Source organism: Enhydra lutris, unplaced genomic scaffold (assembly GCF_002288905.1).
Source record: "Enhydra lutris kenyoni isolate GAN:26980312 unplaced genomic scaffold, ASM228890v2 scaffoldscaffold32, whole genome shotgun sequence".
Classification (NCBI taxonomy): Eukaryota; Metazoa; Chordata; class Mammalia; order Carnivora; family Mustelidae; genus Enhydra; species Enhydra lutris.
In genome coordinates, this window is record NW_019154116.1 from 19734497 (window position 1) to 19960741 (window position 226245).

At 34.6% G+C, this 226245-nt stretch overlaps 1 protein-coding gene across 2 annotated transcripts; it reads right to left on the reverse strand.

Annotated features, from left to right (window-relative positions):
* Positions 1 to 25777: 25777 nt before the first annotated feature.
* On the reverse strand, positions 25778 to 197211 carry LOC111153435 (cadherin-10). 2 transcript variants are annotated; one of them, XM_022512451.1, is made up of 12 exons: positions 196950 to 197211; positions 134463 to 134818; positions 79634 to 79928; positions 78010 to 78129; positions 77415 to 77582; positions 52607 to 52794; positions 50617 to 50870; positions 45819 to 45955; positions 40486 to 40607; positions 35584 to 35692; positions 28866 to 29117; positions 25778 to 26268 (listed from the first exon to the last, which is right to left on the reverse strand). In XM_022512451.1, exons 2-12 carry the CDS (start codon positions 134691 to 134693, stop codon positions 25778 to 25780), a joined length of 2367 nt encoding a protein of 788 aa, XP_022368159.1. In that variant the 5' UTR covers positions 134694 to 134818; positions 196950 to 197211. The 2 variants fall into 2 exon arrangements, with proteins under 2 accessions (XP_022368159.1, XP_022368158.1); XM_022512450.1 differs by lacking the exon at positions 196950 to 197211 and having other exon boundaries at positions 25778 to 26262; positions 134463 to 134693.
* Between the last annotated feature and the right edge of the window lie 29034 nt (positions 197212 to 226245).

Here is a 226245-nt window from a genome sequence, read left to right on the forward strand (position 1 = left end):
AGAGAGAGAGAGAGAGGGAAGCAGGCTCCCTGCTGAGCAGAGAGCCCGATGCGGGACTCGATCCCAGGACCCTGAGATCATGACCTGAGCCGAAGGCAGCGGCTTAACCCACTGAGCCACCCAGGCGCCCCAGAAACCTCAATTTTTGCTCTTAAAGCCTCAACTGGTTGGCCTTCACATTAGGGAGGATAATCTCCTTTACTCAGTTCTACTGGTTGTAAATGTTAATCACATCTGAAAAATCTAGATAACTGGGACGCCTGGGTGGCTCAGTTGGCTGAGTGTCTGCCTTCAGCTTGGGTCATGATTCCACAATCCTGGGATCAAGTCCCATGTCTGGTTCCCTGCTCAGCAGGCAGCATGCTTCTCCCTCTGCCTCTGCCCATCCGCCTGCCTGTGCGTGCTCTCTCTCTCTCTCTCTCTCTGATGAATAAATAAAATCTTAAAAAAAATGTATATATATATATATATATATATATATATAACTTCACAGCAATATCTAGATTGGTGTTTGACCAAACCACTAGACACCATAAACTCGCCAATTTGACACATAAGATTGACCTTCACAACAGGGCTGATGAAACCAAGGTTTAGTACCCTTAACTGATAACATGTGAGATGTTTGAGAGGTAATAGCCCAGGCCCTGACTATCTGACTTCATACTCAGAATGTGTCCCATCTGCTATCTTGTCTCCTAGTAAGAGTAGATATGGAGAAGAGGGGATCCATGTGAAAACTGTGTCTACATGAGGGAAATGAGAAAGCAGAGGGAGCATAAAATTGTTTCCTGTAGTTAAGTTTTAATGATTAGGTAGAGAGATTTTAATGATTAGGTAGAGAGAGTCTGAAAAGGAGCGAATGTGGGGGATGAAGAAATAGTGTGTTATGAATCACAGAAGTGTGAGTCCTGCGAAGATCAACCTGTTACCTCCCCGAGTAAAAAACTTGGATTAAAAAAAAAAAAAATCATTGTTCCTTGCCTCCTCCCTTTCCAAATATCATCCCTGCTGCGTGAAATGTCTTTCCACATTTATCCACACCCAGCTCCCCACTCCTCCAAGTTTTGGATAGACGAGTATCTTCGTTGTGAAGTCTTCCGTGAGTCTCCAGGCACACTTAGTCATCTTTCCTTTGCCTCCATAGGCACAGCTTTGCCAATGCTGTCACACTCGCCAGCAGCCTCCTGCACGTCTGACCCAGCTTTGTATACTCACAGCTCACAGAGTGTTTGGTCCCCAACACTGGGCAACAAGCCACTCCTGAACGAATAAAGATTAATCTCCTCATTTTATTAATGTAAGTACGCATATGGTTGGTCAGGATTCTAAAATATTACGACAGATTTATAAATCCTTTTAAATATCTGGCTTAAGTATGAAGTAATAGGTTCTCTGTTCTATAAAGTGAAACCATAACTGTAAATTAAAATGTTGTCCCTGAACTCATTCACACTTCCCTGTGTTTAGTTTGTCTCAGGGTTGATCCCAAATTATATAGCATTCTTATGCCTCTATGTTCACGTGATTAAGTGTGCTAGAAAAAAAATACCATTGATATGTCACTGCTTATTATGGTCTAACTTGAACTAAGTCTAAAAATAAATAATTAAAGAGGGGAAGGAATTAGTATATATTGGCTCACTGAATAAATTCAGCTTTAGAAAAAGGCTTTACTTCCTTTCACATTGAAAGGGGAAAACAAATTAGTCTTTTTTTTTTTTTTAAGATTTGTATTTATTTATTTGACCGACAGAGAGAGATCACAAGTAGGCAGAGAAGCAGGCAGAGAGAGAGAGGAGGAAGCAGGCTCCCTGCTGAGCAGAGAGCCCGATGCAGGGCTTGATCCCAGGACCCTGCGATCATGACCTGAGCCGAAGGCAAAGGCTTTAACCCACTGAGCCACCCAGGTGCCCCACAAATTAGTCTTTTGTATTTTTTTTTTTTTGGCATCTCACCCAGGTATTTCTTTATTTTATTTTTTTTAACTCAGGAAAATAAGGGGGCTCTCTAACATTTTGATATAGTTATATAGCATTGCACTACAACTTAAAACTTTATAATCAAATAATTGATTCCAATTCTAATGACTAACATTTAGTTAATAATAGCAACTTTAGAAGTACATATTCTGCTCAAATGATAATACATGTGAATTTATTTGGAAGGAGGAGCAAGTGTGGATTTATGTACTTATATTTATATATTGTAATTTATATTCTGCTTTATATTCTGATCTATATATTCACTTTCAAGCCCTGGAGTTTTGTCTGTCTTTGCAACATTGGACCACAGCGGAAGCGGGTCAGTCTTTCCGGGACACATAGGTGTCCAGTGAAATTGTGCTTGGTAGCTTGTGTAGCGGGTGAACCCATCAGTGGCTGAGCACAAGATCTCCCCTCTCAGTGGGAGCCGCTTTCGGATTCATTTTTGCATCTGTATATGGTTTTAGGCAAAAATGAATGGATTAGCAGCAACTTGGAGCGGCACGTTGGCTACATACATGGGACTTTCTTTTGTAAAGACTTTAAATTTGTGTAATATTGGCATATAAAATTCCAGAAAGAAAAACAGAATGTCCATTCACTTTCATGAGAAAATAATTCTATTGTAAATAATAGAGATGCACAAATAAGGATATCTACAACCATCAACATTAAAGAAGCATAGAAAATACACCTTTTTTAGATAAAAGGATGTTTTTAGTATGCAGCATATTCTAATGTCAGAACCTTTGTTGACCGAGTTACATTAGACCTAGTCTGTTCTAGGTGAAATGTTTCTTTCTTCATTCTCCTACTCTTTAACTGACTGGCTGTTCAGTGTTATCTATTCTTAATTTTAAGCCTCTGAATAAACATAGAATTGCTAACTCAATAGTATGTAGAATACAAAATATATCCTATTCAGATCAAAACTTTACATTTCCTTTACTATTAAATTATGTGGATAAATAACAAGTTGTAATTAGGTTATTTTACTCCATCCTAAATATATGTTTCTTTTATAAATGTATCCTACTCTTAAAATGAATGTGCATATTTGGATTAGCATGTCTTATTCTGAAACTCCCCTTATTTTCAAAAATTCAGGAGAATTGTATTAGCCTCTAGAACATTCTGAGAGTGCCTCCAGGGAGCTCCTCAGGTGCCAGTCCCTTCTTCCTATCTCACCTATAGTTTTAAGTCATTTTAAGATGCTTTACGTAAAGGACATTGCCCTCATTTCTTTCTTGTATTTTTTTTTAACTTTCTCTCTTGTAGTAATTCAACAAACATTTAGAATGCCCACTAGGTGTCAGACAATCTCCTAGTAATTAAAAAAAAGAAGAAGAAAGAAAGAAGGAAAACTTTTCTTGATATCTTCACATATGTAGAAAGAATGAGACAAGAAAGAGCACAATGTGGGGTGTCTGGGTGGCTCAGTGGGTTAAAGTCTCCGCCTTCGGCTCAGGTCATGATCCCAGGGTCCTGGGATCAAGCCCCACATAGGGTTTTCTGCTCAGCAGGGAGCCTGCTTCCTCCTCTCTGCCTGCCTCTCTGCCTGCTTGTGATCTCTGTCTGTCAAATACATAAATAAAATCTTAAAAAAAAAAAAAAAAAGAGCACAACGTGAGGAAGAAGTAATTTTCTGTTATTTTCTCTTTGAAAATGAGGAAGTAGCCTGCTCTCTGAACATTTTCCAACTGGAGCTGGTTTTACAATTGACTGGATTATAACACTATATCTTTAAAAAATGGTTTTGTGTAACAAATTAGCACAATAACATAGTTACTCTTTTAGAGACTCATTTGTAGAAGATGCTGCATTGTTCATGCAGAAAATATTTTAAAGAAGTTTGTAAATAATATATTTTTTCATTTATTCATAAAACATTGTTGGAGGTCCTATTCACAGTTTCTGTGAAGAAAACATAATAAAAAAAAAATGGTGCTTACTCAAACCTAGCGAGAGAGAAATTAATATAATAATATTCAGAAATGCAAGTTGGAATGTGAACTTTACATGTTCAATTAACAAAGACAGAATTTAGGTGCCAATATAAAACTTATTTCCATTCTTATACCTTTGGGCAATTTTCACATTAAAAAAAAAATCTATGACATGAATAAGACTTTATTCATTTTAACTAAAGATAAGCAGTCTTAAAAGAAAATAAAAGTTCAAATAAAAAAAAAGCATGTTGCATGTCTTGATATTATATTGCAAAAGAGGTCCATTTCTTTTTCTTATTCAATAAATATTATTTTGAAAATACTTAGGCATGCTCCTAACTAAAAAGAGGCTTTAAGAAACTATAAGGTAGTGGTGCCTGGGTGGCTCAGTGGGTTAAAGCCTCTGCCTTCGGCTCAGGTCATGATCCCAGGGTCCCGGGATTGAGCCCCACATCAGGCTCTCTGCTCAGCAGGGAGCCTGCTTCCTCCTCTCTCTCTACCTGCCTCTCTGCCTACTTGTGATCTCTGTCAAATAAATAAATAAAATCTTTAAAAAAAAAAAGAAAGAAACTATAAGGTAAGGGCATTCACATTCTAAGGGAATTTACAGATTTCTACATTAAAAGAAGATGATTATTTCAAACTGTATTTTAAATTCAATATGCTATATATGATAATCTACATTATATTGAAGTAAAAATGTAATCTACAAGTTCATTGGTTGATTCTTGTTTATTCTTTTAAAGATTCATTTGTTTGTTTTAGAGAGAGAGTGCAGAAATGAAGGGGGATGGGCAAAGGAATGGAGAGAGAGAGAAAGGGAATCCTAAGCAGACTCCCCACGGAACTCAGAGCCCTCTTGTGGTGGGGGGGGTTGGGGGTTGCTCCATTGCAGGACACTGAGATCATGACCTGAGTTGAAATCAAGAGCTGGACACCAGGGGCCTCAGGTGATTCTTTTTCATATATGCAATATCCAAAGACATCTTAGATTTTTTATATCTATTCTAAAGTGTTCTATTTCCTATGTTTATCATTTAATTTTATTGTTTTAATTCATTGCTTTAGTCTCACTCTAAAAGCTTTTTTTTCCCCAGTATTGGATGACTCTTACTTAATTTAATAATAATAACAACATAATTATAATATATTATATAATTATTAATATTAGTAGCATTATTATTTGGAAATCCTATTCCAGTTCTAAGTTTCTGTGTTCTGTTCCTAGATGTTGCATAAGTTGGACAAAAGGTACTGTTTCCACTGAGAGGTACATGCCAGGGTCATTTCCTTTGGATATGATCTGTTCCTTCCTTTCAGAGTATAATTACCTTCTAAGAATATTTCTCTATCTCTTCATTCTCAGGACACTGCTCCAGCTCATGATCAAGTACCACTACTGTTGAGTTCTGAGAAGAATGGGAAGAACTCAAATGGTCTGCCTATTCCAAATCTATTTCCCCCATTAGTCGCCTTGACAACCAGTGTTTCTAAGTTCATTGTTGCATCTTACATGCATGGAGTCTGTTTGGCACTCTCTGATGCTGGTCCTACTTTTGCAGTAATTATCTGCTATACTTGTGCTGGGAAGTGGTTTCTTCAGATTTGAGATATGAACATGTCTACTTTCTAAATGTTAGGGTCCCCTCAGTATTTCTGTAAAGTGACATCACTTTTTGTTGTTTTGTTAGACATCCATAGGTTTGTTCTTACTTGTGAAATACTTTTTTGGGTTCATTTAATGGAATGTTAAGTGAGAGAGATAAAGTGTACATATTTCTTATTTTATTATTTTGTTCCATGTTGCAAACTTATATTTATCTTTCAATACCCTGAACACTGTACTCTTCCCAACACAATTTGTTGCTTTAATAAAGAGTTTTTTATTTGAAAATGGGTTTCTTTGATTCTTTGTTTCCTTTCCTCAGGGGATGACAACAATATTCCCTCACTATACCTACACAAAACTTTAAAGTCTTGTTTCCTCTTCAATCCTATCCCTTCTATTTAAACTATTCAGTGAGGTTTAATCTGTTAGCTGTAACTGGTTCTTTTTCTCTAATACTTTATATTAAATGTTGTCAAAATTTCCTTCACTTCCATTTTTCACTCCCACTATTTGGTTCCACAGCTACTGTTTCTTGACTGGCCTATTGCATTCAGCTCAGTGGTCATTGCCTTCTTTAATGTGACCAGCTAATTAATTTATTTTACAGCAGATAAAATTATTCCTAAAGTGTAAATCAGATCTCATTTTCCCATGAATCTCCAATGCCTCTGGAGAATGACCTATCATCCTAAATGAAGCACAAAGTCCTTCATGATTTTCAGCTCATATCTCTCTGATTCCTGGCATCCATTAAATTTGGAGTTCTTTTCTCTGGTTCTCCACTTTCTAATATCCTTGATTGTGCATAGATCTCAACTGAGAAGTCTAGTCACACTAGTGTACAAACGGACATCTCTTCAGAAAAAGTCTCTTAATTTCTTGAATACCTATTGATTACAGACACTAAATGTGGAGCAGGTGAACTCTTGGTGCCATTATTAAAACTCTCCCTCTCTTGTTTTCTATGGATTTTCACCGCTGGCTTCTGTACACTTCTCAGGAACCAAAGAAAGGAAAACACAACAACAACAACAAAAACTCTCAGAAAAGCATGAATAGTCCACTGGTCTTACACTTTTTTGACTCATTTTATTCACCACCAATGTGAGAAATTCCCTTGGTGCCTCAGAGTTAACTTTCTAGTATTAGATTAAGCCATATGAAATTACCAGTTTTTTCTTAGTCAAAAATGTCACATTTTGCCAATGTTAGGTGATTTAACCGAGTATGTACAGTATTACATTCTACAAAATATTAGCAAAAATTATTGTCTCTACTTCGTTACATTTCCAGTGATGATATGGTACTGCTCAGAGTTTGGTCCATCAGACACCTCACATGCTGATCTACCTCTTAATGTTATTTAATTCAGGTAAGATATTTTTTCTGGCTGAAATGGCTCTAGCACTTTTTAAAAAAGGTAGACTTTATTTCTTATAACAGTTTTAAGTTCACAACATAATAGAGTGGAAAGTACAAAGTTTCCATTTACCCTCTGTCCCACATAGGACAGTCTCCCCTACTGCCAATATCCCCTAACTAGAGTGGGGCATTTGTTGCAATCAATAATATTACACTGGCACATCATAAGTGCCCCAAATCCTTAGCTTATGTTGAGTTAACTGTTGGTCTTGTACATTCTATGGGTTGTGATGAATGCATAATGACATGCATTCACCATTGTGGTGTCATACAGAATAGTTTCACCTTGTAGAAAGTCCTCTCTGCTCCACCTATCCAACCTTTCCTCTCTTATCCCAATTCCTGGCATCCACTGATCTTACATCTCCATGGTTTTGCCTTTTCCAAAATGTCATATAGTTGGAATCATAGAATATACCGTCTTTTCCGATTAGCTTCTTTCACTTAGTAGGATCCATTTAAAACTTGTCTATGTTTTTTCATGACTCATTTCTTTTTAGTGCTGAACCATACTTATTTACACATTCATCTACTGAAAGACATCCTAGTTGTTTACAAGTTTTGGCAATTTTGAATAAAGCTTCTATAAACATCCATATGCAGGTTTTTGTATGGACATGTGTTCCAGCTTGCCTGAATAAATACCAAGGGCATGATTGCAGGATGCTAAGAGTATATTTAGTTCTATTAAAAAAAAAAAAAAAGGCCAAACTGCCTTCTAAAATAGTGATGTCATTATGAATTTTCATCAGGCTTCACCACTTTTGTTAGCTAGGAGAACTCTCATACACTATTCAGGTGGAGCCCACTTCTCTCTCTCTCTTTCTCTTTTCTAATGAAACTTTCACAATCTCCAGGTAAAACCAGGCATTTTGATCTCTAATCCACCAGAAATATTGTTTTCTTAAAGCATATGTTAAGTAGACCCCAAATGAAGTCACATCTAGAAAAAGAGGACAAGTGTCCTTGCAAAGGTCCACTCACCCGAGAAAGGTTTTGGTATAGGATGGTGACTTATGTCAAATATCAGAACTGAGTTACTACAGAACTCTTGTTCCTGGGGGGGGGGGGGGGGGGGGGGATGTATATATGTATGTGTGTATGTGCGCGCGCGCGCACACACACACACACAGTCCCGGGAACATATAATATATGAGTATTGCCAGTATGTTTTTAGAGTTCACCACAATAGTCTATGGCTGGATACCAGTGAATGAAATAACAGCTTGCTTATGACTTCTGATGTGGGAGCCCTGATCTATTTTGGCAGAAGCTCTTATCTGAGCACCACACGGGAAGAGAGAATTCCTACCCTCAACATTGAAGTAGTACTTGGCAGATTGGGAACAGCACAGTGCCCTCGTCCAGGGTGCTTCCTATTGGGAACAGCTGCAGGATGGCAGAATTCAGCAGGAGAATTTGACTGGAGGAAGGGACTGCCTGGTCACAGGTTTATCCTGTCTTTGAAACCATGACCTGTGAACAGAATTCTTAAGGAAATTGAGACCAACACTTAGTGACGTCCAAAAATCAGTTGATTTGTAACTCATCCTTAAGGGTTAAGGACTGATAAAAATTACTCAGGAAAGGGAATCAGTAGGGAATACCTCAAAATCAGCAGAAAGCCAGTGCCTGTGAAATATTGCTAATGAAATAAGTATGCAACAGAATCTACCAGTTATAGGAATGATTAGAGATCAAATAAAATAATGCATATTGTTGTACTTTGAAATAACATTCTTTGTTATACTATATATTGTTGTACTTTGAAATAACATAACTTTGAAATAACATACAAGGTAAAATATATCATCTATCATAGAAACAAATATACTTTAATTGTATTTTAAAAACCATTAAAATAACTACATACTACTGCAGTTAATATCCCTTAATGGTTAAGATTAATATAGGAAAAAGTCTTAAAATTTTTTTCATTCAGTATGAAAATACAAATATATTACTTGTTTCAGTTTTTTATTTTATATATTCTTCTGGCATTTTTGACATTACTATCATCAAAGAAAAAAAGTGAGTTCACATAATATAGTAGGTAACAGGCCTGAGGATCTAAAAAATTCAATACAAATCTCAGGAGGATAACCTGTTACAATTTTTAAATTTCTACATTGAAAAAATGACCATCATTAGGTTTTAAAAATGTATTCATTTTTAATGAATGTTTAAATGCTTGCCAAACCGGCAGTGAGTCTTCAAATATTAATGTTTGTCTTATCATTAAACCAAGTGACATTGACAGAAACAAGGATATCTGCCAAGAAGAAACATTTGTTATTTCTTGTTCAAGAAGGTAAAGAGATTAGACACTTTGATTCACTGAATACTCAACTTAGAGATTTTAGAAAAAAAGTTTTTGTATTATTTGAAAGTTGCAAAATGTTTATACAAATTTATATGTAATATAGATTTGAATTGTATATATTTTCTGTGAGAGTACTAAATGATAGTATGTATTTGACTGATTAAGAAAGATTGATAAATATGGTAGTGGTTAAGAGCATAGATTCAAGTTACAGTGTTAAATTTACAGTGTCAAATCTTATTTTGGCAAATTATTATTATCTCAGTGCGTTGGATAAAGTAACAGTGCCTTTTTCACTGAGATGGTAAGGGGATTGAATAAGTTGACATCTGTAAATGATTTAGAATAATGTGTTCAACATTTAAAATAAGTCAGTGTAATTTGCCATATTAACAGAATAAAGAATAAAATCAATATGATCATCTTAATAGATATAGACAAGACATTTAACAAAATGCAATACCCAGTTGTAGTAAACACTTTCAGTGACATAGTTACGAAGGAAACATCTTTAACATGATAAAATATTCCATGGAAAACCTATAGCTAGCATAATACTTAGTAAACAGACTACAATTTCCTTAAGCTGATTGAGAACAAAGCAAGGCTGTCTGCTGTCACTTCTATTCAATATTGTGCAAAAAGGAAAGAAAAAAATAGTTCTGATAAGAACAGAATTTTAAAAATTTGGCAGAAAACACAATTACATTTATATAAAATACTAGTTAATCTGGGGGAAAATTAAGATTATTAATAAGCAAATTTATCAAGATCATAGGCTTCAAATCAATATGAAAGTTAATTATATTTTAGTATACCAGTAAACTATTGGAAATTATCAGTTTAAAAACAACAGCACTCACAACAACTTAATTTTAATTTAACTTAATTTGGGGGGTACCTGGGTGGCTCAGTGAGTTAAGCCTCTGCCTTTGGCTCAGGTCATGATCTCAGGGTCCTGGGATCGAGCCCCGCATCAGGCTCTCTGCTCAGCAGGGAGCCTGATTCCCTCTCTCTCTGCCTGCCTCTCTGCCTACTTCTGATCTCTTCCCTGTCAAATAAATAAATAAAATCTTAAAAAAAATAATTTAACTTAATTTTTAAACTAAAAAATATATTATCTGGCAATAAATATGATAATCCCATTATAATGAAAACTATAAAATAGAGCAGAGAGAAATTAAAGAAAATCTAAATAAATGGAGAGATAGTTTATATCACAAATTTAAGGGATGTAAATACTATTAATACATAATCTTCTCAAAAACAATATACAAATTCAATATCCATCCCTGTAAATAACTCAAGAGGCTTTCTTACAGAAATTGACAAATTGATTCTAAAATGGACACACAAATGTAAAGGACCAAAAGAGAAGAGTTATGCTGCTTAATTTTAATGCCATAGTTAGTATAAATAGGAGAATGTAGTGGTAGCAAATAGATCAATAGAACAGAGTCCAGAAATAGACATAAACAGACATAATCAATTAAATTTTAATGCAAGTACAAAGGTAATTAACTGGTGAAAGGTTTTTCTCTTCAACAGATGTTCTGAAACAACTGAAAATATATATCAGGGAAAATAAATCAACATCCCTACCTCAAATGATTCATAAAAATTAAGTTGAAATGGGTAATTGAACTGAGTGTAAAAGTTCAAACTATAAGCTTCAGAAGCAAACTTCGGATGTTATCTTTGCAACCTCTAAGTAGGTAAAGATTTATAAAAATACAAAAATAATTAAATATGGAAGAAAAAGAGAATAAATTGACTTTATCAAAATTATACACTTCTGCTGCTCAAAATATTGATAAAATGGAAGGGTAATCCACTAATTAGTAGGAAACACTTAATAGATGTGAAGCTGTCAACAGACTTGTATCCAGAATTATCTATGTCTGTGTTTGCACATGTGTGCACATCTATAATTCAATTATAAAGAGTAACAGTTTATAAGATGAGCAAAAGTCTTCTGAATCCCATGAAAGGATACTAAAAATATTAGTCATCAGGGATGCAAATTAAAACCACCATGAAAAAGCACTTTATATTCACTTTAATGATAAAAATTAAAGTCTGATGCCACCATGTTAGTGAGAATGAGTGCTATTGAATTCCATACACATTTCTGCTGGGAGTATAAGATATTACAGTCACAGCAGAACATAGTTTGGCAGTTTCTTGTAAAGAAGACCTATAATATGATGCATCAATTCCAATCCACTAAGCATATGACTCAGCAATTACTCCCAAGAGATTATTCCCAAAGCTTCATTCATAGTAACCAAAAGGGAAATGACACTAATATCCATTAATGTTTTTATCCACTAATGGATAAAGAAATTGAGGTGTTCAAACAATTCATATCCAGTAATAAAATGGACAAGCAACTGATATATGCAGAGACATCGATGAATTTCAAAACTTTGTGGTAAGTGAAAGAAGCCAGTTACAACATAGTACATATAGCACGATTCCATTTATATTAAGTTCTAGACAGGCAGAACTAAGTAATGGTGAGAAGTCAGAAATTTGTTTTGAGAGTGTGTATTTACTGACATAGGACCTGAGAAACATACAGTAGTAATGAAAATGTTCTAAGGTTAATTGGGATGGAGACTGCATCTTGCACATATTTGGCAAAACCCCCCAAATTCTATACTTAAAACACATCTTATTAAAAACAAAAAACAAAAAACAAGAGTCCACCTGAAAGCAAAATAATTTAATCTATGACTACTGAACTATAATAAAAACAGCTACAAGGAAATATTATATATATAAATATAATAATATCTATATACTTATATGAATATAAAATTACATATAGTATATGACAGTTTTATTATCTATACATATAACAGCATTATACGACAATATGCATATATATTTGTATGACTGTGCATACACATATACAGGTGGGTGTATATATGTAACATAGGTGTTATGTCTCCCAGGATACACCAGTAAATATTTAAAAAGATGGTTAAGAACAAGCAAGAAAATTCAATATACATTTAAATACATTTTAAAGCTTGATCTTCTTTAGTTAGTCAACCATATTTTGAAAAGTTCATTTGAATATCATCTTAAAAAGCATGTTTACATACTTAGATATTATCATCATTATTGTCACACCAAGATAAAGCTTATTTTTAATATGTTGGTGATTCATGCAGATCATTTTAAGCAGATAAATTTTGTTTGTATTCTTAACATATTATTTCTTAAAGAGCAGTTGTTTGTTTTTGGTTTGTTTGGGGTTTTTTTGCTATTTATAATAACAGAATAAAGTTGGGGCTTTTCTGCCTTCCTTGTGAGACAATCCTAAAATATTCTTAATAATTACAGTCTTAATTATAAACGTACTTAAAGCCTTAGTAAGTAAATATGTCTTTTTTTTTCTATAACAAATATAAGTCTTTTTTTTTCTATAACAAAAAAAAGAAAGAGTATTAACTATTATTTCCTTTAATCTTATTCTTTACCTGTAATTTCAAATCCTCTTTTCTCAAGTAATCGAGAAGATATATAAACCAAGACATAAGACGATAGATTGTTAAGAAAGACTTGAGCCAAAAACCAAGCTTTTGACCAAGGGAAAAACACACTTTGGCTCCCAGACTCTACCTTCAACCCACAAGAGGGACTGAGATTGATAGAACTGGCTTTACCAATACCACTAAATGCTGAAAACTTTGTAGGAATATATAAAGAGCCTTTCTGGAAGGAATGGGAGGAATGGAACCCAACATTGGAGAAGCCACTACCTTTGTGTGGGTGAAGACAAGAGGACACACATTACGATAGAACAGCCTGGGAAAATTATATTACCTGTGTTGTTCTTTTGCAAACTGACCAAGAGGTATCTTATCCTACTATTGGCTCACTAAGACTAGTACAGAATGAGAGAGTCCTGGAGTTCATATGGTTAATTAGGTATCAGCAATGTGTAAAGCAAAGTATATCAGTGTGTTCCTCTTGTTTTTCCGAATCTACTTCCCAGCATGCATCATTTTCAAAATGCTTATCGACTACAACAGACAATTGCAGGCTAAAAATTGTATAGTGCTTAAAACCGTAGTGATTGAGAAATTATTTGAGGCTATAGGAAAACCTGTACACACTCAACACATACGTGAGTGCACGCGCGCACACACACACACACACACACACACACACACCCCAGTAGTAAATTTTACTAATACTAATATCCAAATCAAACATCTACATAAATACCCAAAATAAACATTCTGAGTTTTTAAAAAGTAACAAAAATCCCACAAAATAAAATATCCAAATTAAGAAAAATACACAAAAAGAAGGATAGATGCAAAGAGATTTGATTGGATTCAATAAGTCAAGAAAAAGAAAAAATATATGTCAAAAATAAAAGATAGTATACAAAGGTGACAAATTAAAATAGATTAGGATAATATCTAATAAGGCAAACTTATGAAAGGAAACAAATAGAAATAAAAATGAAATAAAGAAGTGGAAGTGTCAGAAGTAAAAGTGATTGAAATAGAGGACAGGCAAATAAAGTCCACTATCCATGTACTTGAAGTTCTTGACGAAGAAAGCAAAACAAGCAAGGAATAAAAAAAAAACCACAACGTCAAAAAATATTGTGGAAATGGTTTTTATTATTTTTTTTAAGATTTTATTTATGTATTTGACAGACAGAGATCACAAGTAGGTAGAGAGGCAGGCTGACAGAGAAGGGAAGCAGGCTCCCTGCTGAGCAGAAAGCCTGACCCAGGGCTGGATCTGAGGACCCTGGGATCATGACCTGAGCCGAAAGCAGAGGCTTGAACCCACCGAGCCACCCAGGCATCCCTGGAAATGGTTTTTAAAACTTTAAATATATCTATTGAAATTTGAAATATTGAAATATTGCCTACCACATACCTTGGAAAAACAAGGCTGCAAAAAATCAATCCTAAGATATATTTTAGTTAAAGTTTTAGACCTTAAAACAAAGAAAAACGATCTGTGAAAACACTAAAAATACCGAACTACATAGAAATCGGTGAAATTCCAATGGCATTAGATTTTTTTAAATGCTACATAATAAAACTGGGCAATGAGATAGCAGACTTTCAAGAAACTCAGGAAACAAACGCCAAGGATTTTATATTCCACCAAAAATAGATTCAGAAGCAACATTTTGAAAAGACAAAAACTCAGGTAGTGTCCCTGGTTGAGCGGGTAACTGGTCTACTCCATAAGATTACTGCCTTGGCATCCAGTTTGTATAGCCTGAAGGGGCCTTGAACTACCCCAGCCCCGCCCATTAGTCACAAGTGTATGCAAGTTCCTGCTATGACTCTCCGAACTACCTGTGATAAGCATTTTTTTTTTCTCTCTCCAGGGTCTTCCCCTCATGTGCCCCCTGTATAGGGCCCCCAAGAAGCTCAACGAGACCTGATTCCTTTGATCTGAGTTGACCAACCCGGTCTTAGCCCAGGAACCACAAAGCACTTCCTTTGTGGACCCAACTAAAAGCATATATCTGGGATCCTGCCCCATTCCTTCTGCCTATACCCTGTCTTGACCTTTTATGGCCCCTCAAGGCAGGCTGTGTACCTCCTCCAGAACCCATGAATTAAACTTCTTTATTTCACTCTCCCTTGTTGTACCCTGACTGGACACTTCAAGACTTCAAGACTTTACTTAACAAATGTTATTTAGTTTACAAAGTCACAACAATTGGCTTCACCAACAGAACTGGATAGATGGAGTCACGATTGGGATAGACCTTGGCGGGGGGTGGGGGTTGGGGGCATGTCTTTTAAATGCAAGTGATTCCTTTTTTTTTTAAGATTTTTTTTTAAATTTTATTTATTTATTTGACAGAGAGAGATCACAAGTAGGCAGAGAGGCAGGCAAAGAGAGAGAGGGAAGCAGGCTCCCTGCTGAACAGAGAGCCCAATGCAGGACTCATGATCCCAGGACCCTGAGATCATGACCTGACACGAAGGCAGAGGCTTAACCCACTGAGCCACCCATGTGCCCCACTGCAAATGATTCTAATGACTGAATACAAATGGCTGAAGCACCTAGCCACAGCTCCCCCTAAGGCTCTCCAGGAATTAAAAAGCTTCTTACTAAACCAAAAATGCCCATGGAAGGACTGGGCACTCCTCTGTGCCACAGCAGAACAATGTGCCAACACTCTGGTTCTACCTTCTTAAGGCCTAGGGGCCAGTCCTCTAGATCCTGTCGCCATGACACTAGGACCCCAATCCCCGTGAGGGCGACAGGGGCACCCTGGAGAGGAAATCAGCTGAGTATGAGTCAAACCAGTGTCTTGAGACATTCCACTCCATCTCTGAGCAACACAAAAGTTACAGCCACTGCCCCACATAAGATCAAAGGACCAGCTGCTGAGGTCCGATGACTTCAAGGGACTCATTGAGCTCAGGCCTGCCATTCCTGTCCCTGTAAGACATCAGCTCACAATCAAGCTGTGCACTAGGCACGGCACACATTAGGTCCCTTTACTGTTCAGAGGCATCAAGTTCCACACTTGTCCAGTCCACTTCAGGCTACTTCTGCTCTTACATGCAAATCAGTGTCTTGCCATTGGAGAGAATTTCAATGAACTCCCGTGAAGATAGTCCAGCGAGTCACTCAGCAGGCACTGCTCTAGGCCCTTGGGGCTCAGATTTCTGAATTGAGTCACAGGTGACATCTCATGGAGATCGGTGTGATTCCATCTGGCTGCCCATGGGGTTTGGGATCCAATGCCTGCCCCAGAGAGCAGCCAAGTACACGCCACTCAAGCAGCAAAGTGTGAGAGCTCCCTGGACCCTTTAAGAGGCAGAGGCACTCTCAGGCTCACGGCTCATACTGCTTCACACAAGTCCCCATTCTGCCTTGACAGTCTTAGCCTGGCAACTGAGGTCTCACTGTTCAAAGGGGATGGGATACCTTCAGGAAAGGGTGAAATTGGACATCAAGGGCCTTTCTAAATAATGGGACAATGTAGCATCCCCCATGGTCAGGTTCCTGCCCACTGACATTAAGGTGCATCTACTGGTACCCTCAGGAGTGGCCCCACTGGCAGACAGGAGGACTCCTGGGGACCAACTGACTGACATGGGAGGGGAGTCAGTATTCTTCAACAATGGCAGCACCACCGTTGTCCACAGTGCAGCATGCTAGAAGGGTGCATCATTTCATCCTGCTAGTGGCATATCCCTAGTCCAGGAGGCCTCTCCTGTCTGGGTCCATCTGATAGATCAGTGGCAGTGGGCTTGGCTCTATAACAGGTCATAAAATTAAAGCTGCAAAGGGCAGGCATTTTTATTGATTCATGGATGGTAGCCAGTAGGCTCACAGTTTGGTCTGGACAATGACAAAATAATAATGTCATGATTCAAAGAAAGTCTCTCTGGGGTGTCTCCATTTGCAAAGAAATAGCCAACTCACATATGTTGACTATGATCACTCCTGTTTGTGCACACACGCCAACAAACACCAGAAGCACATTATGTTAACATTACAGACTGATTCAAATTGCATGCCTGTTCAAGGCCCCACATGAGCCACCGCCTAGAGTATCAGTCACAACTCCAGATACAGAACAATCCTTACCCCCAGGCCCCACCCCAAGATGCCATTTTCTATTAGCAGACCCACGTTGCATCAGGTAATGTGGAGTAACAGCACTCACTGACTGGGCATACAGCTCCTCATCCTGGCTCTAGCCAAAGTAGTGAAATTATCCCCCCTTTTGGTCCCAAATAAAATTCTAGAAGCCTCCCAGATAGGGACACGTGCCCCTAGGCAACAGACCTTATGCTATAAGGCTTACTGATTTTATTGGACCACTGCAATCTCCAGTGGAACGAGTAGGTATGCAGCTACAATCATTTATACTTCGCTGGGATTCCTGGGACAGCATCCTCCAGAAACGCTGTTTCCCATCATGTAAACTCTTTCTTAATCAGATATGTGCTCTTCTGTTTAGGCCCACTAGATGCTACACATCCAGGTTAAAGTTCTTACTTCCTCTCCAAGTTGTTCCATTGTGGGCTGTAGAATAGGGAATCTCATGGCATTTCCATCTAGCTTACCAGCCCCAAACAGCTGGATTTACAGAGAGGCATAACAGTCTACTCCAAGATATGCTCCTTAAGTTTTAAACAATAAATGTCCCCCAATGGAGAGATATTTTATCCCAAGCTTTAACACAGATCTGGTCCTCAGATTTTCCAACCTCCCACACCAACTACCAGTCTCCCAGTACTTACAGGGAACCTTAACGTCTTTGACATTAGAACGGACATCGTTCACATCCTCTTATTGAAAAATGCTCCCCTCACCATCTTGATTTTTTCCACACACTGGCCATACACTTGAAGATGTATTGTACAATACGGCTCTCATATCAGAGAGAGCAAGGGGACAAAGCCCTATGAAATTGCTTGGAAAGCATGATCATACAGATTTTACTGGCCCAGACAATTCAGCAGTGAATTTCAGGCCAAATGGGTGTGGTTAAAAACTACTACATTTTCCTGTTATTAGAAAGTTTATTCTCCATAACCCTGCTGAAAGAAATCTTACTATCGTCACTACGTAAGATACCAAGATTGATTATTTCATCTTCACCAATAGTAAACTTGGGTTTAAAAGGACTACCTCAAGAGTCGAGTCACATGTGTCCCCCGCTCCACTTTGTAAAAAATGTACAACCTTGAACAATTTTATGTAATTCTCACTTATATTTTTCTAATATGTCAAATGGAGATACTAACTGTAATTACCTCACAGAGTCATTATGACGATTAAATGTGTTAGTATATGTTAGACACTTCGAGCAGTTCTTGACATTTTAATAGGCATATGTATATGTAAGCTATCATCATCATCATCTCTGTCATCGTAATCATTACTATTACGGTAAATGGGACACAGCCTTACAATTCTATGTACAAGTTTTCCAAGCATACACATTAAAGATACTGTTAATCACTGACATTTTAAGTACATTTTATGTACTTAATTTACCAGTTAGTACTTAATTTACCATTGTAAAAATGCACCATTGCGTTTTAAGTGATTCGGAGACTAGTCTTTCTATTTGTCCTTATTTTTCCTACTTTTCAACAAAATTTTAAAGTATATACTAGGGGCGCCTGGGGGGCTTAGTCATTTAAGCATCTGCTTTTGGCTCAAATTGTGATCCCAGGGTCCTGGGGTTGAGCCCTGCATCACATCAGGCTCCTTGTTCAGCGGAGAGCGTGCTTCTCCCTCTGCCCCTCCCCCATCTGGTTCTTGTGCATTCTTTCTCTCTCTATCAAATAAATAAGAAATAAAATCTTAAAAAAATAAAAAGAAAAAGAAAGTCCATTCTGATGAATGTATCAAGATACAAATTTTAAAAAAAGATTAAAATTAACTGTGTTCGATATTCTGTATTAGTAATGCACTGAGATTTTAGCTTCACAGATAGGGAACCTGAGATATAACGTGATTATCTTTAAATAACTTAAGTTAACCTCTTTGCCAAAAAAAAAACTAAAAATTGAATTTCACTTTTTTTCCGTTCCTGTCTCAAAAATAAAGTTTATAAAAGAGTGCATCGAGTTTGGGTTTCCTTCCATCCAGTTATCTAAATGCTGTCTGCTCCAGCTATCACTTTTGGGAAGATGATGTAAGAACGTTTCAATATATGGTTGGCATAATTGTGCATAGCTGCTGTCAAGAATTCCTAGGCAGAGACTGTCATCTGAAAAGGTTACTGTGACATTTCTAGAATATGCTTTTTCAAATATGAATGAAACATGTTGCCTTTTTGGTTGAGGGTAGGGAAGGCATGGAACCTGACATTTTCCACATTGCCAAAATTAGAAAACAAAGTATTAGAATGCCAAGATTAATCAATCACTCAACAAGTATTTGTGTAGTACCTGTTTAGGCGTCCCCTGTACTGTTCAGGACTTGCATTTTATCAGGTATAAGTGTTTAATCAAATGAAACCGAAAAATCAAGGAGTTGCTTTAACCTAAATTATATAGATCTGCCAAGAGAATGTTCCATGCGTTGGCTACTGAAGTACCTACACACTTTTGAATGAATCTTTTCTATGCTCAGAATTATTATAAATGTAGAATCAAATTCTGCCTATAATAAAATTTCTTTGAAGAAATAGAAATACGAAATCTATGCAGCTAAGATGTGTATATATATGTATATCTCAAATCATTACATTGTACACCTTAATCTTATACAATGTTATATGTCAATTATGTTTCAAGAAAGCTGGAAAAAAATAATAATTTCAAACAAATAACTTGCAATACTAAAGTCTTGCTTTTCTAAAAGGAAAGTATGCCAGAAGTAAAATCAACCACTAAGCTTGGCTGTTCTTTACAAAGATGTATTGACATTAACAAAACTATTTAGGAAAGACTTATTTTAGGCTATATTAGTAATAAGGATAGTGGAAATAAATATAAACTGTAACACAATGGCATGGATTTTACACATTGGTTTAATAAACTCATTTAAAATCCTTTTGACTATGAAAGGAGAGAGGCAAAGATCATGGCAAAAGTCTTAGGAATGCTTCTAAATATTTCACATTGTGTAGGAGGTTTATTCAGATAAATTTGGGAATGAAGTTGCTGTGCAATCCTTCCTGTGGAGTTGTAAATGTCATGTTCCAAATTCAGGATAATTCCACAGCTGGAAAAGAGTTTTTGCAAACTGTCTACCAGTTTCCTATTATGCTCTTAGTAATTGTTAATCCTTTCTTATACAAATCCCTTAATTTAATAAAGACTGCTCATTGTGCTACTTTATGCATACTTTAAAATAATCCCATTTATAATAATAGTAGAAAATAGGGTTGAACAAATTATCTTTATTTGCTTTTTTTTTTTGGTTTTACTCCTACTAATTAGAATTGTGAAAAGTGCTTTTTTTCCCCTCTTCTTTTCCTTAGTTGAGTTCCATGTCTGAAAATGAAATAGTTCATTCAGCATAGAGATAAATACTATATTTGTAGCCTTAAAGAAATAGTGAAGTTATCAGGGGGATTGAATGCAAACTATAGTATGTATAATAAATGTTTCAGTAGATTAAAATAAAAAAAAGTATATATAATTAGATAGATATAAATTATATATTACATATATTGTTTTGCTGGCTTTGGTTTGGAATATTATGTAAAAAGGTATATATGTGCATACTTTTTTTTTTTTTTTAACCATCAGGGCACTTTGCTTCCAAGCATCTTTACTCATTCATATCAGTTCTTTTGGCTTGTTTCCTTGGTTTTGTTGTGGGTTCCTGATTCAAGGTTGTGTCTAGAGTCCCCACTCAAGTAAGTTTGAAGGCTGTCCTCATTGCATATGAGTAACTCCATATGTTTTTGGCAATTCCAACATGTGAAATTTTCTAAAAGTGATCAAGAAAATAGAGTCTTCTGTTCCACTTCAACATTCTTTTTCATCATAATCTTCCTCAAAACCTTCCCTGATCAACAGTCCCTTTATTTGTCTTTTTCACAGCACTATTAAAGTCCCCCAAATTGTGACATGGACCCCAATGACACCAAAACAAAACCTGAAAAAGTAGTCATCTGTGTTTCTAGCACTTATTTTATTTTATGTCAATTCCCACTATCATAATTTTTGGTACTTCACAAATGTTCCAAATACATTTGCAATGTAGCTTCATTTGAAACAATGTTTTGCCTTTCTCAGATTTGTGTGTCCTTGAAGATTTGTCTCTGTTTTCCTAAAGCAATTAGCCAAAATAATCATTGGCTAATTAACATTCATCTTTAAAATGATGGCCCAGTACAGAGTGAGTCTGGAAACAAAAAGTTTTCTAGTAAATGATCAAAAAAGTCACTGAGATTCCTCCTATAATTTTAAGAAGTTCACTATCTAAAGAAGGAAGAAATATCAGATGCAAAGAATGTGTGTATCTATATATATACATGTAAAATTAAGTATAATGTGTGATAAATCCAAATAGTACAATATTTATTAATCCTTCCAACAAATGTTAATTGAGCACCTAAACGGACATAATTCTGTCTATTGAGCATCGTAATGAATAAAACACAAAATCCATGCTTTCATGAATTTTACATTCTATTTGAGAGAGACAGAAAGTAATCATAGTTAACAAGTAAGTCATAGAACATGTTAAAAACATAGTAGTGTTAGGGAGAAAACGTGCAATATAAGTAATAGGACAGTCTACAACTCTCAAGTAGTTTGGATAGAGGAAGACCTCAATTTAAAAATAACATTTAATAAAGATTTTTAAAATTATTATTTGATAAAGAATTTGAAAAAGGTAGGGACACAAGCTATGGAGGAGAAATCACCAGTGCAAACTCATGAAGACAAGAAGAAAGAGCAAAGAGTCAGTGACTGAAGCACAGTCAATAAATGGGAGAAGAGATCAAAGGGCTTTGCAGAGGCTTTAAAGATATTATAAGAATTTTGCCTTTGACTCTGAGTTAAGATGAGGGAAGAGTAGAGTTTAGAACCAGGAAACAACCAAAGTGAAATTTGTTTTGAAAATATTTTGTAGACCTCAGTGCTGACAGGGGAGTGTAAGTGGGGAAGGTGACAACAGAGAGACCAAGTAGAAAGTTAATTGCTCCTAGTAATTGAGAGTTTGGAGGTTTAGTGCAGAATAATGGTAATGGTGAGAAGTGGTGGAATCCTGTGTATGTTTAAAAAATGAAATGAATTCAACTTCTTGAGTGTGGGATTTACAAGAAAAAGGAGGGTCCAGAAAGATCGCAAAGTCTTGACCTTGGGCGTAACGTTGTAGTAAAATGGAAAAGACAGCCCTTGCAACTAGATGCTACTGCCTTATACTATTTACAACCTGCAGGATAACTCGGTAACCAAGGCGAAGCTCTGAACCGCTTTCCGTGAGCCAATTCCGTGAGCACTCTTTCAAAGCAGTGGGAGAGTCCCAGCAGCTGGAGAGATGACACAAGGAGACCAACGGTTCACTTTATTTCAAACTCAGTAACAGGCTTCACTTCCGGCAGATCTAAGTCAAGAAGATTCCTTTGTGGCTACCAGGGAGACTGCCCAGGTGTTGCAGTGCTGCATATGGGTGCACCCCAGGCTCAAGTTCCTGGGACAAGGGAGCTGCAGCTTTTGGTTAGCGGGTGTCTGGCAACAGATGGCCAGTAGGGGGCGGGGTAATAGCTGGTGAAGGCATAATGAAGGGATTACATATAGATACTTGGGTAAATGTATTTGTCACTGAACCGAGATATTCCTAATTCTCAATCGTAAATCTTAGGGGATTTTTACATTTTTTATTTTAGACTATTTTAGACATCTAATTACTCATAATTTATATGTTTAAGTCTACCAATAAATTTCTGGAACTTCTGCATTTGTGTGATAGTATCTACTTGACATATAGACAGAAACCTTAGCATAAAAGCATTAATTTATCTTTCCATAAACTTTCTTTGATATTTTGTTGAAAATAAAACCAATGAGAATTGATTGACTTAATCACCATTTCTAATGACCAAAGGTTATAAATCAATTTATTTCACTTATCTGAATATTTAAAACATGAAAAACAATGACAATAATTTTTCTTCTGTGTTTAAAAAATTAATTACAGTAGAAGTTAGGTATTTTTTTTATAAATTCTGAGTGTTTTTATAACTATTTCACAATTTTTTCCATTTTCTCTAAGAATTATTAACATATATAAAATTTATCCACAATTTTTTATTACATCTCTAGGGTCTAGAACACCCTTTGATTTTTATAATAGGTGCTCGGAATATTTGATGAATGAAGGAATAAATGGATGAATAAATGAAAGGCCCACAGTGTTCTGATATAATCAATGACACAATACTGAGAGACATTTTCCACATTTCCAATATTAAAAAAATTGGACATAGAATAATCTGTGTATTGGGCATTCTTTGGGAAAGCATCATACAAGGGAGATTACTGAGAGAGTTTGAACAATGAGAATCATTGTAGGGACACTTTCTATTTTCAGGATCTCTAAGAACCTTAACATATGACCTTCATTATAAAAAATAATAGGATATCTGTAACTAAGGACTGCTTCAGAACTCAGAAAAAAATTATTTCTATACAACATAGTTCCTCTATTGCCAAAGAAACTTGCTAATCAGTCTCCTTCAGGATAATTTTTGGAGACCTGATTTGATGATACTAGAGAAGACTGTCATCATAATTTTTAAATTTATTTAAAGTGAGTAATGAAATAAGTGATAGGGCAAGTTAATATCAGTTTGAAATTATCTGAATGAGAATAATTAAAAATATTCAAATAAGAATTCCAATTACTGATATGCAATATTAATAAAAATAGCTAACACTGGAAATTTTTAAACTAATTTTCAATCAAATGAATATTATATTTTGAATCATAATTAATGTGAAATATTCATAAGATATACGTTCTTTTAACTTTCCACTTTTTGTTGATTTTATTTGAATGGATTATCCTAGGGTATTGAGGGTTTTCTCTCCCTTCACTTCATTTCTCCCCCCACCCCTTTAAACTCCGTCCTTTTAACAGTCAGCCTTCTAGTTGTATGAATGGGTTCTTGGAATATAAGAAGTCAAACAAGTCAAGTTTTACTATAATTTGATTTGACAGTCCTTCTAATGTGACTAATTTTAACTAGACCACATGCCTTGTTTTTCTTTTATAAATATATTACTATGCAAACTAAAATGTCTGTAGTCAGAGGAATGTATGCCTTTTCACCCTGTAAGGTGGGGGGCAAAAACACATCATTCAAGAAGACTGAAAAAAATAATTTTGCATTAAGGATATATCAATATTGTACTCTCCCTCCAAAAGCATAGCATTTTCACTACTTGGAAAGTACAAATCTTTGGTATTGTTTATGATATACTCAGCAGGGAATGTGACTTCCTAGTGCAGGCCCAACAGAGTGCTCCATTTATAAATAAATCATATTTGGAGCTTGAGAAACAAGAGATCAGTTGGTGGCACTTGGCCTCTGTGAATCTCAGGAACTCCAGATAATTAACTACCAGTATTTTTTTTCCTCCTCTATTGAATCATTCATTGACAGAAAAACAGACTTAATTACAAATAAATATGTAATGCATTTTTGAAAATTTGACATAATCACATTGCTACATCTTAATGGCATATTCAGCATTATTACTGTCATTACTAGGCATTTTCAAAGTCACCATGGGAGGTAAGTATATTTTCCATTAAAGGATTATTTCAGTCTGAAATCTGTCTAAACTATTATTACCTATAACCCTCAGTAGCACAAAAATGTCATACAAAAATAAGAAAATGTTATATTCTTTCAGTTATTACTTAAGTGAGGAGAAAAAATGAAATTACTATATTGTTGATGTTTCGGGATAATTAGCATAAAGATGGCCATGTTTTAAATTGGCTTACAGGATAAATTTTAAGTGGTCTATATATGACTATTACTTTTAATATGGCAATTATTTCACAAGTCAGAACATAACAAAAATTCACTGGAGAAATAATTCTACCTAGATTTTGTTAATTTGGCGAGAGGTCTCCATAGTAATTATAATGATTTTGTGTCCTCACCTGCATTCATTGTCATTTTGTTCCAAGATAGTGAGTCCACAAAGAAACGTTTTCTTTCTAGGGATGGGACAGCTGGGTGGCTCAGTCAGTTAATCGTCCGCCTTTGGCTTAGGTAGTGATCTCAGGGTCCTGGGATTGAGTCCCACTTCAGGTTCCTTGCTCACTGAGGAACTTGCTTCTCCCTCTGTCTGCTGTTTCCCTTGTTCATGCCGTCTTTCTCCCTCTCTCTCTGACAAACAAATAAATTAAAAAAAAAAAATTTTTTTTCTTCCTAGGGAAAAAAATGAAGCTGGAGCCAAGGTAGTTGTAAAAACTTGTTTATTTTTTTTAAAAATAAATACAAAAATATAAATATAAAACATTAGCAGATAGAATTTGATGAAATGAAATTGCACAAACGTTTGTATACCAGGTTGCAAATCACACCTACTAACACCACATGTACTTTTTTTTTCTTTTTAATTTAATGTACAGAACAGGATATACCTTAAATTTTTTTCTTCACCTTTTTAAAAGCTTCATTGGCAAGGGCAGGACGTGTATCTAACAGAAGCGGCTTGTTCGTGAGGTTGCTTAAGGGAGAACTATCCTGTTCGTGTTTCTGAAATTATCTTTTATTTCTAAGATGGACAACACTGAATTTCCATAGCTTTGGCTCTTGGAAGTGATTAAATAAAATTTCGTATATATTCCATGAGACATCCTACAGGAAAAAAAAATTAATGTAATTAATGAACAAATTAAAAAGGAAATGGGAAAAAATTGTGCTGCGTGGCAGGAAAATTCTCCTGAATATCAAATATTGTGTAGTGGAGACGGCGTCTGTCAAGTTACTTCCTCCTGCTTGAGTAGAATAGATGCTGCAGATCCTCGGTTACGAGTCTTTGTCACTTTCCCCGCCACCGTACATCTCCGCCAGCTTATTAAACCGAGGGCCCCACTCTCGGAGGTAATCGTAGTTCTGGTCTCCGTCCGTAGTACCGGATTCCAGGGAGCTCAGAGACTCTGCCACGGAATCGTTTCCTTCGTAGGCGTAGGTTGCGAGGGAGTCGTAGGGGGGCGCCGTGGGGTCGAGATCGTGCTCTTTGAGCCTTTCGTTAATGAAATCCCGGACGTCCGTGTTATCCGGCGCGGTGGGAGTCCTCCGAGGGATAAATAAAGTTTCCGGAATGATATCTCGCCGGAGCTTCTTGTCCTCGATCGCCGCGGGGTTCCGCAAGGTGCCGATATCAAAGGCCTGCGTGTCCTCCTCTCCGCCACCTTCGTCGTTATAGCTCACGATGTTGTCTCTGATGTCTTCTTTAGACAGGATCAGAGGCTCCTTTTTTCGCTGTCTTTTCAGGGCTGCAAACAGGACTACTATAACTTAAAAAAAAAAAAAAGAAAAAAGAAAAGAAAAGGAGATTCATTAGCGGGCCGTCTAAAACACTGCATAAATAACAAGCGGAAGTACTGGGGAGGAATTGAAGTGATTGAGGTTTTCGGGGACAGGCAAGGATTTCAGGCTAAGGTTGTACTTCCATCAGTGCTGGGGGGGGAAGGACAGAGGCAGCTGAGGGCTTAGCCAGGGTGAGTGGGGTATGCTAGCCGTGTTTCTAATGCATTTTTAAAGCCATCTGGGATATTTCTCAAAGGCAGCGAGATATTTTGTCTATTTTTCTAAGAACTGTTTGAAGTGAGTTCCTTATTGTACAGACATTATTTATACTTTGCATTGAATAGTGACATAAGGTGTTACATAAAAAATAGACACAAATGGAATTCAGCTTCAAGTAAAACAATTAAGGAGGACGAAAATATGCTCATATTTTGCACATCCTTGTATAATATTAAAAAAGGCAACATGCTTCACAAAATACAGTGTTGGTTTTGGTTAAATAGCTTTGCTGATGGATTTACACCACCGGTTTAGCCATCTCTGGGGTATTATGTAGAAATATATATCACACATGAGACCAAAAAGAAAGTTACCCAGTCACGTAATAGCAAAGAGTAAATTTCAATTTCTACACTAAATTACCTATAGAAAACATGTAGGAAATTAGCTAGGTATATCTCAAACAACAGGAGATCTACAAATAGAAATGTATATCATTCAGAAAGGGCATCTCTTGGACGCCTGGGTGGCTCAGTGGGTTAAACCTCTGCCTTCAGCTCAGGTCGTGATCTCAGGGTCCTGGGATTGAGCCCTCCATCAGGCTCTCTGCTCAGTGGGGAGCCTGATTCCCCCTCTCTCTCTGCCTGCCTCTCTGCCTACTTGTGATCTCTGTCTGTCAAATGAATAAATAAAATCTTTTTAAAAAAAGAAAAGAATGGCACATCCTTACTACTGATACCTAAGAAGGTATCACTAATAGCAACATAATGATTTTACTAATCATGATGATAATAGCATAAAAGATAGGAGAATATTAAATTCTCTCTGGCTGTATTAGTTTCCCACTCTCATTCACTATTTCCAAACATTCTGGACACGATCCTTGAAAAGAATAATTTTCAAGGAAACAGATCTGAATTCAATTAAATAAGAAAAGAGAGGGAAAATATTTTACAGGTATATGTATGATGAAATAGCTATATTTATTTAGCTTCTTTAGAAGAAACATTTAAAAGATATGGGATTTATTATTGTTATGAACTGAATGTGTCCTTTAAAAATTCATGTTAAAGCCCAGATCCCCAAAGTGATGGTATTTGGAAGTGGTGGAGTGCTTAGGGGGTAATTAAGTCAAAGCGTGGAGCTGTCATGAATGGATTAGGTGGTTTTATGAAAAGAAACAAGAGAGAGGATTGCTGTCTGTCCTATGGGGATATAGCATAGACAGCCACATCGAAACCAGGAAGTATGCCCCCACCAAATCTGGAATCCGCCAGTGCCTTGATTTTGGACTTTCCAGCCTCCAAAATTATGAGAAATACATTTCTGTGGTTAAAACCATCCAGTCTATGGTATGGTTACAGCGGACTGAACTAAGAGAATTACATTAGTATGGGGAGGGCTCTTAGCTTTTGTTTCCTTTTTTATTAACACAGGACAGTCAGACTACCTGCCTTCAAGCTTCTGTGAAAGGGCAAACAAGGGAAATTTTTAATGCAAAAAAAATTAATAATAATAATAAGGCTTTAAAAACTGGTAAGTATTCTTGACCTTCAAAGTGGTTAAAAAATAAATAGGCCACCAAGACAGAAAAAAAAATACATTTATTCTTCAAGTCTTTCAGAAAAATTTGCTTAAATTCATATATTCATGCACACACATAAACTCATAATGTAAAGATTTTAAACCTTAGATTGTTTATGGTCAGCCAAACGATCTTACCCAGTAAAAAATGTTCTAATCATGAAGTTAATGAAACTTACTAAGATTGGCTCCAAAACCCAAGTTCATTTTACTGCTTCTTAAAATGTCAGATACAATGTTTTTTGATTAGGGTCATAGGAATATACACCATAGTTTTAAGATAATGCAACTGGAGAATAAACTTAATCTGATTTTTCATTCAAAAGCAGTTAAAAAGCAATTTGCTCCAGGTTATAAAATCAAGTATTATTGTTTCAGGGAAAGGTGAACCAGGTAAAGGGCTATTTTAACATGATTTCAGTGGAAAAGCTCCATCCAGCCATCATACCAGTAAAAAGCTGGAAATAAACTTTACATTTCCTGAAAACCTAGCTATAACAGACAGCAAAGTACCTTGCCTTGGTTGAGCCACTCAGAAATTGTGTAACCTTGAAAAATGTTTTGGATAGCTCTAATTTTCAGTCTCGTGATTTAAGAACGGCAATAAATATCTGATCAGATAAACTATTTTAATATAAACAACACCCATCATTCATGTAGGTCTATCTTAGATGATGGAGTTAATGGGGGTGGAGTTATTTTCATCACAGAATCTCTTATCCACAAATACACGAACGCAAACAGTCCAGGAAATAATCACGTTTTCCATGAGGTCGCTTACCCAGCAGAATAATGATACAGAGGAGAATGGCGATGAGGGCGCCGGTGCTGAGGCCAGCGGGGAGGAGCAAGGCTTCGGCGCTGCAGGACTGCATGTTGCCTTGGCTGTCACAGGCGCACACGCGGATGGTCAGCGTGCCTGTGCTGCTCTGAATCGGGTAATCGTTGTCCGAGATCACCACAGGCAAGAGATACGTACTTATTTCGTGTCTATTGAATCCATTTTTTCTGGTTAAGATTCTGGCAGTATTATCTAAAATAAATTTTAACATATTACAGACGGCTTGGGATCGTCAATTTCTCTCATGCTGATCCCCGTGGTTTGATAAACAAAGAGATGTTTATGTAAAATATAAAATGAAGATCAGTTTTCCTGTAACATGCCTACAATGCAACATTTTAAAATACAGATAAGATAAATGAGGTAATTTGAGGAGTCTCAGACTATGTTTATTTATTTCATTTCCAAGTTTTCGGCAGATAAGGCTTTTAAGATGGTGAATTTTTATAAGTAAACATTTTATCAGGATAGCAAGGATAATGGCATACTGTTTTTCAGTTTTCAGAAAACACAAAAAAGCATACCAAGAAAAAAAAAATCACAGTGAATGTTTTCTATTTATATATGCATATACGTTTATACATACACACACGCACACAGAATACACACATTAACCCAATACTCATGAAGAAAAATATGAACGAGTAAATTTTACGGATAGTTGTGCTTTTAAAATCAATCACACACTCGAAATCCTTCAAGAGTCACAATATATGAACAATGGTGAACAAGTTTGTTTTTTTCTTTATTTCTTTTAAAGATTTTATTTATTATTTATTTATGTATTTTATTTATTTATTTATTTATTTATTTATTATGTATTTATTTATTTTAGACAGAGAGAAAGAGAGAGTGTGAAGGGGCGCAGGGAAAGCGAGAGACAGAATCCCAGGCAGACTCCACCCTGAGCACAGACCTGCTGCAGGGCTCGATCCCATGACCCCGAGATCCTGACCTGAGCCTAAATCAAGAGTGGGACGCTCATCCAAGACACCTAGGTGCCCCAGCCAGTTATTTAATGTTTCTGAACTTTTGATTTCTACTCATTAAAACGAATACAATCTATAACCCATCTGGCGACTGATGCGGACTATTAGATAAATGCACAGGCAGATGTAAGGATTTTAAAAACCCAAGCATCCTACTAACTAGTATATTGCTACAGATATTTTCTTTATCTGATAACATCCAGTATCCTTCAATGGAGGTTGTGCTTTTACTTTTTTATTTTTTTTGAGGTTGTGCTTTTTTTTTTTTTTTAAGATTTTATTTATTTATTTGACAGAGATCACAAGTAGGCAGAGAGGCAGGCAGAGAGAGAGGAGGTAGCAGGCTCCCTGCTGAGCAGAGAGCCCGATGCGGGGCTCGATCCCAGGACCCTGGGATCATGACCCGAGCTGAAGGCAGAGGCTTTAACCCACTGAGCCACCCAGGTGCCCCGAGGTTGTGCTTTTAACAAAAAAGATTTCACCTAACCTTCTATAATCAATATTTTTTAAAAAATCAATATGTACATGGATGATAATTTCCTATTCTGTTTGTCCAATGCACTTAGTCTTCTTTAGCCAATCCGGTAAGCCTGCTCAAAATGCTAATGTAGGGAAAGGAGTGAGTCAGCCAGTTGCTAAATCAAATATGACAGGGGAAAAAAAGGTGAAAATTTCTTGCAGGTAGAGTTGTTGAACATAAAGCAGTAATTTCCTAAATTATTAGTAAGAAGTCATTTCTACTACATCAGTTAACTATAAAGGCTAGGAAAGAAGATTACCAAAATATAAGACGTACATAAGCAAATTTAAAAAATAAATTTAATCCTGGCATTTTGCAAATTTGACTTATCTTCCAAAAAGTATTAGGGTATAATTCTTCCGTTCTCAAACCTACACTGAAATAAATATTTATATGCATATGGGTATATGTTTTTCCCATTTTCTTTAAGTTTTTGTTTAGATTTTAGTTAGCATACAATGTAATATTAACTTCAGGTGTAGAATTTAGTAATTTATCACTTCTACACAACACCTGGTACTCATCATAAGTGCACTCCTTAATCCCCATCCCCTACTGGACCTGTTCACCCACCCACCTTCCCTCTGATAACTATCAGATTGTTCTCAACAGTTAAGAGTTTATTTCTTGGTTTGCCCCTCTCTCTCTCTTTTTCCCTTTATACCTTTGTGTTGTTTTTTTTAATTCCACAACTGAGTGAAATCATGTGGTATTTGTCTTTCTCTGACTGACCTATTTAGCTTAGCATAATACTCTGAAGCTCCCCCCATGTCATATCAAATGCCAAGATTTCTTTTTTTTTTGGTGTCTATATATATATATATATATATATATATATATATATATATGGCACTTCCTCTTTATCTATTCATCAGTTGATGGACACTAGGACGGTTCCCATAATTTGGCTATTGTAGATAATGCCGCTATAAACACTGGGGTGCATATATCCCTTTGAATTAGTACTTTTGTGTTCTTTGGATAAGTAACTAGTAGTGCAATTACTATACCACAGGGTGCTTCTATTTTTAACTGTCTGAGAACCTCCATACTGTTTTCCAGGGTGGGTGCAGCAGTTTGCATTCCCACCAACAGTGCAAGAGGCTTCTCCTTTCTCCACATCCTTGTCAACACTCACTCATGATAACAACCCTCAACAAAGTAGGTTTAGAGGGACTATATCTCAATATCATGAAGGCCATACATGAGAAACCCACAACTAATATCATCCTCAATGGGGAAAAACTGAAATCTTTTTCTCCAAGGTCAAGAACAAGACAGGGATGTCACCTCTCACCACTGTTATTTAACAAAATACTGGAAGTCCAAGCCTCAGCAATCAGACAACCAAATGAAATAAAAGACATCAGAATCAGCAAGGAAGAATTAAAGTTCGCACTGTTTCCAGATGGCATGATACTCCATAAGGAAACCTAAAGACTCCACCCAAAAACCACTAGAACTGATAATGGAATTTATTGAAGTTGCAGGATACAAAATCAATGTAGAGAAATCTGTTGCATTTCTATATATCAATAATGAAAATTAAATTAAGGAATCAATCCTCAAAAACCAAAAGATACCTAGGAATAAACCTAATTAAAGGATGAAAGATCTGTACTCTGAAAAGTATAAAACACTGATGAAAGAAACTGAAGATGACACAAGGAAGTGGAAAGACACTCCATGCTCATGGATTGGAAGGACAAATATTGTTAAAATGTCTCTACTACCCCAAACAGTCTGCACATTTAATACAATCCCTACCAAAATACCACCAACATTTTTCCACAACTCTAGAACAAAAAATTCTAAAATTGTATGGAACCCCGAATAGCTAAAGCAAACTTGAAAAGGCAAAGCAAAGCTGGAAGCAGTAGTTCCAGACTTCAGCTTCTATTACAAGGCTATAGTGATCCAAACAGTACTGGCATAAAGACAGACACATCTATCAACAGAACAGAATAGAAAACCCAGAAATGAAACTATAACTATATGGTCAACTAATGTGTAACAAAGTAGTAAAGAATATCCAAGGAGGGGGAGCCTGGGTGGCTCAGTGGGTTAAAGCCTCTGCCTTCCGCTCAGGTCATCATCCCAGGGTCCTAGGATTGAGCCCCTCATCGGGCTCTCTGCTCTGCAGGGAGCCTGCTTCCCTTCCTCTCTCTCTGCCTGCCTCTCTGCCTACTTGTGATCTCTGTCTGTCAAATAAGTAAATAAAATCTTTAAAAAAAAAAAAAAAAGAATATCCAAGGAGGAGAAGACAGTCTCTTCAACAAATGGTGTTGGAAAAACCAGACAATGAGATGCAAAAGAATGGAAGTGGAGCACTTTTTTTTTCTTTTTTTTTTTAATGTCAAGCACCAAAATAAATTCCAAATGGACTAAAGACCTAAATGACCTAAATGTTAGTTAGACCTGAAAACATAAAAATCCTAGAGGAGAACACAGGCAGGAATCTCTTTGACTTGGCCAGAGCAACTTCTTTCTAGATATTTCTCTGGAGGCCAGGGAAACAAAACCAAGGATAAACTATTGGGAATTCGTCAAAATTAAAAGCTTCTACACAGTACCAGGGATGTCTAATCTAAATTTAGAAAACTAAAAAGCTTTCTAAGGAATGGGACAACATATTTGCAAATGACATTATCTGATAAAGGGTTATCTAAAATATATAAAGAATTTACAAAACTCAATAGCCAAGAAACAAATAACCCCCCAAAACAAAAACAAAAACAAAAACAAAAAACCCAGCTAAACCAATTAAAAAGTGGGCAGAAGATATGAATAGATATTTTCCCAAAGGAAACATACAGATGGCCAACAGAGACATGAAAAGGTGCTCAATATCACTGATCATCAGGAAAATACAAATCAAAACTATAATGAGACATCACCTCACACCTGTCAGAATGACTAAAATCAACAACAGAAGAAACAACAGATGTTGGCATATTGGTATATTTAGGATCTTCTTGTCTTATTCTTTTTTAACTTTTCAAAAGGTTCTAAATCTTATTTTTGCCTACAATACTTTTAATACATTGAAGAATAAAATGAAGTTTTACCCTAAACTAACCATCCTATTCAAATCATTTTATTAAACATTCAGAAGGTCATCATACAGTTATGCTTTTGACCTATAAATAGTTAAGGAATGGGAATTTTAAGAATCAAAAGCTCCAAGTGTGGTATCACAGAAACAGGGAATTAATTTTTAAAAATGATAACATAAAATTAAAGTTTTCTAATATGAACATTTAGACAAATACAAGGGCATTTTCTTAAGAAGAGCCATAAGGTGATGTCTGTATCATTGGAATTTCTTTCAAAATGCACTCAATTAAAAAAAAAAAAAACAGTGAGTTTATGCACTTTGGAATAGTGAGTTATGCAATAGTGAGTTCATTCCATCTGACTTTAGTGGTACTCTGTATAATGACAAGTTCATATATATATTCATATGGCTTCGATTCTTGTTTTGAGTAACTTATATAAGATCAGGAACTCTTCTGAATATAGAAAGATGGCCCTACTTGTTAAAAATAAATTAAGATTCGTCTTAAGGTGCTTACCTAGTAAATGTGAGATGCTGTGATAAGATAACACTATTTCAAGTCTCTATTACTTTTTATTTTATTTTTTTAAAAGATTTTATTTATTTATTTGACAGAGATCACAAGTAGGCAAAGAGGCAGGCAGAGAGAGAGGAAAGGAAGCAGGCTCCCTGCTGGGCAGAGAGCCCAATGTGGGGCTTGATCCCAGGATCCTGGGATCATGACCTGAGCCGAAGGCAGAGGCTTTAACCCACTGAGCCACCCAGGCGCCCCTCTATTACTTTTTAAAATTGAGAGATGGCTTGTTGGGATCCATGACTCAGTTTAACAGAAACATAAAACAAATTAAAATGCACTTAGAAAGAGATATAATATTGTCAAATCAGTACCAGGGATGTCTAATCTAAATTCTATATTTAGGATGCCAGATTGAGCAAATAAAATTAGGGGTGCTGTTTTGCTGATATTCAAATGGAACTGGACATCTTGTATCTTATCTGCCAACTCCATGACAATTTTTCACATCGCAATTATTTTAGATGTTCAGAGGAACATCAGATGTTCATATGGAAAAGATGTTCAGATGGAAAAGAGACATTTCAGAAACTAGGATTTAATAAACAGAGGTTGCCAGTGGATGCCCTCTTTTCAACTGAATTGTGTAGTTTCGGCCGTATCAAATACCTCAAACAATAACTGGGTTAATGGAAAACTATCCATTATCTTACACTTCTTTCTGATATTCTGAAAGCCACTGAGAGGTGATAGAGCAATCTGGTTCTGCCAGTGGATATATATTGTTACAGAGGTATTGTAAATATGCCAATGTAGTTATTAAATGTATTTTAAGAATAACTATATCTACCCCCATCTAAGATAAGTATGCCTTTTTAAAGGAAGATTAGCTGATATAATTAGTTTAACATAAATTTATTAAGGGGAAACAGGCTCTAACTATATACTTTTGTTTAGACTAGAATAATTACCATGTATATTTTTGAAAGAATAAAGCTGCTCAGCTTTTTAAAAATAGTAACCATTTTCATATTTTTTCCTCTTAAATATGTTTTTGTCCTCTTGGGGAATATAAGAAATATAAACAGTACCTTTTAATCACAGAGATATTATAAAATTTATATATTGCACAGAAGAATAGTGTAACTTACCTTTGCAACTGCTTTTGTAGTGAAACCCCTCACAGACTAATATGGATACTTCTTCTCACTCGTATCCCATGCCTTTTTGGCTTTGTGAATATGCTGCCGCCAAATCTCATTGAAATTTGCACAAGGATCTCACTGAATCATTCATTTCTCTACCCCATGTGTCTGATTATTTCCAGCCTTTCTAATGTTTTCAAGATTCAAACTTTTGACTAGTACTCATATTGAACCTTCTTTCACGTCTTTATTGTATTGAAATTTAAGAGAATGAACACGGTCAAGAAAGAAATTAATATCTCATTAAATGTCTGATGAAAATAACATTTTGTAACATAGATCAGTACATTAATACATAAAATGATTGTTACTTTGGAGAAAAGGTCTTGCTAATGTCATCTGAAATCATAATGATGACGTTCTAAAATTTACCTTCATTATCCTGTACTGTGAAGTTTGGATTGACAGCAGCTAAACTGAAGAAAAATTTCTGTCCACCTAAAGGGTCATCTTTGTCTACTGCGCTTATAGTCTGTATTAGCTGCAGAAAAAAGAAAAATGCATATTTATCAAACATCTATGGTTATAATCTGCTTTATAATATGTAATTCTCTAACATTTACTTTTGTCTAAATTTAAAGGCAGTTGATTTTCTTCCTTGTGTATGAATCTTTATTTTATTCCGTCTTTTTAATTATTACTTTGACTTTAACAAAATCTCTCTCTCTCTCCCTTCCTCTCTGCCTTTTTCTGTCTCTATTTCTCTCTCCCTCCTTCTCAATTTCTCCCAAATATTATCCATTTCTTCAAAATAATAAATGGCAATATTATATTCTTTGCAGTCTTATTAACTTAGATATAGTATTTGACGTGAGTAGGTTGTTACATATGTATTTAAACAATGATCTGGGAAAGCTTATCTAACGGAGGAAAAATTTAGAAAACTATTGTGATTATGGCTTTTTTCCTTATCAAAAGTGAAAACTATTCAAAGAATGTATAGATTTCATAGATAATATCATGCAAAACTTTTTAAAGGAACGACTTAAAGAATATGATCTACTTTAATAGTAACGGTTTACTTTATTTGCATTGTCAATAAAATTACATTTTTTAATTCAATATATGTATAACATGCAAAATGGTTATTTTATAATCATCTCTGATTTATTTTAGGATAAGATACAATATAAGGAGCTATCTGGTAACAAAGCATAAAATGTAACACCTTTTACTATAATTAGATCACTTTGAACATGTATGATTAATATTATATAAATATATATGTACCATATGGCTATGTACTTTTTTGCATATATATAGAATTTGTCCTTAACTTATATGTATAACAACATTTTATATAATTTTTTGCGTATCTTAATTTTGCAAGAGAGCATCAGAAGTTGCTAAATTTGTATACCATATATAAATGGTGAAATTTATGCTTAACTGAAAAGAATGTGCTTTACCGCATTGACTTATTTAACAGGGTGTCAATACTTGATGAAAATATTTGTTGCTGATGTTTTGTTGCTATAAAAAAAGATTTCAAGTTTAAAATATTATAAAATTGTAAAAAATAAGGAATTATTTTAACCTTTCTATATTCAATTAATTTTCTTTTAAATTACCTTATAAAAATAAAAATGTGATAAATTTTAGCTGTTCCCTATTTAATTATAACTCTAGCCACTGATTTCAAAATAATACAAGAAATATAATTAGATCAAACAAAGATAAATGTTTATCATCTAGGAATAAGCAGCCCAAAAAATCATTTAAACTTTGAGTAATTTTAAAATAGATTTTAAAATGTAACATAACTTATTTAATGAAGTTTTAATGGTAATTTAAGATTAAGTAGAAAGCAAGGATTTATTACTAATAGCTTACCTATCCAATATAAGACCAAAAAGGGTACATATGTGAAGGAATTAAAGAGAAAAATGTATAAAAAGTATTAGCTAATACCCTTTAAGAGGTTTCAATTCAGCTACAAAATCATTCTTGATTGACTTGTTGTCAAGCAGTCTAAAAGATTTTATTTTTAGTGATTTAAGAATAAGCTGAAGGGAAAAAATGACATAAATGAGACAACATCAAGTAAGGTAGTAGACTTAATAAAATTTCTATGTTTATATATATATCATTAAGATTAATATTTTAGCACATAATATAGATACAAAATGATAGAAATTTAAAAGTAGAGCTAACGGTCTTTTAAAACAAAAGAAAGTCTCATAATAAATATGCATTTTCAACTGTGATTAAAAATTACAATTTCAGTTTATATTTATAAACCAAAATAATACATTTCAGAGAACAAAATGGCCCTATCTGTACATATATCTGTAAGAAGTTATAATGGTTTACACAAAAATTCTTAATTAATATGTTATTTGAATAAAAGATGATAGCATTGTTGGTTTCAAAATTAGTAATTCACTGATATATTTTCTTAAATGTTATTAAGGAACTAGCCCCTGAGTTGTTCAAGGATCAAATATATTTTATTTTGGCGTATATTTGTTTATTTGTTTCAGTATATGTACCATATATACATGGGTATAACATATACATAGGCATATGTACATATATGTGTATGTATATACATGTAAGTATGTGCTAAAATAGAATTCAGAAGTTGGCAACATGAAGGAGATAAAACCACCTGGTCTTTCTATAGAGACACTTGCAATTTATTCCTCCTGGAGTCAAGTTCATTTTAACTCATTTCTAATATAATGGGTTGCCACAATTATGGGGGAAAAATAAAAACACTGGTGATGTCCAGTATTGATTTTGAGCATATGAAGAATAGACACAGATAAATCATTTATATTTAATCTCCTTAGCTCTTATATAAATGGTTTGCATTTTTACTATGCTATTCTAAAATCATCTCAAATAAACTTGCGGGTTTTTTCAGTGATCATACCATAATGGAATGTGGGATGATGACGGGATTTTAAGATATTTAAGTAAGAAAACTGGTCACTAAGTTTTAATGTTTTAGCTTTTTCAGTGGAAAGAGTACCAGTTAGGGAAGTAACTAAACATTGTTCCATGGAAATATGTAATAGGATATTTGGGGTCTGACGAAGGCGTAGATCTTAGATACAATCTGTGGGTAAGTGTAAGCCCCAGTCCTCCCGTGGGAGACTGCAAAACCTGGGAGACTGAAATGCTTTCTTCCCATAAAGATTAAAAATTATTGAAATATATTGACTGAAGCAGTAAAATTTATTGACTGAAGGAGTGAGACATGCGTGAGGGAAAATGAAAGAAAAATGAAACAGCTAGTCTTCTCGCCTCTCCTTTCCCAAGATATTCTTTCTGAGGTGGAAAAGACAGGGAGTTAGGTAGCCTAGTTCAGGCGACAGAGGGGACTGTGAATTTACATCAGTTTTAAGCTGCATCTTTTCCAAAGGAGAAAGTCTCCTACCCTTAGAGCAGAGAATAGACAGAAAAGGAAGAGGGAATGGCAACTATATCTGTCTTCTCATTTTGTCCACACACCAAATAGAGGGAATCATTTCCTATGCTGTCCTTCAAAGTGCCACTTTAATAACCAGTACTTAATTCAGAGGAGAATTGGGTGGGTTGAAATACTCTATAAATAACTAAAGTACACCCGCGAGTTCTAACAAGGTACAACATCCCTAGAAGGAGGGGAGACAGAGTTAACGTAAATTTCAAGGAAGGTTCGGTGAAGGACTTTTCCAAATAACCCACTTGGTTTTGCCTGCTAGGCTGTTGCAACCTAGAATTCCATCACTGAGTACATAATGGTTTAGTTCAAGCAACCATTTATCAGCCCGGAGACCAAAATGACATTTAACAAACTGATCTTATTAAAAATAACTACTATGGGAAGCTATAGCACATTCAGCCTATTAGACAAAAATTACTAATCACGTTATTCTTATCAAGTTTGTCCAAATAGGCTACTTTTTAAATTAAAATTGTCTTTGATTTTATTATTTTCCTGCAATATGCCAACTGGTTTCTAAAATCCCCAAATTATAAAGTTATTGAACCAGATTTAGTTTTTATTTTTTAAAGACGCATAAGGGAAAAAAAAAAAAAAACCAACAAAACACAATCCCTTATTTTGTATATTTTGAATACATTTGGAAATCAGTATTTTAAATGACTCAAATGCTCTGAAAAGATATCTCTTGAAAATCAAATGGAATAACCATAGAGGGAGCAATGCATGTGGCAGTTGTAAAGTGGGTAATTTATCTCTTAGAGAAAAGGCTTCAACTTATATCATGCTGAGCCTGCCAAGCAGAGGACTATTTGGAATGGTATTTTCAGGGCAAACACTGTTTCATTACGAAGTAGGTCGGAAGTAGCTTTGTCATTTAAATATTCCAAATTAAACATTTCCATAACATTTTCAAATTAAAAAAAATGAATCCAATTGCAGCAATTTCACCATTTCAAACAATAGACAGGCTATTGAATTCCTGTTAGAATCTTCAGAAGGAAGAATTGTGTTATCCCACAACGTAATTTGCATAAAAATGTAATAATGACATTGATGGTTATAGGGAGCTTCAAATGATGTCAAAACACAATGTAGTTTTGTGATGGCTCCTATTTCTTTAATAAAACACATTTGATTCCCAATGATTATTTATAACATGCAGCTTCTTTCTGTGAAGATAGCACTCAAACCAATTAAGAGCATTTCTTTTCAGCCATATACACTGGAGCTTTTCAAACAACAAAATGAGTCCACTGAGGAGAAGACTTAAAGAGTTATGAACAAAGCTGATGTAGGAAGAATGTTCTAAAGGAGGAAAACTAAGTCATTAAGCACTCTAAGTGTTGCTATAATGATGAAGTACAAGTATAAATTTAAGGAGTGAATCCTGCAGCCCTGCTTTGAAATCATTTGCATACATTGGAATATTGATGCAATGTTTTGCTGATCCCCTGTATCTGTCTGTGTTCTCCTAACTTCCATCTCCCATCTCTTCTAGTGCTTATCAATATTTACCTAGAGAAATAGCAGAGGGTTTTTTTTCCTGGTTTTGTTTGTGAAAATTTACAAAGTGAAAGTTATTTCTTCCTACATCTTGATTTTTGTGGCAACAATGATATCTTAAACTTTCATGTGAACTTCACGAACCAAATGTGAAACAAGCTATATGGTCATTTGGAACCCTAAAAATATCATCCTTTTTTTTTTTTTTTTAAATATTACTGGGACTTATATGAGCATTTTTATCTCTGTTTACTCATTCTTCTTAAGATTGGGAATGGAAAACACTTAATAAACCATTAAAATCTTCCAAAGCTTTTAGTCTTATGGGTGCTCACCTGCCCTGGTCTCGCATTTTCACATACAAAAGTGTCATAGAACACAGCAAATTGTGGGGCGTTGTCGTTAACGTCCAAAATTCTCACAAAAACAGCCACGCGAGTCATCTCTTTGGGATTGTCTAGAAAAGGGAAAAGAAAAATTTGTTTAGGAAGACACATTTGTGTACCAGGTTTAATTTATATAAGCATCTTGTGGATATTAAGTGCTCACATAAAAATAAGCATTGTGTTCATTCTGCCAACATAATGAGCAAATACAATAAAGAAAATTACTACAGAGCCTAACTAAGGAGTTGTAAATTCAGTTATTATTGGCCTCAAGAGAACTAGTATTATTTTGGAAAATCTTTTAAAAAGCACAATCCAGTGTAACTGAGTTCATTTTGTATTTGTGGCTTTACTGTCCAAATATGTAAAATAAGATCAAGTATTTATTAAATATTTGTCTTGCAGTATTATATTAAGCTTTACTTAATAAAGTTTTTGGATGAAGAAATAATTTTAAATAAACTATTAACTCGCCCATGCTCATTAGCTCCTAAGTGGGAGTTGTTATATTACAACTTAACCTCCTGACTACTTTAATCACAAAATCACTACTTTAATCACGAAAATGTGGTCCAATGGCTACTCCAAACTCCCCTTTTGGAAATTTTAATATATAATAATTTTACAAGTTCAGTGGAAATTCACAGGAAATATAAGCACTTGAATGTTTCATTAATTGTAACCTGTACCACTTCAATAATCCAGGCTCAATTTTGTATAACAAAATTAGCTCAATAGTGACATATAGTATAATAATCATGATTTTTTTGCTACAAATATTGAAATCAAAAGCATCCAAGTGTTCACATAAAAATATGCATTAAAAATTGTCTTGATTTGTAAATGGAATTTTAAAATATGAATGTTTATTTAGCTTAGCCTTGGGTAACACCCTCTTTTAGTCAGAATTGTATTATCTCCACAAATGGGCTTTTCTAGGCACTAGTATTGGTATCTGAGAGTGTCCTGACATCGTAAATTCAGGATATATTTATCAGCCTTTGTGATATCCGAAGCTTAGTCTTTGGGTGCAGTTCAGCTTCTGTGTGGACTTCAGCAAAGTCAAACTGAAGATCAATGGAAAAGGAGAAAGGAGGTAAGTAGTTAAAAGCAAAGCAAAACAAAGCAAATAACAGATGAGTGAGGGATAATAGCAATCTTATTAAACAGCCTCTACTAACATGGGTTAGGGATCGTACTATTTACCTTTGTGAAATGTATCTGACTTGCTAATTTTATCTATAGAGTTTTCATATACAAGGGTAAGAAAGTATTGTCTTGTAGAGATAGGGAGGTTATTACCATGCAAAATAATTTATTTCTCCTCCTTTCTCTCCATGTAATTACACTGTTAGTAAAATAATGAAGTCAGCACTTTTAAAAATAATGTGGAAGAACTGATTACTCAGCAGGGACATTTACAAGGTTGAGTCGTTATGAAGGAAGGCAGACAGAATTCTAAATCCCTGTGAAGTGTCTTTATCTGCCTTCTTTTCAAGAGAAACTTGGAAAGGCATCCTCTAACACTCCTTTCCACTCTTATCACCCTCGTGCATTCCATTCTTAGGTTCTGATTTCCCATTTGCTAATGTAGTGCCTATTGTTTACTTCTTAGCACATCAAGTGGTTGGAGAGTCCAGACCCTGGTGCAGAACAGAGCTGCTTGAAATCCCAGATTCACCACTCACTCATTGTGTGCCTTCAGTCAATTTACTCCATCTCTCAAATGCCTCAATTTACCCAGTTAGAAACTAAAATAGAACTTCTAATCTATGGCGTTATTTGAAAAATTAAGTCAATTAATGTATGAAAACTATCAAATGCTACTATCAAAGTATTAGTTCCTTGGTAAACACTCAATATATGTCAACTATTAAAATCATCTTTATTATCACTGTGATACCTCTCTGATCTTCTTACATTGCTTGAGAGTTTATGCTATGTCAGTTCACACAAAGCACTCACACAATAAAAAAATATGTTAACTAGTTTCCCTACAGTTCATACATTTGGGGAGCAGTGGAGAAAGGAGAAAAAAAAAAGAAAAAATTCTATTCTATTCTTTTTCTAACCCACCTAGTCCTAAACCATTTGCAAATAGCCAGAGTTCACCTACAAAGTGTTCGTCACAAATGAATTCACAACCTACTAGAGCTATGGCGTTGCTATGGGTATGAGTGGGAAGGTATGATTCTTCCATATTTTCTAGCATGTGGTTTTTCACCTAATAGAGTTAGTGAACACAAACAAAATATTTTCTTTCAATTGTCTTGACATCAATGTAACACTTGCTAGAAGTCAAGAGAGGCAGAACAATGTCAGATCTGAAAACTGCACTGTCAGGCCTTTCCCTGACACAAAATGATGATTCTACCACTTTACAGATCACTCAAAAAGTCTCTTCAAATCAAAAGCTAAATTCACAAGGATAAATGTGTTTGTAAAACATTAGGCTTAGAATCACCTGTTCAAACAACAGTGCTCACCCTAATCTTTTTACTGGTAGATATTGCAGTAAAAACATAAAGCATTCCACGAAGCATCATAGGGAACGGTAGTTGGAATATTTACCACCCGATTCTCTTTCAGAGTCATGCAGGCACACTCTACTCTAGCAAGAATGTATCAGCAATAAAGGACCTTAGAACGTGAAAGCATTCCGATCTATTCACGGTCTTTGCCCTATCCAAGAAAACAAAAGCTTCAATCATTATCTAGAAATCCCAGCCTTTGGAAAGATGAATCTTTTCTACCTGCTTAGGGCAAGAATTTCCACTCTCAAAGAACTAGGCATAGATAATGGAGTCTTTGGTCATAAACTTTGCTCTACTGTTCTCAGAATGTATTGCAATGATTATAGTCAAGTTTTCAGATGTGGCGAGAGGAACTCATTACGGATTTCTACGATCCAATTGTGACCTTAATTTTAGATTCTTCATTCTCCAAATGGCATTTAAAAAATATTTTTGAAGAAGGAAAAGAGAAGTTATTTCATGGTGTAATGCACAAAATATTCACCTGAGGTGGCACTTGCCATAGGATGTGATACATGCTGTGGAAGGTAGAATTAAACTGTTAGAGGCAGGGCTTGAAAATGCACTGGTAAGAAGTACATTTAAACGTCATTCTGGCCTGCTTAGGGCTTGGTGTAATGCACACTTACCACAAACCCAGTGCTTAAAATCTAGTAAAAACAACTTCCTATATGCTGTTTCCCTCTCTCCCTTATCCATTTAATGCCCAGAACAGCATAATGGGCTTCTGACTGCTTATGGCTTGGCAGGTAGGCATTTCCAGCAGTTACTCCATAAATTGATTTCACTTAAGGGCAAAAAATAGGTTTAGTTCTTAAAAAGAAGAACGTAATTGGCTTAGCTTTTTACAGAATTGTAATTACTTCAACTAGCTTTAGAAGTTAAATTTCTCAAAGTATCTGAAATGGAAAATGCAATTCCTAACTCATTAGGGCTTGAATTAGGATCTTGAATCAAGCAGAGAGCACAGACAACCATGATGCTGGAATGATCAGATTGGACTCTGTTGGACACATCTAACTGCGGTGACATGGAGATAGATAATAGGAAAAAAAAGAAAGAAAGAAAGAAAGAAAGAAAGAAAGAAAGAAAGAAAGAAAAGAAAGAAAAAAGCCTTCCTTAAAAGAAAAACAAAAAAAATTCTTCAGTCATCTTTAAAAGACACAGCCATTTATATCTCACTATGGAAAAACTGGGTCATTTGGATGGTGGAATTAATCAGTATTTCAGAGCCAGATTTAAGGAGAAAGCTAAATCTACCATTTTATCCTGAAGCTTTGAATTCATTGTTAATGATCAGTCCAGCCTCGTTCCATTTTTCTGAGACTTTTGGCGATTTGGCCCCATTGCTCTGCCTTCCAAATCCTGGAACGGTGGCTTCAAATAACTTGACTTTGATACGTGTTTGTGAATTCGGCTTCATATTTCAGGTCTGGAATTGATAGGCTTAGTTTTTCACCATCATTCAGTCCCTAATTAATGCTTCTTTTTAAAATAAAGAGTTGCTTCATTCCAGTAAATCACAGCCCAAGAAGTAGAGACCTGAACAAGTTTGCCTGAGTGGACAAAATGGCTGCACAGGCCTGTGTCACTGTACAGGGCTTCACTCTAAGAAGGGCCCCATGCTTAAGGCTCTGCTATTCCCATGTCAAATGTCTTAGTCATTTTTGAGCAAGACATCTGACGTTTTGTTTTATAATGCCCCCCACAAATTATGTGTCAAGTCCTGTGAATGGGCAAGAACCTTTGCAATTAGAGACAGATATGATTTTGAATCCTGGATCTGACTGTTATTGCTTGGAAAAAATTCTGTAAATTAGGTGTAGAATTAAGTATTGGATCTGGAAACAGAAGAATTAGTTTTAAATCTCAGTTTTACTACTTCTGGCATGGTGACTTTGGGCAAGGTACCAAGACCTCTGGATCCTTAGTTCCTTCTCTGTGAAAAAAGGTCAGTAAGAATATTACTAGAAGGAAATTAATATAAAATTCCTAGAATAATATCTGGCATAGAGTGCTTAATGTTAGCTATTATTACCAATACCTTGGCTTCCTCATCTGTAAAGAGGAAGAAATAATACTTACCTACATGTTTGTTGTTAAATGGTACACACCCGCATTTAGCATACATTTTAATTTATAGTGTCTATATAATAAATCTAATTCATATATTTTCCCCCAAAAGAGGATATCTTTAGGTCAAATTCTAGATAATTTTTATTAGTCAATATTAAATGTTGATTTGGTCTACCTATAACTATCCCTCAGTATATAGGGCAACTATTGAAAAGAATTATAGATGTTGAGAAGTCTTTTTTTTTTTTTTTTGCTTAAAATCAATGCTTTATTCTTTTTTTAATCAAGATTTTACTTAAATTCAAGTTAGTTAATATATAGTGTAGTATTAGTTTGAAGCCTTTTAAAACCTTAGATTAAAATTACAAGTCATGTGTATAATGAGAAGAAATTATTATTATTATTATTTTTAAAGATTTTATTTATTTATTTGACAGACAGAGATCACAAGTAGGCACAGAGGCAGGCAGAGAGAGAGAGGAGAAAGCAGGCTCCCTGTCGAGCAGAGAGCCCAATGCGGGGCTCGATCCCAAGGAGCCTGGGATCATGACCCGAGCAGAAGGCAGAGGCTTTAACCCACTGAGCCACCCAGGTGCGCTGAGAAGAAATTATTTTTAATATGAAATAAAACCTAATATATGTTAAATATTATATACATAAAGTTCGTCTTACTGATTTCAGCAGCTATAACAGTAAGATTGTGCCACTGAGATAGTTCACGGTCAAGTGGCTTTGATGTATAAAGGGATCCATTTCCAGAATGTATGTTAAAGATCCTGTCAAGGTCCGTATGGCGATCCAAGGAAAATCTGGATATAGAAAGAGAAGAAAAATACATAGCAATATTACCAGTTTGTAGGAGAAAATGGTGTAATGTAAACACACACATAGTAACGTAATAATTTCATAGGAATATATACAATACTGATGTAGAATGAAGACTATTTCATTTCATCGATTTATCACACACACATACACACACACACACACACACACACACACACACACAAACAGGATACACCCCCTCCTGCTCCTCCAACTCCCCCACCCCCCCCCCACCCAAAATCTCTACCTTCCTCCTCTTCCCAAGGCATGAGCTGGCACTTTGTTCAGCATTTAAAATGATGGCCTTCTGAATATTTGCTTTATTAAATCACTATCTATTGCCATATTCAACTGACTGGGAACTATTTTTTTTTTCTCACAAAGTAGTCGGCATTACAGATGGTTACATTACCAACTGACCTTACCTAGAAGTTGAAAATTCTGTTAAGGATTTACTATAAGGATCAAATGCAAAAAAGCATTCCCAGAAGCAAAGTCTTTTTTATAGTTATAAAATTGGAGCCAACATTACTTTCAACAGACTAGTATGTTATCAATTTATGATGCTGTTTAGTAACTCCATGGTATGATACTCATGTAGCTTCAGTTTATTAACCATATAAATCATTTAAAAATGTATACATTTTAACTAAAGATGTTTTAAAAACAGAAAAGTTGGGGTTAGAGTTTTCATACATTTGTGCCAAGTAAAGTCTTAGTAAAAAAAATAAAGTTTTAGCATATGTATAAGAAACCAGCTATGCTGCAAATCGATTAAAGTCATTGTGTTGGATATCATTCTAAAGTCAGGTTTATCAATCAGGTTGCTAAAGTTGGGATAAAATCCCATTATTTGGGAGATTGTCAGGCAAGGTTTAAAATAGTTATATCCCTCATCAGTTCCTGCCACTTCATAGTCCTGGTGGCTTGCAAATGCTTTATAGTCCTTGGGTTAGCAAGCATAATCCTCAAGTAATATTTAATGTTCCATAAAAAAAAAAAAAGTAACGCAAAACAAAGATGACAAGTCTGGGAGTAGCATTCAGTAATGGCATATCTTTTCCCAAGTCCCAACTGTCACTTACATTAGGAAAACTTCATGAAATACTATTTTTAAATTGTGGTTTTGAATAATAATACAAAATAATGTTTAAGTGCCATAAAACTCTTTTCTCTTTTAATGTTCCAAACCTGTTCTAAAAATCAGTTGAAACGTATAATCCTTATGCTGGGTTTTGAATAAATTGCATTAGAAGAACAACTTAAGCTATCAATACGGCTAATGTGATTCTACTTTGAAGGACTGCTTAATTTAGATTTTTATTTTAAATCAGTTCTAACTGGAACAGACCAGTAATTAACGAATCTCCTTAATAAGCCCTAGCCCTCTCTATTAATACAATATAAACTCAGTTTTGCATTTAAACTGCATGTCTTACCCTTCACACATAAGCTTCCAAAACACTGAATCTCTGGAATAATTCACAAATTCTCTTTCAAGTTGACAAAATTATTTTACTGCTGAAAGACTCAACATAAATCTACCTTCTCCTTTGAGTGTTTCCTGATTACCTAGAGTAGAAGCTTATTTGTCTCCTTCCCCCAAAGTATCTTTTTTTTTTTTTTTTAATAGACAGAGAGGCAGGCAGAGAGAGGGAGAGGAGGAAGCAGGCTCCCCGCTGAGCAGAGAGCCCGATGTGGGGCTCGATCCCAGGACCCTGAGACCATGACCTGAGCCGAAGGCAGAGGCTTAACCCACTGAGCCACCCAGGCGCCCCCCCCCCAAAGTATCTTTTACCACTCATCTCTAAATGTAGTATTGAAGTGTACCACCATTTACCACATTGTATTAGGAATTCATTTCAATATCAAAATGTGAGTTACATTTCAAACAGGAAATCAAGCATGAAAAAAACAAGTAACATTCTTGAAATATATTAAGCACTCAATGAATATTATTTCTCATACTGGGTCATCTTCCCTAACAGACTGAGAACTTCTTGAGAAATATGTTAATATCTGATATGGTGATCCACAAATATTTGTTAAATGAAAGAAAGAACAACTGAATTCTTTGGTATTTTGGCAAATAAGTTTTTTCATTTCTATAGAAACTTGATGTGAAGTTGCAATATATAAATCAATATAAAGCATTATTGTCCTTGTCAAATCATCTTATATGTGTTTTGTCTTATTTCTTATAATTTAGTTTAAAAACTAATGACACAATTTAGAGGATTATGCAAAATTATATTCAAGATAAAGAGAGACCCCGGTTCTTTTTCAAACATGATGTAATTATATTTTCCAATTCTCTGTTGGCAAATTATGTGTGCTAATTTTTATTTTCCTTTTTAGATCATTTCCAGAACAAGCACTTAAGTAATTCCTTTGATTATCACATTAACATCCATAATATGACCTAAACAATTTATAATATTATTATTATTATATTATCTATCCCATAAATACATTGCATTGGTAAAGCTATTTTATCCCTGATTTTATATCAGTTGATTTTATCATTATTAACACCTAAAAATACTCAATTGCATTTTCTACATCAAGTCAGCATAAATTCAATTATATGACAACCTTTTTGGCATAGATTTTGTCATTAGTAAGCATTAATTCTGTTTCCATATAGTATAGGTAAATGAATTCTTCCCTTAGATTTGCATTCTGATTAAACATTTTATTTTTGTTTCAAAAATCCACAGACATATTTTGACATATAATAACCACCAGTCTATAAGAGGATGTAAAATCTATTTCATTGTGTGAAGAGTATCTTTGTATTGCCACTTTATAACACCACTGGATTTAAATTGAACTCTTTTTAAAAAAAATATTATATTTCACCAAAAAAAGGCCACTTTAAAACCAGGAACACAGCACACAGCCTGCTAAAGTTTCTTAGGAGCTATGCCAGGAAAATGTTTGGTAAGTATTGAATAAGTAAAATTAAACATGTATATTGGTTCTATAAAGATCCAAAGGGAAAAAAAAAATCCAAGCAATACAGCAATTTCAGTGAAGACAAATGGACTGGGGAAGAGGCAATTATGGGGAAGTCATGCTGGCAGCTGGGAGCTGTATATCATTACCATATATGTAACCTGTGATGCTCTACGTGGATGGATGGACCTAGAGAGTATAATGTTAGACAAAGTAAGTCAGAGAAAGAAAAATACCATATGATTTCACTCATATGTGGAATTTAAGAGACAAAACAAATGGGCAAAGAAAAGGAGAGAGACAGAGACAGAGACAGAGAGAAACCAAAAAACAAAACAAAACAAAACAAAAACAAAAACAAAGACAAAAACCAAAAAAAACAGACACTAAACTACAGAGAACAAACAGATGGTTACCAGAGGGGAGCTGGTTGGGGATTGGGTGAAACAGGTGATGAGACTGAGAATACACTTGTCTTGATGAGCACTGACTAACATACAGAACTGTTGAATCACTATATTGTACATCTGAAACATATAACACTGTATGTTAACCACACTGAAATTAAAAAAAAAAACACATAAAAGTGAACAAAAAGAAAATATTTAGATAAAATTATATAAGTCAAATAGTAATTTTAATATATAGAAGATATAACTTCACTTGAAGACGTGGCAGAAACTATAGCACTTTTAACTTTAACTTGAGTTAGAGTCGCGAGGCATACAAAATTAGAGATTCTCTACATCCTGCTGCTGTATTCTTAGAAATCAGAGAAGAGTGTGCTTGGAAATTGTTAAACATCATTTAAACTCTTACTTGACTGGTCCATGTGGAACAAGGAGGAGACAAAATTAACCTGTTGAGAATAGGGAAGGGAATGAAATCCAAAACACGTGATGCACTAACAGTTTAAAATGAACAGTCATTTTGATGGTCAATATTATATATAGATCTCTGTATTTCTTTAAAATGATAGAACAGATGTCAATAAAAACTTTTGAGTCTTTCTCATTTGTATATTTATTCATATCTCATACATTTTTAAGCTGCCATAAGAAAGCAAATCAAAAACAAAACAAAAGAAAAAAACAAAACACACACACACACACACAACTGAAATTACTGTGATCTTTCTGGCATGCTCTGATTTTTCAAAAATATTTTTTGATACAGCCAAAACAGAAACAAGTGAACAAAACCTTCCCTTCTTTGATGGTAGGAGTATAGATGAGTTTCTAAAATGTAATTCAACTGCATTATGACAGTGCTGTAATCATATTCTTTTAACTGTTACGACTCTCAACTTATCATTTAAGTTTCATTCATTTAACTGAAAGCACAAATAAAGTGAATTGGTTACATTGTAAATGCACAGCTGACACAGAGCCTTTTATCTGTACCTGGGTCAGAACAACAAATATCTTCCTTAAAGAGACAGACAGATGATGCAAGCTAGGTTTTAGGCTAAAATGCATGATTTAAACTGGACCAAATGACAAAGCTATGCATGCCTTGCCCCAAAACATTCAGAGACAATTTACTTCAAACACCTGTGCTCCTCAAATTCATGTACAGCTAAGGAGAGACTCGTGTATTTCACTGCATAAATGCTATAAATAGAATTTCATGATCTCTAGGTTTATTTTAATTCCCATCCTTTCATCTGAAACACAGACATAGTTACCTAATGGGGCTAGAAGCAGAATCTGGGTCCCTTGCCATTACAGTTCCGATGATCGTCCCTACTTCAATATCTTCATGAACTTCAAACAGGTAGGACGATCGGCTAAAAATAGGAGGTTCATCCACATCTTCTACAGAGATTTTTACAATTGTTGTATCTTTAAATGGTCCCAGGTAATAAAAACGTGGATCCACATGGGTATTTTCTGCTTCGACCTTCAGAGTGTAAAGTCTTCGGCTCTCATAGTCAAGAGGCTGTAAATAAGTAAATCATCAAATTAGAGTGAGGGAAATTGGATTATATGTTCCTTTCAAGTCACAGTGTGATTTTTAAAGCCTGGTTGAGTTCTGTCAGGTTCTTCATTAAGTGTAAATAATTAAAAGCAATAAAAAATAGTAATATAATCTTTACATATTGGATAAGGTTCAATTTTTACTTTTTATGGATTCAATGTGTAATACTTCAGAACATAGGAAAATTAGATTTTAAATCTTGGACCATTGGAAAGGATATTAAAACCTATCTTATAATGTGGTGACTAGTTATAAAAAAATGGGCTGAGACACCGTGCTGTGTTTACGTGTGCATGTGTGTGGGCTGAGGTGTTGGCTACTGCTTAATGTTTGTAAGCAAAAAATTCAGTTATCTTTTTATGTTTATGTTGTGATATTTCCATTCAGTTTAATGACATGGTACTATATAAACTATAAAATTTTGAAAACTAATATAAAACTCTCAACAGTTGGGGCGCCTGGGTGGCTCAGTGGGTTAAAGCCTCTGCCTTCGGCTCAAGTCATGATCCCAGGGTCCTGGAATCGAGCCCCGCATTGGGCTCTCTGCTCAGCAGGGAGCCTGCTTCCTTCTCTCTCTCTCTGCCAGTCTCTCTATCTACTTGAGATCTCTGTCAAATAAATAAATAAAATCTTAAAAAAAAAAAACCTCTCAACAGTTGTATGAAACACCGAAGATAAGGAAAACCTTGAGTAAAGAGAACAGAGAAAAACTTAGTAATTAGGTTACATTATGAAACAAAATTCTGGAACTTAGATATTGATGTAGTTTAACCGTCACAAATATAAAATCAAGCGCCTCCCCTCTCACGCCTCTAAAAGGTACGTTCTGTTAACAGAAAAAAAGACATTGTTGATTCACAGTCCTTCAACCTTCTTCTTTTTTTTTTTTAATCTGATAAACTGTAGATTCTATTTGCATTACTATTACTTTCCAGGCATGAAAAACAACAAAGAAGCCGCATTGTCCTTTGTTGGTCACTGTCCATTTAAAACCCTTTGGTTGTGTATCTTGGCTTTTGCAACAGAATCTCCGGATAGCTTCGCCATTATTCAGTGTTCTCAGTGGTTACTTCGTGCAATAGAATTTGTGGCACATTTCTTTGGGATCTTTCCCTGGGCCTTATTTTTTCCTTATAAGGGTGGTATTGACTCTACCATAAAAAAAAAAAAAAACTAGTTACCTTTAAACTGTATCACTGAGCATATGTTAGCAGAAAAGTTTAATTTATGTAGCAGAAGGGAAAATGTGAACAATTAAATTATCTTCCAGAATACGCTGTCTCTTTTTATTAGCAACTTTAATTATTGCTTCATACATCTGCATAGATGGCATGCTACTTTTTTATGCCTCCAACTGTGATGATATATTGCCGTTATTAGCTATTAACTGCTTTTTGCTTTAGAATATAATGTTGTTATGAGGGGGGTTTATTCAGGTGACTCAGAAATAGAGTCACGCAGCTATTAATTTGCCTTTTAAACTTTGTAAGAACTCAGGTTTCGCGCTTCAACCAACAAAAGTATTTGGTCAAAATGTCCAAGATCTTTGGCTTTATGTTTCTCATACTTGTGCACGACATACATCACATTGGGACTGATCCTGACGTCTCCTAATGGATAATGTGCGAGTGGAGAGCGCATAATGAAATCTTTATTTGCTAAATGGGCAGGTGCTTATTTATACTGAGGTTGGGCACCTTTTTCACAGTTATGATGCCTTCCTGTGTGTCCTTCTCAGTTATGATATCAAACATATCAGTCCCATCGCCATCAATGATTCGGTACTCTACTTCTGCATTTTTCCCCGTGTCAGCGTCCGTTGCTTTTACGCTCCCAATAGCTGTGCCAACTGGGGAAGATTCGAGAACTCGGAGGTGGATGGTGTCTGCAAAATATATAGAAAAGGGAGAGGGGGAGAGAGATTGAGATATGTCAATAGAAGTATTCAAGAGTAAACTGTGTATGAGAAAACATTCCAAATCTAGAGCTCTACACCAATGTTGACTGATTAATGAGTTGAATACACACAGTATGGATAACATTAAATTAAGGTTTAGGAATGGAAAAAGTGGAATTTGGGAGTCTTGGGTCTGTGCATATTACAAATACTGAGTACCAATCTCTAAGAGTGTTAAGAATTCTGGTTTGAAAATGAGCACATTGTCTTTTTTTTTTTTTCTTTTGCATTTGCACAAATAACTAGAGATCAACTTTGAGTGTGGGGAGGTACTTATGTTTGCTTATACCATCACAGCAAATCCCAGGATATACAGTGAATATTTAAATTCATTATTTCCTCTTTGTTGTATTTAGTTATTAACTACCCTTAGGTTATTTGAGCTGAAGGACAGAACATTACAAAATTCCATGAATTGAGCTGTAATGGAGAGGAAGCCTATTTTCCAGTTGTGACAGAAGAAACAAAGGATAGTCTGTAGGAGAAATACAAGGAGGCCCTTCACGGTGTCACTGTGAAAACACTCAATTCTGACAAACTCCTCTCTGTTCCACAGCAAAACGAGAATTTAGCTAAGCCTCTAGTGCACCTAGATGTGCTTCCAGTGGGAACAACCTCTACCGCTAATGAGATTTATGTTCTAACACCTGATCATAAACTACATATTACTGACAGATTAATCGACCTGAAGCACACTTCTGATTATAGCACGTTCATGCTCATAAACCCTAAGTAATTCTCCTTAATATACACAATAAAGCCCAGACCTCTTAGGTAGTCATGCTCTCACCTGAGTATATCTTTCCCAGTGTATTTTCCTTTAGTCACTTCTCTGAAAGATTTGCACCACACTGGATTTTTCAAAGTGTGCTAGTCTAAACTTAATTTCCTAAATCTCTATGTTTTTCACATGCTACTGCACTTACGTAAAATTCTTCCCCCACTATCCTCTCGTAATCACAATACAATTTATCAGATCTTAGGAAATGGCACTGTTAGAGTGTTCAGTAAGTGTTTGGGGGTTGTGCTCCTCAAAATTCATATACTGATGCCAGAACCCCCATTCAGTACCACAGAATGTGACTGCATTAGGAGACAGGGTCTTTAAAAAGGTAATTAAGATTAGATAGGGTCATTAGGGTGGGCTCTAATCTAATATGGCTGGTGTCCTTACAAGAGTAGGAGATCCAGACACAGGCACAGAGCAGAGACCGTGCGAAGACACAGGGAAAAGATGGCCATCTAGAAGCCAAGCAGAGGCCTCAGAAGAAACTGACCCTGTTGCTCTTGAACCTCAATCTTGGACTTTTAGCTTCCAGATCTGTGGGAAAACAAACTTCTGTTGTTCAAGCCACCCAATCTGGAGCACCTTGTTATGGCGGCCCTAACAACCTCACACAGGCACCTCTCTCTATCTGCTCAGTTTGGGAAGCTGTTTCCTAGGAGACATCAGTAAGATGTGGCTTCCGCTACACCCCAATTAGTCTCAGCCTGTTCTTTTTTTGTTTGTTTTAACATTTTCCTCTCCATCTATTTTTGGTAACACGTTACTAAAAGCAACTCCCGACTCATTCCTTGGCTAGTGTCTTATTGGCTCTCTACCTTTGCTGTTTCCTCTAGAAGTCCCTGTCCCTGAATATTCAGATGGCTCTCACTCCCTTCCTGCAGACGACCACTCAACTGTGACCTCCTCAGAAACTTTCATCAATAACCTTACTGAAAAAAGCAACCATATTGAAAAAATCCTATTTTCTTCCTAATACTTGCAACAGCTAGTTGTTATATTATTTACTTATTTATTTATATGTACCATGAAGATGTAATGCAAAACGGGGACTTGGTATTTTTCTGCCATTATTTTCTCTTTCTATTTCTTTGAATGTAGTAGCCACTATATACTGATTTGTGTATTGGATAAATGAGAAGCTTTCTAAATTACCTACCCACAGCTTTACTTGACTAAATCCAATCAAATCTCAGTTACTCTCATCACACACTGCGGCCGTAGTATCATTTTGAAAACAATGCTCTTATGGATATTTATTCAGAGCTTCAAACTTCTTTGATTGGTCCCATTATACTTAAAATAAAACATACATAAGCTTGTCCTCCATAAATTGGCTTCTCTGTCTTGTCATCCTTTCTTTTAATTAATATTCTCTACAACGCTGGTCTTTTTTAGGTTTAGGTTTCTCAAAACACTATGCTTTTCTTATTTTGACTTTTCTTATTTTGACTTTAAGATTTTCAACTCTTTGCCTGGCTTCCTCTGACTCTTTCTTTTGAAAATATCTATTTCACTATGCCTCTATCGCAGAACATCATCAACTCAACCTATTTACTGCAAGAACTTTCTTTAAAAAAATTAAATTTTATAGAAGCAGCACTTCGATAAATTAATTTATTATATTGTAGCAGAAATAACTTCTCTAAAATACAAAAATAATATCACTGCTCTACTGAAAGCACTTAGTATTGATGTTGGGATAATTTTTAAAAATTTCATTATTTAGTTCATAATGTCTATAAAAGTTGCTTTTATTTTTTTTTAAAGATTTTATTTATTTGCTTGACAGACAGAGATCACAAGTAGGCAGAGAGGAAGGTAGAGAGAGAGAGGGGAGGAAACAGGCTCCCGGCTGAGCAGAGAGCCCGATGCAGGGCTCAATTCCAGGACCCTGGGATCATGACTTGAGCTGAAGGTAGAAGCTTTAACCCACTGAGCCACCCAGGCGCCCCTAAAAGTTGCTTTCTGATAAAATCTTCAGTATCTTGATTATCTATTCTCAGATCTAGAGTGTATGTGAAATATTGCCATAATTTCTTTCAATTAGTGATTAGTTAACTAGACCAAGAATATGGAATATATGGAATATTTAACAAAATAAATAAAAATAATATGAATGATTTGATTGATATACATATGAAATCTCCACAAACCACCTAGAGAATATAGATTTTTTTTTAAGTGGACATTAAGCACTGAATCTCATTTGATCAAGAATTAAATTATTAGATATGTTTGAATAAATTTTAACAAATCAGTATCAACTCTCTGACCATGCTACAATTAAAGCAGAGGTTAATATGAAGAAGAGCACTCCTAAATACTTATAGTCCTGAAAAGTTAAAAGAAAACTAAAAGTAATTCTTATGTAACTAATGGTTCAAATAAGAAACAAATACAGAGACCAAAAAATAATTGAAAAATGAATGAAAAAACAAATACAGAAACAAGAGTATAAAAATGTCAAAAGTTAGTTTTTTAAAGAACTCTCAAAATAAATATATATGACAAAAATGGTTCATAGAAAGGGGAGATTGGGCAAAAAAAATATTAAGAATTATTTTAAAGAAATGCAACTACAGAAAATGTAGTGATTTAAAAGATTAGAGAGTATTATGAACACTTATATGTCAATAAAATTAACTAGTTAGCTAAACTGGTAAATTCCTAAAGATAATTAAAAATATACCAATGCTACCAAAGAGGAAATAGAGTATGATTTTAAATACAACTTAATACATGATTAAATATCATTTAATATATGATATGTGATTTAAAATTATCTGCCCTTCTAAATACTAGCAGCTCAAATATTTTTTTAAAGATTTTATTTATTTATTTTTGAGAGAGAGAGAGAGAGAGAGAGAGAGCATGCACACATGAGCAGGGAGGTGGGGCAAAGGGAGAAGCAGTCTTTGCCCATTGAGCAGAGAGCCTGATGCAGGACTAGATCCCAGTACCCTGGGATTATGACCTGAGCCAAAAGCAGAGGATTAACCCCCTGAACCACCCAAACGCCTTTATCAGCTCAAATATTTTTAAAGAACATTCATGGAGCCGAAAATTCCTTATTATCAGTTCTTATGTAAATTTTCCTATAGAAAAGAAAAATGAGGACTCTTTCCAAGCTCATTTTGAGATCAATATAACCCTGATACCAACACCAGACAAGAGTCCATGGTTATATAGTGTGGACTAAGATTCAAGATCCACCACACCTAATTGTATAACATTTAGCAAGTTCATTTTTTAAATTTTTGACCCACCAACATTTGCCAACATTTTGAGTTAGTTTTCACCAACATATTTGAGTTTAGTTTTTGGGAAATGTTATTTTAATCACTTTACTATTAACTAATTCCAATTTGGAGTTCACCGGCTTTTCCATTAAAGCCTTTTCAGAGGAGTGTGTGGGTGGCTCAGTTGATTGAGCATCTGACTCTTGAGTTAGAGTCAAGTCATGATCTCAGAGTTATGAAGTCAAGCCCTGCATTTGGCTCTGCACTCAGCATGGAGTCTGCTTGAGATTTGTTCTTCCCCTCTCCATCTGCCTCTCCCAAATCCTCTCAAAATAAATAGATAGATAGATAGATAGATAGATAGATAGATAGATAGATAAAGCCTTTCAGAGATCCCACTTTGCATTTGGTGGTCATGTTTTCTTACTCCCTCAAATCTGTGAGAACTTTTCAGTCTTTCCTTGTCTTCAATATCTTCTATATCTTGACGCTTTTGAGGAATACTGGTCAATTACTCTGTAAAATGTCTTTCAATATGGATCTGTCTTATATTTTCTCGTGATTAGATTGAGTTTTTGCATTTTTGTCAACAGTGCACAGAAATGATCTCAATTCTCAGTATATCATATATCAGGGAGAAATGATGTCAGTCTGTTGGTTAAGAAGGTATTTCTGTCAGTTTCCACCATTATTAATAAGCAATTTTTAAAATAATTAATGTATATCTTAGGAGATATACTGTAAGATTATGCAAATGTTCTGTTTCTCCTCAAAAATCTGCCCATCAATTTTAGTACTGATCAGTGATCTCCTCTACAGTAATTAATACTGTGATTTTCTAACGGTGATTTTCTATTTTGTTGATTCTTTTCACATTTACTACTTGGAATTCTCCTGAAAGGAAGAGATGCTCCTTCTCCACTTGTATTTATTAATATTAGTATACATTTCAATCAGTATAGACTCAAAGACATTTTATTTTATACTGTGTATTTTAATCCAATAATATCCTATATATTGCTTTGTGTAAATTCTTACAGGTTTCTTCAGTGGGTGATCCTTTAGGTTGTTTATGATGTCTTTTCAACATGGCTCCATCACTTTTTTTAAAAACTAATTTCAACACTCAACATGGGGAAGAAATCACAACTCCAAGTCAGGAGTCAAATGCTCTACCAACTTAGCCAGCCAGGTGCCCCATCACTTTTTTTTCCTTTTCTTTTTTTTCTTTCTTTCTTTCTTTCTTTTTTTTTTTTTTTTGAGTATTTCCCTTAATATCTGGCATCACAAAATGTTACAGGTTCATCTTATATTTTCTTTGACCAAGCCCTAAAATCAGCTATATCTCAAAGTCCTTGCTCCATTTAATAGAAATAGAACCATAATTTGGGTATTATGTGGCATTCAAAGACTTATAATAAATGGAATAAGTCTTGATTCATAATGTGAAATGTGTCAAAAAGCCAAAAGGAAGGTAACTATTTGTATTTGAAATAAGAAACCTAATTATACCTTTGATATAAAAATAGAAATAACAGTAATCGATTGTCTTGCAACTTGCTAATTGATCTTTGTTTTAAAAATAAAACATCCATATCCTTCAAAAGGAATTTAGATGCTATGATTTATAATATTAGCATTAAGCTTTTACAGCCTAAAGGAAAATCCTGTATTATAATAGAATAAAATATTTCATATTGTTATTATAATATTGTTATAATATTAAAACTGATTTTATACATTCACACTTAGAAACTAGCTGTATTTTTATTTTTATTTTAATTGTCGTCTCTGAAAAGGTCTAGAATTTTATTCCACCAGCATGAAACACAATCTTAATGCCCAAATGCTGGTCACAAGAGTTTTCTATAGTATGAGCTAAATTTTCTTGGAGACTTGCTGTTCCAAATTGGAGGAATGGAAAAGAAAGTGAGATTAGGATTTCCTCAGACAGAAATTGAGATATCAGATTAATGGGATCATAGGAAAACACAAAAATCAACTTGTTACTACTGTCCATCATTTTGAAAATTTGATCATCAATAATATAATAATTTAGTTGATTAAAAAACATTAAATCAGGCTCCTGGCAATGCAAGCTAAGTAACTCAGTTTGACTGATAAACAGTAACTATGGATCATAAATTGAGATAGAAATATACATTTGAAGTTATTAAAAATGTATAAGCCCCAAACTGACAGAAAATAAAAACCTACAAAAGTAAATAGAAAACTGAAGTCACCTTTTGGCCTGAGGATATTTGCTATTTCCATGAAATTGATCATTATTTTTATGGCCTCTTGAAGTAGGGAGGACATATATCACCCTCCAAGTCATCCACAGACTTGTTATACAACAGCAACTAGTCTCTGCAATAATGTAAGACTCGTGTTTTGCATGGAAACATGGTCTAGGCACAAACCACCCTCACAAACTTTTACATTCATACTATGGGTTCAAATGGCCCTAAAGAACTATATTTTTACAGACATAAGAGCTTTCACCACTAGGGGAGACAGCTGACACCATGGCCTCCATCAACACGAAGGGAGAGGGTCATCAGGCAGTCTGCAATGACTTCAAGGAGACTCTGTGTATGGATGAGAAAAGCACTGAAATTATGCTACCTGGGAGGACACTTCTTCACTGCCTCTTGCCATCTCTTTCTTTTTCAAGTGCTTTTTAGAAAAGGGAGAGACATTAAGACAAAAGATATGTTATAGCTCCATGAAAATATAGTTGTAAATACTTGGCTCATAAAGATACAAAGGAAGGAAAATGATGGAGTTAGGTGCCATAACATAGAGGACAACATATCAAATGCCTCAAATGTCTCCTGAGATACACACACACACACACACACACACAAATACATATAGATATACAAACATACACATATGGATATATGTCTCCATATGTACTTATATGAATATACATATTCTTAGCAAAAAAATAGTTCTTTAACATTTTAATGGAATATTTTATCAACAGTCTTTACAAATAAGCTTTTGAAATTTCCTAATGAAAATTAATTCAGCCCTGTCAGAGGGTTGCAGGAATTTTTGCCTTGATTATGACAAGATTACTTCTTCAAATTAACATCGTAAGTTTCTTCTCTTCTTCCTTCATGTTTCAGAATAATTCTTGAACTATAAAATATTAAGTCATACCTGCATATTAATTAAATTATTTTATTGCTAAAGACAGCTTTAACCTACATAGAAGGGTGATGACATGGAGATGTGTTTAGTTCCAACTTCATCCTGCAAAGGTCGTTCTTTAATTTCCTTCACATATGCAAAAGTTTTAGTAAAAATTCTGAGCCAGATCTTTTTGGTTTTCCACAGCAATCCTCAAAACACACACACACACACACACACACACACACACACACTGCTTCTAAAACTTTAAATTACAAGTAAATGTAATTTACTTGTAAAGGCCAATAATTTAGCAATCTTTAGTAAGGGAAATATTTCTAAAATAAGACAAATGATTAACAAAGCATAAAATAAAAGGTTGTAAATCAATCTATGCCCTAATTAACAATCTCTATAAATAAAAGACAATATAGAGATAGTGAAACATATTAAAAAAAAGAATAATTTCATATTGACAAACATAGTATCTCTAAAGAGTCATAAGAAAAGACAGATAAGCCACCAGAAAAATTAGTCAAGGATATGATCAATGAACAGTTTATAATAGAGGAAACAAAAAGACAAATAAAAATACACTGGATTTTAATCAAACAAATGCAAATTAAGGCCATGATGTGCTACCATTTTATACCTACTAAGCTGGAAAAAATTAAAGCTGACAAAACCAAGTATTAAAAGTACGTAGTATAATGGGAACTGTTATGCAGAGCTGATGGGTGTTAAATTTGGTGCAATAACTTTGGGAAATGTATTAATTAGCTAGGGCTGCTTTAGCAAAGTACAAAAAAGTAGGTGGCTTAAAACAATAAGTATTTGTCTTATGGTTCTGGATAGAAGTCTGAAGTCCAGGTACCTGGCATGGCCATGCTTTCCATCATGGCTATGGGAAGAATCCTTCTTTCCCTCTTCTAGCTTCTGGTGTTTGAGAACAATCTTTGGTGTTCATTGACTTATAAGTACATCAGTCCAGTTACATGGCTATTTTCTGCCTGTTTGTTCACATTGTCTTTCCTGTGTGAATATTTCTATGTCCAAATTGCCTTTTTTAATATGCACCCAGTCATATTGGATTAAAGCCCTAACCCTAAAGACCTCCTTTTAAGTTGATTACCTCTTTAAAGACCCTATTTTTATATAAAGGCACATTCTGATATACTGATATTTTACACTTAAAAATATAATTTTTAGGGACACCTAGGTGGCACAGTTGGTGGAGTGTCTGACTCCTGGTTTCAACTCAGGTCATGACCAGGATTGTGAGATCCTGCCCTATGACCTATGTCAGGGTCCACACTCAGCAGGGAATCTGCTTGAGATTCTCTCTCTCTCCTTCTCCTTCTGTCCCTACCCAACTTGAGTCTCTCTCTCTCTCTCTCTCTCTCTCACTCACAAATAAATAAATAAATAAATATTTAAAGAAAGGGAAAAAATTTTTAGGGGATGCAATTCAACCCATTACAGGAAACAATATGGGATTACATAATGTGAAGTTAAATAGTAGCATAAACAAAATCCAGCAGTGCATATGAGAATAGTTGCAGAAATGCCATATGGAATTACTATTTGTAAAATGAAAAAAAGAGAGAGAGAGAGAGAAAGAGAGAGAGAGAGAGAGAGAAGAGAACCCAAATGTCAGACAGCATGAGAATAGGTAAATAAATTTTTTACATAACTCACATTCCTACATAATTCAAAAGTGAAAACTGTGAGCTACAGTTACATGGGAAAAATACAGATGAATCTTAGATACATAATAAGTGGAAATAAATAAGAATGTATCAGAAAATTATAAACAGTGTGATATCATTTTCATAAACCATAAACAATCAGAAAACAGTATGTTCAGTGATATATAGATGCTATATGTATATTTATAATCTCTCTCTATAAATATATATATCAAACAACATTAAATCTGAGCATCATACATGTTAACACAATCTATTTTTAAAGTCCTTGAATGATTTAAAGTGGTACTACTTATATTCTCTTGTAGTTATTATACACTATGTGAAAATTTAAAACAAACAAGCAAACCCATACACACCACAAATAGTCAAGTCAAGCAGCACTTAAAAGTATTGGTAGTGTTCCTAGCACTTGACAGATGCAGACATCCTTTTAGGATTGAACAGCAAGCTTCACAAATTGCAACTATATATCCCAGATCTATAAATTATATATTGTATATATTACATATTATTAAAATAATATATTATATAATAATATATCATTTTATGTCATTATATCATATATTTAAAAATATATTTGGGAATTATATATTATCCATATAATTATATAATATTTTATAAATATTAATTATATATTAAGTTGTATAGCACTATATGATATTAATATAAATTAATTATAAAGTAATATAAATATATATAGTAACAATAATATGTGTAAGTGTGTGTGTGTATATAAAAAACAATACAAAGAAACATGAGTATCACAGGAAAACAAAAGAAAAGCACTAAAAAGTAACAACAATAAAAAATTCCGAAAGCAAGAAAATGAAACAAATAAAATCCTGTAGTTAAATCAGATAACAAAACAATTAATGTGGACATTTTAAAGGATATTCAATGTGCCTTAAGAAGTAAAAGTGGTCATAAAAATCTCACCATATAATAACTATAAAAAGTGGCTGGGCTTTGCTGTTATAGAGCCAAATACAAGAAATAGATATTTACAATATAATAGTTGAAGTTAAAAATTAATGGATGAGCTAAACTGAAGATCATGATCATCCAAAGGGGACTTTGTGAGCAAGAGGATAAATGGAAGGACGTATACACCATTGGAAGCGAAGATGTAACTGTGAGGTTGGGGGAAAAAAAAAAAGACATGGATTAAAATGTCAATGGACCTTACAAGGTAACCCCTGATGCTAGAAAAATATTGAGCAATGTCATCAAAATTTGATGATGAAATTATTTTGTACCTCGCCAGCCTATTAATCAAGTGTGATAACCGGATAAGGATACTTTCAGACTCAGCAACTTTCTCTGTCTTTGAGTCTTTTCAAAAAACCGAATGAAGAATGTATTCCAAGAAAATAAGAGGCTAAATCGAGATATGGGAATACATGAGGACTAGATGGCTTTGTATCCAAATTACAGAAGCAAGGAATCTGGGATGGTAGGATTTTCTGAGTTCTAAAGATTAGCCGCCCGTGTTGGAATGAGAATACAAGGGCTCTAGGTGCGCAACCCTGAATGCTGGCAAAAGGAAGCTAAATGCGATAGCTGCTCACCGACAAATTCTGAGCAGCTGTCCACACAGCACATTGAAAACACAATTTGTAGCATCTTGGAAAAATACAGTTTTGTTCAAGAGGGTCTCTAATATTCAATAGTTGAAATTATTACATGGGAAATCAAATGTCTGGCTTTGCCTGAGACACCTGAGAGCCAGTGCATCCTCTATCAAACATGTTGGCGCCCAAGACCAAAATTTTACATAGTTAATAGCATCGTATTTTGATATGATCATCGTGAAAATCGCAGGGATTTTTTAGACAATTAAAAAATCTATATATAGCTAGTGCTTCTATGAAAATGCTATTGGGACAGAAAAAAGAGAGAGTGAGAATGGTGGAAATAAAAAAAATTAATTACATATTATTTAAATTTGCTAAAATAACTGATAGAGAAATGGGAAAAAAAAGCACTGATATATTTACAACTGGGGGAGAATAGATTGAAATGTTGCTGAGCTTCGTTTTCATCAGAGGTGAAAGGAAGTCAAAGATGATATATATAAAAATATTTCATCAAATAATACAATATTGCTTACATAATTGCAGCTTAACCTAGATGAACTAAAAAGTAAGTTTAAAGTTGTTTTCTGTAAGGATTAGAGCTATACGTAAGGAAGAATGGAAGAGGTGTCTCACTTTCCTTTTTTTATTTTTTAAATCTATAAACAACACTTTGATGCAAAATATTTTTTTTAAAAATTCAGTAGAAAATGTTCCTGATATTAGGGATTATCAGTTCTGGTGAAAGGTTTCCATATCATGGATCTTCTTTTAACAAATAGAGAAAGAACAAAAGAACAAAAGGTTTTATTGTTTCATTAATTTTACTGTCACATAGATTTTACTGAGTATTGTCTCTGGGAATTTATTCTCCCACTTTTTATTTTTAGCTTGGACATTTTTGAGATTGCTTGTATTTTTAGGCACACGCTTAGATTCTGAAAATCTGTCTGCTTTAAACTTGTCATTATAGTTCTGGTCAAGGATCCAAAATTATTTATCATTTCATTTTATTTCTTAGTTGGTGCAGGATTTATCTCCACTGCAAATTTTATTTCCTTTTGAGGAGAGTAGGCATTATCTGTGTTAATTTTCAGTACCTTCTGAGACTTACACAGGTAAGCAATCACATTCCATTGATTCACATTATCATAAGCCTAAATTATATATTACATATATATGCATATGTATATCAGTTCTCTTCCACAATAATTTGTTGGAAGAGACACACAAACACACACTCACACAAACATAGAGAAGGTGAGTTGTGAATGTGTGTGTAACATACATGCACATACATATATATATATATATTTTTATCCCAGAAACATTAATAAAAGTGTTTTCAAGGTGTCTCATACTTTCCAAAGAGGTCACGATAAAGATCAAGCCCATTCATCAAAATAGTATAGATTTAATTCTCTGTTAAGTAATTCAACAGCTATATTATAAAGATAGATATGTTGTATACACACATAAAATATGCACATTCATGATTATTTTAATTATATGGCAACTTAAGTAATTAATTTGTTCAAGAACTATTTATTCAGCTGGTGGAGCATAAGGAATAACACGGAGGACATTGGGAGATGGAGAGGAGAAGGGAGTTGGAGGAAATCAGAGGGGGAGACAAACCATGAGAGACTGTGGACTCTGAGAAACAGAGGGTTTTGCAGGGGAGGGGGGTAGGGGTGTGGGTGAGTCTGGTGGTGGGTATTATGGAGGACTTGTATAGCATGGAGCACTGGGTGTGGAGCATAAACAATGAATTTTGGAACACTAAAGAAAAAGAAATTTAAAAAAAGAACTATTTATTCAGTGCCCAACATATATAATTTGATAATGCTTTCTCTGGAATTATGTTAATGCTCATAAACCTATTTAGGGAAATTTATTTGGTCTATTTTAAAGTTAATAGACTACATTTCTATTTTTTAAATGTATGAAAGAGCTATTCATTCACATTTCCTAATTCATGTCCAAGAGTAGTGTATTGAACGCAAGTATCCTAGTTTGTCAAACAAACTGAAATTACTTACTTTCACGAGGAAGAGCCTGCAAGGGTGTTTACCATGTAGGGGGAGCAGCGGGAGGGGCATCGGAAAGGAGACAGATTGTTGTGCATACAGTTACAAAAGCAAAGTAGCTCCTGTCACCCATCTCATGTTTCATTTTTCCTTAAAGACATCTATTTGCATGCTCCTTATTTTTTATCTTACAGTTGATGGAGCTTTAATTATGTGGTATGCTTTCCTATCAATTCCAATTTATAGTTGTTTTAAAATCATTCCCAGGTGTCAGATTGAATCATTTGCTTCTCTTTTAATGTTTAGAGCAGATAAATGATTCTTCCTGGTGAGTATGCTCTTAGTTTGGTTATCGACTTAAACACAAAGGCGGAATGCAAGGAGGAGCTGCCATTTCTGTATCACATAGGGGAAGTCACATTTAGAAGTACAACCTAAAAGGTAATATTGCAAAGACTTCCCAAGGACTGGGCAAAAATACACAGTAAGTGCACTTTGAGACCATTATTGACAACCTCACACAACACCTGAATTTTCACTATTAAAGATTTCAAACAATTTCAATGTATTTCTGGTTTTCTAGGATTCAAGTCTAACATTTCAGGTCACTTATTTTACCAAAATTTTGATCAATAGGACCTTTGCACTTGAATATTAAAGACACTGCAGATTTGTGTACTAGAATTAGAAATAATTGATGGCTCAATGTGAGAACCTTTGGAGGAAAGACATAAGACAGGCAAAGTAAGAGCTGTGACAAGGTGACATCCTTAGAAACCACAGAAGAGGTGCCAGGAAACATTAGGAGGGCGAAAAGGGCAAACTCGGGTTTTGAGCTTGGCAACAAAGAGCTGCTGTTTTGTTTTGTTGATAAAAAAGCAGTAAGGTTCAAAGAGATATAATTTATCTTTTTCCTCTGTTCCCTGCCCTTGTTTCTATTCATATTTACATAAGAACTCTCTACATTCCCAGCATTGTGATAAAAAAAGCACCACATATATGAATCAACAAAATAATTTAACATTAGTTTAATTTTTTTATTTGCTTTGTGTGTAATCTTATTGTAACATCTCTATGCTGCATAATAATCTCAAACAACACTTGCTTTAAGAAAAATGACACAATTATGCACGTTTATAAACCATTCCATTGTATAATGTTTAAAAGATGTTTTTTAATGAGCTTAACAGGAAGAAATTAAAAACAAGATAAAGCTCCTTGGAGGAAACTGCACAGTAGTTAAGGAAATTATGCAATGCTAAATGGGCATTTAGGAGAAAGGAGAGGAGAGCAGGAAGTCACACTGGAGACTGACAAAGGAATGAGGCTTTGCAACTGAAGATCCTCACCAGAGGAAAGACGGAAACCTAAATTTGTGAGCGCTGGAGACGTGATCACCAACTTCACTTAGGGCACTGAAGTTAAATTAGAGCAAAACGAGATGCTGGGTGATGTCTTAGTTTCCTGTTCATTGAGGAAAGCCACAGGACAAAGCTTTTAGAGAAGCTGCCATTGATCCCGAAAGGGTAGGAAATCCATCTTGATACATATCTTGGAAATTGTCTCCAAGGTACCTGGCATCCATAGATGCACACAATTGTAATGTATAGAAACAAGAATGTACATAGGACTGGGAGGTTAAGATAACCTTAAATTGGTCATTCATAAACAGATTACATTGTATCAGATACTCCCTCTGTTTGCAATGTGCTTCCCAGAAGGCATAATAAAACTCTGTAACAGCTAAACATATTTGCACAGCTAGTGCGTATCTAAGTATTTATATCTATACCTATTAAGGGGTATTTTTCAGCTTCGCTCTGGAGGATCCAAAGGAACTTTGAATCCCATTTTGCAAAATGCCAGGTAGCTTAGTCTAAGGCAACTTTCCATGGAATAACAGGAGAGTTTCAAGTGAATTTCTGTATACTTTCCATGCACATTATTTCTCTGAAGGATTTATATATCTCAGCACACCAAGAATACTGTGCACTGTCTGCGGCCATACCACCCTGGACACGCCCAATCTCATCTGGAATATTGTGCATTTCCCCAGTTCGGTCACTCTAAACATTGAGCTTAGCTGAGATGAAACATGTCTGTTTTCACTTGAATGTCACGCCTGTACCTCAGATCCGCATTATCTCACTACTCCTAGAGATTTAAAACCTACTGTCTTTCCACAGGCATCGTAATTCAAAATGTTCAAATCAAAATGAAATCACTCTCTCTCTTCAAACAAGTTCTTGTGGTAGAAAGCTAGAAAATAGCTTTTTCCTTTGCTCTCCTCTCTCCCTCAGACCTTTTATCGACCTAATTACTAAGTCCTGTGGCTTGCCCACTTAGATAGATCTCTAATCCCTCCTCTCTCAGCATTGGTTCAGACCCTCATCCACGCTTGCTTCTGTGATCCAAGCAGTGAGCTTAATTGCTGCCAGAATAATTAGCCAAAAGGAAGAACTCTGCCTGGGGCTCTCTCAAAAAAATATTCCTTCGGCTAATATGTATGGCATTTTATTTTTATATCCATCCCTTTTCCTGATGCTAACCCTGCCTTCTCATCTCCCCATCCCCGCTGCTAACCCTGGGGTCCAGCCACACCAAATTGTACTCATTTTCCTGATACGACCTTTTTTCTTCTTGTCCTTCCTAACGAAAATGCCCTCCCCTCAATGCCCCTTGTTTTCCCATCTAGAAAACTCCTAAATAACTGTCTCTTTCCTGATCCACTTACATCTAAAGAGTTCATCATTTTATGATTTAGACTTGAATTGGCAATTATAGCATGAATCTTACTGCATCGTTCCCCAATAATATGTGTGCACATAACATATACATATGAACACATACTTGTGTATATATATACTTATACTCATGCATATGTATATACACATAATCTATGTCTACCACGAAAGCAAGAAGAGAAGTGAAGAAGACAATGGGTGTGAGAGAAACTACAAGGTAACAAACAAGGGGGTATATGTATGTATGTGTGTGTGAGAGAGAGAGAAGGGAAAGAGAGAGTTTGTGTCTATACAACCTTTCAATATACAAACAATTTATGGATGTATCCTGTATCTCGTATCCCTCTTTATTCATTTATTAATATTTCCTAGCATAGTTCCTGCCCACACTAGAGAGCTTCAGTTGGTGTTTTATAAATCAAGGAATGCTTTTATAACATAATTTCTTTGTAATCTTATAAACTATAGATATTAGGACCATGGGGAAGAATCCTACAAATATTTTGGTGGTCCCAGTAAAAATCACAGGTATATCTAACCAATATAAATTACAAAACAATATAAATTATGTATCTTTTGAATATAAAGATATTCAATTTTTTCTAGACAATAAAAAAGGGAAAAAGAAGCATTTTCAATTTCATTCCTTCTTTCTCATGCTAGAGCATCTTCCTCGGGACATACCTGACTCTTGCTCTAGTTGAAGTGCGCTTGATAATTTTAAAATATGCAGATCAGCCCGAGGCCTACATTACCTTGGAATCCCCAGTGGAGGAGAGGTTGACTCTATTTACAAAGCGAAAATCAGCACTTATTAAATCAAATCTCTCTTGTACGAGGCAGGGATTATGGTAGTCTCACAGCTCACTGAATGTACGGGCCTTAAATCCCTATGTATATCATATAGACGTTTCCTTGAAAGACCTTGTCTCATGCAAACTTGTTTATTTATCTGTCCAAGGAGTAGAAGGATCCCAGCAAAAAGTCAGTCATGTGTGGTCCCTGAGTATTGCAAATGCACCAATCAATAAAGGTTTCATTTCCCTGTTTGTGTAAAATGCATAGACATTTTAAGAATTTAGTATACCCTATCTAAAGTTGTCTGTATAATCTATATATAAGTAGTGAATCATGGAATTAATGAAAAGCAAAATGCTCCAGGGAAGATAAAGAGAATCTTTGATGTACCAACTTCTTTCTTGGTGTAGTGGTTTTTGAACCAAAGAAGCTTGATCCCCAATCTAACTTTTATTTCCCAGTTGTAGAACTTTGAACAAGTAACTTAAGTTGACATGTTTCTGTTTTTTTTTTTTTTTTAACTAATAAAATGGCATGGGCAATTATATTGTTATTATAATTACAAAAATGGGCAGTTTTAGTGAATTAATATTTGTATTATATTTTATAGTGTTTAGTAAATGCTGTAATACTGTTTCTATTACTATTATTTTTACAACGCTGCTTTATTTTATTTAAATTTAGGCAAACCAGATAACCCATATTTATGTAATTTAATATGCTAAATAAGGTTAGTGGCTAATCTAGGTCATTCAGATAAAACACGCAAATATACATATGAAATCTTTTTGTAGACTCTGAGTGATTCTGGAATTGTTTACTATTCCTTCTAAATTGGGTATAGTTATGTATAATCTTTAGATGCACTTTGATGGGAATATAAAGAGATAGTATTAAAATAGTCAGAAAATTAGAGTCTCATTAAGTTTATTTGCACACCCAAAGTGTCCCATTACCTATAATTTATCTTCATAGAAACTGTCCTATAAAGGGGAAAATCTGTGTTAATTTTCAGAACTAATAACCTAATAAAGGACTGACTTTTGTTACTCTTCTTAATAATTCATGGCAAAAATATCATAGACAGCAATGAATTCACTTGGGATAGCTCTGAAAATTATGTAATAAATATTATGTCAAATTCTCATATATTTGATGATTATCTGCATACATAATGTCCTAAAACTTATCTTAAGAGAGTCAATGATAAATAAACACAAATAAAACTATCACTCAGTTTGCTTGCATTTTAATAAATCTCCCCCCCCATAAAGTCTCAGCTTAGCTGACATTACATAAATATACAGCTACTGCTCCCTCACTCCCACCTGTCCACCTACGTTTGGTGCAAACATGTCTGTGACTCAATACTGAGTGGAAGAGGGGCATGTTTCTATGACAGTTGGTTTTCTCAGGAGCCCATACCCACAGTTAAGATGATGAGAAAATAATCTACTCTCTCTGTCTTTTGTTTGTGACAGGATGTGTGGGAAATCATCTAAATGTGAGTAAAGCGCTGTGGTCTTGAACTAGGCCCTTCAGCCGGCTCATTTGTGGTTTGGAGCTCCTTGCTGGGTATCAGATATTTAGCTTCCTTCCTTATTCTTGAATCCCAATAAAATATCGCCCATCAAAAAACTAGAGCCAAGACCTAGGTACCCACTTGCAGGACAGGACCCTGGCCATCTGCGTAAGTGCTTTTGTAAATACTTTTTCTCTAAGCCTGGATCTTCCTTCTTGATGTCTCTTTCGTTGTTTTTAATGGATTTGAGAGTCTTATCTGACAGCATTCTCTGCTCTGTTAAGGCGAAGTTAGCGGGATCAGCCTGGCCTCTGCAGATCAGATATTCCTTAATCACTTACTCTGGTGGGGATGAAAGTCAGTTATCATAACATTTTCCAAGAGATGCTTAAAGAAAACAAAACAAAACAAAACAGGGCACCTGGGTGGCTCAATCAGTTAAGTGTCCAACTCTTGGTTGCAGCTGTAGTCATGATGGGATCATGATCTCAGGGTCATGAGATCCTGCCTCCCCAGCACCAGGTCAGGTTCTGTCCTCACGGGGGAGTCTACAGAGATTCTGTCTCCCTCTCCCTCTGCTCCTCTTCCTGCTCGTTCTCTCTTTCTCTCTCTAATATATAAATAAATCTTTAAAAGACAAAAAAGCCATTGGACACAAATCTCGTCCCAGTTGTTTTTCCAAGCCCAATGGTGATCAAGTTTCAGCAACTTAAATCTTTTCCTAGACCTGTTCCATGAAGCCTATTTTTTCCCATTTTAGGGGAAGAAGAAAGGAGATGGGACGAAAGGCACTCAACTATTCAAGCAGGATACCGGGAGCTCAGATTGCAGGTGAGGAAGTGTGACATTCTCTGTGTTAGCACGATGACACAGCAACACTCAAGGATAACTGAACATTTGACTGGTTGACGAGTGGGAAAAGGTGCTCTGGAGTCCACATTCATGCAAGTATTTATTTGTTCTTGTGAGGCAAGCACATTCGTTTTGTTGTGGCCAGTGAGGTTATAGGTCTCTCCAGGCTTAAGGTGTTTCTATTTAATCTTTGGCCACAAAAGAACAGCAGCACAGCAGCAGAGACAGGAAAATAGTAAGATCAGAAATATTAGATATACTCCTGGAGAAGGAAAAGGGAAGGGGAGGAAATCCATTTTTATCAAGAACCTATTATATATTGCCTTTACTACCGAAGACGTTTTACATATGTGACCTTATTTCTTAACTGCGACACTCTCAGTATTGTACAGACCTAAGGTCTAGAAAAGCCAAATTACCTAATTTTATGCATTTTTAGTTTCTGAAATTATGCAGGACACCTTAGACAAGCCCCCCCAACATAATCCCCCCTAAAAGAGTACACCTGCCATTCTCTAGCCCCTTAACTGCTTTATGTTCCTCACAGCACTTACCACACCACCAGCCCTCACATTATATTCATGTCCTTATCACTTTATTGACTAAACCTTCAACCAGGAGCTCAGGTCTCTTGTTTACCACTGTAGCCTAATTCCCGCTCAGGGGCTGGCGGAAAGGAGGCATTCAGAAATTACCTACTAAGCCACCCTTAATTCAAGATTTTTTTCTAACTACTACAATATATGCTTTTTCTATCTTATTTTCTTATTCATCTTAGCTTCTTAAAGTATAGGCGTTATTTCTTCAATCCTTTTTCCTGCTTTTCTTTTATTCCTCAACTTAATATCCTCCAGTTTCTTCCAAATAATTGCAACTAAAACCAATTGGGAAAGATTATCCATGATTACTCCCATTATGTAAATTCCAATAGCTGCTATCCTGTGCTCATTTACTTGGACTTCTTGGAAACAACTGTCACTTTTGTCCTTCCCATTCTATTTTTCTGTGGCCTTTTTAGCATTAAGTTACAAAATATATAAAAATAAAAAATACAGAAAAGCAAACATTAAAACCATCTACTATTTCATCACCAAAAAATCTCCACAACCACGTTGAAGCATTTATCTTTTTTTTTTCTCCTGAACAGAATATGCACTTTCATAAATCGGAAATGTGCTGATTTTCAACTTTGTGAATTCTTCTTGTCCTCTCTTTATGGCATTCAGTAGTTTTAAGTAGTTGTTTTAAGAAAATAATTAAATCAAAAGGTAAGTTCTCCAAGGGCTCCTGGGTGGCTCAGCCAGTTAAGCATCTGATTCTTGGTTTAGGCCTAGGTCATAATCTTGGGGTCCTGGGATCGAGCCTCACATTGGGCTCTACAGTCAATGTTGAGTCTGCTTGAGGTTCTTTCTTTTCCTCTGCTCCTCCCCTTGCCTGTGCTCTCTCTCTCTCTCCCTCTCTAAAATAAACAAACCTTTTAATAAAAGAGAAGTAAAAAAAAGCTCTCCAGAAAAGCTTCCACTGTAAATGATGCACTCAGACCCTCGCCCCTCTATTTGGATAAGTGCTGCTCTTGTGTTCACCTGTTGCATTGTCTGCAAGCTTCCTTTATCACACATGATTTTCTATTGAAATATTCTCTCTCCTGTTAGACAATAAGCCACTCATAATCAGGAATCAAGACATTAATCTTGATGTGCTTAGGTGCAAACACAGTGCTTACCAGTGGAAGGTAAGCAATAGATTTTTGTTCTTTACTTACTGTTTTAAAAATAAATTATGTCACTTGAAGTAACCCAGGACTATGAAACAATGTCAACAGAGGTATTTTTTTGAGAGTGAAAAATACAAGTTAGTATCTAAAATGAAACTGCAGAAAATGCTTTTGGGACTTCAGTTTTCAGGTGCTCTCTAAGCTTCTAATGCTTTGTTTCTCTTTTGGAATCATACTAAAGGTGGGTGCCCATGTTATATTAATGTTCACCTGTCCACACACCTCTAAAAGCACAAAACCGTGATGATAACTTACATCAGGCAGTCCTGACCTAAGTTTGTTAATACCAATAAAAATTTACTATTGTCAAAGTCCCTGTGAGTATAGAGCTCTTCGGTCTAACCTCCCACCAACCTCCTGTTGTTTGGAGGTTCAGCCACAACGTCTTTAGTTCTTGACATTCATCCCTCAATTTCTAATCTTAGCATTTCTCACATGCCATTACCTCTGCTTGGTGGATTTTCCCATCTCTTTCTATGGCTGGGTCTATTTCATCTTGCCATGTTTGGATAAAATATTACCTCTTGAACAAAACCTTCCCTTTTTCTTCCCTTGGCACACACAGTTTCGTCTTTTTATCCATGACTGAGCCAAGACCTTCTATGTACATATTGTCTTTACTTATGTCTGATCTGCCTCCCCTACTGTAATGAAAGGTCATAGTGACAAAAACCAGGACTTTCTTTCTTTTTTTTTTTTTTTTTTTTTTTTTACAAAATTCATATATCTCATTTCTATAGTAGTGTTTGGTACAAGCATGTTTTTAAAAAATATTTTTAGGTAAATGAATTCATGATTTCACTTGAACAGATCCTCATATAACATATCAAAGTTTCCCAATCACAGCACTATTGACATTTTGGGCCAAGTTATTCTTTCTCATGTGAATTGTAAGGATGTTTAGTAGCATTCCTATCTTCTACCCAGTAGATTCTAGGAGTAGCCACTAGTTGAGACAAGCAAAAATGTCTCAAGACATTGCTAAATGTTCTCTGGGTGGCAAAATTGTCCCTGACTGAGAATGACTGCTACAGATCCAGACAATAAAATAAGGTCAACAACGAGGCAAGACATCTGAGTTTCCACCTCTAGCTGTTGTTCCAAATGACTGAGATTTTTATCTTCCACAGATGAGCATTCTGGGAAATGTTGAGTTTGGATCAGCCAATCTACATGGAAACTTAAGTTCTGAGGCTACTTTTATAATATTGACTAACAATAGTAATAGAGCAGCACTTGCACAAATCAACACTACTGAACCCATAAACACGCTAGTGCCAGCCACTGAGCCAAGTGCTTCATGGATGTCAAATGATTTAGTCTTACACTGTTCCATGGAGTGTGCACTGCTATCCAGGTTTACTGAATGGCATTGAAAAACAGAGGGTTCAACTGAACTGACCAATGGGAGAAAGCTACTAAGTGAAGAGGACAGCACTGGGACTCATGCAGAATGACCCCACAGTCTGCTCTGTCAAGGTCCTATTATATGGCAGCCACTGGTCAAGCTACTCATCCTCGTGCAGCTATTGACAGGAAATGGGGTTAGTCTGAGCTGAGACTTGATCCAACTAGAAAATACTCGATGTCAGTGGGTATTTCAAAGAATTACAGGGATAAATGATTATTAAAATATCCAAAAAAGTTTCATATTGATATGTAGAAAGGACAATATTGCTAAAGAAAATATATGGTTAAAATACATATCTTCTGCTTCTTTTAACTTTTTTATATGGCTGATAAAAAAATAATAATTACATACGTGGCATGCACTTTTTTGGTTTACATTGTATTTCTATTAGGCAGCACTGGTTTGTTGTCCTTATCATTTCCACTCTGAATCTCCTTCACTTTTTCCATACATTGGGTATAATAATAATAATAATAACAAGGAGTCTATATAGTTTAGTACTGAGTTCTCAATGGTATCCTGCATATGGTCTTCATAAACTGTGGAACTCTCTCCAAACATTGGTTTTTTAATAAAATGATTAGAAATTAAAAACTAGTTCTCTGGATGTTAGACTATCAAGTAACATTCTAATTGTGATGACTGAGTGTTCCCAATAGTAAGGTATGGATGCAAATATTCATAGCAGAAAAGATAATTGAGAAAATAAAAATCCACAAACTATGTTTCTGTCTATAATTAAAAAATAATGAGACAAGATACAAGGTACTCTAAAATCCCTCTAAATGTACCATACTGTACATCTGGAGTTGGACATGGATTTCAACCCACCTCTTTCATTACTTATAGTTTTGCCTTAACATCTACAACCTTGGTTTCCTCATTTCTAAAATGGAGATCATAACACTGAGCTGAATGAGTTATTGGGATTAAATACAATAGGTCAATAAACAACTTGGTACAATGTCTCCCAAAAAATGTTATTCAGAAAATAGGTTATGTTGCTGTTTCCTTTTATTTTCATCATTATATTACTATTATTATTACCAGAGCTACGACTATTATAATTATGTCAGGGCTTGTGTAATGTTCCTATCAGCTATCAATCATAAATTTTGAGTTCACAAAAGTAAACGAAATAATTATGAAATGAATTAATAAAAGTATTGTAGTATATGAAATAATATATAATTAATTTTCATTGGACATTATTACTTTTCAGATATCTAATCTTTGCTTTTAATTAGAGTTATTAATTTGCTTAACTGGATGAGTCATTTTTAAATAAACTGCATTTTTTTCCTGAGCATTTAAAATATAATACTGCTCTTAATGGTCATTTATTATTGACAAAGTACTTTTTTGAGAAATACCTTTGATTATTGTGAATAATGAGATTAATTGGTTATGGTTCATTCTCCTGGTAATAAGTTCATGCTAAGAGGTGGTCAGAAATATACACACAATGTGAAATTTGAATTTTAATGCAACTAAGCATGAGATTTATTAGTCTTGAGATTAATCCTGGTCTTGAGATGTATTCTAAAAGAACTATTAAGGATTATTATTGGCTTTCTTTTCCCTGCCCACGCTACAGGTAATCTGGAGCTGTAATCTGGTTATTTGAAAAGAGCATAAATGAATGCTCTTTTCTCTGTGTTTTGGGGCCAACCACCATAATAGCAGACCTAATGGACATATAACTTAATATCTAACAAAAGGATCATCACAAATAATAAGCAAAAAATTAGTGTGCTCAAAAACATTCCATATGAATTTTATAATTTATCTACACACATGATTTTAAACAATTCAATTGAAATTATCACTATTATTAATAATCAAAGTTAGATAAAAATAGCATAAAAGAGAGGTAAAATGCTTTTAAACAGTCAAAATAACCCTAATTTCTTCTGCTTTGTAGTCTTTAGTATAAAAATATAAATATCACAAAAAAGCTATATTTTAGTATGTATCACAAAAGTAAGCTAAAACCAAACTAAAATTGAAGGGTCTATTTAGAAGTTAATACACAGCAAATGTTTAAACTTAAGGACTTATAACCTACTACAGCCTTTATATTATGCTACATTTCTAACAACATAAAATTCTACCCTGAAGTGTAGGATCTTTCAGGTTAGTAGGAAATTGTCTGATTCTCGGGAATGAGAGATCCTCTACTCCCAAGTATCTGAGATCCAACATCACCCTCTCTGGTTGCATATCTACCAAATCTGTATAAAAAGGGAGAATAAATACATATATTATATGGTCAGAAGCTAATGGTTCTTAACTATTGTTGATCTACTTTGAGAATTTGAAGGGTTCATTTTATAACAAAAATAGATCTAAATAGAAAATAGTAACACTGAATAGATTCAGTGTTTTATAACTAAATATGTCAGGAATACAAAATGTTTCAATATTAAAAAAAAAAATGTCTTAGTATCATTACCATTCCAAACACAGAAATAGTAACTTCAAGTCTGACCCACTGATATTAAATACAAGTCTGATTAGTTTGTTAAATTCTGGCTTATATTGCCATTTTTGGCTGAGTCCTCATATTACGACAAATTAGACATTTTATTGAAAAATTTTACCCTCAGGTTAGAATCTTATTAAATTCTAAGTAGAAATAAACACATTCATAGTAGAAGTATGGCTTTGTTTAAAAAAAAACAACACATTATTTCCTTTTACTAGCTAGAAGAAATAGTTCTTGGATTACAGTCATAGATGCAGGTTTTGTGATCACAGATCCCCTGTTTCCAAATGAAATATGTTGGAAATGTTTAATTTTTATATTTTAGTAACAGTGAATTCTTCAGCATATATACTTTTCCTTCACATTTGTAGCCCATTTTCAATGCTTTTAAAATTAAATGATTGACAATTTCTTTTTATTTTCTCTTCTCTGTTCAAAGCTTTTGCCCTGTGGAAAGACCATGAAAGGCAGCTTACTCTGGGGGAAGCGAGGCGGGTTGTCATTTACATCTGTCAGCGTGATGTTCACCGTGGTAGTCCCTGATAAGCCTCCCATCTGGCCGCCCATATCTTTGGCCTGGATTACCACTTGATATTGTTCCCTGTTTTCTCTGTTCATGTTTGGTAAAGCAGTCCTGATGATACCTTGAAGAAAATATAAAAAACTTTTGTTATCATCATTAAAATCTCAGCTAGTAGCTAAGACCACAAAATTTCTATCTAGTGATTTTTGAAAGACAAAGTATATTTTTTTGCTATTAATTTTAATTGTCTAGAAATTGCAAAAGTGGTTCAATGTAAATATTTTACCCTTTGTGTGTGTGTTTTGTATCACCTGAAGAGGGCCATAAGTGCTATATAGTGACCTAAACCCATAGATTAAAAAACATAAAAACAGATATATTTCCATCACCTCAATCATTCAACTTCGAATTCTTAAATCTTTAACTGTGGCATCATCACTCTTCTGGAAGTATTACAGTTAATGTTTTGTTCTTATTTTCCCACCTTTTTTCTACTTATAAAGATCATAAAGATTTAAATTAACAAACACTGATTCATGACTCCTGACCTGTTTCAGGCTCCACAGAGAAATATGGCTGCCCTTGAAGGATGCTGTAAATGACTCTGGCACTGTTTCCGTAGGAAGGGTCATCGGCATCTGTAGCTGTGACTTGCACCACAGAAGTACCTGAAGTATCCAAACTCAGCTTAGTTCTGCACAGTACCAGAAGGAGGAGCAAAAGCACTGGTTTTCATGGAAGACTGGAATGATTTTGGCTTTAATAATGACCTCTTAAAGAAATATTTATGTATAATTGACATGAAAATCATGTTTATACTGTTATTACAGGAAAACTGTGAATTCAGCTACAGAGTTAGCCAACAGGTATATTTTCATGCATGCATAGATAATGCTACAATATATCAGATTATAATAAATGCAGTTACTTTACAAATGCTAAGTTTTGATATTTAAATTCATTTTCACATAATAGATTTGTTTAGTGTAAAGGGCATATCTGATCACAAGGGAGTAGGTGTGCTCCTCTTTCCTCCTCTCCACTAATTAACTATAAAAATAATTAACATCTGCTCTAGAATACAGTTTTATGAATAGATTAAATTCTAAATTTAGAAACAATCCAAGATGATCCCAAGTTCCATGAACTATTAAAAGCTATTTAATAAAGTTCAAGGAATATAAAAGGGCTTTACAATAAAGCAATTGCCAAAGTCCTTGGGATTTAGTGAAGTAAATATTAAATAATAATCCCAGAACAATGCTTTTGAGAAATGCAGAGTTGAAAATGTGCTGCTACAACTGTTTAAAGAAAAGTATCAGAATTATTTCATCGGTTTATATGACCTCTCCCACGTTTGAGAAATAAATCTATTCTACTAAGTCTAAATATACATCTCTAAAAAATGTTATCATTGTTTCCTGATATTTACTCTTTTTGTCAATCTCTATTTAATAAAAAAAAAAAAAGCAGTCTGAACTTTTTTTGCTTACAAATACAACTTTCATTTATTTCCAATAAAAAAGAAAATTCCATTATCTTGAACGTTATACTTACAGGTTTTTCACGCCTTCTGTTTTACAGATTCTACAACCTAATTTTTTAAATTCTGTATCAGTATGTGATTATGGAATTTCAATTGGGTTATTTGAATAACAGATTTATATCAGCAAAGTTTTAGATATAACGATTATAATTAAAAGATGTTTCAAAATACTTAATATGAAAGAATCAGATAATCTAATCAATTCCACCTTTTGTATTATCTAGATAACAAATTCTTTAGATAAATTATAACTAGGCTGTGGATGCAAAGACTCTACAACTATAGTGTTCTGAATGTTTGTATTTGAAGTCAGATTTTTATACAGCTTCTATACACATCTGTGTGACAAAGATATATTTCCATAGTTTTTTTACTGAAGTTCAATGATATTTTCTTGGGTTTTTGAGGGAAATATCTACTTATTTGTAAAGACTTAGAAGTCCATAGCATGTAAGAAATTATTAATCTTTTTTTCTGACTCATTTTCTACATGAGGAAATTAAGTAAGTACTTTTGGAGGGGATCAAAGAAAATGTCAATTGACTGATTATAGTATTTTAACAATTTCTTGATAATCATTTTTTATACTTTTGGGATACCATGATAAATTTTATAAATGAACTTACCCACAACGGACATTTCTGGAACACTAGCTGTATAAATTTCTTCTGGGAACGTAGGCTCATTGTCATTGATATCATGGATTTTGATCACAAACTCAGACTCTGGTTCTACTGGTCTCAAAGTTCTTCTGTTAATAGCTTGTGCACGCAGAGTATAAAAGGCCTTTTCTTCCCTATCAATTCTTCTTGTGGCATGAATGTCACCTGTTTTTTCATCAATAATAAAAAGAGTACCTGCTCCATCTCCAGATAAAATATATTTGAGTGATCCATCTCCTTTATCTTGGTCTGAATGAAGCTAGGGGAGATAAAAAAGAGCACATCCATGATAATGTCTAAAGGTACATAATGCTGAAAGAATTCAAAGTCTCTCGTGTCCCATCACTGAATAATGGGGTCAGTTATCTTAGTTCCTGAAATGAGAGTTGAATAAGTACGAACACACTCATCCATATATCTTAAACAATGAGACTAGCATCTCACATATCAGTATGATTTTTACTCTAAATGGGAAAAAGTAATAAAAATAAACACAGTTCCCTTCTTTGCTTTGCTTGGTAAATAACCATTTTCATAGGCAATTAACTCCTGACAAAGATGTATGTCATCAGTCTTGACATGCCTGTGTAAACATTACTTCTCTCATCTCTTTCAGTGAGTGAAAAATTCTTTTACTTTCATATTTTGAGGAAATTCTTATAAACTTGTTATTGCATTTCCATTGGAGAATCAGTGATGTCTTAACTGTAAGACAGGCAAAGTTGTAAGAGACATAGCTCCTATGTTAGAAACACTATGTATTAATTTTTGGTTCACACGGGCACACACACACCACAAAAATGATGGCCCCACAGATATATCTGGGACTCGGGGAAAGAGTACAAACAGATGTCTATATTTTAAAATTATAAATCAAGTTAATAAATTCTACAACAAAATGTGCTCTATATAGGCTCCTATTTACCTTATGAAGTCTATCTTCTTAATAACCTTAAGCAAGTTTTGTACAGGAAAAAGGAAATACAAAGCATGTTGGTTTCTTGCCCTTTGCCTATGCCCACAACACTAATCTTCAGGAATTCACTCGTCATGTCGAAGAGTTTTGCAAGCATTCATGTGGACACCTCAGCCCAGTGTGTCACCCATCCAGGGCAAATGCTACCCAGGATTCCATGTTTTCACGGGCAAATTCTATCTATGTTGTATTTTAACAGATGTTCACTAGGCCTGCCCCCAGGATTAAGGATGTATATAACAGTGGGTATGTCTGGCCTTTGGGCAACTGACGTGTAGAAGAGAGCCTCCTTGGACCTAAAAGTAAGCTCAAGGATGTCTGGGCAGGGAATAATGGGTCCCAATTATCTTGAGTATGATCTGGAAATTGATGTGTAGATTCCAGATATGAATATCCCCTGCGCTCCATGGAATTCTTACCCTGAACAGTGGGGCTTAGGGGTTGGAGTGACAGAGCACGGCTTTGTAAAATACAAAGATTGTAAGTTTTTCTTTAATTGTACCATCCAACCAATAAACATTTTCTATGTTGGGATCATAGTTTAATTATTTGCAATAAGAGATTATGTCTTTAAAATTTGGGGTTTTTTATCAGATAAGAAATATGAAAACAATGTGTAGATTTTCTAAACTTCTGTAAGGCATTTATTATAAGTTAGACATCAATGAAAACTTTTTTTAAAGAATTCATGTAAAATGTAGTCATAAATCAGAATGGGCACACTGATGCATAATTAAAAATTAAAAATTGAAGACAATATCCTTCAATTATACAAAAAAATACAGAATTAGATATTCATCTAAATAAGGTTTGGTGTTTTGCTTTAGATTATTTTTATCAACAGACATTTTCATCTAATTGCATATAGAAATTTAAACTGATTACTTTCTATTTAATACAGAATTTTACTTCTTTATTTAAAATTTCTTTTTCTTTTTTGAAGCATATGTCAGTGAACTTGGCTGTGGAAACATTTTTACATGAACATGAAACTGTTTAAAATAAATACATGTTAGAAACACACACCTATGACTAAGATGTTGTATTACTGGTTATTGTTGGGTCTATAAAAGCAGTCTACTCTTTAGTTAATGGTTTTTTAATACTTAGCATGAAGCCATCCAATTTGGGTCAAACTCAATTTTTCTGATTTCTGGACAAATAACTCATTATTAAGATATAATGAGGGGCAAAAAAAAACCCCACTGGATATGTTCTTTAAAGAAAAAGAGAAGTCAGATAACAAGTAGCTTTTTACTGCATTTTTAGCTATTCATAAACAACAAGATAAGGTTGAGAAACTCCAGAACTCTCTGCTTTTAGCTTAAAAGTGCTCAGAAGAAACATATGACTGTGTTGTCCAGGGAACCACTTTAAAAAAGTCACAAGATTGATGCTTTTTAGTTATTGAAAATACACATAGTTGCCAGGAAACTTTCCATTTACATGAATGTGCAACCGTGGCAATTTTCCAAATGGCAAATATAAGCACTGCATATTTCTTATTCTGTCTGGGAATCAAAACAATTCAAGAAAAGATTATTGATATTATCAATCATTTGATCAGATAACTGTGGTTTGTAGTAAACAGTTATGACTTTTATTGTCTATTCATTCAACAATTTTAATTGAGAAATGTGTGTTTATTCTCATAAGAATCAAGTACTTCTAAAAGTAAATCAACAATTCCATTCCTCTGCTATGGAAAATTCAAGTGCTGTGTGTAATAGAAACTCACAGGACATCTCTAAAGCTAGCTCACAGCAGAATGTGCAGCTTTCCTACAGTACATAGCACTTAAACTACCAGATAAAGAATATGTAGAGGTTTAAACTTGGGAAATTTTTGGCATTTTACAAATCATACAGACCACTAGATGAATACGGAATGTAGATTTGGAGTGGGGAAGGATACAGAGAAAGATGGGAATCATGAAGACCAGTTCTGCTATTCTAAACAGTTAGACATGCAAATAAAAAAATCGCTAGAATGGTGAGATCTAATTATTATAAAGTTCAGTTTTGAAATATAAATCACAGCAGGATTTTTACCTTCACTTATACACAGCAAGAGAACCTTGCATCGTGTAATTGTGGAAGTTTCTGTGAGATTAGAAAGTTGCACATGGGGGAACGAAATCAGAGAGATGAGGGTTAAAATCTGGGCTGTGGGGAACCAGAAATGAGTCTGAAGGAGGGTCACGTGTTATGATGAGTGCTAGGTGTTATAGGCCAACTAAGAAATGAAAGGATTTCTACTTCCTTATAATTAAGGGAAACAAATGAGACCTACACGTTTATAAGCTTTGGTCTTGAAAATGAGTGCTGGGTGTTATATGCAAAGAATCATGGAGCACTACATCGAAAACTAAAACTGTATAGTGACTAACATAACATAATAAAAAAAAAAGGGAAAAAAAACCACCTGTATAATGCATTTTTCTTAAACCATTAGAGCTTGTGTAAAATTTAAAACAAAACAAAACAAACATGTCTTCCTTTCTCACAGAGCACTAATACTAGAATAAGGGACCCAAATGACCACATTTGGGGGCTTACCATTGGCCTGTGTTTATTAAAATATTATTTAAATAAACATGTTTGGGAACTGGACAGGTAAAGAAACCGCAACAGATATTTACTATGAGGCAGAGAGATGTATTTCTAGACCCCCAAGACCTGGGGAGTTGAAACTGTGATTGAAACCGTCCCAAGACAAGAGCTAACTCATAGCAGGTATGCTGATGGTACTGATTTCTTAACAGTTACAGAACAAGACCGCTGGACAAAATTCTTGAATTATATTCTCCAGCTTAAGTGTTCTCTCTTCTCTTTAACTTGCTCTTTATTATTTTAATTATCTCTTCTTTTGTATATTTTTCCCACCCTTACCCTGGTACAATGTCTCTGCTCCTCATTCCTTATATGCATGATAAAATTTTATTTCACTTCTGACTCATTTACTAAGTAAGCAAATATCAGACCAGGGTTAGTTAGTCCTTCTAATAATAGCTTTCTCATTACTCTTCTCTCTCTTTTTAAATTTGGGTGTTAGGTACCAATACTTGGATTTATTAATCCTTAATTGAACAAAACCAGTTGTTTATGTTACCGAGAAATACGATTATGGATCATGTGCCAAGTATCTTACAGCATCCACTTTGAAATAACTTTTGTATTGATTTGACCTTGTGCTATTTTATTATGTGAGACATTAAGTTTTCTTTAAACAGAGAAAAAAATGTCAGAATATTGTGGCTTTAGTTCCTCAGTAACACCTGTTCTCCAGTGTGAAACATTTGTGCCACAAATCTTTAAGAAGAATTTTATGTTAATACTGACCTTTTCTTTCCTTGAGGAAAGCCTATTAAAAATTCACAACCTGCTGTGTTCCTTGTAAATTCACAAGCAGATAAAGGACATGGCAAGATACATGACAATTAATGAAAATAGAACAACTTGGTCCTGTGCTGCACATTTAAAAGTCATTTTCCTATTATTTAACTTTTCTATTTAGATGTGGTTAATTATATAACCCATTTGCTTGTAGTGAGTAGCTTGCTTAATAATTAAAACTAAATAACCCATTGATTTTAAAGAAATGCTTGAACCACAAATTACTTAATGAAAGCCTGTTAATTTTGAGTGTGACAAATTTCTGATAAATTTACATTTCATGTAAAGTGTCATCTTAAGATATTTGTCCAAAACAAAGTTTGTAACCTAATTGAGGTCTCACAGCTTATCTAGTTTAAGGCCATCTTTTTTTTTTTTTTTTTTTTAAGATGAAAAAACCGAGATATGATCAGTTTTGGTTTTTTGTTTGTTTTATGACACAGAAGTTAAATTAAAATTATACCTCAGGACAGCTGTTATGTTGGTAGAATCTTTATCTCTCAAAATTAGTTTTTTTTTTTTTTTTTTTCAGTTCCTCACATTAAGAAATATTATCTAAAAAAAAAATCAAAGAATCTGTCTGTAAAGTACAGGAAATTTAAATAACTTATTACCAAAAGAATAACTGATAAAAGATTTTACCTTGTGTTTTCACCCTTGGCTGCAAGAAAATGAAGAACAAGTTTTAAAAAAGTAAAAAACTGCCAAGAAAACTAATTACTACTTGTTCAGAGGAATCTGTATTGCTGTATGAGATTCTTTCTCATTCAGAATATTGATATCTTTTTGGATGTTGGTAATTGTTAATATTTAATTCCATTCCAAAAACTGGGAAAAGGCAGAAGAGAACATTTGAATTATGTTTATAAAATCATTCATAATTTTATTCATAATAGACTAGGTCTTTTTTTTTTTTTTTAAGATTGTACTTATTCATTTGAGAGAGAGAGCAAGAGGGCAGGGGGGCGGGGATGGGGGGGGATGGGGGGCAGGCAGAGGGAGAGGAAGAAGCAGACTCCACACTGAGCAGGGAGCCCAAGGCTGAGCTTGTTGCCAGGACCCTGGGATCATGACCTGAGCCAAAGGCAGACATTTAACCAACTGAGCCACCCAGGCACCCCTAGACTAGTTCCTTTTTTTTTTTTTTAAAAGATTTTATTTATTTATTGAGAGACAGAGAATGAGCGACAGAGCACAAGCTGGAGGAGGGGCAGAGGGAGCGGGGGACGCAGGCTTGCCTCTGAGCTGAGAGCCTGGGGCGGGGGGCGGGGCTTGGTCTCGGGACTCTGGGGGGCGGGGCTTGGTCTCGGGACTCTGGGATAGGCAGCTGCTTAACCCTCTGAGCCACCCAGGCATCCCTAGAATAGTTCTTTGAAGGATACATTTTGATGAACAAGTCACAAGGTCTCTAACATTCACTACCTGAGTTTAAGAATTTTTTGCGTGTGTTTATTAACTTTAAAATATCAGAAACTGTTGAATAGATGTTCTAATGCACAGTGATAATTGTATGACCATTATTCTTTCAAACAGCCGATTTAGTCTATATTTGTTTAAATAAATCCAGAATGTGGCAAATATGCTGGGGTGTTCTGGCAGGATCATCATTAGCAATTTGCTCTCATTGCTCTTGTAATATAATATCAAATGGAAAATAAGACATTGAATCAAATACTACAAATTTGTATCCAATAAAAAAATAGTAGTAAAGATGGGCTAGCATCAGAGAGCAGCTGAAAGCATGTTAAAGCAAGTAAACACAGTCTGGCCAGAAATAAATACATAGTTACTCATTTTGTTGAGAATGGGTAAGAAAAGGGAAGAGGAGTGGTAAATCTTGAACTGGAGGATATGAAGCTTACGGATTGAGACGGCATTATTTTAATATTAATGATATAGAAAAATAAAGCCAATATTTATGAATCCCAACGAAACAATTTTCTCTTCAAAAACAGAAATGGAGAGGAGAAATTAAATCTTATCAATGAAATGGATTGTAAAAAAAATTATGATCATTTTAAAATACCCCAAATATATGATTTAGATTGGCAAATACTTTTTGAACAATCTTATTCTGGGGCCAGAGGCAAGCACAGAGGATTAAATGATGGATGGATAATGATGTCTGCTTAGCTTTGGGTCTGGTTAAAAAAAAAAAAAAAAAGAAAAGAAAAAGAAAAGAAAAGTGGTTTATTTTCCACATTTGAGAGGATTCTCTAGAGAGTGTCCTCTAAGAGGAAAATCCCCACTGGGGTCTAGAGTTGATTGAATAACTAGGAATTCTTTTTCCCATTTGGTCTTCCAAGGGTACAGCCTGTTGAAAGTTGTGTGGGGTGGTGGTTGTTGTTGTTGTGTTTTGTTATTTTTGCTTATGGACCACCCTAACTGGTGAGTCTAATCTGGCATCATCCTATAGTTTTGGGGCACTCTTTGAAGCCATTAGAAATTACTCAAGAGCCTGCCACAGGTCAGATTTCTAGCAGAGAGAGTTCTAAAATTCAAGAAGACAACAGTTAGAACTACTGCTAACTCACATCTTAAAACATCTCAACTTGGGTGCATTGCTTTACTAGTACTGTAAAGATACCAAGATTACGCTGAAGGGATTTATTTAAGTTTTCCACAGACATAATTTTACAGGATATTATCTGCTTCAGGACTTTAAATGATATGTATAATACACAGTAATCATATTATTTCTGACGTATTAGTTTATTCTTTCTAAAGAGAATTATTGGGGAAATATTTTAGAGGAGATTCGTATTCTTTTTTTTTTTAAAGATTTTTATTTATTTATTCGACAGAGATCACAAGTAGGCAGAGAGGCAGGTAGAGAGAGAGGAAGGGAAACAGGCTCCCCACCGAGCAGAGACCCTGATGTGCGGCTTGATCCCAGGACCCTGAGATCATGACCTGAGCCAAAGGCAGAGGCTGTAACCCACTGAGCCACCCAGGCGCCCTGAAGAGGTTCATATTCTTTTAGAAGGCTGGCATCTTCCTGCTTATAGTTTTGAAAATCACTAAATTATGCAATGTATCCCCTTGTGGTGTGAAAATTATGTGAAACATTTTACACCTCATTTTCCCCTAAAACTTGGAGAAGTCTTCTTAAACACCTTGGATTTATAATATAGGAATATATATAAACACATGTCTAAACAGTTGTTAAGGAAATGTAAAATAATTAAAACCAAGAGATTTTCATTTTCAATCAATAAGGTGAAAAGAAATTAGAGAAGAATTAATAAAGGACAATCACTTCTTTTCTATGGGCTACATGGGCAGCTGAGAAACCTTCCTGCCTCCTTTCACCAAAAAACGGCTGAAAATAGGAGGTGTAAAGTAAGGAAAGGGTTAGGCATAGTTATGCATCAAATAAATTTATTTAAATAAGTATTTCTTGAACGGGATTGAACTAATGTAAATTGAAGGAAATGATGAGAATTCTAAGTGTGATATTATAGGACTTAGAAATTTTGGAGATTTTGCTACAGAGGCAGTATTTGAAGCTATTGGGTTTCTAAGACTTGTAAAAGTACTTTCATCTTGAAAGCTATAGAGTAACAAGTACATGATTGGATGCCCAAAGGAGAGGAACCAGGCAGCCGCCTGCTGTCTCTAGGGGCTATGGTCAAGAAAAATGAAAAGAGGTTTGGATCTTTACATGCATTGGATTTTTTGAAGCATTGGCTTAAATGAGAGTCTTAAAAAGGTTATGAGTGCTATCTTATAAAAGAAATGACATACATGCGTCTGTGTATGTGTGTAAAATACAAAAACAATGTCATATGTAGTATCAGAGAGTGCAAATATCCTCTAAAATATGGCCACAGATCACTAAGTTAAAAACTCCTATTTTAGGTCAACTTTCTATGTTTTTCACACACAGAAAAAGGAACTGAGAAATCAGTATGGATGTTCTCTTCAGGAAAGGGGATTGCTCACTTGATTGAAAGACTTCGATTTCATCAAATGAGGAAACCTAGTTCCCAGACAATATCATGCCTCTATAACTGTTTCCTTCCCTGCTTCTTTGATTCATAGTCATTTCAAATTCCTTTGTAAGCCTGAATTAACCTCTTTTTCCTTTGTGCTCCAATTATAATTTGTATGTATATGTTATATGTGTGTGTGTGTGTGTGTGTGTATAATATATGTGGATATATGTATTATATATGTGTGTGTGTGAAATTTCATAATATCTATAGAAATTTTCAACTATTATTTTTATAAGTCTTTATGGAACTAAATATACTACAAATATATTTTGAGGATAAAAACCAAGTTTTTATTCCTTTGGACTCTTAACATTTCACAGAACATAATACATAATTATTTACTTGTGGAAGAAAATGAACATCAGCACCAAATGCCACAGTCATGAGGAATAAAGAGTTCATTTTGTACTACTTCCTTGGAAAGGCTAAATATTCTGAATGGAGTGAAATGGAAGTAGAAGTCCATAATGAAAACTCCACATTATCAGTGCACATAAAGAAAATTGCATTCTTTATATTGAAAAAGGTTAGAGCTGTAAGCTAGTAGAAACTCCAGTTAACTATGAGATTGGATCAGTGATATAAGATCTATACACAGATTACCAGGGGACAAATTTAAGCTTTTCAGAGAAGAGCCAGGATAGAAATGTAAAACTAAATTTGTCTCTGAAACTGTATGGTAAGTCATTGTAAACACCTGTAATTTATCTTAAAAGTAGGATGAGGTAGTTAGGTAATAATAACAGGACAATATTCCCACTGACAGTGTATATAGAACAACCAGGTAAATTACAAAGAAAATGGATTGCCAAGGCCAAGATGCTGTGTAAACAAGAACTGAATGGACTAAAACTTGGGAGGAGAGAATGGTAGAAAAGTGAACTGGGGACGGGCAGCTGCTTTTTCCCTGTGGGAATTTGCCTACTCTGAGCTGGATTTGGAGGCAAATATCTGTGATTGTCCAAAGAGGATACCTCTGGGGTAAGAAGAAAACAGAAAAGAGTTTAGAGTTCCTGTGGTAATGGGAATAAGAACATTGGAGAAATGGAGGTCCTCAAATGACTTCTTGTAAGACATTTGTTGAATTGTGGGTCTGTAGATAGCTGAAGGTCCAGGCTGAAAGCCTCTGAGAGCCAAAATATAATTGTCCACATTCCTAGAGACTTGAGGTTCTAAGACTTGAAAGGAAAAACAACAGTGATTAGGTGAAAAGAAGTTCTCCCAGGGAATGTCAAATTGAACCCGAGGAAATGCAGGAATTTTTCATTTCGGGGCATACAGTAATTCTCAGTGCCTCTACAGGCTAAAAGTACGGATTGAATCCTTGACAAACAGGGAGAAAAGAAAACAGGACACATATTGTTTTTCATGCAAAGCTTAAGTGGCAAAATACAGCTTACTCTCCTAGAGATTTCTGTCAATTGTTGAAGCAGCTTCAAGCAAATGATCAATTTTTTTTTGAAGGGTGGAACTGTGGAATTCTGTGGTGGAGGAGTTAGGAGCCACTCTTACTTGAAGGGTTCACCCTCTCATAAAAGAAATAAACTGTAGTAGAAATAGTCTTACCAAATGGCTATTCTAGCCTGATCTTCCTCAATCCCTGATTGAATTGTGGTCATGTATTAAGGTTCTCCAAAAAACAGAACCAATACAAGATATATATCTATAAATTTTTCTATCTTATCTTTTTTTTTTTTAAAGATTTCATTTATTTATTTGACGGAGAGATAGAGAGTACAAGCAGGCAGAGCAGCAGGCAGAGGGAGAGGAGGAAGCAGGCTCTCTGCTGAGCAGGGAGCCCAATGCAGGGCTAGATCCCAGGACCCTGGCATCAATGACTGAGCCCAAGGCAGCTGCTTAACTGACTAAGCCATGCAGGAACCTCTCTATCTTATCTTTTCTATCCAGAGAGAGAACAAGGCATTGGCTCATGGGAATGAAAGCCAGAAAATCTAACATCGCTAAGGAAGGACAGAAGTCTCAAAATTTATGTAAGAGTCGATGTAATCTTCAGTCATGCCAGCAGGTAGAAACTGGGCAAGGTTTCTATGTTACAATTTTAAGTTTCTTATAAAAGGTTCAGTTTTTGCTCTTAAGGCCTCTAGCTGATTGGATGAGGCCTGCCCATATCATGGAGAATAATTTGATTTAATTAGAGTTTGTTGATTGTAAAGGTTAATTACATTAAAAATTACTTTCCTAGAAACGTCTAGACTAGTGTTTGACCAAACAACTGAGCATCATGTTTTAGTCAAGTTAATACATAAAATCAATGATCATGGATGATAACCAAATAATCCAATAAACATAGAAGACTTTCCAGTGAAAAGTAACCCATTCTGGAGGCTTCAAATTCTTTATATATAAAATGTAATAAGAATGAAAGTTATTCTACATGCAGAAAGGCAAGATCATATGACTTATGCAAGAGTAAAAACAGAATAGAGACTACAAAGAATTAACATACTTAACAGACAAATTGAAAGGTAATTATGTACCTTTGAAAATGAAAGGGAAAGATGGAAAAAACAGGTGAAAAATGTAAATGAACAAGAATCAAAAGAGCATTCTAAAATGAAAGTAGAATGTCTGGCTTTCATAAATCAATAGAGAGTTTTTACAACAGATTGGGTATAGTAAAACATAAGATTAGTCTTTTCAAAGGTAAATAGAGGTTGTCAACTTGGAGTTAGGTATGTAGAAACTGAAATGCAGAGAGAAAATATATGAGAAAAAATAGATAAGATCATTGGATGCTTGTGAAATAAAATCAAAAGTTACAATACACATGAAACTGGATTCCCAGAAAGAGAGAGAAGAGAGAAATGCAGCACAAATTATATTTGAAGAGAAAATGGGGAAGAATTTTTTAAAACTGGGATAAGATATCTACCAGTAGGTACAATAAGATCTGAGAAACTCTAACGGGACAAATAAAAGTAAAAGCAAACGAATCCCATTATAGTCACATTTTCAAATTAAAAAGTAGAGAAAACTGTGAAAGTATTCAGGGGGAAAAAAAAAGATGCATTAACTTCAAAGCAGCAAACTGTAGTCCCAAGTGCTGTTTTCTTAATAGAAATGATGGAAGCCAAAACACAATGGAATGACATCTTAAAGCATTGATAGGCAATACCTAGCAACCTAAATTCTACACTGTCCAAAAATAGGCTTCACAAAGGAAAATGAAATAAGTATGTTTTCAGATTAAGAAAAACAAAATAAAACAAAACAAAAAACAAAACCGAAGGTATTTATCCCACCGGGCATTCAGTAAAAGGAATACGAAACCAAAGTTTTCAAGATGGAAGAAAATGATCTCAAATAAAACTTCTGAAGGGAATGAAAACACCAGAACTGGAATTATGTGGTAAATATAATGATTAACTGAATTTACAAAGTAATAATAGTAATGTCTTTGGATGTAGAAATAAAGCACATGACAATAACATAATAGAAATAAAGAAGAGGGGATGGAATTTAAAATATTCTAAATTTAAATCAGTTTGTGACAATATATTGAATTGTGAAGTTTTGATATGCACATTTTTCTTCCTGATTATTATACTTCAATACAGAGTTAGCATAATTTATTTTAATGTCTTCCCACCTTCCATCTGATCCCTTCATGCACCATCAACTCCAGGCCTACAAATCTGGCTCTAATTCCAAAGAAAATGGATGCCACCTCAATACAATATAAAGAAAAGTACAGAGAATAATAAACCAAACACGTGAGTGCCAGGATTCCATAAATGTCAATATTTTGCCAAATGTATGTCAGATCGTTTTTGCTAAGCAGAAAAAAAAAAATAATTAAACTGTAGTTTCTACAATTGAAGAATTCTGTGTCATTTTGCTCCTTTCCTTATATCCTCACCCATGCCACCATCCTGAAGAACCTTTTTTCTTCCATGTTTTATAAGTCTACAATTTGAGTAATAGTGCTTGTCCTCAATAGAATGTTTTATTTCCACCCTCCCAACACTTCAACTCTTCTCATTTTAGGAAACTGCATAATTACCAAACCAGTCGTTCAAACTAAAAATCTAGGGGTCATTGATTTTCCTCCCAACTACTCATTTATTCCATAAGCAAATCCTTTCTGACTTCAAACTCTATCGCCGACTGCTTTGCACTGCCTTCACAGCTGCTGTCTCAATAAAAATCACCTTACTCTGCCACGATGCTTCCACACCATCTCCCAACTCTATTTCTGTCCTTTCGAGGTTACTACTCTCCCCCTCTAGCCAGTGATTATTGAAAAATGCAAATTGATTCATGTAACAACTCTGGCCAAAATTCAGCAACGGCTTCCCATTCCGTTTAGAACACTAAACACTGCACCCTAATTTACAATATTCCTAACGATGGAGCCCTTGCCTGTCATGCTGATCTCATCTCTTTCCATTTTCCCTTTAGCCACTTGAACTCATACTAACCTTCCTGTTTCTTGAACATGTTAAGTTTATTTCTACCTCAGGCTTCTGCACTTGCTGTTGCTTTGAATGAGACACACTTCCTCCTTTAAATTTTATAGACCATTCAGTTAATCTCTTGTGTTTTCATACCTTTTTTTCCTTTGCTTCTCTTGCACAGTGTGTCATATTCTCAATTTGTAAGAAATTCTTTATATATGTGAATATTAGTAATTTGTTCTTAAGCCATCACAAATGTCTTCTTCTAGTGTTTCTTTTAACATTGGTTATAGTTTCTTTTGTCCTGGAAAATGTTTAATTTTAAGGGAGTCAAATTTATCAGTCATTCCTTTCACAGTAATTTCTTCTTGTGTCTTATTCAAGAAACATTTTTCTAACCCAAAGTCACGTAATGGCCTCATATGGTCTCTTCTCTCTTCATTTTTAATATTTTTAAAGCTTTTCTTTGGACAATTTAGCTCACTTTTATCATCTGAATACTGTGTGTGTGTGTGTGTGTGTGTGTGTGTGTGTGTGTGTGTGTGCGCGTGCGTGTGCACGCGTGTGGTGTTAGTAATAAATCTATTTTTCTCTAATAAGGATTTACCATAGATATCATAAATCATTGATTTTAATTCTATCACCTAAAGTTATTCTACATAATGACGTGTATGTTTTGCTTTTTATTTATTTATTTTTACCCTTGTTCTAACAAGAAGAGCACCTCCGAGGGCTTGCTGGACATCAAGCTACAGAGGGTTAATGTCTTCTAGCTAGAAGCTAGAAGGCTTCCCCTTCGCTGCAGCTCTGCATGGGGTTGCTGCTCACCTTCTTGGAGAAGTACAACCGGCAATAACCCCGCTGAGCATGCGCAGCTGGACGCAGTCAGGCCACCCTGGTCATAGTTAGGGTCTCGCCCCTGTTCTTGAACATCCTGAGGAAACTGGCTGGTTGGTTTTGGGCCCTCCACCAGCAGTGACTAGAAAGAGCCCCAACACCCTCCTCAGGTGTGAAAGCCTCCACCTTTCCAAGCACAAATGACCAACAGAGCCGATGATTTTCTGAAAAAAAAAAACGTTTTTCTAGATAACCACAAGTAGGTTGTTCTATTTGTCTATTGTCACCATTATAGAGTAAGTACTTAAAAACACACTCGATTTCCGAAGGTTTATAAAGATTGATATCTGTTTAAATAAGTACCCTTTATTATCCATTTAAAAAAAATTTGTCTTGGGATTCTTGGTCTTCACCACATATACTTTTACATTAGCATGTTCCTTTCTATTTAAAAAAAAACACAAAATTTAAAAAAAAAAAACATGAAATCTTGGTAAGTATTTGATTGGGTTCGCAATTTATAGGTTAAATTGGAGACAGTGTAATCTTAAACATAAGAACACTTCCTATTCTCAAATATTGTTTTTATCTGCATACATTAATGGCATATTGATGTCCTTCATTATAATTTTACATTTTGTTTTGACATTTAGCTCATTTTTGCCATCTGAATTCATGAGACTTCTTTTGAGGTTTCCAGAGACTACCAAGTGAGACCATTCGATGTACTTTTTAAATTCATGTAGTTCCTCCTTGTGTCCAAAACTGTTATTTTGAATTATAGTAATTTGAAGAAAATTCATTATATATGCAGCTCAGCATCAATCACTTATAAGCAATATAATAAGTTTTCTACTGAACCCTATTTCATAATTTTTTTGTCTGTCTTACAATCTGATTACACCATCTCACTGTATCTTTAGCAATTCTTTTTTCTATTGTCATACTGTTAATCATTCTGTATTTTGTTAGCACTTTTCCACGCATTATATTCACCCTCTCTTTGTTAATATAATTAAGATCGACTCTTAAAACACTGAGTTGATTTCAGGTCTATTCCTCCAGCAAGATGATTAATTTTACTTTCCAACATATTATCTTTGTTACCACTCATATTTTTCTCTTTTCCTCACAAATAGAATTTGCTGAAATCCTTAGTTTTCTGTGTGTGTGTTTTCCTTTAATTCGACCACAAACTCTTCCACAACTGTGTGAATTTCCTCTCAAGCTGCTAAAGCTAGAACAGTTTTCATCCTTCTGAAGACAATCCCCCAGAGTCCCTGCCAGGTTCCAAAAGGGACTGTTTGAGATTCACTTTCTTTACAGCTGTTAACCTCAGATCTTTCTTCACCAGAATTCATTGCCTTTCCAATCTCCTGTATGCGTCCCTCTTTTTTTGTTGTTGTTACTCTATGATTTTGAGGTGACATCCAAATACTGGATGTACATGGATTTTTCTTGTTGGGCAAAGAAGGCAAAGCTGGATATTATTTTTCTTGAGAATATGAAATACACTACTCCATCAACTTCTTATTAGCAATATTGCTATTAAGAAATCTGAAGTCTAGGGATGCCTGGGTGGCTCAGTTGGTTAAGCATCTGCCTTAGGCTCAGGTCATGATCTTAGGATCCTGGGATTGAGCCTGCATTAGGCTCCCTACTCAGCGGGGAGTCTGCTTCTCCCTCTGCCCCTGCCCCCGCCCCCAGCTTGTTCTCTCTCACATACAGATAAAAAAAAAATTGAGTCTTAAAAAAAATCTGAAGTCTTTTTGATATCTGATCTAATTTTTCTCTGGAAACTTTAAATCTGTTGTTTGTCTAGATTTCTAAAAATGCATGGTATTGTTCTTTGGTATTTATATATTTCTATCAAAATCACAGGATTCTTACCAAGTGTTTTCATTCTGCTATCTCTCTGTTCTGGGACATTTTAATAAACTTCTCATTGATATCCCCTCTCACTCCATCTTCTCTATTCTGGAACTCCTTTTATTTGGATATCGTCTATATTGTTTTTTCTTTTACTTTTATTGTGACTCCGTTATGATTTTCCAATTTGAGGTCTTGTTGCTCTACTGCTATATTCTTAATATTTTTCTCTATGCCATCTATTGAAATTTTTACAGCTGATATGATATCTTTACATTCTGAAAACAACTTTTTTTTTTCTATGTGAATTCACTTCTAAAGATTATATACATGTAGCACATAACATTTTTCACTGGTGGTTGCAACAATATTTCTAGCCTTTTTCCCCTTCTGATACCTTGCCACTGCATAATTAAGAAAAATAACTCCACACTCCTCTTTGGAACCCCCATCAAGAAGCAGAGTCTAATCCCTTTCCCTTGAATCTCTTGTAATGAACAGAATGTAGTTAAGATAGTGCTGCATAATTTTCTAGGCTGTGTTAGAAAAAGTGGGGGATAAAAAGTGAAAAATTTACTGCCTTCTAAATGTAACACGTGGACTATGGCCCTGAGTCACTGTGTAAGCAATCCAGTTGTGGAGCTATCGGGCTCTAAGGAATCCCTACTACGCGTGGAGAAACCACAGGAAGAGAAGTGCAGAGACAGACAAAGAGATCAACAGACAGAGACAAGAACCATGACAAATAAAAATATTCTTGTTGTGACAAGTCATTACATTTTGTGGTGTTAGGCAGCAATGGCTAACCATAGAGTAATCTTTTATTTTTTTAATTTTTTTAATGTTAACATATATGCACTTATACATATTAACATTGTATTATATATACATTGTATATAAATATATGTTAATCTTAAATAAATGAAGAAGTTGTTTTTATGGTTTTTCTGCACATATTCTCTAATTCCTTCAAATTGCTTTTTGTATTTTTTCACTATGACTTATACTAACAGCTCTCTTCAAATGTCTTGATAGTTTAACTAGATATATAATGTTATGTCCCAAATAATTTTTTCCTCAGAAAATTTTAGAAATGTGCCATTTTTATCTAACACCCATTTTTGGCTGTTGAAATTAACAGAATCTGCTTTTTATTTGATTATAATAAAAATAATTTTAAAAAGATATTCTGGGTGTACTTAATCCAAAGTTCTTGTCCTCACAGTTTTAAAATCACATCATAATAGTTCTAGAAATTAAGTGCCTTCATTTTAATCCTTTGTGGAGTCTTTTCAACTTATTCACTGATGTCTGACCTCAGCTTTGGGGAAAAAATGTATTGTTTAATATTTGATTATCTCTGCATTTTCTGATCTTTATTCTCATTCTGTGTGTGTGTGTGTGTGTGTGTGTGTTCTTTTTCTCTCTCACTTTTACCTGTTCATCTTTTTCTAGGTTTGTAATAGCTTATTAGATCTTTAGAATTTATCCTTGACTGTATTATCCCTATGACCCCCTTTTAAAATTTGCTTTATTATAAAACTTGTTTCAAATGATTCTTTTTATAAAAAAAAGTCCTACATTTTTCCCATTCTCTTAGAAGATACAGTTTAATTATTCTAAAATTCCTAACTGTTCTCTGACTTATTTCTTGTTTACTCTACGTTTACTCTTAGAGAGTGATGCTCTATTTATTAAAAAGGTACTTCCTTTTTTGTGCTACAGGAAATCCTAAAGTGTTAGTGACATTTTGTTATTCTTCTACGTTTGTGTAAAAGGTTCATTAGAGGCTTTATATGGCTTTTCTCCTTCCTTACAAGGCTGACTGTTAAATGAGCATGAGGAGAGCAGCCTGTCTGAATAAGGTCCTTAAGCAGCAAACAGTTCCTAAGCAAAGCTTGGTAGCAGCTGTTGGTTAGCCTGCCATGCTTCCGTAGATGTGGCCATTAAAGGTAAACTGAGGCCAACAGATTTAGACAGTTTATTACTCTGAAGCAGAGCAGCCTGACTAAACTTCATGTTTGTTCTGGTTTCCCTTGCTCCCCAGTTCCTAGGAGGTGATGCAGAATTAGAGTGGATTTGTATCACAGCTGAAAGACACCAGCCCAGGAAATTCCCAACGAAATTTCTAGCATTACCTTTATTGCCCTGGAATAAGCAAGAGAGAGACAGAGAGTTTTCTACCTACTATTCTGAAATACCACTGGGGAGTGAGTTATTTTCTATTTGTACTATTCTGTAGTGTAAATTAATATAGGCAAATTGGCTATTAATACCTAGAAGTGCAGAAATGTAAGAGATTTATGAAAAGTTGTTTTCCAACAAGGATAGAATATCTCTATCGGGATTAAGAACTTCAAAATGAACTGTGCAAATGGGAAACAGGAAGTGAAGCTCCCACCGCCTATACCATGCACAAATTTTGGGTATTAGTGATACCCTCTTGAGAGCTGTAACCACTTCTAGGAAGATACCTGATTGACAGTTTTGCTTATGCTGGTAGAGGTAGGAGGAGGGGCAGTAGGAAGGAAAAGTCAATACATACAGCCGACCGTCAAGCAGGAATTAAACTAAGTAGCCAATGAGTACAAATTAAAGTTGAAATTAATACTTCCATCTGAGCGTTCTTTTCTACTACTCTCATTAAAAGTTTACTTCTATTCTGGTGAAGGGTGTAGCTATCACTGTGGACCCAATCCACTTTTAGTTGCCCATAAAGTTTTCACAATTTTTATTCAACTGAAGTCTCATTCATTCCCTCTGTTTTTAATCTGTACATATCTTCTCATTTTCTTCTTTTTTAGGTGGGAAAGGAAGTAACAAATAGTGACCAGGTTACTATGTTGAACAAAACCTACCTTCAAAAAAACAATAGTGCAATTGTATTGGGTCATATTGAAACTGTAGGCTCTCACTGCTCTATAAACAAGTGTGGTTTAAATTACATTATTAAATAAAATATAATAAATCCATTAAATAATAATTAATATAATACAATATATAATATAATAAAATATAACAGGTTGGGAAGGTTGTGCTATTTTTAATTTTTTGCTGTAGAATGTCCAGATTTCTAGAATATTTAAAATCTATAAAATGTTTCCCTTTGCTCATTTGTTTCTTAAATTCCACATATGAATGAAATCATATAGTACTTGTTTTTCTCTGACTTATTTCACTTAGCATAATACTCTCGTTCCACCCATATTGTTGCAAATGGAAAAATTTCATTCCTTTCTATGGCTGAATAATACTCCACGTATATATACCACTTCTTTTTTTTTTCCATTTTATTTTATTTTATTTCTTTTCAGTGTTCCAGCATTCATTGTTTATGAATCACACCCAGTGCCCTCTTTAATACCCACCACCAGGCTCACCTAACCCTCCACTTCCCTCCCCTCCCCTCCAAACCCTCAGTTTGTTTCTCAGAGTCCACAGTCTCTCACGGTTTATCTCCCACTCTGATTTCCCCCAACTCACTTCTCTCCATCTCCCAATGTCCTCCATGTTATTCCTTATGCTCTGCAAGTAAGTGAATGGACAATTGGACTGTTTCTGTAGTTTGACCCTTATTGCTGTTATAAACACTGGGGTACATGGATCCCTTTGAATTAGTGTTTTCATATTCTTTGAGTAAATAATTAGTAGTGCAAGAGAGAGGCAAACCAACAAACAGACCCTTAACGATAGAGAACTGATGGTTACCACAGAGGAGGTGGGTCAGGAATCAGTTAAAAGGTGATGGGGATTAAGGAGTGCACTTGTGATGAGCACAGGTGATGTATTGAAGCACTGAATTACTATAGTATATGCCTGAAACTAATATAAGTTAACTAACTGGAATGAAAATAAAAACTTAAAAAATAAATAAAGTCTATAAAATGTAGCTATTCTCTAGGATTAATGAGCTCAGTAGGCCTTCTTTATAAGGCTTAATTAAAATGATTAAGTCAAAGCTCCATTCTTACTGAAAAATCCATTAAAGGTTCTTTTACCTTTAATGATTAAACAAAATTTTTGATTGAACTAACCATTAAACAGTAATTTCTTGGATGACTTTTTAAATTTAACAACTAGAAAACTATAAGGAATAAATTTAAAATATTAATAAAATTTAATAAAATATTTAATACATCTCTATTAAGAAGCAGTCCTCTGGTCTGTAATAGAGACCAATGTATGACAGTATATATGACAGCCTATAACAGCAAAAATTAATTGCACATAATTTTTATTCTTCTTATTACACACTGATGACTATTAACATTCACTTGTATTTGAGAGTTGTTCACAAAAAGATTTTTGCATATATTTTCATGCATTTGTAATTACTTGAAACCAAACTGATAAATTTGAATCACAGATTTTTCATGCTTCTTCTATATAAATTATAACTATAAATTATAACTTAAGGTATTCTTCTTTTCAAGTTTGTTAGACCACCTCATTTCCTTTGCCTAAATTCTTTGAAAAACATTAATGTGTGTGTGTGTGTGTGTGGTGGCAATGTGGCAAGGGGGGTGTTGATGATTTCTGTTGTTAGTACTGTATTCTACATCCTTGAAGACAGCTAAAAGTGGGGTTATTAAAATCTCTCTTTTTTATTTTGTAATTACTTTAGTATCTCTCTGTTTGTAGTAAAATAGAACCTACTGCTGGCTGGAAAAAAAGGTCCAATATATTTCCATATAATTCCATGCTTAATTTCAATTGTCCTCTCCACATAAAAATAAAGATAACACACCATTAATGTTTCATAGTTTAATTTCATTTTTCAACTAAGTTGTCTGCTTGCATTTTTCAGTCATTAGTCAAGGAAAAAGAAAATGAAATGAATTTCCAGTCAGTTAGAAGAAGAAAAAAAAGACGCAGAAGAAGCAGAAGAAGAAGACAACGACGACAGTGATGGCAATGGCCTGAGGGCGCCTAGAGGTATCTCTGTCCACAAGAACAAATAACTACTTCAGCTTCTTTAGCAACTGATGATGTTCCAAAAAGCACTGTGCTGAATTTGACAATTACTTTAAAACTGGCATAGTCATGAAACAAAATAAGATGAATGGAATGGATTGAAGATGTAACTAATGATGCATAGCAGTTTTCTCAAGCAAGAATCAAATTTATTGTTTTTAACTCTTTTGAGAAATCATGACAGAAATTTTACATTTTGCTTAAAATGTTTAACAACCCTAGAATTCAAGAACACTTGTGTGCTTATTATAGTTTTATGAAATATTAAACAACATTAGCACAGAAAGAAAAGGCAAAGTGTATGCTTTAAATTAAGAATAATAAAATAAGGATAATTTAAAACAGAGACCATTTAAATGTTGTAAGTCTGTAAGACTTTCCCTAAGTAATGTTGAAAGTTACTATGTTTTGGGGCAAATTTTCTGTAATTGAACTTGTTTAATAGAATGCTAGCATATTTTATCACCTCAGAAAATTTGGTTATATAGAAATTGCATAGAGAATTTAGATAACTATAATTCTTTAGTAATTCATTATAAGCTATGATTGGGATTCTGAATTTTCTGGAACATTCATAGTTTCAAATATTCTCCCAAACTATTATTTATGTTTAGCAAGTAAACTATGACAAAATAATATAAGAAAATAAGTAAAGTAATAAAATCTATTGGAATGAAATTTTTAAAAATCCTAATTAGTCTGGAGAGCTAATTTAGAATATTACATTTTTTATTTTAGATGACCACACAATCAGTGGCCTACTGGATGAAAACTATCCAGTCCTCAAAAGGAGAAAGTATATATTTTAAGAGATATTAAAATGCATGACCATTCTCAGGGTATGCTTTTGAGTTTGAACAAAGAAAAGAGTCAAAGTCAAGAAATGAAGATGTCAGCATAGAAATACAAAGAGAAAAAGGAACAGAGAAGAAAAAGTCAAAGAAAATTTAGAAGGAGGGGCATCCAGATTATTATAATTTAAATGAGTTTGGTTCAACATACACTTACAAGTATATACAGTATTTTAGAATCTGGGGTTCATTATTGAAGAAGTCTTCATTTTTACCCTGCTGTGACCTGCTGATATGAAATGTAATGTATCATATTAGTTACTGAAATATTTTACATTAATGTGTTTTAAGATTTGGTGTCTTTTTGCATATGCCTAATCCTATGTCATTCAGTGTCCTGATTTTTAAATTTTTGAATTTTTTTTTTTTTGTATCCTATCCCTTAAACACACATTTGTTTAGGGTGACTTAGTGGGGAGAGGAAGGAGGAGGAAGGAGAGAGTATTGCATAGTATGAATTATTTGTTTTAACTGGTCCCTTTAGAGAGTTATTCCTGTAAAAACATTCACTTGATTCCTTATTTTGTTTTATTAGCCCACACAAATAAACATACTGTTAGGAAATAAATATCAAAGCAATTATTCTCCCCTTGTTTAATAGAAATAAACAGATAAAGAAAATAAGCTGTGGTTATTTTACTCTTCAAGAAAATCATCTTACAAACTCTTTAGCCAAGTGGCATACCACAGCTAACTTTAGTAATGAATAGACATCTGTTGAAATTTATTATTTGGTTCTGACATTTTTTAGCTATGAATCTGCATATGCAAATGTATATCTAGACACATAAAAGAAACATTCTTAATGAATTACTTTTTATAACCAATGAATGCATAGTTATAATGTGCATAAACTGACCCTAGATCAATATCCAATCAACAACACTTTCTTTAAACATTTCACTATTGGACTGATTTATACTGCAGTACTCTGTTTTGAGAAATGTGTTTATTGGAAGAGAAAATTCAAAATTTCTGGTCTACTGAAAATATATCATGGGTAAGGAAGAGAAAAACAGTCTGTTCTAATACAAGAAAATCTGTGGTGAAAATATTACCGGAAATGGATACATCTGACGATGGAACAAGTTATAACAGTAACTGATAGTTTTTAAAGAAGAAGAAAAAAAACTAGTTGCAAAATGACACTTTGAGGACATATATCAAATTTCCTAAGAGAGAAATGTTATAGCCTAGTTTAATATCACTATTCAGAAAACAAAGATTGAAAATTTTCTTTTAGAACTATTTAACTGATTAAAATGGGAAAAAAATCCGTTTATTCACTAGGCCAGATTTCAGTTTTAATATTATTTTAGGCCAGAGAATAAATTAAATGTGTGATTATACTTCCCATGTTTTAAAGTGTGATTTTTAAAAATACTTTGATACTTCCATATCATTGCCCTTAAATTACTTATCAGTTTTCATTAATATATCTCCAAATTGTGTACATCTATTTGTTTCTTTAACTTAACATTTTTTGATGATTATACCTTAGCAAACGATGATTCCAGCTGCTCAGCTAAAGGCAAGATTTTCTTTTCTTTCTTTTTTTTTTTTTTAATTATTTGACAGAGGGAAAGAGAGATCACAAGTAGGCAGAGAGGCAGACAGAGAGAGAGGGGAAGCAGGCTCCCTGCTGAGCAGAGAGCCCGTTGTGGGGCTCGATCCCAGGACCTTGAGATCATGACCTGAGTCGAAAGCAGAGGCTTAACCCACTGAGCCACCCAGGTGCCCCTAAAGGCAAGATTTTCTTAAGGACGCCTGACTGGCTCACTCTTCTGGGTGTGAGGTTGAAGCTGACATTGGATGTAGAGATAACACCCTAATAACACCGTTAACAACCTAATAACACCATTATTCCTACGGGAATAACTCTCTAAAATCTTTGGAAAAAAAAAATAAAAGCAAGATTTTCTTTAGCTTTTTGATTAAATTAAACTAAGATAGTTATGTTTCCTTTAGAAATATTTCCAGTTCCCTGTGTGTGTGTTTGTGCATATCTGTGTGCAATAATTTCCACAATTCCCTTTGGCTTACATATTTCTGGCATATTAAACAGGCCAATAGGAAAATACGTTAGGAAAGAAGCCCTACCACCAACATAGCACATTCTGGCATGTAATCTTTACTTATACTGCTCCTTCCATGTCTGAATAGTTCCTTTAGAGACTTCTTTTCATTTATGTAATTAAACTTGCATTGAGTTAAATAAGCTATTGTGTTTTGTCACTGATGTGTGCCCTAAATTGTAATAATGTTGGACATTTGGAGAGGGTTTGATAGATTTTTAAAAGTTTGCATATTCGTTACCAAATTTTGACTTTCAAAATTACATCTTGCATAAACAGATGTTGTTATTTCCTTTAAAAAATATGAAAACTGCTCTCTAGGAGATTAGATCATGTTTTCAAGGAATCTTGGCTGCTAATGTGCACTGAAGTTGAAACTCGGGAGTTTTTCGTCTATAAATAGTTGTTAGTATTTTGAGAGTAAAGCAATTTCAGGTTGACTATTTAATGCTTACAAACTTACATATTCAATAAAAACCCTATCCACAAAAAATAAAATAAAGTTATGTTTTCTCTGTGATGTTTTACATAATTGACTAATATACTATAGTTAAATAATCCAAGTTTCCTGGTAATAGAGTACTACATTTGAATTCTAGCTATATAATGTACTAGCTAAATAAGTAGCTTTAATACTTAGCTTCTATAAGCCTCACTTTCTGCTTGGCAAAGTAGAAATAGCAATCCTTGTGTTGCAAAGTGCTATGTAAATTTAGCATTTAAAGGACCCAACAATAACTGGCATACACTATGCTTCTAATAAATAGTAACCGGTATTATTTTTATCATTTAATATTTAAATTTATAGATAGTAAAATATACAAATGCAACAGAATATGTACGGAATTTGAAAGCAGAAATATCAGAGGTTCCAACATAAATTTCATACTATTTACTATTTACTTCATAAATATGTGCTTGGTATAAATTTGCATTTATTTCATAATCAAAAAATATTTTAAATATAAATTTAAAAATGGACTTCTGGTTTATAGTTCAGCCTATGAAAATCTTACAGGTTCCCTCCATCTTAACTAGAAGTAGAAAGCTGAACAGTTTGAAGAATCAACAGCTCTTCTTGGGTCCATAAGTGAGGGAAAGACACAGGGCAAAATACTATCCACAAGATTAGAGGCAGAAAGGCAATCACAGGGATTCAGCTTAACAAACCAGAGATTCATGAGCTGAAACCAACACAGGAAACTGTGCCAGGGTCTTCACAGTGAAGACCACTCTGAGTTAAAAACACCAAGGAACTCAGTTATAGGGGGTACTATATAATATTGTGAGACTTATTTCCAGGAGCTTGAACAGGTTTCCACAGTAAATATTTGAGAAAAGTCCTCTCAGGCTCCCAGGAGAGGGGGAGGAAAAGGAACCATTTTGAAATATGCCAAAGAACTGCATTCTTCTTAATAAAGCCTGTCCTCAGGAGAAACTAGTTAAGTACAGCCTAACCTGCTTGGGTATTAACAGAACCTAACTTTCCTAGGAAAGAGAAATACCCAACTCCAAGCTGCTCTAATCTTCCACTTGGGAGAGTTTAATCACTCAACTCCAGGATCCTCTAGCCATTCTACCCATTTGGGTAGTAGAGAAAAAAAACTGAGAAACACTTGTAAGGTTCACAGATCAGAGGTAAAGGATCACTTATAGAATGCTTCCCTTCCCCTCAAACCTCACCATCACATTAACAAAGGACTATTTATCCAGTAAATCAGGTCCAGCTATCAAGAAAAAAAAAAAAAAGATACAGGGCATATTAAAAAGCAACAAACAATATGAACAAAATCACAATATGAAGAGAGAGAACAGCCATCAGAACTAGACATATTAGAGATGTAAGAATTATCAAAATGGAGATTTAGATCAGCTATGATTAATATGTTAAGGGCTCTAATGGAGAAAGTAGACAGTATGCAAGAACAGATGGGCAATGTAGGCAGACAGATGGAAAATTCAAGAAAGAACCAAAAAGAAATGCTAGAGATAATAAAAATAAAAAATTGTCACAAATATGAAAACTGCCTTTGATGGGCTGATTAGCAGACTGTACATGGCTGAGGAGAAAATCTCTGAGTCACAGTATACATGAACAGAATTCTCAAAAACTGGAGAGCAAAGGCAAGGATTTTAATGAGCAGAACAAAATATTCAAGGACTGTGAGGCAACTACAAAAGGTGTAACGTGTATTTAATTAGAATACCAAAAGGAGAAGGAATCTGACCTATAGAGGAATAAAGATAAGTTTTATGTTTTATCTTGGCTTCTCCTCAGAAATTATGGAAGAAAGGGGTGCTTGGGTGATTCAATCAGTTAAGCATCTGACTCTTGATCTCAGCTCAAGTCTTGATCTCAGGGTCATGCTTTGAGTCCTACATGGAGCTCCATGTTGGGCATGGAGGCTACAGGAAAGGAAAGGAAAGGGAAAGGAAAGGAAGGGAAAGGAAAAGAAAAGAATGGAATTATGCAAGAAGAAGGTAGTGGCAGTAAACATTTAAAGTGCTGATAGAAAAAAATAAAATAAAAAATAAAGTGCTGATAGAAAATTTATAAAGATCACTAACCTCGAATTCTGTACTCTTAAATTATTTTTTCAAAAGTGAAGCAGAAATAAAGACTTTTTCAAACGAAATCTGAGGGAATTTGTTGCCAGTAGACCTGCCTTACAAGAAATGTTGAGAGTATCTTTAGAAAGAAGGAAAATAGTATAGGTTTAGGTCTATATAAAGTAAACAACAGCCCTGGAGAAGGAATACTTGAAGGTAAAATGAAACCTTTTTGATTTTATTATTCTTATTTGATCTGATAACTTTTTTCAAAATAATAATACCAAAAGTGTATTTGATTGTGCATGATTATGCATGTGTCTTATGTAAATGTTTATATGTACTTATATTGAAGTAAAATGAATAACAGCAATTATACGAAGGAAGCATGGGAGAAATGGAAATTATGCTGTTATTATAAGATTCTCACACTATTTGGAAAGTGGTAGAGTGTTATTTGAAAGTGAACTTGGATTAGCTGTAAATGTATATTGCAAACTTTACATCAACCACTAAGAAAAAAATTTGAAACAAACAAAAAAAAAGTATAACCACTATGCTAAGAAAAAGAGAGAAAATGGAATCATTTAAAATGCTCAGTTAAAACCAGAAAAGGCAGAAGAGTGGAAGATTAAAATAGGACCAAAGAACAATGGTAGAAAATAGGAAATAGTAATTAATATGGTATCTATAGCATCTATATCAATAATCACTCTGAACATAAATGGTCTAAATCCACCAATTAAAAGATAGAGACCATCAGAGTAGATCAAAAGACCAAACCTTATGTATATGTTATGTACAAGAGACTCATTTTAAATATAAAGACACATATAGATTAAAAGTAAAAGTGTGGAAAAATATACCAGGCTAACACTAATCAAATGAAAGCAGTTTTAGTTTGTATTAGAAAGGAGTAGCTATATTAATTCCAGACAGAGAAGACTTCAAAGCAAGAGAAGTTACCAGGGATAAAAGAGGGCATTACATAATGATAAAAGGGTCAGTTCTCCAAGAGGACAGAACAATTCATAATGTGTATATGCCTAACAAGAGAACATCAGCTTACAGGAGGCAAAAACTGAGAGAATTACAAGTAGAAATGAATGAATCCCCTATCAGAGAGACTTCAATACTCTTCTATCATATGATCTTCCTGATATGAGGAAGTGGAGATGCAACATGGGGGTTAAGGGATAGGAGAAGAATAAATGAAACAAGATGGGATTGGGAGGGAGAGAAACCATAAATAACTCTTAATCTCACAAAACAAACTGAGGATTGCTGGGGGGAGGGGGGTTGGGAGAGGGGGGTGGGGTTATGGACATTGGAGAGGGTATGTGCTATGGTGAGTGCTGTGAAGTGTGTAAACCTGGTGATTCACAGACCTGTACCCCTGGGGATAAAAATATATTATATGTTTATAAAAAATAAAAAATTAAAAAAAAACAAGAAATAGACATGATCAGCAGGCAAAAAATCAATACAGACATAGTGAACTCAACAACACAATCAATCCATTGGATATAACTGATTATCTATAGACCATTTGATCCAACAACAGCAGAATACATAGTTTCCTTAGACTCACATAGAATATTCATCAAAATAGACCACAATCTGGACTGTAAAAAAGTTTAACATCTTTAATAGAATAGAATCATACAATGTCGGGTCTCAGAACACATTGATATTAAACTAGAAATTGGGGCACCCAGGTGGCTCAGTGGGTTAAGCCTCTGCCTTCTGCTTGGGTCATGATCTCAGGGTTCTAGGATCAAACCCCAAATCGAGCTCTCTGCTCGACCGGGATCCTGTTTCGCCCTCTCTCTCTGCCTTCCTCTCTGCCTACTTCTAATCTCTCTCTCTCTCTGTGTCAAATAAATAAATAAAATCTTAACAAACAAACAAACAAACAAACTAGGAATCAATAACAGAAATATAACCAGAATATTCCCAAGTAAGCAGTAAGTAAACAACCTACTTCTAAATAACACATATGTACAAAAATATTATGATAAATTTTAAAAAGTATTTTTAATTAAATGAAAATGAAAACACAACTTATCAAAATGAGTGGGATGCAGGGAAAGCAAGGCTTGGAAATTTATAGCACTGAAAGCAAAGTAGAAAAGAAAAAAATGTCTAAGGTCAATTATCTAATTTTCCACATTAGGAACTTAAAAAAAGAAGAGCAAGCAAATTAATCAAAATAAAGCAGTAGAAGAGAAAAAAGAGCAGAAGTGAGTGATATTGAAAACAGGAAGTCAATAGAGAAAATGAACTAAAAAATAGTTGGTTTTATGAAAAAATTCAATAAAATTGATAAGCTCCTAGCTAGGTTAACTAAAGAAAAATAAAAACAACAGATGACACAAATTACTAATATCATAAATGAAAGAGGGGCCATCATACAGATCCCATGGACACCAAAGTGTAATAAAGGAAACTATGAGTAATTCTATGTGCACAAATTTGATAACCAAGATGTAATGGCTCAATTCTTTGAGACACAATCAGCCAAACCTCACACAAGCAAAAGACAATCTCAATAATATATACATATATATATATTTCTCAAAGAAATGGAATAATTAATCACGTTACAAAGCAGAAAGTGTCAGGCACAGTTGGCTTCACTGGTAAATTCTATCAGTATAGATTTCATCAATTCTCTACAATCTCTTCCAGAAGATAGAAGCAGAGAGAAACACTTTGTACCTCATCTATGAAGCCACCATTACCTTAATACCAAAACTAGACAAAGGCATCATAAGAAAACTGCAGGCCTCTATCTCAAAAACATAAATGTAAGATACCTCAATGAAATATTATGACTCAAGCCAATGAATAAAAAGAATTATACATCACAACCAAATGGGATTTATATATCCCAGGTATGCAAGGCTGGTCCAACACTCAAAAATTTAATTAAATAATCAATCTTATCAACAAGCTGAAAAAAGTCACATAATCATATCAAGATAAAAAACCATTTGACAAATCCAAAACCCACTCATGTTAAAAACTCTCAGTAAACAAGAAATAGAGGAATTTTTTTCAACTTGTTAAAGAATATCCACAAAAAAACTATAGCTAAATGCATACTTTATTTATAATAAGAAACTCAAAGGTATCCTACTAGAAAGGACATCCCCATTCACCATTCCTTTTCAACATCACACTGGAATCTCTAGCTAATTCAATACACAAGAAATGGAAAAGGAAATAAAGGGTATACTGATTAGGAAGGAAAAAGTTGTTTTTATTCACAGATAACATGATTATCCACATAGAAAATCTGAATCAACAAAAAATTGGAAACAATAAACAAATATAGTAAAGTTGTTGGATATGAGGTTAAAATATAAAAGTCAATCAATTACCTACAGAAATAAACAAATTTAATTTCTAATTAAAAACCCAATACCATTTACATTGGCACTTCCCAAAATAACATACTTAGGTAGAAATTTACTACAATATATATAAGATCTATCCAAGTTCATGGACAGGAAAACTTAATATTGTTAATGTGTTAGTTCCTCCCAACTTGATTTATAGATTCACTACAACCCTTAATATTTATCCTTATTTAATAAAACCTGTTTGTAATAAATCTCCCATACCTGCAATGATGTTGAAACCCTAATCCCCAGTTTGGCTGTACTTGGCAATGTGGCCTCTAAGGAGTAGTAACTGTGGTCATAAATGTCATAAGTTTGGGGCTCTGATCCTACAAGATTAGTCCCTTTATAAAAGACATAGGGGTGCCTGGGTGGCTCAGCCACTAAGTGTCGGCCTTTGGCTCGGGTCATGATCCTAGGACCCTGGGATTGAGCCCCCCATGGGGCAGCCTGCTCAGCAGGAAGTCTGCTTCTCTCTCTCCCACTTCCTCTGCTTGTGTTCCCTCTCTCACTGTGTCTCTCTCTGTCAAATAAATAAATAAAATAAAATAAATAAGAAGAGACATAGAGAACTCACTATCTTTTTGCCTTCATGAGCACACACCCTGAAGAAAGGCCATGTGAGAACATAGTGAGAAAACAATCACCTGCAAGCCAGGAAGAGAGACCTTTCAACAGAAAATAAGTCTGCTGGATCTTGATTTGGGACTTTTAGCCTCCAGAATGGTGAGAAAATAAATTTCTGTTGTGTAAGCCAACAGTCTATGTTATTTTGCTATGGCACTCCAAGCAGATTAATGTAAGGTGTTAATTCTATATAACTTTATTTATAAATCCAATTAAAATCCAAATAATACTTAGTATATATTAAATATATTTTTGGTGAAGTTAAAATATATTTAAAATACAAGTGCCATGGAATTGTCAAAAATACTTGAAATAGGGGCAGGTGGGTGGCTCAGTACATTAAGCATCTGACTCTTGGTTTTGGCTCAGGTCATGATCTCCATGTCTTAAGATCAATCCCAGGGTAGGGCTCTGTGCTGGGTGTGGAGCCTACTTGAGAATCTCTCTCTCCCTCCCCTTCTGCCCTCCACTCAGAAAAAAATACTTTAAATAAAATCAAGGTTGCTGCGCTTACTTGATTTCAAAACCTACCTCAAATCTGCAGTAAACAGGATAACATCATAATGGCATAATAATAGACAAGTAGATCAATGGAACGAAATAATCATTCATAATTAGACTATAATGACAGGGTCAACTGATTTTTGACTAAGGCATGACAGGATTTCAATGAGAACAGGAAAATGTTTTCACAAATTGTGCTGGAACCACTGATTCTCTACATGGAAGAACAAGGGCAGCAGCACCAACCACGGAATCTCTATTCATACCCTGCACCATACACAAAAATGTGTGTGAGTCTAAATAGAAAATATGAGACTCTAAAATTTCCAGAAGGAAATATAGGAAAAGAAAAATTTCATGCTCTTATGGAAAACAAACATTTGTTAGACTAGAGTCTCTGTTAGCACTATAAAAGGAAAAAAAAAATATATATATATATAAAATGGTCTTTATTAAAATTAAAACCTTCCATGCAACATGAAGAAAATGAATGAGCGAACCAAAAACTGGGGGGAAAAAAATCATTCACAGTAACTACATATCTGATAAAGAATTCATATCCAAAATACATAAAAACTCCTATGACTCAATTATAGAAGCCCCCAAACCCAATAAAATATTAGGCAAAACTCAAAAAGATACTTCATAAAGGTATATCTACAAATGGCCATTAGCTATTTTATTAAATTATAGTAAAGATACTCAATGTCATTAGCAATCAGGGAAATGCAAATAAAACCACATTGTGAAACCATTATGCACTCTGTGGAATGGCTCAGTTTTTAAGACACTAACCCTCAATATTATTCAAGATGATGAACAACCAACTAGGAGCTCTCATATGTTAAGTAAGAGTATCAAACTGTACATATAACTACTTTGGAAAACCAGAATTTCCTCATTAAGTTTACTATGTACATAGCTCATGACCCAGAAGTTTCATTTCTATGCATCTATGCATTTACAGGAAGGAAGGAAAGTAGGAAGTAAGACAGGAAATACATGTACACAAAAGGTCCCAAATAGCCATCAACAGGAAACTGGATAAACAAATTGTGGCATACTAATCCAACAAAACACCACTCACCAATAACTAGGAATGATCCCACTGATAAATACAATAGCACACAAAATCCTCAGAAAATATTCTGAGAAAAAGAAACCACACATAAGAGTGTCTGCTATAAATTCATTTATAAAATTCTAAGTGAAGAGATACTAATCTCTGTTGAAAGAGATGAGAACAGTGGTTGCCTGTTGGGCAACAACAAGGGGTTGACTGAGAAGGAACACAGGAACTTTCTAGGGTGATGGAAATGTTTTAGGCTTCATGTGATGACAGAGGTATATGCATTTTTCAAGAAACATTAGACTATACCTAAGATCAGTGTGTTTTGTTATAGGTAAATTATAGTACAAAAATTCAAAAATGCTTTTCTTGAAGAGATTTGAGAAAGTTTAATTATGCCAACAAATAGTATATCCACTTTCTCAAACTTTGTAATTGTGTGTATATTTTCTCTTTGCTTTTTATCAGCTATGTTAATATAGAATTATAAAATGCAATGGTGTCTCAAATTTGGTCTCACCCAAATACTCGATTTTTAGTGATAGTCAAGCCAGAAACCCAAGGTAGTAAACGTTTGCCCGTAATTATAAACAGAATTAGAGGCAGAGCATGGTATTCAACACAAGTGCTGTGATCTACTCTCCAGAAAATATATCTACAAGACTGTTTGCCTTACCTATTTATCTTTAGTTTTAAATGTAGGCATAAGGAACTTCAAACATTTTTTTATGTGGACTTATTATTAAAAGAAATACTATAGGGGCGCCTGGGTGGCTCAGTGGGTTAAGCCTCTGCCTTCCACTCAGGTCATGATCTCAGGGTTCTGGGATCGAGTCCCGCATTGGGCTCTCTGCTCGGCAGGGAGCCTGCTTCCTCCTCTCTCTCTCTCTGTTTGCCTCTCTGCCTACTTGCGATCTCTCAAAAAAAAAAAAAAAATACTATAGAATGGGAATCAAAGGGAAAACATTAATATATTGAACATATTACCTCTATAAAGGAATATTGGGTATAGAAAATGTATTCTTAATTCACATTTTACAAAATCATTTAAAATGAAAGAATTTTAAATAAATATCCCAATTAAAAAATGAGGAAAGCACTTGATAGACAATTTCTCAAAAAAAATATGTGGATGGCCAATAAGCCCATAAAAAGATGTTCACTATCACTTGTCTTGAGAGACATACAAAACAAAACCGCAGTGAGATCCCATTAGGATTCTGATTAAAAAACAAAGTAAAATAAAGCTGTGGCAAGGATGTGGAGAAACTGTAACACTTTCACATTGCTGGTGGGAATGAATAAAATAAATAATTTTAGGAACTTTATTAGCATACTAATTTTAATATATGTGACGTGTAATGCTTTTTATACATATACTAGAAGAAATGCAATAAATCCATGTCCCTGAAGACTCACTAAATATTTTCAGAATAATTTCTATTGTCAAAAACACAGGTTTTCCTTGGAGTCATTAAGGTCGTATCTAAAGTACTCTGTGCAAATTTATATTTAAAATGACTCTATACTTTCTCCTACTTTAAATTATTTCGTGTTTTTATAAAATTTTGGTAGGCCTAGTAAATTTATTTCAAATATATACAGTTTTTTTTTTTCAGATCTTTATTCTACATTGGGAAAAAGCTGTCATCTATGTGTGTATTTGTATGAGCAAGTGTGTGCTTTCCTCGAGATATTTTTCTGAAAATGTTCCAATTTTCTATCACATGGGGGATCTGTTATTTTCTTAGAGATATTAATTTGTAGAAACATCTGCAGATGATCTTAGCAGTGATAAAATATTTCTACTCAATTTTGTTTTAACTGAAAATGGGTAAAAGTATAAGGATATGGCCATTTTCATTCAGTGAAAGAAGATTCTGACAGGATATTTAAGCTCTAGACACCGACGAGGTGAGCTGAGGCTGTAAGGCATGCATCACTGACAAACTCTCCTTGTTCAGTTCTAATTCTTGCACCTTCTTTCATAGGTGTTTATGCCAAGGAACTTGCTAATACATATTCTGAAAGGCTACATCATGCAACACTTGAAATACATACTACTTGACATTTGTGATGAGCATTGCATGTCATATGTAAATGAAGAATTACCCAATTCTACTCTTGCTACCAATATTACACAATATGTAATTGAGTAGTGCCTATATAAAAACTTGGAACAAACAAACAAAGTTATAGAATTATCCAGACCTGAAAACAAAACAAAACAAACACACTACTTGCTCGTTATCCACTCCTGCAAATAATTTATGGTAGTAAAATGCTCCCTGAATTTCTATCTCCTCAGACTTCAAGATTTAAAACCAGTCTCCTCTAGAGAAATCTAGAAAATTCTGCTCATAATACATTTATGCTTCATAATTTTTATTTAATTTGTTCTGGAACTTATTTTTTTTTTTACTAATATTATAAGCTTACTTTTGTGGATGCTTTGAAATCACTTTGGTTTTTCCAAAGAAATTTATGACCTGACTAAGCTTACAGTTACGTGAGATGAAAAGTGTGTTAGCAGCTGCTGGTTTGAAGTCCTGCTGGCCGACAATCTATTTTAATAAAGATTTGTTACATGATATGAAGAAAGAAAAGAAAGACAGTCCATTAACTCCTTCTTTTAGATACTGAGTGTTATTCTGAATTTTGTATCAGTTAAAATCCAATTTAAGAGTTTTTACAGAGAATCAATCCTCTCTCACTTTATGTGGCACCCACCATAATCAGCATCTTTGGTAGTCAGTTGTGGATGTTATATGCAGGGTAAATATGTTGATAATTTATATGCTTCAGTGAATTTTAATAGTGAGATTCATGAGGAACCTTGAAGATTAGAGAGACAAAGGGAAAGATTTTAAGAAGTTAGAAAAAAAAAAACAAGATGTAAGAAATAATAGAAACGGCTTCAATTAAACTAAAAGAATAAAACTAAGAAGAGATTTATTAATTCTATAAGCTGCAGGGGTCAGCAGAAAGAAAATGCCTCAGAGAAAGTACTAAGTGAGGAATTATGTGACCGGAAAATAAATCAAGTCAGAGGCCAGGAAAAGTATTATCATTCAGTTTTGAGTCAAGATCAGTAAAAGAATAGTAAAGTAATTAGAAGAGCCCATGAGAACTAAAGATACTGGCTAGAGTAAAATAGCAGGAAGGCAAAAAGGGGAAGAGATTATTAACACCTACTGAGTATTTGCAATATGCTAGAAAACATACCTAACGTATTCCACAAATTATTATATTCAGTTCCAGGAACATCTTCCTGGGGAAAAGAAAAATGCTGCCATATAGTGGTGAATGCGCAACTCTTTTTTAATAACGAGCTCTCCCGTGGCGGGAGGCCTGATTTGTAGTGCCTGCCAATTTCTGTTGTGTAAATGCCACATTATACTTAGTTTAAAACTACCACTGCGGCAAAACAAAACAAAACACAAAACAAAACAAAAATAACAAAACTACCACCGTGGCATCAACTGACATGTAAACATCCTGAAAAATTAATAATGGGTTCTTGCAAGCAGGCATGAACTGGTTCTACCACACCACTGCTGCTATGTATAGCCTAGAAACAAAGACACTAATACAAATAGTAAGTCCAGGAAAGGGTAGACTCAAATTTATATAGACTTCTCTAGTTCAAAAATCCATGGTATTTTTACTAAACCAGACTTAAGGAAAAACAAAAAATCCTTTGTTGTCTGTGTCACTATGGAGGAGTCAGCACAATTCCAGAGATCTGGCTGGGCCAGAAGCTAAAATTAATTTAGAATTTAAAAGGACCCAATGGGCAGAGCTAAAGGAATGAAGTTAATCTTTCTCTGCACATCCAGAATGGTGTTTTTGAAACTTGCCTTAGAACTCCAGTTAAAAAATAACAATACATAAAGGCATTTCCCTTTTCCTCATCCTCAAAACATCTAAAGGAATATAGGAGACCTAGATGGAAAAACACCCGCCCCATCTTTGAAGAAACCCAGTGCTATGCCAAGGCTAACCAAATGCAGTGAATTGTAAATGGCAGGAGAAAAAAATACCAAGAGGGAATGACTGGAGCTGAAGAGCTATAAAAACACTGGTAGAATTCAATTTGACAAAGAATTTGACATTACATGACAAGAAAAAAAATCAACACCCTCTTATTTAGAAAAAAAGGAATGGTTATGTGGTTGATGGCAAGAGTAAAGAAGCTGTTTTGACACATGCATGGCAGGGTAAAATGAATCAAACAGAAGAGTCATATTTGCAGGAAGTTATGTTAGTATGAGACTGAAAGATAAGACAAATCTACATTTTGAACAGTCCCAGAGTAACCAACTTGAATGGCTCCAAAGAAGATTTCAAAAATCTAGCCTCTTATTTATACCACATTCACGTCTAGCTCACATTATATCCACATAATCAGAGAATTCCTTGCATTCTTGCCTCCGATTCATTTATTTTATATCAATAACTGGACCAGAAAAAGCATTTTATTTAGTAAGGAGTTAAAAGGGACCAGCTCAGAATCTATTCAATTATACTAGAATAAGAAAAAAAAAAAAAAAAAAAAGCCCCCCCCCAAAAAAAGGACGAAAAGATATATCCCCCCAAAAAAGGTCATCAGAAAATTATGATGAAAGAGGCATGAAATTTTTTTATGGTATAACATAATTTATATGGAATTACAAAATATCATACAGGAACTAATTAATATAGTGTTTTTTAAAGCCACATAAAAATGATAAGCACAACATGCATAACAGGAGTGAATTACTAAAAATTGTAGCAAGAGGGGCACCTGGGTGGCTCAGTGGGTTAAAGCCTCTGCCTTCGGCTCAGGTCATGATCCCAGGGACCTGGGATCGAGCCCCGCATCGGGCTCTCTGCTCGGCAGGGAGCCTGCTTCCTCCTCTCTCTCTGCCTGCCTCTCTGCCTACTTGTGATCTCTGTCAAATAAATACATAAAATCTTAAAAAAAAAAAAATTGTAGCAAGAAAATGTGCTTCTTGGGACGCCTGGGTGGCTAAGTGGTTAAGCCGCTGTCTTCGGCTCAGATCGTGATCCCAGGGTCCTGAAATTGAGTCCCGCATTCGGCTCCTTGCTCAGCGGGGAACCTGCTTCTCTCTCTGCCTCTGTCTTCCACTCTGCATGCTTGTGCTCTCTTTCTCTCTGATTGATAAATAAATAAAGATAAGAAAGAAAATCTTAAAAAAAAGAAAGAAAGAAAGAAGGAAAATGTGCTTCTCTATTAAAAAGTCCAAATCATTGACGTGAGAGTTGATAGAAGATATTCCAATAACACAGAAGAAAGTTAAAATATAAACAAAATTTAAGAAAAAAATGGGAAAAATAAAATTTAAAAAAAGGAATGTAACAGTGGAAACAACAAAAGAGACAACTTTCTATAAGCAGTAAACAAAAGAGAAGTCTAGACAAAGAAAAGCAAACAAAATGAATTAGAAATATTAGATGGACACATCTAATAAAGGAATGATATCCAAAATATACAAAGAGCTCTGAAAACCCAACAATAAGAAAACAAACAACCTAAATAAAAATGTGCAACAGACCTTAAAAGATACTTCACCAAAGAAGATATACAGATGGCAAATAAGCATATGAAAGTATTCTCTACCTCATATGCCATCAGGGAAATGCAAATTAAAACAGCAACGAGATACCAGCATATATCTATTAAAGTGGCCAAAACCCAGCAGAACACTGACAACACCCAAGTTTGGTGAAATGTGAAACAATAGGAATTCTCACAATGTTGGTGAGAATGCAAAATGTTATAGCCACTTTGGAAGACAATTTAGTGTTTCTGTACAACAGATTCTTAATGTGATGGTCCAGAAATTATGTTCCTTGGTATTTACCCAAAGGAGTTGAAAACTTCTGTCCACCCAATATACAGATGTTTACAGCAGCTTTATTTATAGTTGCCAAAACTTAGAATCAACCAAGATGGCCTTTCATAGATGAGTGGATAAATAAGCTGTGGTATACTCAGACAATTAAATATCACCCAGTGCTAAAAAGAAATGAACTGTAAAGCTAAGAAAAGACATAGTGAAACTTTAAAAAATGTACATTACAAAATAAAAGAAGCCAATCTGAAACGACTATATATTGTTTTATTCCAAATATGTAGCAGTTTGGAAAAGGTAAAAACTATCACAAAAAGATCATTGGTTATCAGTGTTAGGGGATGGAGAGAGATAAATAAGTGGAGCACTAGGGTTCTTAGGGCAGTGACATAGTCCCTGGGATTCCATAATGGTGGATACATGTCATTACACATTGTCCAAACCCATAAAATGTACAATATAAAGAGTAAACTAGAAGGTAAACAATGAATTTGGATTATTATAATGTGTTGATACAGGTTCATCAACTGTAACAAACATACCATTCTGATAATGGGGCAGTTGTGTATGTGTCTATGAGAAATATCTGTATTCTCAATTTTGCTTTGAACCTAAAATTGCTCTTAAAATAAATTAAAATATGAAAGGGAATAAATAACAAGAATAACTTTGTAGGGGAGATGCATTTTAATCCAATCTTCATAGTTATCACCAGTAAGGGGACACGATGAAATCTTGTACCATCTGATAGGATGGTACATCCCTTCTATGATCTCCTGCCAAAGATGCATAGCCTAAATCCAATCAGGAGAAAATATCAAACAAACCTAAGCTGAAGGACATTTTACAAAGTAACTGGTCTGTATTTTTCAAAGGTGTCAAAGTCATGAGGTAAAAGATCGAGAGCTATGTCAGAAGACAGAAGGAAACCAAAAAAGCATGACAACTAAATGCAATGTAGATCTGTGAACTGCATCATTTTGTTTTAAAGGACGTTACTGGGACAACTGGCAAAATTTGAGTGGGACCTGAGGTAGATGTTTGTAATGCAGTAGTGTTAATCACAAGACAACCATTAAAATAAAGAAACTGTGTAAGACAATGCTTTTGTTTGAAAAAAAAAAAGAACTGCTAAATTTTTGAATGTGGAATAAAAAGATTTTGAGAGAAAAAAAAGGAAAAGAACAAAAGAAGTTGTTTCCAAGAAGAAAATCAGGGAGAAATTTTAGATAAAACAAATAAATACATTAACTCTGTAAAAGTAATCAAATCAATCAGATGTATAAATACATATTCAAATGACTAAATACAATATATACTGGTAAAAGTAGAGAAATTGTTTGGAAAAACTCATGTTGAAAACGATTTAAAATGCTGGAGAGAATATAAACAGTAGTTCAGTAAAAGCAATGAAGACAAGATGTAGCAACAAAATCTAATGGAAAGTAGAAACCTAGATCGATTAGTAGAACAACAGATCACAAAGCTCTTTTCTCTATGAGAATATGTTTATACATGAAAACTCACTTTTCAGTTTTGTGGCCCACCTTGGGTAACAGGCACACCATTCAAGGCCAAAGATATAGATACAACATGCAAAAAACAAACAGCTATGAACAGCTGCTCATGCTATGGAACTGGAGAGATATTTATCTTAAATGAAGCTCTAGGAATAAAGGAAAGTCAATGCATAAATAGTAAAGGTGAAGATAAAACAACTGACCATGAGAGGCTTTGACTACATGCTGGTCCTCACCAATATTCTGAGCCAGATTAAAAATACGCAAGTAAACCAGAGAACTCTGAGAGTAAAAACTTCAAAGCACTCAGACAAAAGTAATTTAGTTATCTTCAAAGGGGAGGCAGACTGTCAGCTGACTTCTCAATAGCAACAATTCATTAATAATGCAGGAGACAGAAAAAATGGTACCTGAATTGGTTGCCATTCTCAAAATCTATACCCACAAAAACTGACTTGTTAGCACAAGGACAGAAAAGTATCATCAGATAAACAAAGCTGAAGATATCATCACCACCGTTTGTATTTATACATATTAGGGCAACTGATTCCTAAATGAATGTCTGAGATCTAAGAAGAAACAGTGAAGAGAATGCAAAAAACATAAATCTAAAGCAAAGAAGGAACATAAAAGACAATGATAGTATAATTCACATTGGAGATGGAGAGTACTAACGTGTTCTGTGATACTTGTACAACCAGCCTCTAGTTTACTTACAGAATAAAGAAATTCTTACAGATATTTTACAACAACAAACAGGAAAGAGTGTGAGAACCTGCCAGAGCATAAAAGATGCTCACCCTTTATCATGTATATGATGAGAAGAATGTAGGTGCTCAAGGAAGTACACATTTATTAAATGACTGAATAAATGGTTATGAATGAGCAGACATAGATATTCACTTAATTGTAAATAGTGCATGCACTCTATTTTACATCATTATTTTTCACAATGGAAATAGTGTTTCCCAGCCACATTTCCATGTGCTTTTATAATCTGTATATTTGTTAAGACTTGTTCAAGCCCTATACTGTGCTGAGATATCTTAATCACTTAGATATTATACAGTCATTGGGGATTTGGATAGGCTCCCATATGTTGTTTTGTAAATAGCATTTCTGTAAACATTTTTATTTTTTATTTTTTGGAATTAATAATTTATAAATTGTGCATTTGCCCAGGCTGTGATATGGTGCTGAGAATGAGACTTGACCTCTGTGGTCATCAGCATCTCCAAAACCCATAACCAGAGTCCACTCTTGAGAAAAATATCAGGATAACTCCATTGTTAGACATTCTACTGACATTCTATAGACATCCTCAAATACCTGATTAGTACGCCTCAAAAATGTCAAAGTCATCAAATCAAAAGAAACAGGAGAGCTTCCACTGTCCAGAGGAGCCTAATACATGATAATCAAATAAAATAGGGTCTCCTCCTAGGATACTGAAAAAGAAAATGGTCATTAGGAAAGACATAATGAGATCTTAATGAAGTATTGAGTGTAGTTAATAATAATGTATACATATTATTTGTTACTTATGACATACTATAGTAATTTAAAATCTTAGCAATAGAGGAATCTGAGTGTGCAGTTAATAGAAATTCTCTACACTTTTACAACTTTTTCGTGAAACTAAAATAGTTTTTAAATAAAACAATATTTTTTAAAAGTCTTTTGGAGACTCCAACCTGCATTATTTTATTTCTTCCAAGAAAGATTTAATAGCAAAAGTGCAACTTACAGAAACTAAGAAGGAAAGAGAACCTGAGTATCCCTATGAGGGTTAAGGAAAATAAGAGTCCAGGTTTTTTTACAATAAAACTACTTATCATAGGGTATTTTTTAATGAATTCTAGCTAACATTCATGAAAACAATAATTCAACCACACATAAATTATTTAAGGTAATGGAAAAAGTATAGTATTTCCCATCTCATTTTATGTGATTATCATAACTTTGATATCTAAATATGATAGGAATAGATCCAAAGAAATTTCACAGGATATCTTAGATAAAAATACATGATTTATAATAGTAGAATTTAAAAAAAAAAGAGCAAATGGAATACAATAATGGAAAGCTATTATATCAATTCAACAATATCAACAATTCAATAGATATATAAATATATTTGATAGCATTTTATATTCATGTATGACTTAAAAACAAAGCATACTGGAACATAAAGCAGTCTTTGGCATAATAAAAATATTTTGAAAAATAACCCTAACAAACTTCACAATAGTAAAAGTAAAAAGTAAAATAGTTGAACTCTAAAAAAACATCATGAACAAAATAAAGATGCTCCCTTTCATATCATTTATTCAATCTATCATCAGAGGTTTCTTGCAGAAAGACAAAAGAAAAGTTCCTTTCTTCTTTTCTTGATCCCAGTAACACTTCTCCTGCCAGATACTGCTGCATACATTGCTACTCTATCGAAAGACTCTCTAGAGTTGCTGGCATGTACTTACTCCAATTTCTCTCACTTCATTCCTTTTTAATCCATTGCAATAAGAATTCGGAATAACCATATCATCAAAACCATAACACAAGTTCAACTATAATCTCCAAAGTTAGTATTCAAAACTCTCAACATACTTGATATTCCAGCAACTGTCAACATAATTAAAATATTTTCTCCTCCAAACATTTTCTTCACCTGTATTCTAAGACCCCCCCAGGCTCTAAGTGTTCCTTCCGGTTCACGGAATATTCATCTCCATTGTACTGTTGGTTCTTCATCCCTCCCCGCATGTCCTCCTCTATCTCACATTCATCTCAAAGTGGGTTTGCCCCTGAAAACAGCCCTATGTTCTCTCTTCTCATTACACTCACTTTCTTGATATCACAGTCCCATTCTGTTAAATATCACCTATAGGCTGATGACTCCTAAGAGGTTCCAGCTTAAAACTCTTTCCTGAACTTATATAAACTCCCCAAACTCCATTTGTTTCAATGCATCTAAAGATAAACATAGTTCTTAGTCCTACTGCTCTGTTACTTCAAGTAAAAGAAAATCCATCTCTCTAGTTGCTTGGGCCAAATTTTTTTGAGTCATACAGAACAGTCCCTAATGCTCCATGTATAACAAACACTGCAGAAATGTCTCTTGTATCAACTTTAAAGCCAGAAGCCAGAATGATATTTTTAAAATGTAATTCATGTAATGACAGTCTTCTGCTAAAAATTGTACAAGATCTTCCCATTTCATTCAGGATCAAAGTCAGAATACCTACAGGGTCCTGTCCACACACGGTTACCTATTGCTGCTGCAACAGATTCCCACAACCTCAGTAGCTCAAAACCACACAAAGTAATTCTCCTATAGATCTGGAAATCAGAAGTTTAAAATCCAGGTGTTGGCAGGGCTCCATTCGTACTGGAGTCTTCGGGTACTTCCTCACAGTTTCCAGATTCTGGAGGCCTTTTACACTCATTGGTTTGCACCACTCCCTCCATGTTCAAAGCTCATCACCCTAACCTCGAATTCCACTGTTACACCTTTTATTTGACTTTGACCCTCTTACCTCTTTCCATATGATTACACTGGGATCACCTGAATAAAGCAGACTACACTCCCAATTTCAATGTCCTTTATCTCATTACAGCTGCGTAGCGTTGTTTTGCTATTTAAAATAACATATTCAGGGGCGCCTGGGTGGCTTAGTGGGTTAAGCCGCTGCCTGATCTCAGGGTCCTGGGATCGAGTCCCGCATCGTGCTCTCTGCTCAGCAGGGAGCCTGCTTCCCTCTCTCTCTCTCTGCCTGCCTCTCTGTCTACTTGTGATCTCTCTCTGTCAAATAAATAAATAAAATCTTTAAAAAAAATAAAATAACATATTCACAAATTTTGACAATTAAGATGTGGATATCTTTGGGGGCCATTGTTCTGTCTACCATCCTCTACAAGATCTGGGCATCTCATTACTTCTCAGTCTTCCCTTTCCACCACCTGTTTCTAAATTTTATTTATTTATTTGTCAGAGAGAGAGAGAGACCACAAGTAGGCCGAGAGGCAGGCAGAGGCAGAGGGAGAAGCAGGTTCCCTGCCAAGCAAGGAGCCCGATGTGGGACTCGATCCCAGGACGCTGGGATCATGACCTGAGCTGAAGGCAGCCGCTTAACCAACTGAGCCACCCAGGCGTCCCCCACCACCTGTTTCTAGATTCTTTTGTTCCACACTCACTTTCTTGTCCTCCTCATTGAATATTCACAAGGAACCTCCTGACTGGCGTGTTTGCAAGAACTATTTCTTCTTTATGCAAAAATAAATAAATAAATATATGTATATGCATATATATATATATATCTCCACTGATAACTGCTTAGTTACCTTTTTAACTTCCTTCGAATCCTTTGCTCAGACATCACCTTCTCAGTGAGGAAATACCTGACCACCACCACTCGCTATGTCTCACCCCCTACCTCACCCCTTGTTTTATCTCTTCTTTTCTGATAGCTCTTCATCTTTTAACATATTGTCAGAGTAATGTATTTATTATGTTTATTTTAACTTTCCTGCATTTCCACTAAAAATATGAGCTTCATGACATAATGATGTGACCTAGTGAAATAATTAGGTGCCTGCTCCACACCCATTATGGATTTGGGGATGAAGCAATCCCTAGGAAAAGAATAGATGACCTAAAGAAATAATTGGTAAAACACTTGAAAAACATTTTCACAGAAATGAAATCTCACTATTATTTAGGAAAATGCAAGTTAAACCACTAGATTTTTGGGGGGGAGATTGTTTTTTAAAAGATTTTTATTTATTTATTTGACAGACAGAGATCACAAGTAGGCAGAGAGGCAGGCAGAAAGAGAGATGGGGAAGCAGGCTCCCCGGAGAGCAGAGAGCCCAATGTGGGGCTTGATCCCAGGACCCTGGGATCATGACCTGAGCTGAAGTCAGAGGCTTTAACCTACTGAGCCACCCAGGCGCCCAAGGTGGGGGTGTTAAATAACAAGTATGTATGTCTAGAGTAATGGAAACTCTCATATACTCTCAGTAGGAGTGTGTATTGGTTAAAATTTAGGAAACTAAGATGGCACCATCTGGAAAAATTGAAGCTAGACACATAGTATATAGATCAGCAACTTTACCCCTAATTATATACTCTAAACTTATTCAATATACATATGTATCAGGATGCATGTTCAGATGTTTAAAGAAGCATTGCTAGTAATATGCAAAGCTAGGAGGAAGGAACAACTCGTAGTTCCATTATTAATAATATATCAGTAAATCCAAACATATTCATATAAAGAGATCCTCTGCATAACAGTATGGGTTAATTTCATAAACCTATATGAGTAAAAGAAGAAAGACACAAAAGAATATATGAACAATGATTATACCTAATTTCAGAAATATTTAAAGCTCTATTATTCGGTTTAGGAATAGCTACATAGAAGTTCAAACTGTAAAGAAATGCAAGGCATTACTGACACTAAATGAAGCTTATAGACGCCTTCATAAGGGAGAAATGGTGTTAATAGAGCCATAGACAGGGTTTCATAAGGTTAGAAGTTTTCCATTTCCATTGACTTATATTTATTCATTAAAGTGTAGATATGTGTTTTATTTAATCTTCTGTATGGATTACATTGAAAATTTTTAAAAAATAAAGGTCAGTTAATAAGAAGAACTTAGAAATAAAAAAAAAAAACCTGACATCTTGTCAGTAGAAAAATTGGTAAAATATATAAACACTCATTTAAATAAATGGAAAACACTTTAAACACATGAAGAAATACTCATCCTTATTTAAAATAAGAGGAAAATGTTTTTATTCATAAGACTGAAAAAATTTAAAAATGATAATTCAGATATTTCATATGATTGTGGAGAAATAGTTACCATTGTGGTTGGTATGATAAATTGAAACATTATTGCAATACATACAAATGTTTAAAATTTCTCAAGACTTTGCTCCAACATCTCCACTTTAAGTCATATTCCCAAAGATTTACCTGCAATGTCTAAAATAAGTTCATATTATTACTAAATGATTTTTTTTAAATAACTAAATACCAGTCAAAAGGAAAATGATGACTTATGACACATACACAGGAAAGAATACTATGCTGCAATTGAAGTTTTATTTTTTTAAATGAAGCAAAGTGTTATGTACTGAAACTGAGACTTCTCAAGTCATATTTTTAAGTTAAAAAAACCCACAGTATATACGATTGCATAAAGTACATCACCATTTATGTAAAAACATACATCATACATGTGTGTTTACATAAAATTCTATAATGTCTCTTGAAACATATACCCACTGCCAAAAAGCATCTGGTAAATGAAATTGGTTCTTAGGAAGAGAACTATGGATGTATAAGGATCATGGTGGGAGCCTTAGTTTTAACAGAATACTCTATTTTGCCCTTTAAATTTTATACAAGGTGAATGCATTACCAATTCCATACATAAATTAAATAATAAACACATGACAAAATAAGTTTGACATCTCTATGACATGGTAGAAATATCCCTGGGCACCTGGATGGTTCAGTCAGTTTGGTAGGGTCCTGGGACCCAGGTCCACGTTGGGATCCCTGCTCAGTGAGGAGTCTGCTTCTCCCTCTCCCTTTGCTCCTCCCCCTGCTTATACTCTCTCTCTCTCTCTCTCTCTCTCTCTCTCAAATAAATAAATAAATAGAACCTTACAATAAGAAAGAAAGAAAAAGGAATATCCCTGTTACATACACAACTGTAGTTTTCTGTTGATATCACTCAGAAAACTCAGCTAACACGCTCACCATTGTACTCCTTAAATAAGAATACATTTTTTTTTGGCGAGGTAACGCACATAATATTAATAACAACAAGAATGGTGTAATGAGGTGTAATAGGGGATAGCATATAGTCTGGAGTCATACTTTCTGGGTTAGAACTTCAGTTCTACAAGTTTCCTGATTGGTGCTCTGAGGCAACTTATTTAGACAATAAGGACATATTTTTCTTACTTGTAAATGAGAGATAAAAAAAAACTACCTGATGTGATTATTATAATATTAAATAGTCATAAATAAAATAAATTTTATAATTATTATCAGGATATATTAGGATTTTTCAGATTATTATAAATTATATCATAAAACAATATGTGATAAAATTTACACTTTTTTTTTTTTTTTTTGGTTCCAGAAGTGTGTTAAATATTAGTGGCAAGAAAGGTGGGTTTTTTTAATTGTTTCATTTCTGTTGGTGATTTAAGTGAGAATACTCTTTTTGGTTGGTGATTATGATTATGTGTGATGCTGTCAGTTTCACAGATATTTTCAATTATAACTTTTAAAATTTTTTTAAGATTTAGAGAGAGAGAGAGAGAGAGCACAGAGGGAGAGTGAGTGGGAGGAACAGACCCCCTGCTGAGCAGTGATTTTTTTTTTTCCCAATGTGGAACTTGATTCCAGGGCCCAGGGATGGTGACCCAAGCAGAGGGCAGATGCTTAGCCTACTGCCCCTTCAATCCTAACTTTTAATAAGGGAAGTGAGCACATCTGTTGTGCATGTTCACACCCTCTCTTTCTGTCCACATCATAATATCTTATCTCTAGCTCTTCCTCATTTCAAAATATCTCTCACTCTTCACATATTTTGTCTTGTTGATAATATGCCTATGAGAAATCGGTGTGTTGCCTTCTTCTTTCTAAACCAAGGCTGTCTATCGGACTGCCATTCATCTCAGATTATGAGAGTAACTCTCTCCTCGGTCCACACTGTTTTTTAAGTTGCTACACTTGTCTTTCGGTTGTGTTTGCTTTATACAACAAAATTAGTCACCTGTTCCTTGGAGCTTTTTCTCTCCTTTGGCCTTTATAATAATCCTAGTCTTACCTCTCTTCCCCACCATCCAGCTTCTCCTCCTCTGCCTGTACCTCTATTTTACTTTATTTCTTATCAAAAGTCATGTCCCTGATCTTTATTTTATCTCTTTATTGTTTCCCTTCAATTTGACCATCAAGGATGCAGAAGCTTGGGTCATTCACAACTCACAACTCTATCCTTCTGCTCTGCGAGACTCAGAATAGTCAAACACATATGTACAAACTAAATTTGGTGCTAGATTTGATGCATGTTTGTGACAAAATTGGTATCAAGGAAAACTGGAAAACTCAGTGGTCTCAGAGCTTTTGGGGGGCACTTGGAAGACACAACACTGAACTCAGAAGTTCACTGATGGAATTTATGCTAAACAGCAGCCAAAATGGGATATGTTCCTTGAGAAAAATGTCTATAATAGTACATGTTCTTACTTGGTAGAATTTCCTACTTGGTAAAATAATTTTAGTACTGGGCTGAGAGTTAACATCTTAATTTAAAATTCTAAATTTAATAGTTTTATATAATCTATAGACACATAAAGTATGGTTTAGCATGTGAAGTTAAAGAATTTTACCTAAAGAGGGAATCTGAAATTTACATAAAATACCCTTTGCCTATTAAAGATTAGGGTTCTAAAGAGGGAACCAAAGGTGTATATATCATATCATATCCCAACAAATTACTCCTCCCTTTTCTCTTTCTTTTTTTTTTTTAAGATTTACTTATTTATTTCAAAGCTAGAGAGAGAGGGAGAGAGAGAGTGCACATGTTGGAGGGTGGCAGAGGGAGAGAGGCAAACCCTTGCTGAGCCAGAGTCCCACACACACGTGGCTTGACCAGGGACCCCAAGCTCATAACCTGAGCCGAAATACAGTCAGAGTCTTAACTAACTGAGCCACCCAGGGCCTCTCCTCCCTTTTCTAAATTTAGTCTCTCTACATGGAAACTTAACTGTTCATACTGTTCTTTATTTTAGCTTTTAGTCACAATTATGAGAAGCCATGGAACAGTTACCCAATTAACATCACAATAATAATAATGGCATTAGTAGTAATAATAAAACAAAATATTAAAGTTAAATAACATTCTTTAATAAAATGAATGTAAAAATGTAACTATAGTATGTGAAAATTTAAGAATTCAGTTCAGAAAATTTATTAAAGTGTCCCTTCCTTTTCATACTTTAATAAGAAGCAACTGAGAATTTGAGGATGTGAACGTATATCCGAGTATGAGACACTGATGAGCAAACATTAACATACCATCCCACTTTTTCATTTTCTTTACTGAAAAGAACATTATTCTTCAGTACAATGGGGACAAAATTTAATTGAATATATAATTATGTATTGTCTCCAAGAAAGAAAATGAAAGGGCTTTGGTAGAAATTCATAATACCATAATAATAATTTCCCATGCTTCATGACCATTACACACGCACCTGCTACTTATAAATTACATTGAGATACTTTCTGCTGAGCAGATTTACGTGAGATTTAATACATGTTTTCATCTATAGAGATTTCTCTCGTGTTTTTGCTAAAAGTAATCGACTCAATTTTCATATAATCTTCATTATAAAATAACTATGTTTCTTAGAAGTTTATATTTGAAAAATTACAGGTCAAATTGTAATTTAAATTTTTATTTGAATTTGACTATTTTTATATAATAGGTAAAGTTTTTCAAAATTTATTTGACAGGCAAATTTTGAGTCATTCTGTATTATCAGTCTATTATTGTTTTGAATAATATCTAATTGTATCTACTTCTAAGTATTACTAGACTTCACGAATTCATTGGCCTAACATCACAAAAAAAAAAGATTTAGAAAATAAATCCATAATTATTTTTTATCTAAAACATATACTAATAAAAGTTCGTTCAAGAGATATAACATAGGGAGGTAGATTTTAAAAGATGCTATGTGACCAGCTGAAGAAACAGAAAGAGAAGCAGCAGCTTCTGTGGGAAGGGATTAATAAAATGGTGAACATGAGACAGGAATATACAAAAGGAAGGCTGTGGTGGGTGAGAAGAGATCACAACATTCATAGCATTTTGGGGTTAGTAACTCAAATGGGAAAAAAAGGAGAATGGGAAGGTAGATTTCCCACAAATCCCTCGAGGACAGTATGAGCAGCAGAGTGTGGTAAATGTGTTTAGGTGGTGGGTGTGTCTGTGTAAGTGTGTGTGTGTGTTGTTTTATGAAGGTTATAAAATGAAGTCATGACATGTATACATGAGTAACCTTGATATTTGATAACACGTCATGTAAATAACTTCATGGGAGAGTGTAGTAAAAATATGTTTTCACTACTATCAGTAAGAACTTATAAATGAAAGGATGATTATGGTTATTTATATATGAGTATCTCATACTTAATTCTATCTTGTTCTTTCTTTTTTAACATTTGACACTTGACATTTTGCTATTTTTGCTATATTTTGAAACTGCTAAAAGGGATCCTTTTTCCTATTATTTTAAATGGGAAAGACAATAACAACAGAATACTCACACATGGCACCTAAACTCAAAACCAGTTTCCTAAAAAGTAACCAAAGTAAGACCTGTATAATAAGAATAACAAGCTATAATGTTAATATGTAAAATACTTAAACCTGTATTACCTAATCATCTGAAGGTTAATATGAATAAACATGGCTTCTCTGTGTGTTTATAAATCTTGGATATACATTCTTTTTGACAGCCTTTGTCATCTTTAAGCCATCTATGTGTGATTTCGAAGTTTTATCTTCAATGCAAGTGTATCTGGAATGCAACTCAATACCTTCCTAAATATTGCTTTGTAAATATACTGAGCTTTGACAATGTAAGCATATTTTCCCTATATAACTGCTGGCTGAAATATCATTGTATTGAGAGATATAAATATTGTATGCATTTTGAGAATTAAAAACCAAGAGGTGGTCTGCCTGGAAAACATTATCAATGTTTTGCAGGGCATGCCTCTATTTAAAAATGCTTTTATTGCTTCTTGCTTGAGGAGTAGTGTAAAAAGGTCTTAAAAACTCCACTGCATTTTTGTTTCATTTCGTGGTCTTTGTGTATCAGAGAAATAATGTCTCTATTCATCCAAAAGTCCAAATGTGTCTTCGTCAGGAAAGTCTATAGCCATGTCATCTAAAGGAGTCTATGCCAATGTCTATCAACTCATCCTGATTTATTTTCTTCCAGATCTTTTACTGTTTAAAATTACTACTATTTGTTTTATGCCTCATTCTTTCAATGGCTGCAATTAATAAGGTCCAAATAGAAAAGAACTCTCTACCAACACTCCTCCAGCCCCCATCCCACCACTAAAATCAGGTCTATATATATATATTGAACAGTTAAACAGTTTTCTGTTGTTGTTTTTGTTTGTTTTTAATATAAGGTCTTTTTGGTCATGTTTGAATTTAAAAAAGGAGTCACCTGGAATTTTTAGTTTCAAGAACAATATCATTACAGTTATTAGAATATCCAACTCTCTGAAGAGAACATTCAATCCATTAAAATGTTTGCAATTCTCGAACTCTTATGTAGCATTAAGTTTTTCCACATACTCAATTCAGATCTGTTCACCCCAGAAAGACTGCAGTGGGGAGGGTGGGGCAGCTTCTTGTCTCTATCCTAGTCCCTACTACTCTATCTCCATTGTAACCAGGTTTGACTTATTTGTAACTATATGGCAAAAGGAACATGGTCCAATATGGTGGGCACAGTTGGCATTTCTGGTATTCTGTTTAAAGTTGGGTTATTCTTTCATGGATTACATTTTTTCAGTTTTTGGAAGATCTCTCTTCTAGAAATTTCCAGTGAGCAATTTTTATGAGGCATTGTACAAAAAAAAACCAGATAAACAAAAATAATAGAAGTATATACCTCGATTCTCCAATCTCAACTTTTAATAACATTGATTTATGTCATGTAAAACCCAAAACTGTTTTATTTCCACTTTACTTACAAGTCCTGCAGACATAGAACATGGCGATATTTGGTACTTATTTTTCTGTTCTTGGCTTTTGGGTTCTTTGCTTTATCAGAGATTAAAAGACCCCATAAAATGCTGTTAGATTTATTATTTTCTCTTCTCTGAAAGACGGATACTTGGTGAGCAGAGAAATTTATTTTTGCCATCATGTACTCAGTAACAGAGTAGTATGAGAAGTATGCCTTCCACATATTTATTGAAATAATGAATGCATACTTTATCCCTAGTAGGTTTGTGGAGCCCACAAGTCTACGGAGAAGAATGATCAAGAGGCTGGAGCCAAAAGTGTACCTAAGGATTAGATAGGACATGAAGGAGAGGAGACCTTGAAAGAAATCTAAGTTTCACAAATCAAATACTCATGGGCAACTCTGGAAGGAAGAAATAAAATTATAACTGAGAGTAGGTCCAGAAGCAGGAACCCAGAAAGAACTAAAATAAAAATTGAGCTGTTTAGGAAAATGTAAATGACTGGCAAACTAGGACAGGATTTCTCCATCTTGTCACTATTTACGCCTCGAGCTAGAAAATTCTATGGAGGTCTGTCCTGTGCATTGAAGGATTTTTCAGCAGTAACCTTGAATTCTGCCAACTAGATGCCAGTCGCACCCTCCTCACCTGCCACCACCTGGTTGTTTTCATTAAATCAAGAAATGTAGGCAGTTACTCTAATTACTTTTAAAGTATTATTGTGTTTTCACTTCCGGGAGTGAATTGCCTTACTAACTATGCTGACTCAGAATCAGGTTTATTGTTACCCAAGTACGTTATTAAATTTTTGGTGTTTGGGGATTTTTCTCTGTATCTGGTTTTGATTAAAAATCTAATTTTAACATTCTCTTCTCCATTTAAGAATAATTATATAAAATGCAGACAAAATTTTTGCAGTAAATAAAATTAGTATTTCTCCTAAAACTATATATCTGTTACAGCTTAAAGTAAATTCAAGAGTATCTAGTTTCATGTCATTATTTATTTTATTTGAATATTTAGAAACCAGAGATTCAAAATTATTTGTCCAGTGCAACTGAATCAGACCATAAGAAGCTGTGATTATAAGTTGTGCTTAAACTAATAAAAATAATTTATAATCACAATGTTTTTCAAATATTAAGTTGGAAAACAGCAATACAACTATAGAAGGTTGCAAACTGAAAGCAATATAGTACACGAAGTAGATTACTTGAAGTTCAAGTTTTAAACCCCTTGCTATGGAAGGTAAAGACAATTTTGTGATTATCTCACTGAAAATAAAAAGTAAAAATACTTATAACAAATATATTTTGGTTTAAAGGGCATTTGACTGAATGATGTAGAGGAAAATTTTGATCATTGAAAGCTGAACGATGAAATGCTTTGAGTTCATTTTTGGTTGGCTTGGTTTCTTAATCGCTCTGAGACAAACAGTGGTAGAAATGAGGTTACATCTCAGTTCCTCTGACTGTTGGTTACATGCTTTTCCTAAGCTTCCCTCTGCTTTTACCCAGGGAAAAACAATTAGTTTTTCCCTGTTTTAACCCCTTAAGTAGTAATGGGCTTTTACATGAGAAATTATATGCCATCCATTCTTTATAGGATTTGGTTGTCAAATTATATATTTTTTTTTAAGATTACTTATTTATTTGACAGAGAGAAAGAAAGTGTGTGCACAAGCAGGGGGAGTAGGAGAGGGAGAAGCAGGATCCCTGTTGTGCAGGGATCCTGATGTGGGGCTTGATCCCAGGACCCTGGGATCATGACCTACCTGAGCCTGAGCCAAAGGCAGATGCTTAACTGACTGAGCCACCCAGGTGCCCCAGATTGTTTAGTATTTAAAAAAATGTTCTCTCTTTTCACATATGTGCTTTCAGTCTTGTCTTCACTCCATCAGTATAATTCTTCTCTCTTCTTATTCTGAGTTCCTCAAATATTCCCCACTACAAAAGGGTGTCTATCGTCTTCCCATATGTCAAGTAATTAGAACATGCATTACTACTACATCTAAACGAACCTAGTTAGACACTGAATCACTTTAGCATTAGTATTACATTCCTACTTTAAAGGTAGTAAAAACTGGCAGTGAAATTTCTGAAAGAAAGAATGAATATATAATAAATGTATTATAAGTACTGTTAGAAAGAATATTTAGGGGAATTGAATTTTTTATATTCATTTTAATGTATGTTTATTAAAGTATTATACATTGCCTTTTTTACATATACAGATCTGTATGTTTATATCTAAATTAAGGTTTTTAACTTGCTTTTATCAGCAGAGCATGGAAGAATAAAATTTGGGTTGTGTATCAAGATGCATATATCTCAAGTATTTGCCAGCTTTAATTGCCCACAGGGATTTAAATTCTAGACTAGTTTTCCCCAACGAAGAGCCAAGTAGTACCATATGATCCTGGGAATTCAATTCAGTGCAACTCAGATCAATTCAACCAACTAAATATTAAGCTCTACTCAAAGAGCTAGAGAGAAAGTGAAGTATGAAGTAAAGTATGAAGTATGAGGTCTTTGATCTCAAGGTGTTGACATTCTTCTGGGAGAGAAGAAATGAAAGGACATAAGTCACCTGACTGTCATGTGAGAGTGTATAATGTAATGGTAATTTATCAACACTTACTAAATCCTCATGAAAATGAACTGGATGATGGAAAACACATGCAAATATGAGTCCTATGTTCAGGAAGAACCAAAGGAAACTATTTACTTTATAGCTTCTTTGGTCTAGATTTATGTTACTACATTTTCACATTATTGTTTTCATAAACTTAAAGTTGCCTATCATAGCAACCATAAAATGTACCTTAACCCTCTCATTTTAGGCATCCTGTCAGATGTGACCTGTGATAAGTCTGGCTATGATGGCCTTTCTCATAAGATTGTCACATTGCTGGTGCTTTTCCTTCTCCTTCTAGTTAATGTAACATTTAACCTTTAATGTCATCTTTGTCATATTGCCAGACATTTAAAAAGGACTGAAATAATTAGAACATGAAAAAACATATCCAAGTGTTTTAAAATCAATGAAAAATACTTTCAAAATTGTTTTAAAAAATAGTTTAAAAGTAGTTTTTCTTAGAGGATAAAAACTTTTAGCACAATTTTAATTATTTGAGCAAAGCCATTAAAGTTTAGGTTAATACAAAGTTCTCCATCATGGTAATAGATCATACTTTTACAGTGTTAATAAATGATGTGTTAACATGTGACTGTATTTGATTTCATTTTGCTAGTGTATTTTTCTGTCTTCTTTGATATATTTTCATATGGTCAATAAAAGTAACCATGACTATGAACATGAATTCTTTCTTAAGACACTATCTAACTTCTAGGACATTCAGAGAGAGCCAAAAAAGAAAACTGAAAATGAATACAATGTAGTATATAGAAGCATCCATTGTAACTTTTCATTCCACTCCCAACCACAACTAATTTTCCTCACTAATTTTTATAATTGAATAAGATGAAAACTTGTCTCTGTGCACATATCACAATAAGTAAGCTACTTCTACCTGCTTGTCTTCTACTTATTTTTCCTTTATATAAATGTGCCCATAGTGACACCTGAGAAAAATAAATAACACTCATATCTGAAATAAGTTTCCTTATAAAAAAGCTATTTTGGGGGGCATTGGTCATACTTTTAATGACATTTGCTTTTTCATTCTGTAGAATATTAAACAATTCCTAAATGTCTTTTCTTCCTCGCTGAAATCAAGAGCAGTGTGAAATATAGTCATTTTAAATGGCTACATCGACATATAGTTTTCTCACTATCATTTATATCTAACTACAAATTCTAAAAGTGCAATATTTAGTACTTCTTTAGTCCATAAGGAAATGGACAGAATTAATTCTAGCATGCTATATTTATGTATCCTATAGTTTCTCAAATTATAATTTCTATTCTATAAACAATAATTACTTGAGGATTAGAGAATCAAATTCATGAGAATGATGATCTTAAAACCCTCAAATTTTCCTAAGACATAATAAAAAAGAATTTAAATATTTGCCATTTCAATGCAGACTTACCTTGCCCACATATTGATAATCAGATCCTGTATATTCCTCCAGTAAGAAAAATTGATTCCACATCCAACCACGTTTTTGACGATGCAGAAGTTTGCCATCACTCCTAGGTACCCGTGCACTTAAAATTCTTTTCTGGGGCACAGGAGTCCTTCTGAACATTATCTCTGGAGAACAGAAATGTGGCAGGCATACCCAGAGTAGAAATAGTACCAAAAATTGATATATTGTCATAGTTCACTTCTTGAAAATTTCCAACGTGGATGAAGAGAAAGCAGTCTTATTTTATTGGGTTGAATTTTACTGTGTTTCAACTGGTTTCCAACATCTCATCAACGTTTTGGACATGTTTCCAAAAGCTTCAAACAAACAAACAAATAAAAAAAGTCAGTGAACAACATTTTGAATGTTACCTGTCACTTCAACCTTAAAGTGATAAAGATTAACTAATAGCAACCAAAATATTTACTTTCCCTCTTTTATATAAAATACTGAGTAGTTTTTGGGAGATGTTACTTGTCTAGTATCATCTTAAATTTAAGAAAAGATAACAGTAAATAACTTCTTTCAAGCAAATTCTAAGGAAGGGACATATTATACTTTCATTTATTTTGTCTTTTGTCATAACTGTTTTCAGGAATTATAATACCAATATAAAGTGGAGATGTTAATTTTGCATGCCAATTTTTTCAGAGTAACTTTACATAAATTAAAACACTGAAAACAAAATAGTGACTTAAAAAAAACTATAGAAAACATGCATCTGTTGTGCAATGCAAGGGTATTTAAATTTTTATATATTTATTTATTTTTTTTTAGACAGGGGTGAGGGAGAAAGTTTGGAGGTAGAGGTAGGGGCATGTGATTTTATTTGGTTTTATTTTGCTACTGTATTTCTATTTCCTGCCTCCTTCAAGAATTTCTTGAAACCTCACCTCATATTCCATATACAGGAATATACTACAAGTGCTTTATTTATTGATTGGGGATATATTCTGTCTCCCTGCTATAATCACATGGGTTGTTTTGCTACTGTAATAAGTGTCTTCAACAGACTCTTGCATAAAGATGATCAATAAGCATTTGAATTGAATGAATGAATACACTATAAGTTGACTCAAAAATCTAAGTACCATCCCCTTTTCTATATGGCTATACCTCTATATTATGTATGGAAACACACATTTTGAAATCATAGTTATTTTATTCTTCATTTACATTATTGTCAATCCTAACAATATTACTTTTATTTCAAAATCTTCTTTGTAGATTGTTTTTGTTTGTTTTCTGTTGGGCATGAATTTTATTTCAGCACATGATAAAATATTTGTTATAAAAAAGTGGTTTGGGGACCAAAAGGCTTGAATTCCTCTTCTCTAACATGGCAACATATTCTAAGGATTCAGAATAGGCACTGACATTTATGCTCTCATCCACGATGATCTGTAAGCAATCTGTTTACTTTTTTTGGTTTTGTTTTATTAAGAAGATTTAAAGGTTAATGCAAACATGCTTTTACAAATAAGATAAATGGTGAAGCAGTATTTCCCTTGAGTGTATTAAATGACAGTGGAGCTCTTGACAGCATGGGGAACATTCAACAGGACAGATGTAAACTATTAAAGCAACGACATGTCGTGCTACACTTTGAGTATAGAAATTATCTGATACATAAAATGATTTTACATTACGAAGCACTGACTTTACAGAAACTTAAATTGATTGGATTCTAAGTAAGAGGAACATTTGCCAAAGCAATCTCTGTCTTTTTATGTAACGGGGCATGATAGATGGTATTCTCCAGAAACATACACTGTTCCTAAGAGTTAGAAGAAAGTGTGTCATTCAGACTACCTACTCTTTTCTGTCAAAGCTTTAACATTTATTGAGGCAACAATCATTCTCATCTCTCTTTTATTCATTAAAAAAAAAAATCTCAACAACTATATGATATACTAGTGAACATTCTTAATGCAATTATAACATTATCTATAATTTTAAAAGCTTAAGCACCAACATTTTGGGGAAGGAGTAGGTGGAGAGGCTACTTATAAAAGCTGTAGGTAAATAATTGGAGTTCCCCATAGGAATGGGATCTTTTTTTTCATCATTGCTCTAGTTTCTATCTTTGAATGCCTGAAGGGTCTATCATGAAATGCATTATTTAATACTGATTTAATATCATTAAAATATGTTTAAAATATATTATACATAAGTATCATTTGATAAAGCCATTTCAAACAATAACAAGATTAAGTAAAATTTTAAAAAGCAACAGTTTTTAATTTTGATTATTTTGATTTATGAACTTTTTTTCTTTAGTACATTGGGCTTTGGGTCCCATATCTAAAATTTTTGCCTAACTTACGGTCAAGAAAATTTATCTTTTATGTTCTCTTTTCAAAGTTTTATAGTCTTAGTTGCTACATTTAAGTCTATGATCCAACTTAAATCAAGTTTTGTATATGGTGTGAGATATGAATTGAAGTTCTTCGTTTGGTTTATGAATATCCAGTTACTGGAGGCTCCATTTGTTGAAAAGTCCATTCTTTCTCCACTGAATCGCCTCTGTGCTTTAGTCAAAAATCAGTATGTCTACGTATGTGTGGGTCTATTTTTAGGCTCTCTAGTTCATTACATTCATCTATTTGCCCAACTTTATATCAATAGCATACTATCTTGATTACTGTAATTTGTTTTTTTAAAGATTTTATTTATTTACCTGTGAGAGAGAGCACAAGCAGGGGAAGCAGCTGAGGGAGAGGGAGAAGCAGGCTCCCCAGTGACCAAGGAGCCTGATGGGGCCCTGGGATCATGACCTGAGCCTAAGGCAGAAACTCAACTGACTGAGCCACACAAATTACTGTAATTTATAAATCTTGAAATCAGATAATGTTAGTGCTTCAAATTTGCCCCTCTTTTAATGTGTGTGTGTGTGTGTGTGTGTGTGTGTGTGTGTGTGTACTTGTTATTTTAGTTGTTTTGCCTTTTATATTTAAATTTTGTAATTACCTGAGGGCACCTGGGTGGCTCAGTCAGTTAAACAGTTGAACGTCTGTCTTTGGCTTGGGTTATCATCTTGGGGTCCTGGGATCAAGCCCCACTCTGGGATCCCTGCTCACCAGAAGTCTGCTTCTCCCTCACCCTCTGCCCATGCCCACACTCATGCTCTCTCTCTTGCAACTAAATAAATAAAATCTTTAAAAAATCACAATTACCTTGAAATTTTTATATAAAAGCCTGTGGGGATTTTGATGGGGATTGCATTGAATCTTTAGATGAACTTGGGGAAAACAGACATCATAGCAACATGATTCTTCTGACCTATAAACCCTGTATATCTCTATATTGATGAGTTCATTTCAGTAATGTTTTCTAGATTTCAGTATACAAATATTGCTCATTTTTTGTGAAATATAACACTAATATTTTCATGTTTTTGTTGCTATATTATTTTTATTTTTAAACCACTTTCTTGAGGTATGATTGAGATGCAAAAAGTTGTACATGTTTAACATGTACAACATGATGAGGTTGAACATGATAAAATTCATTATTAATACTGATTTAAGATCATTAAAATATGTCTAAAGTATATTTTAGGGGGAAAAAGCCAGAAATATTTAATAACAGATTGCAAATCATAATTGACTATAGGCATATCTAGAATATACGAAGAATGCTCAAAATCCAAGAATAAAAAGCACAAAGCCCAATAAATAAATGGGGAAAAAAGCTGAACTGATACTTTACCTAAAAACATAGAAAACAAAAAGTACATGAAAATATATCCAACATTGTTCATTATTTAAGAAAAGCAAACTAAAATGATTAACTATTAACAAGTGTTAGTGAGGATGTGGAGAAAGTAGAACTATTCTACACTACTGATGGGAATATAAAATAGTACAATGTCCTTGGCAGACAAAGTGGTAGGTTGAATAATGGCCCCTCAAAGATATTCACATTCTAATCCCTGAAACCTGTGGAACCTGTGAATATATTACTTTGTAAGGTGAAAGGGACTTTGCAGATGGTAGTAACTGCAAGGTTGTAGAGATTCAGCAGAGTCCTCTGATTATTCAGGTGGGATCGTTGTAATCATAAGGATCCTTGTAAGAGGAAGGCAGGAGGATCAGGGTCAAGAGCAGTAGATAAGATCAAAGAAGAGGTCAGAGTGTCTTGATCAAGAGGGCAGTAGCCAGAATGCAAGAAGCCTAGAAGCTAAAAAAAAAAAAAAAAAAAAAAGAAACCTGTGGATTCTCCTAAGAGTCTCCAGATGGAGCATAGCCCCTTGGACAACTTAACTTTAGACTTTCACCTCTAGATATGCAATAGATACATCTATGTTGGGGTAAGCCACTCAGTTTGTGCTAAATTGTTACAGCAGGAATAGGATTGGCAGATTCTTAAATCATAAAAATACATCTACAATATAATCTGGTCTGCTCCCAGATATTTATAAAAGAGGAATGAAAGTATGTGCTCATCTAAAACCCGGGTGGTTCAGGTCAGTTGAGTGTCCGACTTTTGGTTTTGGTTCAGGTCATGACCTCATGGGTTGTGAGATCTAGCCCCCCACCCCCACCCCAGGTTGGGCTCCAAGCTCAGTTGGGGAGTCCCCTCGAATATTCTCTCCCTCTGCCCCTCCCCCCTCTCAAATAAATAAATAGATCTTTAAAACGTTGTATATGAAGGTATATAGAAATTTATGGACAATAGCAAAAAACCTGGAAACAAACCAAACATTACAGGTGAATGGATAAACAAATTATAGTATTTCCGTACAAAAGAATGTTACTTAGCAATCAAAAAGAATAATCTTTTTTGTTCCACAAGTAAGGAGCCTGAGGTTACCACTCCAACGTAACAACACAAAGCTGAACAGACTGAAAAATCAACTCTTCTGGATCCATGAGATCCACAGGAGGACTCTGGGCAAACTCATACTCCTGAGATTGGAGAGACAGACGGATGAATAAAGGAAACAAGACTTAGCAGCAAAGACTCAAGAGCAGAAACCATTTTGGAACCAGTAATCATACAGGAAACCTGAACTGTAACTGACAAATTACTGGAATCTTACTGCACACAACTCTAAAACTGAAAACCTCCAGGGCCATCTAGGGATGGAGGCGGGTCTCCTCAATATTACGAGATTTACCTGCAGCAGCTTGACCAGGTTCCTACAGTAAAATCTGAGAAAAATCCCCTATGTTTTCAATTGGAGGAGCAGAAAACATTTTGAAATGCCTAGATCATTCTTTTCCTAACAAGGTCTGCCCTCAGGGGAAACTAGTTAACCAGAGCCTAATTTACTGGAGTATTATCAAAGCCTAATTGCCCTGGGGGAAGAGAAATATATGGTTCAGTTCTATCTAGTCATCACGTTTCACCTACAGAAGGAAAAAATTGAGAAATGTTTGTGAAGTTCACAATCCAAGGGCATAGGCTCACAGACTCACTAAGTGAGAGTACTAACCACAGACTATAGTAGGCTTCCCCTGACTCTGCACGTAACCCATCGCATTACTATAGGACTATTTATAGCAGTTCCATTTCCCCGTATGTGTCCACTTATGACCAAAAATAATTATAAAGCATGCAAAAAGGCAAAGAATCACAAACTGAAGAGACATAGCAAGCATCAGAATCAGACATGGCAGAGTTGGAATTTAAAGCAACTATGATTAATATGTTAGGTGTTCTGATGCATGAAGTAGATAGCATACAAGAACAGATGGGTAATGTAAGCAGAGAGATAGAAATCCTAAGGACTAAAATGAAATAGAAGAGATAAAAAACACTGTACTGCAAATTAAAAAGGACTTTGATAGGCTTATTAGTAGATTGGACATGGTTGAATGTCCAAGGACATTTTTGGTAAAAACAAAAACAAAAACAAAAACAAACAACAAACAAACAAACAAAAAAAAAAACAACAAACCACCATACAGGTAAGTGATGTTGAGAATGGGAGAGACTATGAATGTGTGGTGGCAGTGGGTATTTGAAGAATCTCTGTACCTTCATCCTAAATTTCTTAGAAACCTAAAAATACTGTAAGAAAAAAAAAAAAAAAGAACTTATAAACACACACACAAAATAAAAATAGGAAATTATAGGAAGCAAACCAACAGTTAATTTGTCCAATGTTAATTCTTCCTAGGTATGTTCTTTATAGCTACAAGCCCAGTTATTAGCATTTTCAAAATATTGCTCCTTCATTATAGATGCCACAAATAATTACTCTTCCACTAACCTGATTCAAAATACAGAGCATCTTTGACACTTTCATTAAATCAAGTATACCTCCAACATGGTCTGTCAATATACACTCTTGCTTTTGTTTTTTTCTTCCTGGCTGTCAGCTCTTCCACCCCCATACTATGTGCCAGCACACTATTTAAATAGTTTTTTAAAGATTTTATTTATTTATTTGACACAGAGAGAAATCTCAAGTAGGCAGAGAGGCAGGCAGAGAGGGGTTGGGGGGGGGAAGCAAGCTCCCCACAGGCTTCAGTCCCAGGACCCTGAGATCATGACCTGAGCTGAAGGCAGAGGCTTAACCCACTGAGCCACCCAAGAGCCCTGTGCCAACACACTTTTTAAATCATCATTATTTCACGCAGAAAGTGTATACTATCAAACTAACAAATTTTCTTAACCTTCATCTTTTTTACTTTGTAATATATCCTACAGGGTGTTAGCTAAATTAATTTTCCAAAACCCACTTCACCAAGACCCAAATCAATTAAAAATTTTTAACATGTCTAACTACCGGGAAGATATCTGCACTTTACAGTTCATTGTAATGTCTGGAACCAGGTGATATTTTTTTAAAAAAATATATTACATTATTTCCAATTGTTTATTTCATTTAAAGTCTGACATGTAAATTTTTACATACATAAACTACTCCCTCACTAATACATAATTCCAAATCATGTCTAGATATTTATAGTCTGTTGAATTTCCCTCACTAGTGAATTGTTACATGCATAACTGAACATTCTTGAATTAAGCAATAAATATAAGAGTTTTTCTGAACAGGTTAGATTACTTATGGTGAAAAATAAAAGCTAAATTTTAGAATATGAAAATATAATGTAAGGGAGTGATACTTGTTTGAAATTGTAAACAGAATTATAATTAGAAGCAATTAAGTGGGTTGAGACAACAGTTAAACTATTTCCTGATATGAAAATGTTAAATATTAATGAAATTCTATATTCATTTCCAGTTAACAAATTTATTTTCAAGAAATCTTTTCAACACCACACTACCTTATTTTAATCTCAAAAATCACTTAGTATGAATATCACATGAAGTTTAAAAATTTTTGAACCATCTCTTAGCATTCTGCATTCCTGTCATTCCTTTAGATCAGTGCTTGGCAATATTTAATGTAAATTCACATCTCCTAGGGCTCTGGTTAGATGTCAGTGTTCTCATTTAGTAAGTCTGGGTGGAGCACAAGCTTCTGCATTTCTAACAAGCTCCCCAGTAATGCCAATGCGGCTGGACCACACACTTTGAACAGAAAAACCCAAAGACCTCTCTAAACCTAAATCATCTTCAGAACATGTTCATGACTTTTTCCTGTTTAATGTAGCATGTTACAATGATGGGAAAATACAATATAAGGTGACTACAGGAAGATCATTATTATTTCCAAATAATCAGCTTTTTTCCAGATTCTTTTTTAATCAGAAGAAACTGTTTGATTCAAGTCAGTGCACTACAGTAATTAATCTGCTCATACTAGAAATTGTTTTCCTTTATATGTACACTTTCAAATCTTTGTCTGAATTTTATTTCATTTTTACAACCAGAGAGTTTTCATTATTCTTCTGAAATATTTATCAAAACCATTGTTTTCTCTAAAATATGCTAATTTTATTTATAAATAGTAAGCCAAGAATGGCAGATTACAGAATATAGTATAATAGACATTTTGACACATCTCAATTATTAATCAGGTCTCCACACATCACAGATGATCAATTAAGCTATAATCCATCCTTGGCTAATAAAAGGAATTAGTTATTCTTCAGTCAGTTGATTATGTTGATTAAGATCTTAATGTACTAGCTTTTAAATTTTTCTTTAATTTTGTCATTTATAATCATAATAGAAAATCCTAAAGATTATTAACACCAAATCCAAGCCTCTATGGATGAACAATTTTAATCCTTTTAGAGTTTCATAGCACCAATACAGCCTAATGACATTTCAAGATCGAGAACTAAAGGAACATTTTTCAGGTGTGTTTATACAATTTAAATGAGCCAGTGCATACTAAATATTTCCTTTTTATGCAGCTGATACCATTTTATGCATCTAGTATAAAGCACTATGTGAGATAATTGAATCAAAGTACTACACTAAGGACTCAAATAATACGAGTCCATATGCTTGATCATATTTTCCAAGAGTTCATTACACATTACCTACTGTGCTCTAATGTCACAGGAAATGCATAATTCTACGTTGAATATTTATCACTCTATCTTAAGTATGTGTCTGCATATGTATCTCTGTTTAGACTGTAAGTTTAAAACAGGGTCTCATGTCTTGAATCACAAGTTAAAATAAAGGGACTGCACAAAGTATTAAACATTTTTGGAATTGGACTGAATATTATTGTTCTTTCAAAAACATTTCAATGAGAAGGAAACTTGGTTTCTTTTTCTAAAAAAACAAAAAACGCAACAACGTATCAAGGGCCCTTTATAGCATTTTATACTCACATCCTATTTAAACGTAACATCACAGAATTCACACAAAACATCAGTCGAATTGGAAATCAATATATCCTTTTTGAATGAAATACATAACACAAAGGTTTGCTAGTATCAGATAAATTATCAAACATTGCTAGGATTTTTACCAATGCAGACAGGATTCCAAGAAGCTCGATTCCTTGCTATTCTCCTCAGATTAAAATTCCCCTTCAAGCAAAACCATTTGAAATTAATTTTATTCCCCAGGAATGTGACCTGCACACAAACCAGCAATACACTTCTCTACTCTACTACGTGCTAACATTTTAACATGATAATTAGCAAAACCAGATAGGATGAACATAAATTTAGGGCAGTGTGTGGATAGAGCATGTGGCAGGAGTCAGAGAGCACTGTTTAGTGAGACATAGAAGTTGGTGTGGCCATTTTCTCTAAGGTCCCCGCTAACAAGCTAAAAAAAAATAGCACCCAAGAGTTCTTGCTTTGCTCTCTGCAGCCTTTTTAACTTCAGTAGCAAGTGACAGTCCCAGAGGTAACGTGATCTTCGCTCAAGTTAGCAGTGCTAATACAGCTGTGACATTACACCTGCTGCTTCCTGGAAGTCTCATTCTATTGTAGCTAGGATTTGTTTCACTATGTGGAAATTGGTAGCAAGAATGCTCTCAGGGTGACTTAAAGATGTTAGGAGAAAAGCCATCTGCTACCCAATTTTCTTTGATCCAGGACTTGAACTGCTTCTGAAAAGCAATAAATGAAGAGATGGGGAGAGAAGGTTTGAGAGTTTTGTTAGGAATTCCTTCCCAAGAGAGGGCATGATTCCTCATTTAATGCATTCTTTGTAGGACATCAAGCAAAAATTTCCATAGCTAGAAGAAAAAAACAAAACAAAACAACACTTAAAGATAACTTCCTTTCAAAGTTATTTATGTGAAGACCTGTGCATGTACTAATAAATAACATGCAAACAATCACTACGCACCTCACTGTGTTCTACTATGTGAATTTATAGCAAAGGCATGAAATTGGGGTCAACCAACAGAAAACTGTGTTCTTGCTGTTCAACCTAAAAGTGCAGAAAGACATGACATTAACTTGTAAAATTATTCAAAAGTACAAATGTGGAGATACATTATCGGTCATAAAATATCTACTTCATTTATAAATATAGTTATTACATGTGGATAAGCACAGTAATCACAAGACAGATCTTTACTGGCATGCATTTATGAGACGGTCAGGCTTAAATAAAAGAAGCAGACAATTTTATCAGCACTAATTTTTAATTCTAATTATGCTTCAATATTTGCACAATACTAAAAAGGCCATTTGTAGATAGCCTATCTTATCTCTATGTGGAGGCCCATTACATAAAAAAGGATTAACTCCTAAATTATGCATCTGTAGCTGAAATATAAAATTGGAATAACAGTGTGTTTAATTTCATCTTCTTGAGGGCAGAAAGGACTAGATTGTAATTTATTTTCTATTTTTCATAATGCCTGGCTCAATGTTAAATAGTGCTTTCATCATAGTTTTCAACTGAACTAAAAAATAGTATACAGTTTATTTCTTTATTTTCTATTTTTTATTCATATTTTTAAGTCTTTAAGATATCCATGCTTAAATATAGACTCTAGACTCTAAAACATTGCATGAGATTTGTAGATACTTGTTTAATAGTTTAAATAATTAAATAATTTAATACTTTATTGGTTTACTTTAATCGTTCAAATTAAGTTTAATAATTTAATAATTTAATACTTTAGTAGTTTAATTTAATAGTTCAAATTAAGCCAGATTATAATGAGCACCCTAATATGCTAGTTGTACCAATAGTTGTATGTTGGTGTGTTTTGTTTTGTTTTTCACAATCTCAGTGGAGTGTGCTTAGAATTTTCACCATGTAGATGGGGTCAATGAGGTTCAGAATTGTTCTCTCAGCAATGTTTATAGAGCACTTTCTGTGCACCATATAATTTGCTGTGTGGAAGCTGTTAAATGTGAACAAAGCTGAAACAACTCTCATCGTCTAAGAACTAAGTGTTGATGAGCACCAAATCCAAACATGGATGGTCTGAGAAAGCTTTCTTCAGAATATCATGTCCTACATGACACATAGGGAAGAGGAAACAGTGTCCTTGTGCATACATGTGTGCATGATGTATGCAAACTAGCGTGGTTGTTAAACCGAGTTCTGGCAACCCAGTGGGATGGACTGGTGTCCCATGAATTGGAATAATGGGTCATGAATATGTAATGGTTCACAAACAGGAAAAACAATGTGCAAAGCTCAGGGGGTGGGGCAAGGAGGATGTTCATGGACAAAATGGAACACTTCACTTTGATTTTACAACACAATTCTTCAGATGCCTAAGCTCAAACCTAAATTTAGGTCCAGGCCAGTTAAGATGCAGAGTCCAAGTCATCTGATTGTTCAACCACAATTTTCTCTCAGTCAGGTCTGTCTTATCAAGGAGGAAGCAGAAGGCAAGCTGAGGACAAAGCACAAGCCGACACCCCGCAATCTCTCCCACCCCTCAGGTGGGACATGTGTGACACTCTTCAGGCACTCCTGCCTGAGCTAAAGCTAAGGGAAGGGAAAACAAATGGATAATTTACAGGGATTATAGTCCTGCAAGAAAGGAGTGTTCCTCAGTTTACAAATGTCTTAGTGATTTACTGAAGAAAAAAAAAAAATCAATCTTATCAATAGTCTAACTTCCAGAGACCCATAGACTCAATTTCCTGGAGCGCTAACATCACCCATCCATCCATCCAGATGTGGAAAACAAAGGTAGAAGGACTGTAAATAAAATAAAATTTCCTTATAATTTATCACCCATTGACAAATCCTTGAAATAGGCAGAGAGACACTGCCCTAGGGACTTAACTGACTCTTGGTTAAGGGCAAAAGGCAATCTTATCCTGATCCCCAGGATCCTGTAAGTCTACTCTAACATATAAAAATTTCTTTGGAAACCTCCTTTATTTCTACCCCCACCCCCACCCCAAGATACATGTTGGGAATCATCCCCAAAGTATATGACCCACTGATATACATCTGAAGGGTCTCACTGACTAAGAGATAGGCAGGACTAGGTAGGGGGAGATAGGTAGAGGGCTAAGGGATCAGGCTCACAGAAATACCAAAAAATGCAGAGGTGTGAGGAAACCAGAGATAAGGGAACAAACCAGACCATGCTGCCTTAGCTGGGCTCTTGTTATAACAGTCACCTGTGACCAATAAAGAATTACCAGGCCCTAAAAAGGGAGTAAACCATTAAAGATGTTATCACCAGTCCTTACTCAAACCAAGATGTCACAAGATTGTTAAGGCCACAAGCTCCCAGTCAGTTCTAAATAAAAGACCGTCAGTGGAGGCCCACGCAGGCAACTCTGTTGAGACCTCTCTCACTCTGGAGAGCTTCTTCTGTATCCTAGCTTAATAAAACTCTCATCACTTTCCTTACTCTCCTTCGTCTGTGAGATTCATTCTTCAACTCTGTGAGGCAAGAATCCCACTCTCCTGCTTCATTATGACTTTCATGGGCCCTATGTAGTTTACCTTTGTGGGCTTTTTCCTCGATATAATAATAATAACAAACATTTTATAATGGCATTCATATAAAGACACATATATTAATATTACATATTAAAGCATTGTCTTTGACCTAAAAGTTCAATTTTTACCTCTGATTTTAAAAGGAATAAACCCATTTTGATGGGTCCCTCCCCTAAAAGTACTAGGAACCCTAAGTTCTATACATACTCTGCCTAATGGAGAAGTTGGTCCTGACCGTAGCAGCAAACATATGATCAAACACTTTTGAACTGAGCTTCAGAAATAAGTTTTTCACTCATAATTTCATCTGACGGATATGGAAACAGTTTCAAGAGTAATGTTACACGATGTGCTCCGTCTCAAATAGTTAGTGTCATAACCACAAATATAACTCAGGTCACCAGATTTCCCTTGCACTGTTCTGAAATGTCTTGCGTAATTTAATAATGAGTAGATGTTATCATGATTAAAACTTAACACTTAAATACTGTTAGCGAGAAGACATCCTGGCTAGCTTCCAGTTTGCTGAGCACAGAAAAGATGAATCTACTTGAAGTGGGAGATCTGACAGCACAAGAAGTGTGTGAACTACAGATCATGAAACTATCTGGACATATATATATAATAAGTTACTGGATAAAGAATATCTATTAAAAATGTTAATGAGAATGTGTTTGGACATATAAATTCCACAGATTGTTTTTGACTTAAAACATCATTGACAGGGGCGCCTGGGTGGCTCAGTTGGTTAAACAGCCAACTCCTGGTTTCGGCTTAGCTCATGATCTCAGGGTGGAACCGAGCCCCCATTTTGGGCTCTGTGTTCAGTGCAGAGGAGTCTGCTGAAGATTCTCTCTTTCTCTCTCTCCCTCTGTTCCTCGCCTTATGCTCTCTCTCTCTCTCTCAAATAATTAAATAAAGTTATAAAAACAAACAAAAAGACATGTCATTGAAATGCTGAATTTTAAGTACAAATTTGTAATTCAAGTCGCTTTGAGAACAAAGTTTCAGTAGCAGTCTTTCTTTTTAAAGAATTGTGTTTTAAGAAGGAAAGTTAGAATTAAGACAGAAAATTAGGTAATTAAAAATATTAAAAATTTTCTTCAAAAAACATAGAAATACATAGTAGTTTCTGTTCCTTACTCTGACTAACTTACACTCCCTGATCCTGGCCTCATCACTATCAACCGGTCAATTCTCAGCAATGTCTTTTGGAATTCCAATGGAAATAGGGCTTTCAATTTTTCGTGAGATAAGTTTTATGACCACCTATTTTTAAAAGTTTTGTTCCATGCATGTGTATTTGACTTTTTTTTTTTTAGTGCAAACATCAATGGAGGAATCATCACCTGTCATTATTTTTAACCATTTGAAAGTATTATAGTTTAATGTCTGTTTTACTGAATCATTTAGTAACTAAATCCAGTGTAATACAAAAAAGTCACTATCGCAAAAATCCACACTATTGAAGGCAATAACATTTGTAAGCTTTCAGATATTAAAGGAAACAACTGGTTCCTGAAAAAATTATATACTTGACCCATATTCAGTCACAATCACTGTGGGAACTAGAAAGATGCATCATTTTAATAAGAATTTAGTGAGTTAAGATCAGTGCCAGAAACAAAGTAGTACATCTAAATTCTGGACCATTAAGACACAATCTATAAAATCCAATTGACTCAAGTCAACTGCAAATTGCTCAGCATTTCCTAGCTCCCTTGGATGGGTGGTAGATGTTCTGCATACAACCCCTTCTGTGTGCATGATACATTCTGAATTTCTGCATGGGGATTCTTATTATATGGTGTTACGTCCTAACTTTTGGATTATTCCTCCAAACGTGAGTTCTACATCTTGGAAAAAAGCATATTTTTATTGTTTTGTGTGTTTGTGTATGTGTTTGTGTTCTTGTGCATGAATGACTTTTAATGGACTGAGATAATCAAAGGAAATATACAACATAAGCATTGTATTTAAGGAGTTTTAACTTATTTTCCTGCCTCCTTCAACCACCAAGAAAGAATCATAAATACCTGGGGGTGGGGAGATAAGTAGGGGATATAGAAAAGAAGTTCAGTGTAGATTAAATTTTCATGTTTTGTTTTGTTTTGTTTTTCTCATAAGTCAGCTATGGAATGAGAATAAGTGGTCACAAAGAAGGCATATACCTCAAATGTTAATTTTCTAAAATAATGGAAGTCTCCTATATTCATTCAAGATCTCTCTGATTTCTCTTGTCAACATGAACATTCACCTTTTTAAGCACAATACATTGATCACTTCCATAATTTATCTTGAATTATAGCAGTTTCATTTGATATTAAAACTCTAAAATCAGAGCTGACTTCAATTATTACTTTTTTAGATTAATTTATTTGAGAAAGAGAGAGCAGAGAAGGAATCCTCAAGCAGACTTCCTGCTGAGCATGGAGCCTGACATGGGGCATGATCCCAGGACCCTGAGATCACCCACTGAGCCAAAATCAAGAGTGGGCCGCTTAACCAGCTGAGTCACCCAGACATCCCCGATTTTAATTTTAAAAATAGAAGTAGGACAACTACCAGGGAAGAAATAAAACATCTGTGGTACATCCAAGAAACAGAGAGCAGAGTGTGATGGGAAACATAGCACTGTGCCTAAGTCAAAGTATCAGTAGTTTCTGCCCTCCTCAGCTTTAGTTATAAAGACTGTTCAGTTCAACCTGTACTCTTGGTCTATGGATTCTAAAGCAAACCAAGCAGGATACACACGGGAATGCATGCACGTGCACACACACACACACACACAACAGTGGACTCATATGTCTAATGCTGAATATACTTTAAAGCTCTAAAAAAGAAGAATCCATAGCACTGGGAAAAGGATGATAAAACTGTATGACAAGACACACAAAAAACAAAATATCATTTAAGATCACAAAGCTCATAATGGTCCTTTCCAATTCCATCCCCCCAAATATTCAATATGTCTGGTATGTAGTGCAAATGTGTACCCTAAGTTTGCAACTGCAAAGTGTGATTACAAAATCATAATTGAAATTGTGCATCTGGAAAAAATTAATATTGGAGGTTAATAAAAAAATAATATTAGTGTATATACTCACATCATCGCAAATGGCAAGATTGCATTCTTTTTTAAGGCTGAATAATATTTCATTATTCTTTATCCATTCATCAGTTGATGGACACTTGGGCTGTTTCCATAATTTGGCTATTGCAGATAATGGTGCTATAAACATTGGAGTACACATATCCCTTTTAATTAGTATTTTTGTATTTTGGGGGTAAATACCTAGTAATGCAATTGCTGGATCATAAGGTAGTTCTATTTTTAATTTTTTAAAAAACCTCCATATTGTTTTCCAGAGTAGCTATACCACTTTGCATTCCCACCAAGAGTACAAGACATTTCCTTTTTTTTCCCCATCCTTGCCAACACCTGTTGTTTTTTGTGTTGTTGATTTTAATTTGAATAAAATTTCAAAAAATGATGTATTTTAAAATTTGTAGGGTATAGTTAAAGAAGTGTTTGGAGGGATATTTATAGCGCTGAATATCAATTGCAGTAAAAAGAAACATAAGTCAAATCAATTATCTAAGCTTTTTTAAATAGACTATTAAAAGAAGAATTAATTTTAAGGAGACAAAAGCATATTTATATACACATAATAAATATATATATATTTAATATACAATGATATGATATATATAGTATGTCTTTTATAAGGGACATAATAAACTGAAAATACAAATCATAATTTAGGGAAAATAATTACAAACACATATGTGGTAAAGCATTTATCCTTAGTACATTAAAAAATACCAAAGTCAATAATTAAACAACCCAATTGAAAATAGGCACAGGCTTGAATAGGCATCTCAATAGTAACAAAGAATACTTATGCCAAATAATTACATAAAGAGATGCTCAACATCATTCACCATTAATAAAAACCTGAAAAGTAAAACCACAATGTTTACCATTATACTACATTAAATAGCTAAAATAAAATGTAAAAAAGACATTAACAAGTGTGGGAAGGATGCAAAGCATATGAAACTTCTATACTTTGCAGGTGGGAATGCAAAATATTCTAGCCATAATTGAGGTTTCTTAAAATGTTACATATATACTTACCATTTGACGTAACTTTCTAATTCTAGGTATTTGTCCAGGAGAATTAAAGACATTTGTTCACATGAAACTACAGTATATGTAAATGATCATACCCACATTTTTTGCAATTCATTAACCTGGAAAGGATCTGAATGTCCTCAAATGGGTGCTGGGTAAAGGTGCTCACAAACGTTCACTGACATGCTCCTTGTCAGTAGAAACATATGAACTACTGATACAGCAACATGAATGAATCTCAAATGTATTAAAAAAAAAGACTTAAAAATCATATAGAGTGTATAACTCCATTTATATGACATTCTTGAAAGAATAGAAATATGGGGACTCAAACCACAAAAGATTAGTGGCTGCGGGGGCCTAATTACCACAGAGTGACATGAAGGAACTTTCTGGGGGAGATGGAAATGTTCTCTATCTTTTCTGCGAGGATGGCCATGAGAGTGTATACATTTCTCAAAATTCGTAGAATTTTACACTAAAAAGGAAGAATTTACTCTATGTAAATTATACCTTCATACAGATGGCTAATAGGTAATGAAGAAATGCTCAGCATCACTAACCATCAGGGAACATGGAAATCAAAACCACAATGAAATCTCATCTTTCAATAGTCAGAGTGCTTATTACATAGAAGGATAACTGTCATTTCTCAAAAAGGATATTTAGCTTCATTGTATTTATCTCTATCAAATATTAAAAATTTTAAAAGCATTTAAGAATGTGTGCTTTTGTAAATTACCCATAAAATTAACTACTACATGGTTTTTACAAATCTAATTAGGCAATATCCAGAAAAGGTTTATTATTTTGAAATTTTATTCAAATCAGTGGATCTTTTATTCTCCTCTGAGACACTGGTGGTCCAAAGAAAAAGATGCCCTAAGCTCTATGCCCCAACTTATTTCCTTTTATTCTTTAATTCTAGCTACTTACCAGTTGTCAAAACAACAGACTAAACCTATTACCTAGCAGTGTGCCAAGGATCTTTTTAAAATCTACGTAATCTCATCAAGACTTTATAACCTGAGTTTGGCCTGCCACTCACAGTTTCAGAAAACAGGGAGTCAGTGCAATGGTGCATACATTATCAGGGCTCTGAGAGTCCATGCCTGCTTATGGGAGTGTGTAATTTAATAAAGTGTTCATTGATGTCAGCGCCCTAGCTCATCACACTTGTGTTGATCTCAAGGCTACAGCACAGAGACTCCTACTGCTAATTAGATGACTGAAGTAAGATTACATTTTCCCTTGGAGCCAGACGCAAAGGTGGGAAAGTTATTCTCAAAGGGAGTTAGATTTTCGAGTATCTGATGGAACAGAACAAAAATAGGGAAGGGTACACTTTAGGAAGAGCCAGCTAGAGAAACGAACTAGACAGAGTTGCATTATAAATGAGAACAAAAGTTATGAAATACACCACCAGGCTCCCAATGTTCCCACTTTATTCCCACACAAATTTCTAACATAAATTATAAGTAAGGAATAATATTTTTATGACTTACATGTTAAACTTTCTAACAATCTCTTGTAAATCCCAGAGAAATTCAAGAGCCATGAGTTAGAATTCCATATATTGTATTTTACACTTTACTGTCTAGGGATGCCTATTAGCTATACCTTTCAAAATTATATCCAAAAAAGCCAAATTAATGATTTCTCAAAAGGAGTTGAATTATGTATCATTCACAAAGCTAGGAAGGATTTTTCATCTGAGATCATACAAATGGAAGTTTTGTTAATATTGAAGCAAAAGCAAATATTCTGTGATGATTTTCATAAAAGTGTTTTATTAATGCTTTAAATATTTTATCTCCTACTCTAACCTAAATATTAGAGATTATCCTGTGATAAAAAATTATCAAGTCAGTATTATTATAAAGGTAATTTTATATTTAAAACAAGCCCCCGCCTTTTTTTTAAATTTGATAACATCAACCTGGACATTTCAGCTGCGGACAAATTGAATTATTTGTTTGCCACTGATATATCCTTCACAAGAAGTAGTTAATATTTGGAAGAAGTACACTAAACAGTGTATGTGATGCAATATTTTGTATTTTTAATAATTACATAGATAGTCTTACAAAATAAGTAGACTGCAAATTAAATTATCACATTTTAAATCAGTGGTAATGAAAAAGGATATGGAATAATAATAGATTCTATTAGCAAGATGAGCCATCTTTCTTGACTTTTCTTACTTTACCTGTCAACACAATATGTGTTGCTCTTTAATGGTTTGATTTATTTATGTTCCAAATATTTTAACAAAAGATTTCAAAATATAAAATATCAGTGGAAATTGCATTATCTCAATATTTGTGAAAAAATTAAGTTTTTTATTATCCCATCACTTAATCAATCCATTCAGTGAACAACTATTTAATTCTGAGTATGAACCAGATACTGTGATATATAATGAGTATTTAAAGGTACAACAAAACTCCCTTAAACAACCAAACAAACTTAAGGTTCACTGAATAAACAGCATTTTTAAAGTTATTAAGATTTGTGCATTTAAAAAATTTCTCATGGCACATGTTGATAGTTGCTACACCCCAATTAATTTAACACCATTCTTTGGGCTGGAGATTTTGGGTGTTAGGTTCCAAGGATTTAGATAGAATAAAATGGTTATTATTTCACAGTGAGTTTCAAATTGTATTTTCTTTAGTGTATCTGTAGAAAGTCAGTAATTGTTGAATTTGTAAAGCTTTAATAAGTATGGAGAGAAGTAAGGATCCTTACTTCTCAGTATGGAGAGAAGTAAGGATAAAATTAGAATTCTCACTCCACTGGAAAGGAGGAAACCACTAGGAATTCTGAAGAAGGGCTCTCAGGAAAACAGACGGAATGGCAAGTGGTCAAAGAGGGTTAGTCTCTTGGCTGCTGACCATTTCTTCCTCTTCTATGCCTCTAGTCAACATCTTTAAGGCTTGGTGGGGTGGAAGTGGGGGGAAGAGCTAGAAGCACAGACTGGGTGGATAGATAGAAATGGCTGATGAATGTGTCTAGGTGGGTGAGTCAGAGAGCAGACCGACAGAGTCTCATACAATCAAGCACATCCTGAAGAATCAATTCATGAGCCAGCACAAGTATTAGAAGGGGGAGAAGAAAAGACAAGGAAGTGGGACCACAGACTTCAGTCACAAGATTACAACAGGACACTACCAGAAGATATGAAGCCAACCACACTACACCAAAGGCCGGCAAACTCTGGAGGAATCTACCAAAATAATCATCCCTGAAATGATTACAGTGTACTTTTTAAGGACTAGCTACATGGCAACAGAGACCAACAGGTATCCAAGAGACCAGGCATTGCCACCAGAAGACTATGAGAGCTTCCCTGCAATGTTCTGCTTTCTGTTCTTCCCTATTAGACTTCTTTCTACACACATATTGCTCAGCTTGGCTGGAGTCATCCTCACTACTGCTAACCATTTCCTAATTCCCCTGGTCATTTGACTCTGTGTCCATGATGGGTGTCTACCCATCAGAATCACTAACAATGCTGTTAGCTGTCATATGTCTGTTCATCTTTTCCAGAATTCAGGCAATAACACCTGGTAAGCACTATAATGCAAGACAGTGGTGCAGAGCCAAGACACTGGAAGCAAACCTATTAAAAGTTATTGGCATATTTTAAGGGGTTCCTGGACTCAGAAATATTCCATATCGATATACATACACTGGACATTTTTAGCTAGTTGATTTTTTTTTTTGTAGGGCCTAATTTTATCTTGAGACAGTTCTGGAAAATTGACTTTCATATATGACCAATTATTACATTCCAATCACTGAGCAAAGTACTCTCGCAAATGCTGTTACTTCTTAACATACTGTGAATTAGATTTCTAATTATATGATTGAGAAAAATAAGGCAAAAACACTTAAGATGCATGTGTTGCACTATAGAAAATAACATTTTATTAAATAGCTTCTTAAATATAAATCGAATTCTTTAATCTTAATTTCAATAAACAGTAGTTTTATAGGCCATTTAAAAATTTCATTGACTGGGGTCATCTGTATTTTTATTTCCACTATGCTAATTGTAGTTGATTAAATTTAGAGATAGATATTTAAATATTAATATTTTTCATATTATAAATATGAATGTTTGGCCTCCATTTCAAAAAAACACTTATGATTAAAACATTACATTTTCTTTGGATGGCAATGTTAAATAGCTCTACCAAATGGAATTATGATCCTTGAATATAAAGATTATGTATTGATTTAATTTATTTCTGGTGAAATCTTCATACTAACATCAATAAATACTTCCTGGCAATATTCTTATCCTTAATTTTATTTTTCTCAGTCCAAATCTTCAAGAATATTTTAAGTGCCTGTACTTATGTGCATTTGGGGGTATAGAAGAAAGATGGGAAATGATAAAGAGGTAAAGAAATGTAAACAGGTGAGAGTACGGAACAAAATAGGGATGCTACCTCTTTTACTGAGCTCCTGAGAGGAAAACAATTCCATGCTTAGCTTCTCTGAAGGATCAATAATTAATACTTATAAAAAGACAATTAAAAAAAACCATAAAACCTCCAAAGGCTCAACATTGGCTAAGTGACTATTATAGGCCAGACATATTTCTATATAGTTTAAATACTGTTTCCCATTTTAAATTATTTACTGCTCTGGGAAAGGAATTTTTTTTTTTAAAGATGTATTTATTTGAGAAAGAGAATGAGAGAGCAGGCAGAGAATTGGGAGAGGGCCGGAAACTCTAGCAGACTACCCACTAAGTGCAGAGCCCGACCCCGGGTTGTGGGATGGGGGTTGGGTAGTCAGTCTCACAACCCTAAGATTATGACCTAAGCAGAAATCAAGAGTTGGTCACTCAACCAACCGAGCCACCCATGCACCTCGTAAAAGGACTTTATTACTTTGTTTTTTAAATCCCTAGGACTTAGCATGGATCCTTGTATATACAGTCACTCAATAAATCATTGGAAACAATTATTGGAAAGTAACATATTATTTTTCCTTGGCAGGATACCCACATCTAGATCATACAAACTATTAATACCATTTAACTGATAAATCTCACAAGTCTGAGGAATTATGCAACATTTCTCATGTGGCATAGCTAGTAAGTGACTAAACTAAGATTTTAGAACAGTCTCTTGCTTTCCTCTTTATTATTATATGATCTAGTTCATATAATAAATAAGACTGTTCAACTTGTAAAACAGCAATAAACATAGTTACAGAAGAGAATATGAAACAGGATTACTAGAAATGTGGTTTAAAAGTTCCTATCACCTGGTTTTCAGAATAAGTTTTTGTTAATTGGTAGGTATATTTCTAACATGGTCCCCAGTGATCTCTTCCTCCTGGTGTCCACAGTCGTGTGTAATCCCTTCCTCTTTAACATTGGGCTGACCTAGTGACTTGCTTCTAACCATCAGAATACAGGAAGCATGAGAGAGAATAATTCGAAAGATTGTGACTTACATCTTGCTAGCAGACTCTCTATTGCCTTCTCTGCTTACACGATCGAATGACAGGCTGCCATGTTGGAGAGGATCATGTGACAAGCAGCTGACTCTGGCCGGGGGCCAAGAGCCATCAAAGAACTGAGGCCCTCTGTCCAACAACTTATGAGTAACTGAGTTCTGCCAACAACCAACTATTCAGTCCCTCTCGTGGCTCCTTTGACTGCAGCCTGTGAGAAAGATCCTATACTGGACCCAGCCAAATTATGCCTGGATTCATGACCCACTGCCACTGTGATATAATCAAAGTATGTTGTTTTAAGCAGCTAAATTTTCTAATAATTTGTGACATGTTAATATATAACTAACATGATAAAATTCAAAAAGATTAATTAAAAAATCATATATTCCTGAAAAAGGTATCAGTTGCTTATAATCATACAAATAGAAGTATGTATGCCTAAAGCCTCTTGGAAGTAAGAATAGTTACTTGTTATACTTAACTAATGAATCATTGAACACTGCATCAAGGACTAATTATGTACCATACAGTGGCTAACTGAACTTTAAAAAAAAAAAGCATAGTTACTTGAACTATAATAAATGCCATATTTTATCTGGTTCCAATCACAATAAGGTACTTCAAAAAGAAATTTTTTCAAAAATTGTTATTTGTTTTTTGTAGATAGATACACCAGTTCTTATGATCTTAACTTAACAACTCAAAGATACATTGTTTTTTCACATTTTAGCACCTTTGAAAGGAGAAAACATCTTTCAATGAATGACATAGTTGAATTAAAAGAAGTTTATTCTCTTACTGATATAAAATAACAGCGTTAATAAAATTGATAAACCATAATAATTTATGAATGTGTTAAGGTATAAAATTTTAATTTTCTTTTTTTTTAATCTGTAATATTGGATTAAAAAATCTGACTCATGAATACAGTGGTCCTTAGAAATTCAAAGAAGTCACCTAAGAAAATATACAGCCCTAAAATTTATACACATATTTCTTACAATAGTTTAAAAAGTTATTTTTTTCATTTGTTCGAGTTTATTGCTTTTATTTTTTTATTTTTTAAAGATTTTATTTATTTATTTGACAGAGAGAAAGAGATCACAAGTAGGCAGAGCAGCAGGTAGAGAGGCAGGGGGAAGCAGGCTCCCTGCTGAGCAGAGAGCTGGAAGTGGGGCTCGATCCCAGGACCCTGAGATCACGACCTGAGCCGAAGGGAGAGGCTTAACCCACTGAGCCACCCAGATGCCCCAAGTTTATTGCTTTTAATCAGTACAGTGAAATTGGTATGACCCTAATTGAACTTTGGGAATGCATGATAATTTTTCCACTCATCAAAAATGTACATGTTTATAACAGCCTCTGATGGAATATTACTATTATATTTTTGAGTCTTTTTAAAAGGATGATTGAATTTTTGAATTCGTATTGTGCAGTACCTTATTTGCAAAGCATGAGGACACACCCTTCAGAGATATAAGTCCCATCTCTTGTTTCTGAGACAAACTTTAGGAATATCATTGTCATCTAGAATAATTCTTGACCACTTTGACATGGGAAAAAAACACAAGAGTGCAATGTAATGTTTTTCATTCTACTTTTGCTAGAGGTATCTGCTTCCTAAAATTGAAAATGGAAAATTGAGGTGCACATCAGCAGTAGAGAACGTGTGGAAAGTGGCCTAGGTATCAGCATTCAACTGTTATTATTTCATATTTTGACTATAGTTGTGGTGAACAAAAGTACCGTAAAAGTAAAAACTCAGGAAAAACAATGCATTTGTACTCTCTGCTGTAAATATATCAATGAGCAAGTATAAATAACTAGATGGTTGATAAGACTCATTTTTCCAGCAGTATGATTCACTTTTATAGCCTTGCTAGCAGAAAAAAGAGATTAAATCACCTTTATTTTCTACATATCCTCTTACTTTCCTGTATAGTAGTTTTCAAAATTTTGTTCATTGTTTCCACTGTATTCTTTGCCCAATTCTTTGGATTACAAGCATCCTTTTCACTGGAAAAAAAATGAAGTATAGCTTTCATTTATTATAAAAATTAAAGGAAGTCCTTGGAAGTCTTTGAGGCAGCTTGTGAAGATGTTCTCAGTAAGTAGGAATTGGAACCATGTTGCAATATAGGACATGCTGGCAATTGTCTCAAGCTTTACAGGAACTAATTTGGGGGCACAAGATTTATTGGTCATTAAAGAACCAGTCTCTTGCAAAGATACAATATATAGTACAGAGGAAATCTTTTCATTATCTTTAGAGTAGAAAGACCTCTAACAGAAAGGTCTTTGTGAATGGGCTTCTATTGTTCTCCCATCGCCACTGAAAACACCTTGACTTCACTATTCAGTAAGTAGGTGTTTGTTGAGTGAAGCATTTAAGAATAGAAAAATTAGAAATGCAACCTGAAGTCTGAGGAATTATTTATTTGTAGGGATACCTATACAGCCAAATCTAACAGATGGTCTTCAGAGTAAAAATATGTGTTCTGAAAGAGTATGACTAAAGTCAGATCAGACAGCTAAGGCACATAGTCTTATCATTCTGATAAGGTGTTTTCTGGTTCGATTGTATGGTTGGTGTTAGTGTATGCGTATAATTCAAACTCAGTGGATCTGAAAGTGTTAAAAAAAAATAATGACTCATCTTGATAGGACAAACACTGGATATGAGGACAAACCATATCATTGCCATGAAAATTTACAAGGTGGGAAAATGTAAAGAAGTACAGATGAAAGGCACATTCAAACAATGGGACCTAGCATAACACAACGGGCAGTAGATTCCCCTTCTAAGCTCACAGAGAAATAGAAAAATATCTACTATTGTCATGAAATTCATTCTGGTTTGCCCCCTTTCAACAACAGACACACTTCCTTCTGATTGGATGGCATAGAATTTAGACAATATAAATATGGAACAGAAAAAGTAAGAGTCATGAAATTGTATTTGCTGATCTCGCTGCTATCAAGGATGGACACATGTACTTTAAAATTTGGGATAATAGAGGGTGGTTAAGTTTCTGGTAACGGATCCAGCACGACGCTACAGAAGCCAGCGAAATGGGTGAGGAATCAGTCCTACAATGTTTTCTCTGCCATTGCCTTGGACAACCTTCCCACTGCCCTGGCCACCATCTGATGAAGCTAGTTTTGTTGTGTTTTTTCAAACAAGAGCAGCAGAGATCTAGGCACAACTATCAGGCTACTGATGTCTGCAATAATTATCTCTGCCAACTAAAATGATATTTGAGGATGAAACCTGGACACTATTGAAATTGAGGCAGAGCACAAGATCCATATTTATCTCAGTTTTCTTCATTTTGCCACCTGCTTGCTCATTGTTTACCAGCTGCATCCAAGAGAACAGGGCTTATTTTTTTAATGTACCCCCCACCCTCACTGTTTTTCTGTTGCCAAAAATAGTAGCTGACTAAATGTGTGGGCTTTGGCTTCAACCATAATACCATCTTCAACTGCAGGAGCTCAGCACCTGGAGGCATTCACATGTTCTGATGTCTCCAGCGAGTGTGGCCATTACCCCAATCCACTTATGTACATTCTTAACTATGCTTTTTTTCTTTTTAAGTTAAATTCAGGTATACTTTATATATAAAAATACACATATTAAGGTATGCATTTTGATGAGTCTGGATATATATGCATGCACCTGTGACATCATCCCCACAATCAAGGTGATAACCATGTCCATCACTTCCAAAAGATTCTGCGCATCCCTTGTTTTTGCATATGGTAAAAACACTTAACATGAGATCTATCCTTTTAAATTTTTAAATGTATAACACAATATTATTAACTATAGGCTCTATGTTGCACAACAGATCTCTAGAACTTATTCATCTCCTGCAACTGTAACTTTGTACCCAATGAATGCCAACTCCCCATTTCCTCTTCCGCATGTTGTCTCCAGTTGCCCAAGTTACTCAGAATGCATTATAAACTACCTCTGTCTATTTTTCTAATGTCATCTTTCGTATATTTCTCTTGGTTGGTTTTCTTCTCCCTCCATTTATTTCCACCAATACATCAAGGCCATTTCTGCATCAGTATCTTTATACCCGCTGCTCCTCCTGTGTGGAAAGCTCTCTGCTCACATTTTGCATATAACACATTTCACAACTCTCAAGTCTTAACTCAAATATCACCTCCTCAGAAATCTCTGTCTTACTTAAAACTAGGCCTCAAAGATATTCCTGTTCACCTCATTCGTTTCTTTTGTAGACTGTTATCACACAGTGATATTAGTGCTATTTTTATCTGTTACTTAACTCTTTGTCATCTATTCCTAAAATACATCATAATACATGATTCCAGGGAACTAGTATTTGTTGTTCTTTGTCAAATACACAAACACAGAGCCGTACTGAGTACATGGCAGAACAATATTCTGTTAGCAACAAACTGAATGAAACAGAGAATGAATGAATAACTTAAGTCTTTTCTAAATCTAGGGAGCTTCCCTAAAGTGTTCTATGTCTATCATGCATTGTGCTTCTTCTCATGAGTACAAAGCTCCAAATGATATAAACATACCTCTCCAACTTTCACTTGACTTCCAGGTACAATTTAGACTCTAATTTTCAAGGCTATCCATCAGACCGACTTTTTTTTATCCTGGTGATGCCATATAGTAATGCATATATGGGATTCCATAAAGTAATCAAGGCATGTCTTTTGGAAATTACGCCTTAGAGCATGAAGTGGTCCTTACTGTGATTAGCCATGGCAGATGTTCACTACCCAAATCTGCTGGCAATTAGAGGTTATGATTTTGACTATAGCATTTTGTAATTTATTTTTCCACATTGTCAAGCTGGCATGCCTTCTGTTTCTTTAAATCATTTCAGTAAGAACCATACTCTATTCATGCAATGTTACCTATAGTAATTTTCTTATGCTGTTTTGAAAGAAAATATGTATTTCATGACATTGCATGTGTATAGTGCTTTTCAGCATGTTAAAAAGAAGAGGAGGGTCAATGTGTAGTAATCTTCAAGATGTATCTAGGTTTGGTTAAAAAAAAAAAGAAAGAAAAAGAAAAATAGACCAATTATTTCATTTTTCTGCTGCAAAGGCCAAGTATTATTTAAGTGTTCACTACTTAATTCATAATAAAATTAGAATGATTGTTTATGTGTTTCCCAAAGCTAATGAGAATTAGCAATTTTTAAGCAAAAAATTTGGATTATAATTAGCATTATGGTTTTCAAGATTTCTTGCATTTTTAGAGAAGAACATGGAGTATGGGTTCTACAGCCGGGTATTTCTTAAAGCTAAGAGACAATAAAAAGAAGAAAGCATAAAATAAATAGGTATAAAACAAATGGTGTCATTGATAAATGTGAATGAAGTTAATTCAAAGTTGGGGGCTATTACTAGATTGCAATTATTTTGGAAACCCTGGACATAACTAATACTCTCTATATTTAAAAAAAAAAAAAAAAAGTATAGCATCTTGTGCAAGGTAAGACGTTTAGCCGCATCCCTGGCCTCTATTCACCCACTTCCAGGAACGATGTCACCTTGCTCAACTGTGACAGACAATTGTGTTCAATTGTGACAGACAAAATATCTCCAGATGTTGCCAAATGTTTCCTGGGGAAATAGAAGCAAAATTGTCCCCAGTTAAGAACCACACAATGGTAACATCACCTATAATATTTGTATTTAGATGAATAACTTAATTAAAGACTGAAATATTTATATTTAAATGAATAACTTAATTAAGGACTAAAAGCAAACCCTAAATAAACCGTGTATGTTAAAAAGGAAAGGAAGATTGAGGGCTGAAATTAGAAGCTAAGTCCTGAAAAGAGGAAAGCGTTGTGCTTATGTTTGCTAATTAATTTGTATGCAAACTTAGAATGTAAGTCAATTTTTTTATAGAATATCATTCTGTGTTCCCATTTCTAAAACTATTTTTATAAAAGCCTGAAGTTCAAAATGACCTGAGTTCATCTAATCCAAATCAGTAACTGTATAAATGCAAAAAATGAGTCATCATAAGGGTAAATTATTTCCCTAAGGGTTCATACCGGCATAGCTAATCCAATAATCCAAAACTCTAGATTCCAGTCACACCAAATTCCCGAACACATTCTGTATGTTCTCAGGCGAACACTTAGGCTTTCCCTGCAAGGCACTGAACCAAAACTCAGGAAAATATCAAAAAGCTCCTATACGGGGCGCCTGGGTGGCTCAGTGGGTTAAGCCTCTGCCTTCGGCCCGGGTCATGATCTCAGGGTTCTGGGATCGAGCCCCACATCGGGCTCTCTGCTCAGCTGGGAGCCTGCTTCCCCCTCTCTCTGCCTGCCTCTCTGCCTACCTGTGATCTCTCTCTCTCTCTAAAAAAAAAAAAAAAAAAAAAAAAAAAAAAGCTCCTATACACTAAAGTATGTGATTAATATGGCTTAGTAAATTCTGAAATAATTGGCACAGAGACTAGCTGAAAAATTGGCAAATGAGGAATATGGGCGAAGGTAGAGGAAAGAATGCTTAGGCTCAGAGAATCTCAAAAAGTCACTTTTCGTAAGAAACAGCATACAGTATATATTTGTTAGAGTTTTTATCCTAGAAGTCTAACCATCTACCTTTATTCTTCCCTTAATTTTCATTAGAATGCATTAATTCAACGTATCTTTTTGAAAGAAAATCTTCATTTTTGGTTTAGAGGCAATAATGACAATAAAATATTTGTGGTATTTTTTTTAAAGATTTTATTTGTTTATTTGACAGAGAGAGAGATCACAAGCAGGCAGAGAGGCAGGCAGAGAGAGGGGAAAGCAGGCTCCCCGCCAAGCAGAAAGCCCGATGGAGGGCTCAATCCCAGGATCCTGAGATCATGACCCGAGCCAAAGGCAGAGGCTTAACCCACTGAGCCACCCAGGCACCCCAAATTGTTGATGACTTAGTGATCTTGGCTTATCTGATAGGTATAGTACTGCTCCACATTTAAAAAGAAACAGTTGGCACTATTTAAAATATAGGAAAAAACATATATTTAGCCAAATTTACCATTGAATATATTGATTATGTGAAATGCAATTTGATTTTCATAGCCTAGCTATGTCAACATAAATTCCAAATGACTGAAAGAGGAAATGTAAAAGCGAAGCTAACATTTAGTATCTTTCATATCTCATAAGGAAAACAGAAGACTAGAGAAATATCCATCCACAAGTTAATGGAAGGTACTAGCAAGAAATAATGAAATAACTACTTTTAAGTCTTCATTTACTCTTTCTGTTAGGGTTATATATCTATACTCCTTACCATGCCACCTCTAAAGAGAAGAGAAGAGCCTCCTAATTGAGTGAATGACACCCACAAATAGAAGCTTTGACTTACGTATTTCCAAGTATGCATTGATTTCATATCAGGAGGAAAAAGATAATTTGGATACTTTTTGAGCAAGAATTGGAGGGAAAAAAAATGCACAACTTAGGATCCTGATGGAATCTAAATCAAAATGAACTGAAAGGTAATTATAAAAATATCACACCACCATTATAAACAGGAGCTTTTAAAAAGTCTTTAACGAAAAAACTGACTATATTAAATAAGATAAAAATACAGTTACTGTAAAAGCTATAATAATAACAAACCTACACATTTTTAAGGACAACATGCATATTTGGAAAAACTATATGTAACATATATGATAAAAGATTTAATAATTCAAAGGGACAAAGTACTTTGACAAATTAATAGAAAAAGATAACCACAATAAAAAGTGAGTAAAAAATGAATAGACAATGTCTCCAAAAAAGATAAGAATCAGTATATTATATATCTGTCATTATTTTTGCTGACAAGTCTATTTGAAATACCTTTTCAATATTGATTGAATGACCTGGTTTTTAATTCCTGAATCCCAAGACAGAATTCCAAAAAATAGATTTCTCATTCTCTGTGCAATTAGGAAACCCACATGTGAATTTCGTTGCACAAATTGGTAAAACCATTTACAGGCAAAAGAACCTCAGGGCAATAAGGTAATATTGACTTTAATATCAAGCCTAGTCTAGCTGATGGTTCCAAAAAAAAAAAAAAAAAGATCCAGCTGAAATTAAATATGAATTTTTATCATCCCATGGTCTGCTGTAGCAAAATAACTGATTAAATTATGACCTATGGTAACCTAAAATAAAATGCTCACTGAGCACAAGGCTTTGAGGAATCAGGTGGCTTTTCCAAGAGAACAATATATAAGGCCTGAGGAATGTGTGAATTGTGAAAGAACTGGTTGTTTCAAATTGAGAGAAACCATGGGAATAAATCTTGTATCATCTACAACTGTAAACCTAAGGCAGAGAGTTTAGGTTTGAGCGTTTTCTATTTCGACCAAATTGAAAATTTGATCCTGCCAATTATAAAATGTTAAGTTGACTGCATACACAATTCCATTACTACCACAGCATAAAAACTAGTGAATTAATTTAGAACAAGTAAGATTCTGAATGTTGGAGTAGGGAAATATGGTAGGCTCCGAACAGCTCAGTGTCCCCCAAAATCCCAAATATCCCTGACTCTTCACTGTTAGCAAAAGCACCCCTTCCTCCCAAGTGCAATAAGGCCCTTTATTTTGCTTTTGCTTAAAATCCAATAAGGACTTCATTTGAGTACTTTACAAGGGAAAACTATTCTTATTATGTCCATCGTCCACCATTTCTAATTACCTCCTGATCTAAATTAGAATCAGAAACCAATGTGCCCAAGGGAGACAATTACAAATTCAGATTCTAGAAGTCACAATTAAGCATAAAAACATTGCAAGAATTTTTGGATTTGTATCAGCAAAAATCTAGAAAATACAGATAGGACTAAATTTTGAAAGTAACAAACCCAGGATTACAGAACATAATTTTATGATGCAACATTTATTAATATCATTGCCCTTCCTATGAACTTTAGAATTATTGTGCTAACTTCAGCACATGATAATGGGGTTCGCTTTGTTGTTTTATTAGCTAATTAAAATATGGACTTAATGAAGACTCTGAGATGCCCAAAACTCTGCTATTTTTTGTGTAAAGGCGTTCATTTAATTAAGAAAATGAGAATGGTAGACCAGTTTTATCGTATGTAATTCACTCAATTTACTTCTTACATATCTTAAAAAAGGATAAAACTATTTTCTAAACTATTTCTAAATATTAAGAAATGCATATATGATGGCAAAGCCTCATCTTCAAAAAGTATTGTTGAGGTTTTTCCCTGTTGGCTAAGAATGCTGCTAAGAGATTATGCAGTTAAAAATCTTCCCTATTTCTATGCGCAAGAGGGGACCCTGAGTATTGGTATTTTAGAGTAAATGTGAGAGTATTTGAGAGCACATAATGCTAATGGATCATCACATGCAAGATGTAATTTCTGCAATTAATAGCAGTTCAAAAGACCATTTTTCAGTGACTAATTGATACAGTCTTTATGACTGAAACAGATGCATAGCACTCCAAGGTCTGCAAGAATTATATACCTGAAAATACTTTAGGTTGGTCAGACAGAAAAAACGATGCACCAACTACAACAGAGATTTGTGTCTCCAGCCAAATTCCAGAATTGCTTCACTTCAAAGACTCAGAGACCAGTGAATTACTGAGTCTTTGACCATACCTGGGTAATAACCATGATAACAGCAGAAATATCTTCTCCCTAACTTTTCCAAATGAGATTTTTTGGGTTAACTGTGAACTAGGAGGACAGAAATAACTAGACATTTTGAGAACTTTGATAAAATTTTCAAGCTTATAAAAATACTCAGGGACCTACAAGATTTTCTGATCCACTACAGAGAATGGGGACAAATGAGCATTAAAATGGACTTTTGATCTAATTTTATCTCATGATCAGTTCAGTGAAGCCTCAAACTTATCCAATATCAAGGTACACAGTTTCTAGGCAATTTTATTGAAATGGACGTGCTCAGAAACTGGAAGAAAATTCCCAATAGCTGGAATAGCCAGCATTCATTCCTTTTTTCTCTTCCTTAAATATTTAATTTCATATTCAGATTTTTATGCTCCACCCCCACCTTGTCAGCTCATGTATGTAAAGGAAAGACTTAACCATATCTGATTTTACAAATTCCAGCAATCCCATGTTCCTTGTTCTTAACTGCTTCAAGGACAGAATTCTAAGAGGATTTCTTTAGTTATTATGATAGACCTGTCTCACTCCTTCTCTTTTGTGCATGGTAGTTATGAAGAAGAAAGCATGTAATCTAGATTGCTACTATTTTACAACCATAAGGGGACTTATCACTGGAAGAATTCAAAACTGTGAATGAAAGAGAATAGATCCAGAGGAAACTAGGTTTTTGAGCAGTGTGAGATCCCTATATCAGTCAACTATAAGTTTGACCCATTTCTGGCCTTCTAATTAACTGAACCAATAAATTATTTTAGAGATGGAACTATATTCACTAACTGGAAGTTCACTAAAATTTGCAAACAAAATCATCCTAACTTTCTGTGACTAGCTGTAGATGCATACCTGGAAATAAAATGGTATTTGTTGGTTTAACTCTCTATATAGGACAATGTACTATAATTATGTTAATTATGAAATTTTGCTAGCCCAGATATTTAATTTTTTCTTGATGGGAAAGCAATTTTTTTACTAAACAAGAATAATTCTGGAAATCTTAATATTAAATGTGAAAAAAACACCGTGACACCATTACTCACTTGGAAATGTGAGATATTTCTAAATAAATTTCCAGTTAAGAAGACGTTTAATGATCACTTCAGTGCAATTTATACTTCCCAAGAATTTGCCATTTGGATTCCTAAGAGTATGTTTTTCTACAGGTAATATTTTATTCATTAGGACCACTAAGACATTTCATAAGGGGTTTAAAATTTATCAATGGACTTACTTATTAATGTTGTACCATAGATTTTACCTGTTATTTAAAAGTTTTAAAAATAGTTTCTAAAAAGACATATGGATTTGAAACTTTGAACATTTGGGTCTTAAGTCTAAACCATAAATTTACCCAGTGAATAGTTTAAAACCTATAACTTCACTAATTTAATTCATAAATCTAGTATTCAATGTCAGGTATTTAAAGTTAAATAACATGCATACATTTTCTTTCTAAAATTGAGATGTTCACACGTAATTTATATTCAATTTCATAGACAAGAAACTAATTTACATCTTGCTGAAATGTGTAAATGGGTGCTTAGAGTTACCCTTTCTGTGTTCTTGCCCTTTCAATTTAAAGATGTAAGTTAATACTTGCATAAATATTTAAGGATTAGGAAATTCACATTACTGTTGTATATACTCTTATTAATTCAAAAATAAACTCATGTTTTGAGTTATTTTTAAGTTTGTCTCTTTTAGTAGATTACTGACCAGTCCCACAGAATACACTAAAATAATAAATAATAACACATAAAAATTAAAATTTTGACAGAAGCTCTTGAAATCTGCAAATAACTGAAAATTTAAAAATCAAGAATAAAATTTTAAATATATATTGAGGATAATTAAGAACATAGGAAATTTATTACTGACACTATGCAATACCTCTAGATACTTCTCGATATATCACTTAATTTCAGTATAAAATAACCTCTACAAAGGAAAGAGAAGTCTAATTAAAGAAAATGATCATGATAAAAACTTCATGGTCATGAATAAACATTTGATTAAACTGTTATAATATTCAAGCATTACTTAGATAATTATACAATATAGATTTTTTTCTATAATTCTATAAAGTGGTCAACATCAGTTAATGTTTAAATAAGTTTTAAACAGTTAAATGGTTCTCAGTTAGATAGAACCAGTACTTCCTTAAAATCACTATGTCAGAATATAATTAAGATCAGTGTTTAAAAGATATAGTTAGTACATATTTAGAACTTTAATAAAAATATAAAATTCAAAAAGAAAAAGGGTTTCATGCTTATCCACTTAATATTTGTGCATTAAAGTAGTATAGTCAAATGAATCTTAATAGTGACATTTAAATTAAGTAAATACTATGTTAATTGAAAATATGTAAAATATAGCTGTCAATAAAGCACTCAGCAACCAGCTTTACAAAATTTTCATGATTTGTATGGTTCAACCACAGTTGTCTCCTTAACTGGTTTGAACTTTTGCTTCATAACTAATTAGCCTTCAGTAACATTCCAAAGAGTAAAAACTCCAAAAGAGTTTCCATGGAACAAAAAATTCCTGCCATCATGCCCATGTCAAGTTATTTTAACCCAATATCATCCAAAACTACACTTATAATAACAGTTTATTTTTTCTAAGATGGGTTCTTGAACGAACAAATGATAAATCACCTTGCGATCTATGCAAAATGGATGAGGGGAGGAATGAACTCCTGCCGAATGCACATTGACTGGACATTGATGAATTGGGGGGGGTATAAGCTACCTTTTTCACAACTGCAGGAGATACAGAAAAATCACAAAACATTTTTGACAATGGTGTATAAAATGAGGCTGGAGACACACCAATGGCTTAAATTCTTAGTCTCTTTGGACTGTTATGGTATAAAAATGCCATTGACTTGGTGACTTAAATAACAAACATTTATTTTTCATAGTTGTGGATGCTGGGAAGTCCAAGATCAAGGTGCCAGAAGATTCTATGTTTGCTGAGAATCCACTTCCTGGTTCCTAGGCCACCATTTTCTTGCTGTGTCCTCACATGGTGGAAGGAGCAAGGGGGGCCACTGGGTCCCCCTTATAAGGGCACAAATCTAATTCAAGGCTATGCCTTCCTTATCTAATCACCACTGAAAGGCCCCACCTACAAATACCCTCACATTGAGGATTAGGTTTCAACATAAATCCTGACAGGATAAAAACCTCAATCTATAGCAGATCCCTAATAATTCTAAAACTGTATAGCTCTATTACCAAGAACCGGTTTTAAGGTGGCTAACTAGATTTTAGGTATATTGAAAGTGATGAAATAAAGTAATGTCCTAATGAACCTTCTTACCCCAAAGACACAAATGTAGTGATTTGAAGGGGCACCTGCACCCCAATGTTTATAGCAATAATGTCCACAACAGCCAAGCTATGGAAAGAGCTCAGATATCCATTGATAGATGAATGGATAAAGAAGAAGTGGTATATATCTATAATGGAATATTACACAGCCATCAAAAAAATGAAATCTTGCCACTTGGAACAATGTGGGTGGAACTAGAGGGTATTATGATGCTAAGTGAAATAAGTCAATCAGAGAAAGACAATTATCATATGACCTCACTGATATGTGGAATTTAAGAACAAGGCAGAGGATCATAGGGGAAGAGAAGAAAAAATGAGAAAAGACAAAACCAGAGAGGGAGACAAACAAGATACTCTTAATCTTAGGAAACAAACTGAGGGATGCTGGAGGGGAGGAGGGTGGGGGATGACGTGCCTGGGTGATGGACATTGGGGAGGTTATGTGTTGTGGTGAGTGCTGACTGTTGTGCAATAGTGATGAATCACAGACCTGTACCACTGAAACAAATAAATAATACATTATATGGTAATTAAAAATAATAAATAATAAATAAATCAAGAAAAATAGTAATAAATCTGTCTGTGGTCTGAATTATACATTAGGTACCCAATTATATACATCTTTATATATAATTTTATATGCATATGCTTTTAAAATTTCTATGTAGTTTATAAATTAATTGTAGTTTATTTATCTTTTTATCCACCTCCATACCACTCCTCACCACATCTAACAAAGAAAACAAAAACAAACAAAAAAGTGTAGCATACAGTATCTTCACTTGATCTTTGCCAAAAGGCCAAGAAGAGATAGCATACAGTATATTGGAGTTGTTTTCATATACACTCACAGTGAATGATATTTTTCCTTCCTCCCACATCCAGAGAGAAAAGACTGAGCATGTTAAATTCAAATAAATTTCACTAAATACAAAGGGTACAATTTTCCATTATCAATCATTTTAACCTTAATCCCCCCAAAAAGTACTCACTGAAGGGATTGATATTTTTAAGCATCAGGAATTCTTCCTAATCAAAAATTTTCCAAGGCTTTTAAAAATTATAAATATTTCTCCCTTTATGTCTTTAAATAGGAAAAAAAGTGTTATTATTAGAAAGTGTATCAGACAGAATATAGAGGTTACATACTGATAAAATTGTATATTGAAATATGGGATGTGCATTGGTATATATATAGAAAGAAAATTATGTTTCATGTTGATATAAAATTTTATAATATATTTGAATATGGAACCATAAGTACTTGGGAAATGGGAACCTTTCTTCTCAATAGCCTGCATGAAGAGAAAATTAAACACAAGCCAAAATGTTTGAAAATCTTTCAAAACTTTTTAGTAAGTTCTACAAATGCAATTTGATATTATCTGTCCATTCTTTTTACTATGTTTATATTAATGCCTGTATTTTAAAATATAAAAATATTGCAAGAGAAATTCGAATAACCAAAAATGAGATTTTAGACATGCTAATAAGCATCACAAATGTTTCAAATGTCTCTCTTTAAAAAAAACCATCATTCTGGCACTTCTCTTTCTTCTCCCTCTACAAATATAACACTGCCATAAAAATTCATGTGTGTATTTTTGATGTTTATTTTTTTTCTATTTTTGCCAAAATTTGTGTATCCAAAAATAACACATAATTTAATTTTGGATTGTTTCTGCTCTTATAGTATAGCATTGGACTTTTTTAAAAAATTTTTGCTACACTGAGATTTGTTCATAAAAAGGAATACTGTTAGCAGTATAATGAATGTGGTATAGTCACATGTACTGGCCTAGACACTTCTCTGAAAAATCCTGTTAACTTCTTTCCTTTTCAGTTTTACCCATACTGACCTCAGACACAAAGCTCTAATCTCTCACAGATATTTACAATTTTGATCAGTATAAACAAAACAATAGTTTTTTTTAAATATTCCTGAACATAGATATTTCCCTGTTGTCCTTTTGACAGACAGCTCAAAATAAAGCAGTTAATTATTTATACTTGCTACATTTTGACAAAATTATATATATTAAAAGAAGATTCCATATTGTTTTTAAGACGTGCATAACTTCCTCAATAACTAGGTGCCCAAATATACTGAGAAAGAGTAATACTAAGAAGCTAAGTTCTTCATTTTGTGTAGAATTAACAAGCCTTCATTATGAATCAATTAAGATAAGAAAAAAATTTATAGAAGACATATAAAATGTGATTGAGCGCTCTTTGTTCTCAAAATCTGGCCTTTGAATAAAGGAAGGTCTCTAAAAATGAAGCAGCACATTAACTCTGCATTTGATTTAAAATCATATAAATCCAACTATTTTTCTAGGAGGGTGGTAAGGACAGGACATATACCTGTCAAAGTTCTACTTTTCTGACCTTTATATATTGTTTAGAATTACTCTAGGCAGTCAACTCTGAATATGCTAGTTATATATGACCACAGTTATGGGGCAAAGCAGGGTTGTTGTTTTTTTTTCCTTCTCATTGCCACAGTTTTGTAAGTGGTGCCTGTACCAGTCAGTATTCATATTAGACATAAAGAATGTTGACAGAAGAGGTGCAGACAAAATATACAAATTCCAGAAAGCAGCAATCAATTTACCTGACTGACTAGCTCTGGACAGTTTGTTTTAACTTTTGAAGGTTTATGGAAAATTCTTTTTAGGTTCATCTTATTGTCAAGGTCTAGCTGTCAGCATAATCTACGAGACATTTCCACCTATCAGCATCTGACTTTATATTGTGAAGTTGAAACTGGGCTATATCTGCCAACATGTAGTGGGAACCAGTAGCTCTGATGCAGTTTAATTCAGGAAGGACCCCCCCCCCTTCCATCAGCTGTCTACTCGAGGACAGTCAGAACTGCCAGGTCAGGGGAGCCATGCCTTGGAGTCTGTAAGTGCCCTTGCCTCGCAGCCCTTGCTCACCATTCGGAGGACTGTGAGAGCATCAGTGGGGAGAAAGAAAACCAAAGAAGTGATCTGGTCTCTTTGCAATCTCCAGGATTGCTCTCCACCTAAAAACGCTACAGAACCTCCATATCCATTCACTTATTTAAACATTCAACCATGCATATGAACTGAGAAGACACAGAGCTGAACAGATCAAACAATATTCTCAGCCAGCACTGAGCTTACATTTTTATTGGAAGGATTCAAACAAAAAAACACAATAAATACGTAATGCACCAGAAACAAAACAAGCAAATTCACAGTCATCAGGAAGGTTGATTTTATTGGGAGGATATCAATAACAAACAAATGGGATAAGTTAAATATATAGTATGTTGGATGTAGGATGTTAGGAAACTCCGAAACTGGATAAATGGCTCAGGAAGTGTTGAAGGATTTCTATTTTATTTTATTTATTTATTTTTTAAAGATTTTATTTATTTATTTGGCAGAGGGAGATCACAAATAGGCAGAGAAGCAGGTAGAGAGAGAGAGGAGGAAGCAGGCTCCCTGCTCAGCAGGGAGCCCGATGCGGATCTTGATCCCAGGACCCTGAGATCATGACCTGAGCCACCCAGGGCCCCGAAGGATTTCTATTTTAAATAGAGATATCAGGGAAAACCTTTCTGAAGGGGTCATGTTTGAGTAAAGACTGCTTTGGGGAAAGGAAAGGAGGAAAGGAAAAGAAGGCGAGCCTGAATTGGCATATATATATATATACACACATATGTAGGTACATGTATATGTATATATGTAAAATATGTGTGTAAAAACATATATGTAAAATAGATATGTTATGTGTGTCTATATATATGTGTGTGTATATATATATATATATCTGTGTGTGTGTATGTGTATGTATATTTATGTCCCTAAAATCTTTCCATGCAGAAGGGACATAAACATACAGAAGCTCTACCCAAAGCAGGGGCGTAATAAAATGTTACATGCTCTGCTAGAAGCCAAATGGTAGAGGTGGTGGTCAGCCCTGGGAAAGAGGACATGTGCTTGGAAAGAGAACGGGGACCAGATCCTAGAGGGGCCTTGCCCGCTCTTGCAAAGTCTTTGGCTTTTGTACTACATGAAGCATTTGCACAGAGGAGTAACATAAGCTCATGTACTGGGGCTGAGAGTAGGTTTAGGTGGGACAAGCATGGAAACAAGGAGATCCTTTTGAAGGCCACTCAACTTAGTTAGAATGAAGACTCCAGAAAAATGTCCGTATAAACAAATTCCCACAAAACAGCTGACTCTTGACAAAACATGATCATTTATTAGCACCACGCTCTAACCAACTGCGCTAACTAAAGCATATTCATTGAATGTGGTGAAATTTTTTCAGCTTTTGATTGTTGTAAGCAAGAGTACAAGTAACACATGAAGAGCGTATGTGTCATACGTGGGCTGTGAGAACCTGCAAGGAGGAAGAAGATAGGGGCATGAGGGAAGAGGGGACATTCTCCTAGCTAACCATAGAAGATTCCTGATCTCTGTTGATATTAGGAGATTTGTTCTGATAGGCTGTAAAATTTGGAATGCATTAGGATGAATCAGAATGTGCAGAATCAGATACGGGTTTTAGCCAAATTCCTCTTGCTTCTAATGAGAAGATGGATCACCGTTCCTAATCCCTGTCGGTTTTGAAAGCGATAACATGACGCATTTGAAATCTGCTAATATAAACTTTGAGATACCACAGTCTTACTCTTCTTCAGGTCTCCCGTACTTAAAATTTCTAGGATAAAGGAGGCATTTATTTGTGGTGGTAGTGATTGTGGTGGTAGTTATGGGATCTCTCAGGATTTATGAGACACCAACCATTACTTCATGTATTTTAACGACAAAGAAAAATACAGGTAGCTTGGTGGGGGGAGCCTTCTAATGTCACATTTATATTTTACCCACATCCACATATTTTTTTAAAATAAATCTTTCCTTAGAATCATTCCACTTTGTAAAACTAAAAAAAAATGGAAAAATACAGAAATCATCTAATTTAATTCTTTCACTTCAAAAAGAGGATTCTGAGACCAAATAAAGCTCTGCAACTTGCATATTTGACCTTAGTTCTGGCACTTTCTAGGGCATGTAAAAATGTGAGGTAGCTTCAAAGAGTGCTGTACTTATAATGCCAACTATGTGGAAAAGAAGGAAAAAAGACAGTATGGCTCTGCCAGAAATGAGTACTATTTCACCCTCCCTTGGTGTTACACAGGAAGAAGATACAGGATTGGGGAAAATGAATCTACTGGATCAGGGCAGCCTCCTCATGCTCATTCACAGTCAGTTCCACGCCAGCGGTTCCCACAGATGCCGGGCAGCTAGTCAGGCACACTCCCTGTTGGGGGACTAGTTTTATTTAAGAGTTTTGAACAGCTGGAGAGCACACAGCTAATGACCACTTGAGCATGAAAGTGTCTGATGACTGCATATAAAATATGACATGCGATGAAGATAAAAGGTAAGAGCAATATATAACAGAACAAATGTGCAGCGACAGCCCAAAACATGTAAATTGCATAACAAATTTTTAAAAAGAGTGTCACTGCAAAGTGCATTCTTATGGTGGAGTATTTCTTTCAAATCAGAAAGAATTTAAACAATCAGAGACCCTCTCTTTTCAAATATCGCAAAGCTACATGAAAGGAAAATGATGCAAAGATAGCAAGAGAGAATAAGAAAACCCCAAACCGAGAGATTTGCAGGTCCGGTAGGAGTTTTTCAATAGCATTTAAGCATCATGTGAACAAAAATATTTACGAAATCAAATAACCCTCTGGTCAGAGTATCTCTTACCTTGCAGAAAAGGAAAGCTATCAAAAACAAAGCAAGCAGAAGGCAATGCTGAATTCCAAATGCAGCAGCAGGGTGAGCTGTACTTTTAAATAACCGCATATATGTTTTTGGGGATTTGTCTCACAGCATGTGCCTTTTTTTTTCCCCTTCACGTAACTGTCAACTATATCAGTGATGAAAATGAAAAATGTATCACTCAAAACTATTTTTTGCATTTTTGGAACTGTACCTTATCTAGTGAGAAATGAAAGTTCTCTTTCTTTTTTTTCCCCTATGAAATACATTTCTATAACATTTCTTCACGATCACAGTGTAACAGCAGATTGGAGGGAAAAAAAAACAAAAAACAAAAAAACAGGACGTAGCCAGATACCCACACAGCAACGGGTTTTTAGAGAGCTCACTAGGTGCTCCAAGGTATAGTAGGGACAAAAATCTAGCCTTCAAAGAAACAGCATCCTATGGTGAGGAAGGAACCACTGTTAGACCAATACTCCCCCTCCTTTGCACTGTTTCCTCCATAGCACTTATCACCATCACCCTATTAAACAGTTTTGTTAGATTTGTATCGTGTGATCCCCACCCTGGAATGTGAATTCCACAAGGTCATAGATTTTTATATAAGGATTTTTGTCCCACTGCTTCAATCAATATATAAATGAATCAATACAAAGTTACCAAATATTACTGAAAATTATTCAATCAAATTGAGGGTAGGTAACATAAACAAGAAGGAGGAAAACATTCTGAGACATTTAAAGAAAGCTATAATGAGGTGACACGAGACCAGGAATGGTGGTCATGGGGGTATGAGGTTTCTATGTCAGTATATAAAATTATGTGGCCAATTCCATAGTAATCACCACACAAAGGTGAAACCTAAATCATTTCGTTTGTATTCCCAGCCTCATTAACCATATACAAAAGTAGGTTTTTTTTCTGTTTTAAAAAAACAATTTTGTAATTTCATTTTTGAGATTCTATATTCAGAAAGGAAATTAGAAGTCAACACTTTTTGGGGAAAGCAAGATAAACCCAACAGGTATAAATGCATGTGTTAAAGATCCTTTGATTGGTGGAAAGGGCAAGACAGGAACTTGTATTCTGAAATGCTCATTCTTTTTATTATGAACTTCTATGGCCCACTTGCCTGAATGTTCTTGTGCAATGCTGACTGCATCGCCTCCAAGAAATATAGTAAAGCTGGAAAATTCTTACAGAAAGACAACTAAACTATTGTTGAAGAAATGGAGAGGCTTTGTCTAGGAAGACCTTACAGATTAGAATCTTCAATCTGGATACTCTGACATCTATTAAATCATGAAGAAGGTTGATAGTGTGAAAGCCAAGCTATCCACAAATTTTAATTATACAGGGTCTAAGGGCATCCTTTGAAGTTTAAAAGAGATAAATTTAGGACAAATAATGGGAAGTGCCATACTACTTTATTTATTAGATAGAGTGCTTACGGAAGTAACACGGGCTGAAAATATAATAGGTTCATAAAAGGTTTAGATAAAAAACAGACAATAAATCAATCGTAGACTATTTAAGGGAAGTGGCCCAATATACCATTAAAACTGCTTTTATCTTTGTCCAAGTACAGGGCTCTTCTTGCTCCTTAGTTATATTTGAAGTGATTAAGCTTGAACATTTTCACGCTGAAATTAAGGAACCAGGTGTCTTGGTAACGTGGGCTAAGTAGCAAGAGTTGATGTGGCGCAGCTGTTTACATAACAACTACTCAATAGCTAACTGTTGACTGAATTAATTTCCTGTAGTCAAGATAAGATTTCCAAACCACCAATATCACAACATGATTAGATTTACTGAACTCTCTCTGAAGGTGTGCTCTCTTTGAATGTTGGGATTAAATCTTTACCTGTAGCAGCAAGACCTGTCTGGTCTGGAATAGATACACACATATATTCACAAATCCACAGACATGAAAATATATCAAAGGCACTTTTTCTACCAGACATGCACTCTAGATTTTGGTACACAGAAGGCTCTCTTTTGAAACATCTGAGTTTCTTTTTTTTTTTTTTTTTTTTTAAAGATTTTATTTATTTATTTGTCAGAGAGAGAGAGAGGGAGAGAGAGCAAGCACAGGCAGACAGAATGGCAGGCAGAGGCAGAGGGAGAAGCAGGCTCCCTTGCTGAGCAAGGAGCCCGATGTGGGACTCGATCCCAGGACGCCGGGATCATGACCTGAGCCGAAGGCAGCTGCCCAACCAACTGAGCCACCCAGGCGTCCCGAAACATCTGAGTTTCTTGGTGTTAGAAATCTATGAGTTTTTCTAGTCATGAAGTCCATCCCATTTTAAAATGTTAATCTTAGCTGTAAAAAAAAAGTATCACCATTATATATCACTCTCACTTAGTAATTGTGATTTGCAACTACTAAATATCAAGAGATAATTCTGGATTTGTCATGGGCTTTTACATTGAGTTGTGTTCTCTTATAATTCCTGCTGTTACATTGATGTAAATGACTTGCAGAATACTGTTACTGGAACTACTGGAATGTGTAAAAACTAAGCAAGAGAGCTTTTTTTTTGTAAAATGACAAACATTTGTACTTATAACACAAAAAGTAGCAATTGCAAAGAAAAATGATATAATCAATAGCATTTGAATTAATACCAATTTTATGGAACAGATTGTTTTGGTTCCCAAAATCCAATTGACTGAATATGAATATGGCACAAAGAATTAAAATGGGAATTGTTCAGAGGTAATATATAGAACAAAGTAAGTTCTTGGTTCACATTCTTCTATATGGCAAAACTTTCAAATTATTCATATAGCAATTTACACCAAATAGCATTTCCAATGCAATACATTTACAGATCACTTGGCAAAACTCATAAGATTTATAATACTTCCACCTCTGTTCTTTTTTCAGAAACTTAAAAGAAGCATGAAAGTAACAATGAGCACAATGGAGAAGTGGGGTTCTGGAATAACATATGTTACAAGATAGTTATTCACCTTCAATATATGATTCTATTAAATATATCCATACTATCCTATGAAAGCTCATGGTTTTCAAAATTCGTATAACCTGAATCTGGTTTAAGAAACACTGGTTTATGTTACAGTCTCAACATGGTTTCTAATGATTATTCTTTATAGAAATATAAAATTCCTTTTATGGTTGGAGCCACATGGGAAAAAACAATGTTATTGGGTGTTTTCCTGGTGATAACTGTTGAATTTATTAAAGCTCAGTAAGTAGTGTCTGTATGTACATTCACTTATCAGGATTTTTTTTTCTTTGTATTAAGAGACAAGGAGTGAGTCAATTTATGTTACAAAGATGAGTTTAAGGGTTTGGAATCTTTCATGTCTCTTTTGCTCAGTAAGCTTTATGATGATTGACAAGTTTTTTTTTTAATTAAATACTGTTTTGAAAAGTAACTCATATTCGTAACACTTTCTAATAAAACAATATACAATGTATTAATTAATGTACAATGTACAGGGGTGCCTGGGTGGCTCAGTAGTTAAGTGTCTGCCTTCAGCTCAGGTCATGATCCAGGGTCCTGGGATCGAGCCCCCAACTGCTCAGCAGGAGGCCTGCTAGTCCCTCTCCCACTCCCCCTCTTTTGTTCCCTCTCTCACTGTTTCTCTCTCTGTCAAATTAAAAAAAAAAATGTACAATTTACAATTGAAGATGGTTCTCTAACTGTAGACACATGAATCCCTTACCCCATACCTAGAGGCAACCACTGTGGCTATTTTTCTTTCTACTTCAAAAATATTCTATGGTCAGAAACCTCAGTATAGGCCTTATTTCTCTAGTTAGAGGCGTTAAAAACTAGTATGTTAAGAGAATGGCATGACATCCATGAGAAATTTATGGCTACTTTTTAGGTTAGATGTTTTAGCAAAACTTTTCATACCTACTTTTCCTTCTCTTTATCGCTCATAAATCTTGATAACTCAATTGTACTTACTAATAAAGCAGTACCAAAAATATGGCACGTTTGTTATACTTTTACATGCTAAACCCCACTCATTTTTAGGCCAATTTTCTCTCATTGAAAAGGAAACAACAAAAATAGTCATGGGTAGATAGAACTTTTACAAAAAATAAAATAGGAGTAGGAAAAAATAGGTCATACATTTTCTCTGTCAACTATGCATACATGTAAACATGAGGTAAATGGTAAGAACAGAATGACCATATTATTAGAGTTTTCATTCTGGCTCTCTCACATACTACCTTTGGGATTTGTGAAAGTCATCTAACCTTTCTATGCCTTGGTTCTCTCCTTTGAAAAATGGAGATAATATTTTTCATCTCTTTAATGATGATTAAGAAACACCCTAGATATAAATCACTATGAACAATGTCTGGCACTTACAAAATTCTCAGTAAGTGACAGTTATCATTATTACGAGGATTATCAGTATTCGGCCATTTGCTTTAACACTTTTTAACAACAGATCTAGCATCTCCTACAAACAATTGGTGTTAGTAAAAGCGCAATGATAGCTTTAATTATTATATAAAGAATATGTCCTGTGTGCACTATGCCTTATAACAGTAGCATATTACATGTGTTACCTCAGTTAACTATAAGAAATAAATAAGCACATGAAATCGATCTTGTCTGAGTTTCCATTTTAGAGTGAGGAAAACCTTAACTACTTTTAGAGCATGGTAGAAATAACACAGGGATGGGAATTTTAAGACATAAGTTCTACTTTGTATTTTGCCAATAACTGTCTATCAGATTAAGAACAAGTTGTTTTGGGGCGCCTGGGTGGCTCAGTGGGTTAAAGCCTCTGCCTTCAGCTCTGGTCCTGATCCCAGGGTCCTGGGATTCACCCCACATCTGATTCTCTGCTCAGCAGGGGGCCTGCTTCCTCCTCTCTCTCTGCCTGCCTCTCTGCCTACTTGTGATCTCTGTCTGTCAAATAAATAAATAAAATCTTTAAAAAAAAAAAAAACAAGTTGTTTTCTTTTCTTTTTTTTTTTTTTTTTTTTAAGATTTTATTTATTTATTTGATCATGACCCAAGCCAAAGGCAGAGGCTTTAACCCACTGAGCCACCCTGGCACCCCAGCAAGTTGTTTTCTGAAGAGAAACACATACACACACACAAATGGGCCTCAAATGAAGCAGAATTTTTAAAAAGCTATCAGCACATCAAAGATGTTAACTCATTACTGTCACCATGAGTAGTTTTAATAGCATTGGAACACCAGATCCCGTCAGCACACACAGACTGGAGAAACTTATACTTCCATCAGTGGTAGAAGGGGCTAAACAGTAATCAAGCCATAAAGAACTACATACGAAGTGGAGAAAATCACAGACGCCATGTGGTAACCCAGAGCATACGTGTGTTCAAGAGCACATACAAGAAAATTGCTGGTGGTGGAGAACGGGCAGATAGACTTGGACATACTCTTTAACAGCAAAATTCCATTGGCACTACCAGGTTGGCTTAGCTCAGGGAACACTTTCTGGTTGACTTTGAGGCATTTAATTGATATTAACACCACCATACGAGGCATGCAAAATGCCAAGAATAACAGTTGATTATTTTTTTAGCCTCATTTGTCCTAATGAATTCAGGATAAAACAACACCTTTTTTTAAAGAGATTTAAAATAGTACATCTTTTGTGAACTTCTTAATCATGTCTGAACCCCTTAACTTGTTTGCAAGTTTCTTTATACATATAGTATTCTCAGCATCAACCCAGCTTTGTTCCTTAGCAACCAGCCATTTTTCCATATTCGTTCCTGTTTTCGCTCATAGTGATAAAAATCTTGAAGTGACTGCCCTTTGCATATTTCCTATACATCCTCCAAGTAGAGGTCAAATTACAAACCTATCTCCCCCATTACTTCAACTTTCGAAATTATACTAATGATTCCTAATACTTGGTAGTTTAGAGTCATTTTAATGCTTAATTATATATGACCAAGTATTGCCTGTGCTACTTTGTTTCTCAATAACATACTACGTCTCTTATTTTTTCTATTATATTTATCTCAGTTATAACACAAGGCTCTGTAAGGTGCTTAAAACAATAAATGGCTATAAAGAAAGAATCAATTAAAACGAATCAAATAAAATTGTGTATATTTCTAAATGAGTACTATCCCCTTCGATGTGGTTAGTTTCAAGAAAAAAAATATTTGTTATTTTCAATGTATTTATGAAACTTTCCCTTTTAAAACCAATTTTGTCATCCGTTTATGGGCTCAGACATAAAAGCACCACAGTATTTTCTAGTTACATTTATCTGGTGTGCACATTCAAATTATTCAGCAAGAATTTTAAAATATAAAAAGCCATACCATAAGTCCAAAAATTCTGATGCAATAGGTCTGGGATGGGGTCAGTTGTGCATATTAAATGAATAAGATAATCAGTTTGAGAAAAAAAAAAACTGCTTTAGAGTTCTTGCTTCTAAAAGAGAAAGTTGCCTGTGATTAAAGCAAAGATAGTGACTATTGTCCACTGGAAAGGACATCTTCAATGCATCTTCATTGAGTTAGTCTTTCAGTTACTGGTAGTATATTGATCTTTAAATTATGATCCGTAATACATATTCTACTTTTCTGATGCATGAATTTCCTTATCACACATTTGCTGCTATGTGGGAGTTACTGAGTTCAGTGCTGGTGTTGTGGATAAAAATGAAAATGATCCTGGTTTTAAAAAAAGTAATTATATACAAAAAAGAAGGAAGTCATATAAAAAAAATAACTCAAGGCAGATGATGGCCCATGGTAACAAAGAAGTGTAAACAAAGAGTTAAGACTTTTCTAGAGGCTTTCTAGCAGGAGAACTGAAAGAGCCTCTCCAGAAAAAAGTAACATTTGGAGCCTACCTAAATGTGAGAGTTTTAATAAGGAGAACCTTGGGGCAGAGTGGCAATATAAATAAAGCCAGAGTGATGGAAACTAATAATAATTAAATAGTATATAGGACAAGGAGAAATCTAGAACTGAGAGTTGGTCAATTTGTCTGTATTAATGAAACAAACTATTAAGTGAGGGCAGGGTGGGGGCATGGAGAAGGACCCACAATGATTTAAAAGAAGAGAGAAATAGATCAGGTTAGATTAAAGAATTTGGACTCCACCCTGCAAACAGTAATAATGTTGATAATATTTACTAGGAATTTATAATTGCAAAACAAATCTCCCAGTGTTTTACAAAGTTCAGTTACATTTAAACCTTTTAGTAGGTTTGAGAAGTAGCCATCATTGTCCCATGTTCTAGACAAGGACACTGAGCCTTAGCTAGTTAAATACCTTGGCTAAGATTCACACGTTGCTTGGTGGCAGAGGTGAAACCATGGAGTGAGAACTCGGGAGTGAGAACTCCCAACTCTGGAGTGAGAATAATTTACCACTCCATAGTAGTATCTGTCAAAATGGAAATGTACAGGAAAATTTTAATCTTCATCTCTGAAGGAAGCCTTTCTTAGACTCTAACATTGGGATATGCCCTCCTCTTTAACTTCATGGTACTCTGTGCTTATACTGTTTCTGGCAAGTATCAGACCATATTGCAATCTCTTTTTTGCTTATCTCCTGGAAAACATCAGAAAGCATTTGAGGTTAGAAATTTGAATATTAGTTATTTTCCATCACGTCTTGGTACCCAATTTATTGCCTTCTTCACAATGAAAAATCAATAAGTAACTGAATAATTATATGAAAAATGAATTAAGAAAAATATACTTTAGGAACGATTAGAGCCGGGAGAGAGAAATCACCTAGGAGGTTTGGATTTGCACATACTCATGTCTCTTATTTCATTAGTTTCACCTTTAATAACCAATTAAATAATGAATTATAATAATGAAATAACACTTTCAAGTTCCCCTTCATCTCCTCCATGATTAAATTGTCATGTTCCCTCATCTACATTCCCCTAAAACCTCATTTATCCTACCAGCGAAACACTAAATAATTACAACTGTATTTACCTTTTTGTTTTTTAAGATTTATTTACTTATTTTATATATAGAGAAAGCACAGGGTGGGAGCAGGGTACAGGGAGAGAGAGAGTCTTAAGCAGTCTCTGCCTTGAATGCAGAGCCCAACATGGGGCCTCAGTCTCAGGACCCTGAGATCACAACCTGAGCTGGAACCCGAGTAAGATGCTTAACCAACTGCACCACCCAAGCACCCCTGTATTTACCTTTAAATGTTGCTTTCTCCTACTGTATTTCATCTCATTGAGGAAAGGACCAAATTATAACTGTTACCTAAGTTCCTAGCAAACTCTACAAAACATATTAAAAACTCTAAAAAATATATATGGTTGAACGGAGGAGGAAAGATGTAATTTGAACCTCTTCGGTAGCATTGAGTTGGAATCAGAAAAATGATCAATTTTATAATTTTATAGGGTTAGAATTTAAAAGATCAATCAAATAATCATATTGGGGGGGAGAATTAAAATGTACAAACAATGCATTTTTAGCCCTAAGTAAAAATGATAGAATGTTCAAATATGGTCTTAGGAATGATGGTTAATGATGGACATCTCTCTTATCACTTGAGGCTAAATAGGTATGCTATGTTTTAAACTAAAACTGAAAGGAACTAGAAATTTTTTAACTCAAAGTGTTTGGGGTTGTTTCTGAGTTTCTACTCACCAGGGCAAGTGTTTTTAATAAGTTTCTCTCCATATTTATGACTGTCTTCTTACCATCCATTCTGCAAAAAAAACTTTGCCCAAAGCAATAGCCCTAAATGTGAGAATGATGTCATCAAAAGGTTTCATCTAAACTTTAAACATTTCTAAACTCTTAAACACAATATTTAAATTTCTCTCTCCCTTTTGGAGTTGAAATAAATACTTTATATGTTTGTTTGAAATAATACAGTGTGCAGCAGAAAAAAAATTAAAAAGAGCCCTAGCAGTCTTTTGAGAATAAAAGCAAATCAATAGTAATACCTCTTAGAATAGAAGCACTTCTGTTGACAGAGGGAACATAGCTTAATGGGAAGCAAGGTAATCTTTGTTTTCAGTCAGACTATCGGGCTGTGCATGAGAAATAACATGCCCCGACCACTTGTTTTACATTAAGAGGCAACCTGGTGTGTTCAAAATTGAGACAGAAAACTATTTGCTCTATAAAGGTGGACACCTTATGGCTTTCACACAGAACATGGCAATAATCGTCATAAGATTTTTTTGTAATTTTATGAGTTTATCTTCAGTTCCCAGTGAACTCTATTCTTTTAATTGAAGTCAATCATCCCACCTACCCAAAGAGAGACAATTCAGGAGCTGATCACATTGTGGGGTGTAATTGGGATTAAGCTAACCCATGTCCAGTCTTGGAACTGAAGTTTTAGTCAGGTGACAACGACGATGATGATGAAGATATGCTGATGAACAGTGTTATTTCAGGATGGTAACATAAATGTGCTCAGTGGTACGGACAGATAGAGAAATAGAGATAACTATAGATATAGCTCTAGACATAGAAATAAATCAAAGGAAATTTTTTCCTCATCTTTTGCTATGGGCAATGAGTGAAGAAAATTTATTCTAATCAAATTTCTTTATTTTTACCTGTAGAGAATAAATTAAACAATGAGGAGTAAAACCATATAAGGGATGACTTTTCCAGATTTTAAAATCTAGAAGAGCTTATTTTTAGTTTCTGGAAAAGAATTTTATTGTTTTGTTTTTAAGTGTAGGTATTTCATTGTAAATAAGAGATGTGGTAACTGTGAGTCCTGCTCTGATGCAAGTATGTTATTTGGTTAATTAAAAAGAAGAAGAAGAAGAAGAAAACAGTAAAAAAGGTTTGATGTTTGGAGGTTAGGTTATGCCTCACAAAGTAAAAATTATTCTAGTATTTATGGAAAAATGAATGCAAACAAATTTGTCTTCCTAAACTTTCAATGAGCTCAACTGAAAAGCACATTCAGTAACGATCATTTGTTTGCTTTTCATGCCATCTGCATATTTACATTTAAATTTTGCAATAACGGAGCCCTTGATTTCTTTGTGACGTACACCAGAAGATGTTAGAAGACACTTTGCTTGAGAAAGTTGAACATTTAAGCACTCATTCGGGTTGACTTGAAGCTACACAACAAAATATATTTTAAGTTAAAAATTGTATCTTGCTTCAAAAGTGTTGTTTAAAATATTTTGTTTAGATTTTATAAAATAATAACCCTTACATGTACATATACATGTAAAAATTAAATTGAATTCATCGAAAAAGATCCATTTTTAATGCTATTTCTTAGCCCTTAAGTTCACATTGATTTCAATATTTCCAAGTGTTTAGTTGGAAAAGAACCTGAAACCAGAGCATTCCCTAATATGTTATGATATGACCACAAGGTGGCTCCAAAGACCGCAGATTATTATTTTACCTCTTAAAAGGTGAATAGAATTTTACCAGAAATATTAGCAATAATTTACCATATAAATGGGACAATACTTCAGAAATATAAACTCATTTCAACCTTCTAATTAATTTTTTGAAGTATAATTGATAGTATTTTAAAAGGCAGCTATTCAAAACAACACATCAAATGGTTTAAAACCTTGAAGAATTTGAAGAATTTTGAAGGGAAATAATTATTTAGCCTGCATAATTAATTATTCAACAACATCTCTTTTGTTTAGGCTTTTATAATTAATTTTGTCTTTAATTTTGCATAATTTGATTCTCACCTGATTTCCAACTAAATGAAAATACCTGCAAGTTAATGAACTTTTTCTCTAACATAAAGAATTTTAAAAATAAAGAGAAATCCTGTCTAATTTTTAATCTTTGGAAGGCTTAATTCTAAAAGTACATGATTTGAGAAAATCTAGTAAACTAAAATATCTAATAATAACATATTTTAAGTTAGACATCTTAATCAGCCATAAGATTAAATCATTTAGCCAAATATTATAATAAAATTGGGGGGAAAATGAATGCTATTAAATAATCACAGTTTATAATAAAGATGACATAAGAAGACTGAATTTGATTAGATAAATAAATAAATAAATATGTAATAAATATAAATCTATAGCTACGACAAAAATGACTAACTTTATTATGTTCAGAGAATTATATCTGTTGGCTAAGTTTTGTAGTCTCTATGATGACTCACCTCTCCTTCACATGTGGTTGGATAATAAAGTACTAAGTATATTCATTCAATATGTGAACTTCTAAAATATGTATATTAATTAGTCCTGGGTTATAAATAAAATTTAAAAAATGAAAACTGTGATATAATGATGGATTTTAAAAATGAAGTTTTAGAATGAAAGATATTTATGGACTAACAGAAATATGTATTTTTATGACCTTAATGTTTTGGTTTGTTTCTGTAACATAAAATTCATTTCAGATGCTTTTTAAATTGCCATATAGAGCCCCAAGACAGGAAGGGAAAAAAGTGATTTTAAATTGATCCTCATACCACCTTAAATATGAAGGATGAAAAGAAAGAATTATCTAAATAAAACCTGTTAAAATTTCCACATTTTGCTGCAGATTCTACATCTTCATCAGACAGTTTCTGGAACCTAGTGTAAGAAAGCGGTAGTCCACTGACCTTTCAGCTTGTAATACAGACTGCAGAATTATTCTCGAGATTTATGAGTATCCAAACTTTAATGGGATTATTTCTATAATACACTACCTCTGTTCATCATTCTTGTTCTAATTCTCATTACTCTGACCTCAAGAAGGAGAATCTGTGAAAAGAACCATTACTACAATGTATTCAGAAATGGTTCATGTTTCACCTGAGTGAGTTTATGTGGCTTATGGAACTCACAATTGTAAGTCTCTATCTTTCTAATGCTTTTTCCCTCCTCTGTCCCCTTTTTAGGTCCTTAACATCATTTTCAAAATTCATATCCATTAATCCCCTAGTTCATGCAATTACTATATGTAATTCTGAGAAGGTAATTCAAGTTTTCTGGTTACACTCTTTCTTTATGCAGCCAACATTTTCATAATCATTAGGGGATGAGCATAACAGTTATATAACAGTTATATACTGAGCCCTTGTCAGTTACTGCAGTAGATCATATGAGCCCTTTCGAATTCTAACCATAGATAAACTGTCTTTGGAAATTATATGATTCAAACTCCCATTTCACAAACAAACAAAAAAAAATTGAAATAAAGAGTTTGTGATGTTATCAGTAGAATTAGTGACAGAATCTGACCTAAAACAACAAGAACTTACCATTCAAGCACAAAATTACTATTATATGGTATAAGTTAAAATTTTTAAAAATTTTGAAAAATTGGTAGCCCAAAGTCATATTGTATGCTATTTCAAAATAAAGCACCTTCAATATTAATTTTAAAAAGCATAGGTCCAGAGCACTTGGGTATTTCAGTTGGTTAAGAGTCTGCCTTTGGCTCCAGTCAAGATCCTAGGATCCTGAGATGTAGTCCCAGCAGCTGGCTCCCCGCCCAGTGGGGAGTCTGCTTCTCCCTCTCCTTTTGCCCCTCCCACCCCAGCTTGTGCTCTCTCTCTCTCTCTCTCTCTCTCCCTCCTCTCTCTCAAATTAAATCTTTAAAAATTTTTTCAAAAAAAAAAAAGCATAGATCACATGAATTTATATATAGTAATAGTAATACCAATAAAAATAATAGGTAACAATAACGTGTAGCTCTAGAACACCTATTTTCAGGCGTATTGTATTTTACATTTATAATTTCTAAAAATCATAACAAATGCACTATTATGTAAGTACAATTCTTCACCTCATTCTCCAGATGAAAAACTATCTGGAATATTAAATATTAAATACACAGTAAGTGACAGGATTTGAAGCCAGACAGCTTGGTGCCACCCTCCACGCTTTTATCCATCAAAGAAATTCTAGGAAAGGCACTCTTGCCAGTCTTACCATTCCAAGAAAGGCAATCTCGATGCATCTGGCATCTTGCCTTATGAATGCATAGGCTCTCTATTATATATAACCTTCATCAGGTGTCCTCGCAAAAACAGAATACTGTATCAGGAAAACTGTTTCTCAGAGTGACCAAGTTGCAAACTCAATGGCTTCCATGGCAGCGAGTATTTTAATTAGTTGAGGGGATGTGAGAGCTTCTGTTAACAATTTTCAGCAATAGATTTTGGGGGTCTACTTGGTCTTCAGTTACAACCTTTTTATTAGGCTTCTTGTCTGCGATGCACATATTGGTCTCAAATTTGAGTCCTTGATGCAAGATGACAATTGGCTACCGCCAAAAGGAAGTAAAACATACATCACCAGGGGCACCTGGGTGGCTCAGTGAGTTAAAGCCTCTGCCTTCAGCTCAGGTCATGATCTCAGGGTCCTGGGATCGAGCCCTGCTTCGGGCTCTCTGCTCGTCGGGGAGCCTGCTTCCCCCTCTCTCTCTGCCTGCCTCTCTGCCTACTTGTGATCTGTCTGTCAAATGAATAAATAAAATCTTTAAAAAAAAAAATACATCACCAGCCAAGAGGGCGGCTCCTAACTGAAACACCAATTCAGAATCCACTGAATGAATCTGAGGGTACACAAAAATGGATCTTGAACTAATCTAATGCATTCTGACATTTTCTTGAAAGATACCATGGGGATCTGAGTACAATTTTTTAAAAAATAGGTGAATTAGAGCTCCATATTATTCATTTTAAAAATGTGCAGTACTACTCTACTCATCTTTCTTACCCAAACTGGGCAATAATTACAAATCATGTGTTTATTAATCTCATGCCTCACTATAGCAGAGGTTTTATTTGTTTTAGTTGGGTTTCTCTCTCTCTCTCTCTCTCTCTCCTTGTGTGTATCTCTGGATGCTTGCAGTGTGTCTGGCTTATGGTAGGCACTTAAAGAATATGTGCCAAATGGAGGAATGAGAGAATGAATGAATTAAGCCAGATACTGAGAGGTTTTTTCCAGTGATTTAAATAACAGAAAATCAAAACTGAAGATTTTGTATTAGGTGGAGAAACGGGTGAATGCCTAAATGATGTTCTGGTACCTAATTCACTGCTATTCTATGAAAATTGAAATATTTAAAACATATCTGTCTAATATTTCTTGATATTTACTGTGAGTATATTTATCGTGACTATGTTACATTAGAACCACCTCTCCTCAAGGACAAGATTTGCACTGGATTCATCTTTATATCTCTGGATGTGGCACTAAGGGTCCGGCTCATAGAAACTTCCTCCAAAATGAATAAAATCAATCAGAAGCTGAGGGAAAATTGAACAAGTTATTGTTTAGATTCCAAGAAACTATTTAAATTTATAAAGATGAAAATGAAAAATATAACATGCAAAAGAATATGGTAGCCTAAAACCAAAGAGAGTTAAATTAATGATTGTGAACTTTAGATAATCATGGTACTTCACCTGCTGCCACAATTAAAAATTGACAATTCTCACAAGGATTTTTTTGAGGACAATGGTTAATATCGGACATCTTAGTTGGCTTCTACAAAGGACAAGGCTCTTCTAATTCACACATTTTTTTTTTAACCTTGAACCTGCCCAGAAATGAGTTTGATACAGATCCCACCTACAAAATGAAGTGAATTGATGTCTTTGCTCTAAAGTCAAGATTATGTACTGGAAGTCAAGATTATGTACTGGATGCCAAGTACAGGTTGTACACCTAACAGTCACATGGCTTTGTCATAAAAAAGAAAACACTGTTTCCCCCCACTTTGTTCAAATTTCATATTCTGATGGACACTAATCCAATTCTAAGAAAAAAAAAAGTTTAGTTAAGAAATGATCTATTGTAACTTAGATTGTAAGGCTAATTCATTTCCTCAGCATTTATTTATTTTTTAGTATTGGAAAGAATATTTGTGTCTATTCCCAAGATAGTGAATTTTTACAAATTAATTTTCAAAATGTAGAAATAACTAGGTATTAAATGTGGAAAATTTGGGCATAAATTTTAAAAAGCATAGTAGCTAGAACAGAAGAGATTCTTAGACAATATGGAGAGTTCTCATATTTTTACTTGCACCCCCCAGAAAATTTTATGTCTGTAAGAAAAAAAAAAATCCTCCTTTGTTTCATAGAGACATTCTATAGAAAACCTCCACTCTTAACTTCAGTGGGAATACACACACACACACACACACAATTATACACATGCACACACGTGAAGAAAAAGTCAAGGAGAAAGAGGGAAGAGTGCCTCTAGATCCATGCCTATATTTAGGATGCTATGTTGAACAAATCTCCAAAAAAATAGCTGAAGCCTTGGAGAAGGAATTGATCAAGAAATAAAGACTTTCCATGGGTTTTTATTTATAGGCAAAGGCTTTTACAGCAGTACCCATTTATCTGCTGGAAATACATTCCAGGACCCCCATTGGACGGCTGAAACTGCAGGCAGTACCAAACCATACATAAAGTTCTTTTTTTTTTCTGATACATACATGTTTGTGATAAAGTCCAATTTATATAGGCACATTAAGAGATTAACACTGAATAATAAAATAGGACAATTGTAACAATATACTATAATAAAAGTTACACGAATGTGGTCTCTCTCTCTCTCAAAATATGGGTACTAATCCTTCTTCTCAAGATAATGTGAGGTGATAAAATGCCCATGTGATGGGATGAAATGAGGTGAGTGACGTAAGCACTGTGTCACAGCATGAGGCCACTAGTGACCTCGTGAGGATATGTCAGAAAGAGGATCATCTGCTTTCAGATGACAGTGGACTATGGGTAACTGAAGCTGTGGAAAGCAAAACCATGGATAAGGAGGACCACTGTCCTCAAACTTAGGAAACTAGATGTAGAGAGGAATAAATGTGCATGTTGGTGGTTTTCTCTCTTCAGAGACTAAACATCAAAAAGTCACTCTGCTGACAAAATACTGTTCAAGACGACAGAGAAAGAACAACCTCCAACTTACCATGATTTAGGAAGAAATCCAAAAAGGAAAAAAAAAGAAAGAAAAGAAGAAAATTTTACACTTGATTAAGCTAATTTTTAGTCATTGTGTACTTAATTTTTGCTTATTTGATTTAATAAGTCAACATATATTACTTTATTCCAATGGCTTCTTCCCTTTTCTTTAAAAGCACAGCAAATAAATACTATACTGTTGGTATTAAACGTAGAGTGATTCATATTATTTAGATTTAAACCAATGAATTAGAGGTAGTAAAATTTGAATATTCTAGTTTATTTAAAGCAAATATTTAAAATAAAATAATAAATATATTCTACATTTAGATTTACATGGTAAATACAAAATCAGTAAAGTCCCTCAGATAGTATAAATTCAAATATATTCAAATCTACCTAAATAAAACATTAATAATTTAAAATCAATTCTTGTAAGTTAAATTATCCAGAAATATTATGCCCTTCATCTAAATTTGAAGTCTGATTCAAGAATTATGGAAACATTCATTACTTTTAGAAATCCCAGAAGTTACCATGGTTTCAAATGGAGTTGATTTAACTTGGTTTTATTGGGTGTAGAGTTACATACAAGAGACGAATCAGTCACATTTTAAAAATTTATATTAGCATTATGCAAAAAAGTTCTCAATAACCTAGGCAAATACATTGATTATCTTTGATCTACTCATATAACCATGTCAAATTTCAACTTTGAGTCTTGTATTTGTTAGTACTGTGTGAACATTGCAGAGAATTACCAGAATAACCCAAGTTAAGAAACCTACTTTACTCAATTTATTGATTATTTTAATTTTCCATATATTCTGCTTAACTTGATTATGGTTACAGTTTATGTCTCCCAAATTTTCTACCGAAAATGAGAAGGAGCAATGCTAGTTCTTTACAATATCTACAATAGACATTTGCTCATTATGTATCAGTTTACATTCTTACATTACAAACTGGCAATATTTGCATCATGCAACAAAGAAGAATCAACATGTCTAATGAAAGACTGCTTCCTGGAAAGTGCAATTTATGTTTAATTTATTTTTAAAACCAGGACTGTCAAATTATCTCAATATCTTCTGTTACAGTAAATCAACAAAGATTCCCAATCAATAAACCGATGTACTGAACATAATAACTCATGTCTATGCACTCTACATTCTGATACTTTGGAGAAGTCATTCCATTAATAAATGCTGAACTTCCCATACTTTGCTTGCTAGTGCAGTAAACTACATTGATGCCAATTTCAATTCCTTAAAAGCCTAGGTGTTAGAACATCTAAAAGAATTGCTTTTGTTTTAAAGGACATGAACCAGCCAACTGAACTGTCATACACTTTATGCTATAATGCAAAGAATAATGTAATAAAATCAAATGTAGAATGTGATTGATGATAGAATACTGGCTATAAAAACCACAAGATTTAGAGAAATATTATTTCATATAGGGTAATATTTTTAAAAAGCATATGGAACACTCATTCAAGGACCTTGGTAATTGCCATAAATAAAGGAGGGGAGGGAGGGGAGGGAGGGGAGGGAGACAGAGAGAGGGGGGAAAGGGAGGGGGTATGAGAGAGAGAAAGAGAGAGAGTGCACGGCAAAATTTCTGAGCATCAGCAGGGCTCTGAAGTGCTTAGACATGTCATTTAATGCTGAATTCCTTGTTGTGAAGCAATGTTGTATTATACCTTGTAGCCTATTGCTAAATTCTGTCCTGAAGTCAAAATGTTACTCAACTTTATGTATTTGTGCATCATCGAGAGTATGGAGAATCAAGGCTGCTTTCCAAAAGAAGGGGGAGCATATAGAAAGCACATGGTTTGGTAAAGTGCTCTATAATGTTACTGACAAACTCTCTACTACATCCCTCTGCTACCAGGGATTGTTTTATGAGGGCATTTCAACTCCCAAAGGCAGTCATTATTTTCAAGAAATGCTCTATCTGAGTCCTTAAAATGAGGTAAAATCTAATTTTATTTTATTCACTCTTACTCAATTTCCAGTTTCCCCTTTCTTTAAATCCACCACCAATGTGGTAATGTTTAACAAACATCTCTTAGTACTGGAGAGGTTAGATCATCACATGCACTTCAAGAGAAAAATGGGATAAAAATATAAAGACATTTGTGAAAACATAGCATCTTTATTCTTTAAAAGATCAAGTTACTTTTTTTTTGGCAAGAAGTTGCATTGATAGTAAAGAGTTAAGTGAAAGTTATTTTGAAACAATTTTTTTACGAAACTCTCAGGTTATTTAACTGATCAATGTTAATATAACATTAAGGATAATGCATTCCCAGCAATCTGCAACTTTAATGTGATAGATGCTTTCTTACAATGTTTGCCTTTTGAGTTAGTTGAAGTGAGCAGTGACAAAGGAGGTATGGCAAAGGCAAAAATGGCCTCATGCTTTAGATATCCTTATGAAAGACAACACAACTAGATTTGAAAGGGCTCCAAGTCTCATACTAAAATGTCAAGTGAAGTGAGGCTGCTGTTTAGCAAGAAAGGAAGAAGTGAAGAGAGGTGACCCTGAGCTGATATTGTTATCTTAGAAAACAGGCACTCCTTGTTGATTGAAATTTTCTCGTTCTTAGGCGTGAAAAAAAGAAATCTGTAATTTTGAGTATTGAACTTATTAGAGATAAAAGCAGGGAATGTTATATTAGTGCTCTGTGGACATAACCCAAATGCTTCAACTAGAAAAAAAAGAAGGCAGATTTAAAAATGTTTAAATTTAGGGCATTTCTTTCTACCTGCATATTTCAAATTATTTTAATTATGACAAAAGAAAATTTTCTCAGTGAACTCACTGGTCTGAACAAAGTGTCAAGAAAGGGAAAATATATTTTCCTATGTTTGCTTTCATTTCTCAAATATGTGTTCATGATGATATTCCTCGGGCTCTGATTTCCTTTTCAAAATATTCATAAGAGGGACCATATATACTTAGTACAATGCTTCGTCAATATCACCATTGTTCAGTATAAGCCTAACAAGAATGAGGGCACCGTTCTTGCTACTTGGTTTTTAACTTCAGCCTATTTCAGACATGACTGCTAAATATAATATGGTTAGTAAAGTGGCTTTTCTGAAGCCCTAACCAGATAATATTTTAGGTTAAACAAAAGTAGAGTTTTCAAACATAGACCTGAAGTTTGGAGGTCAAATTTCTGCATAAAATTACTTATGGTTGATACAAATAATGCTTATATTTCTCTGCTCATACTTTGTTACTTTATTTCAGTATTTTACAAGCATTTCTAATGTGGCAACAGTATTAGAATGCAATTTGCATAGTCGAAATCACAACGTATTATGGCTGGTGCTTTTAAAACCCAGGGGATAGACTGGAGATAGTTGGGTTTATATCCATGAGTTGTATTAATTGCTTACTATACAACACTCTTACTGATAATAACACTTAACAAAAATATGGTTCACTTTGCTGCTGAATCAGCATCATTGCTGCTAATGCTGTTCGTGTGCTGCAGCCTAGCGGGATGATTTGGTATAAAAATGACATATTCCAGGAGGACACAGTGTTATCACTTGCTGCAAAGTAGGTTAAGACATAGAAAAGAAGTCATATGTCCAAAAATCCCTTAGATAATATATACTCTGCCTCAGTTATTTGTTTATATGAGAAATTAAGTGAAGATCATGAAATGAATCCTAGAGCCTGAACAGGGTTCATATATTTTGGAATTAACCTTTCAGTTTCAAGTATACTCTTTCAAGAAAAAAAAAATCATACCTCTTTCATATTATACTACTTTCTTAATAATGTGCCAGAAATTTATATCTCCCTAGGTAGAAAAACCAATTTTCTATCCTTTTTTTCTTTTTTAAAGAAAAATCTCCATATAGTAAAAAAAAAAAAAAAATCTAATAGTGTAAAATTAAATTGAATACCTGTCTAGTACTGGTATCACCAAATAGCTAGTTTTTATAAACATCTAGGAATATCACCTAAAGCACCGTTCAGGTACCAGGGAATTTAACCACTGACCTCACATACACGCATATGTATGTGGATGCTATACACACTATATGTTCCTTCCTATTCTCCTGGCACCCCCCTCCACTCTCCTCCACAAGACATATAAGTGCACGGAATTCTATTCTTTGATTGGAGTCAGGGAAGGCATATGCATTCACCAGGAAAGTCAATTTGTTAGTAGCAAGTATTTGAAACCAAAAAAGTATCTGATTTCATGAAAACAGACATTGACTCATACTTCAATAACAGCTGAAGAAAAAAGTGAAAATAAATGAAAGAAGCATTTCTTTATGTTTTTATCATCAGAATGGATTCATATTTGAAGGGTCCCTAAGACACAGACACATTCTGCTTATATGTGTGTCCTCCCCCCGCCCCATAAACTACTATTTCCTTATGCATTACACACTGAATACATATGTGCCTCATTTACTACCCCGCAGGGAACAGGGACAAGGTGGATGATTTATGCAACTTATTTACCTACTTCTCTATGACACAACCTCTTCCTTTTTTCTTCATCTTTTTAACTAAAAATGAACCTAGAGTTCTTGTCAATGACATAATGTTTTCATGAAAGTTCTACTAATTAAAAATCCTCACCATACCAGACCTAAAAAAATGAGCACACTCTTGCCAAGTGTTATTCACCACAGAGAAGCTCTTGTAGCTACATTTTAAAGAAGGATAGAGAGGGGGATGGTGTAGAGGGAGAAAGTCTACTAACATATGCATTGAAGTATAACAGTTGTCAGCATCAGAGGGACAGATGATTTTTAATATAGATCCTTTAAGAAAAAAGAAGAAGAAATAATGCATTTCCCAGCAGCTGAGAGTAATGGATGTGCAGTTTTGGATAACAGAAGCTTTTACTGGAATGAAGAACCACTATTATAGGAAAGAGGTTTCTGTTTTTTGGGTTTTTTTTTAAGCAAAAGATGATAGGTCAGTTTTAAAATGATGTTTGTCTTTGATTGCACCTGTAGAACCCCCTCCCCTTTTTAATGATAAGGAGGTGGTAGGTTTTTATTATAGCGACGTAAAAACACTTTCAGACTACTGCTTTTGCCCATACTTACAGTGTTATCAGTAGTTACTTGTTGGGGACATGCATTTGGACTTGCAATGTGCTGCATTAATTTAACACCACATAAAATATGGATTTTATTGCAGCAGAGACAATAAATGCTGCAATTGCTGACTACATGCATTTAGACCCCTTCGTCCCCTTTCCCCTCTCACTTCTGACTCAGATATACAATGTGAATGTAGGAATTATGCCTCTTCTATTTCTGATGAATGCCAATCTATTTTATTTATGTAGATGCTTAGTGGCCATTGACAGTTTCAAAGAATCTGTCTTCTGCCTGTCATTTCTCTTTATATTGAACGTACGATGAACTATGACCAGAAATAAGTGCAGAGTGGATCCATTCACATGGAATGCAAAGTAATGTTAGATGATGCTAGAGTTCACAGCAACAAGGTTACCTCTTCAACTGATTTTTAAAATAAAGACGAACAAGTATAAGCATGACAAATTACACTCCATGATATATTTTTGGCATTTGTTCAGAGTGAATGAATTCACAAACTCTAATATCATGACCCACTGTTGAGCATAATATATAATTTATCTAGTTTTACATTACCGCTTAGAGATATTCAAAGCAGTTGTTTCTAGAATCTAATATAGAGAGTTTTATGCTTATTGATTTCTTCATGTGTTAAAGATAATTATTTGGAAATAATTGTTAAATACAACTTAAAAACAAACATTTCCCATCCCCCCAGGGAAAGAAAATAAAAGACCTTAAGGGGGTTAGGGGGGGAAAGAAAGGGGGGTGGGGGGGTTAAGAGATGAAGTCTTCCTACCTTTTTTATCAGCTTCTGGATAACGGAAGTTGGTTCCAGCCAAAATCACCCTGGAGAAATTGTCACTACGTCCCCTTTTTGTTTGTTTTCGGCTGTTATTTTCTATCACTGATGCTACTTCAATCTAACTCAAGCTTTCTCTCAGCATCACTTTCAACTCTGGACGGCAGGGAACCGAAGAACACGGGGGCGAGCTCTCTCTGATTGGCTTTCATTCAGGGCTTCTGATTAAGGGGGAAAAAAAGGAGAGGAGGGGAAAAAAGCCCTTCCTCACCCAGAGAGAAAGGTTCTGCTGATAGAGCGGCAGTACTCGCCATGGGAAGGTTAGAGACTGGGGAAGTGGGGGCTTTTGCTAGCACACAGCTATTTGCAAGTGAATGCGAAGGGGAGGGCGCATCTGAGACGAGGGCTGGGGATGAAAGGCTTCCCCTCCCCCGCAGGGCAGAAAGACTCTCTGTTTCGAGGCTAAGGTAATCAACCCAATCTAATCCGGCTGCGTCCCTAACGCAATCTCAGGAACTGGACCGCTTCTTGCAATTCTTCTTTAATAGACACTTCTTCTGACATATATATTCCTGCACCATCCTTACACCAGACTACTGAAATACAAGTATTAACGGAGTGCCAAGTCACGTTGCAGCCAGATCTGATACGTTACCAGAGTGATTTGGGTGGAGGTTTATGATTTTTATTTATTTTTGCTTGCAGTGAACTTTCTTTTTTGATTCCCCAGATACCTTATTTTTATTACTTATTGCCATACGAGATCATACCTTACTGATCGTTTTGGAATGTCTGTGAGGCAGCCCTGTCTCCTTAATCTTATATGCATTGCATTTTTATATTCTGCAGATAAAATATTTTATTCATAACTTAAATATGCAATTAATGCCATTAAAATCTTTAGACTTTGGACTTGTCACAGTCTCCTTTATATATATATATATATATATATATATATATATATATATATGCATATATTTTTTTTTCTCAGAAATTTGAGTTTCATGCCCAAATGTGTGTGGAGGTAGATATAAATACATCTGGGTGATTCTATTTATTTATCAACCATCTAATTTATTTATCAACCATCTAATTGTCTATTTCTCTGTTCTTCTATCTCTACATTAAGTTGTATTCGGTCAAAACCTTACCAAAGGATGTCAGTATAACTCCAGAAAATAAAGAACACCTTTATATTTTTCTGGCTACATGTAGATTTGTCTTTAAAGTGAATACATTTTTTACACATACAATGAAATAATATATTATAAAATAATTTTAAAACTCAAGGAGGAATGAAGGTAATCTTGTCTGGCAAGGCTCTAATAAGAACAGATAATACTGCTCAGAAATGTTAAATGACTTGCTTAAGATGACAGTGCTAACTAGTGAAAGAGTTAAAACTACAATGAGTTGATAATTTACATTTACATAAATATAAAACATACATATTTACATATATTTATAATTCCAGTTTAGTACTGTTTCTGAGATGTCATACCACATCCTAAGTACATATTTGATCAGTACATCAGTAGCCTCTTTATATAGTCAGCATGATGAGAAAGAAAGAAACTCAATCTGGGGGCAGCAGAGAATGGGAGGGAGATATTAAATTATATTTCAAAAAAGTTTTAATATACCAAATGTTATTATATGACCCATGTCCCCAACTAGTTTTATATTTTAAAATAACAAATATTTCTGCTCAACAAAATGATAGAGGAGAAAGAGACTTTTAGAAACTCTTGATTTCACAGATGAGGGCACAAGAATCTGGAAAATTGTAATATGTGTGACAATAGAGTTAGGATTCTTAAATTTATCTCTGAATTGCTTACCCGTAGTTTTTTTTTTCTTTTTCTTAACAAAGTGCCCTAAGTTTAGAGTCAGCTAAAGAAATAAATAAGCAAATAAGTATTCCATTTTTCTCCTGCAATGTTTTTGTTAATATACATTAATATACATGTGTGTTTGATGTACTATTGCCATGGACATATTAAAGTTGGTTTCAAGAGAAATTATAGAATCTCATATTCTCTATATGTTATACAGTGTTTGATTAAACGTGGGCGTGCTGGTGTGTACGTACATGATGGCCTTTTACTAGATTAACTATTTTGTATATTTGTTGTTAGTTTCAAGATAAATGGTTGCATGATGTGAGGAGCTGTTTGGATTACATTTAAATGGATCTAGTTTAAAAATTAACCAAAGGCTGAGATCAGATGTGAAATGCTATTTTATTCATGAAAATACATGATGTGATGATGTATTCCTAAAATAATCACTTCTTAACAAGATGGAAGTTTGTTCTTCTCTTAAATAAATCTCTGAGTTGATATCATTGTGGTGCTCTGGGTAGTCATCAGAAACTCGGGTTTCTTCTGTTTTTATGCTTAAATAATCCTAGGAGTTGAACTCATATATGATCCAAGAGAGGTGACCACCACATCTGCTTTATAGAAAGAGGTATAAAACGAAGAAGGAAAGGATGCCCTCTTATGTTGGATTCTTCTATGATTTCATTGGCAGGAAACAAGATAGTCGGCCACAAATTTGTTGTGAGAGGAACTTGGAAATGTAGTATCTTTTCTGGAAAGCCATATGCCCAGCTAATTATCTAAATATCTCTGATATTATCAGAGAAGGAGGTAACAGAATTGGATACAAATAGCGACAATGCCACCATATCAATGTATCTTATAGTAGTTTATTTTCTGGATTTCTGGAGAAAAAAATGAAAATGTTATTCTTGTCTAAAATTAAAATTTGTTGGGGCATCTGGGTGTCTCAGTCATTAAGTGCTTTCAGCTCAGGTCATGATCCCAGGGTCCTCGGATAGAGCGTTGCATAGGGCCCCTGCTTGGCAGGAAGCCTGGTTCTCCCTCTCCAACTCCCCCTGCTTGTGTTCCCTCTTTCACTGTGTCTCTCTGTCAAATAAATAAACACAATCTTTTAAATAAATAAGTAAATAAATGCAATTAAAATTTGTCATGATATTGGAGAATGGTATCTGCAAAAATGATTGTAATAATATTTTAAAACTTTAAAATATGAAACAGTGGTTTTGCCTGGTATTGCATTTTGTTTTAAGACCAGGTAATGTATTTGGTAAATGATAAGCAAGACAACTATGTATTCCAAAATTCAGAAGTTATAGATATAAAAAAGAGAAAGAGCATTCAAACTATGAATGTATTAAAACTTATCCCATTTTACTTATTGCATTCCTTTTATTTTTTTAATGCATTCCTTTAAAAAGAGAGACTCATATGCTACCTTATTGAATATAAGCTTTAGTAATAAAAATTAAAATACAGAACAGAGCATTACCTAAAAATTAAAACCTTTGCTAAGGAGTTCTGTTTTATTAAATATCATTCTTCAATTCCTTCTTTTTTTCACTCTGTAAATGGGTTAACTTGGGATTCTGCTAATTTCTCTCTTTCTTTTGTATTTTTCTAGAAATACTTTGTAAACTAGTTCTGCAAATTAAATAAACTCTTACAGTCACCAATGTTAAGAAATAGTAGCTCATGAAAAGTCAGAAAAACAGGCAGTAAGGTCTGTATGAATGCGATGAATGACTCAGTGACTCATGAGTGTCCTTCATTGTAAGGAGAGATCACATGTCCATCATAAGAGAATAAAATAAAATATATAGCTGTCATCAGCCTATATATATATATGTGTGTATATATATATATATATATATATATATATTTTTTTTTTTTTTTTTTAAGATTTTTGCCAGGGATGGGGAGGGCAGAATGAGAGAGAGAGAGAAAATCTTAAAAAGGCTCTGTGCCCAGTGCAGAGCGCCACTCGGAGCTTTATCTCACAACACTGAGACCATGACCTGAGCAGAAATCAACAGTCAGACGCTTAACCAACTGAGCCACCCAGGTGCCCGTATTTCTGTACTTTTAAAACTAAATGAGAAGTTGCACAGAAGATGCCTTACTATAATCATAAAACACTCAAGAAATTGAAGAGCATTCTGTCATTATAATAATGGGACTCTGTGAAGGCTGACCCCCTTCAGCAAGCAGAAAATACTCAATTTTTTTAAAACCAATTAAATAAAACAACCTTCTATTTAGTGTGGAATTGGATGTCTAGAAGTTGTCATGCTGTTGCTAAACCATAACTGTCCATCTTTAGGGTGTCGTTTACTAAAGAGCTACATACCTGTTAAAATCAATAGCTTCTCAGCCACCCTTTTCCTGGGTTCCTTCTAATGGTATTAGAGAGAACATCCATTTCCAACGTAATAGGAAATAACCCAACCTAGTTCTCTTTCCATGGCTATGAGATGAATGTAAAGAATGTCTACACTGCTTCCTTCTCCATAAATACATTGGAGGAAAAACAATTTTGCGTAGCTTTTTGACACATTTTTCTTTTCTTATTTCCTTCCAGTCTGCCTTATGGACTGTAGAGTCTGGAAAACTAAAAATTACATTCCTCTGGCAGTGAGCGTTCGGGGTGGGGGTGGGGAGTGATTCATATGCTGTTTTTCAGATGTCCTCATGATCCTTAAATTAGAAATTGAGTTAAATAAGGAGAAAGAGAAGGTGGAAGACATTGATTTGGACACCATGGAGGGAGCCTGGATTTGCAGTCACCCTTACCTGAGGCAGTATTGACAACTGTTTGCACCACAGCAAGGGACCTATGATTCTGGGGCTGGAAGTACATTTGCTAATCAGCTGGCCCTTCTCTTGCTATTCGTGTTGTAAACTACCATCTACATTTAAAATGCAATTATTATTATTATTATTACTATTATTATTATCACCTAAAGTGGCTAGAGTGGTTTCTGTTATCTGCAAGTGAACTGTTAACAGAAATCTCTGTTTCTAACTGTAACAGAAGTTACTGTTACAGAGGTAACTTTTGTTACTGCTACTGTTTAATCATATTTCAACATTTCTTAGATCAAGTTACTTGGAAGTAGGAAGATGGAGGATTGAGCCAGGGAAAAGTTAAATTATCAAACAGCCAGTTATGTTTTTAAAAATGTAATTATTTTGAAAAACAATCAAGAGTAAATGAAAGAACATTTGATCTTAAATTTACTTTTGTCTTCTTGCCCCTTCCCCTTTATAAGTCTATGTTCTGTGTACTTTGGGTGTAAAAGTCAGGACTGGTTTTCTCCTAATTTTCTTAGATCAAACATGAATCACACTGCTTGATTTTTTTCCCTTCCATTTTTAATGCAAAAATTTTGGTTACATATGAAAAGATTTATAAGTAAATTGAATCCCACCTTCTTAGCCAGACGGGGGGGGGGGGGGGAAGATTGAATACTTCTCATGTTGATTGAAAAGTAAATACTTATTCAATCTGATTGCTTGTATCCATCCCAGAGTAAGGTTAGTGGCTTATTTTAAATTTTCAAAAATTGGTGCAGTGAAAGTAATCAGGAATGAATTTTCCATTGTCTGGTTATGATTTCAGTTTATGCCTAAAAAAGTGAATGAAAGAAAAGTATTTCAAACAAAAAAATAGTGACAAACAATAAATCATAAATATAATGTGTCTACAATTGCATTTAATGAACACAAATATAACCTTTCTTTTTTCTTTTTTCTTTTCTTTTCTTTTTCTTTCTTTTTTTTTTTTTTGAGAAAGGGAGTGTGTGAATGGGGGAAGGGCAGACTGACAGGGAAAGAGATAATCCCTAAGCAGGCTCTATGCCCAGTGCAGAACCAGACTCTGGGCTCAATCTCATGACCCTGAAATCATGACCTAAGCTGAAATCATCAGATACTTAACTGACTGAGCCCCCCAGGCACCCCTAAAAATATGATCTTTAACTTTATATTTTAAGTTGTATTGTTAATGCAAAGACTAGGTCTGAGTGGTACAAATAGCATTTTAATTAATAAACTCATTAAAAAAATTCTAAGAATTCTTTGACTCTTTTTAAGAAAAGATAGTATTTTTAAATAAATTATTATAGAAAGATTAGACACGTCATATCTATTGTTTTATTTATTTTTTTTCTTAAAATATTTCATTCTTCCTCCTCCTTTTTTTCTGTCATTATTTGTCAATAACTTAATTTTGTGGTATTTTAACCTACTCGTAAGCTATAAAATTAGTTTGCCAGCTTCACAGATACTCAGCAGAAAAATGTGAGACTTCTAAGTCAGAGACAAAAGGTGTAGGAAGCAGCACGGTTGTCATATTTGTGTCAGTTTCCTTTGTCTCCCACATTTCATTTGAACAAGCCTGCAGTGGGCTCAGGCGAGTGTTGCCCATGCGGTGTCTCTGCAGCATAACTGAGGGACACCAAGCGTAGGGAATCCCACCTTTTATATAATGGACTGTGAACAATATCTGAGCCTCCTCAGTTTTCGAGGAGGTTCTTCCTGTTTCACCACCCCTCAGATGATATCCAATCCCTGTTTTCTGCCTTCAGCAAGAATCCTTTACAGTCACATTAGCCAGAAATCCCCTCCTGCCCCCACGTTAGGCCTGATGTTTCCTCTTAGTAATTTTCCATCCACTGACCCCCACCATGCTTCTTGGCTCTAAATTCCCACTTGCCTGTGCTGTGTTCAGAGTTGAATCTCTCTTTCCCACAGGGAGACCCCACTACAGTGGTCCCTACACCAATTACCATGGCCGCCTTGGACAAAGTCTTCTTTACTGTGCTTTAGCAGTGTCACTGAATAATTTTTTCTTTAATGTCTGGAACAGTGGTTCTCAAAATGCAGTCTACAGACCAATGCTAGTATCACCTGGGACTTTGTTCTGAATGAGGAGTCTCAGAACTACTGAGTCAGAGGGTCAGTTCTAAACTACGGGAGTGGTCAGCATTCTGTGTTTTCAAATGTCTTTAAGTGATTCTGAGAGGTAAAATTTGAGAGTCCGTGGGCTGCAGTAGCTTTGAAGCAATCTATAAAGGAAAGAAACCCAGACTTAAAACTCATGGTTTACAAATAAGAGATTTGTTTATGCAATCACTTATTATTTTTAACACACACACATATATATGTGTATAAATATGCAGAATCACTGCAAAACATATGCTATTTATGAAATTGTGGGGGAGAGCTATAACCATGGTCCGGGCTAAATAAGGATTTAACCATCTAATGAGAGAGACAGAAATGAAGACAAGTGATACACGAAAGTAAATGAAGGGGAAGAATGAAGGGAATTTTGCCAAGTGTGTCGTGAATGTAGAAGTAGTTACTCTCATGATTTCAAAATACAATGTTAACAACTCTGATGAATGTCAGTTTCGGTTTTCATTTCAGCAATCAACATGCTAGGAGAAGAATGGCAATGAAAATTCCTGGCCATGATGCTTCATCCTAGCAGCCTGTTGATTAAACAAAGTCCTATCACAGTTGCCAAGAGAACAGACCAGAAGGAGGAGGAGTTCTGAACTCCTTTCTTGTAATCTCCAGTGCTGGTGGTAGTTTGCTTTGCATACAAATGTCTTTCCTTACCCCTCTTGTGATTACACTCACTCCTGTGTAATCATGTGATGACATTATTGGAAGTGATGAGGAAGTGGGAAATAAAACGAGAGGAGACAGGAAGGGGAGAGTTTCATAAAATTAGATTCCAAAACTAAAGAAAACCAAAAAATATCTTTTTTTCTTATAGACAGGGTTCTCTTTATGGGAATGCAACCTGTATAGTCACACACAATTCTGTGCTTAAAAAGGGGCCACTCTTGGATTAATGCGCTGGGGTACACTTGGGAATTTCTTAATAACTTTTGGACAAGAGGCTCCGTGTTTCATTTGGCATCAGGGTGCATGATCTTGTAGCAGAACTGCTTTGTAACCCGCTGACAACCCTGATGCAGAATGATGTCACCCATGGACTAAAAAGGTCCTGTCATAGACAAATGTTTGAACAGTAATCAATGTTGACATTTAACAGACAAAGCCATCGATAAATCGGTCATTAGTAAACAAGGACAATAAAGTGTGCTTGGCTCGTGTTAAGCTGGGCTTGACTCTGTAACATTTGATCTCTGGTGTCAAGGCATTGGCATAAGGCCTCAATGAAAACAGGTAAAATTTCATTCATTCATATATTCAGTTGTTCATTCACCAGCTACTGGTTGGGCTGCTACAATGTGCATAATTTTGGTGAGCACTGGGGCTGTGATGGTAATCAATAGCTCAAATAGCTAACTGCATAGAGCTCCCTCTCTAGCAGGAGAAAAGAATAATTAGTTAATCTCACAAATTATTATATTATTATTCACTTTGGTCAGTGCTCTGAAGGAAGGCACTTGATTCTACTGTAGTCTTGACCTAACTGGGGGTGGGGGGAGGGGAGCAAACAGGATGAGGGGCTGGTAAGAGGGTCACAGAAATTTCCTAGATGAAGTGAGGCTTGAGATGAAATTAGAAACATGGTGGAATGTCCTTTATTCCAGTGACTTTGAGAAGAAATAATTTCTTGTTTTGTCTGGTTGTACTTAAATCATGCTCTCCTGACACCTAATTGGCCAAGCAGTTCCATTACTGCAGATTATCTATAACTCCTGCCACAATAGATTCCTAATTTATCAGACACGTTATGCATATATGCACCTCTTTTATTGCCCTAAGAACATCATGTTGCTTATGCTCTCTGTCACTGGAATAGCACAAAAACATACTTCAGCTGCTACAATGCCCCAAAGTCACATCTGTCTAGCCCCTGAGGAAGTACTTTAATCTTTGCCAACTTTTCAGCCACATTTCAGCACGAGAAAAAGCAAAACGATAACATATATTGATCCATTTGTTAATTCTTTGGTAGCAGACCATATTTTAGGGAAATCGTGGGAGAGAAAAATCTGTTTTGGAACAATTCATTTATATAGTAAACCATGATATTTAATTAATAATGTAAAGATTATTTTATTATTTAATTATTTAAATTTATTTAATTATTTAACTAATATGTAAAGATTTATTGAATCGTTTTATACCATGGTCCCTGAATCAAAGTACACTTTGGATGAAAAGTCACCAAGGTTTATCAAATATTTATTTATTTTTTTTAATATTTAGATTTTTTTTTTTAAACACAATCTCATTCAGCCTTTGGTTAAACCAAGAGCCAAAATAAATTCACTTTGCTTAGAAGAGTCTCTTTTTATAGATAAAGATTTACATTTCATAAATTTCATTATTTGATTGGTACAGTAACTATTCAGTTACATACAAGATCTTAGGGTAAGTAGTGTATAATATTTAACATTTTGCATTTCTTTTTTTTTTTTTAAAGATTTTATTTATTCATTTGACAGGCAGAGATCACAAGTAGGCAGAGAGGCAGGTAGAGAGAGAGGAGGAAGCAGGTTCCCTGCTGAGCAGAGAGCCCGATGTGGGGCTCGATCCCAGGACCCTGGGATCATGACCTGAGCTGAAGGCAGAGGCTTTAACCCACTGAGCCACCCAGGCGCCCCAACATTTTGCATTTCTTATCCTAACTCATTTAATATAAATGGATTTAAAGTCTCTGTAAAGCAACACCAGTGTGGCTCAGTCAGTTAAGCATCTGCCTTCAGCTCGGGTCATGATCCCAGGGTCCTGGGATCCAGTTCCGCATCAGGCTGCCTGCTTGGTGGGAAGCCAGTTTCTCTCTCTCCCTCTGCTGCTCCCCCTGCTTGTGTACTCTCTCTCTTTTTCCCTCTCTGTCAAATAAATAAATAAAATCACTTTTTAAAAATTAAAAAAATAAGGTTTTTATAAAAAATACACAATCAAGCACAAATTTTAGGTGATTTTTAAAATTTATTACCAGTTCAATTACTGCCTGTTTTAAAATATTAGATCTGGAGCGTGTAGGAGACTCAGTATCTTAAGCTTCTGGACTCTTGATTTCAGTTCAGGTCATGATCTCAGGATTGTGAGATTAAGCCCTGCTTTGGGCTTTGCACTGAGTATGGAGCCTGCTTAAGATTCTCTTTCTCTCTCTCTACCCCTTTACTCTCTGCTTGCACTCACTATGAATAAATAAATAAATAAATAAATAAAATGTTAAATTTAAATTTAAGAAAAAAAGTAAATCAAGAATAAGAATGATTACTTGTCAAATTCCTGAGTTGATTTCTATAAATACTGTTCCAGGAGTGGAAATGTTTTATATGTATTCTTTTATCAACTTTTTAAAAAAATTATTTGCCATCATTCTAGTAGAGTAAAATGGTCTTCCCCTAAAGTAAAAAGAAAATGATCAATATTTAAGGAAAACAAGAGAACATCATTTAACAATATAACAAGGGCTAAACATAGAAATCCAAACATTAAGAGGTGCATGGGTAGCTCAGTCCATTCAGCGAATGATTCTTGATTTCAGCTCAGGTCATGATGTCAGGGTGATTAGATCAAGCCCTACATGGAGCACTGCATTGGATTTCTCACTGGATGGGGAGTCTGCTTAAGATTCTCTCTCCCTCTCCCTCTGCCTAGCTCCCCCTACCTCATGCATGCTCGCTCGCTTGCTCTCTCTCTCTATTTAAAAAAAAAAAAAAAAATTCCAAACTATAGGAAACACTTAAGTTGTAATACTCTCAATACTTTCAATGTTACCTCATATCATATGACATAACCCTAAAACTTTTACTTTATTTTATTATTTTTTTAATATTTTATTTACTTATTTGACAGAGAGAGAGAGAGATCACAACCAGGAAGAGAGGCAGGCAGAGAGAGGGGGAAGCAGGCTCCCAGCTGGGCAGAGAGCCTGATGCAGGGCTCAATTCTAGGACCCTGAGATCATGACCTGGGGTGAAGGCAGATGCCCAACCATCTGAACCACCCAGGTGCCCCAAACTTTCAAATGTGTTTGTTTAGACACGATATGACAATCATCAAAGTAAGTTTACACCTTATTACTTGTTTATTAAAAATAATTCCTTTTTTTTTAAAGTTAGTGATTCATCACTTACATATATCACCCAGTGCTCATCAAAACAAGTGCCCTCCTTAATAACCATCACCCATCTAGCCCATGCCCCCACCCACCTCCCTCCAGCAACCTTCAGTTTGTTCTCTATAGTTAAGTCTCTTATGGTTTGCTTCCCTTTCTCTCAAGAAGAATTCCTTTTTCCATCTTAATCCTGAGCTGCCTTGCACTCTCACTCATGTCTCCTTTTGTAACTCATCCAGTCCTATTTTACATTTTTTTGAATAAGCTCACGCTCACTCCAATATTAATCAGTCTAGATGTTTTAGTTTCTTACATTTTGCACTGGGGTTGGGAGAGGCAGTATCAAGGAGAGAAGGCCTCAACTGAAGAAGATATGCAGGCACTTGGAAGTGGGAAAGTACTGAGTTTGAATCAGAGCCCCAGGAGAGGGAGGCCTCCTAGCTCAGCCTCATCATTGGAGGCTTATGGACCTGGCTTGGGATAGGTGGTGTCATCACAAAGAGTGGGCTGTTTCCCCACCAAAAAAACGGGATGGAGGGTAAAGTGGAGTGTGCTAAAATATGACTCTATGATTCACTATCCTAGTAAAGTTCTACATACATTCTTTTTTTTTTTTTTAAGATTTTATTTATTTATTTGACAGACAGAGATCACAGGTAGGCAGAGAAGTAGGCAGAGAGAGGGGAAGTAGGCTCCCTGCTGAGCAGAGAGCCCGATGCGGGGCTTGATCCCAGGACTCTGGGCTCATGACCTGAGCAGAAGGCAGAGGCTTTAACCCACTGAGCCACCCAGGTGCCCCTCTACATACATTCTTAAGTGTCTCTGTCTTTGTCTCTCTGATTAGTATAATGTGTCATTTAGTTAATTTTTATATTTTCTTCTTAAAGAAAAAATTATACACAAATAGAAGCCATTGCAAAATTTGTGAAATTGATAAGCACAAACAGATCAGAAAATGTAAGTCTTTAGTCTATTAGCAGTATTGACACAGCTGTATGAGCTGTATGTAATAGGTGGAGGTATTTAAATTTTTCATAATATACAGTCATACACAAATAGCTATGTGATATTATCAAGGGGAGTACATTGCAGACATGAATTAATAGAACTTTGAAAATCCTTATCATGATATTATGATCTTTTCGCTTTTGTTATCTCCTTGTTTACATTCCCTTGTACAGGTGTCATGGCATGTGCTCATTTTTGAAGTCAGTAAAAATGAATATGTAGATTTTTGCTTGAATGCAAACAAAAATATAATGTTATTTTTTATGTGCAATCCTTCAAAAATAAAGTATAATGAAAAATTAAAATGATAACAATCAGGATAGATTTATGACCATAGCCAAAGGGAATTAAATTCAGACGATCATTACCTCAATGAGTTTTAACACTTTTCATTAGAAGACATTGATGTTCTATTCCTTATGCTCCACAAATAAGTGAAACTTTATGATAATTGACTCTCTCCTAACACAGAAGACATTGGGAGATGGAGAAGAGAAGTGAGTTGGGGAAAATCGGAGGGGGAGATGAACTATGAGAGATTGTGGATTCTGAGAAACAAACTGAGGGTGTTGGAGGCAGGCGGTTGGGTGAGCCTGGTGGTGGGTATTACGGAGGGCACGTATTGCATGGAGCACTGGGTGTGGTGCATAAACAATGAATGCTGGAAAAATGAAAATAAAATAAAATTAAATTAAATTAAAAAAAAAAGAAGAAGACATTGATGTGCAATACTCATTATCAAATGTTTGGACTTCATTTGTTTTCTCCAGCAACTCTCCCTGCCACATACACTTTGGAATTTTGGGGAGGAAATCTAGCTTAACAGCCAATGTGCTATTGCGTGCTTTGTATTTTGTAAAGAATAAAAGTGTCACTGGTTATAAACATTCAATATAGGATTTGTTCATTTTTATCTACTTAACCCTACAGTTCCTTGGATGGGTTTGGAGATGTGTTAGTTTGCAAACAGATTGCTATAATAAAAAAACATATGACATATATTATTTCATTAAACCTGTAAAGTCTATTCTTATATTTAAATGAAGTCACAGATTTCTTGAGCAATATTTCTTTTCTTTCTTTTCTGTTAAAAAGAGAGAGGAGGAGCAGAGGGAGACAAGGAGAGTGAATATTAGGCAGGGTCCGTGCCCAGAAGAGCCTGAGATGGGACTCACTCTCACAATGCTGAAATCATGCCCTGAGCTGAAATTGAGTCCACCTCCTAAACAACTGAGCCACCCAGGTGCCCCTTTAGCAATATTTCTTAATTTCAATATTAAGTCTACTATTCCTGGTCATGAATATTTATTTTAGTTATTAAATACACCTGACTTCTTCTACTCACTTAACAAATATTTATTTTTTTTAAGATATTATTTATTTTATTGACAGAGAGAGACACAGAGAGAGAGGGAACACAAGCAGAGGAAATGGGAGAGGGAGAACAGGCTTTCTGCAGAGCAGGGACCCTAGGGCTCGATCCCAGGACCCTGGGATCATGACTTGAGCCGAAGGCAGACGCTTAAGGACTGAGCCACCCGGGTGCCCCATCATTTAACAAATATTTCTTTAATGCCTCCCATGTCCCAGGGACTGTTCTAGGCCTGGGGGATATATCGATAAAGAAAATATACAAAGTCTTTGTTCTCCAGAAGTTTGCATTCAGCTAAGAGGAGAAAAACAGTAAGCAAATGAACAAGCATAAAATACCACAGATGGTGGTAAGTTCTACATGCAAAAATAAAGCAGGGTAAGGAGGTGCATGTTGTAGGTAGAAGAATGGCCCCCAACGATGTACACACCCCAATCCTTGAAAATTGTGAATATATTGTCTTATATATTAAGAGATGCTTTGCAACTGTATTTCAAAAATTACAGTTTGCAACTGTATTTCATTTTATCCTGCAATATTCTGGCAGACTCAACGTAATCATATAAGTCTTTAAAAGCAGAGAACATTTTTCAGTTCAAAAAGAGTTATGGAAATGGAGGAAGAGAACCAGTGGGATGGTGGCATGAGAAGGACCCGGCTAAGTTACTGACCTTGAGGATGGATGAGTCAAGTATGCCCTCTGTCTCTAAAAGCTGGAAGACACAAAGGAATGGATTCCATTTCTGATTTCCAACATTTCTTACATTTCCACACCTCCCATATGTTGAATTTATCTCTGTATCTCCCTGCCTTCAGCATCATACATGACTATTATTGTTTTCATTGACTGAAAAACTTCAGAAAAATAGTTGAGACCATTTTCGTGCTCGATGCCCCACTTCAGTGCTGCTCACCCAGAAGCTCCTATCTTCAGTATCTTCTAACCTGTCTTCCTAACCAGCTTGCAGACTATACATTTTTCACTTGTAAATTCTGGTTAATGATTTTTTTAGATGAAACTAATTTGATAACCCAAATAAGAATATTTTGAAGGTACATGCAAATTCATTGAGATGAGATCTCAGTATAATAAGATTCTGCTCTTTGATTTTCTAAGCAATGGCAATTGGTTCCCAGGTGATGTTAAGTGGGAATGAGGACCTTTGACCTATTAAGTGACAGGTTTCTAACATTAAAAAATGGCTACTATTGTTTTCATTAATTAAAAAAAAATGACAGCATTGTATTTTGGAAAAATACAGTACTAGGAATGAGGAGGCCTAGGTGTGGATTCTTAAAATTAAATTAAAAAGTGAATGAACCTACGCATGGCTAATAGACACATGTAGAAATGTTTAACATCACTAGCCATCATGGAAATACAAATCAAAACCACAGTGAGATACCTCCTTACACCAGTTAGATTGGCCAAGATTAACAAGACAGAAAACAAGTGTTGGCGAGGATATGGAGAAAGGGGAACCCTTTTACACTATTGGTGAGAATGCAAGCTGGTGCAGCCACTCCAGTATGGAGGTTCCTCAAGATGTTAAAAATAGGACTACCCTACAACCCAGTGATTGCACTGCTGGGTATCTACCTCAAAGATACAGAAGTAATGAAAATAAGGGGCACATGCACCCCAATGTTCATAGCAGAATGTCCATGATAGCCAAACTATGAAAGGAGCCGAGATGCCCTTCAACAGATGAATGGATAAAGATGTGCTTCATGTATACAATGGAATATTACTCAGACATCAGAAAGGATGAATATCCACCATTTGCATCAAAATGGATGGAACTGGAGGGGATTATGCTAAGTGAAATAAATCAAGCAGAGAAAGTCAGTTACCATACAGTTTCACTCATATGTGGGATATAAGGAATAGCACAGAGGACCATAGGGGAGGGGAGGGAGAACTGAATGGGAAGAAATCAGAGAGGGAGAAAAACCAGGAAAGACTCTGGACTCTGGGAATCAAACTGTGGGTTACAGAAGGGAGGGGTTGGGGGGATGGGATAACTGGGTGATGGGTATTAAGGAGGGTACATGTGGTGATGAGCACTGGGTGTTATACTCAACTAATTAATCATTGAACACTACACCAAAAATTAATGGAGTACTATATGCTGGCTAATTGAACATAATTAAAAAAACAAAAAAAGCATAATAAATCAAAAACAGCAAGATTAAAGAATGAATAAATATTAAATCAGAAATAAATGATTTGGAAAGAAAAAAAGCAAATGAATCAGAATAAAGTCAAAGATAATTTGTATTTAATTAAAACACTTACATTAACTGCCATTTTATTGAAAAGTAGATCTCAATAATAAACTCTCAAAATTCATATGACGTATATAAATTTACATTTACCATAAATTCAAAAATTGTACATAATATTTAGTTTGATGTAACTTAAATATGTATATCTCTTATTGTATTACAGTAAAGTAGTATTTTTAAGCCTTTACTGATCAGCATAAACTCCCAAGAAAACATCCACTAAGAAAATAAGTTTAATGCCAAGTAATGAAATTATTTTGATCATGTACTTTGTAGATTATCATCAAACATCTGAAGTATTACCACAAGTTTAGAAATTCTTAATGAAAAAAAAAGTTCTTTTTTTGCCTGGACATGTGAGCTTTCTACAGGTTAATTTGTGTTCCTACAAGATTTACTGTGTTAATACTGACCTTTGATGCTGTCATGTAGGCATACACATCTGGGTGGATTCTTATAAGTACATAGAGCACCACATAGATAGAAAAAAAAATGTTGTATTAAATAGTAAGTAGTTGGTAATAAGTATTAGTACCAACTGAGTCATGACCTAGTTATTGAATTAATAATATAATAATAAAATATGCTCACTAATTTGTGTCTAAATATAAAAAAAATCATTTAAAGCTAAAATAATGGCTCTTTCTGTTTCACAATAAAATGTGTATATTCTACAAAATTCAGAATTTTGAAAATAGTACTATTAAATTATTATTCTGTTAATTTATTGAAACCATCTGAAATTACCAAGGCAGAATGCCTTCCATTAACCTCATTGTTTTTAAAAAAAATTAATGTGAGGTGTGATCAATAGCCATGCAAGGGAAACCACAACTTTATCCATGTTAAAATCATCATTAATCAACAAGGTTATTTTCTTTCCTGCACATAAAATTTAGTAATGTCAAAATAAAAATGTTCAGTTATGCTTTCCAAACATTTAATTAATGATTGTTCTGTATAGGTCTTATTTTTTCTCACCAAATTAAATCATAAAGTTACTAATTTTAACATATGCCATTCATTTGCTATATGACATTTTAGTTATAAGTTAAATAACTTATAACCTGGGTGGTTCAATTGATTAACCCTCTGCTTTTGGCTTAGCTCATGATCTCAGAGTCCTGGGATTGAGCCCTAGGACTCCCTGCTCAGTGGAGGGTCTGCTTCTCCCCCTCCCTGTGCCCCTTCCCTTGGCTTGTGCACTCTCTCTCTCTCTCAAATAAATAAATCTTAAAAAAAAAAAAAATTAAATAACCAGTCATTATGTCTTAGTATTTGGCTATCACATTAATGAAAACTTTTTTGATGTCCTATAGCAAAGACTTCAGAAAGGATGAATTGTGATATTTAACAGTGTTCTCTGATTGCCGCATGATCTAACTTTTAGTCTGTGACTACGTTATGTGACCTCTTTTATGACATGTTGATTGTTAACTAACTCACTAAATCATAAAATCTTGGGTCTGGTTGGAACCTTGGAAGTAAGCTTTTCCAAAATCATTGTTTGAAAGTTGAATAAAATGTGTCAGAAAAATATTAATCCTTGCTCAGGGTTAACAAGCTGATTTTTAGCAAAATTGGGATCTGTCAAACAAATGAATACTTAAACATTTATTTATTCTTGTGCATATTGTCACAGAATTAGAAGCACACTGAATCACATGTTTTTTGGAGACTAAGGCACTTGTTAACGTGAAGCTGTATGTTTGAAGTAGAGGATTAAATCAACAACAATACTCATTTATGCAAATAATGCACCTTTATGGTAGAGTCATGTGGGCCACACTGCTTATCAACCCCCTTTGCAGAATTAGCAGTTTTATCCTTTCTTTTTTAAATGAAAGACTGATTCTCTATTTGCATATTTCCATTTACACTGTCTTACCCCACTCCCCAAATTTGAGAAAATAAATATTTACATTTTCAGGACCACTCTCCAAGGTTAGGATACCAACCTATGGCTGATGGATGGAATTAATGGGACAGTGAAAAACAAACTGATGACCTCAGCTGTTTTGTTTTGATTTACCGTGACCTCACCAATTGAAAAACCAGTTTTTATGTCCCATGTAGAATTACTGTGGCTCTGTGGGCTATAACTTATTTGACAAAGGTTAAGGCACATGGGTCAACGCAGACTACAAAGAAGCTTTCATCATGATAATTTTCTCTGAAATAGAGTTTTGAAATATTATTACTTTTGGTGCAGGGTATGTTTCAATTCCCCAAAGAAATTTTTATCTCCTTATCTGCAAAAAGTACAGTAGAGCACAGAATAATAAGTCCATAAAGAAACCAAAATAATATCGAGTTTTAACTTAAGGTAATATCTATTTTTTCAAAAACCAAATACACACAAAAACAACAAAAGCATATGAAGAGTTTAGACGGTCAATGGTCTTTATTTTTCATGTATAAACTGGAAAGCAGCCGAAGGCTTTTAATTCCAGTTCTTTCATTTTCATGGCTTTCCTGAGAAACCTCATCTAAACCTAGGTTCTAAAAGTTTCTAATCTGTGGTACTGAATGAAGGTAGGAGCTATAATGAAGACCTGTGGGAGATTATAAGCTGAAGCTTTATAGGCTTGGGGATGTTTATTTTTGTTTGTTTGTTTTGTCCATGTTCAGATTTTAAAATCCACACAGACTTAAGATGGGCACCTGGGTGGCTCAGTGGGTTAAGCCTCTTCCTGCAGCTCAGGTCATGATCTCAGGGTCCCGGGATCAAGTCCTGCATCAGGCTCTCTGCTCAGCAGGGAGCCTGCTTCCCCCCACGCCCTGCCTGCCTCTCTGCCTACTTGTGATGTCTCTCTCTCTCTCTGTCAAACAAATAAATAAAATCTTTAAAAAAAATAAAATAAAATCCACACAGACTTAAGAATTAAAGAGACTTATGTAAAACCATTGTTCACTACCATATTCTTAACAGCAAATCATATTCAAGCACTGAGTTATTTCTAGTTGCTTGTGTACTCGATATTATTATCATCATAGAAGACTACTTATTGGGGCACCTGGGTGGCTCAGTTGGTTAAGCGGCTGCCTTCAACTCAGGTCATGATCCCAGGTTCCTGGGACTGAGCCCCACGTTGGGCTCCCGGCTCAGCTGAGAGCCTGCTTCTCCCTCTCCCTCTGCTGGCCTCTCTGCCTACTTGTGTTCTGTCTGTCAAATAAATAAAATCTTAAAAAAAGAAAAAGTACTACTAATTGTTCTGAAGGGTTAATATTAATAAAATTTTTAAATAATTTCTTTTCAATAAAATTTTAACAAAGGCAGTTTTGGAAAATGCTCCATATGTATGCCCTCAGGAAAAAGTTCTTCTAAGATAATGTCTTCCAAATATCGTTTCAATTATAGAACATTACATGGAAAAATTGTACTATAAATTGATCACCATCTGACAACATCTTATATTTTTTCTCTCATTTACATTTTCACTATTGGTCAATTATAAATATAAAACTGCCAAACAATCATTCACTGACTCAATGACACATTTAGGGGACTGAGAGAATATATAAAATAGCACAGTATGTATAAAATGTTATGCAAGATAAAGCTATATTTTGCTGCTTTAAAATATACCAGCCTTTGTATTTGTGGTTATATCAACAAAATAATACAACTACTTGAACTTTTTGAAAATGCAGTCAACTTGTTTTTAAAATGTTAAATAATATTTTTGGTAGGTTTTGGAAAAACTCCACTGATTTTTAGTCCTGAGTTAAGCAAATTTCAATTTAATGTAGATACTGACTGTGTCTATGCAGAGGAACAGGCATGGTTTCATTTAGAAACTTCTAGTCTAAGTGAAGCATTTGTATGTGTCTTTGGTGTTTCATTGATAATGTCTAAACTGAGATATATTTTGGGGGAGGTAAGATATCAATCTCAGTATATTTGTAGAGCTGGGTGTATTGGGCAGAGCCCTGAATGTTATTTTTTCTTGTCTCTTTTTTCTCTTTCGTCTTGGGGTCAGTGACAGTGACGTAACAGTGGTGATTAGAATTTGTGTTGTCAATGGGATGAGAGACAAAATATTTCATTGTATTACTTTACATTAGAGAATGTGTGCTGCAGTTCTTGCCATAACATCATGGCTCTGTCATTCAGTGGCTGTGTGGTATTGTGTAGATGACTTAAATTCTCTCTACCTTCATTTCCTCATCTACAAAATGGAGGTGGGGGGGAAATGCCTTTATCTCCTTCTGTATTACTCTCAGTATTGTTAATACTTTAAATATACAACTGCTGCTATAGAAAACAGCATGCAAGTTCCTCAAAAAAATCAAAAGTTGCACTACTATGTGACCCAACAATCTCACGTGAGGGTGTATATCCAAAGGAATTGAAATCGAGATATCGAAGTGGTGTTAGCAGCCCCATATTCATTACAGCACTATTCACAAGAACCAAGGTGTGGAAACATTCCAAGTGTCCATTGATGGATGAGTGGATTTAAAAATGGAATATGTACATACAATGGGATATTATTCCATCTTAAAAAAGGAGGAAATTCTGCAATACGAGACAACAGAGATGAAGCTGGAGGATATTATGTAAGTGAAACAATTCAGTCATGGAAAGACGATTACTTATGTGAGGTTCCTTAACTAGTCAAATGGATAGAACCACACGTGGAATGGTGGTTGCCAGGGCTAGGAAAGGGGGAAATGGGAAATTTCTAATCAACAGGCATAAAGTTTCACTTACACAAGATGAATAAGGTCTAGAGATCTGCTGTACAACATTATACCTATAATTAACAATACTATTTCGTGCCCAGAAAAATTTATTAAGAGGGTTGATCTCAAGCTAAGTGTTCTTGCCATAGTAAAATACGACTTAAACAAATTACAGCAGCCTGAAAATACATTTGAAATCATTAAAAGTTTTATGGGAATATGCCAGGTAATCTCCCTTATAAATGCAAAACAGTGTTGCTTTCATAATGTGCTTTGCCAAATCTGGTTTAGTCTTCCTTAAAATCAACTGTTTCAATGATACACAGCAAAAGCTTTCTAATATTTTGGCTTACTTTAAAATATCTTTGTGTTCATTTCAGAAAGTCTGGAAAATAAAAGTTAACTATTATTATCCTTGAAAACACACACATATATAACTGTATTTTTGATTTTAAAAATTACTATATGAATATTAGTCATTAGTAAATCAAACATAGCTTTAATCAGAGAAAATGAATTATTAGTATTTAAAAAGGATTTTAGACTCACTTTATCTTATAAAGGATATGTAGAATTACTCCAAGCATTGTGTCACATTTAAGTGAATCAAATATTTAATTAAAGAATATATAACCATAAAACTTTGTTTCTTAGAGTTCTCTAAGGGGAAAGGGGAAAGGGGGAAGGCCCTTAAATAGTCATTGGTAAATTATTTAGTTTAAAAAATAGTGTATACTTATGTATTTCCTTGAAAAATAATTTTTATGTATTTACTTATGCATTCAGGTTATGTTTAGCTATCAATATGGCCAAATGTAATATATTTTTTAATAGGAATGCAGTTTTTTTTTTTCCCAGGGGGGAGTTAATTTTGTTGGATGATTATCATTTTAAAGTAGTTCAGAGAGGCTTCCAATCTAGTGTTTCAACTAAAGCCTAGGACTGAGGGGTTTAAGAATGAGCTAAACTGCTCCCTATGGGGAATAAACAATGTAGGCAAAGACTCCCATTTCAATCTCTTTAGAGGAAGTTTCCCAAGATAGAGCTGGTTTGAAGTAGATGTTGAAATGGGATTTTAGATGGGAAATTCTCTCTTGTGTTGTAAGAGAATTATTGCTAGTGTACACAATAACACATTCACTCAAATCAACATTTTTTCAGTAATGCCATGTAGAATGCGTTTCATATAGAAAAATGCTAAGATATACTCTCCAGTGTTAGCTTAAAGCAGAAACAGAGGTTTTTTTTTGAGTGAGGGTGGTAGCCATATCTGGCTCTCAGTGTGTATGTATGCAAATGTGTGTATGTGTGTGTTTCTTATGCAGTTCAAGATCAGAGTGCCTTTATAAAATAGGTAATAATTTATCAATAGCTCTATTCTTTTAAATATATGTATCAAAACTAAAGTAAACTTACAGTCCACAGAAATATTTGTCAAATTATTTTTTCTCTCTTTCATGAACTGCCCTTATCCTCTGTAGTTACTCCTCTATGCCCTCATTACTCTCTTAATCCACCTCTACCCCAAAATATCTTCCTTATATTTTAACTAAGTGTATTGCTGGTGCATTTTCCCTTTTTTAAAATGTAAGCTGTGTATTTCTTCTCACTTAACCAGGGCCCTTCCAGGTTAAAAACAAAACAAAACAAAACAAAACCCATGTATCTATCTATCTTAATGGTTAGCAGTTTTAGGCACCCATGTCCCCATAGAAAGAATCAAATAACAGTCTTTATTTTCCTTTGATGACCTCAGCAGCTGAGAAGTCTATGACAGACTAAGGGAGTAGGAAAACAATAGTTTCTTCAATATCACACAACATGGTCGTTTTAGCATTCAGCTTCCTGTCTGTCTGTAATATTTGGAGCTCTTATCTAGGAAAGGCTCATTGACTGTCGGAAGCATGGAGAAGTGGCTAAAAACATGGATCCTGCAAGCAAAATTCCAGAGTCCAAATATTGGTTTTGCTGTCAACTAGCTATGCAATGCTAGGAAAGTCATTTATCCCTTCTACAACTCATTTTTCTCATCTGTGAAACGGAGAACGTAATAGACCTACTCATAGATTTGTTTTAAGAATTAAAAGAGGTAATTTACACTTCAGAATAAGGTAATTAATGGAAGTAGAAGGGAAATATGCAAATCCATTTTTATCATATGCAAAATGTGAAAATTACCAGTATTACAAACCAAAGATGAAAACTTAGCATAGATATAATAAAATTAAAATAATTACATTTGTTTTCATCTATTAATGTCATCAACATTTTTTATTTTCTTTCTTTTCCAAATGTAACTTTAGTCATCTATTGTCCAGTGAATAATGGCAATGGCAATATGGCCCTTTCTTTACATAGTTCCCCACCTATGCCAGAGCTCATGCAGCACATTTCAAGTATGTTACCTGATAAAAATCATGTTTATCACCATCATCAATATCCTTAGGAAAACCCATTATGCTGTTTCTGACTTACAGGAAAGAAAAATGGGAACAAAAAGTAAGGAGACAATTTAAAAATCCAGTCAATTTTTCATCTTTAGTACACTTTTTCCTTTAAGAAGAAAATAAACTTACTATACGTAACAACTTCAAATTATAACTTGTTCTAACCATTTCAGCTGTCCCCTACCTGTTTTTTAGCAATTAAAATTGCATTGATCAAAACCATCTACCTGAAGTTTTATTCTGGATCCTTGCAAATATGTTTGATTAGAATTTCACAGAATTAAAGGTGCAGTAATCCAAAAAATATAATTAATTATCCCATTATAATAAGCACAGACATGACTGTGAAAAATCTGTTTTATCTTTCTATGTCAAAACATGGCTTACAAATTTTTCCAGATTTGTTTACACCTAAGAATAGATCAATAAGATGGCTGGCTGCAGTGAACAGAGAGCTATAATATAGCTTATAATATTCTTCTAAAATATAGAAGAATAATATAACTGCATAACTAAATCAATTGAGTGTCTTAGATTTCTCATTTAAATCATAGGCTAACTGTAATATATGTTTGTGCAAATTATTTCACACTTTTCAGATGTTGAGTGATTTGGCATCTAGGGATAAAATGTATCATATATAAGCTTATTTATTATGGTAAACTAAATAGAGTACCACCTCTTTTATTTTTTTCTGATTTCGATCTAATTATTACAGTTGTTAGAGATTTCACAACTTAAAGTGAGATTTGCATAATAGTTAATATTTTCAGGGGAGGGGGAAGAGGCCTGGTTTTCTTCCTCTTCCCCCAAGGAAAAATTTCTAAATTTTCCAGTGCTAAATCTGCTTACTAAAAGACAGGCATTTCACCCAGATAGTTGAGGCAAAGCACAAAACTGATATGCCTGGTATCATTTCAAATCAAAGTTAAAGTTTTAGAAATTCTGTTTCTCACCATCCTACTCATTTCACATTGGAAATTTTCAGCCACAGTGGTGTATCCAATTTGATATCTTCTGCATGCTTTAAAATAGCTATGCAATCTTTATTGTTGATATCAGGGATATATCATTTAGGACTATTATCAAAAAGTGTTATATTTTACTTGTTGAAAGTGTTGCAATAGCAGAAGCACACAGATCTAATTAGCTATTTGACCCAGCACACTGGATCAAATAAGATAGTAGAATTATCATTGAATCAGCAAAGATTATTGAAAGCAAAGTGTGTCTGAAACATTAATGTATGACTCTAGAAAAAGAATAACATAGACCATATGACAATTCAGAAAACACTCTCAATTACAATCTTCAGAGGAGAGAAATGAGGCCAGAAAATTTAAGAAGTGTGTCAAAGTCACACAGCCAAGTGTTAGGTCAGAGCTACAAATTACATCTATCTGTATATATAGATCTTAAGTTCAATTTCCTATGAATCATTTTAAAAAAGAGCCTTTAACTTTGTACTTATCTGGAAGAATTTGCTTTCAAGTTGAGGAGTCATGAGTAATGTATATGACTCAAAAAGTGAGAAAGCCAAGTCAGTATGAAAAGTAGTGCTAAATCATGTTTTAAATATCAGTGAGTGTTAACGGTTGTGGAAGAATTCTTTATTTGGCCGACGAAAATTGAATTAGATCTTAGAGAAATAAACAATTTGAAGAGGATGCACGATTAGACAAGGCACAGTGCTACAAATTTTGAATAGTGCAAATTAAATGGCATATAATGATTTGAATACATCCTCCAAGTACAGTACAGAAAATCCCATTTTTACTAAACATGTATACGTATATCTATATGAACACATGTGCAAATTTATGTGTATATATGTTTGCATACAAAATTAAATAAATTTAAAATGAATTTCCAATTTTATGGACAAACCAAAATTAAGGAGTTATTATCATTACTATTATTATCGTCATCATCTAAATATTTGCTAGCATTGTAAATAAAATGTCAATAGGAGGTTCTAGTTCAGTAATAACAACACAGCTCAGTATCAGACAAAACTCACAGAGAGGACAAAATATAAAATTAACTAAATGAATAAACAAATAAAACTTAACTATTTGGGAGGAAGGAAATAGAATAATTACTAAAAGGAAAGCACAAGGAAAAAAATCAGATAGAAATTTGAGTATATGCCAACTTAAAAAAAAAGGAAATTTATGAAGGTTTTTTTTTTTTTTTTTTTGAAGTGAAATTCTGATAATACTATAACCTGAGTGACATCCTCAGTCTCTGGGGCATAAATTGAGTAGAACTCAAGTAGAAAGATGCAGTCTTGTTGATTTAAGGTGTTGAAAGAGTTCTGGTTACCAGACTGGCTGGAAGTTGAGGAAGAAGTCCTGCAAAGAAAGAAGGCTTCCCAAAGGGGCAATTCTACAATTTGCATATAAGTCCCTTTAAGTCCTTGAATGGATCCTGACTTACATATGTAAAAGGGAGAATTTGAGAAATCTGCCAGAAAATAACTAGTGGAAAGCTAAAACTGCTGCGCCACAGGAGAAACAATGTATGAAGGGTGAGCTCAAAACATTAGCAGGTACATAGTAAACATTTCAGATGTATCATTTAAGACCTAAAATCACCACACCTTAAAATTAAGACTGCATCACAAGACTGAAGAAGTTTTCCCTGAAAAAAGGAAAGGATGACACCAAGAGTCCACAAATTTAAGCTGACAGCCAGTAATTAGATTTTGTACTAGAAAAAAAATGATAAACATATTTTCAAGGATGATAACAAAATTCATTCTCTACACACCATCATACACATTATCCAGTTTACAGTGAAAAATAACTAGACATGAAATAACAGGAAACGGGACCAAAGACCAAGAGAAAAAGCAGCCCATATAAATAGAAGTTGAGTTAACCTGGGTATTAAAACGAACAGAAAAGCACCTTAAAACATGGTGGGCAGAATCCTAAAATGACTTACCAAGATTTTCTGTCCTAATTCCTGGGATTATAATACCATGAGCTACCACAACCGTGATCATATCGTGTAACAGGGGAAAACATAAAGCAGATAAAATTAAGGTTACTACTTGTGGTGATCAATATTGCTTGATAACTTGGAGAATATGTTTGAATGAGACTAACATTTAAGCAGATAATCTTCTCTCTTATTGATTTGGATTACAAAAATGGTGAAACATTAGTACTGGTTTTGAAGATGGAGGGATGAAATGCAAAACCTGAAGTGGCTTCTATAATGAGAGTTCTTTAAAAGCTGAAAGTAGCCCTAGGCCATGAGCTAGAAAGAAAATGGTTATTTTGGTCCTACAACCACAAATAAATTTATCTGCCAAAGACAGGAATGAACTTGGAAATGGATTCTTTCCCAGAGCCAGGAAACGAGAGCCCAGAGCAGCTGACACTCTGATTTCAGACTTGTGGGAGTCTATGCATGTAGCAGACACTAATAGAGTGTACCATGATTAATGATCTTAAAAGGTGTGAGATAATGAATGGATATTATTTTAAGCAGTGAAGTTTATGTCATTTGCTATGGAGTAATAAAAAGAATATAAAGCAGATATTATACATTCTCTCTCTATTTATTTATTTATTTATTTATTTATTTATTTATTTGACAGAGATCACAAGCAGGCAGAGAGGCAGGCAGAGAGAGATGGGAGGAAGCAGGCTCCCCGCTGAGCAGAGAGCCCGATGTGGGGCTCAATCCCAGGACTCTGGGATCATGACCCGAGCCAAAGGCAGAGGCTTTAGCCCACTGAGCCACCCAGGTGCCCCAACATTCTCTCTTTTTTAATTTTATTTTTAAGTAATCTCTACAGACAATGTGAGTCTTGAATTTACAAGCCTGAGATTAAAAGTCACATGGTCTACCAACTGAGCCAGCTAGGCATTCCTTAGCAGATATTATAAATTCTTAAGTTCATGGACTTACACAAAAAATGCGGTCATAATAAACAAAGAGACTATCTCAAAAAAGAATTAGAAACTACACCAAAGAATCAAATAAAAATTCTATATGAAAGCTATTATATCTGAAATTTAAGGAAAATGCATGGACTTAATAGCAGATTGGACACAAGTACAGAATATAAAATTTAATGAAGACCCAATATGAAATAAAAAGAAAAAAAATCATACCAAAAAATGAAAAATGAAAAGGAATAGAATCTCAGTGAGTTGTGAGAACTATGAACCAGTCTAGTACATATCTAACTAAAAGAACAGAATGAATAGAGAAAAAGAATGGGAAAGAAAAAAACTTATTTGAAAAAATACTTACTGACAGTCTTGCAAATTTAGTGATAACAGTATATTAGAAATCTAAGAAACTCAGCAAAAAAAAAAAAAAAATATTGGGTGAAGAAAGGCCCACATGAGCAAACCATTGAAAATCAGAACTAGAAAAATTCTTGAAATTGACTTAAAAAAATAGTACATTAAATCCAGGAAACAATGACAGGAAAGACAGTAGACTTATCATTAATAAACTAGTACAACAAAAAGAAAAAGTAATTATCATTTCAGAATTCAATATCCAATGAAGACCTCCTTTTAAAAAGAGCACAAAATAAAAACAATTTAGAAAAAAACAAATACTGAGAAAATTCATGCCACTACAAGCAATGCTAAAGAAAATTCTTCTATTATAATAGGAAAATTGCACAAGAGCACAAGATAGGAACTTGAATCTATAGAATGAAAAGTATCCAAAAAGTAAGTATATGGGGAAATACAAAAGGTAATACCTGTGTTTCTTTTAAATTATTTTTAAAAATAAATGACTATTTAATACAAACATTAAAACATTATGAAGATTCAGTAGTAAGACACTGTGGTAGTGACCTAAGTTTTATAAACTTGATTAATGAAGCCAAAGACAGAAACTGATAATAGCCCACATTTATACAGACAATTGATTTTCAATAAGAGTGCAAGAAATTCAGAATGAATGTCTTTTTCTTTTTTAAGATTTATTTACTTATTTGAGAGAGGAGGGGCAGAGGGAGAGGGGAGAGAGAATCTCAAATCTTGAGCAGACTCCATACACAGCATGGAGTCCAATCCAGGGTTCAACCTCATGACCTTGAGATCAAGACCTGAACCAAAACCAAGAGTCAGAAGCCCAACCGACTGTGCCACCCAGGTGTCCAGAATATCTTAAATAATAATAATAATAATTTGAGTATAATTTATACACAATGCTACATTAGTTTCAGGGGTACAACATGGTGATTCCATTTCTCTATACAGTACATCATGCCCACTACCTACCATCTGTCACCATACAATGCTATTAACAATACCATTGACTATACTCCCTATGCTGTACACATCATTTTTGTAACTTATTATACAATGAATGTCTTTTCAACAAATGAGTATCTTTTCAATAAACGTAGAGGGAAAAAACCTCTTAAATCCTCACTTAATTCCATTGACAACAATTAATTTAAGATGAATGGCAAGCCTAAACATAAATGTTAAAATTATAAAACTTCCAGAAGAAAATGTACGAAACAATCTTCATGACCTTGGGGTAGATAAAGATTTCTTAGAATTAAGGGGGACAAAAGGGAACGTAGAAAAAAAAAAAGAAAAATTTATAAATTTGACTTTTTCAAAATTAAAATATTCAGATTTTGAGTTTTAGTCCCAATATGTATAAAGCTTATAGGTTATCATATCTGTATTTACATCAATAATTGACTTAACCAACTGAAATTTAATTACTTTTTTGGTCCCACCAAAGACCTGAGGTTGCAAAGCAAATCTCCACTCTGAAATCTGGAGAAACAGGTGAATCCAGAGATTCAAAGCTGAGATTTGCTTACCTGGAATACAAACACAGAATCTATAAACTTGAAGGACATTCAAAGGTAATTTTGATGAATTTTTGGAGTTTGAATGTGGACTAGCTTGAGAGTGAACAACTTCTGAGGGTATGGCCTTGGGGATAGGGGTGAACTTTAATCTTTATTAAATTTGTGAACTTTATCTTCGGAAAACTCACCAGGTTCTCAAAGTTCCCCTCAAGGCTCTGGCAGTGCCTAAAGCATTCCCCATTACAAAGGCCTAGTCTCCAGGGTAACAATATTTTACTAAAGCTTTTTATCCCAGTGAGAAGAATTTCCTCCAATTTCATCTCCCATTAAGGTCTTACTTTCAGATAAGGGGAGGGGACAATACCACTTTAAAAAACAAAGCAAGCAAGAAACAACAACAACAAAAACACTGTGAAAGTTAAAACCCAGGGACAGAGGCCCACTAAAAGATGGAGATGTAGCCATAAGATTTTTCAAAGGCTTCCCTTCTCTTCCCCCAAACCAACAGGACATTGGCATAATAAGAATGCACTGCTGCTGAAAGGAGGGCTAGAAGCAGGCTCTGTGAGGGAAGCACCATGTTAAGTTGGCAAAAAAAACCCAGGGACAGAGGCCCACTAAAAGATGGAGATGTAGCCATAAGATTTTTCAAAGGCTTCCCTTCTCTTCCCCCAAACCAACAGGACATTGGCATAATAAGAATGCACTGCTGCTGAAAGGAGGGCTAGAAGCAGGCTCTGTGAGGGAAGCACCATGTTAAGTTGGCAA

Coding starts and splice junctions, on each gene's coding strand:
- LOC111153435 (XM_022512451.1), bottom strand. CDS start 134,693: ATGACAATATATCAATTTTTGGTACTATTTCTACTCTGGGTATGCCTG. Junction 78,130..79,633: donor TCCAGAAATGTCCGTTGTGG/GTAAGTTCATTT, acceptor TGGATACTTCAG/GTACTTCTGTGGTGCAAGTC. Junction 26,269..28,865: donor CTGTATCATTATTCTGCTGG/GTAAGCGACCTC, acceptor TTTTTTTTTAAG/TTATAGTAGTCCTGTTTGCA.